Source organism: Oncorhynchus kisutch, linkage group LG11 (genome assembly GCF_002021735.2).
Source record: "Oncorhynchus kisutch isolate 150728-3 linkage group LG11, Okis_V2, whole genome shotgun sequence".
Taxonomy (NCBI): Eukaryota; Metazoa; Chordata; class Actinopteri; order Salmoniformes; family Salmonidae; genus Oncorhynchus; species Oncorhynchus kisutch.
The window spans coordinates 36,156,043-36,397,112 of record NC_034184.2 but is presented as its reverse complement, the minus strand read 5'-3'; the positions used below and the strand labels follow the sequence as shown (position 1 = coordinate 36,397,112).

The following is a 241,070-nucleotide window of genomic DNA, read 5'->3' as shown; positions in this document are numbered from 1 at the left end:
ATATGCTGAGCACTTGTTGGCTTCTTTTCCTTCACTCTGCGGTCCGACTCATCCCAAACCATCTCAATTGGGTTGAGGTCAGGGGATTGTGGAGGCCAGGTAATCTGATGCAGCACTCCATCACTTTCCTTCTTGGTCAAATAGTCCATACACAGGCTGGAGGTGTGTTGGGTAATTGTCCTGTTGAAAACAAATGATAGTACCACTAAGCGCAAACCAGATGGGATGGCGTATCGCTGCAGAATGCAGTGGTAGCCATGCTGGTTGTGTGCCTTGAATTCCAAAAACAAATCACAGAAAGTGTCACCAGCAAAGCACCCCCACACCATCACACCTCCTCCTCCATGCTTTATGGTTGGAAATACACATGCGGAGATCATCCATTTACCCACACCGTGTCTCACAAATCTCCAATTTGGACTCCAGACCAAAGGAAAAATTTCCACCAGTCTAATGCTTCATGTTTCTTGGCCCAAGCCAAGCCACTTCTTTTATTGGTGTCCTTTAGTATTTGTTTCTTTGCAGCAATTCGACCATGAAGGCCTGATTCACACAGTCTCTTCTGAACAGTTGATGTTGAGATGTGTCTTTTACTTGAACTCTGTGAAGCATTTATTTGGGCTGCAGTTTCTGAGGCTGGTAACTCTAATGAACTTATCCTCTGCAGCAGAGGTAACTGCAGAGGTAGCTCTGGGTCTTCCATTCCTGTGGTGGTCCTCATGAGAGCCAATTTCATCATAGCGCTTGATGGTTTTTGCGACTGCAGGCGAAATAGCTCCGTTTGTTCTTCACGTTTGGTTGAGAAATCGCCCGGAAATTGCGGTCACGACAACGTTGAAAAATATTCAAAATTAGCTCCATAATATCGACAGAAACATGGCAAACGTTGTTTATAATCAATCCTCAAGGTGTTTTTCTGATATCATTTCGATAATATATCAGTCGGGACAATTCATTTTTTCAGCAGGACCGATTGGAGTACCTCTGTATTTTACCCGAGAATCTCTCTCGGAGCCACCATGTGACCACTTGCGCAATGTAGCCGCCTACGGCTATTCTTCAACATAAATGCGTAAAACTGCGTCACAATACTGTGGACACCTGGTGGAATACGTAGAAAGCGTAAGCTCGTTGATGACACATTCACAGCTCAATACGGACTCATTGGAACGCAGTGCTTTCAAAACCTGGGGCACTTCCGGATTGGATTTTTCTCAGGCTTTCGCCTGCAACATCAGTTCTGTTATACTCACAGACAATATCTTTACAGTTTTGGAAACGTTAGAGTGTTTTCTATCCAAAGCTGTCAATTGTATGCATATTCTAGCATCTTGTCCTGACAAAATATCCCGTTTAAAACGGGAACGTTTTTTTCCCAAAAATGAAAATATTGCCCGTAGTACCAACAGGTTAAAGGAATGTTCAAAGTTCTTGAAATGTTCCGTATTGACTGACCATCATGTCTTAAAGTAATGATGGACAGTCAATTCTCTTTGCTTATTTTAGCTGTTCTTGCCATAATATGAAGTTGGTATTTTACCAAATATGGCTATCTTCTGAATACCAACCCTACCTTGTCACAACACAACTTATTGGCTGAAACACATTAAGAAGGAAAGAAATTCCACAAATTATCTTTTAAGATGGTACACCTGTTAATTGAAATGCATTCCAGGTGACTACCTCATGAAGCTGGTTGAGAGAATGCCAAGCGTGTGCAAATCTGTCATCAAGGCAAATGGTGGCTATTTGAAAATATATAATATATAATATAAAATATATTTTGATTTGTTTAACACTTTTTTGGTTACTACCTGATTCCATATGTGTTATTTCATAGTTTTGATGTCTTCACTCTTATTCTTCAATGTAGAAAATCAATAATATAAAGAAAAAGCCTTGAATGAGTAGGTGTTCTAAAACTTTTGACCGGTAGAGTACATGAGCATCTCATTCTTATATACAGATCTCTGATGGTAGCCAAAATAAAGGCCAACATAATGGCCTGCCCAGCATTTTTATACATGACCCTAAGCATGATGGGATATTAATTGCTTCATTAACTCAGGAACCACACCTATGTTGAAGCAGCTACTTTGTAGCCCTCAAGTGTTTCCATTATTTTGGCAGTTACCTGTACTTCGCACATGGAATTTGTGGTTCCATAAGAGATGTCTCACCAACCTAATGTTTCGTATAAAAACAAACTCTAATATATAAACTAAACTGTTCAAGCAGCACATCACTATCACAATCCTTGGTGGTCTGTAGCTGAGTAGTAGGCTACATATGTAGGATCTTAATTTGAGCAGCAACAGGAAATTTGAATTATGATGTGGATTATAATTATTGGACATTTTTGTCAGGGTTGATACATTTTTCATAAGGGAAAATCAATTCTGAAATTTCAAAGTGGAAATTACAAACTTTAGAACCCTTTTTAAAACTCAAATACACGACAAATTGTACATTTCCTGCATTGCATGAAAGTTCTCCTACAAACAGGGTGATCAAATTGAAATTGAAATCCTTCATCTGTATGTTGAGTTTGCATTGGGTAAAGGTAAAGAGAGGCCAATGTTGTCATACACACAGGCAAACACCCACACACATGTTGAGCCCTCTGACTAAATCCATTTCAGCTCAATTAATTAATTGTAAGAGCAACTTGGGCTGCCGGGGGAATGTTTCATTAAGATTCTGAGATAAAAATAGAGCCAACATTTGCAAGTGGAGTTCATAGTAGTCCGTCATATTTGGGTCTCTTAAAATCAATGGAAGTGTCAGGAAAAAAAACTCTCACTAAATGTGGGGGCGGCAGGGTAGCCTAGTGGTTAGAGCGTTGGACTAGTAACCGAAAGGTTGCAAGGTCGACTCCCCGAGCCGACAAGGTACAAATCTGTCATTCTACCCCTGAACAGGCAGTTAACCCACTGTTCCTAGGCCGTCATTGAAAATAAGAATTTGTTCTTAACTGACTTGCCTAGTAAAAAAAATATAATAATAATAAAACAAAGGAGATGATCGTGGACTTCAGGAAACAGTAGAGGGAGCACCCCCCTATCCAAATCACAGGGACAGCAGTGGAGAACGTGGAAAGTTTTAAGTTCCTCGGCATACACATCACAGACAAGCTGAAATGGTCCACCACACAGACAGTGTGGTGAAGAATGCACAACAGCTCCTAAAAAGAAAATTACAGGCCTCTCTCATCTTTTTAAGTGGGAGAACATGCACAATTGGTGTCTGACTAAATACTTTTTTGCCCCACTGTATATACTGTATTTTATACCATCTATTGCACCTTGCCTATGCTGCTTGCCCATCGCTCATCCATATACTTACATGTACATATTCTCATTCATCCCTTTAGAATTGTGTGTATTAGGTAGTTGTTGGGGAATTGTTAGATTACTTGTTAGATATTACTGCACTGTCGGAACTAGAAGCACAAGCACTTCGCTACACTCACATCAACATCTGCTAACCATATGTATGTGACAAATACGATTTGATTTGAAAAGTAGGCTGCATTTCCGACTACTACCACAGACATAGCCACATTTGCTCATCAATTTAGAATCCCTACCGTTTTTGTTTTCAAATGACTCACACGGATAGGCTAAGCTTTGAAGAAAATCAATACCTTCTGATGTGCTGTGCAAGAGATCACTAAGAGACATGCTTGAGACCTTGGCCACAGGAAAAATTATCTTGGCTTGAGGGTCATATCTTTACAGACATCCAGCCTTCACTACATGTGGTAAAGCTGTCTCAATAGGCTTGATATGGTTTATGGATTGTGATATCCAACTGGATGTGACAGCTTCTGGGTGACAGGCAGGGCCGGCTCTAGCCTTTTGAGGTCCCTAAGCGAGATTTGTTTCGTTGCCCATCCTCTTGATGGGGGAGAAAATTCTACACGTTTTGCCATGGACCACAGAGAAAATGTTGCAGTTTTAAAGCAAGTTTCCTGCAGTTCTACACATTTTGTCATGGGGCATAGAGAAAATGTAGCAGTTTTAAAGCAAGTTTTCTGCAGTTTTACAGATTTTGCCATGGGGCAGAGAGAAAATGTTGCAATTTTAAAGCTAATTTCCTGGAATTATACCCATTTTGCCATGTGGTGGAGAGAAAGTTTAGCCGTTTTAAAGCTTAATTCCTGCAATTCTACACATTGTGCCATGACTTATGCCATGTTGATGATATCTGAGTGAGAGTGACTTACAAAATCAATGGGGGCCCCCTGGAGGTCATGGCCCCTGGGCATGTTCCCTGCATGCTCGGATGGTTTTCGGCCATGATTTCTACAAGTTTAGATAACTGGTTAGACAAACTTACTATTCAAGAAATTGTTAGCTGACATGGCTAAAATTTGCTGATACACAACCAAATGTTGAACTTACTCCTTGTATATTCTACTATTTTAACTCTCAAGAGTAAGTTAAGACCCCAAAGGAGTTCCTAAAATTGGTTCAGGGGACCCCTAGTGGCCACTTATGATTGCTTATGCCTACAGCCAGCCCTGGTGACAGGGTCATGACTGGAACAGTGCATTGGGCAGCGTAGATCAATCAATCATAGATTAGATCCTAACTGTATCCTCTATCCCACTAACAAATGTTCTGTATATACAGTGCCTTCGTGAAAGTATTCAGACCCCTTGACTTTTTCCACATTTTGTTACATTACAGCCTTATTCTAAAATGGATTCAATTACATTTTTTCCGCAACAATCTACACATAATACCATATAATGACGAAACGAACACGGGGTTTTCGATATTTGAACGGAAATACCTTGTTTACATAAGTATTCAGAACGTTTGCGTTGAGACTTTGAGCTCAGATGCATATTGTTTCCATTGATCATCCTTGAGATGTTTCTACAACTTGATTGGAGTCCACCTGCAGTAAATTCAGTTGATTGGACATGACTTGGAAAGGCACACACCTGTCTACATAAGGTCCCACAGTTGAAAGTGCATGTCAAAGCAAAAGCCAAACCATGAGGTCGAAGGAATTCTCTGTAGAGCTCCAAGACAGGATTGTGTTGAGGCACAGATCTGGGGAAGGGTACCAAAAAAAATCTGCACCATTGAAGGTCCCCAAGAACACAGTGGCCTCCATTATTTTTAAACAGATGACATTTGGAACCACCAAGACTCTTCCTAGAGTTGGCTGCCCGGCCAAACTGAGCAATCGGGGGAGAAGGGCCTTGGTCAGGGTGATGACCAAGAACCCGATGGTCATTCTGACAGAGCTCTGTGGAGATGGGAGAACCTTCCAGAAGGACAACTATCTCTGCAACACTCCACCAATCAGCCCTTTATGGTAGAGTGGCCAGACGGAAGCCACTCCACAGTAATAGGCACACGAGAGTTCACTTGGAGTTTGTCAAAAGGCACCCAACGACAAGATTCTCTGGTCTGATGAAACCAAGACATAACACTTTGGCCTGAATGCCAAGCGTCACGTCCGGAGGAAACCTGGCACCATCCCTACGGTGAAGCATGGTGGTGGCAGCATCATGCTGTGGGGATGTTTTTCAGTAGCAGGGACTGGGAGACAAGTCAGGATCAAGGAAAATATGAACGGAGCAAAGTACAGGGAGATTTTTGATGAAAACCTGCTCCAGAGCATTCAGGAACTCAGATTGGGCCAAACATACACCTTCCAACAGGACAACGACCCTAAGCACACAGCCAAGACAATGCAGGAGTGGCTTCGGGACAAGTCTCTGAATGTCCTTGAGTTTCCAGCCAGAGCCCAGACTTGAACCCGATTGGCTTTCTCTGGAGAGACCTGAAAATAGCTGTGCAGCGACGCTCCCCATTCAATCTGACAGAGTTTAAGAAGGTCTGCAGAGAAGAATGGGAGAAACTCCCCAAATACAGGTGTGCCAAGCTTGTAGCTTCATACCCAAGAAGACTCAAGGCTGTAATCGCTGCCAAAGGTTTTTCAACGAAGCACTGAGTAAAGGGTCTGATTTCTTATGTAAATGTAATATTTCAGTTTCTGCTTTGTCATTATGGGGTATTGTGTGCAGATTGATGAGGGGGGAAATGATTCAATCAATTTTAGAATAAGGCGCTATCCTAACAAAATATGGAAAAAGTCAAGGGGTCTGAATACTTTTTTTTCTTTTACAGTTGATCCTGTAATCGCTCCAAAGGTGCTTCAACAAAGTACTGAGTAAAGTTGTTTTTTTTGCAAGAAAATGTAAAACCATCCCTAGAAAAATCTGTCTTTCTGCCCCTGAACAAGGCAGTTAACCCAGTGTTCCTAGGCCGTCATTGTAAATAAGAATTTGTTCTTAACTGACTTGCTTAGCTAAATAAAAGTTAAATTAAAAACATTTTTAAAAAGATTGATGAAGGGAAAAAAACTATTTTATCAGTTTGAGAATAAGGCTGTAACGTAACAAAATGTGGAAAAAGTCGAGGGGTACTGTATATCTAGGGCACCAGTATATCTATACTGTTGCTAGAGTTGATTTATCCAATGACATTTGCACAAAGGCCTGGGTCTGACACAGAGAGGTCAGGTCAGCGTAATTGAGAAACAGGCTGTTGGTTGTGTTAATTTAAAGCATTGAAAATCAGTTCTAAATGTGTTGAGTAGCCCTGGTTTACTTTCATTGTTTGGCTCAGAGAGTATGACTGGATGTGAGTGGCTCTGTTGTTATCAAGTGATTTCACAGGGAGCCACTGCATTGGTCAATGTTTTTGCAGTGCTCCCAAAGCGTCTGGGTAGACTAAGCCCTGGGACAGATCAGGTTACAGATGAGCAGGGGCAGACGTTAGTCACTGCTTTCCTGTAACACACACACAGACACACACACGGATGCATACATATATGCACAGATGCATATAGACATAGACACAACTTTACACGTCCATACAAACTCACACACGTTTATACCGGCACACACATCCCTATGAATCCTTAACCACCCCCTACCACAAATGTTCTAATACAGTACACAACCTCACACACACACCCTCATGGCAGCCTGCTGCCCGTATGGAGACCATAGAGGGGTTGTGACTCAGAGGGTGGTGGTGGTGGGGGTGGGGGTTGATAGAGTTGCTGCTGGTGCCTCTGGTGTCTGTGATGCAGTGATGCCAGCAGCTGGCTGCAGGTCTGGGGCGTCTGCTTCAGAGGAGTCTGAAGAGGGTACGAGGTCCACCTGTCCCTGGGCCTCCATATCCACATCATCATATAACACCACAGCAACAACAAACACATTTACTGATTATTGGAAGTGGAACCAGTGTTCTCCCTCCTCTGGAATTTGAGAGCATAGTGCCTTCTTCTCTTAGAAATTATTTGGTCTGTTAAAATTGCAAGTTGGGTTGGCAAAATTATGTTTTTCATCATAATCAGCTTGAGGTTGGGCAGATCCCCTTTTGCAGTATTACCAGAACAGTTGTGCTAGATGGGTGTGTAGAGAGACACACACAGGGAACAGGCATGTGAGATTAGCAACAGGTCAGAGGTCATAGGCTGGAATGTTCTCCTCCCTCACTATCCAGGTGTGCCATGTGAGTGACTGGCTAAATGACCCAGATCATGTGACTCAACAGGATCCAGACAGGTGGGGGATGGGCACAAACAAGACAACAGAGTAAATGTTCTACTCTATACTCTGTTTATTTCAGGTCAATTCACCATGTTGGGTTATATGTGATGGCAATATTACTTCAAAAAATATTTATTTTAAAATAGTCCTTTTAATTTTATGCATATGCTCTGTAAGGCTGAGATAATACAATGTTATGGCCTCTCTGCCAGTTAGCTGCTTAAAAACATATTTAGGAGGCATTTGTGAGTATTAAGAAGTGAAGTATTGCCATGAAAAAGGTCAATAACCTAAATTCTGATTTTACTTTGCCACTGCTGTATGTAGTCAGTCTCAGTGTTGATGCTGGCCTCCTCTGAGAAGGACACCTCAGCGTAACCTCAGAGGAGGTCATATGAAGTGACAGCCAAATCAGTCTGATTTGCCCTGTCATTCTCCCCACTCAGCACCAGGTTAGTCACATATCGTCTTATTTTTGAGGAGAGGTGAGTTTCCTCTATGTGTCTGCTGAGCTGAAGCAGGATTATTTTGGATCCTGTTTCTCCATTTATTCCTGGATCGCTTTTCTCGCCTGTCCCAAAATGTCTGACGCTGCCCCATCAGAGCAATGGTACACTGCGAGTGTCATTCTCTGTCTTTTTCATTGAAAGTTATTCTTTGACTGTTAAAAATAGTGCCAGGAGATCCAGAATTTGCAAGTGCAGTTCATAGTATTATGCCTCTGTTTTCCTGCTCCCCTTCCCAAGTCCATCATACAGTGCCTTCAGAAAGTATTCACACCCCTTGACTTTTTCCACATTTTTCCACATTTTTATGAATTGTGATCCAACTGGATGTGACATGTTCTGGGTGATAGGATTGTGACTGGAACAGTGCAGTGGGCAACGCAGATCAGTCAATCGTAGAATAGATTCTAACTGTGCACTTTATCACACTGGCAAATGTTCTGTGCATACTGTATATCTAGGGCACCAGTATATCTATGCTGTTGCTAGGGTTGAAAGAACATTGATTTTTGTCGCTACCCTATCAGGGAAATGGTACACTGGAGTGTCATTCAAATCAAATCACATTTTATTGGTCACGTACACGTGTTAAGTAGATGTTATTGCGGGTATAGTGAAATGCTTGTGTTTCTAGCAGTAATATGCAGTAATATCTAACAAGTTATATCTAACAATTACACAACAATAAACACAATACACACAAATCTAAGTAAAGGAATGGAAATAAGAATATATAAATATATGGACGAGCAATGTCAAGAGTGGCATAGACTAAGATGCAGTAGAATACAGTAAATACATATGAGATGAGTAATGCAAAAATATGTAGACATTATTAAAGTGACTAGTGTTCCACTATTATTAAGTGGCCAGTGATTTCAAGAGTTCTGTTTTTGAGGGAACATTACCCTGAAATGGAAGATTCTGTGTCCTTTTCAGGGCAATTTACTAGGTTTCTTCAGGACAATCAGCCTTTAAGGGTACTTTTATTGTATGCTTCTAACAAGCTTTTACTCCATCTCTTCCATGCTGTCATAGAGGCAGTAAAAAAAAAGTCATCTTGGACTGCTCTATCTATGTGTAACGTGTACGCTGGGAGTCGGGAAGCAAGTTCAGGGAGTGTATTTAATAAATAAATTAACATGTCTGTACGGGCAGCGTACAGACATGAAACACTGAAACAGAAACAATAACGCTTAGGGAAATAACCAAAGGGAGTGACACATATAGGGAAGGCAATCAGGCAGCTGATGGAGTCCAGGTGAGTTTGATGAGGGACTGGTGCACGTAACGATGGTGACAGGTGTGCGTAATAATGAGCAGCCTAGTGACACTATGGTCCTAATATTGGTCTTTGTCCATCTGTTTCTGCTAAGTTGTTCCCTCAAAAACAGAACTCTTAAATTGCTATGTTGTAGACTTTTATAACTGCACTACTGGCCTAATGCATGGGAATTTATTCATAGAAATGTTATCCTAAATCTATCGTTATACTATTTCTGAAAATCTGGGTCTAGGTCTGGGTAATCTATGTTGCTTATTTGGCAGCTTAAAAAAAACTTTGAATAACAACCCAATCAAATAGATGATTCTGATACGGACTGATGGAGTAGACTGACAGAGTCCAATGTATTTGAAATGACAAGATTTGTTATGTAAGCAGGACTCAATCCCTCTTCTCCAACTAAGGCTTAAGACAACAAACAGGCTCTCTCATCCACTGGGTTTGTAGCAGACCGTATAACACAGCAAACTAATGCAGTGATACTCTCAGACACACAGCCAGACAAACACAGGATAACTGGATGTAAATGCATTGACCCTGTTGACATCGCCACCTTACCTCTCTCTGTGTGTGTGTGTGTGTGTGTGTGTGTGTGTGTGTGTGTGTGTGTGTGTGTGTGTGTGTGTGTGTGTGTGTGTGTGTGTGTGTGTGTGTGTGTGTGTGTGTGTGTGTGTGTGTGTGTGTGTGCGTGCGTGCATGTGTAAATGTCAGTCTAGACAGGATAAGCAGCTGTTTGAAAAGGTCACCACCCATACCACACTGTTTTAGTCACAGAGAACAAAGCTGTCAGGGAAGATGAGTTGCTGTGTATTTTACTGGGAGATGGAAACATGTGGCAACACTGGTGGGGAATACTTCTTATCTCCAGAGATGTTTTTACGTAATAAGGCGTGAACACACCTGATGACTCATGGAGCATTAGGTACCATGCTGAGTTCTGTGTGTTCGGGCATAGTTGAATTATGAATCTCTGTTGAAGAGTGTGGAAGATATACAGAAACATGTGCTTTCAAACAACTGTTTATGTGGAGTAAACAACATGATCACTGAACACCTGGGTGGCAGCAGGCGGAATTCCATTTCAGTTGTAGTCAATTGTAAGTATTCTTGCAAAAGCAGGAAGAAATCTTGTATGTTCAAAACATAAGACTAAAGGAAAACATCATTTCCAGGAGGTCCTGTGAGCAAAATTGTCTTTAAAGAACAGCACAATTAAAAAACATTCCTCATAAGTAAACCTGAAAAGTCCTTGCAGCTGTGCCACAGGAGCTAGTTAAATCAACAACTATTACCAATAAAATACTTCTGTTCCTCTCCTCTGGCACCGGGCATTCCGAGCACACCGTCCTCCGGCCATCCAAACATGCTCACCATGACAGGCATCTCGGGTATGTTTATGCAAAGGTAGGAAATAACGTCAGTCATGGCGGAGGCCCTGTCACGAGTGGCTGGGGTTTTGGCCTGCCTACCCTCACTGCCACAGAACGCTTTCACTTAAACACTCTCATAAAAGTTTGCCTGGCTAAAGATAGACACAGGCAGTCAAAAGGACACCCACAAATCAGATGGCCTTAGGGCCTTGCTACTGCTGGGAAGGACCCGTTGATGGGGGAGAGAGTGTTCCTCTGACCCCCAACCTCTGCTAAGCTGAACCAGTCTCTTTAACCTGTCTGCAGTGCATTAGTGAGCTAAAACCCTGGCGCTTACGTGTACCTCTATTCTACTGCTGAACGGAGGTCATAACTCTGCTTTAATGTTCCTCTGTTTCCAGTGAACTGATGTCATCTTGAACTGCTCATTCCACAGGGACTGTACGGGTTGCCTATATTTATGTATGTCGAGTTATATAGGCTAGTTCCCCGACGAAGACAATGTCTGTCAAAATGTTGTTTTTGCACTTTGAAATGTTGTTTGCATTGCTGAAAGCCGAATTGAACATCACTTGTGGGACCCGGAAACAGTGAACAGAATACACATGACCATATTTCTTTGGCTGTCCTTCTTTGTCTCGCTCCTGTGCCAAGTGTGGATGCACTGTGTGTAAAGTAAACACTGTATTTTAGTAATGCTCCTCCTTCCCCCTTCCTGTCCCAGGTTGTGAAGTTGATCTCAGCTTGAGCTCCACATTCCTGGGTCAGCTGGACACTCAGCAGTGCCCAGCTGTGTCAACAACCCAGGAGTTAACTACCCAGGGTTAACTATTTCCCCTCAGCATTTACTACCACCTCTAACTGGTAGCAGTTATAAACATGACTGAAAATACAAAAGGGAACATTTCACAGTTAATTTAAAACTCTTCAACGTTTGAAGAGAGAGGGGTATAAGACTGTGAGAAAGAGTATTAAAAATACCATGAGACATGGGATATAGACATAGGGAAGGGAGGGATAGAAGAGAGAAGGGGACTCCTTGGGAAGTTGCATGTGCAAATGATTGATTAATACACTCACATTGAATTTGTCCGGAATGGCACTTGTGATGCCTTGAAAGGTCAGATAGGGGTGTCTGACAGTAGTCATGTGTAATACAGCATGTGGAATACTAGTACAAAGGAATGGTATATGGACTCAGATGTTTCACCAGGACGTGAAAGCCTCTAAGCATTGGCTTAATGGATCTGGTAGCTTCATGATCATAAACAGTTATATGGGCTCCTACATCTATTTAAACGAATTTCTATCCTTCTTGTGCGTAGTTTCTACTTGCATGACCTCACTAGTCCACGGCTATGTCACAAGTGTTTTATTATTATTCCAGGGCCTACATACATACAGTATGAGACAGACAGTTGTCAACTGTAGCCGCTACTAAAATCCATATGACCATGATTAATCCATACAGAAGAGCTACTATGATGAGTTGAGTTAAAGAGCGTGTCATGTCACTCTCTGACAAACATGCTCTGACAGGCGTCGCTACAGACCAGACAGACAATCTAACATATGCTCAGACACTGCCAGAAACATGTTCAATTTCCACAAATATAAACCTACTAAAAGCCAGAGATTAAAACACTTTATTTCTGGGTAAAGGATGATATATAGAAGTCCCTTTCCTTGGCACCATACAATTGTGGAGGACAGAAGGATATTTAGTTTCGTTAATGCTGAGAACCTGCAATGTAAAAGTGGCTCTACTGTAGAGCCTACGAACTCTAACACTTGTAGTCTACTGTAATGTGTGGTGTTCAAGTTGTGCTTGAAGTGTTCATAATACCTACATAACACCAACCACTAAACTAAATAGCTATCGAGCTAGTACTACAGGGGGGACACATACCTCAGGTCTACTTAGTAGTAACTCCACTACTGTAGTGTTATATAAACTATTATGACAAGAGTCATGAAACCAAATAATCTCCCCTGTGAAAGTATAGTGGACTTGACAGAGCATCATAAGATCAGTGACCTTTAACTCTAGGCTCTGTCAGACCCTGCTGCCTGTGATGATTATTCGGAGACAATCATGGTCTTGTGATTTAACCCCTAGTTGGCTCCACAATCTTTAGATTGCAGCTCCCTGAGGGTCACCCACTCTGATGCACTGCCACTGATGGACGCGTGGAGAAGACAGCACATTCATTGGCTGAATTCCATGTGAGAGCCCCGAAGCACATTGATACATTCTACTGTATCTTAGTCTCAGCCAAAGGGATATTCAAACTGAAAGACTTGCTTTGACATGCCCTCTAACATCTTGAAAGTGTTATTTTTGAATTTGTCTCTTTTCTAAATAATTGAGTGTCAAAAACAATGTGACTCCTGTGAGGCCTTTATTTAGCGTTTCATGGTTTTAGAGTATTTTATGTTATTAAGCATTTGTATTCATTGTTGCATGTAGCAAGTTAGGCCACTACTGCATAACAGCACAGCACATCTTCAACAGCATCTACTGAGCTCCGGACAATGGCCATCTAAATAAACATTGTTTAGTGAATGCAATCATACTCATGTTCACCAAAACCACTCATTAAAGGTGCTAACAATCATGGGTGAACTAGAGAGAGAAAGAAAGGGAGTGAGAAATTATGTTGCAAATGTCCAAATTATTTTGCTTCCTTTCCTCTGTCCCTTTACTTCATGGACACAGATCTTATATTGGAGTCGTCAAATCAAGTTCCACCATTGGCTGCTGTGCTGACATTGCTTCCAATCTACTGTGTTTCCAGATCAGTGCAGACAAATTGAAGGAGATGAGGACAGGAGGCCACTCAAGACTCTAGACCAGGGATGGGCAACTGGAGGCCCATGGACACCTTTTTGTAGGCCTTGGGATCAATTTCCCCATAAATTGTAATATGTACAGTCATAGTCAAAAGTATGGATGCACCTACTCATTCAAGGGGTTTTCTTTGTTTTTACTATTTACTACATTGGAGAACATATGAAATAGATCAAAACTATGAACCAAAAAAAAGAGTTAAACAAATCAAAATATATTGTATGTCACGCCCTGACCTTAGTTATCTTTGTTTTCTTTATTATTTTGATTAGGTCAGGGTGTGACATGGGGGATTTATGTGTTCACCTGGTCTAGGGGATTTTGTATGTTTATGGGGCTGTAGCCTTTCTAGGTAGTTTGTATGTCTATGGTTGCCTAGACTGGTTCTCAATTAGAGGCAGCTGTCTATCGTTGTCTCTGATTGGGAACCATATTTAGGCAGCCATATTCTGTGGGTACTTTGTGGTGGTTGTCTTCTGTCTTTGTGTCATTGCACCAGATAGGACTGTTTCGGTTTTCACATTTGTTATTTTGTGGTGTTCTCGTTTATCGTCTATATTAAACATGTTGAACACTAACCACGCTGCATTTTGGTCCGATCCATACTACACCTCTTCAGACAAAGAGGAGGAAAACCAATACAGTATATTTGAGATTCTTCAAAGTAGCCACCCTTTGCCTTGATGACAGATTTGCACACTCTTGGCATTCTCTCAACCAGCTTCATGTGGTAGTCACCTGAAATGCATTTCAATTAAGAGGTGTGCCTTGTTTAAAGTTCATTTGTGGAATTTCTTTCCTTAATGCATTTGAGACAATCAGTTGTGTTGTGACAAGGTAGGGGTGGTAAACAGAAGAGATCCATATATGGAAAAATTCCCCAAACCCATATTATGGCAAGAATAGCTCCAATAAGCAAAGAGAAATGACAGTCCATCATTACTTTAAGACATGAAGGTCAGTCAATGTGGAAAATTTCAAGAGTATTTGACTGGATATTTCAGCAATAATAGTTTTCAGAGCCCTCTACTGTTCTCTGTACCCATCCTTCAATCACCCATCCCATCGTGCTTTTCCCTCTTATGGATTTTCCTACATTTTTCTTTACACTTTTATGTTTTTGTTTTTAAGAATGCAGGTACAGTAGTAGTAATAACAATAATAAATCAAAAATGTGTACTCTGGGTGAAAAAGAAAGTATATTCAAATATATAAGTCAACATGAGTGCATCCATAATCACAGTAAACTGTTATAATAATAGAAAAAAATAAGAAAAAAAGTATAATAATATAGTAAACAAAACTATGACTGAATGTGCCTCCATGAAGAATCCCCTCCCCAATAGGTCCCTTCGCCCTCAGTAGGACACCCCAGCACATCCACCATCCCCATCAACCTCCCCCCACCCCTCAACCACAAAACACAATAATGATAATAATAATAATAGAAATTAAGATAAATAGAAATATATACCAAGCTATATATACACATACACACACATGTACAGTACATACACATAAACATATTCACAGGACACACACTTTATCTCTTATCTCTTTTACTGCATCGGATATGCAGGTGACATTTCCAGCTGGATGACAGCACCTAATCAGCCAGACGGATATGCTCTTCATCTGAGCTAATGCCTGCCCATGCTCAGATGTTAGATAATCCGAGAGGATCACATCATTTACATTCCAGCCCTTGTCAGCTCCAGATTTGACTACTTCAACTCCCACCCTGCTGGAATCTCTGCATTCTCAGATTCCCCTCTGTTATTAATCTCTATATTGTAATCAATAAATTGTTTCAAAATGCTGTACTTTAACATATATGTTCAGATCATTCCTGAGAGAGAAGGGGTGTAATATCTCCAGATGGGTGTGTGGTACCCTTCCTCACCCATGCCATCAAGATGTTACTTCTTGTGGGGTCTTTGAATTGAAAGTAAGCATGAGAGTATATGTAATGTACAATTAACCTACAGAAAGTATACTGACTAAAAGGCAAAACAGAACTGTCAAATTATATTATAGCTGTGTCATTGTATACTTTCGAATTAGAATCTTAATGGGATAGGTGTCCTGCTAGCTGGACAACTTCCGGTGAAACTGGAGGGTGCGCAATTCAAATAAATATTGACTTACTTTTTGAACATCTTCGTTTGATTTGTCATCCAAACGGTGCCAGCTATAACATGTAGTGTCATTTTGTTAGATAAAATCCTTCTTCATATCCCAAAAAGTCTGTTTAGTTGGCTCCATCGATTTAAGTAATCCACTCGTTCAACAGGGCAGAGAAAGGAATCCTAAAATATACCCCTAAACTTTGTTTCAACAAGTCAAAATATGTTTATATGTTACTCCTCAGATACCCTAAAATGTAATCAAACTATGATATTTCTTACGGAAAGAAGTATGTTCAATAGGAAACCGATTTCAGCAGGTGCGTAATGTCTTCATGAGCGCGCAGACACGAATTTCCAAGACTGTGTCCTTCTGCTAAAACTGATGTTTCTTATTTTTGAAGTTACAAAACTGAAACCTTGAACATAGACTGCTGACACCCTGTGGAAGCCACGTGAATTGCATCCAGGGAGCTAATTTTCAATATGACCTTTCTCTTGCCTTTCTAAGAGGATCTCTCTCTCTCTCCCAAAAAAGTATTTGTTTTTTCTTTGTATTTTCTTCTACCACATGTATTGTGTTATATTCTCCTACATTATTTTCAAATTTATACAAACCTCAAAGTGTTTTCTTTCCAATGGTACCAATTATATGCGTATCCTGGTTTCAGGGCCTGAGCTAGTTTACTAGGCACGTCATTCAGACAGGAAGTGGAGAAAAAAGGGGCCTAGCTCTAATATTTAATTTCTTTAATTTTGTGGCTAGAGTCAAATACTTTCTATAGAACAAACTTCACTCCAGGACAGGCAACCGAATTAATAATTAATGTATGTGTGTGATATTAAACATAAAGGAGGGAGTAAGATGTAGGCAAGCAATAAACATTTCAGAACAACTATTAGTCAAATAAGACATGGGAGAGATGACGGATTTTGGCAAGATATTTTTTTATAGACTAATACACTTCAAACAAATAGCCAAACCGAAAACTGCAGACATTACTAGTGCCTCCCCCGCGATCAAAATGACATAAAAACTCAAATGAAACGCAGCCTAAGGTGAACAAAATTCTCAACTAGCAAGCAAGTCGCAGCAATGAAGAATTGAGTGTGTGCGCGTTCATGCGTAAAGTGGGGGGGATTCTGGCAGGGGGGTGCTTTTCGGCACAACAGGTGTTGAAAGCATGCAGTTTATTAGGCTACAGATCAAATAAATTATGATGAACTTCACAGGGTGGTGAATTTGCAATGTGATGAGCTTGATGCTCCTTTCCAATAAATATCAATAGTCTTTTTCTGGTGACATCGGTGATTGGCTGACATTTGACAAATTCTATTTGTCAATTTGTCAATAAAAATCTCATAATGTAGGTTTACGTGTGCGCTCTAGTCTTCTGCGCTGTGGCACAGTCCTTATATAACGAAACAGGTTTTGAAAGAAAACCATCAGTGGAGTTGAAAATGTGATGGAAACCCATTTAACTTGTATTTTATTTTTGTCGGTTTCATGGGAATTGAATCACAAAAGGTATTTTTATGCATCGAGCACAGCATTTTATCGGCAACATGTCAATGTGATGGAAACACATCTATGGTGCGAAAATGCTTATTGTTTTTATGCGGATTTTAGAATATTTGCATTAACATCTGTCGCCAATTGGATGGAAACCAAGCTACTGACAGTCACTCAATTAGATTGGTAAATTAGTCTAGCGGCCAGCTATCTAATAATGATTGAATTATTGACCTGCCCCCTATTGAACATCAGATATCATTAAAAACTATCATTTGTCTCCATCCTATGTTATTTTTATTGCAGGAAATTGGCTGCTGAACTGCTCATTGTTATCTCTTCCCCATGGAAAAAGGAGTAGAATTGCATGAAATTAGTTATAAAATCGCTAAATCTTATTTCCGCCACATGGCAAAATGTGTAGAATAGCAGCAAACTTTCTGTAAAACTTCCACATTTTCTCTACACGCCCTGGTAAAATGTGTAGAATTGCAGGAAATCAACTCTTAAATGTTTTCTCTTCACTGTCAAGAGGAGCCGCTAAAATGTTTTGCTCGCAAGGGGGGGGGGGGGGGGGGGTCACTAAATTAGCCCCATGGAAGTTTTGACCCACAAATTACGCCTTGTTTTCAGTCATCCATGAATAGTTTTCACTCTCCGCTAGCACTCCAAACACATGGTCCCAGTCTAAGTTTGGTATTACGGCTTGAGAATGCACCACTACTTGGAATAGAATGTATGTGTGAACTCCTCCATCAGAGTGCTGTTTGCCTTGGCAGCATCTTGATGAAAGGAAGGGCAGATCTGACAGCACAGTGTAATGGCTTAATCTAGCCTCTTTTTAGTATTGGTTTATTATGGCCATGTTAGTATCAGACAGTTTTAGGGTCAGGTTATATAATTGAACTAACTAGTAGTTAGTTTGACACCTGTTGATTATGTTGTAATTGTAGCATTGTGTAACAGAGCACTTTTAAGTAATCTTTGTATCATTCGAGATGATTTGCAGCTATGGGTGTACACAGCATAGCTTTTGAGATGGTAAACATTGTGTATGAATCCAACACATTCTTCAATTACCATATACAGTATATGTGTAGAAGTACTGTATATTTTGGTAGATGACTTGACAACAGTGGACAGTAGAGGGACAGATTGGTGGACAGACTGGCCCATTCTGCCAGAAGATACACAATGTCTTTAAGGACAGTTTCTCTTAATATTTCAGGTCTTGCAGCTTATACATGCAGAGGATTCATAGTAAATAGAGCACACATCAATTCATGGATGTACAAGCCTTCATTCTAAAAGAGATTCACACTCTCCAACACTCCCAAAGACCGTGGTCACTCTGGCCAGAGTGAGCCGAGGACCCAGCACTTGAGATAAATATAATCTGCTGCTATTTTCATCCAGTTAATTACACTTTAGAGTTCTCCAGCTTTTCACTGGCCATTAGAACTACACTGGAGGTTATTCAAACCAATTTATTTCACTCTGATGGGCATATACATCATACGGTCAGGGTTATTTTATCATCACCCCAAAGAACAGGGTTGCTCAGCAATAAGGTCTAAATCTTATCCCCAAACGAATCCATACCATCTGTTCTGAAGACCACACCCATTATAAATAGGAATGTACACAATCAATAAAGAGGAAAGCCCATAGGTTGTGGAAGTACTGCATGTTGAAAAATTATCTGAATATTTGTGTTATAGCACCACCTTCAGTCCGTTTTCACCCAAGGTCTGTTATGCTCCAATCTTTGTCCAGATGGGACAAACAGGCAAAATTAAAATTTAGTTCAAGACATTCCTCATTAGAACAAATAACATATGCAGGTAGATAAGAGACGATAAATAATCCCAATAAGTTTATTTTGATCAGTAAGACATTCTGACAGTATCGCTTACAAAGATTTGTATGTGTGCTGCACAACTCCAGTCCTTGAGGTCCAGAGGGTTTTCATCATTCTGTCAAAGTTAGCAAGTAATCTAGACCTTTGATACAAGGTGATTAGCAAGCCAATTAGCTTTAAATGTTACACGTTACAACGGATTGAAAACTTTCTGGGACCACAGTTATACACCACAGTCTTGCAGGGACATGGTTGAAATAGGATTGGAACATGATTAGAATACAATCAAGACTGGCTAAGGATGAGGAAATGATTAGGACATTACCAAACAACTTAACAGTCCTTTGTGAAATGCTGTAACAGCACTGACCAAAATAATTCCATATAAAAACATAAATAAATAGACAGGACATTTCACTCATCTCACAGTTTTTTGTTTTGGGGAGACCAATTATCACATAAGACTGACATTATTATTCTTACATTCATGCGAACAAGACTTGAACGATCATTAGGAACTGCCTCAAGCCACCTTGTGGACTGCCATCTAAGGGAGGCACTGGAAAAATTCTGAATTGCACACATTTTTCGGCTTTTAGTGTTCCATTTTGAAGAAGGTAAAAATATTTAAATATTTTTGAGGCCATCATTCGTTTAGAAAAATACAGTAGTTGAAATAGTTAGAAAAGTCCCCAATAAATTGTACCGTTGCCAAGTTTTAGTAGATTTTCATATAAAACTCTCCAAGATAGCGTATGGCATTTTGGTTATCAAATAAAACATTTCAGCGACATGATTTGCACTTGGTAGATCTTATTGGACCAGAATTGCAAAAAGTCTAAGCTACTTCTTACAGCCATGGTCAAACCGAACAAAATAATTTAAATATAATATTGAAATATTAGCCAGATCTGTTGCAGACAAAGCAGCAATTGCAAAGTGTCTCAAGAAAAAAATGGATTATCAAAGTAGTGCTCTACATTTTCAAAAACCTTTTCCAAAATAAAATGATTTAGAAAGCTAAAGTAAGACTAGGGTCACAGTCCTAGTCATTTGGACTGGGATTTGACTGATATGAGTCCTACAGGTGAAGGGAACAGTTTGGTGACACGATGCAACTCCATCTTTTCTTTCAGAAGATCACAACTTCAGGAAATCTCGTGCTCTCCCCCACCCGTCACTTGACCTGGGTCACAGGGTGTCCAGTCTGCTGTACTTCACACCCCGGCTCCAAGAAGACGATAGCCACGATGACCACGGCAGTTGATCATTCGAAAGGACAATGCCCTTGACGTTCTCCTCAAAGTTCTGAAACAGTTTATACTGCCAGACTCTGGAGAACAGGTTGCACTGAGATGTCTCTTTCAGCGCCTGAATGACAACAAAACAAAAAATAAATAAATGGAACTTCACAGAATAAATTAGATCAACGTCAGATTTTTTTTGAAATGTAATAAAAGATGTATGTGTTAGCCCCCTACCTGCTGGTTGGCCAGGGTGTGGTACCACCAGAAGAGGCGTGTTGTGAGATAGTAGGCCAGTTTCCACATATCCACAGTATAGTGGTCATGGGCCAGCAGGATGCAGAAGATGCCCACTGCACTCAGAGTCCAGCAAAACCAGTGGTACCACCAAAACCTCTTAGGGGAGGATGAGACAGTGAAGGGTTAATGGAACATATTATGGAAGGAAACAAACCTTTGGAGAGAATTGGAAGTGCATCCCTGGAACAGGCAGAGTGGTGATGTACAGTACGTTGTGCCACACCTGTACAGGTAGAGGGTGCCCACAATGAAGAACCGATGGATGATTATTGATCTGGAAACAGGGTAGGAGTATGAACGTTTAAACGAAATTGGGATCCTTAACTTTAACAAAATTCCCTAGCAGAAAAACAGTTTTTCCCCCACAAAATGTAAATCACAGTGCAGCTGTGTTTTCAGTCTTAGGTCTGTTGTATGTAGAATATCCTAGCCTATTCATTGATGATAGGCCCTGCTTTACTGAAGTTGCAAGACATTGCAAGCCAAGCCAAAAAATGGCAAAACACAGCATACCATTGTGAAATACAGCTTTTGATTGCCGATAGATAGGCCTAGTGCATGGTTCTCCATCTGCCTGGTGGCCGAACTGCCTATACTCTACGCCTCCCTCTCCCTCCGCCCCTCGCTATGAAAGATGCAGGTGATTGTATACTCAGAAATACGGCAACTAATCAGCCTCCTCCGTTCCAAAAATACTGAATACTAGGAGTCAATTCCTAGCGGAAGATGTGCTTTATTTCTACTAAATGCCTTGTTAAGTCACGGTATTTAACACACTTTAAAGTACTTTTTTAGGAGAAAGCAGGCAGCTCGAGATTATTTGATTGACAGTTCTGCTCGGCTAGTTATAGACGTTAGTTTCGCTTCAGAAGCACCATTCCTTTACAGATAAGTAAAATGCAAGTTCAGTGGTGCTTAGAATCTCCAGGGAAGGTTTTGTGTTGGGATTTAAAAAGTCGTAGTGTCCATTAGACAAACAAACATGCCATTCCAGAGGCTCTTTCAAGGGTATCTAAAGTGGTAGATATAACTTCATTGCCAGGCAAGTAAGTTAAGAACAAATTCTTATTTTCAATGAAGGCCTAGGAACAGTGGGTTAACTGCCTGTTCAGGGACAAAATGACAGATTTGTACCTTGTAAGCTCAGGGGTTTGAACTTGCAACCTTCCGGTTACTAATCCAACACTCTAACCACTAGGCTACCCTGCCGCTGATCTGTTAAACACATTGTGAGATCTGGCAGACGTTTGTAATGCAGTCAGCCTGGAAGGCTGCCATTGGATATCCCAGAAAAAGTAGTTCAAGGTACAAAGTCTAAGGTTACAATTCAAACAGGTAAACATTGCTCCACGGTCTACTCTAACAGTCCACTATCAATGTGTCTCACCTGTACTTGAGCAGGGTCCACTGTAGCAGGCACAGCCCTACCAGCAGCATGCCATTGATCCCACAGTAAGAGAAGGCCCACTCCACCCGGTCAAAAAGGTCAAAGAACTTATCGGGCAGTGGTGGGGTGTGCTCCTTGGCCAGCACCCTCTCAAGAAAGTGCCCTTCTCGGTGATGGTAGGCCTATAATTTCCACAAAAAAATTGTGCAATTTTTGTCCTTCACATTTTTGGTCATTGTTGTTCGGAACCCAGTGCCTGCAAGTTCTTGTTAAATTCTCATCAATGCTTCAGAATATTGACCATGACAGAATGATGACCATGTCCAGTCATCAGCATTGGTGCAGTAAGGCCTTGGCGCATATCCAGATTAGAGACCAGAAAGAACATGTTACATTTTTCCTGGCAAAAACAGAGTATGCCTATGTTTATTATCCATAAAAAATACAGTTAAGCAAACTACTACTGACTCGTACTTGCCAGAACAATAGGCCACCTGGCTATTTCATTGATCATTTTCATATTTTAGATAGGCCTAATTTGGGTGGCTACTGGCTATATGTATAAAGATAAGCAGCTGTTAAATTGCACTGCCACATTTGCACAGCGATTGTGCATGTGCGTGGCGGGTGCAAGCTTTGTACCACTCCTTTATGCGGTCGCGGGTCACAAATGGACTTGGGTTGGATATATATATAGCATTTATTCCAGTTCAAAATATACTGAACAAAAATATAAAACGCAACATGCAATAATTTCAAAGATTTGACTGAGGTACAGTTTATATAGGGAAATCAGCCAATTTAAATAAATTCATTAGGCCCTAATATATGGATTTCATATGCCTGGGAATACAGGTATCTGTTGGTCACAGATACCTTAAAAAATAAAGAAATGGGTGTGGATCAGAAAACCAGTCAATATCTGGTGTGACCACAATTTGCCTCATGCAACGCGACATCTCATTAGCATAGAGTTGATCTGGCTTTTGATTGTGGCCTGTGGAATGTTGTCCGACTCCTCTAACTGTGCGAAGCTGCTGGATATTGGATGGAACTGGAACACACTGTCGTACACTTCGATCCAGAGCATCCCTAACATGCTCAATGGGTGACATGTCTGGTGAGTATGCAGGCCATGGAAGAACTGGGACACTTTCAGCTTTGTGTACAGAACTCTGTACAGATCCTTGCGACATGGGGCTGCGCATTATCATGCTGAAACATGAGGTGATGGCAGTCGATGAATGGCACGACAATGGGCTTCAGGACCTCGTTAAGGTATCTCTGTGCATTCAAATTGCCATCGATAAAATGCAATTGTGTTCGTTGTCCGTAGCTTATGGCTGTCCATACCATAACTCCACACCCACCATGGTGCACTCTGTTCACAACATCAGCAAACCGCTGGCCCACACAACACCATACATGTGGTCTGCAGTTGTGAGGCCGGTTGGACGTACTGCCAAATTCTCTACCACGACATTGGAGATAGCTTAAAGTAGAGAAATGAACAGTCAAATTCTCTGGCAACAGCTCTGTGGCATTGTGTTCTGTGACAAAATTGCACATTTTAGAGTGGCATTTTATTGTCAGCACAAGGTGTACCTGTGTAACGATCATGCTGTTTAATCAGCTTCTTGATATGCCACACCTGGATGAAATACAAATTTGTGCACAAAATTTAAGAGAAACAATGTTTTTAGTATAGAACATTTCTGGGATCTTTTATTTAAGCTCGTGAAACATGGAGCCAGCACTTTATATGCTTTGTATTTATTTGTTTGTTCAGCATATTACTATAACATCATATAATATAAAATACTGGCACTGAATTAATGCTAGGCTAAGACTTACTTGGGCCCCCCGAGTGGTGCAGCGGTCTAAGGCATTGCAGTGCTAGCTGCGTTACTACAGATCCTGGTTCGATACCAGGCTTTGTCGAAGCCAGCTGCACCTGGGAGACCCATAAGGCGACGCACAATTGCACAGCGTCGTCCAAATATGGGCTGCATGATGAGACGAGGCCAGTGGTCACCAACCGGTCTATCTTCAAGGCATTCTTAGTCAACGATAAAGGTATAAAGGCTTGTTCTACTTTGTTTCCCCCTGTGTTGCGAGGTTGTCGGTACATGTACAGTGAGGGAAAAAAGTATTTGATCCCCTGCTGATTTTGTACGTTTGCACACTGACTAAGAAATGATCAGTCTATAATTTTAATGGTAGGTTTATTTGAACAGTGAGAGACAGAATAACAAAAAAATCCATGTCAAAAATGTTATAAATTGATTTGCATTTTAATGAGGGAAATGAGTATTTGACCCCTTCTTTTCTGGCTCCCAGGTGTCTTTTATATAGGTAATGAGCTGAGATTAGGAGCACACTCTTAAAGGGAGTGCTCCTAATCTCAGTTTGTTACCTGTATAAAAGACATCTGTCCACAGAAGCAATCAATCAATCAGATTCCAAACACTCCACCATGGCCAAGACCAAAGAGCTCTCCAAGGATGTCAGGGACAAGATTGTAGACCTACACAAGGCTGGAATGGGCTACAAGACCATCGCCAAGCAGCTTGGTGAGAAGGTGACAACGGTGCGATTATTACATATTTAAGTTTAATTTAACAGTATTACAAAATGCGCTTCTCTCCACTTCCACTCGTGCTGCAGCTATAATGAATGAGTAGCTAAGTGTATTGAAAGCCTTGTGTTTTTTATTATTATTAGGAGCTAGTCAAGTCTATTTTAATATCGAGGAGTATTTCACTTTCTATGGTCATAGAATATGTTGGTGTAGCACTTGTGAGGCACAGCTGAGCCTCTGGGAACTCTGAAAAAACTAGGTAAAATCACGATGTCAGTGAACATCAGGTCGGAAAGTCGGAGCTTTGGAAAGATGTCTGAGTTTCAGAGTTGGGTGACAGTCCGCCCCCCCCCCCCCCCCCCCCCCATTTTTTATTTTCCCTGAGTTCCCAGTTGTCTTGAACTCACTGAAGTCGTAGATTTCCCGAGTTCCCAGTTGTTTTAAAGATGGTATTAGTCTCAACGGAGGGAGCGAGACAGCAGTCAGCCACTCACGGTCCCTGCTCTCTCCTTTCTTTCCTCCGGTGAGACTGACCAGAGAGAAAGGACACAGTCTTCCAAACTACCTGCCCTCCAGGAGCCCTATAGCACCCGATGTCACAGGAATGCAAAAAAGATCAAAGACAATAACCACCCGAGTCACTGCCTGCTCACACCCCCACCACCCAGAAGGTGAGGTCAGTACAGAGGCATCAAAGCTGGGACTGAGAGACAGAAGCTGTTCTTCATTCTCAAGGCCATCAGACTGCTAAAGAGCAATCACTAACTCAGAGAGGATGCTGCCTACATGGAGACCAATCACTGGCCACTTTAACAAATGGATCACTACTCACTTTAAACAATGCCACTTTAAATAATGGCACTTTAATAATGTTTACATATCTTCCATTACTCATATCATATGTATATACTGTATGTTAAACCATCTATTGCACCTTGCCTATGCCGTCCGGCCATCGCTCAACCATATATTTATATGTACATGTTCTCATTCACCCCTTTTATATTTGTGTGTATTAGGTAGTTGTTGGGGAATTGTTAGATTACTTGTTAGATATTACTGCACTGTCAGAAGCACAAGCATTTCGCTACACTCACATTAACATCTGCTAACCATGTGTATGTGACAAATACATTTTTATTTGAAACCAAATTGTTATCAGTAAAAACACAAACTAATTGGTTGGTCTAGGGCTGTGGCGGTCATGACATTCCAAATCACTGCCAGTCTCACAGTAATTGACCGTTAATTAAGAAACATGTTTAGCATCGCCAGGCCTCTACGCATGCAAGCCGCTGATGCACACCTTAGGAACATATACATTTAAAATATAGTCTAATAAATCCATTTAATACACACCAAAATAAATCTGTTATTTATGTTAGGCAGGTCTAAAGAAACATTATGATCTCAAGAAAATTTACCGAATAGGAGTCGGCCTACTGGATGTTATTTGGCTATGAGCCATGCCATAGGCTATAGGCTAGTGTATTTAGCAGACAAGATATGCTTATAAATCCCATGCCATAATTTTATATGATTTTATGTTAAGAAAAATATAATTGAACTTAGTTTAATAAACATGCGCATATGAAGTGGCTATGTTGAGCGTAAAAGTGATCATTTGAAACAGGGCCTATACACTAGATTTAAAGTTATTAGGCTGATTTAGTTGTGAATTATACAAACCTTAGAATGTCTTAGAAATCAAAACATATATGGGCTGCATGATGCGGCTACTGATGATTTGAAAAAAGTTGCAAAAAAAGCTTGCACTCTGTTCCTTGCCTCAGGCTGCACACCTGTTCTCTCATCAAGTGATCATATTTTCACCCATCAGACTATTCTCAATTTAATCTTATCTTTACTATTATGTTACATTCGTTTCAATTTAGAATGGCCTATTATGAAATGGTACTAACAGGGAAAAATTAATGCACTCGAATGGTGAATGGAGGCCGCTTGCACTCAACTCTGTATGCAATAGGCTCCCAAACCATGTTCCTGCAGCTAACCAGTGCTTAATTTGGGAAACCAAGTGAAATATGTAGAGAAACATAGATAGTTTTCAACATAGTATATAATTAAATTGTTGACAGCCCCTTCCTCTGTGTGCTTGAGAAAGGAATGAAGGAGAGAGAGGAGATGGAAACGCACAGTGATGAGATATTCTGTAGCTAAAGGTAATGTGCCTATTATACGGAACAAAATATAAACGTAAAGTGTTGGTCTCCATGTTTCATGAGCCAAAATAAAAAATCCCACAAATGTTCCATACTCCATACAATTTCTCTCAAATGTTGTGCACACAATTTTGTGTTAGTGAGCATTTCTCATTTGCCAAGATAATCCATCCACTTGACAGGTGTGGCATATCAAGAAGCTGATTAAACAGCATGATCATTACACAGATGCACCTTGTGCTGGGGACAAAAGGCCACTCTAAAATGAGCAGTTTTGTCACACAACACAATGCCACAGATGTCTCAAGTTTTGAGGGAGCGTGCAATTCAAATCAAATATATTTATATTGCCCTTCTTTATATTGCCCTCCGTACATCAGCTGATATCTCAAAGTGCTGTGCAGAAACCCAGCCTAAAACCCCAAACAGCAAGCAATGCAGGTGTAGAAGCACAGTGGCTAGGAAAAACTCCCTAGAAAGGCCAAAACCTAGGAAGAAACCTAGAGAGGAACCAGGCTATGAGGGGTGGCCAGTCCTCTTCTGGATATGCCGGGTGGAGATTATAACAGAACATGGCCAAGATGTTCAAATGTTCATAAATGACCAGCATGGTCAAATAATAATAATCACAGTAGTTGTCGAGGGTGCAGCACCTCAGGAGTAAATGTCAGTTGGCTTTTCATAGCCGATCATTAAGAATATTTCTACCACTCCTGCTGTCTCTAGAGAGTTGAAAACAGCAGGTCTGGGACAGGTAGCACGTCCGGTGAACAGGTCAGGATTCCATAGCCGCAGGCAGAACAGTTGAAACTGAAGCAGCAGCACGGCCAGGTGGACTGGGAACAGCAAGGAGTCATTCTAGGTAGTCCTGAGGCATGGTCCTAGGGCTCAGGTCCTCCGAGAGAGAGAAAGAAAGAGAGAAAGAGAGAATTAGAGAGAGCATACTTAAATTCACACAGGACACCGGATAAGACAGGAGAAGTACACTAGATATAACAAACTGACCCTAGCCTCCCGACACATAAACTACTGCAGCATAAATACTGGAGGCTGAGACAGGAGAGGTCAAGAGACACTGTGGCCCCATCCGATGATACCCCCGGACAGGGCCAAACAGGAAGGATATAACCCCACCCACTTTGCCAAAGCACAGCCCCCACACCACTAGAGGGATATCTTCAACCACCAACTTACCAGCCTGAGACAAGGCCGAGTATAGCCCACAAAGATCTCCGCCACGGCACAACCCAAGGGGGGGCGCCAACCCAGACAGGAAGATCACATCAGTGACTCAACCCACTCAAGTGACGCACCCCTGCTAGGGACGGCATGAAAGAGCACCAGTAAGCCAGTGACTTAGCCTCTGTAATAGGGTTAGAGGAGAGAATCCCAGTGGAAAGAGGGGAACAGGCCAGGCAGAGACAACAAGGGCGGTTCGTTGCTCCAGAGCCTTTCCGTTCACCTTCACACTCCTGGTCCAGACTACACTCAATCATATGACCCACTGAAGAGATGAGTCTTCAGTAAAGGCTTAAAGGTTGAGACCGAGTCTGTGTCTCTCACATGGGTAGGCAGACCATTCCATAAAAATGGAGCTCTATAGGAGAAAGCCCTGCCTCCAGCTGTTTGCTTAGAAATTCTAGGGACAATTAGGAGGCCTGCGTCTTGTGGCTGTAGCGTACGTGTAGGTATGTACGGCAGGACCAAATCAGAGAGATAGGTAGGAGCAAGCCCATGTAATGCTTTGTAGGTTAGCAGTAAAACCTTGAAATCAGTCCTTGCCTTAACAGGAAGCTAGTGTAGGGAGGCTAGCACTGGAGTAATATGATCAAAGTTTTTGGTTCTAGTCAGGATTCTAGCAGCCGTATTTTGCACTAACTGAAGTTTATTTAGTGCTTTATCCAGATAGCCGGAAAGTAGAGCATTGCAGTATTCTAACCTAGAAGAATGAAAAGCAATGATTCATTTTTCTGCATCCATTTTCGACCGAAAGTTTATGTTTTTTGCAATGTGACGTAGATGGAAAAAAGCTGTCCTTGAAACAGTCTTGATATGTTAGTCAAAAGAGAGATCAGGGTCCAGAGTAACGCCGAGGTCCTTCACAGTGTTATTTGAGACGACTGTACAACCATTAAGATTAATGGTCAGATTCAACAGAAGATCTCTTTGTTTCTTGGGACCTAGAACAAGCATCTCTGTTTTGTCCGAGTTTAAAAGTAGAAAGTTTGCAGCCATCCACTTCCTTATGTCTTAAAACACAGGTTTCTAGCGAGGGCAATTTTGGGGCTTCACCGTGTTTCATTGAAATGTACAGCTGTGTGTCATCCGCATAGCAGTGAAAGTTAACATTATGTTTTCGAATGATATCCCCAAGAGGTAAAATATATTGTGAAAACAATAGTGGTCCTAAAACGGAACCTTGAGGAACACCGAAATTTACAGTTGATTTGTCAGAGGACAAACCATTCACAGAGACAAACTGATATCTTTCCGACAGATAAGATCTAAACCAGGCCAGAACTTGTCCGTGTAGACCATTTTGGGTTTCCAACCTCTCCAAAAGAATGTGGTGATCGATGGTATCAAAAGCAGCACTAAGGTCTAGGAGCACGAGAACAGATGCAGAGCCTCGGTCTGATGCCATTAAAAGGTCATTTACCACCTTCACAAGTGCAGTCTCAGTGCTACGATGGGGTCTAAAACCAGACTGAAGCGTTTCGTATACATTGTTTGTCTTCAGGAAAGCATTGAGTTGCTGCTCAACAACTTTTTCTAAAATGGAAGATTCGATATAGGCTGATAGTTTTTTTATATTTTCTGGGTCAAGGTTTGGCTTTTTCAAGAGATGCTTTATTACTGCCACTTTTAGTGAGTTTGGTACACATCCGGGGGATAGAGAGCCGTTTATTATGTTCAACATAGGAGGGCCAAGCACAGGAAGCAGCTCTTTCAGTAGTTTAGTTGGAATAGGGTCCAGTATGCAGCTTGAAGGTTCAGAGGCCATGATTATTTTCATCATTGTGTCAAGAGATATAGTACAAAAACACTTGAGTGTCTCTCTTGACCCTAGTCCTGCAGACTCAGGACAATTGAGCTTTGAAGGAATACGCAGATTTAAAGAGGAGTCCGTAATTTTGCTTTCTAATAATCATGATCTTTTCCTCAAAGAAGTTCATGACTTTATTACTGCTGATGTGAAAGCCCTCCTCACTTGGGGAATGCTGCTTTTTAGTTAGCTTTGTCACATTATCAAAAAGACATTTCGGATTGTTCTTATTTTCCTCAATTAAGTTGGAAAAATAGGATGATCGAGCAGCAGTGAGGGCTCTTCGATACTGCACGGTACTGTTTTTCCAAGCTAGTCGGAAGACTTCCAATTTGGTGTTGCGCCATTTCCGTTCCAATTTTCTGGAAGCTTGCTTCAGAGTTTGGGTATATTCTGTATACTAGGGAGCTAGTTTCTTATGACAAATGTTTTTGTTTTTAGGGGTGCAACTGCATCTAGGGTATTGCGCAAGGTTAAATTGAGTTCCTCAGTTAGGTGGTTAACTGATTTTTGTCCTCTGACGTCCTTGGGTCAGGAGAGGGAGTCTGGAAGGACATCAAGGAATCTTTGTGTTGTCTGTGAATTTATAGCACGACTTTTGATGCATGCAATTGGCATGCTGAATGCAGGAATGTCCCCCAGAGCTGTGGCCATAATGTAATGTTCATTTTTCTACCATAAGCCGTCTCCAACATCATTTTAGAGAAGTTGTCAGTATGTCCAATGGGCCTCACAACCACAGACAACGTGTAACAATGCCAGGCCAGGATCTCCACATCCGGCTTAATCATCTGCGGGATCGTCTGAGACCAGCTACCCGGAGAACTGGTGAAATTGAGAACTATTTCTGTCTGTAAAAAAGCCCCTTTGAGGGGAAAAACTGATTCTGATTGTCTGGGCCTACCTCCCAAGTGGATGGGCCTATGCCCTTCCAGGCCCACCCATGGCTGCGCCCCTGCCCAGTCATGTGAAATCCATAGATTAGGGCCTAATTTATGTATTACAATTGACTGGTTTCCTGGTTTCCTTATATGAACTGTAACTCAATTGAAATTGCTACATGTTTCGCTTATTTTTTTGATCAGCATATATGTACAGTTGAAGTCGGAAGTTTACATACACTTAGGTTGGAGTCACCACTACACACATTTCTTCTTAACAAACTATAGATTTGGCAAGTCAGTAAGGGCATCTACTTTGTGCATGACACAAGTAATTTTTCCAACAATTAATTACAGACAGATTATTTCACTTATAATTCACTGTATCACAATTCCAGTGGGTCAGAAGTTTACATACGGTGCCTTTAAACAGCTTGGAAAATTCCAGAAAATTATGTCATGGCTTTAGAAGCTTCTGATAGGCTAATTGACATAATTTGAGTCAATTGGAGGTGTACCTGTGGATTTATTTCAAGGCCTACCTTCAAACTCAGCGCCTCTTTGCTTGACATCATGGGAAAATCTAAAAGAAATCAGCCAAGACCTCAGAAAAATAATTGTAGACCTCCACAAGTCTGGTTCATCCTTGGGAGCAATTTCCAAATGCCTGCGGGTAGCACCTTCATCTGTATAAACAATAGTACGCAAGTATGAACACCATGGGACCACGCATCCGTCATACCACTCAGGAAGGAGACGCGTTCTGTTTCCTAGAGATGAACATGCTTTGGTGCGAAAAGTGCAAATCAACCCCAGAACAACAGCAAAGGACCTTGTGAAGATGCTGGAGGAAGCGGATACAAAAGTATCTGTATCCACAGTGAAACTAGTTCTAAATCGACATAACCTGAAAGGCAGCTCAGCAAGGAAGAAGCCACTGCTCCAAAACCGCCATAACTAAGTCAGACTACGGTTTGTAACTGCACATGGGGACAAAGATCGTACTTTGTGGAAAAATGTCCTCTGGTCTGATGAAACAAAAATAGAACTGCTTGGTCATAATGACCATCATTATGTTTGGAGGAAAACGGGGGTGGCTTGCAAGCCGAAGAATACCATCCCAACTAACTAACGGGGGTGGCAGCATCATGTTGTGGGGGTGCTTTGCTGCAGGAGGGACTAATGCACTTCACAGAATAGATGGCTTCATGAGCAAGGAAAATTATGTCAATAGATTGAAGCAACATCTCAAGACATCAGTCAGGAAGTTAAAGCTTGGTGGCAAATGGGTCTTCCAAATGGACATTGACCCCAAGCATACTTCAGAAGCTGTGGCCAAATGGCTTAAGGACAACAAAGTCAAGGTATTGGAGTGGCCATCACAAAGCCCTGACCTCAATCCTATAGAGAATTTGTGGGCAGAACTGGAAAAGCGTGTGCAAGCAAGGAGGCCTACAAACTTGACTCTGTTACACCAGCCCTGTCAGGAGGAATGGGCCAAAATTCACCCAACTTATTGTGGGAAGCTTGTGGAAGGCTACCTGAAACGTTTGACCCAATTTAAACAATTTAAAGGCACTGCTACCAAATACTAATTGAGTGGATGTAAATGTCTGACCCACTGGGAATGTGATGAAAAAAATAAAAGCTTAAATAAATCATTCTCTCTACTATTATTCTGACATTTCATATTCTTAAAATGAAGTGGTGATCCTAATTGGCCTAAGACAGGGAATTTTTACTATGATTAAATGTCAGGAATTGTGAAAAACTGAGTTTAAATGTATTTGGCGTATGTAATCTTCCGACTTCAAATTTATACACACAGTGCATTTGGAATGTATTTAGACCCCTGAATTCTTCCACATTTACATTACAGTCTTATTTTAAAAGTTATTAAATTCATTGTTGAATTTTTTCCAAATGTATTAAAAACAAAAAACCTGTAATATCACATTTACATAAGTATTCAGACCCTCTACTCAGTATTTTACTGAATCACCTTTGGCAGCAATTACAGCCTTGAGTCTTAGGTATGACGTTACAAACATGGCACACCTGTGTTTCGGGAGTTTCTCCCATTCTTCTCTGCAGATCCTCTCAAGCTCTGTCAGGTTGAATGGGGTCTATCCAGAGATGTTCGATTGGGTTCAAATTTAGTCTCTGGCTGGGCCACTCAAGGACATTCATTCTCCCATCTCCACAGAGGAACTCTGGAGCTCTGTCAGAGTGACCATTGGGTTCTTGGTCACCTCCCTGACCAAGGCCATTCTCCCGCAATTGCTCAGTTTGGCCGGGCAGCCAGCTCTAGGAATAGTCTTGGTGGTTCCAAACTTCTTCCATTTAAGAATGATGGAGGCCACTGTGTTCTTTGGGACCTTCAATGCTGCAGATGGATCAATTTTTAAAATAATTTAATACATTTTAGAATAAGGCTATAATGAAATAAAATGTGTAAAAAGTCAGGGGGTCTGAATACTTTCCAAATACACTGTATGGGTAATACAGGAAGGCACAATTTTATATTCCAATATTTACAAGTTCTGGGGATGGGGGATTGGGGGGGAAGTGTTTAAACTGTGCAGTATTTAGCAATCATAATAAGAGAAAGCAGTTGTGAAGTGTGTAGCATGAATGTACTGTACTGTACTGTACTGTGTGTGTGTGTGTGTGTGTGTGTGTGTGTGTGTGTGTGTGTGTGTGTGTGTGTGTGTGTGTGTGTGTGTGTGTGTGTGGTTATATCCTTCCTGTTTGGCCCTGTCCGGGGGTGTCCTCGGATGGGGCCACAGTGTCTCCTGACCCCTCCTGTCTCAGCCTCCAGTATTTATGCTGCAGTAGTTTATGTGTCGGGGGGCTGGGGTCAGTTTGTTATATCTGGAGTACTTCTCCTGTCCTATTCGGTGTCCTGTGTGAATCTAAGTGTGCGTTCTCTAATTCTCTCCTTCTCTCTTTCTTTCTCTCTCTCGGAGGACCTGAGCCCTAGGACCATGCCCCAGGACTACCTGACATGATGACTCCTTGCTGTCCCCAGTCCACCTGGCCATGCTGCTGCTCCAGTTTCAACTTCCACCTGACTGTGCTGCTGCTCCAGTTTCAACTGTTCTGCCTTATTATTATTCGACCATGCTGGTCATTTATGAACATTTGAACATCTTGGCCATGTTCTGTTATAATCTCCACCCGGCACAGCCAGAAGAGGACTGGCCACCCCACATAGCCTGGTTCCTCTCTAGGTTTCTTCCTAGGTATTGGCCTTTCTAGGGAGTTTTTCCTAGCCACCGTGCTTCTACACCTGCATTGCTTGCTGTTTGGGGTTTTAGGCTGGGTTTCTGTACAGCACTTTGAGATATCAGCTGATGTACGAAGGGCTATATAAATAAATTTGATTTGATTTGATTTGTGTGTGTGTGTGTGTGTGTGTGCGTGCATGAATGTGTGCTAAGTTGGCTTTTCCAGTGCAGGTGGTCAGACCAGTTCAAGTGTTCAGCAGTCTGATGGCTTGTAGATATAATCTGTATCTGAGAGTGTTGGCATCAGACTTCATACTGTCTGCCGATGTCAACTTGGTGTCTGGGGGCAGTATTTTCACATCCGGATGAAATGCATGCCCAAATTCAACTGCCTGCTACTCATCCCTAGAAGATAAGATATGCATATTATTAGTAAACACTCTGAAGTTTCTAAAACTTGTTGAATCATGTTTGTGAGTAGAACAGAACTTATGTAGCAGGCGAAACCCTGAGGAAAAACCATTCAGATTTTTTTTTTAGGTCACTCTCTTTTCAATGGATTTTCATTGGGAATCCAGATTTCGAAGGGACCTTCTTGCAGTTCCTACCGCTTCCACTGGATGTCACCAGTCTTTAGAAATTGGTTGAGGTTTTTCCTTTGTGTAATGAAGAAGTAGCCTTGTTCAAAACTAGGGTCACTTCAAGTGTATTATTTGTTAGATGCGCTTGACCAGAAAGGTATCATCAGTTTGTTTTCTTCCTGTATTGAACACAGATCATCCCGTCTTCAATTTGATTGATTATTTACTTTAAAAAATACCCAAAGTTGAATTACAAAAGTTGTTTGAAATGTTTTGGTAAAGTTTACAGGTAACTTTTGAGATATTTTGTAGTCACGTTGCGCAAGTTGGAACCGGTGTTTTTCTGGGTCAAACGCGCTAAATAAATTGACATTTTGGATATATATCGACGGAGTTATCGAATAAAAGGACCATTTGTGATGTTTATGGGACATATTGGAGTGCCAACAGAAGAAGCTCATCAAAGGTAAGGCATGATTTACATTTTTATTTCTGCCTTTTGTGTCGCGTCTGCAGGGTTGAAATATGGTTTCTCTCTTTGTTTACGGATGTGCTACTCTCAGATAATAGCATCATTTGCTTTCGCCGAAAAGCCTTTTTGAAATCTGATATGTTGGCTGGATTCACAACACGTGTAGCTTTAATTTGGTATCTTACTTGTGTGATTTCATGAAAGTTCGATCTTTATAGTAATTTATTTGAATTTGGTGCTCTGCATTTTCTCTGGCTTTTGGCCAGGTGGGACGCTAGCGTCCCACATATTCCAGAGAGGTTTTTAAGGGGGTGAACAGCTCGTGGCTGGAGTGTGGCTGGAGTGTGTGGATGCTGCAGGACTTCCTCAGCTACCGTTTCAAGAAGATATCCTAGATGGGTGGGAAAACGTCCCCATTGATGTACTGGGCATTTTTCACCACATGCTGGAGGGCCATGCCGCTGTGGATGGAGCAATTCCCATACCAGGCTGATGCAACCGGTCAAGATGCCCTCAATGGTGCAGCGGTAGTATTTGGAAAGGATCCGGGGTGGCATGCCAAATTTCTTGGGGTGAATTTTTATTTTTAAGGACTGAGAAGCTCAGTTCTGGTGACTTTTCAAAAGGACATTCTACTCCAAAATGAATTTAAATATTATTTCTACCTCCAGAAATGACCCCAAAATTGGTCCAATTATTTATACATATTGGACCATAAATATAGCCTATCCATAGGCTGGCCATGGTCCACATTGCCAAGTATGCTATTATCAATAAGCATTATCACCTGTAGCCCAACTGTTGCATCATAGTTGCTATAAATAAATAGGGGTGAGGTTGCCTCTGTGAGGACAGACGCTGGGAGACGAGAAGCAAGTACAGGGAGTGAATATTTAATAAATAACTGACCTGAAACAAAACAAGGACAGCGTCTGGACAGGGAACATAAACGACATTAATGCTGACTCAGGGATGAAACTGAGGAATATACAGATACTGTATAGGGGAGGCAATCAATAAGTGATGGAGTCCAGACGAGTCCAATGAAGCACTGATGCGCGTGGTGACAGGTGTGTGTAATGTTGGGCCGAAGCAGGAGCAAGTGTGACAGCCTATCTGCATTTACACTATTGTGTTAATCATTAGCTAGAGTCCAAATGTAATATTTTAACTAGTTAGCATCCTATTGATTAAATATACAGCACCAGTCAAAAGTTTGGACACACCTACTCATTCAAGGGTTGTTCTTTATTTTTGCTATTTTCTACATTGTAGAATAATAGCAAAGACATCAAAACTATGAAATAACACATATACATTAATGTAGTAACCAAAAGATGTTTTAAACAAATCAAAATACATTTTAAATTGTAGATTATTCAAAGTAGCCACCCTTTGCCTTGACAGCTTTGCACACTCTTGGCATTCTCTCAACCAGTTTCATGAGGTAGTCAACTGGAATGCATTTAAATTAACAGGCAAATCCAGGGTGGCCCTAAAGATTAATCGCAACAGTAGAGGATAGACAAGCATAATCCACTGAGAAACCTTTGACTGGACATAATGTCCATTTTTTTGGTACTGCAGGCCCATTCTATAAGATGATTTCCAGTTAGCATTATAGGTGGATCAGATTGTTTCATCTGCTATGTCCCAGGTAACTCCATTTAGATCTGATAACTGTACCGTCAGTATTTTGTAGGACTTCCAACAGGGGAACTGCACATCAAAATGTATATATCATGTCCAGTCCAAGGGAGAACTATAGTCTACCACAGCACATCCTCCAGCCAAGCTGTCAGCAATGATTGGGTTTCTTGTTGAAATCCTATATATTGTGTCACACCCTGATCTGTGTCATCCGTCCTTGTGATTGTCTCCACCCATCCAGGTGTCGCTTATTTCCCCCAGTGTATTTATCGCTGTGTTTCTTGTCTCTCTGTGCCAGTTCATCTTGTCTGTTTCAAGTCAATCAGCGTGTTTTTCCTGTGCTCCTGCTTTTGCTATTCTCTCGTTTTCTAGTCCTCAAGGTTTTAACCATTGCCTGTTTTCTGGACTCTGTACCCGCCTGCCTGCCCTGACCTCGAGCCTACCTGAGTACCTCCTGGACTCTGATCTGGTTTTGACCTTTTGCCTGTCCGTGACTATTCTCCTGCCTACCCCTTTTGAAACTAATAAATATCAAACACTCAAACCATCTGCCTCCCGTGTCTGCATCTGGGTCTGGCCCTGAGCCCTTTTACCATGCAGTACTGCAGGGTTTTGTTCACAAGCCAGAAGGATTTGGAATATGTGACGACCCTCTCGCTCTGTCTGCCGAATTCTTTGTCTTTGCTCTTGTTTTCCTTAATAGAATGTCGGTGGGCGGAGCTGGGAGGGTCGTCAGCGAAATGGGACACACCTGGGCTCGGGTGTGTCCCGGGATAAATACACCTTTTCCCCATTCATTGAGGAGACTCTCTCCATGCAGACACACTGTCAGATTTTGGTTGTGGCATTTTTGTGTCCGTTTTGTTTGTCTGCGTTGGCACCTTTCAACACCCCTCAATATCACATCTACTGTATGCACGCAACCACTCACATATACTACTGATTACTGACTACACACACCATTGTTAATTGTATTTAAGTTGCTTCAGTTAATAAATATATTTTTGTTATTCCTTTTCTCCACATTGTGTCCCTTTTTGTTACGGAATTCGAGGCGGTTCGTGACAAATGTTCCACAATGGTTTTTGATAACCGGTGGTTGATCAGGATGGTTGATCAGCTACAGTTTCAGTTTTAAGGGTGTAACACCAAAATGCATTCAAATTTGGGAAATTATGGTTTACAAGTTGCAACAGGGATAAAGCATCTAGCACAGAATCAGAGAAAATGCCAAATTGCCTTCTAAGCAGGCCCTTTAATCCTAACCTGAAAACACTGCTGTTCTATCATCAACAAATGGTTATAGTGTCACGCCCTGGTCGAAGTATTTTGTGTTTATCTTCATTTATTTGGTCAGGCCAGGGTGTGGCATGGGTTTTTGTATGTGGTGTGTATGTATTGGGATTGTAGCTTAGTGGGGTGTTCTAGTTAAGTCTATGGCTGTCTGAAGTGGTTCTCAATCAGAGGCAGGTGTTTATCGTTGTCTCTGATTGGGAACCATATTTAGGCAGCCATATTCTTTGAGTGTGTCGTGGGTGATTGTCCTTAGTGTCCTTGTTCCTGTGTTAGTTTACACTAGTATAGGCTGTTTCGGTTTTCGTTACGTTCTTTGTTTTGTAGTGTTTATAATTGATTCGTGTTTTACGTTTGTTCATTAAACATGGATCGCAATCTGCACGCTGCATTTTGGTCCGACTCTCCTTCACACCTAGAAAACCGTTACAAATAGAAACTTAGAGGAAATACAAATAAGGTAGTGACCTTCATCACCCGCTACAAAGTTATAAACATCAGCTGTTACATAGTTATAAAACTGTAATAAAGGAATGACAGAAATCAAAGGATCATTGTTTCTCAATCACATCAAACAGTAGTATTCAAATCAAACAGTAGGCCTAAACTTATCAACTAAAAATAGTGCTAACATATCGTTTTCCCCTTTCCATGGGAAAGCACATGTTGGTGTCTACCTGCTCCTACTCACACCAGACACCTACTCACACCGGGCTCACAAATGGTTCACAGTATATGATCAATGCAATACAACAGTGAAAATAATCTGAACTCAAATACAGAAAACCAAGTGCGTGATGCACCCCATAAATCTTAGGGGGCACAAAATACATAAGGATAGCTAGGGGGTGGCCTGGAGAGGGGCCTAGGTAAGATCATTTTTTCATTTTCCAAACACCTGAAACAGCTTTTTCCTGCAATCTATAGCTTTAATCAATATGCTTAATTATATGCCAAAATGTATATTTTTCTGCATATCTAAGCATACCTCTTGAGCTGTCTGTATCCTCCTGATTGGTGGTTCTTATTTTAAAGGAACTAAATATGGTACTTTGCATCTCTGCTAAAATCTGGGTAAAGGATTGAATGGAATATGAGTCTTATTCAGTACATCTTGTTATTGTTTGCTTTTCTAGTTTACAAAACCTGCCAGCAGGTATGCCAGCTAAAATAGTTAGACAAGCTAGCTACTCTAACTTGATTCACAGCCTGAAATGGCTTATTGGTAGCTAGTTATGAGGTTGGGAGATCGGGAACCTGTCTGGGTTAGCCAAAGCCAACTTCATAACATTGCTAGGTGGCTAGCAGTATTAGAGAGAAACAACAACACAAACATTAAAAAGGACAAATATGAGGGGGCATGACGCCGCTGCAGAAAATAATGAACACAATTATTTTCCACTTGCCTACCACCTGAGATTGACTCATTTCATTTCCAAAGTGATGTGGCCTTTCCAAGTGATGTGGCCTAATTGCTACAGTCAAATACAGTTGTGATAACATTTATTCCCACATACACATATTACAGATTTCTTCTCAAAGTGTGAATCATTGTTCCTTTGCCACATTTCTGGTGGCCAAACATATATCCAAAAATACACACGGCCATAGATAACCTCATTTCACTTCCAGGTTCCAAATCCTCACCTCTGCCATCTGCTTCTCTTTAACATACAGAAGAATAAGAAACCAGATGTGAAGTGCATTGAGTGTCATGAGAAAAAGCATGATTTACATTTAATAGGACTTCATAGGTTTAATTTAAAACATGTGTAGTTTATTCTAACAGAACACATTCACTGTGCCTTACTCAAAAGTATGTTTATTTATTTATTTTATTTAACCTTTATTTAACCAGGTAGGCTAGTTGAGAACAAGTTCTCATTTGCAACTGCGACCTGGCCAAGATAAAGCAAAGCAGTGTGACACAGGCAACAGTTACACATGGAGTAAACAATAAACAAGCCAATAACACAAACAAGTCAATGACACAGTAGAAAAAATAAACTCTATATACAGTGTGTGCAAAAGGCATGAGGAGGTAGGCAATAAATAGGCCATAGGAGTGAATAATTACAATTTAGTAGATTAACACTGGAGTGATAAATGAGCAGATGATGTGCAAGTAGAGATACTGGTGTGAAAAAGAGCAGAAAAGTAAATAAAATAAAAACAGCATGGGGATGAGGTAGGTAGATTGGGTGGGCTATTTACAGATGGACTATGTACAACTGCAGTGATCAGTTAGCTGCTCAGATAGTTGATGTTTATAGTAGGTGAGGGAAATAAGTCTCCAACTTCAGTGATTTTTGCAATTCGTTCCAGTCACTGGCAGCAGAGAACTGGAAGGAAAGGCAGCCAAATGAGGTGATGGCTTTTGGGATGATCAGTGAGATATACCTGCTGGAACGTGTGCTACGGGTGGGTGTTGTTATCGTGACCAGTGAACTGAGATAAGGCGGAGCTTTACCTAGCATAGACTTATAGATGACCTGGAGCCAGTGGGTCTGGCGACGAATATGTAGCAAGGGCCAGCCGCCTACAACATACAGGTCGCAGTGGTGGGTGTCTATGTCCAAAAAGGAAAACGGGATAAAATGTGTATTGTAATGTCTTGTCAATGGCTATGTGGGTAAAACTTATGCAAAGTATGTCTGGGTCAAAGTTATCACCTCAGAAGAGGAGACATTTCAATTCAAGGGCACCGTTTCTTCTGACACCACCAAAATCTGAACCAAACCATGTCTAAAAAAGTATAAACATCAAATATAAGTCATCATCATCCCCATTGTAAACATCAGGTGAACAGTTTGTTCCATTTGATCCAGTCAAATTGAGACACTGGTGAGTGACAATATGTTGTTTTGAAAAAATTAAAATTGCACTGTAGGCCTATCGTTCTTGTCCTGACACTCCCATGAGACTGGGTGGAAGCGGAGGACGTTTCCCCTCAAGTCTTCGCCATCAGAACAGTTTTTCTACCTATCAGTTGGCCTTTCATCCTAAACTTCAGGCAGGGAGAGTTGGTCTAAGCCTTTGAATTGAGCAGATAATATGTTTGCCGTTATTTGTATCTAGGAATACAACTGATAGACACCCCTACTTCCACACCCCACTCTAGTCACACACACACACAAACAGAGATATCCCCCCTGTCAATTCAAGGACTCAATTGGCCCACATGGATAAATGCAATAAGGTACACTAGAAGCGAAAAAATGACATGTTGGAAACGTTCATAATTACAAAAACACGTGATCACTTTGACAGAGGAGACTTGCATGAGCTCAGATGTGTCCTTCCGCTGCCAACAAAAGAACTAGCTAGCCGACTACAAAAAAACGGCAATCGGAAAAACGTACACTGTAAATCTTCTGCAATGAAACAGCTTTTCTAAGAATTCACATGTATTTATTTCTAGATCTATATATTTGCTGCGGTAGGATATATATATTTTAAACCTCTACATATATATATTTTTCCTCCGTTGGAAGCCATGATGGAAGCGTGAGAGAAACGCAAAAAGAAGATGCTTCCCGGGACATATGTCAAACGAGTCTGTGCAAATATTTGGTCTTTGTATAGCCATTATACATTGGAGCCTGACACTTTTTCGCGTGTATTTTGGCAATCCATCGGCGAAGATGTTGATTCGCTAGGAGGTTTTTGGATTTTTTAAAAAGTGGCTAGCTAAGTCTGAGTGGATACGGTAACTAATTACTGCTGGGCTTTCCAAGGGCCGGTAGTCTTCAAATTCGAGCGAGCGCCGGAGAGTTATCTCCTCGCTGGTCTGTCAATCACGGCGGCTTCGGTAGATCAAGAGATTCGGACCGTCTTATGCCTTACGGTTAGGCGGGAGGATTATTGTATGTATTTTTCAAGGGAGAGTTGCAAGACAAATTCCAGTTTTGGGAAAGTTTGGCCTGCGCAGAAGAGCAGAGCAAGGCCCGTCTCTATGATCCAGAGAAAAAGCCATTCTAGCTAGCTAACGCGTTAATCCTACTCACGACGACGACCACAGCTGGCTTGTCTCACTGCGAGGAAGGAGCTGCAAAATCAAAAAAGCAAAGGGCGATCGAGAGGCAAAGCCATTGCAAACCGAAGCAACGGCAGCTAGCTAACTTTTCATAATTTGAAACCCACAGACTCCTGTCACTAGCCAGCAAGCTAGTTAGCTACAATGGCTGCGATAATAAAAGAAATGGTCAGCCGGAACAAAAGGAGATACCAGGAGGATGGGTTCGACTTGGACTTAACGTGTATCCTTTTCTTAAATAACTAACGTTGTCATACAGTAAACTAGCTAACTAGCCACGTTAGTACACCTACTGTTGTCAATGGAATATCGTTTATTGCTAACTAACGTTAAGGTAGCTAGCTGGCTAATGTTTGCTAATTTATTGATACGACAGAATATAAAGCATGTTTGAAAGGTGGTGTGGAGCTGTCAAATGTCACGAGGTTAAGTTACTACACATCTGTATAGGGTTAATGTTCCCACACAGCCATATCCCCATGTTACAGCACTTGTTTACATTAGACAGACGGACATGGCTAGCTAAATTAAAAAAGGAGGCCGCCTAGGCTAAGTTAGCTATGTAGTGTGCAAGAAACTGGGAAGGAAGTGTATTTCCTCAACTGGAGGCACACGTAGTGTATGGATCTGTGCAACACTTTAGCAGCGATGATTATTGATGAATCTAAACGTTGGAAGAGTGTCGGAATTGTAGTTCACATGGAGCCAACCGTGGGCGAATGCAACCGCTGAAAACCCTACATACAGAGAAGGGTTTAAGAGCTTGGTTCCGATTAGCAGCCAGTCAATATTACATAACTTTATTGGTTACAAATAGTCCATCTCTAGACATGACTACTTTTCCATTAGGTAGCTACTGTAGCTTGGTAAAGTAAAACGTGGTTTCTTATTTGACAGTGCAGGGAAGATGGTTGGCTGCGTTATTAATTTGACAGTGCAGGGAAGATGTTTGGCTGCGTTATTAATGTTTTCTTATCTAGTTATGAGGCATCAAACTAACTAGTGAACCTAGCTATTGATCAGCTAACCAATAACACATAGAGTCTGCATTTACACAGGCAGCCCAATTTTGATATTTTGCCCAATTATGAGCAATGGGTCAGAATTTGGCTAGTGTGTAAATGCAGCCTGACAGTTCTGGCACTATGGCCCAGAGGCCAATTTTATCATGGATTTAATTATTTGGCATGTTGGGAAGCAATCAATTGAATGTTTAAGACCATGCAATGCACCTTTCAAATGTCCTGCTATCCTGATTGAAAGATACAAAATATGGTCTCATGAATTGGTCAATCTTGCGCCATGTGCTGCTAGCTGTCAAATGTGATCTAAATTAGCATAGTGGTAATTTATCTGGCATCCTTGGTTAAAAAATATTTGAAGAACACTAGCGAATTCCAAAAGGGCCTCAATGCAGTTCTTTATGCAAATGTTATAATTGAGAAGATCTTAACCCAACCCCCTCTAAAAGACACGCCTACATATACAGGTTGTGGGGGGGGGTTAAGTGTCTTGCTCAAGGGCACAACGGTAGGCAATGGCATCTAGGATTTGATACTAGCAAACCTCCGGTTGCAAGCTCACTTCACTAAATATTTTTCCAGTCGGACCCAGAATCCAATAGGCAACATCCCGGATGCTGGCTCTCCTCTCCAACCGCTAAGCTACCTGCCGCCCCACATTAACACTAATAATTTCTAGAGCTTAACTTCAGAACACGCGCATATATACTGTCAAGTGAAGTTTGTGATCTAGACCTATATCCATTTTGTTAACCCATAGGATGGTAGTCCCTTGCAGCACATCTCAAACCTGGCCAACCTGGCCCTGATATTGAAGACCAGTTCAAGCGAGTGCACTGAACGGGCGTGTGCTTGGAATCAGCTCGGTATGTTAAAATACCTTGGCAGAGGAAAATGCTGGAGCAACAACGGAAGACTATCTTACAAGCTGACATCAAAGGTCAAGTTGTGACGTCTTCTACCTGGCAGTTTTTCAAAATGTATATTTGAATGTGTTTTGACACTTGAGTTCATGTTGGAAATCAGGGGAGACAGGCAAATGGGGGCGAGACGGTGGGAAGGGTGGACACGGATTGAACCCTGATCAAACGGCTGAAGTATTGCATTCATTTCCTAGTTTTCTCTGTTGACATGGATAATGTGCAGAATGTTTATTTGGAGAATGGTGATGCCTTTCAGAACAATTTACGCTGAACAAAAGTATAAAAACAACATGTGAAGTGTTAGATGTTTCATGAGCTGAAATAAAAGATCCCAGAAATGTTCCATATGCACAAAAGGCTTCTCTAAAATGTTGTGCACAAATTTGTTTACATCTGTTAGTGAGCATTTCTCCTTTGCCAAGATAATCCACCCACCTGACAGGTGTGGCATATCAAGAAGCTAATTAAACAGCATGATCATTATATAGGTGCACCTTGTCCTGGGGACAATAAAAGGCCACTAAAATGTGCGGTTGTCACACAACTCAATGCCACAGATGTCTCAAGTTTTGAGGGAGTGTGCAATTGCCATGCCGGCTGAAGGAATGTCCACCAGAGCTGTTGCCAGAGAATGTTCATTTCTCTACCATAGTCGTTTTAGAGAATTTGGCGGTGTGTCCAACCGGTCTCACAACAACAGACCAGGTGTATGGCGTGTATTTGCTGATATCAATGTTGTGATCTGGTATGGGCAGGCATAAGCTACAGACAATGAACCGATTGCATTTTATTGATGGCAAAATGAATGCACAGAGATACTGTGACGAAGTCCTGAGGCCAATTGCCATGCCATTCATATGTCGCCGTCACCTTATGTTTCAGCATGGTAATGCATGGCTCTGTCGCAAGGATCTGTATAGAATTCCTGGAAGCTGAAAATGTCCCAGTTCTTCCATAGCATATTTACCAGACATGTCACCCATTGAGCAAGTTTGGGATGCTCTGGATGAACATGTACAACAATGTGTTCCTGTTCCCACCATTATCCAGCAACTTCGCACAGTCATTGAAGAGGAGTGGGACAACATTCCACCGGCCACAATCAACAGCATGATGAACTCTATGCAAAGGAGATGTGTTGTGCTGCATGAGGCAAATGGCTGTCACACCAGACACAGACTTGTTTTCTGATCTATCCCCTACTTTTTTTTAAAGGTATCTGTGACCAACAGATGCATATCTGTATTCCTAGTCACATGAAATCCATGAATTAGGGCCTAATGAAAAATATTTAATTTGACTGATTTCCTTATGAACTGTAACTCAGTAAAATCTTTGAGATTGTTTCATGTTGCGTTTGATATTTTTGTTCAGTATAGTTCAGAGGCTAATGGCAGTCCCTACAGGATTTCAGTGTCTCTTTTTGATATTTGCGGGTAAAAATGCTTGATATTTCTGTACCAATTCAGACATTTTCAATAGCAATTTGGGACGATTGTGTCCATTTTGTCACGTGCTGATGGGGGAGGGCAGTTTGGCTTGACTGAACCATTAATTTTATGCAGTAAAAGTTCATTGGTTAAAGGCCCTCTTTTTGTAATGCTACGATCAGACAGTTTTATGCGGTAATATTGCAGTGATTACTGTTGTATGCCATAGTAGTAATGATGCACCGATATGACATTTTTGGCCAATAGCCATATCCAATATTTTCCTTGCCAAAAAAACCAATACCGTTAACTGATAATGAAAATTTTTGTGTCCTTTTAAGCATTCTAGTACAGTTAAATAGTTAACACACACACATGAAAACATTGGTTTAAGGCACTGCATCACAGTGCAAGAGGCGTCACTACAGTCCCTGGTTCGAATCCATGCTGTATCACATTCGGCCGTGATTGGGAGTCCCATAGGGCATCGCACAATTGGCCCAGCGTCATCCGGGTTTGGCTAGGGTAGGTCGTCTTTGTAAATAAGAATTTAGTGACACCCAGAGAACATTAGCATCATAGCTCTTATTGTGCGGCTGTGAATCAACTGTGAATTGAGCCACATTTATTGTCAACCTATGTGTATTGAACACTATTCCAGAGGAAAAACAATACTGCATGGATGTTTTGGAGTCTGATAACTGAGGAGGACGTTGGGAAAAAATATATTGAATATTGAGTATATTGTTACCCAATTTCGTTGATCCCCAATCCTTAGGTAAAGCTGTACAGTGCACTATGAATGTCAATACACACAATAGGCTGACTGAGGAGGTGATTTCACACAGTCACAGTCCCGCGATAATAGCTACAATGCTAATATTTGCCAAAACTCTTCACAGTTCTGTGGGCTGATACCCCATTTCGTTGCTTCACATTCCAACCCTGTTTTATATTGTCTCGTCTAAATATGGCATGGTTCCACCAATTTGTAACCTTCTGGATCACTTTCAAAGAGGTACTTTTATTTTGAAGGCAAACTGAAAATTTGACTTGTGCCTAATCCTTATAGCTTCACAACACATAACCCGGTCAGGTCGAACCTCACTAGCCAGATGAAGCTAGCTGGCATGCTTATAACGTTAGCTTTGGGCAACAGGGTTAAGTAGCTGGCTAGCTATTAATTTTCATTAACTGAAGTTCAATTTCAGTAGGTGAACAACAATTGGCTACCTAGCTAATACTTACTCACAAGGATTCCTAAATCATTGCTAAGAATAGTGAAAATGAGTGCAGTTTCTACTGGTCATTGTTTTCAGGCTGGTTGTATTGGTGCTAGCTAAAGCTAGCTAGCTACCCCAGAAGTTGCTGTCGAACAAGTAATGCTTTATTACCCAAGCGGTATTGTAAACACATCGTTTGTGGCTGGTGTTTGCTTGTTTGCAGACTTTTTTGTACAGCTTTGACAGTGGTACTGATAGTAGTGGTGGCACTTGGCTTGCACGTGCAAATTCAGAACACACAACATTCTATAATAGAACTGTGTTATTTGACGTGTCAAATTTTAAGCTTATTTAACAAAGTGTTAGAGACCCAAAAGGCGTTACATAGTATGTCGTGAATCTAATAGCAGTGACACTATTACTGTGTAATTCCGGTAGGGCAACATCTGAAAAATAGCGCGCTTGGTAGTGTGTACCTGTGCTCGACTAGTCATGAAAGCCAACATCGCCCACGGCAGAGAACGATTGATTGTCAAGGGCAATGCATTCCATTATCTTGCCGTTAATGGATTTCGCTTTTGAGTTGTCTTGCGGAAATGTTCTTAATCTTTCAAATACCTGCTCGACTTGACTGCTTGATCCACACAGCAGGCGTTGTGGGCTAGGTTAGGAATGCTGTGTTGCACGTGTAGCGCAAACTTTTACATTGCGTCATTACATCATGTACCTACGTTACATAGGTATGCACATCAGCTTTGACGTCGGTTTTTCACATCAGGCCGATACCGATGTTGGCATTTTTTGCTAATATCTTCCGATTCCGATATGTTCACCAACTATATCGTTTATCCCTAGATAATAGTGCAGGGATTGTTCAAATTCCAAGCCGTCATAAATATGCAGAGCTTTTTTGATTAAAAATAAATAAAGGGACTGTACACACCTTATCTATTGTGTGGTAGGTGTTTAGCCTAATGAACTGGCTATACATGTGACGGTTTACTGAGGAATTTGTTCAGTTAACCTACTTGTGTGACTGAGCCAATGTTCCCATAGTCTGTGTTGGGGTAGGCTATATAGTATAAAAATGTAAAGAGACCATGTTGCTGTAACGTTTTATCGGTTTTGGCATGTTGTCTTAAAGCAATATAGGCGTTTTGCAGTTATGTAATGCAGTATAAGAGTTCTGGGAACAATCCTTAAAGCACCAGTGATATTGTATCAGCAATGCTGCCTGTGAGGGCTCTTCTCTAACCCACCACCTTTCCATTTTCCATAGCACCCCTTTCTTTCCTGCATTCTCTTCTCTTACCCACCCTAACACTTCCCATATCATTTGCTCTCTTTCCCGCTCCTCTCGTTATCTATTTTCCACGTTTTCCCCAGCTACTCTCACTCTTTTTCTGGTGCTCCCAGCTGTGGAGTTGGCTAGAATAGGGCCCTATAAAATTCAACAATATTCAATATGTATTGTAGGTAATTAACTACATGTATTGAACTTATTAGAAAATGTATGAATTTGCTTTTATCATAAGACATTAACAATATGCATCAGTGATTTGTATTTTCCTGCAAAGTTTTTAAACTGCACAGAACGTGTGCGCATGTCTACACTTTGTGTAGCAGTTAACGATGATGCTAATGATATCGGTGTTCTGGTAAACATGCAAAGGCTTTCCAAAAAACTTTCTCAATTAAATGTCGCCTGGCAGAATGATATCATGATGTTTTGCATCAATCCAGTGTACATTTGTTTTGAAAATTCTGCAGTCACATGAGTACTACAGAAACAACGCATGTGCAGCTGCAGAACGCAGCTGCAGAACGCCATGCCCCCTTGCTCCCTGGCATGTAACTACCCTGGGAGCTTTTTAAACACTTAGTCAGAGTGCAATGATTTTGCCCGTAGGACCCGAGACGTAGGTTGTAACCCCGGACATTATTTCCGGGGTGTGAAAAGGAAGGCCCAAAAAATTGTTAGACTTAGGTGGCTAGAGTCTAACAGAATGGCTACACAGACTGAGATGATCCTTGTATGTTATTTACATTTTTGGCCTGTCTCTAGGCTCACTCACAGGACTCTACACACTTCAACACACACAATATGCACACATATTGATACTGACTCTCACATACACATATTTAGCAGATGTTAGTGAAATGCTTGTGTTCCTAGCTCCAACAGTGCAGTAGTATCTAACAATTCACAACAATACACTCATCCAGAAGGTGAGGTCAGTGCAGGTGCATCAAAGCTGGGACCGATGGATTGAAAAACAGCATTCTATCTCAAGGCCATCAGACTGTTAAACAGCCATCACTGAGTGGCTGAGTGGCTTCTGACAACATACTGACTCAAATCTCTAGCCACTTTAATAATTAAAGATTGGATGTAATACATGTATCACTGGTCACAGTATATCTCATATGTATAAACTGTACTCTATACCATCTACTGCGTCTTGCCTATGCCCGCATGGCCATCGCTCATCCATATATTTCTATGTATATATTCTTATTCATTCCTTTACACTTGTGTGTATAAGGTAGTTGTTGTAAAATTGTTAGATTACTTGCTGTATATTACTGCACGGTCGGAACTAGAAGCAAAAGCATTTCGCTACACTCGCATTAACATTTGCTAACCATGTGTATGTGACCAATAAAATTGGATTTGATTTGACATCTGAAAGTAAAATAATGGAATTACGAAATATATACATATTAGATAGAGCAATGTTGGAGTGGTGTTGACTAAAATACAGTAGAATAGAATACAGTGTATAGAGATGAGAGCTAAAGCAGTATGTAAACATTATTAAACTGTATGTATATAGGGTAGCAGCTTCTAAGGTGCAGGGTTGCGTAACCGGGTGGAAGCCGGCTAGTGATGGCTATTTAACAGTCTGATGGCCTTGAGATCTTAACAGTTTTCAGTCTCTCGGTTCCAGCTTTGATGCACCTGTACTGACCTCGCCTTCTGGACGAAAGCAGGGTGAACAGCACGTGGCTCGGGTGATTAATGTCCTTTGATCCTTCTGGCCTTCCTGTGATATTGGGTGCTGTAGGTGTCCTGGAGGGCAGGTAGTTTGCCCCTGGTGATGTGTTGGTCAGACCACACCACAATCTGGAGAACCCTTCAGATGCGGGTCGGTGCAGTTGCCATAGCAGGCAGTGATACAGCCCGACAGGATGCTCTCAATTGTTCATCTGAAAAAGGGTCTTAGGGGCCAAGCCACATTTCTGCAGCCTCCTGAGGTTGAAGAGGCACTGTTGCGCCTTCTTCACCACACTGTCTGTACATTGTTTTTATTCGGCCATATTCCCTGTCACTTTACCATTGTTAAATGCAGTAGTTCACGCTCTCAGTGTTGCGCGAATGCTTCTATCTACGGTTTCTAGTTTGGGTTGGTTTTAATAGTCACAGTGGGTACAACATCTCCTATACACTTTCTGATGAACTCAGTCACCGTATCCATGTATTTGTCTTTGGTATTCTCAGAGGCTACCCAGAAAATATTCCCAGTCCGTGTGATCAAAACAATCTTGAAAAAATGTATTCCAATTGGTCAGATCAGCGTTGAATAGACCTTATCATGGGTACTTCCTGTTTCTGGCTATAGGAAGGGAGGAGCAAAATGGAGTCGTGATCAGATTTTCCGACGGTAGGACGGGGGAGGCCCTGGAAGGCATTTCGAAAAGTTGAGTAGCAGTCTTCCAAAGTTTTTCCAGCGCGAGTACTACAGTCAATATGTTGGTAGAGCTTCGGTAGCGTGTTCCTCAAATTTGCTTTGTTAAAATCCCCAGATACAATAAATGCAGCCTCAGGATATGTGGTTTCCAGTTTGCATAAAAGTCCAGTGTAGTTCTTTGAGGGCCATCGTGGAATCGGTTAGAGGGGGAATATACACGGCTGTGACTAACCAAATATTATTTTCTTGGGAGGTGAACAAAAGAACTTGAGTTTCTGTATGTTATCACAATCACACCATGAGTAGTTAATCATGAAACATACACCTCCGCCTTTCTTCTTCCCTGAGAGTTCTTTATTCCTGTCAGCGCAATGTACTGAGAACACAGCTGGCTATATGGACGGGGACAGTATATCCCAAGAGAGACATGCTTCCTTAAAACAGAGAATGTTACTATCACTGATGTCTCTAGAAGGAGATCCTCACCTTGAGCTCATCTACTTTATTATCCAGAGACTGAACATTAGCGAGTAATATACTCAGAAGTGGTGGATGGTGTGCACGCCTCCTGAGTCGGACTAGAAGTCCACTCCGAATACATCTTCTCTGCTGGCGGTTTTGGAGCAGCCTTTTGAATAGTTAAAATTCGCTGTGGGGTACCAACAAAGGATCCAATTAGGGAAAGCCGTATTCCTAGTCGCAATGCTGGTGAGTTACTGCCGCTATGATATCCAAATGCTATTTCCGGCTGTATGCAATAACACCAAAACAATTCTGGACTAATAATGTAAGAAATAACACACACACAAAAAAATAACTACAAAGCTGTTGCCGCCATCTTGCAGGGATACTGGAGTAACTCATACAATCACCATTTACGCAGCTGCTTTTCTTTTTATTATATATCCTGATGCCTAGTTACCTTACCCCTATACATATCTACCTCATACTACACCAGTATCACTGCAAATTGTAAATATGGTATTGGAACCGACCTTGTATATAGCGTCTTACTTTCTCGTGTTCTCATTTTTGTTTATGTGGTTTTTGTTCTACCTTCCGTTGATTTTAGTGCTAAATTGAAATAGATTACTGAATTGTTGGGTTTGAGGCATGAAAACCCCAATTTGGCCCAGTTAAATTTGATCTTGTGTTAATAACATTTACAGATCCTGCCATAGTATTGTTGGTGTGCATGCACTATGCAGAAATGAGATACAGTTTAAGTGAGTGAAATTGTCACCTTTCGCACCAGAGCTGTCAGTGGTGTGCGTCAAATCTTTAAGACAAGTTTTAAAATAATTTGCGCTCAAAGAAGTTCTGCTAGAAACGAAGGCGACAGGGTGTCCAATTAGAACTGTTCAGCTTTCTATTTCTGACACCGTAACACAGGAAATGTACTAAAAGGGTGCCCTTTTGTCGTCAGTGGTTAAAGTGAAAAATCCCACCGCTTATGTTGCATGCAGGCTTCAGGATGTCAGTTACAGGCAGGAGTTAATATGTGCGATTCAAAAATTGATGGACATATAATTGATGGAAATTGATGGACATACAGTGCCTTGCGAAAGTATTCGGCCCCCTTGAACTTTGCGACCTTTTGCCACATTTCAGGCTTAAAACATAAAGATATAATACTGTATTTTTTTGTGAAGAATCAACAACAAGTGGGACACAATCATGAAGTGGAACGACATTTATTGAATATTTCAAACTTTTTTAACAAATCAAAAACAGAAAAATTGGGCGTGCAAAATTATTCAGCCCCTTTACTTTCAGTGCAGCAAACTCTCTCCAGAAGTTCAGTGAGGATCTCTGAATGATCCAATGTTGACCTAAATGACTAATGATGATAAATACAATCCACCTGTGTGTAATCAAGTCTCCGTATAAATGCACCTGCACTGTGATAGTCTCAGAGGTCCGTTAAAAGCGCAGAGAGCCTCATGAAGAACAAGGAACACACCAGGCAGGTCCGAGATACTGTTGTGAAGAAGTTTAAAGCCGGATTTGGATACAAAAAGATTTCCCAAGCTTTAAACATCCCAAGGAGCACTGTGCAAGCGATAATATTGAAATGGAAGGAGTATCAGACCACTGCAAATCTACCAAGACCTGGCCGTCCCTCTAAACTTTCAGCTCATACAAGGAGAAGACTGATCAGAGATGCAGCCAAGAGGCCCATGATCACTCTGGATGAACTGCAGAGATCTACAGCTGAGGTGGGAGACTCTGTCCATAGGACAACAATCAGTCGTATATTGCACAAATCTGGCCTTTATGGAAGAGTGGCAAGAAGAAAGCCATTTCTTAAAGATATCCATAAAAGGTGTTGTTTAAAGTTTGGACAAGCCACCTGGGAGACACACCAAACATGTGGAAGAAGGTGCTCTGGTCAGATGAAACCAAAATGTAACTTTTTGGCAACAATGCAAAACATTATGTTTGGCGTAAAAGCAACACAGCACATCACCCTGAACACACCATCCCCACTGTCAAACATGGTGGTGGCAGCATCATGGTTTGGGCCTGCTTTTCTTCAGCAGGGACAGGGAAGATGGTTAAAATTGATGGGAAGATGGATGGAGCCAAATACAGGACCATTCTGGAAGAAAACCTGATGGAGTCTGCAAAAGACCTGAGACTGGGACGGAGATTTGTCTTCCAAAAAGACAATGATCCAAAACATAAAGCAAAATCTGCAATGGAATGGTTCAAAAATAAACATATCCAGGTGTTAGAATGGCCAAGTCAAAGTCCAGACCTGAATCCAATCGAGAATCTGTGGAAAGAACTGAAAACTGCTGTTCACAAATGCTCTCCATCCAACCTCACTGAGCTCGAGCTGTTTTGCAAGAAGGAATGGGAAAAAATTTCAGTCTCTCGATGTGCAAAACTGATAGAGACATACCCCAAGCGACTTACAGCTGTAATCGCAGCAAAAGGTGGCGCTACAAAGTATTAACTTAAGGGGGCTGAATAATTTTGCATGCCCAATTTATCAGTTTTTGATTTGTTAAAAAAGTTTGAAATATCCAATAAATGTCATTCCACTTCATGATTGTGTCCCACTTGTTGTTGATTCTTCACAAAAAAATACAGTTTTATATCTTTATGTTTGAAGCCTGAAATGTGGCAAAAGGTTGCAAAGTTCAAGGGGGCCGAATACTTTCGCAAGGCACTGTATACAGTTGAAGTCGGAAGTTTACATACACCTTAGCCAAATACATTTAAAGTTTTTCACAATTCCTGACATTTAATCCTAGTAAAAATTCGGATTAGGATCACCACTTTTATAGTAAGAATAATAATAGTAGAGAGAATGATTTATTTCAGCTTTTATTTCTTTCATCGCATTCCCAGTGAGTCAGAAGTTTATGTGCACTCAATTTGTAATTCATAACTTGGGTCAAACGTTTCAGGTAACCTTCCACAAGCTTCCCACAATAAGTTTGGTGAAGTTTGGCCCATTCCTTCTGACAGGGCTGGTGTAACGGAGTCAGGTTTGTAGGCCTCCTTGCTCTCACACGCTTTTTCAGTTCTGCCCACAAATTTTCTATAGGATTGAGGTCAGGGCTTTGTGATTGCCACTCCAATACCTTGACTTTGTTGTCCTTAAGCCATTTTGCCACAACTTTGGAAGTATGCCTGGGGTCATTTTCCATTTAGAAAACCCATTTGCGACCAAGCTTTTACCTTCTGACTGATGTCTTGAGATGTTGCTTCAATATATCCACATCATTTTCCTTGCTCATGGAGCCATCTATTTTGTGAAGTGCACCAGTCCCTCCTGCAGCAAAGCACCCCCACAACATGATGCTGCCACCCCCGTGCTCAATGGTTGGGATGGTGTTCTTCGGCTTGCAAGCCTCCCCCTTTTTCCTCCAATCTTAACGATGGTCATTACGGCCCAACAGTTCTATTTTTGTTTCATCAGACCAGAGGACATTTCTCCAAAGAGTACTATCTTTGTCCCCATGTGCAGTTGCAAACTGTAGTCTGGCTTTTTCATGGCGGTTTTGGAGCAGTCGCTTCTTCCTTGCTGAGCTGCCTTTCAAGTTATGTCGATATAGGACTTGTTTTACTGTGGGTATAGATACTTTTGTACCGGTTTCCTCCAGAATCTTCACAAGGTCCTTTGCTGTTGCTGCTTTTCGCACCAAAGTACGTTCATCTCTAGGATACCGAACGCGTCTCCTTCCTGAGCGGTATACCGGCTGCGTGGTCGCATGGTGTTAATACTTGCGTACTTTTGTTTGTACAATTGAACGTGGTACCTTCAGACGTTTGGAAATTGCTTCCAAGGATGAACCAGACTTGTGGAGGTCTATAATTTTTGTATGAGTTCTTGGCTGATTTCTTTTGATTTTCCCATGATGTCAAGCAAAGAGGCACTGTGTTTGAAGGTAGGCCTTGAAATACATCCACAGGTACACCTCCAATTGTCTCAAATTATGTCAATTAGCCTATCAGAAGCTTCTAAAGCCATGACATCATTTTCTGGTATTTTCCAAGCTGTTTAAAGGCACAGTCAACTTAGTGCATGTAAACTTCTGACCCACTGGAATTGTGATACAGCGAATTATAAGTGAAATAATCTGTCTGTAAACAATTGTTGGAAAATTGACTTGTGTCATGCACAAAGTAGATGTCCTAACCGACTTGCCAAAACTATAGTTTGTTAACAAGACATTTGTGACCTAAGTGTATGTGAACTTCCGAGGTTATGGTTATGACATTTTTAATCCAGAGAAAGATATTTTTCAGTAGTTTAAAAGCTAAATCCTTTTTTGGTGAAACTGCCACATCTGTTTGTGATATTACAACAGAGGTTACTGCAAATAACATTTTTATTTTTTATCTTTGAACGCGCAATAAAACAGCAGAATATGTACTGCAACCGCTCTGCCTGACGTTCTTTGGCTCTGTTTCATCAACAAAATTTGCACTCAAGGAGTGTGTTGGTTTAGCAGTGCTCCAGACACATTTTCCCCCCTGGTGGCACTGTTGCCTATCACATTTTCAGTTAGTAGCACCAGCCCGTTGATTTGGTCGCCCCAAAAATGTTGCTACGTCACGAAATGGAAAAAAAGAGCCATAATCTTATAAAGTCATTCACAGTGCTACTGAGATGGTATGATTCAATAAATGTTTAATCTAAACCAGTAATTGTCATGAATTTTGGGGTTACGATTATATTTTACTTTCAAATTAGGGCTCCGGAAATGCAGTAGTCTTTTATTCAATGGAGATTTGCTTACATATTTTGTGTGAACGCTACAAATAGGCTATCACATAGGCTAATTATTTTCTGGCCAATTCACCATGTGAGGACGTAGAAACAAACATGTTAGCTAGATCGCTAAATATAATATGCTGCTAGTTAGAATGGTTAATCTAATAGTAAATGTAATGTCCTAAAAACCTTTCAGCATGCCTAATCATGTCTCTATTTGCCTATGCATTCACCGCAAATGGCACTTTCTAGGGCTTGGCGGTAGACTGTATTTTACGATATACCGGTATTGATGCAGGGACCGATTTGGGTTTTTACTTGACCTTCTATAACGGTATTTGAATGTTTGGTTTCTTAAATGTGATATGCCGTGTGTAAGGTCCATTTTTATAATTTGCTCCTCTACTTGAGTCATCGCTCTCCGCTCTCTCTCCATGTTGCTTTCCACACAGACCTAGACCCTGCCTGTGTCACTGAAGGAGCACATTTGTTGTTGCTTGACCACATTTGTTGTTGCTTGATACAAGTGTTATGCATGGAACTTTAGATAAACTTCTTTATCTAAAGACTTCTTTGCCTGCCATATGAGTTCTGTTATACTCACAGACATCATTCAAACAGTTTTAGAAACTTCAGGGTGTTTTCTATCCAAATCTACTAATAATATGCATATGTTAGCAACTGGGCCTGAGTAGCAGGCAGTTTACTCTGGGCACCTTATTCATCCAAGCTACTCAATATTGCCCCCCAGTCCCAAAGAAGTTAATATAAATCCACATTTGTTATATAATTATACTTAATTAGTGTTTGTTTACATCTGCAAACAGCTAGTTTATTTTCTTAGCAAGTTGTGTCTAAATCGTGTTAGCTGCTAATGCTAATTCCTATTTAGCTGGCTAGCTAGCTAATAATGTACTGTCAGACCAAACATAGCTAGCTATACAACCTGATACCAGTGATGGTGTAAGCCTAAATCAGCATGTTTTGTGCAACAGTATCTTCTAAACCAGAGGATTAGGTGAAACATGAATGTTACCAACATGAAGTAGCTAAGAGAGAACATAGCCAAATATTACAGGGTCCCCTAGGAAACACTGGCCAACACTTTGGTTCCTACACTGTCACAATAACTCCTCCCTTGCATTTTCACTCTATTCAAAGTGCCCACTATTATATTTTAACTATGGAATTATAATAATCAAACTTTTTCCATGATTCCAACATTTCACCCAAATGTTTACAAATCAAAGTTTATTTGTCACGTGTGCCGAATACAACAGGTATAAGTAGACTTTACAGTGAAATGCTTACTTACAAGCCCTAACTAACAGTGTAATTTTTAAGTAAGAAATAGGTATTAGGTAAACAATAGATAAAAAAAACTGTAAAATGACAGTGAAAATAACAGTAGCGAGGCTATATATATGATGTTTTTCATCGGCAGGGACTGGGGAACTGGTCAGAATTGAAGTAATGACGGATGGCGCTAAATACACAGAAATTCTTGAGGGAAACCTGTTTCAGTCTTCCAGAGATTTGAGACTGGGACGAAGGTTCACCTTCCAGCAGGACAATGACCCTAAGCATATTGCTGAAGCAACCCTCGAGTGGTTTAAGGGTAAACGTTTAAATGTCTTGGAATGACCTAGTCAAAGCCCAGACTTCAATTCAATTGAGAATCTGTAGAATCACTTAAAGATTGCTGTACACAAGCGGAACCCATCCAACTTGAAGGAGCTGGAGCAGTTTTGCCTTGAAGAAGGCGCAAAAATCCCAATGGCTAGATGTGCCAAGCTTATGGAGACATACCCCAAGATACTTTAAAAATAAAATGTTGTTTTTATTTCACCTTTATTTAACCAGGTAGGCCAATTGAGAACAAGTTCTCATTTACAACTGCGACCTGGCCAAGATAAAGCAAAGCAGTGCGACAAAAACAACAACACAGAGTTACACATATACAAACGTACAGTCATTAACACAAAATAAAAGAAAAATAGAACATTATATGTGCGGTGTGTACAAATGTAGAAGAGTAGGGAGGTAGGCAATAAATAGGCCCAAGAAGCGAAAATAATTACAATTTAGCATTAATACTGGAGTGACAGATATGCAGATGATGTGCACGTAGAGATACTGGGTTGCAAATAAGCACAAGGGTAAGTAATAATGTAGGGATGAGGTAGATGGGTGTGCTATTTACAGATTGGCTGTGTACAGGTACAGTGATCTGTAAGCTGCTCAGACAGCTGATGCTTAAAGTTAGAGAGGGAGATATAAGACTCCAGATTCAGATTTTTGCAATTCGTTCCAGTCATTGGCAGCAGAGAACTGGAAGGAAAGGTGGCCAAAGTAAGTGTTGGCTTTGGGGATGACCAGTACCTGCTGGAGCGCGTGCTACCGGTGGGTGTTTCTGTGATAAACCGATGGCACTGTGATAGACTACTTCCTGTTTGCTGAGTAGTGTTGGGGGCTATTTTGTAAATGACATTGCCGAAGTCAAGGATCGGTAGGATAGTCAGTTTTCCGAGGGTATGTTTGGCGGCATGAGTGAAGGATGCTTTGTTGCGAAATAGGAAGCCGATTCTAGATTTAATTTTGGATTGGAGATGCTTAATGTGAGTCTGGAAGGAGAGTTTACAGTCTAACCAGACACCTAGGTATTTGTAGATGTCCACGTATTCTGAACCGTCCAGAGTAGTGATGCTGGTCGGGCGGGCAGGAATCGGTTGAACAGAATGCACTTAGTTTTACTGAAATGGGCTACATTTTCTTCATATTATGCTTCTTTAGACCTGCTTAAAATAAATTATTTATAGTGATGGTGTAGATGTTCCAAAGGCACACATCGGTGGCTTGTTGGTATGCCAGAGAAGCCAGAGATGCGAAATGTGTTTGTTATTAATGGTCAATTAACGTAAGACAGGCAGTTATTTGAATGACAATCACCGGCTGACAAAATGTCATGACCGCCACAGCTCTAATCAAAAAGCATTTCTTTCCATCTGCTCTTCCACAAGCCTACTCTGAGCGCACAGAGAGAAAGGGCACAGGGGCAGGGCAGACACTTTCATGCAGGGATAAAGGAAAATCATGCACTTTAGGCTACTGTTTGACCAAATACTGTAATGTATCCCAACAAGACTTTCCTTGGCTGTTGAGACAGTGTCCTCTTTACCCTTGCGTTTGATATGTTGAATATTCCATGTGATTCAACTGGGGCTGTAGGAGAGTTAATCCCAACATTTGCAATGATCTCAATATAACTTGGGCTCTATAAATACATGCAGGTCAAGCTATGGAGATTCTCCGAGTGCACCCATATGTGGGCCCTGCTTGATAGGAGTTCTCCGGTCCTTTCGGCCTCTAGCCCTCACACGGTCAACTCCAACTTTTACACTAGTGATCCCAAACCTTCTGCCCTGCACTCTACTTACCCATCACTGTACATTGCTGCACAATGACACCCACATAGTTATAGAAATGTTTTCCTATGAATGCATCATGATGATCTTTGCTCAGAAGATATGTTATTGTGATATGATTGCCTTGTAAACTTGAGGTTTTAGAATTGTATGAGTTATTTATTTGAGTCTATATATATATATATATATATATATATATATATATATATATATATATATATATATATATATATACACTGCTCAAAAAAATAAAGGGAACACTAAAATAACACATCCTAGATCTGAATGAATGAAATATTCTTATTAAATACTTTTTTCTTTACATAGTTAAATGTGCTGACAACAAAATCACACAAAAATTATCAATGGAAATGGAAAACCACACTACAGGCTGATCCAAAGTTTGATGTAATGTCCTTAAAACAAGTCCAAATGAGGCTCAGTAGTGTGTGTGGCCTCCACGTGCCTGTATGACCTCCCTACAACGCCTGAGCATGCTCCTGATGAGGTGGCGGATGGTCTCCTGAGGGATCTCCTCCCAGACCTGGACTAAAGCATCCGGCAACTCCTGGACAGTCCGGTGCAACGTGGCGTTGGTGGATGGAGTGAGACATGATGTCCCAGATGTGCTCAATTGGATTCAGGTCTGGGGAAAGGGCGGGCCAGTCCATAACATCAATGCCTTCCTCTTGCAGGAACTGCTGACACACTCCAGCCACATGAGGTCTAGCATTGTCTTGCATTAGGAGGAACCCAGGGCCAACCGCACCAGCATATGGTCTCACAAGGGGTCTGAGGATCTCATCTCGGTACCTAATGGCAGTCAGGCTACCTCTGGTGAGCACATGGAGGGCTGTGCTGCCCCCCAAAGAAATGCCACCCCACTGTGCTCGGTGTGAACCTGCTTTCATCTGTGAAGAGCACAGGGCGTCAGTGGCAAATTTGCCAATCTTGGTGTTCTCTGGCAAGTGCCAAACGTCCTGCACGGTGTTGGCACAACCCCCACCTGTGGACGTCGGGCCCTCATACCACCCTCATGGAGTCTGTTTCTGTCACATGCACATTTGTGGCCTGCTGGAGGTCATTTTGCAGGGCTCTGGCAGTGCTCCTCCTTACACAAAGGCGGAGGTAGCGGTCCTGCTGCTGGGTTGTTGCCCCCCTACGGCCTCCTCCATGTCTCCTGATGTACTGACCTGTCTCCTGGTAGTGCCTCCATGCTCTGGACACTACGCTGACAGACACAGCAAACCTTCTTGCCACAGCTCACATTGATGTTCCATCCTGGATGAGCTGCATTACCTGAGCCACTTGTGTGGGTTGTAGACTCTGTCTCATGCTACCACTAGAGTGAAAGCACCTCCAGCATTCAAAAGTGACCAAAACATCAGCCAGGAAGCATAGGAACTGAGAAGTGGTCTGTGGTCACCACCTGCAGAACCACTCCTTTATTGGGGGTGTCTTGCTAATTGCCTATAATTTCCACCTGTTGTCTATTCCATTTGCACAACAGCATGTGAAATGTATTGTCAATCAGTGTTGCTTCCTAAGTGGACAGTTTGATTTCACAGAAGTGTGATTGACTTGGAGTTACATTGTGTTGTTTAAGTGTTTCCTTTATTTTTTTGAGCAGTGTATATACACAGTACCAGTCAAAAGTTTGGACACCAACTCATTCCAGGGTTTTTCTTTATTTTTACTATTTTCTACATTGTAGAATAATAGTGAAGACATCAAAACTATGAAATAACACATATGGAATCAAGTAGTAACCAAAAAAGCATTAAAGAAATCAAAATGTATCTTATATTTAAGATTCTTCAAAGTAGCCACCCTTTGCCTTAATGACAGCTTTGCACACTCTTGGCATTCTCTCAACCAGCTTCATGAGGTAGTCACCTGGAATGCATTTCAATTAACAGGCGTGCGTTGTTAAAAGTTCATTTCTGGAATTTGGGCCAATCAGTTGTGTTGTTACAAGTTGTGTTGTTACAGTTGTGTTGCTCTATTTGGTAAAAGACCAAGTCTATGTGATGGCAAGACTAACCATCATTAGTTTAAGACATGAAGGTCAGTCAATCTGGAAAATATCAAGAAGTTTATTCAAATGCAGTCGCAAAAAACACCAAGCGCTATGATGAAACTGGCTCTCTTGAGGACTGCAACAGGAAAGGAAGACCCAGAGTTACTTCGGCTGCAGAGGATAAGTTCATTAGAGTTACCAGCCTCAGAAATTGCAGCCCAAATAAATGCTTCAGAGTTCAAGTAACAGACACATCAGCATCAACTGTTCAGAGGAGACTGTGAATCAGGCTGTTTCTTGGCCTTGAACTGCTGCAAAGAAACCAGTACTAAAGGACAACAATAAGAAGAAGAGACTTGCTTGGGCCAAGAAACATGAGCAATGGACATAAGACTGGTGGAAATTTGTGCTTTGGTCTGATGAGTCCAAATTTGAGGTTTTTGGTTCCAACCGCTGTGTCCTTGTGAGACGCAGATTAGGTGAACGGATGATCTCCGCATGTGTGGTTCTCACCGTGAAGCGTTTGGGTGCTTTGCTGGTGACACTGTCAGTGTTATATTTATAATTCAAGGCAAATCATGGCTACCACAGCATTCTGCAGTGTTATGCCATCCCATCTGGTTTGCGCTTAGTGGGACTATCATTTGTTTTTCAACAGGACAATGACCCCAAACACACCTCCAGGCTATGTAAGGGCTATTTGACCAAGAAGGTGAGTGATGGATTGCAGCATTAGATGACCTGGCCTCCACAATCATCTGACCTCAACCCAGTTGAGATGGTTTGGGATGAGTTGGATTGCAGATGGAAGGAAAAGCAGCCACCAATTGCTCAGCATATGTGGGAACTCCTTCAAGACTGTTGGAAAAGCATTCCAGGAGACGCTGGTTGAGAGTGCCAAGTGTGCAAAGCTGTCATCAAGGCAAAGGGTGGCTATTTTGAAGAATGTAAAATATATTTTGATTTGTTTAACACTTTTTTGGTTACTACATAATTCCGTATATGTTATTTCATAGTTTTGATGTCTTCACTATTATTCTACAATGTAAAATAAAGAATCTGTTGAATGAGTAGGTGTCAACATTTGACTGGTACTGGTGTGTGTGTGCGTGCGTGTGTACTCGACATGTAAAGTGTTGGTCCCATGTTTCATGAGAGGAAATAAAAGATCCCAGAAATGTTCCATATGCACAAAAAGCTTATTTCTCAATTTTGGGCACAAAATTGTTTACATCCCTGTTAGTGAGCTTTTTTCCTTTGCCTAGATAATCCGTCCACCTGACGGGTGTGGCATATCAAGAAACTGATTAAACAGCATTAACATTACACAGGTGCACCTTGTGCTGGGGACAAAAGGCCGTTTTGTCAAACACCACAATGCCACAGACGTCTCAAGTTGAGGGATCGTGCAATTGGTATGCTGATTGAAGGAATGTTCTCCGGAGCTGTTGCCAGAAAATGTAATGTTCATTTTTCTACCATAATCTGACTAAGTCATTTTATGGAATTTGGCAGTATGTCCAACCGGCCTCATAATCGCAGACCACGCCAGCCCAAGACCTCCACATCTGGCTTCTTCACTTAGGGGATCGTCTGAAAGCAGCCACCCAGACAGTTGATGAAACTGAGAAGTATTTCTGTCTGTAATAAAGACCTTTTGTGGGGTAAAACTCTTGTTATTGACTGGGCCTGGCTCCCCAGTGGGTGAGCATTGCTCTGAAGTGGGTTTCCTTATGCACCTCCTAGGCCCACCCATGGCTGTGCTCCTGCCCAGTTATGTGAAATCCATAGATTAGGGCCTATTGAATTTATTTTAATTGACTGATTTCCTTCTATGAAGTATAACTTGGTAAAATGGGTTAAATTGTTGCGTTTTATATTTTTGTTCAGTGTGTGTGTGTGTGTATATATATATATATAGGATTTTCTTCTATGTATGTTTTATGTGTCCTTGACCCACTGGTGACCACAGATATCTATCCAAACATCATTGCTATGGGCTTTCCTGCAGAACGACTCGAAGGAGTGTACAGAAACAATATAGACGACGTTGTACGGTGAGTAACGGCCGCTCATGACCTCGTCTGGTGAGGAATCTGTAATGAATGCGTCTAGAATGTATTTTGTGACTAACATTAGACAAAACAATACAAGTTCATAAAGTATCCTGAGGTGTAGTGTCAAATATTTTGCGCCGTTGTCTATTTTGTAGCATGTCATTAAATGCATTACGTTGTCAATTTCTGTAGTTGTGTAATGTTCTGAATGTAACTGCGCCTCAACAGGTTTCTTGACTCAAAACATAAAAGCCATTATAAGATTTACAATCTGTAAGTATATGCTTGCATGATAATATCAATGTTTTTTTTTTACAAATTAATTGGTCCTTCATGACCACTGACTGAAATCCTTCCCATTTCAGTTGTGTAGAACGACACTATGATGCTGCCAAATTTAACTGCAGAGGTACGCCATCAAAAACATCCCTGACACTTCACTGTCACCTATCTCACATTTAAGTTTTTAGAGCCAGGTGGCTGAAAGGGAACTTTGTGTATATATATTTTTCTCTCTCCGCCCTCCAGTTGCACAGTACCCCTTTGAAGACCACAATCCGCCTCAGCTAGAGCTCATCAAGCCATTCTGTGAAGATCTGGACCAGTGGCTGAGCGAGGATGACAATCATGTGGCGGCCATCCACTGCAAGGCAGGGAAGGGCCGCACTGGGGTGATGATCTGCGCCTACCTCCTGCACCGCAGCAAGTTCCAAGAGCCCCAGGAGGCCCTCGACTTCTATGGGGAAGTGCGGACAAGGGACAAGAAGGTCAGTGACTTGCTGTGGTCGATGACTACGCTAGTACTCAGTGCGGGAAGTCTCATAAAAGCAGAATAGGTCTAGATCTTCTTTGTTTTGTCCTAGACCTGCCTTTATATCAATACTTAATTTCCAAGACATATTTTATATTTTTTACAATCTGTATATCCTACTGTGTGGTAATTATTTAATTATGAGTTAATTCTCTTGCATTGACTGTTTTTGTTTGTTTTTCCTTTTCAGGGAGTGACAATCCCGAGCCAACGGCGCTATGTGTACTACTACAGCCACCTGCTGAAGAACAAGCTGGACTACAAGCCAGTGGCTCTGCTCTTCCATAAAATGGTTTTTGAGACATTGCCAATGTTCAGCGGAGGCACCTGCAGTGAGTCACTCTCATGTTTAACTTCACCTCTGACCCAGGGCGTAACTCTTTAAACGAATTGGCACGCTCTGAGTGTGCATACGTTCACCCACGTTAGTAGAGAGACATTATATACTTTACATTGATGCCAAGCTCTTGATCAGTTACTTGTGCTCTTTAAGAAAGATGGTTAGTTATTAATAAGAGAGAAAATATATGACAATCTCTACTCCCAACTGCATTCATCAAGGCTGGGTTTTTACCTGCGTATCCAAGTTGTATGTTTTTTTCTGCAGTTCAGAAGATGAATGCAGTATGTCTCAATTTGTTTCAAAATAACAAGTCACCAAGGACCTCTCACAGAGATTATATTTGATAGTTTTTTAAATTCTCAATATTTGCTCTTCTTGAAAAAGAACTGCAATTATTATGGATGTTCAAGGATTTTTAGAAACTGCACAAATTGGTTCGCACAACTCCTAGCTCAAGTAGACAGTTTTTCAACACCAATCTTTAATCAAACAACTCCAATGATCTATCCTATGTCTTTCATCTAATTGAATATGTGCATTTCTAATCATGTGCATCTACTGTATGTAATTTGCTTGGATAAACTTCTCTGTGAAACAATTATTTTAATATTTTTCCATTTTTCCTCTTTTTCTGGTTTAATGTGCCTGAGTCACAGATCATCTTTCCTTTTGGGGTTTATCAATGCGTCACTTGTTTCCTCCTTGAGTTCTCTGTGATGCTCTCACCTAACACCTGAATGTGCTCAACTGCTCTGCACACACTCTTCTCTTTCCCTTTAATACTCCCTAAAGAGGGCCCTATTCTGAGTTTGACGTTCCCTTTTTATGTTGAACTATATAGTTACATAATGTTGCTTGTTAGCACTCAATCTAAAGTGTCAGCTAAATGCTGAGGTGTATTGAGTGAGAAGCTAATTTGGAGAAGACTAGACTTTCATTGGGACTAGCATATAATACTAACATATAAGACATTTCTCATTGGTGAATGCACATTTTTAGAAACAAACAGGCTAGATGCAGCCTTCTGCAATGGGGATTTGAGACGTCCTTGGACTATCTAACGTTAGTCTGAAGTTCCCAGATTTTTTTTCTTCCTGTGAATTATTAACCATGTGTCCTGTGTCTTGTTGACTAGTTTTAAGTTATCTCCATTTGAATGCCAAGTATGTTGTTTCTAGATGTGTGGCTGCGTATGTACATAATTGATCATCTAGCATATACAGTTAACTGCCAAAATAAAGGAAACTCCAATATAAAGTGTCTTCTCAACACGGCGTTGGGCCACCACGAGACAGAACAGCCTCGAAACATCTTGGCATAGATTCTACAAATGTCTGGAACTTTATTGCAGTGATGCTACATCTTTCTTCTATGAGAAATTCCATCATTTGGTGTTTTGTTGGTGGAAAACGCAGGTGCGGCTCCAGAATCTCCCATAAGTGTTCAATTGGGTTGAGATCTGTTGACTGAGATGGCCAGGACATGGTTTACATAGTTTTCATGCTCTTCAAACTATTCAGTGACCACTCGTGCCCTGTGTATGGTGAAAATGTCATTCTATGGAGGTATAGCCATGGTAGCCAAAATAATGGCCAGCCCAGCATTTTTATACATGATCCAGGAACCACACCTGTGTGGAAGCACCTGCTTTCAATATACTTTTTATCCCTCATTTACTGAAGTATTTCCATTATTTTGGCAATTGCCTATATATTTACTGATATAAGTGTTCTGGCTGTGTTCTGAAGCCCCAGCCAGTGCCAGCCCAGCCAGGCTGTGTGTTAATCTCCTTCTCTCTCTCTGTAAGGGGACAGTACCATTAAAAACAGGAGCGAGCCGATCCCTCTGGGCTTCAAGAAAGGGAATTGGCATTGGGGTAAATGAGCCTTTCATCCATTTTGATGTACTTCCCTCATACACTGTTCATTTGGACCCAGTCCCAACCAGAACTAGGTAGATGCTCTTCTAGTGAAGGCTAGAAGAAGATGTAGTGTTAAGACATTGCAGTGTGGAGGCATATAAAGACCAACCAACCACCTTATGAGTAGTTTCAAACTCTAATAAATGTAATGCAGTCCGTTTGTTATTGACGGAAGTGCAACAGTCATCAGAATAGGGTCCCATGGCTTTGGTTTTGGTTCTTTTTGGGTGTTATTTGTGGTCTGGTTCTTTCCCTCACTCCTTCTTTATGGGATTACACTGTTTTCAAGAACTCACAACTAGGGTTTTCTTTAACTGTCCAACTGTCCTGCAATGTGGACATGGCAGCAACTCCAAGAAACTAACATTTGTATACTGTCTTGTTCTTTCTCTACCTCTGTTACCCTTCGTTGCCACCTCTCTCCCTATCTCTGCCCCCTGTCTCTGAAACACTCACGCCTCTCTAGATCCTCAGTTTGTGGTGTATCAACTTAAAGTCAAGATCCACACATCCAACCCGGCTCACACACGGAGGGAAGAAAAGCACATGCTATTTGAGTTTCCCCAACCGCTGCCCGTGTGTGGAGACATCAAAGTGGAGTTCTTTCACAAGCAAAACAAAATGATGAAGAAGGTTGGTTTGTTCCACCCATCACGAGTGTCCCTAGTTTCCCCCTGGATTCCCTTGGCTTCAGCCATTTTCAATTGCTGTTTTTTCAATGAATTGTGGTTAATAGAGATGAGCATTTTAAATTATTTCACTATTTGAATAATATTTCGTATTTTTACGGAAATGTACAAAGTCGAAATACATGTTTTAAAGAAAGTATACATATTTTTTAATCCCGCGACGAGAGAGAGAGAGAGAGAGAGAGAGAGAGAGAGAGAGAGAGAGAGAGAGAGAGAGAGAGAGAGAGAGAGAGAGAGAGAGAGAGAGAGAGAGAGAGAGAGAGAGAGAGAGAGAGAGAGAGAGAGAGAGAGAGAGAGAGAGAGAGAGAGAGAGAGAGAGAGAGAGAGAGAGAGGGTGGGGGAGGGGCGGGTGTGTGTGACAGACTGTGTGTGGCACAGAGTGAGAGAGAAAGTAGCTAAACTGACTTGCGCTACTTGTCTCCAACATATGAAACAACAGCCTACCCAGGGGTTAAAGTTCTCCATAACTGCTACCGATTTCCATCATATGGATTCTGGAGAGGTTGTTTTTGAGATCAGTGTACAGCCACAATAAAAAATCTCTGGGGGGTAGGGGGTCTGGTTTGGAGATGTCATAGCCTACTACAGACAGAAGTATGTATGTTCCCAAATAAATGTATTCTCAAATATTTTATTTTCTCTTATGATGTGTCCACTGAACTGACATGAATGATTGTTGATGCGCACCAAAAGCAGCGCTCAACTCCAACAGTGGGGTGTAGCCTACTGTAGCTGCTGGCAAAGTAATTTAAAGCCTATACTTTATCACTCAGGATGCAACTTTCCAGTGCTGCTATTTTTGCCAGTGGTAGAAAAAGTACCCAATTGTCATACTTGAGTAAAAGTAAAGATACCTTAATAGAAAATGATTTCAGGAAAAGTGAAAGTCAACCAGTAAACTCCTACTTGAGTAAAAGTCTAAAAGTATTAGGTTTTAAATATACTTAAGTATCAAAAGTAAAAGTGTAAATCATTTAAAATTCCTATTATTAAGCAAACCAGACAGCACCACTTTCTTGTTTTTTAAATTTACGGATAGCCAGGGGCACACATTTACAAACGAAGCATGTGTTTAGTGAGTCAGCCAGAACATAGGCAGTAGGGATGGCCAGGGATGGTCTCTTGATAATTGTGTGAATTTGAACATTTTCATGTTCTACTAAGCATTCACAATGTAATTGGTTCTTTTGGGTGTCAGGGAAAATGTATGGCGTAAAAAGTACATCATTTTCTTTAGGAATGTAGTGAAGTAAAAGTTGTCAAAAATATAAATAGTAAAGTACAGATACCCCCAAAAAACGACTTAGTCTTTCAAGTATTTTTACTTACGTGCTTTACTCCACTGATTTTTGCCATGTAGTATTATTCAAACAAAACCAGACAACCTTATTGTAGAATAGTTGACCTATTTACCTGGTCGGTGTGTTCTATGCGTGATAAATATTCCTTGAGGCGCATTCAAGTTGTGAGAGCCAGGAGGGAGGGAAACATGTATTCTGACAAGCAGTTAACAGGCAACCATTCTTAATTCAGTCATATGAAGAAGAAAAAAATAAAGCAGATTTGGCAAATGTTAAGAGGGGATCCCAGTTTTACATTGCTACTATGTAAATATATCTATATTATTATTATTTTTTACAAATGCACTTTTGCAACCAGAGTTCCAAGCATGGTTTAGGCACAGCTGTGCAACAGAGCTCTTAAAAGGGGCAATGTCATCTTAAAAGGGCAATTTCATACTTTGTAAAAAATAAAAAAATTGAATGTTTGAGTGAAGAATAAATATTTATAATAATATTAATAATTACAACAATCTGGATGTTGTGTCCAATGGGGTAAATGCAGATGGACAAACCCCATGCTTCAGCATATTTATTTACAGCCACTGTTCTGCATCAGTTGGGCTACAGGTGTTGATCAAATCAAATGCATTTTTATTGGTCACATATACACGGTTAGCAGATGTTAATGTGAGTGTAGCATAATGCTCGTACTTCTGGTTCCGACAGTGCAGTAATATCTAACAAGTAATCTAACAATTCCACAACTACCTAATACACACAAATCTAAAGGGATGGAATAAGAATATGTACATATAAATATATGGATGAGCGATGACCGAGCGGCATAGGCAAGATGCAATAGATGGTTTAACATACAGTATATACATATGGGATGAGTAATGCAAGATATGTAAACATTATTAAAGTGGCATTGTTTAAAGTGACTAGTGATCCGTTTATTGAAGTGGCCAATGATTTGAGTCTGTATGTAGGCAGCAGCTTCTCTGTGTTAGTGATGGTTGTTTAACAGTCTGATGGCCTTGAGATAGAAGTTGTTTTTCAGTCTCTCGGTCCCAGCTTTGATGCACCTGTGCTGACCTCGCCTTCTGGATGATAGCGGGATGAACAGGCAGTGGCTCAGCTGGTTGTTGTCCTTATTTATCTTTTTTGCCTTCCTGATAGTTTTCCCCCGGTGATGCGTTGTGCAGACCACCCCACCCTCTGGAGAGCCTTGCTGTTGTGGACGGTGCAGTTGCCATACTAGGCGGTGATACAGCATGACAGGATGCTCTCAATTGTGCATCTGTAAAAGTTATTCAGCCTCCTGAGGTTGAAGAGGTACTGTGTGGGTGGACCATTTCAGTTTGTCCGTGATGTGCACGCAGAGGAACTTAACTTTCCACTTTCTCCACTGCTGTCCCATGGATGTGGATAGTTGGGTGCTCGCTCTGCTGTTTCCTGAAGTCCACGATCATCTCCTTTGTTTTGTTGACGTTGAGTGAGCGGTTGTTTTCTTGACACCTCACTCCGAGTGCCCTCACCTCTTCCCTGTAGGCTGTCTCGTCGTTGTTGGTAATCAAGCCCACTACTGTTGTGTCGTCTGCAAACTTGATGATTTGAGTTGGAGGTGTGCATGGCCACGCAGTCATGGGTGAACGGGGAGTACAGAAGAGGGCTGAGCATGCACCATTGTGGGGCCCCAGTATTGAGGATCAGCGAAGTGGAGATGTTGTTTCCTACCTTCACCACCTGGGGGCAGCCCGTCAGGAAGTCCTGGACCCAATTACACAGGGCGGGGTTGAGACCCAGGGCCTCAAGCTTAATGATGAGTTTGGAGGTTACTATGGTGTAGAATCCTGCTGTAGTCAATGAACAGCATTTTTACATAGGTATTCCTCTTGTCCAGATGGGATAGAGCAGTGTGATGGTGATTGCATTGTTTGGGGACCTGTTGGGGCGGTATGCAAACTGAATTGGGTCTAAGGTGGCCGGTAAGGTGGAGGTGATATGATCCTTGACTAGTCCCTCAAAGCACTTCATGATGACAGAAGTGAGTGCTATGGTGCAATAGTAATTTTGTTCAGTTATCTTTGCTGCCTTAGGTACAGACACAATGGTGGCCATCTTGAAGCATGTGGGGACAGCAGACTGGGATAGGGAGCGATTGAATATGTCCGTAAACGCGGCTAGGGATGCCGTTTGGGACAGCAGCCTTGTGAGGGTTAACACGTTTTAAATGTCTTACTCGTGCTTATTGCTAATAGTGTATTTATCTGACTTAATGAATTGATTCGAAGTCTCCCACTTGCTACACATGGAGCCTCTTGACTGTAGCGCTGCTTTGATTGACTGACGAACAAGCTACACGTGTGAAGGCTACCGGTGCGTCTTTTTTTATGTGGCGCGCCCAATTTTTTTTTTGTGTAAACGTCTATCCTTGTAGGCTATGCAGCAATGTCACATACAAATATTTTTTAGACTGTCTTTTTATTGTTAAAATAGGCGTTTTTTTTAAATATATTTTTTTGTATATAAATACTGAAGTAATACTAATGTTCTTTCAGATATTCTAATAACCGTGCCCATCCCTAGTGTTTCATTGTGTGTCTTCTATTGTATCATACATGATCACCCTAATGATCATCCTAATGAACAAGTTATAAACAGCACTCGGAAGTTATAATTGGCTAGCTTACCTGGAAATGTGTTGAATAATTGACTATTTTCACACCTATGTACTGTAATTGTTTAGTTTTTCTAAACCCATTAGTGTGGTGAATATAACCACGATGATCTTCAGACAGACTCCATTACAGTTAGTCAGTACCTCACCCTCTCCCTCCACTGTACAGGATAAGATGTTCCACTTCTGGGTTAACACCTTCTTCATTCCCGGGCCATCGGAGGAGAGCATGGAGAAGGTGGAGAATGGGTCGGTGGTGGTGGTGGTGAACGACATGGAAGGGGTCCAGAACCAGCCCCCGGACGGCCCCCATGCCCAGCCCCCCCAGAGCACCAAGCGCAGGGACAGCGGCAAAGACAGTGACGGGGACTACCTCATCCTCGCGCTGACCAAGAATGACCTGGACAAGGCCAACAAAGACAAAGCTAACCGCTACTTCTCACCTAATTTCAAGGTGAGCCATTCAAACTAATGGTTGTAATGGATTATCGTGGTTAAATTAATGAGGAAGGTACTACAAATCTTTACATCTTTTACAAGGTTCCCTTTTCTGATATTATGGCTTACCCTTTCTCTCTCGCTGCTTTAGGTGAAGTTGTATTTCACAAAAACCGTGGAAGATTCTTTGAATTCCGAGGTGAGCACTTCGACATCCGTCACTCCGGACGTTAGCGACAATGAGCCTGACCATTATCGATATTCCGACACCACTGACTCTGATCCGGAAAATGAACCTTTTGACGAGGAACAGCACACGCAAATCACAAAAGTGTGAACTTTTTTTAACAGGAAAAAGATGTACACCAGAGGAAAAAAAGGAGAGAACTTGAATATGAACTCAAAAGAAGAACCTTTGTCCCCCTACCTCCCCCAAAATGGCAATAGAGCATCATCATGTCAAATGCCAATTTTAGTTTAAAAAATTATTATCCTGACCAATATGTTTTTATTATTTTCTTTGGCGCGGCCGTGTACCATGCGCAAAGTATTGACACTGTTGGCCCATGGTTAAAGGTGCTTGTGTATGTATGTGTGTGTGTGTGTATGTGTATATATATATATGTGTGTGTGTGTGTGTGTATGTATGTATGTGTATATATATATATATATATATATACATATATAAAAAGTTTGGACACACCTACTCATTCCAGGGTTTTTCTTCATTTTTACTGTTTTCTATGATTGATAGTGAATGATAGTGAAGACATCAAACTATGAAATAACACATATGAAATCATGTAGTAACCAATAGTGTTAAACAAATTGAGATTCTTCGAAGTAGCCAACCTTTGCCTTGATGACAGCTTTGCACACTCTTGGCATTCTCTCAACCAGCTTCATGAGGTAATCACCTGGAATGCATTTAAATTAACAGGTGTGCCTTGTTAAAAGTTCATTAAAGTTAATGCGTTTCAGCCAATCAGTTGTGTTGTTACAAGGTAGGGTTGGTATATGGAAGACAGCCCTGTTTTGTAAAAGACTAAGTCCATATGATGGCAAGAACAGCTCAAATAAGCAAAGAGTCCATTACATGCCACAGTCCATTACATGAAGGTCAGTCAATCTGGAAAATCTCAAGAACTTTTAAAGTTTCTTCAAGTGCAGTCGCAAAAACCATCAAGCACTATGATGAAACTGGCTCTCATGAGGACCGCCACAGGAAAGAAAGAAAGAGTTACCTCTGCTGCAGAGGAAAGTTCATTAGTCACCAACCTCAGAAATCGGCAATTAACTGCACCTCAGATTGCAGCCAAAATAAATGTTTCACAGAAATCAAGTAACAGAATGTGTTCTTAACTGACTTGCCTAGTTAAATAAAATAAATAAACAGACATCTCAACATCAACTGTTCAGAAGAGACTGAATCAGGTCTTCATGGTCGAATTGCTGCAAAGAAACCACTACTAAAGGACACCAATAAGAAGAAGAGACTTGAAACACGGGCAATGGACATTAGACCGGTGGAAATCTGTCCTTTGGTCTGGAGTCCAAATTGGAGAATTTTTTTATTCCAGACACCATGTCCTTGTGAGATGCAGAGTAGGTGAATGGATGGTCTCTGCGTGTGTGGTTCCCACCGTGAAGCATGGAGGAGGAGGTGTGGGGATGCTTTGCTGGTGACACTGATTTATTTAAAAATCAAGGCACACTTAACCAGCATGGCTAACAAAGCATTCTGCAGCGATATGTCATCCCATCTGGTTTGGGCTCAGAGAGACTATCATTTGTTTTTCAACAGGACAATGACCCAAAACATACCTCCAGGTCAAAAAGGGCTATTTGACCAAGAAGAAGAGTGATGGTGCTGCATCAGGGGCGGCAGGTAGCCTAGTTGGGCCAGAGTGTTGGGCCAGTAACTGGAAGGTTGCTAGATCTAATCCGTAAACTGACAAGGTAAAAATCTGTCGTTCTTCCCCTGAACAAGGCAGTTAACCTACTGTTCTTAGGCCGTCATTGTAAATAAGAATTTGTTCTTATCAGACTTGCCTAGTTAAATAAAATTAAAAATCAGAAGACCTGGCCTCCACAATCACCTGACCTCAACCCAATTGCGATGGTTTGGGATGAGTTGGACCACAGAGTAAAGAAAAATCAGCCAACAAGTGCTCAGCGTAGGTAGGAACTCCAAGACTGTTGGAAAAGCATTTCAGGTGAAGTTGGTTGAGAGAATGTCAAGAGTGTCAAAGCTGTCATCAAGGCAAAGGGTGGCTACTTTAAATAATCAAAAATATATTTTGATTTGTTTAACACTTTTTTTGGTTACTACATGATTCCATATGTGTTATTTCATAGTTTTGATGTCTTCACTATTATTCTACAATGTAGAAAAGGTCAAAGTAAAGAAAAACCTTGAATAAGTAGGTGTGTCCTAACTTGACTGGTACTGTATGTCTCTCACTACATGACCAAAAGTATGTGGACACGTGCTCATCGAACATCTCATTCCAAAATCATGGGCATTGATATACATTTGGTCCCCCCTTTGCTGCTAATACAGCCTCCACTCTTCTGGGAAGGCTTTCTACTAGATGTTGGAACATTGCTGCAGGGACTTGCTTTCATTCAGCCACGAGCATTAGTAAGGTTAGGCACTGATGTTGAGCGATTAGGCCTGGCTCGCAGTCGGCGTTCCAATTCATCCAAAGGTGTTCGATGGGGTTGGAAGCACAGAATCGTCTAGAATGTCATTGTATGCTGTAGCATTAATATTCTCTTCACTGGAACTAAGGAACATTATTCCTCCTCCACAGAACTTACAAGTTGGCACTATATGCATTGGGGCAGCTACTGTTCTCCTAGCATTCTCCAAACACAGATTTGTCCGTCAGACTGCCAGGTGAACGCGTTTCCACTGTTCCAGAGTCCAATGGTGCTGCGCTTTACCCCACTCCAGCCAACGTTTGGCATTGCACAGGTTATTCTTAGGCTTGTGTGCGTGCGGCTGCTCAGCCATGGAAACCCATTTCATGATTCTCCCGACGAACAGTTCTTCTGCTGATGTTGCTTCCAGAGGCAGTTTGGAACTCTGTAGTGAGTGTTGCAACCCAGGACAGATGACTTGTACACGCTTCAGCACTCAGCGGTCATGTTCTGTGAGCTAGTGTGGCTTACCATTTCATGGCTGAGCCTTTGTTGCTCCTAGACATTTCCACTTCACAATAACAGCACTTACAGTTGACAGGGGCAGCTCTAGCAGGGCAAAACAAATACTAACTGACTTGGTGGAAAGGTGGCGTCCTATGACTGCCACGTTGAAAGTTACTGAGCTCTGAAGTAGGGCCATTCTTATGCCAATGTTTGTCTCTGGAGATTGCATGGCCGTGTGCTCTATTTCATACACCTGTCAGCAACAAGCGTTGCTGAAATAGCCGAATCCACTCATTTGAAAGTGTGTCCACATACTTTTGTATATATTGTGTGTGCAGTGCTTAATTTGCGCTGGATCAACTCTGTTTTGGACTATTTTGTTTCCGGAAAATATTTGGCCAGATCCAGTAACTCTCAGTTGCATGACAAATCATAATTGTACATTTTTGCAATGTTAAAATTCGAACAAAAGCGCTAAGTTCATCCGAGTTGCCAATTCGTTAATTATCCTGCCCCAACAATGTAATGTGAAAAATAACATTTTCAGCTCCGGCCTAATATTCTAAGAGTAGATTCGGTTTGGGCCGGCCAGGGTTTATGGTTTGTGCAACATTGTAACCTATGTTTGAGACCAACGCGTGGCAGTGGCTCCGTGAGAAGCAGGCCAATGTCTCTTACATAACTACAATGAGATTAACTTTATATGATCTCCCTCCCTCTCTGCTGTGATAGATGTGAGCCTGCAACTCATCTCTCCAGTGTTGCACTTCATCATTTATTTCCTTATAGAATCGTACGAAGGGTTCTGAAGCAACTGCAGCACCCTTGATGAATTTAAATATATTTGCCAAAGTTATATAATCACTGCTGTCTGTTCAGAAATAAATGAAATTATTCAGAACAGCCTACTACACCACGAGAAGGCCTATTATTTAGCTACAGAGGATCAATAGCTTCTTTTAAAAAATAACCTAGCTGTGGATTGTAGCCCAATAACAAGAAATAGCCTACAGTCGGGAACGCGCAGCAAATCTGTCAGTGAAAAAAAACGAATGCAGACAAAACAGGCCTTTCACAATATTTAAAGTACAATCGAGGGAAAGTTGGAAAGCAAATGGCTCATGGTGAAAATAGGAGACTATGCTTTAGGCTACCAAAATATTTGATCAACTTCCAAATATTGTTTTACAAGGTAAAAGGGAGAGAGGCTTTTGGCATGAGCGCTTCAGCCATCACCAGGGAGTGAGCTGTGCATCACTGGGTGAGTCAGTAACACTGGAAATCATTTTTAGGACTATTATTTACTCATATTGTAGCCTGCATTATGTTTCTCCACACACCTAGGCCTAGGCTATTGATGGATTTAAGGCAGGGTCGTTTTTATTGATCTCAGATTCTCAGTTTGTTGGTGTCCAAGTAGCCTGCCATTTTTATCATTTGTGTGGTATTAAAAAATATTATGCCAAAGTCTGCAGTCATGTAAAATTTACTTAGAATTGCATGAAATGTGTTTATGAAAGGCCAAATTTTTCCAGGACCCTAGGCTACTAAAAATGCTCTCCATGTGTACAACTTCTGTAAGTGCCTCTGCTCTATGGCACTTTTTCTCATGCGTTCCAGAACCTCTGAACTCCCTAGATCACCCACCTCTCTCTGTTTTTGTTCCGGCACCTCCCGATTTACAAATCAAGCTGTGTGTGTGTGTGTGTGTGTGTGTGTGTGTGTGTGTGTGTGTGTGTGTGTGTGTGTGTGTGTGTGTGTGTGTGTGTAAACAGACTTTGTGTCAAAGACGATGGAAATGAGTAACAATCAGGACTACGCTCCTTCTGTCAAAACCAAGGCCAGTGCTGCAGTCACTTTGTTTCTATTCCTGTCTTCTCTCTCCCCTTTTCCTCCTCCTATCCACGCCCCCACACATTTTCCTCCTCCTACCCTCGCCCCCACACCTTTTCCTCCTCCTACCCACGCCTCCACACCTTTTCCTCCTCCTACCCACGCCCCCACACCTTTTCCTCCTCCTACCCTCGCCCCCACACCTTTTCCTCCTCCTACCCACGCCCCCACACATTTTCCTCCTCCTACCCTCGCCCCCACACCTTTTCCTCCTCCTACCCACGCCTCCACACCTTTTCCTCCTCCTACCCACGCCCCCACACCTTTTCCTCCTCCTACCCTCGCCCCCACACCTTTTCCTCCTCCTACCCACGCCCCACACCTTTTCCTCCTCCTACCCACACCCCCACACCTTTTCCTCCTCCTACCCTCGCCCCCACACCTTTTCCGCCTCCTACCCACGCCCCCACACCTTTTCCTCCTCCTACCCACGCCCCCACACCTTTTCCTCCTCCTACCCACGCCCCCACACCTTTTCCTCCTCCTACCCACGCCCCCACACCTTTTCCTCCTCCTACCCACGCCCCCACACCTTTTCCTCCTACCCACGCCCCCACACCTTTTCCTCCTCCTACCCTCGCCCCCACACCTTTTCCTCCTCCTACCCACGCCCCAACACCTTTTCCTCCTCCTACCCACGCCCCCACACCTTTTCCTCCTCCTACCCACGCCCCCACACCTTTTCCTCCTCCTACCCACGCCCCCACACCTTTTCCTCCTCCTATCCACGCCCCCACACATTTTCCTCCTCCTACCCACGCCCCCACACCTTTTCCTCCTCCTATCCACGCCCCCACACATTTTCCTCCTCCTACCCACGCCCCCACACCTTTTCCTCCTCCTACCCAAGCCCCCACACCTTTTCCTCCTCCTACCCACGCCCCCACACCTTTTCCTCCTCCTACCCTCGCCTCCACACCTTTTCCTCCTCCTACCCACGCCCCCACACCTTTTCCTCCTCCTACCCACGCCCCCACACCTTTTCCTCCTCCTACCCACGCCCCACTCCTTTTCCTCCTCCTACCCACGCCCCACACCTTTTCCTACCCCTACCCACGCCCCACACCTTTTCCTCCTCCTACCCACGCCTCCACACCTTTTCCCTCATCCTCCTTTACTGTGAATGCTTCTCGTGCCCTTTGCAGGCTGTCACGCGATGAGGACTTTTGGCCTTTGAAGCTGCATGAAGGCGGTGCGTTGGGGGCGTGGTAGAGTTATGAAGAGGCTAATGTCTAAAGCATTGCCATTCCTTTTCCCACTGTGTTTATGTTTAAATTATGCAGAACAAGGCATCCCATTTAATTGTCAATGTTTTTTTCTAAAATAAAAAATATTATACGAAACAGCAGCAGGGAGACAAGCGTTGCAATGTCAACACTTTATATACATTTAAAGGACTGTGGCAGTGTGCATGTATTGGAATTTAGCGTCCATCCCTAATAAATGAATGCAATGTTGTCTTTTCTTGCAGAAACACGTTTTCCAATGTATTAAGCGCTCAGGTTATCCTGTGGATTGACTGGTCTTTTTGGGGTGAATTGCATCATGGAGGGGGGAGAGTAGAATATGACATGAAAGCTCATCCAATAGCAATGCAGTGTGGACCACCACTGATGACAGACATGAGCTCTTGGATCCCTTGATCTTGTCCCACACTGGGCTACCATTAGATGTCTAACTCACATGCAACTACACTGAACAAAAATATAAAGGCAACATGTATTGTTGTTTCATGAGCTAAAATAAAAGATCCCAGAACTGTTTCACATGCACGAAAAGCTTATTTCTCTCAAATGTTGTGTAGACATTTGTTTACACCCCCCTTTTGGGGAGAGGGAGGCATTATCTAAAATGCTCTTTGAAGAAGTAGGTTTTTTTGGTGCTTTCGAAAGATAGGCAGGGACTGTGCTCCAAGCTTCAGGGCGAAGCTGGTTCCACCATTGGGGTGCCAGGACAGAGAAGAGCTTGTGTAACAGTATAATTTTAAACCATCCCCTAGCCCATACCCGGGTGCGAACCAGGGACCCTCTGCACACATCAACCACAGTCACCCACGAAGCGTCGTTACCCATCGCTCCACAAAAGCTGCGGCCCTTGCAGAGCAAGGGGAACTACTTCAAGGTCTCAGAGCAAGTGACGTCACCGATTGAAACGCTATTTAGCGCACACTGCTAACCAAGCTAGCCGTTTCACATCCGTTACACTTGGACTGGGCTGAGTGGGAGCTGTCCTCCCGTAGGGGTGGAGGTCAAGAGAACTGAGGTGGCAGAACAGAGAGCTCGGGTTGGGGTGTAGGGTTTGAGCATAGGTAGGCTGAAGATAGGAAGGGGCAGTTCCTCTTGCTGCTCTGTAGGCAAGCATCATAGTCTTGTAGTGGATGCCAATTTTCTCAACTATAAACAGTTGATTTCATACCCAGCTATCATTATGCCAGTGGGCTGTCTGCTTTTCCAGGTTTTCTCCATCCCAGCAGCTGAAACATAGAAAACTCCACGACTTCTTGGTAATTGAGACGCAGCCCTGGAGAAAGAGAGCTGCCTGTGCCTGGGTAAAGCTTCCCACATACTTTTTTCCCGCTCCCCACACTTCTGTGGCTCCCCAAATGAAAGAGTAACAGGATTACCATGTCACTGATAGGAAGCAGGACCCTGGCTAAACGCGTGACCACTTGTCCTCTGACAACAATATAGAATATGAATTAGAGGTCTACCGATTAATCGGAATGGCCGATTAATTAGGGCCGATTTCAAGTTTTCGGAGCAATCGGAAATCTGTATTTTTGGATGCCGATTTTTTATTATTATTATACCTTTATTTAACTAGGCAAGTTAGCTAAGAACACATTCTTATTTTCAATGACGGCCTAGGAACTGTGGGTTAACTGCCTCGTTCAGGGGCAGAACGACTTGCAACCTTACAGTTAACTAGTCCAACGCAATAACGACGTTGCACTACATAAGGAGACTGCCTGTTACGCGAATGCAGTAAGCCAAGGTAAGTTGCTCGCCAGCATTAATCTTATCTTAAAAAAACAATCAATCATAATCACTAGTTAACTACACATGGTTGATGATATTACTAGATATTATCTAGCGTGTCCTGCGAGGCATATAATCTGACTGAGCATACAAGTATCTAAGTATGTGACTGAGCGGTGGTAGGCAGAAGCAGGCGCATAAACATTTATTCAAACAGCACTTTCATGCGTTTTGCCAGCAGCTCTTCGTTGTGCGTCAAGCATTACGCTGTTTATGACTTCAAGCCTATCAACTCCTGAGATGAGGCCGGTGTAAGCGAAGTGAAATGGCTGGCTAGTTAGCGCACACTAATAGCATTTCAAACGTAATTTGCTCTGAGCCTTCTAGTAGTTGTTCGCCTTGCTCTGCATGGGTAACGCTGCTTCGATGGTGGCTGTTGTCGTTGTGTTGCTGGTTCGAGCCCAGGGAGGAGCGAGGAGAGGGACGGAAGCTATACTGTTACACTGGCAATACTAAAGTGCCTATAAGAACATCCAATAGTCAAAGGTTAATGAAATACAAATGGTATAGAGGGAAATAGTCCTATAATAACTACAACCTAAAACGTCTTACCTGGGAATATTGAAGATTCATGTTAAAAGGAACCACCAGCTTTCATAAGTTCTCATGTTCTGAGCAAAGAACTAAAACGTTAACTTTTTTGCATTATTTAAACCAAATTGAACATGTTTCATTATTTACTTGAGGCTAAATAGATTTTATTGATGTATTATATTAAGTTAAAATAAGTGTTCATTCAGTATTGTTGTAATTGTCATTATTACAAATACATTTTTAAAAATCGGCCGATTAATCGGTATCGGCTTTTTTGGCCCTCCAATAATCGGTATCGGTGTTGAAAAATCATAATCAGTCGACCTCTAATGTGAATAAAGTTTTTTTTTTTAAGTGTTCACACCCCAGGGACAGTCAGTCACATAATCCCCCTCTGCTCTATAAAGAGATGCTCCCCCGGTCTCATCAAAGACACGTAGCTCGCCAGTGAATGAGTCTGGCAGGAGTCGCTGGGGCCTTATTGTAATTGGCTAGAGCGATGGAGAGTGGAGTCCCTAGTATGTTAGATTATTACTGAATGGGTTGGTTTGGGAGAGATGCCTCAGCCCTCTATGGGCAAATAAAGACAGAAGCTTAATACACTGGCCTCTGGAAGATTCCAGTTCAAGCAGTTCAAGTTCATTACAGTGATATATAAATAAGTAAATATGCAGCATGATGTTGGTGTAGCGAATAGCTCTTCTAATATACTGGGTTTCTCATGGTATTTCCTTGTGTATCTCTCTGGCTTCACCATCTTATATACATTCACAGAACTGTATCTGTTAATGTGAAGGGTAGAGCTTACATCAAAGATATAGATTCAAACACACTATTACGATTAAATAGGGCAGTTGCAAAGTATGGCTCAGCACAGCAGGACCTGGCAACCCTCCCCCACCCCAAATCTGCCTGGCTGAACAGCTGTGTTGCGTTTGTATTAGGCCAATAATAAAACAGGAAGATTTTTAAAAAAGCTTTAAAAAACACAGGAGCTGTAAAGTTACCAAAGACTCAGCGACACGACTGAGCCTGTGGAAAAAGAGCACAGACATACAAACACACTACACACATTTACAGTATATTGAAAGCACATACAGTACCAGTCAAAAGTTTGGACACACCTATTCATTCCAGGGTTTTTCTTTATTTTACCATTTTTCTACATTGTAGAATAATAGTGAAGATATCAAAACTATAAAATAACACATATGGAATCATGTAACCAATTGTAACTTATCCAAACAAGACTTTCCTTGTATGTTGAGGCAGTGTCCTCTTTACCCTTGCGTTTGATATGTTGAATATTCCATGTGATTCAACTGGGGCTGTAGGAGAGTTAAGCCCAACATTTGCAATGGTCTCAATATAACTTGGGCTCTATAAATACATGCAGGTCAAGCTATGGAGATTCTCAGAGTGCACCCACATGTGGGCCCTGCTTGATAGGAGTTCTCCGGGCCTCTCGCCCTCGGTCAACTCCAACTTTTACACTAGTGATCCCAACCCTTCTGCCCTGCACTCTACTTACCCATCACTGTACATTGCTGCACAATGACACCCACATAGTTATAGAAATGTTTTCCTATGAATGCATCATGATGATCTTTGCTAAGAAGATACATTATTGTGATGTGATTGCCTGGTAAACTTTTATAGTTTTATAATTGGATGAGTTCTTTATTTGAGAATATATACAGTACCAGTCAAAAGTTTGGACACCAACTCATTCCAGGGTTTTTCTTTATTTTTACTATTTTCTACATTGTAGAATAATAGTGAAGACATCAAAACTATGAAATAACACATGTGGAATCATGTAGTAACCAAAAAATATTAAAGAAATCAAAATGTATTTTATATTTGAGATTCTTCAAAGTAGCCACCCTTTCCCTTGATGACAGCTTTTCACACTCTTGGCATTCTCTCAACCAGCTTCATGAGGTAGTCACCTGGAATGCATTTCAATTAACAGGTGTGCCTTGTTAAAAGTTAATTTGTGGAATTTCTTTCCTTCTTAATGCGTTTGAGCTAATCATTTGTGTTGTAACAAGGTAGGGGTGTTATACAGAAGATAGCCATATTTGGTAAAAGACCAAGTCCATATTATGGCAAGAACAGCTCAAATAAGCAAAAAGAAACAATAGGCCATCATTAGTTTAAGACATGAAGGTCAGTCAATGCAGAACATTTCAAGAACTTTGAAAGTAATGTTCAGTCATAATGTTAACACAATTAATTCACAGATATATTTAGTCTGAAACATTTCACACCCCTATATGCACACAGACACACAAGCATATTGCCTGCTACTCACACCCACCCATACAGTATGGTCCACATGCAAAGTGCCTCACTGCCCCCCCCCCCCCATTTATTGTAGTAGCGGATGAAGGGTATTGCAGCTGAAAAGATCCTCAAAATAATACATGGTAGAAACATCTGTGGAATATCGCTCTCCTCTCCCTGGGCGTCTTTCCCTACAGAGAGGCTCAGCGATTCAAATAATGCATTTATTTGTCTTTTTTATACAAAAGGTGTAATTTAGCTACTTCACTGAGTTGTCATAAAATGAATGAATCACAAGAGAGAAAGGTGATAGATAAATATTATATTGTATATTGAGCTTATATGAAGTAGGTCTGACTTACAGATATCAAAGAGGAACTATAGAGAATGAGGTAGTAGAATAGAGAAGAACAAGGACTCTGTGGAACGAGGAAGAGCTCGGTTTTGTTTGTTTGGGAAGTTTGTTGTTTAAAAGTATATTGGAAAGTTCTTGGTAGTTGCCTAACTATATGTTGGATCTCGCAACGCAGTTGGCATCATTAGCTGAGACTGCTTGTATCTTTCCGGTGATCCTGCTGACCAAGGACGGGTCTGAGGAGCTATTTGTCATCGCAGCTAGCCTAGCTGCTAGCTTGCTGGACCGCAACGCAGTTAGCCATCGTGGCTGGGACTGCAGATTGTCCAGGATTTGTGGCTGTCTAAATCCCTGCTGTTTGTTGTTTTCAATTGTCCCCGTGACGTGCCCTGTCTGGAACTGCGAGGAGAAAACAGCCTAACATACGTTGCTAGCTACCATGACAAAGACCAAAGCCGGCAGGAGTACCGTTGAGGACAGTGCCAGTGGTGTCTCTCTATCACACGTGAAGGATCTTTTCAACGAACAAAAAGAGACCTATAAGCAGTTGTTACAACAACAAGAAAATAGTTTCAAGTGTTTTGTCCAAATACTCGTGGATTCTACTAATAAAAGAGTGGACGACCTGACCAGAGAGGTCCAGGATCTGAAGAACAATTTGCAGTTCTCCCAGGGTCAGCTCGACGAGTTGAAACAGGAGAACGGCAAGATGACAGAAATCTGTAAGTCATTGAGAGAGGACATCAGTTCTGTCTGTGAATCCATGACAACAATGACATATAAATCAGACTATCAAGGCGAAGTAACATGGTTGTGGACGGAATTGCAGAATCTCCACATGAGACCTGGATGGAGTCTGAGGACAAAGTAAGGAAAATGATCGCTGAGAAAAAATGGACCACAGGCAGTTTGAGGTAGAGCGCGCCCACAGGACTGGATAACCCAACACCGGCCGAGGTGATAGGCCCAGGCCAATAGTGGTCAAGTTCCTGAGGTTCAAAGACAAGGTAGCTGTTCTGGAAAGAGCCAAGAACTTGAGAGGAACGTATATTTTCCTCAACGAGGACCATCCTGAAGCTGTGCGCCAGAAGAGGAAAGAACTGATCCCTGCCATGAAAGCTGCAATGGGGACATTGCGTACATCCGCTACGACAGGCTCATCGTCCACCCTCCCTCCCAGAAGCCTGGAAGGGGTGAGAGAGCCAAGCCTATGGGTTCGTAGCCTCAAACCCGCAGCACACACACACACACACCAATTGATTAATGGACTGCTGAATGTATATTTGTTTTCTCTTGCTTAGTCTGCTCTTTTCAATATTATGTCCATCTCTGATAAGCTACCCAGGAAAGGGCTGAATATAGCCCATATTAATTCATGTAGCCTTAGAAAGAAGGTTCATGAAATCAATAACTTGCTAACATCAGATAACATTCATATAAACTCGGCAAAAAAAGAAACGTCCCTTTTTCAGGACCTTGTCTTTTAAAGATAATTCATAAAAATTCAACTAACTTCACAGATCTTCATTGTAAAGGGTTTAAACACTGTTTCCCATGCTTGTTAAATGAACCATGAACAATTAATGAACATGCATCTGTGAAACGGTCGTTAAGACACTAACAGCTTACAGACGGTAGGCAATTAAGGTCACAGTTATGAAAACTTAGGACACTAAAGAGGCCTTTCTACTGACTCTGAAAAACACCAAAAGAAAGATGCCCTTTTTTTGCTGAGTTTAGTTCTGTCCTTGAGCTGTTCTTGTCTAATGATGTTCTGTATTATGTCATTCTGTATTGTTTCATGTTTTGTGTGGACCCCAGGAAGAGTAGCTAGCTGCTGCTTTTGCAACAGCTAATGGGGATCCTAATAAAATACCTCTTTATCAAGTGTCAGCAGAAGGTAATATGAGGCATATGGCTGCTGATGACAGCCCTTAATCCTTACACTGATAACTGATTGTTACCCACCCGCTGTAGTCTCATCCCCATACCGAGAGGAGAGCAGCAGTGTGTGTGTGTGCTCATACGCTAGCTACAGTATATCCTTCCCCTCACACTATAAAGGTGTCCTGACCACATATGAGTGTTGCTATCTGACGTGATTGATATGCTGAGAGTTATAGGAAAAAGGTAGAGGTTTGTTACATATTTAAATTATGGACATGCATAGGGGGATGTGAAGTGGGTTATGTGTGTGAGAATGGGTAATAGCATGAGGCCTCTAAATAAGATATACTGTACCAAGCATCTGAGAATTTTAGTGGGCGTACATCAATAAGTCTAGGGTAGGATATTGTGCGTGTGACTGTATGCGTGTGGTGGTATGCTTGTGAATGTGCGTTAGTGGGTAGTGTTCATATTTTTCTGTTATCATTCATGTTTCTTTGAAATAATGCACTGTTCATGTTTGCTTATGTGTAATATTACTTATGTTTCTTTGAAAAGGGTTTATTTGAAAAGAAAAGTACTATGGGCCTGTGCATGTGAGTGGCTGTATTACCTAAATACCACAACTTCAAGGTGCTACATGTGTGCATAGGCTATACAGTACTATGCATGACACTCACGTGACAGTGTGCATGTGTCTTCTCATTTGGAGCCAGCCAGCTAAGCAGCCAGGGCTTTTTAATGTGCCTGTGCTTTGACAGAATCCCAAGGGGGGAATGGGGATTAGGATTAGCAGCTGTGATACGCCACGTCTACGCTGCTGACGGCAAATTAATAGACGAATAGGACATGCGTGTGTCGTCTCAGATAATGCTAAAACCCACCCGATTCATAAATAACGAGGAATGTGTCCTTTTCTTGAACCCAGCCCTGTGAATCCACTGTCATACGCATTCTACTGTCATACACATGGGCATGCACGCAGGCACACAGACACAGGTAGAGGGACAGGGAGAGAGTTGAAGGCATATTACTGCCGTGAGAAAGGTTTGAAACATAATGTCTTTAATCCGAGAGCAGCACAAAGCCTGCCTACAGATTACGCCGCCTGCCTCTCAAACTACTTTGCAGCAGATCGACATGACCCACACTAAGACCCACAGAGACCGGGACTTCTAACCCCAACACACACACACACACACTCATATGTTTTGAAGCAAATAAACACATTGATTATTTGAAGAGACTACATTTCAACCGTAAAGTACCAAAATGCCAATGAAGCAGAGGATGATGGTGAGGTTGAGGACCCAGACGTCTGTATGAATAACATGGACTGATAGACATAGGCTTAAATTACTCCAAATATCTAAAAAAGTATATTTGAATCCAGGTTTCTGTGGTTATACATATCCTCAACGTGTGGAGTGGGGCTTGTTGGAGTGATCTTCAGATCACCTGCAGAGATGTAGCACCTTATGCACTCTCTTATGGTTATAACTGGTTATAAGTAGGTATGACCGTATACAAAATCTAAGTAACCGTAGATATATGCTTAGTTGTGACCCTTTGAATGTACACATAGTGCTGCATTGAATAGGCCCTAACACTCCCATTGTTTCACTAACAGCGATGCTAATGCTGGCTGTGGGGTAAGTAAGTAATGAAAGCCACACCAAACTTTTAGTCAATGTCTCTCAGGATCAATGGATGAATAACTTGTTGTCAATCAAATTAAGTATATTTCAATTTTTTGTGTACTCCCCCTTTTAAATTGCAATAGTTTTTACCATAATAAATATGACAACATTTATATTTACTTCAAAATTCAAAAAACTAAGTTATACTACAATACAATAATCTGAATCCACTTTTTTATACTAATGTGGATTGTATTTTTTTTAAAGTTCACATTTATGAGGGACATTTTATATTTTAGTTTCACGGAATATGGAAAATAACAATCTGTTTGGGTAAAAAATAAATCAGATAACATTATTTACATGTGTAATGATGTTTTGATAAGAAGTACGTTTATATTTTGCTATGATTGTTTCTTTTTCCAATAGTTTCTCCTAGGGGTCAAAATGACCCCAAGTTGGTAATGGATGTAAAATACACTGAATATACAGTACCAGTCAAAAGTTTTGACACACTTACTCATTCAAAGGTTTTTCTTTATTTTTACTATTTTCTACATTGCAGAATACAAATGCTGAAATAACACATACAGTATGGAATCATGTAGTAACATTTTTTTTAAAGAAATATTTTTGAGATTCTTCAAAGTAGCCACCCATTGCCTTGATGACAACTTTGCACACTCTTGGCATTCTCTCAACCAGCTTACCCTGGAATGTTTTTCCAACAGTCTTGAAGGAGTTCCCACATATGCTGAGCAATTGTTGTCTGCTTTTCCTTCACTCTGTAGTCCAACTCACCCCAAACCATCTCAACTGGGTTGAGGTCGGGTGATTTTGGAGGCCAGGTCATCTGATTCAGCAATCCATCCCGCTCCTTCTTTTCAAATAGCCCTTACAGAGCCTGGAGGTGTGTTTTGGGTCCTTGTCCTGTTGAAAAACAAATTATAGTCCCACTAAGCGCAAACCAGATGGGATGGCATATCACTGCAGAATGCTGTGGTAGCCATGCTGGTTAAGTGTGCCTTGAATTCTAAATAAATCACTGACAGTGTCACCAGCAAAGCATCTAGTTAAATAAAGGTTAATTTAATTTTTTTAATCACACCTCCTCCATGCTTCACGGTGGGAACCACACATGCGGAGCTCATCCATTTACCTACTCTGCATCTCACAAATACATGGCAGTTGGAACCAAAAACCTCAAATTTGGACTCCACTGGATTTCCACTGGTCTAATGTCCATTGCTCTTGTTGCTTGGCCCAAGCAAGTCTCTTCTTATTATTACCTTCAAACTCAGTGGCTCTTTGCTTGACATTGTGGGAAAATCAAAAGAAATCAGCCAAGACCTCAGAAAAAAATGGTAGACCTCCACAAGTCTGGTTCATCCTTGGGAGCAATTTCTAACCGCTTGAAGGTACCACGTTCATCTGTACAAACAATAGCACTCAGGTATAAACACCATGGGACCACGCAGCCGCCATACCGCTTAGGAAGTCTCCTAGAGATGAACGTACTTTGGTGCGAAAAGTGCAAATCAATCCCAGAACAACAACAAAGGACTGTGTGATGATGCTGGAGGAAACAGGTGCAAAAGTATCTATATCCACAGTAAAATGAGTCCTAAATGGACATAACCTGAAAGACCACTCAGCAAGGAAGAAGCCACTGCTCCAAAACCGCCATAAAAAAAGCCAGACTATGGTTTGCAACTGAACATGGGGACAAAGATCTTACTTTTTGGAGAAATATCCTCTGGTCTCATGAAACAAAATTAGAACTGTTTGGCTATAATGACCATTGTTATGTTTGGAGGAAAAAGGGGGAGGCTTGCAAGCCAAAGAACACCATCCCAACCGTGAAGCACAGGGGTGGCAGCATCATGTTATGGGGGTGCTTTGCTGCAGGACGGACTGGTGCACGTCACAAAATAGATGGCATCATGAGGTAGGACAATTATGTGGATATATTGAAGTAACATCTCAAGACATCCGTCAGGAAGTTAAAGCTTGGTCGCAAATGGGTCTTCCAAATGGACAATGACCCTAAGCATACTTCCAAAGTTGTGCACAAAATGGCTTAAGGACAACAAAGTCAAGGTATTGGAGTGGCCATCACAAAGCCCTGACCTCAATCCTGTAGAAGATTTTGGGCAGAACTGAAAAAGCGTGTGTGAGCAAGGAGGCCTACAAACCTGTTACCCCAGCTCTGTCAGGAGGAATGGGCCAAGATTTACCCAACTTATTGTGGGAAGCTTGTGAAAGGCTACCTGAAACGTTTGACCCAAGTTAAACAATTTAAAGGCAATGCTACCAAATACTAATTGAGTGTATGTAAACTTCTGACCCACTGGGAATGTGATGAAAGAAATCAAAGCTGAAATAAATCATTCTCTCTACTATTATTCTGACATTTAACATTCTTAAAATAAAGTGGTGATCCTAACTGACCTAAGACAGGGAATTTTTACTCTGATCAAATGTCAGGAATTGTGAAAAACTGAGTTCAATGTATTTGGCTTAGGTGTATGTAAATGTCCGACTTCAACTGTACATATTACCTAAATTACCTCGACTAACCTGTGCCCCCGCACATTGACTATGTACCGGTACACCCTGTGTATGCACTGCATGCTTAGTTTAATGAACTGAAAACAAACTTAAAGATACCCCCAAAAATGTGTCCAATCAATGTTACTAAATATCATCTATGATACTGATTTCTGTCTGTGTGTGCATGCAAGTACAACAAAACATTATTACTCACCCTACTTGTAGACTAGTTGAACACTAATGCCTTCCTCCTCTCTTTCATCTTGGCCAAATGGTCTATGGATCTATCATACAGTACACTTTAAGTTTATGTTGTAAAAGGGTATCTAGCTAAAATACTTGCTAGCCTAACTTCCTGATTCAGAGGGGTTGGGTTAAATGCGGAAGACACATTTCAGTTGAATGCATTCAGTTGTACAACTGACTAGGGGGATACCTTTCCCTTTCCCTTCCTCTCATGGGTAACAATGAACCAGTTAAGTTAGCTAGCTAGTTAAAGTGAACCTACTCGGCTACATCTAGGCTACATATTGAACTTCAATTGTCTCAGTCCAGTGGCACAACATATTCATTCACGGTTACATCAGAATCTCCATCATAATCATTTTGTCTGTACAGAGAATTTAGCAAGCTAGCTACTGCAGGACATCAACACAACCAGACCAGAAACAGACACGTTTTTCTGAACAGTACGTTTTGCTTAGGAAGTGATATGATTGGTGTCAAGCCAAATCCAAACTGGCCTCCTTGGGGAGGCTTTTGCTGCACCAGGACAGCCCACAGTTGAGCTCAGCTCAAAGCTGATTGGCAAATTATTGTATATATATTTATTTTGCCAGCAAGCATCAATCAATCAAATGCTACCGTGGCAAGATGTTATACTTTTTTTGGTTCAGACAGCATCAGATTTATGGGCTTTACATACTGAGACAGATAGTAAATAAATAAATAACAGCTAAATTGCATCTAAACATGGTATATAGCTATAAATAGAACACTGCATCAGGATAAAAGTCACTAGTAAGGTAATGTTTTGAGGGTGGACTGACTGTATTATTTGGCATTAATAGACTGGTTTTCAGCACAACAACTTTCTATCCAAGCTGGGAGAGCACACAATTATAGCTTGTGTCATGCAGGATCAGGGCCATTGGCACAACCCTCTGTAGAGTCTTGTGGTCAATAGAAACCCAGTTGGGGATGACACCTACAAAGACACAGGCACAGTGTGTGTGTGTGTGTGTGTGTGTGTGTGTGTGTGTGTGTGTGTGTGTGTGTGTGTGTGTGTGTGTGTGTGTGTGTGTGTGTGTGTGTGTGTGTGCACGCGTGCGTGCGTGCGCCTGCCTCTCACCTGACTCACTGACCCTTCCCTCTCACCTGACTCCACTGAGAGAAGGGGAAACAGTGTTCCAGCTGATGGCGAAACTCAAGTCGCACTGCATTAATTCTGCCTCATGCACCAATTCATGTTGTTACTCATATGACCAGACAATGTTAAATATTCCTTGATATTAAAAGACACAAGCTGCTAATAATAACAATGCATGCTAATTGAAACACTTTGCTGTACTCATTCATTGCAGCTGCAGCGCTGGTTGTAGCGTGAGTGGAAGTAGGAAGAACATACATTTTATGACTTGTAAAAATGTGGAAAAAAGTGTTGACAGTGCTGAATAACAACCTAAACATTAACTTACAAATGAAAACAGCAGCTCTTTGCTGTATTCATTGAGTCCCTCTAGTCATGGTTTTAAAAGTTTTGAAATCTCACAGTATCAACTGTGCTGTGTGCTTGAGGCTTCTTTTTTTTTATAGTCTATGGCTCGAGGTGTGCAGACACGATGATCAGAGCTATCTAATTGGCCAACGGTAGGCCTAAAGGTGCACTTGATTTGCTCTCCCTTCAGTTCTACCTTCAGACAAATCATATGGTTCAAAATGGGAACACTTTGCCTTTCTGGCACTAAGGCTGCTGAATCAAGGTCACCTACCGACAACAAAAAAAAGAAGATTTTTTTTTAAATAAGTGACATCAATAAGTGATTATAGCTTTCACCTTGTCAGTTAATGTCATGGAAAGAGTAGGTGTTCTTAATGTTTTGTACATTCGGTGTACATGACAATGTGCTGCGGTTTCATGTCTGTTCACTTCCTCTGTGATTTTAGCAGTGCGTGAGAGAGAACAAAAGAACTAGCGAAAGAGGAATTCTTAAGACCTGCACTTGAATGCCCGCGACCACAAATAAATGAGTGCGATTCCTCACTTCCTTCCTATTGGGCATGAATAGCGCAAGAGCACAGGGTGTAAACTCTTTCCACCCCTTCTGTGCATGTATGTGTGTGTGCTGGTTTAGTGAAGTAATGTAGTATGTGGATAGGGACCCTGCATACATATACTATACATATACAGTATATGTATGTGTAGAGTGTGTAGACTGAAGAGGGACCGCTCCAGTTCTCCTGCAGACCTCCTGTGCCATCTGGAATTTACAGGGCAGAAATGCAAATCAGCTGCATCCCTATGATCCACCAGGGCCAGCTCTCTCCATTAGAGCAGCCCACACAACTAAATAGGTCAGACAGACCAGCAGCCAGCTGTGTGTGTGTGCGTTTGCGCGTGCGCATGGGCAAGACTGCACACATGCACGGTTCCTTTGTGCAGTGAGACGGTTGTGCATATGTGTGTGTGTATGGGGGGTGGGGGTTGGGTTGATATGTCAGTGAATAGAGGCCTTGTGTTATCTATCACATGTGTATGTGTGCGTGTGTGAATACCACTTAAAGATAAAAAATAGTCATGTAAAGCAGCAGTACATACTCAGTCTGTTAGATGTAAACATTCTAACACACAACAACCTTACTACGCTAATCTTCAAAGATGTATTTTAACCATAAATTGACACAAAATGGCCACACACAGTATGTGACCAGACAGGGTTTCTAAGCAACTCAATGGCAAGTAATGCCGCTTATCTGAGCCTGAGCAGCAACACAACTGATAGGGAACCTATTAATGTTCTGAAAACCAAACACACAGGAGGATAATGCAATGATGAGGCAACACGTGTTATGCAGACAGACGTGACACCTCTCAATTATAAATGAGGACTTTTTACAGCCATTGGCTTTCTTTATGCTCACAATTACATGTTTTTTTTACTGGGACAATATCACTAAAAGTGTTATTTTTTTGTCCTCAAGATAAATCATTCAAAATTGTATATAAAAAAATATACACTGGATCAAATTTCAAAAGTGTATCATTTGTATGCCTTCATGATAACAGAAGCATAATGACATAGACTTCAAAGTAAATCTGATACATTTTAGACTATTTTATTAAAGTTGAAGGAGGCAATTTTTCAATGTCCCAAGTGCTGCTAAATCAACTTCAATGAGAATAATTAGGAATAAAATTATACATTTAAAAAAAATACTTTTAACATTTTCTTCATTAAATGTTATCTTATGTATAGTATTTTTATGTTAAAATGCTGCAATTTTACAAGAATATTGTAACGGCTTTCTTCCTGGGAAGGAGAGGCGGATCGAAACGCAGTGTGGTTAGAGTTCATGTTATTTTAATAAGGTAACTCAACATGAACAGAATACAAAACAATAAACGTGGCAAAACCGAAACAGTCCTAACTGGAGCAGAAAACACAAAGACAGGAAACAATCACCCACCAATCCCAACACAAAACAAGCTACCTAAATATGGTTCCCAATCAGAGACAATGACTAACACCTGCCTCTGATTGAGAACCATATCAGGCCAAACATAGAAATAGACAAACCAGACACACAACATAGAATGCCCACCCAGCTCACGTCCTGACCAACACTAAAACAAGGAAAACACACAAGAACTAAGGTCAGAACTGTCACGCCTTGGTCATAGTGTTCTGTGTTTTCGTTATATATTTTGGTCAGGCCAGGGTGTGACATGGGTTTACGTGTTGTGTTTCGTATTGGGGTTTTATAGGATTGGGATTGCTAATGATTAGGGGTGTGTCTAGTTAGGTTTGGGCTGCCTGAGGCGGTTCTCGATCAGAGTCAGGTGATTCTTGTTGTCTCTGATGGGGAACCGTATTTAGGTAGCCTGAGTTTCGCTTTGTATTTCGTGGGTGATTGTTCCTGTCTCTGTGTAGAATCACCAGATAGGCTGTAATTAGGTTTCACGTTCCGTTTGTTGTTTTTTGTATTCATAAGTTATTTCATGTATCGTCACTTTTTTCATTAAAATCATGAGTAACCACTACGCTGCATTTCGGTCCGACTCTCTTTCAACAAACGAAGAACGCCGTTACAAGAACGTGACAAATATTGACTATTTTCTGTATGTCCTCAAAGTTGTTGTCCACCCTGTTACATTGTGGTTACTGGTACTTTAAGAAAATATATATTTTCTACAATGACATCACAAACAGAAAATTATGTAACTTTCTTGGCAGGAAAACAACTGTGGTGAACGTGGTGAGTATCTAGATTTCATACTATTCCATTTTCATCATTATATGTTGGTGATGTGATGTGGGAAAGCATAACATGTCCACCATCTTAAGCAAAAAGACTAAATACATTTCATAATATATTTGTCAAACAATGAAAATGTATTTTCAAGCAACAGCCATTATCCTAGCTTCATCACGATCACTTGGAGCATAGTTGCTAATTTTAGCTCAAAATGTTCACCCTGTTATTGTCCACCCTATTATCCATGTACATGTAACAGGGTGGACATGCACTCAACAGGGTGGAGAAATGGATATCTTGCAGTAATGTGTTGCAAAATATGTTTTTGTTCATACATTTTATTACATAATTATAAGTATATATAGCATGTATAGTATTTGAATAATAAATACATATCAATTGAATCAGGTCTTTCTGAAGGAATGGCACCTCCTCTTAGCGCAGCTGAAAGACAGCGGCAATACAGAGAACGACGTAATGCTGACCCAGAAAGAAGGAGAGAAATGGAGGAAAGATAGAGAAGGGGAAGAAGAGGGCAATAGCTGAACTCAGTGACAGAGTGCAGCGTTCAGAAAGGAAAGAAATGGAGAGATTCAAAAAGAATACTCAGAGCCAGGGCCAAGACTAGTCCATTGCTGCAGTCTACAGAGGTAACCCTTCTTCCTCCCCATACACACATACATACATTTTTATTGAAATGTATAAGATAACTATTTATATCGTATCATATGCTATCTCTTCTCACCTCAGATGCCTGCCTTAGATGCCATTAAAGGAATGATGAAGATTCATCAGGTTATCAGTGTCTCACAAGGCCAGATAAAATACAGGGACATTACTTGTCTGTGCAAGAAGGATAGTGGCATGTTGGACTGTCCTTGTTTTCAGCTCAAAGAGGCAACTCTGGGTGACCCTGCAGCATCTAACCAACTCCCTGCATCTCATGACAAGGCTGACACCACATGGCGACCTGGCACCATTGAACTTAATCACGTAGGGGAGTGGTGTGTTGTCAATTACGACCATGAAGGATACCCTGTAGAGGAACATAACATTAAGGTGAAGTACATGCACCGGAATGGCATCAACAAATTATTCTGGCCAAGTCCAAAGGAAGATATTTGTTGGTACTCTGATGGACAGATCATTTGTCTGATGCCAGAGCCACAGGCTGTTTATAAATGCTCTGTGCAGATGGAAAAATCCACCTGGAAGTATGTGGAAGAGCATTTGGGGTGAAAGGGGGAGGGATGGAAAGAGGGGGAGAGGAAGAGAGGGACAGGAATGTGTTTAATTGCTAATTCCAATGATTTTGTACCGGCAATGTATTTTTGTGTTGTTGTTTTTCACAGTGAATATGTAACTAAATAGAAGGTCCAATGTTGTTACTACATGAATTACTATGTAGATGTCTATTCAGTGTTCAATATTCAGGGATTAATTTATGTTCTGTCCCGTTATAGCTGTCCACCCTGTTATACCTTGGTCCACCCTGTTATCATGTCATATTTTTCAAATTAATTCAGCTACATTGTCAAATATCAATCATTTGAAATGTATTTTAAAGACACCACACAATTATAAACTTGAATAAAATATCAATACCTGTTTCAGTTTAGAAATACTGTATAAGGTGCAAGTTAGATTAAGTTCTGTCTACAACCACACCTCTCAGAGAGAGAGAGAGAGAGAGAGAGAGAGAGAGAGAGAGAGAGAGAGAGAGAGAGAGAGAGAGAGAGAGAGAGAGAGAGAGAGAGAGAGAGAGAGAGAGAGAGAGAGAGAGAGAGAGAGAGAGAGAGAGAGAGAGAGAGAGAGAGAGAGAGAGAGAGAGAGAGAGAGAGAGAGAGAGAGAGAGAGAGAGAGAGAGAGAGAGAGAGAGAGAGAGAGAGAGAGAGAGAGAGAGAGAGAGAGAGAGAGAGAGAGAGAGAGAGAGAGAGAGAGAGAGAGAGAGAGAGAGAGAGAGAGAGAGAGAGAGAGAGAGAGAGAGAGAGAGAAAAATAAATAAAAGATCTGGTATGAACTTTATTTCATGTAATAAGAATGTAGTCACAATAATACCTAAATATGACAAGTTTTTCCAGAACATCCTACTGTCGGATTGAATTTCCCATGCAGCTAACTTTATTATCTTCCTCCTCTAACTGATCTAAGGGGCAGATATGCACCGTGATGCGACATGGGACAATATTTCTCATTTCCTGTATTAAGATTGTTCCCCCTATAGCCTAATCATGTAGATATTCCCAGATGCGTGTGTGAAAGTGTGTCTGCTTTCTTTCTGCACAATTTGTTTTCTGTATGTGCCTGTATCGTATATTATTGTACATGCACTGTATATACTGTATGTGTGTTTGACATATAGCTGGACCATGGCCTTGGTTGGCTAGGGGTGACACTACTTCAGGTCTCAGGGTCACACGCTAGCTACACAAGACCTGTGCAAGTAGAGAGTGTAAGGAGTGTGAGGACAGTGTGATGACATGCCAAGTCTACTAGGGCTCGGTGCAGCTGCAGGCGCACCGGCTTAGCTCATTTTGCCTCTGTTCAGTTTGCATTAAGTCCCTAAACGGATTTCTCCGATACCACTACTCCCGATGAGTCCATCTCTATGGGATATTCAGCTGGGATTATTCTCTACAGCAGTCAGAGCAGTCACAGCCGGTTGTTAAACAGGTATACTATTCACTCTCCTCTCTCCATTGTCTTTCCCTCCAGACACTCTCGGTCTGACTGACTGACTGACTGTTCCCAATATTCCCAGTCAAATCCCTCAGAAGAGTACGGACACAATCAGCTTTAATTAGACCGACCACTAGAAGTGGTGCCGGAAAATCTCTGTACAGACATACCGTCTACAGCCAGCTTTGCAGATTTATTTCTGTAGGTCTTGTGTTTGTGTGTGTGTGTGAGAGAGAATGTTTGTGTGTGTCTGAACATGTGTACAGTATGTGTGTGTATGTGGTTTCAGCACAAAAAGTACTCCAAATCCACTCAACATGCTCTTTTTGCTCTTGAGTTCCTCTGAGGTCACTTCCTGTGGTCATGGAGCAGCATGTCCTTTTCCTGTTCTATGTGCTGTGCAACATCAGCTCTCTGTGCAACCTGCACCTCCACTTCCCCACTGTCCCCTGAGCTAGTTCAAATCCCCGAGCTGACAAAGTAAAAATCTGTTGTTCTGCCCTTGAACAAGGCAGATAACCCACTGTTCCTAGGCCATTATTGTAAATAAGAATTTGTTCTAAACTGACTTGCCTAGTTAAATAAAGGTTAAATAAAACATAATTTTCAAATTTAAACCAGATGTGAGGGCATCAGGCAGGCAGGGGTGCAATGCAGGCAAACCGTGGCAACTCGTGACCTTGTGTTCTTTCTGAGCAAAACGTAGTTCTGAGATATTGAGCATCAACGTTATCCCATCCCATATCTCAGAACTGTTTTGTAGTGAATTATTCTTTCATAGCCCATTAAGGTCTTCACCTTAAAAGGTGCCTAAAGCAATCGCAGATAGAACCAAATGGCTCTGAAATGTCAGTCTAGGTTCAGCCTTAAGGTTCTATCTGACACTTCTGAATTACACAAGTTCAGTTTAAGACAACTGTAGCTATTTGAATACATAAATGATAGAATAGCACTATTTTATCAAGATAATCAGAACACATAATCAAATACATGAAGAAATGTATTATGATCATCTGACTAATTACTGTCATCGCTGAAGAACGATGTGACAACCATCATTTACTTGATGAATTTTGACAGTTTTTTTTTTTGTTGTTGCTTGCTTGCCATTATTTCTGGCTAGACTAACTTGTTCAAAGACGTGTTCTGATTGGTCCGTCTGTATTTGTTCAGGCTTGTTTGGATTGCAGATAGAACCTTATAGCGGAAAGTTTCTAGTTTTTTTCATTTTTTTCACTTATAATGTACTTTTGCTAAACTCTAGCGTCACAGAAATATGAATAACCATCTTAAGATCAATTATATGTAACCACCTCATTTTTGTGATATTTGCTCAGATAGCACATTTGGTTCCTTGGAAGGTGTTTTTGGTTACACATTGGTTGTGGGAACGAATGCATACATTTCCTGACGGATAAAACGAGAAAAAAAATGTAAACGTTCTGGGAACTTTTATTTTTCGGTTGCAGGGAGGTTCTAAGAACATTTTACTCAGGTTCCTTGAAAGTTTTCTTGGTAGGTTTTGTTAACGTTCTGAGAATGGAAATCACAAGTTATTTGGAGGTTTTTTAGTAACTTCCTTAAGTTTAATTGAATTTTTCAATAATACTGCTAGCTTATCGAGACACAGATAGGACACACGCAAATACAATTTATTGTGACATCAGTGAGATTCAAACCTATAACCTTCTGCTCTCTGTCAATGGAATTAGTCTGCTGCGCCACCAGGATGGAGCTAGCGTGTTGTTTTTTGCAGATACAAAACTTTTCATTTTTATCTATTCAAACAGACACATTTCAAAGGAAACAAGCACCAATTAAGATCCGGTGTGGCCAATTAGTGGGCGCGGCCAACACACCTGAACACACTTAACAAGATAGAGGATAGCGAAAGTGTTGTTGACAGTGGAACGGAATGTATGTTTTTTTTATATTATTCTTAGAAGGTTCTCTGAAAATTACGAATGTTTTCTTCTGTTTTTCTATGGAACAGTTTCTTAATGTTCTTGGAAAAATCTTGGAACAATGAATTTATACTGAACAAAAATATAAACACAACATGCAACAATTTCTAAGATTTTACTGAGTTACAGTTCACATCAGCAAATCAGTCAATTTAAATAAATGAATTAGGCCCCAATCTAATGAATTTCAAATAACTGGGAATAGATATATGTATCTGTTGGTCATAAAATTTGGGGTGTGGATCAGATAAACAGTCAGTATCTGGTGTGACCACCATTTTCCTCTTGCAATGCAACACATCTCCTTTGCATAGAGTTGATCAGGCTGTTGATTGTGCCCTGTGGAATGTTAACCCCACCGCCACCATGGGGCAATCTGTTCACAACGTTGACATCAGCAAACCACTTGCCCATACAATGCGTACATGCTGTCTGCCATCTGCCCGGAACAGTTGAAAACGGGATTCACCTGTGAAGAGTACATGTCTCCAGCATGCCAGTGGCCATCGAAGGTGAGCATTTGCCCACTGAAGTCGGTAACGATGCCGAACTGGATCGGCATCATGGATCCCAAAAGGGTACTACCTGGAACCAAAAGGGTTCTACCTAGAACCAAATAGGGTTCTACCTGGAACCGAAAAGGGTTGCCCTATGGGGACAGCCGAAGAACCCTTTTGGAACCCTTTGTTCTAAGAGCGGGAGGCTTGGGAACCAAATCTACTGTTCACCCTAGAAGACTGTTAGGGGAACACAGACAGATAATTTAGCTAGACTTTACACTTTCAAAAGTTTATGAGAAACATTCATCACTCATTCAGGAAAATCTCCTTCAGGAAATAAAATGAACGCCTGTGTTGAACTAATTCTGTCTCCATTTGGCTTGAATAAATGAGAGGTATTGTCTGGGATGAAAGCCTCACAGCCCATAGTGGCAGAATCCCCAACCCTAATGGTAAATTAGGGGTCTAGGTATGTGTTTGGACTCTTTAAATGCTGTTTCTTTCCAACATAAGTCAAGTACTTGTCACATCTGCTCCTGCAACGCCCTCCACTGCTCATCCTGTGTCTCCTTGAACTGCCGCCACTCCCCCAGTACTCTCTCCCTCTCCCTCTCTGTGTGTGTGTCATTGTGTGGGCAGAGAAAGTTGTGCTGTTCCATAATCAAGACCTCTACAAATACTCAGCCCTGCCACTTCCACACTGCCAGATCATAATCTCTGCTCGGTCAGTCTACGTTTCTAGCCGTTGTTATTATTAGATCATATTTTTCCTTGCCTGACGCTGTTTTCATCTCTGCTGCAGTTCTGCACGCTCTGACTCTGGTCCAGTGACTCCAGTTCCACGTCTCGTCATCCTGCTACTCTGTCCTGGATTCACCACTCTACTACAGCCTTGGATTCCCCTCCGGACCTGCTTACCCTGTCCCAACCCCTCTCGCTCCAGCCTCAGCCTCAGCACCTGGTTTCCTGCAACCCAACCAAGCTTCCCCTGGCCGGCACTCCATCTTCCCCGTGTTTCAATAAATACCTTGGTTACTTCATCCCAAGAGTCTGCTCTTGGGGTCCCCTGTTCCACTCTGCTTAACAGTACTATCCAAATGATATGTCTGTGTCGGCTACCTAAAGGTAATCTTTCAGGGTGAATATGTAGTGGCTATAGCAAACACACATACACACAGCTTGTGCTTAAAGCTGATGATGAGATGCTACAATTAATCTGACCTTGTAGCCATGATGTCACTGTCAATTGACAAAATTAATATCAAATGTCCGCCTTCATCAGGCAAACATCTGTGGTGAACTGCCAAGGGCATATACATTATTATCCAACAGATCTGGTTGCTTGAAAATATTACAAATATTTCCTTACAGAAATGTATATAGATATTTGATTACAAATGTTCATCAGCTGCACAGCTAGGTCCATAAGAACAGACATTGTAGGCTAGCTGTAATGCCCGGGGTGTAGTGGAGGAAGGAGTCAGACGCAGGAGACAGAGAGTTCAGAGTAGGCGACTTCTTTAAACACCGACCAGGTGAAAACAGATGCCACTCACTCAAAACAAATACCCCAAAACACAGGGGAACTAAACAGTATCAGAAAACAGCTCACGTACACGAACAACCGTGACATACATGCGTGTACAACAAGTACACATGAAACAATCCCGCACACCCAGCAGGCGGGCCGGCTGGCTAATAAAGCCCAACTAATAACCTAATTGATAACAGGTGTAACTAATAAACAGACAAGGAGGGTGAGGAAAAAATCAGTGGCAGCTAGTAGGCCGGTGACGACGACCGCAGAGCGCCACCCGAACAGGAAGGGGAGCCACCTTTGGTAGGAGTCGTGACAGTTTGTTGGAGGGATTCCTGGACGGCCCTCCAGGTCTTCTTGGAGCACTGCACCCACTCCTCCACCGCAGGAGCCTCGGTCTGACTAGGATGCCATGGTGCCAGGACTGGCTGGTACCCCAACACGCACTGAAATGGAGACATGTTAGTAGAGGAGTGGCGTAGTGAGTTCTGGGCCATCTCAGCCCAGGATGTATCTCGCCCACTCCCCTGGCCGGTCCTGGCAATACGACCGCAGAAACCTACCCACCTCCTGGTTCACTCTCTCCACCTACCCATTACTCTCGGGGTGATAACCGGAGTTCAGGCTGACCGAGACCCCCAGACGCTCCATGAACGCCCTCCATGCCTGGGACGTGAACTGGGGTTCCGATCAGAGACGATGTCCTCCGGCACCCCGTAGTGCCGGAAGACGTGGGTGAATAATGCCTCCGCAGTCTGTAGGGCTGTAGGGAGACCGGGCAACGGGAGGAGACGGCAGGACTTAGAGAACCGATCCACAATCACCGAAACCGTAGTGTTCCCCTGTGACGGGGGGGAGATTTGTCAGGAAATCTACGGATAGGTGAGACCATGGCCGTTGTGGAACGGGGAGGGGTTGTAACTTCCCTCTAGGAAGGTGCCTAGGAGCCTTACTCTGGGCGCACACCGAACAGGAAGAGACATAAACCCTAACGTCAGAAGCCAAGGTTGGCCACCAAGTTCCTCTCCCGGAGGCCCCCCACTGTCTTCCCCACCCATGGGTGACCCGATGAGGGTAGGATGTGAGCCCACCGAATCAGTTGGTCCCGGACACCAAGCGGCACGTACTTCCGCCCAGCCGGACACTGAGGAGGCGCGGGCTCCGCCCGTAACGCCAGCTCGATGCCCGAGTCCACCTCCCATACTACTGGTGCCATCAGCCTCGAGGCTGGAAGGATGGGAGTAGGCTCGGTGGACCGATCCCCCGTGTCGTAAAGGCAGGACAGTGCGTCAGCCTTTACGTTCTGGGAGCCCAGTCTGTATGACAAAGTAAACCGGAATCGGGTGAAGAACATGGCCCACCTTGCCTGACGTGGGTTCAGTCTCCTAGCTGCCTGAATATACTCCAGATTCTGGTGGTCGGTCCAGATGAGAAAGGGGTGCTTAGTCCCCTCAAGCCAGTGTCTCCACACCTTCAGAGCCCTGACCACTGCTAACAACTCCCGGTCCCCCACATCATAGTTACGCTCTGCTGGACTGAGCTTCCTCGAAAAGAAAGCGCAGGGGCGGAGTTTTGGTGGCGTACCCGAGCGCTGTGATAGCACGGTACCCAGCACGGCACCCACCCCAGCCTCGGACGTGTCCACCTCCACTATGAATGCTAGAGAGGGGTCAGGGTTTTGGCTCCCATTACCTCACTGCTGCACACCCAGCAGGTGGGCAAGCTGGCTAATAAAGCCCAAGTAATAACCTAATTGATAACAGTTGTAAATCAGTGGCAGCTATTAGGCCGGTGACGAGGACCGCCGAGCGCCACCCGAACGGGAAGGGGAGCCACCTTCGGTGGGAGTCGTGACACTAGCACAAAGCTAAGTCTGCACATCCAAGAATCAGTGAAACTACAAAAAGCGGAAATTTGATACTCTCGGAAAAAACAATCAAATCCCACAGGATGTCTGCTTCAAGGAAGTTCTCCAGACCAAAATTATAGTTTAAGAGAATTTAACAAGCCTTTTTGTGGAAATGCTAAAGCCCTCGTTGACCACTTTGCAAAGATCAAACATATGCTTTGTTTTTTTATCCTTGTATTTTTTTTTACGTACCAGGAGACATTAAAATAATGCACTGCAACAAACCTAGATGATTGTATCGCTGATCTTAGTTCATAGCTTTATGGGAAACCCCCTCCCTAGAGGCATTCAATCAGACACGCGTTGTGTCCATTCGTTCAATACTATTTCTATGAGAAGAATCGAAGATTCTACCTCTTTTCTGATTCAATAGCTTGTCCTTTGATGCTGATGGAGACTCCAAGTATCAACTGCTGGCAATTAAACTAGTATCTCAATTAACTGCAGTATATAAAGTAATCCAGAGGGACATAGCACAGCCGCCCCAGGTGTGCATTGAAGTGCAACACTGTGCACTTATCATGTCTACTCTGTATTTCAAACCTGACTGATCACTCTTGGACTATCCATTATTTCAGTATCCTTTCAGTGATCCCACACATTGTACACTTTTCACAAATAGCCTCCACTCCCTCCTGTCACATCTATCTGAATGTGACTCACAGGAAACCAATGTGAATGAGCACATTTCCTCTCACCCACTCTCTCTCACGCTCACGGTCTATCTCACTGCTTTCCCTTTCACAAAAATGCCAATAAACTATTGAATGGCAGGGGTGATACCATGTAGCTCAGTTTTTTATTTACACTGAACAAAAATATAAACGGAAACATGTAAAGTGTTGGTCCCATGTTTCATGAGCTGAAAGAAAAGATCCCAGAATTGTTCCATACACACAAACTTTCTCTCCAATTCTGTGCACAAATTTGTTTTCATCCCTGTTAGTGAGCATTTCTCCTTTGCCAAGATAATCCATCCACCTGACAGGTGTGGTATATCAAGAAGCTGATTAAACAGCATGATCATTACATCTTTACTGTGATAGCATGTGATATAGTGATTAGAGTCATGGCTACAGTAAATGCACATGCATACTGCACATCTCTGATAAAGATAGTGTGGTAACTCTGATTGATGTGACAATCAATGCTGTGCATCACGAGTAGGGATTACTCCATACATATAGTATGCAGACTGTTGGTCTGTAGGGATCACTGGATTGCATCAACCTTTATTAATGTATGGACAGGGTTGATGATAACTGTTATTATTGGTATAGGACCAGGAGTTTTTCCTTACCACCTGATTTGAAGAAAGTCTCTGGACCACATGGTTAACTGATGAGTGTCACCACTTTGAAATGCAGACAACACACTGTTTTTTAAAATATGTTTTGTTGAACCTTTATTTAACTAGGCAAGTCAGTTAAGAACAAATGCTTATTCTTATTTACAATGACAAGAACAAAATCGGACGACGCTGGGCCAATTATGCGCCGCCCTATGGGACTCCCAATCACAGCCGGATGTGATGCAGCCTGGATTTGAACCAGAGACCGCAGTGACGCACACATCTTGCACTGAGATGCAGTTCCTATAAGTCCTTACCGTTTTTGAAGATCACCAAGCAATGATCTCTATTGCACTGCATGGTAGAACGAGAACTTGACACTATGATATGAAACAATCTGCCTCGGAGCTTGGTGTGCTTGGAAAATGACCATTACACACATCCTTTACGGATCGCTGCAATAACTGACCCAGAAAATGTGTAAAAAGAGGAGCAACTCAGGCGGTCCCGCGCAAAGGCCACTCGCTCCCCCTAGTGCTACATGGAGAGATAGGTCTGTCTCATTGAACAATGATGAATACAATACATGTTCAGTATCTACTAAACTTACTCCAACAACTCATTGTATGTATCTCATAAGATAACCATTTTCAATGGTGAAACACATTTTTACTGGATGTTTTTCTTGAATAAAACGGTTAGAATAAAACCCGCACGCACTTCCGGTTCGGCATTGCTTGTCTATGCGCCCTACGAACATGCAGCAACTTGACTGTCATTGTGCAATCGTGGTCAACGTACTGTCTGTATTTCCTCCAAACTTCAAACAGAGGGCAGATTTGCAATTGCAAACACCACACAGGGCGCAGCAATCTCTTCTTGGAGGCATCAATTTCGAAAATGAACAAATGTACTTTTTTATATATCCTGTGCATTTTGGTGAGTTGACTATCAACATGTTATTGTTGACATACTTTGTATAGGTTAAACTCAGATATTCTATTATTGTCAGAACTAGCTAAACTAACTCTCACAGCCATATTTGTCAAGTCATTCTCAACTCTGCTCTGGTATCTTGCATGGATGAAATACAGTATATACATCTATCAAACACGATGTATAAATATCTGATATTTTTTATTTAATCGACAGGTAAAAGTTTCTAAACTGTCCGTACTGAAGTAGTTTCACTTTTGATTTTGACTTGTTGGGACATGCCACGCCAGCCTTGTCTCATAGACTAGATGTAAACATAGCAACGCAAAAGTTGCGTATTCGAATCTAATCAAGGACACCTTTTATCATTTTAAATAAATAGCAACTTTGCAACTACTTACTACTTTTGTAGCTACTTTGTAACTACAAAATGCACTATAGCAGTTGTATTTCTGTATTTTGAAAGTTGTATATCTTGAAAGCTTGATTGCTGACATGCAAAACATTTTGTGACTATATCAATGTACTAATGAAATAAATACCAGAAGATAGTTTTTGGCTGGAGTTTTCCTTTATGTGCAATATGCAGAAATCTCTCTGCCCATTCCTGGTTGATAAAAGTCTAATAGTTTGCCTAATGTCTGTTTATGTCACAAAACAAGCAAGTATAGTGTAAAGAATCATTGTATTTTATTTAAGCTGTATGAAGCTGGTGTACAAAACCAAAAGGAAAAGACACAAAAACAAAACTTATGAATGGGAAGCATAGAAATAGTGCACATAGAACAGATACAGCTTTTAGACTTGCTTTCAATGAGAATGACAGATCTATAACTCATATTTCTATGTGAATTTGGTCAGGTTGCCCAAAAAGTTACATATTGCAGCTTTAACCCTAACCTTAACCCCTAACCCTAGTCCCTAGCCTAGCTAACTTCAGCCACCTAGCTAACGCTAGTTAACATAAAAACCATTCAAATTTGATTTGTCACATGCACCAAATAGAACCTTACCGTGAAATTCTTACTTACAGGCCCTTAATCAACAATGCAGTTTAAAAAAGTTAGAAAATATTTACTAAATAACTATAAGGAGGCTATATACAGGGGGTACCGAGTCAATGTGCAGGGGTACAGGTTAGTCAAGGTAATTTGTACATGTAGGTAGTGGTAAAGTGACTATGTATAGATAATAAACAGTGAGTAGCAGCATGGTAAAAACAACATATTTAACATATGGCACATTTTTTTTTACATATTGTAAGAATTGTAATTCATAACATATTACACGAAATGGATGGACATCCACAAATTAATACAGGTTTACCTTTACTATGTTACACTTACCACACATAGGCACTTTTCCTTAATAATAATAATTGACCTTCCAATGTCTCATACTTAAATCACTGATAAGTCGCGCGCACGCATGCACGCACACACACACACACACACACACACACACACACACACACACACACACACACACACACACACACACACACACACACACACACACACACACACACACACACACACACACACACACACACACACACACGCAGCTACCGTAACTGCCTACTGCTGTCTGTTATAATAACACTCCATAATGTAATTGCATTTAACAGTGTACGGTTCGTTTAACTACACCATTCAACGCAGAGCGGAGTTCCCAAGACATCTTAATCACTAGCAAATTGCGCACCAAAAGGCAGAGTTGTCAAGATGGCACTTACCAGCATGAGGGAATGGCATGCTGTCTCTGTGCGGCTGGTAAGCATCTAATGTTTAACATTATCTGTATCGAACTATCTCACATTAGCATTATTTTGGTCACCACCATGACAGGTCAATACCATAATAATTGCGCAAGCACATTTACATTGGAGTGAGAACTGAAATGTTGATTAATTAACAAGCACTGTCCTAGTCAACTCCTGTAAAATGCATGAATAAAATTAATGTATGCTATGTAGGCCTATGTCTTTCCCTTTGATTATGTACTCTATGTGTATAGGCCAACATCTGGAGAACCACTGCAGTGTGAGCCCAGAGGATGGGACCTGTGTTTACTGTGAGGAAGACAGGACCTACAACAGTGACCCCAACTCTCTGGACTCCTGTGAGCCCTGCACTTCCTGTGACCCTAAAGGTAGGCCTACACACACAACAGGTAGAACTGACACCTTATAGGTAGGCCTACCTACTGTAGCAAATTAGGTTCTCTTTTGTTTTCGGAACAGGGTCGCCACACAACCTATGGGAACTCCTTTCCCTTCATGCGATATGATTGCGATGCTTAATATCAAAGATGTTTACAGTCACGCCTCACCCTTACTGACCTGTCACTATAGAACACAGTGTGGCGTGGAATGCTGTCGTTTGTTCACTGTCTTTTCTTCAAATCGAATTAAATCAAATGATATTTGTCACATGCGCTGAGTACAACAGGTGTAGACCTTACAGTGAAATGCTTACAAGCCCTTAATCAACAATGCAGTTTGAAGAAAAATAAGTTTTAAGTTAAAAAAAAGATCACTAAAACATTGAAAATAAAAAGTAACAAATAATTAAACAGCAGCAGTAAAATAACAATTGCTAGGCTATATACAGGGGATACCGGTACAGAGGCAATGTGCAGGGGCATCAGTTAGTCGAGGTAATTGAGGTAATAAGAACATGTAGGTAGAGTTAAAGTGACAATGCATAGATAATAAACAGCCCTTTGATTCGTTGTTCAGAAGTCTTATGGCTTGGGGGTAGAAGCTGTTAAGAAGCCTTTTGGACCTAGACTTGGTGCTTTGGTACCGCTTGCCGTGCGGTAGCAGAGAGAACAGTCTGTGACTAGGGTCGTTGGAGTCTTTAACAATTTTTGGGGCCTTCTTCTTACACTGCCTGGTATAGAGGTCCTAGATGGCAGGAATCTTGGCCCCAGTGATGTACTTGGGACGTAGGCACCACCCTCTGTAGTGCCTTGCGGTCGGAGGCTGAGCAGTCAGCCAGCCATACCAGGTGTGATGTAACCAGTCAGGATGCTCTTGATGGTGCAGCTGTTGAACCTTTTGAGGATCTGAGGACCCATGCCAAATCTTTTCAGTCTCCTGAGGGGGAATAGGCTTTATCGTGCCCTCTTCACGACTGTTTAGTGTGTTTGGGCCATGATAGTTTGTTGGTGATGTGGACACCAAGGAACTTGAAGCTCTCAACCTGCTCTACTACGGCCCCGTCGATGAGAAGGGCGTGCTCCGTCCTCCGTTTCCAGTAGTCCACAATCATCTCCTTTGTCTTGATCATGTTGATGGAGAGGTTGTTGTCCTGGCACCACACAGCCAGGTCTCTGACCTCCTCCCTATAGTCTGTCTCATCGTTGTCGGTGATCAGGCCTACCACTGTTGTGTCATAGGCAAACTTGATGATGGTGTTGGAGTCGTGCCTGGCCATGCAGTCATGAGTGAACAGGGAGTACAGGAGGGGACTGAGCATACATTTCCGAGGGACCCCCGTCTTGAGGATCAGCATGGCGGATGTGTTGTTCCCTAACCTTACCACCTGGGGGCGGCCCGTCAGGAAGTCCAGGATCCAGTTGCAGTGGGAGGTGTTTAGTCCCAGGGTCTTTAGCTTAGTGATGAGCTTTGAGGGCACTATGGTGTTGAACGCAGAGATGTAGTCAATGAATAGCATTCTCACAGAGCTGTTCCTTTTGTTCCTTTTGTCCAGGTGGGAAAGGGTAGTGTTGAGTTCAATAGAGATTGTATCATCGTCAGCGCATGCTCAGAATATTTCCTGGTAATCCGTCTAGCTCTGCGGCCTTGTGAATGTTGACCTGTTTAAAGGTCTTACTCTCTCATTGGCTATGGAGAGTGTGATCACACAGTCGTCCGGAACAGCTGATGCTCTCATGCATGTTTCAGTGTTACTTTCTCGAAGCGAGCATAGAAGTAATTTAGCTTGTGTACTCCCCTTTGTAGTCTGTAATAGTTTGCAAGCCCTGCCACATCCTACAATTTAAGTTTCCCAGCATTAAGGTCCCTGCCGCCTCTGGATGAACGTTTTCCTGTTTGCTTATGGCCGTATACAGCTTATTGAGTGTGGTCTTAGTGCCAGCATTGGTTTGTGGTCATAAATAGACGGCTACGAAGAATATAGATGAAAACTCTCTTGGTAAATAGTGTGATCTACAGCTTATCATGAGATACTCTAACTCAGGCGAGCAAAACCTTCCTTAGATTTCATGCATCAGCTGTTGTTCCCAAATATACATAGACTTCCACCCCTTGTCTTACCAGAGGCCGCTGTTCTATCACACCGAAAAAGGGTAAAACACGGTTTTACCCTTAACAGTTTTATGTTATTCATGTTATTCATGTTGTCTTTCAGCCGCAACTCGGTGAACCATAAGATATTACAAAAGTGAATGCTGGGTTACGGATCTAAGTAATAGACAGTATGTCACGCCATACCGCCTTTTATAGTGATAGGTCACTTGGGTACACTAAGGGTGTGGATTGAGGTCACGTGGGTGCACTAAGGGTGTGGTGTGACTGTAAACATCTTTGATATTAAGCATATCAATCACATCACGTGAAGTAGTTCCCATAGGTCATTTGGCCACCCGTTACACTACTCAGAGAAACAAGGTTACATCCGTAACCCAACCTTGCCAATGTACTGCCACTATGATGTTTTTCTTTCGTAGCCAATCTGGAGGTGGAGGACAGATGCACCATCTTCAAGGACTCAGTATGTCGATGCCAGCAGGGCCATTACTGTAACAAGGGGAAGGAGCACTGCAGGGCCTGCTACCCATGTACCATGTAAGTTCAAGATACTTTAACCAATTAACTATCAAAATATATTGATTTATAGTTTTCTAAATGTTAAAGACACATTGTTAAATCAGTACAATTTTACTGTAGGTGTCCTTATTAATGCTTTCATGAAGTCTTTATAACAGCTATATAAACATATAAGCTGTCATAAGTAGTTTAACTACACTGAACAAAACATTAACGCAACATGTAAAGTGTTGGTCCTGTGTATAGTGAGCTGAAATAGAAGATCCCAAAAATGTTCCATATGCACAAAAATCTTATTTCTCTGATTTTGTGCACCAATTTGTTTACATCCCTATTAGTGTGCATTTCTCATTCGCCAAGATATAACATCCACCGGACAGTGGTGGCATATCAAGGAGCTGATTAAACAGCATAATCATTACACAGGTGCACCTTGTGCTGGGGGAAATAAAAGGCAACTCTAAAATGTGCAGTTTTGTCTCACAACACAATGCCATAGATGTGGGGGAGTGTGCAATTGGCTGACTGCAGTAACGTCCACCAGGACTGTTATGGTATGGGCAAGCATAAGCTACGGACAACGAACACAATTGCATTTTATTGATGGCAATTTGAATGCACAGAGACACCGTGACGAAAACCTGAGGCCCATTGTCGTGCCATTCATCTGCCGCCATCACCTCATGTTTCAGCATGATAATGCACGGCCCCATGTCGCAAGGATCTGTGCACAATTCCAGGAAGCTGAAAATGTCCCAATTCTTCCATGGACTGCATACTCACCAGACATGTCACCCGTTGAGCATGTTTGGGATGCTCTGGATCGACGTGTACGACACCGTGTTCCAGTTCCCGCCAATATCCAGCAACTTCTCACAGCCATTGGATATGAGTGGGACAAAGTTCCACAGACCACAATCAACAGCCTAATCAACTCTATGCGAAGGAGATGTGTTGCGCTGCATGAGGAAAATGGTGGTCACACCAGATACTGACTGGTCTTCTGATTCACGCCCTACCTTTTTTTTTAGGTATCTGTGACCAACAGATGATTATCTGTATTCCCAGACATGTGAAAACTATAGATTAGGACCTAATTCATTCATTTCAGTGGACTGATATCCTTATATGAACTGTTACTCAGTCAAATCTTTGAAATTGCTGCATGTTGCGTTTATATTTTTGTTCAATATAGTTATGAGTAATGGCATAAGATGTTATAATTGGTGTTATAGATGACTGTTCATCCTGTTGTCATATGCTCTAAAGTCAACTGTTAATAACAACTACTATTACACTGCATGACAAATTATGTCATATGTTATTACATGCTACATAAGTGTCTACTTACCATATGTTGTAACTGGACTTTATATGGGGCTTTCTATAAATAATGGGGCCAATGTGTGACATTGGGATCAACAATTCTAAATGGTTGAAACAAAAATAAATGTGATTTTCATGCAGTTCCACATGTACTTAGAGGAATAAAAGTGAATATATGCAAATTGCCCCATAACTCCACCTACACAACGACATAGGCCTAGCTCTATACATCATTTAAGCAGGGTTCATACAGGCATTGGCAAGTCAAATTCAAGGATTTTCAGGGACTTTTTCAAGTGCTTAATTGTACTTTTCAAGGACATCAATGTTATACAATTGTTTAATTTATATATGGCCTAATATAAAAGCACCCCCCCCCCCTCCCGAAAGCATGCACATTTTATTTTATTTTTTTACTTCTTGATGCACTCATCCCGTTAGCGGGATCATTTTCGTCAACATCCGCTGAATTGCAGAGTGCCAAATTCAGATTAAATTACAAAAAATATTACATTTTCATGAAATCACAAGTGCTATATAGCAAAACACAGCTTAGCTTGTTGTTAATCCACCTGGCATGTCAGATTTCAAAAAAGCTTTTCGGCGAAAGCATACCAAGCGTTTATGTAAGGACATCTCTCTCAGCAGACCAAACATTACAAACAGCTAGCAGCAAAGTAGATTGGTCACAAAAGTCAGAAAAACAATAAAATGAATCGCTTACCTTTGATGATCTTTGGATGTTTGCACTTACGAGACTCCCAGTTACACAATAAATGTTCCTTTTGTTCCATAAAGATTATTTTTATATCCAAAATACCTCCATTTGGTTGGCGCGTTATGTTCAGAAATCCACAGGCTCGAGCGATAACGACGGGGCAGACGACAATTCCAAATAGTATCCGTAAAGTTCGTAGAAACATGTCAAACGTTTTTTTATAATCAATCCTCAGGTTGTTTTTACGATATATAATCAATAATATTTCAACTGGACTGTAACTTCTTCAATAGGAGAGAGAAAATGTCTGCTCCAAGCTGTTGCGTATGAAAAACACTGCTGGCACCCAGCCATCCAATGACGCGATGTGATCTTTCTCGCTCATTTTTCAAAATAAAAGCCTGGAACTATGTCTAAAGACTGTTCTCAACACGTGCAAGCTATAGGAAAAGGAAAGGAAAAGGAAAAGGTTGATATCCCTTTAAATGGAGCGAAGAGAGCTTTCAGGAAAAACAGCACTTGCGGTTGGATTTTCCTCAGGTTTTCGCCTGCAATATCAGTTCTGTTATACTCACAGACAATATTTTGACAGTTTTGGAAACTTTAGAGTGTTTTCTATCATAATCTGACAATTATATGCATATTCTAGATTCTGGGCCTGAGAAATAGGCAGTTTCATTTGGGTACGTTTTTCATCCAAACATCAAAGTACTGCCCACTACACTCAAGAGTTTTTTTTTTTAAGTAGGCCATTACCACTTTAAAAATAGCGATTATTTTAAGCCTTGTCAATTATTATAACATTTTTAAATATGTGAGAATAATGTAGACATTGCCTGACTAAATGGATGCATGCATGGGGATTGTTGTGGCCGACGCAGGCACACATAGGAAATCCATGAATAGCAGTAACATTAAGCTCACCATTTGAAACTCACTATTTCTGTTTTTATCATGAGAAAGTGACCAAACACCAGGTTCCTTTTTTAATGGGTAGATTTGTATGGAAAGCCAACTTGAAGCCAGCATTAGCTGTTGCCTTCCTCATAATAACTGTATGTGGTTTTACCGCAACAGAGTAGCACAACACTGTTCAATTGAAGCGCCGGGAAACAAATGAAAGTGGCCACATCTCTCACAAAAACTGATTAAAAATGTAATCACGGATAATTATAAGGCAGCATGATAATTTATAAATTGACTACAATAATTACAACTTACTTTTTAAGCACCAGATTGAGGAAATGTCTGATTTTAGGTAGGCCTATTCTAGTCCTTGAATTTCTGAGCTCCAAGTTCAAGTTGGCAACTTCAAGCCCCTATTGTTTAAAATTGAAGGTCTAACATGGAAAACAAAATGTAGACCCGGTGTCCAATCCGAGGCACAAATACATTTGAAAACATTTAACTTATTACGTTGATGCGTTCTCTGTTAAATCTAACGAGACCCTGCTGTAAATCAAGCAGACAACATCAATTCACTAGGGATGTTAAATCCAAAATGGATCCAGGCACAACTGTCTTCACTGGCATAACGAATGAAACACCAAAATATTCTGGTGAACACCTTTTTTTCCAGGACTTGGGCTGTTGTTGCATCGTATGACAAACAGCTGTTTGTCACTTGACTGTCATTCTGAAAATTCCTTCCTGGATCAGATGACAGTGTGTGAAAATATCACTCCGTAACTAATCAGATGGACACCAAATTCCCATCCAACAAGTATTATGCATAATTTTTGATAAACCACATTAATGACAGTATCGATTTAGGTTTTAACTATCAAGGTAAGGTGACTCTTCCGGTTAGAAGCATTCCATTCTGCAATGCATATATTATTTTGGATTTGTGTGCGCATGAAAAGCTGTTTTCACCCCGTAACATAAGGACAAAATGTTACGTAGTTACACTGCATTTATGAGATCTCTATACAGAAAAACTGTTCGACAGCTAGATCCAGGATTCTTACAGGGTTCACGATTCACACGATTTTGGACAAAAAGGATTGAACATAGGTTCTAAATCAACTTGTGAATTTTATTCAATATAGCTATGATCCCTCCTTATATCTTAATGTAATGACATGAGCACATTTGGAAGTGTAGGAAGTTGTCCAGTTTAGGAAATCCTCACTGTTACCCTAGTTTATAGAAAGACCCATATAATTTACCAAACTCTGTGTCACATTATTACAGTGAATGGAATGATGGGTGTCATAACCATGCCATAGGCCGTTATAGAGTGTGCACAGACACCTTAAGTAAAGTGACATTAATTTGAGGTGTTATAAAAGTTATGAAGGTGCTTATACTATCACAAAAACATTCAGGATCTCCAAGAAACATGGATACATACGTAGTTAGGATTATGTATATATTTTTACAACAAATGAAACAAACTGCTCTGGTGCAGAACATGATTTGTGACAGCTTTTGCATTTGCAAAAAGGAGGAAAGGAAAGGGTGGTAGGGAGGTAGGGAAGGAAAGGAAGCTGGAAATGAGGAAAGGAATTGAGGAAAGGAGGGAAAGAAACAGAGCTAGGAAAGGGAGTGAGGAACGGAGGAAAGGAATCTAAGAAAGAACACGAGTAGTTCGCGTGAATGTGGTAGGGATTAACCATGGCCAGTAGAAAGGAAAGGAAGAAGGAAAGGCAGCTAGGAAAGGAGGAAAGGAATGGGAGTGAGGAAAGTGGAAAGGAATCTAAGAAAGAAAACATGGAGTTCACATGTATGTGATAGTGATTAACCACGGCTAGTAGAAAGGAAAGGAAAGGAAGAAGGAAAGGGAGCTAGAAAAGGAAGAAAGGAGCAAGGAAGCGTGGAAAGGAATCTTTGAATGTAAAGGAGGAGTTCACATGTGTGGTAGAGATTAACCACAGCCAGTAAGTAGAGAGGAAAGGATGAGAAGTTCACATTCCCCTCAAGCCGATACCATGACGGCCCTCAAAGAACTACACTGGACTTTATGCAAACTGGAAACCACATATCCTGAGGCCGCATTTATTGTAGCTGGGAATTTTAACAAAGCAAATTTGAGGAAAACGCTACCGAAATTCTATCAACACATTGACTGTAGTACTCGCACTGCTAAAACACTCGTCCACTTTCACTCCAACTTCCAGGATACCTACAAGGCCCTCCCCCACCCTCCCTTTGGCAAATCTGATCACGACTCTGATCACGAATTTTGACTTCGCTTCAAGATTGTCTTGATCACGCGGACTGGGAAATGTTCCGTGTAGCCTCCGAGAATAACATTGACGAATACTCTGATATGGTGACTGAGTTTATCAGAAAGTGTATTGGAGATGTTGTACCCACTGTGACTATTAAAACCTACTCAAACCAGAAACCGTGGATAGATGGTAGTATTCGCGCAAAACTGGAAGCACGAACCACCCCCTTTAACCATGGCAAAGTGACTGGGAATATGGCCGAATACAAACAGTGTAGTTATTCCCTCCGTAAGGCAATCAAACAGGCAAAACGTCAGTATAGAGACAAAGTGGATTCGCTATTCAACGGCTCAGACACGAGACGTATGTGGCAGTGTCTACAGACAATCACAGACTTCAAAGGGAAAACCAGCCATGTCGTGGTCACCGATGGTGTGTTTGAACAAGCTAAACACCTTATTTGTCCGCTTTGAGAATAACACAGTGCCACCGACGTGGTCTGCTACCAAGGACTGTGTGCTCTCCTTCTCCGTGGCCGATGTGAGTAAGACATTTAAGCGTGTTAACTCTCGCAAGGCTGCCGGCCCAGACGGCATCCCTAACCGCATTCTCAGAGCATGCGCAGACCAGCTGGCTGGAGTGTTTACGGACATATTCAATCTCTCCCTATCCCAGTTTGCTGTCCCCACATGCTTCAAAATGTCCACCATTGTTCCTGTACTCAAGAATACAAAGGTAACTGAACTAAATGACTATCGTACCACAGCACTCACTTCTGCCATCATGAAGTGCTTTGAGAGACTAGTCAAGGATCATATTACCTCTACCTTACCTGGCACTCTAGACCCACTTCAATTTTCTTACCACCCCAAAAGATCCTGGTGCCAGGAAAACAACCTCTCACTCAACATCAACAAAACAAAGCAGCTGATCGTGGACTTCAAGGAAACAACAGAAGGACGCCGCTATCCACATCGATGGGACTGCAGTGGAAAAGGTTGGAAAGCTTCAAGTTCCTCAGCGTCCACCCACATAGACAGTGTAGTGAAGAAGGCACAACAGCACCTATTCAACCTCAGGAGGCTGAAGAAACTTGTCTTGACACCTAAAACCCACACAAACCTTTACAGATGCACGATTGAGAGTATCCTGTTGGGCTGTATTTCCGCCTGGTATGGCAACTGCACCACTCTCATTCTGCAGGGCTCTCGAGGGTGGTGATGTCTGACCAACCCATCACTGGGGACAAACTACGATGGAGCAGCCAGAGCTGCCAGTCTGCATGGAGCAGCCAGAGCTGCCAGTCTGCATGGAGCAGCCAGAGCTGCCAGTCTGCATGGAGCTGCCAGTCTGCATGGAGCAGCCAGAGCTGCCAGTCTACATGGAGCAGCCAGAGCTGCCAGTCTGCATGGAGCAGCCAGAGCTGCCAGTCTGCATGGAGCAACCAGAGCTGCCAGTCTGCATGGAGCAGCCAGAGCTGCCAGTCTACATGGAGCAGCCAGAGCTGCCAGTCTGCATGGAGCAGCCAGAGCTGCCAGTCTGCATGGAGCAGCCAGAGCTGCCAGTCTGCATGGAGCAGCCTGAGCTGCCAGTCTGCATGGAGCTGCCAGTCTGCATGGAGCAGCCAGATCCGCCAGTCAGCCAGGATCCACCAGTCAGCCAGGATCTTCCAGATCCGCCAGTCAGCCAGGATCCGCCAGTCAGCCAGGATCTGCCAGAACCGCCAGCTAGCCAGGATCCGCCAGTCAGCCAGGATCTGCCAGAACCACCAGCTAGCCAGGATCTGCCAGAGCCTACTACCTGCCTGAGTTTCCTCTCTGTACTGGGCTTCCTCTCTGTACTAGGCATCCTCTCAGTGCTGAGCTTCCCCTCAGTGCTGAGCTTCCCCTCAGTGCTGAGCTACCCCTCAGTCCCGAGCTACCCCTCAGTCCCGAGCTTCCCCTCAGTCCCGAGCTTCTACCTCAGTCCCGAGCTGTCCCTCAATCCAGTGGGGTCCTTGGTGAGGGTTATTAGGCCTAGGTCGGCGGCAAGGGTCGCCAATCAAAGGACGCGTTACAGGGGGACTAAGACTTGGTTGGAGTGGGGTCCACGTCCCGAGCCGGAGCCGCCACCGTGGACAGACGCCCACCCGGTACCTCCCCTATGGGTTTTAGTGTGCGGCCGGGAGTCCGCACCTTGGGGGGTGGTTCTGTCACGCCCTGGTCTTAGTATTTTGTGTTTATATATTTATTTGGTCAGGCCAGGGTGTGACATGGGGTTATTTTGTGTTGTGTTGTGGTATTGGGGGTTTTAGTAGGTATTGGGATTGTGGCTGAGTAGGGGTGTCTAGCATAGTCTATGGCTGCCTGAGGTTCTCAATCAGAGTCAGGTGATTCTCGTTGTCTCTGATTGGGAACCATATTTAGGTAGCCTGGGTTTCACTGTGTGTTTGTGGGTGATTGTTTCTGTCTCAGTGTGTTTGTATTCACCAGACAGGCTGTATAGGTTTTCACGTTCCGTTTCTTGTTTTTGTATTTATCGTGTTTATTCTTTCATTAAACATGTATCGAACTAACCACGCTGCATTTTGGTCCGACTCTCCTTCAACGGAAGAAAGCCGTAACAGATGCAGAGTTGATCATTTTAATCAGCTATAGTGTTAAGGCAAAAACAAAAATGTGCATCCCCTTTTGGTCCCCAAGACCAGGATTAAAATAGACATGATAAAGAATGCATGAATAAGGACACCTACAGTAAAGTGCTATCATTAAATCTGGTGTAGGCTATAGACTAGAGTGACACCTTTCCACATCAAATCTTTTAATTTCTCTTGAAGATGCAGTGAAGAGGGCATCAAGGTAGCCTGTAGCGCCACCAACAACACCATATGCCATGCCTTCAAAGAACAAGGTTTGGGAATTGAGCAAAACCATAACATTTCAATGCATTAAAATTATTTGGAAGATGTTCTTTCACTTACAGTATGAATGTTATAAGGTTGTTTTTTTATCTAAACATTAGGCTTTTATTTTCCTTTCTTGCAGGAAGCAATTTGGCAGTAGGATTTGTCCCGACTACTGTTCTTCTTGTGGTTTTGATTGTGATCATTTGCCTGTGGCGAAATAATAAATTTTGTTTTGGTAAGTGTTTGGTCATTCTGCCAGTTGTAGGCTATGGTAATCACCAAAAGGGTGCAGAAGAGGTTCTTCTCTAATTTAGTTAGTAAAGTGTTTGAAGAGCACAGAAGTCTGGCTTGTTGAAAAGCTCCCTTTCCAAAAGTATCTGGTTTTGAGTCGTCCTTGAAATAGCATTGACATGTCTCCAATTTCCTTTGTTAGGGCCAAATGGTGGTTTGACAGTACTGCCCAACCGGAGTTCAGAGGTAAATATCTTCAATTTATACAAGGGGTGGGTCTAAACCTGAATGGTTAAAAGCACATTCCAGTCGGTGTCTATTCCACAAGTTATCACCGGCTAAATCTATGACATTAAAATGCCTATTTACTCTGTTCCATCTGACATTTTTATGGATATATACAAAGAAACGAAACAAAGTGCAGCTAGTTTGCAGTCTTCCCAGCTTCAGTTTGAAGTGATTGTGTTAGCTGTGTTGTTGGCTAGCTCCTCTGAGCAACAGTGTCCTAATGAGAGCACATTTTCTATGCCAGGCGAAATCGCGCCTCATTAACTCATGGATGTATCCTCGTAGAAAACAGCTTAAATAAATGCAAATGCAGCTGTCTGCACTGTTTGTCGTGACTGTAAATTAACCGTAGTTGGCTAGCTAGCAAGCAAGTGAAAGGAATGTTGCCAGCCAGTATGGCAATGGAACATTTAGAACAAACGACCAGCCGGCTTGGATAGTAACCCTATATTTGTGTAGGGACTATATATTGTGGACTTAGTCTTGGGCCTAACAACATCCGTGCCAATATGTCTTCCAAACACCGGCTTCTTGAAAGTGTCACAGTACTCCACTCTGTCCCTGACTACAGCCACCGCTAAAAACACAGACATGCATCTCTAGTGCTACATCACTTTTACATATCATGTCACCTATTATAATTAGTGAGTTAAATATCAATGGTGAATGTGTTTTACATGTATTTATTTTTTGCAGGAAATGCAGCCACTGAGAGGTAAGAACATCATCAATGTTACTACTGATGTGTGCTAATATGAACCTTATGTATGTTATTTCCAACTAAGAATTACCCATAATCCCTCTTTCTTCTTTGGTTTCAGGTGTTAATCTCTGGCCACACCTCCCAGACATTGCTAAGACCTTGGGGTGGAGGGACATGAAACAGGTGGCCGAGTGCAGTGGGATGACACATACCGCCATAGAATCCCACCAGCTGAACTTTCCCAATGACTCCCAGGAGCAATGCTCCAGCCTACTGAGGGCCTGGGTGGAGAAAGAGGGGATGACCACAGCCTCTGAGACACTGGTCCAGACTCTACTCCGCATGAAGAAAAAGGTCAAGGCAGAGGATATCGTGGCTATCATCAGCAACAAGGAGGATGGCGTCACAGGGCAAAACTCAGGATCAGGACAGGTGTAGATACTGTATGTACAGTATGGTCAAACCACTGCCTTTAACCATGGACAGATGACCGGGAATATGGCCGAATATAAACAGTCTAGTTATTCCCTCCACAAGGCAATCAAAAATGTGAAATGTTGTTATAGGGACAAAGTGGAGTCGCAATTCAACGGCTCAGACACAAGACGTATGTGGCAGGGTCTACAGGCAATTACGGACTACAAAAAGAAAATCAGCCACATCATGGACACCGACGTCTTTCTTCCAGACAAACTAAACACATTCTTTGCCTGCTTTGAGGATAATACAGTGCCACCGATGAGGCACGCTACCAAGGACTGCGGGCCCCCTGTCTCCTTCTCCGTGGCTGACATGAGTAAGACATTTAAACGTGTTAACCCTTGCAAGGCTGTTGACCCAGACTGCATCAACCATTGTTCCTGGACTTTCAGGGTGTGTGCTCAGCCCCCTCCTGTACTCCCTGTTCACCCATGACTGTGTGGCCATGCACATCTTCAACTCAAATCATCAAGTTTGCAGACGACACAACAGTAGTGGGCTTGATTACCAACAACGGCGAGACAGCCTACGGGGAGGTGGGGCTTTCAGAGTGTGGAGTCAGGAAAACAACCTCTCACGCAACATCAACCTAACAAAGGAGATGATCTTGGATTTCAGGATACAGCAGAGGGAGCACCCCCTATCCACATCGACGGGACAGCAGTGGAGAAAGTGGAAAGTTTTAAGTTCCTCTGCGTACATATCACGGACAAACCAAAATGGTCCACCCACACAGAAAGTGTGGTGAAGAAGGCAACAACGCCTCTTCAACCTCAGGAGGCTGAAGACATTTGGCTTGTCACCTAAAACCCTCACAAACCTTTACAGATGCACAATTAAGAGGTGGGACAGCTAAACAGCCATCACTAACACAGAGAGGTTGCTGCCTACATACAGACTCAAATCATTGGCCACTTTAATAAAGGTATCACTAGTCACTTTATTAATGTTTACATATCTTACATTATTTAACTAGACAAGTCAGTTAAGGACACATTCTTATTTACAACGACGGCCTACACCGGTCAAACCCATACGACGTTGGGCCAATTGTGCACCAACCTATGGGACTACCAATCATGGCCAGTTGTGATACAGCCTGGATTTGACACAGTGTCTGTAGTGACGCCTCCAGCACTGAGATGCAGTGCCTTAGAAGCACAAGCATTTCGCTACACTTGCATTAACATCTGCTAACCATGTTTATGTGACCAATAACATTTTAGTAGTACTGTTCATGTCAGTTAAGATGCCAGTATGTATAGCTGGGTTTAACAGTCTCTTAAGGTTCAGTTTCATCAGTAACAGGTAAGACCTCTGTTGTTGCAGGGACAAGCTCATCCGAGTCCTGATGAGATAAAGCCATCAGCAGCTTCATCCTGTGCTGTGACTCCTTGAGCTGTTGCATTCAGTAATTGGTCCACATTTGTGCGCCGGATCATGTTGGGGCCTACATTCACAGTGTAGGTCAAGGGTCCTGTCTTTGACACAATCTCGCCAGCTTACCATTTCTGGTTTGGGCTCTTGTAGTTTCTGGCAATAACTTCCTGTCCAATGTCAAAGGTTCTGAGTTGCTTTTGTTTTTGTTTTGGGGAACACTGTTTCTGTTGAATGTGTCAGCAGGTTTGCAGGTAGCAAACAGAAATAAAATTACATTGTACATTAGAATAGTTAAATCCTTCTCTCTTTCCCAAGTCAAATGTATCCCTCTCTACCTCCCCAATTTCTCTCCCCTTTACACCAGCCAAGCCAAGCTTCTCTCAACCTCCCATCCTTGTCCACCCAAGCCAAGCTTGGCCTTATTTCTCATTCTTGGCCATCCTTGCCCACCCTTACCCACCCAAGCCAAGCTTGTCCCAACCTCCCATATTTTCCCACTCTCTCTTCCTCTCAGACACACAAACATTCACCCACACACATACCTATACTCTCACACACACACACACACACACACACACACACACACACACACACACACACACACACACACACACACACACATATAGAAGTTATTGACATACATGCTATATCATCCCATTTGAATTGTCATCGGTGTCCATGTAGCCCATTGTTATCGGATACTTCTATCATTAATTTATTGAGCAGAACAGTTGCTTGGGAAAGCCTAGTATAGATTTTTTGGGGGGAGGGGGAATTAATATTGTCTCAATTTACGATAAACTGGTTTTAGGCATCATTGGATCTAGCCTATATTGTGCTCATCGCTTTTCCCCGCTTCATTCTCTTCTCAGTAAATGGGACTCTCCTTGTTGAACTGGAAAGGTTTCTTGCAGCTTCATTTGGGCTTCATCGGCGCTTGTGAATTCCATCCTTTACCTTCCCTTCCATCCCCACAGTACTGCTGGGAAGTCGGAGCTGAGGTTTAATCCCTTTTTCCTCCAGTGACTGTCTGATCGGGATGTAATCCATGCGTCTTTTTCTCAGCTTTGCTGGGTCAGGGTGTCACCCAGTAATAGTTCTGAACCTCTTACAACTGGTGGTTCTTTTGGTGTTGCTATACTCAACTGTAACTGATCTGTGTGCCTTTTCCAGATGACGTCCTCTGCATTCTGGACAGTGTAGTACACAGGACTAGTCTGAGAAATTTAGCATGAACCCACTTTGGTCCGCTGAGGTAGTTTCTTGGGACTCTAGCTGCAGACACTAACTTAAGAAACATTCTGTCTTTGAATGGACCTGCAAAGTTGATGTGTGTGTGTTGCCACGCCTCCTCCAACCAATCCTACAGGTGAAGAGGTGCAAGTTGAGGTATGTTGCGAACCTTCTGATGAGGATTTTTTTGTAGCTTTTTCCTCAATGCTTACATCAAAAAGACGTCATGAAAAATATGTGTTACTCTGGTTGTGATCTGGATATAAGACATCCCGACCAGATTTCAACTCGACAAATACGTCTTTTGTCATCATCTATGCCCACTGGGTGGTGTATGGTTGTAGACAGTTTATATGTGTCATGCAGCCAGCTATTTTAATTTTGCAAAGGTTTTGTTGAATTGTTTTCCATTGAGTCAATGTATTTTGTTTATACCCATGTAAGTCATATGAAGTATACTGTAGTCATAAAGCTGGGCCCTATTTTATTGAAAAATACAACAACAATAGCCTTTATTTATTCTTATAAATGTGCGCTGCATTGTATGCTATTCTGTTGAAATGCAGGCCAAATTATGTAAAATAGCCAAATAAAGTCAGTCATGGGAGAATAAAAAAATGAAAAAATGTTGACATGGTATAGGCCTACAATGTTTGTCTCCATTATGTTTTTCCTGGCTCTACAACTTTCATACCTTTAGTCTGAGGGAGATTTCAAGGAACAGACTAAATCCACCATTAATTAACAACTTTCATTAGTCAAGATGACACAACTTCATGCATATAGACAGTTGTATCAATGGTATGCTACATTGCAGTTTACAGGGGAAGTGCAAATAGTTGTTCAACATCTCAAAGGCTAACAGTTTATTTGGCATTTCACTGTACATGCTTGTAATTTTAGTTAATGTTGAAGTTCTATAAAAAATGTGAACAATTTGAAAAGGCGCTTACCTACTTTCCATTCTCTTTATTTTGTGGTTCCTTCCTATCTACTGTAAACACAACCAAAATGTTTCATGAAGAAATTACAAGAGCTGTGCAGCTATTTATCCCTTTCAGGATACATCATCTGACCTAATACCCCACTACAATAGTGATTATCTTTGACTATCATTGACACTAAGTAAAAATGAATTGGGCATTTGCCAAATCAGTTTGTAAGGCTTTTCCTTGAATCATTTACTGGAAGCAAATTCTTGACAGATACAATGCAATCAGTGCTATGTTTGGTTATCGGAAAAGGTTGCATTCCCTCAAAAACACATTTTCAAAAGGTTATCTTACTTCCTTCCAGGGCCCACAGTTCAATATTGTGTCAACAGTGAGTCACTCGGCTCTCTTTATATTTAGAGGGGCAGACTGCTGCCTCAAGAATGTTCACAGAGTTAACACATGTTTGTGTTTCATTATTCTACTGAATCACCTTGCAATGCACAGCAAAAATGACACAAAAGCAATACTCAACAGCAACTTGTTTGAAGACCTAAAAGAGCTCTGAAGCTGAAGGGCTATGATATCCAATATAGAAGTTGCAATGACATTTCATAACATATTTTTAATCTAATTGTTCTCCAGGTGTTGGGCTGAGGCATTGTCAGAGTCGACGAGATGCTGGCGTGAGGGGTGATGCTGTGGTTTTATCTCCTCCCTGAGGACTAGGGAGCCAGGATGCAGGGGGCCATAGTGCGGGTGTTTGTGGGGGTGGCAGCGGCCATCTTGAACCACCCGCTGCTGTTCCACCAGGAGATGACCACTCTCCCAGAGCAGGATGATGGTGCTGCTGGCCCACATGAGGAGGGGCTTGAGCTGGAGCAAGTGTGGCTATAGGAGGAGCAGCAGGACCCTGGCTCAAAGGATGGCTACGACTGGCACTTCTGGAGCGCCATCTCACTGGTCATCTTCTCTATCGAGGTGTGTCGGCAGGATCTGGCAGACATGGAAACCACTACGCTGATGATGAGGATGGGTTTGTTGAGCGTGGATCCATCAGTTCCAAGACCCTCATGCTCGATATGGGAGTCCTAATCAGCTTCTGTGAGAGACCAATCGTCACCTCGGCCCATGAGAACTGGTGGTTGCAGGAATTTGTTGAGGGCTTCACTGAAGACCTGCTGAAGTCCCTGAGAAGTTTGTGTGACAGGTAGGCTGACATGGAGGTGGGGTCTTTGGGCGTTGGGAGCATTTTTGAGTCGTGGAGGGTGAGCAAGCCCCTGATGTGGGTTCTCATTGTCCTTTTCACCCCACCGGAGGCGTACTTCTTCCAGCTGTGGTGCAGGCCCACCAGTGATGTGCCCCTGGACATGCAGGGCTGTGGTAGGTCAAGGTGACATGGATTGGGTAGAATGAGGACGGCTGTCTCTGTGGCTCTGCCAACCTGGGTGAAAACATGCTATGCTTGCTGCATGGCAAAAATGAAAAGCCCATAGCTGACCACATCCCGTACGACCTGTGCTCCAAGAACACGGTTCCTGATCTCTTTGACAAAAGCCTGGGGACAGATTTTTCACAAGTACGAGTTTGAATACACTTCAGATCAGGTAAATGTTATTGGTCACATACACATGGTTAGAAGATGTTATTGTGAGTGTAGCGAAATGCTTGTACTTCTAGTTCCGACAGTGCAGTAATATCTAAAAAGAAATCTAACAATTCCACAACAACTACCTAATACACACATATCTAAGGGATGGAATAAGAATATAAATATATGGATGAGCGATGACCGAACGGCATAGGCAAGATGCAATAGATATGGTATGGTATGCAATAGGTATGAAAATACAGTATATACATATGGGATGAGTAATGCAAGATATGCATTTAAACATTATTAAAGTTGCATTATTAAAGTGACTAGTGATCAACTTATTAAAGTGGCCAATGATTTCAAGTCTGTATGTAGGCAGCAGCCTCTCTGAGGTAGTGAAGGCTGTTTAACAATCTGATGACCTTGAGATAGAAGCTGTTTTTCAGTCTCTGACCAAACAGGTCAGGGACAACGTTGTGGAAAAGTACAGATCAGCGTTTGGTTATAAAAAAATATTAGAAACTTTGAACATCCCACGGAGCACCATTAAATCCATTATTTAAACAAATTAAAGAATATGGCACCACAACAAACCTGCTAAGAGACTCACGGACCAGGCAAGGAGGGCATTAATCAGAGAGACAACAAAGAGACCAAAGATAACCCTGAAGGAGCTGCAAAGCTCCACAGCAGAGATTGGAATATCTGTCCATTGGACCACTTTAAGCTGTACACTCCACAGAGCTGGGCTTTACAGAAGAGTGTCCAAAACAAAGCTATTGCTTAAAGAAAAAAATAAGCAAACACATTTGGTGTTAGCCAAAAGGCATGTGGGAGAATCCCCAAACATATGGAAGAAGGTACTCTGGTCAGATGAGAATAAAATTGAGCTTTTTGGCCATCAAGGAAAACGCTATGTCTGGTGCAAACCCAACCCCTCTCATCACCCCGGGAACACCAAGCAAGGTGGTGGCAGCATCTAGCAGGACAATAACCCTAAGCATACTGCTAAAGCAACACTCGAGTGGTTTAAATGTCTTGGAATGGCCTACTCAAAGCCCAGACCTCAATCCAATTGAGAATCTGTGGTATGACTTAAAGATTGCTGTACACCAGTGGAAGCTATCCAACTTGAAGGAGCTGGAGCAGTTTTGCCTTGAAGAATGGGCAAACATCCCAGTTGTTTGATGTGCCAAGCTTATAGAGACATACCCCAAGAGACTTGCAGCTGTAATTGCTGAAAAAGGTGGCTCTACAAAGTATTTACTTTGGGGGGGGGGTGAATAGTTATGCACGCGGAAGTTCATTTTTTTGTCTTATTTCTTGTTTGTTTCAAAAAATATATAATTTTGCATCTTGAAAGTGGTAGGCATGTTGTGTAAATCAAATGATACAACCCCCCCCCAAAATCTATTTTAATTACAGGTTGTAAGGCAACAAAATAGGAAAAATGCCAAGGGGGGTGAATACTTTCGCAAGCCACTATACATAGGAGATGAGCAAAGCAAGATTTGTGAACATGATTAAGTGACTAAGATTCCATAGAATAGCATAAAATACAGTATATACATATGAGATGAGTAATGCTCGATATCTAAACATTATTAAAATTACTAGTGTTCCATTCCTTAAAGTGACAGTGATTTCTAGTCTTTGCCTATAGGCAGCAGCCTCTAATGTGCTAGTGATGGCTGTTTAACAGCCTGATGGCCTTGAGATAGAAGCTGTTTTTCAGTCTCGGTCCCAGCTTTGATGCGCCTTGTCGTGGTAATTTCCTTTATTACTAAATGAGGAGAGTTATAAACCACCCACAAGTCAGAGTTATACTTAAACTTGGTCTTTAATTATTTTAAGCTTTTGCAATAGCATTTGACTTTCACCATTTCAGTATCTCTAATGAAAAGTTGAGAGTGGTCAACATAATGGCAACTGAGATCTTTTATAGCAAAGATCCACCCCCTAGTCGACATGACAAACCACAGATAATCAGAACTGTTCACAAAGAAAGACTTTTACTTGAGAGAAGAGTATCCCATAGCCAGATAGCATTCGCAATAAATTATTGTTCAGTTTGGTCTCTAAGATGAGGTTCTAATCTCGTTCTTGGTACTTCATAGTACCAAAACATTACCTCACTATCTGGAATGCTCTTTAGGCTTTATTGGCCAAAGACATCGTACATCTCCTCTGTCAGTGCTATCTCATAGAGGCCCATCCTCAGTGGAACACTGAACACACAATAGTCAGATTCTATTCTGTTGAATAAAACAACCATTCTAATGCAATACAAAGATTATATAATCTTTCAAGCACTATAACATAATCTCGCACTTTTCCACGATAGCCTGTACTGACCTCACCTTCTGGATGATAGTGGGGTGAACAGGCAGAGGCTCGGGTGGTTGATGTCCTTGATGATCTTTTTGGCCTTCCTGTGACATCAGTGCTGTAAGTGTCCTGGAGGGCGGGTCGTTTGCCCTTAATACGTTGGGCAGACCTCACCACCCTCTGGAGAGCGTTGCGGCTGCGGGCAGTTACGTTGTACACAGCAGCTGTTAAATTGTAAGGTTGAGGTAAACGTAACTGAAGGAAACAAATCCCGTTTAGTCTTTGGAAAATTGAAATTCATGGTTTGAAATGGATGAGTGGAATACACATTAAAAAAAAATGTGTATACAACAATATGTAATTTTCGTTTAAATTAAGTTGTATAGGTACCTATCATTTTATTTTTATCTATTAGTCCTCATTTTCCAAGAGTCCTTAAACATTAAAATACAAACATATTGTAACTTGCCTATTTTAACACAGTGTACTTTTAGAATCGCTGCATGTTGCAGTGTTTATTCATAAATCTTGAAGGCATTATTGGCAATTTGTATGATAGGCTTAATTACTTGCGTTGAGATTTAGCTACTTGACAGGCAAGACAGTGGCAATCATAATTCCACAAAGCAATTATGTTATTCCACGGTAGTACTCCACCCTCTATTCACAGACCTGTCCAAGTACAGTATAGGTTTATGTCAGGATTAGTGGTGAAAAGAAAATAATGGAGATGACTATCAAAAAAACGATTTAACTTCCTGATTTCAGGACACCAATATAAAAATATCAGACTCTAGTTGTGCAGTCTTTATTACATAAAGATATTCATATAGTTTACATGTAAAAAAAAAAACGCTGTGTGTGGACAATGCATAATCGAAATCAACCATAAGACATTATTCAAATAGTTCCATCAACATTTGTTATCATCTACCACTTGTTCCAAACTACATAATCATTCTACATTGTATTGTGTCCATTCAAAACACTGGTAATCAGACAAAACATGTTCCATATGAAAAATAAACAGAAAATATATTTTACTTTGTAGACAGAAATAACCTTTCAGAAAAGTTTTCTATGAGATACACAACTGTATTGACATGTAATTCCCTAATTACCTGAGCAGGAATAAACATTTAGAGTAATTTAAAAATCTGGTAACTGGACGGCCACGGGTTAAGTGCCACATATCTACAGGCCATAGTCATAATTGGGTTTCCCGTCTGCGTAGGTCTTGTAAAATGCCTTGTAGGTCTCAGTGGGGAACATGGTGGCTTTGACAGTTTGATCCTCGGACATATGCTCTGTCCACTTCTTCAGCTCAGGGGTACCATCCAGACAGCTGGAAATTAGAGAGGAGACATTTATTTGCATTTTGGAAATGGGGCTAATGAGTCCGTGTCACTCAAAGTGCACTTTGGTTGGGAACCATACTAAATCTCACAAGCAAGAGGAGGACTAATCGATCTCATAAACCCTATTAGAGAGATGCAATAATGCGGAGCACTTTGTTGACAGTTATTCTTACACTAGGGCCAGCAGTCAGTCACAAAGCATCTCAGAGTAAGAGTGCTGATCTTGGATCAATTTAGGATTTTTTTAAAATCATAATGAATAAAATCATGTGGACAGGGAGGACATGGTCCTAGATTAGCACTCCTTCTCTGAGACGCTTTGGGAAGACGTGCCTAGGTCTCAAAAGTGTTCCACAACTCCCACATAGCTATGGATTTCAAGGGTTGAGATGCCTTAAATTGAAAGAAAAAAAAGTATATTTAATTTAGAATGGATACATTCTGCTTCAACTCAAAGATCTCCAGCCTCTCAAACCACGGCCACATCATGTAATCGATCATTGTGATTGCATTTCCACCAAAGAACTTGGACTTCTTATTGACAAGATCCTGAAAACAAAAGTTCAGTATTTGAGAGACATGAATAATGCCATCTTATTGTAAACTAAGATAATCAATTGACTTAAATTGATAATAAACTTTCAAAACACTTCAATCTGGATGTAATCAAGGTAAATCCCTATATTATTATTACAGTAGTAATAAATTGTTAATGTTTATATCTAGCAGGGTTTCTGCTAGCCAGTAGTAGCCGGCTTTTGGCAGTAAAAAAAGAAGAAAAAAAGCTTATAAATAAAATTACCACCAGATAACCGGGAGAAGAAAATGCATTGATGGAAATGCATTTTCCCAGTCATGGTTTCATTTGCATAATTTAGTAGAATTAAATTGTGTGTGTCTATATTCTTTATGTATCTTATTTATCACACGCGCACAGCATACAGACAGATGCTGAGTGGAAAATCTGTCAGAGAGATTTTATATTGGCCAAAGACGGCAGGCAGGGTAGCCTAGTGGTTAGAGCGTTGGACTAGTAACCGGAACGTTGCAAGTTCAAACCCCTGAGCTGACAAGGTACAAATCTGTCATTCTGCCCCATGACAGGCAGTTAACCCACTGTTCCTAGGCCGTCATTGAAAATAAGAATTTGTTCTTAACTGACTTGCCTAGTTAAAAAGGTTAAATATATATAAAAATACAAATAAGACCAATCATCATTGTGCAACAATTCTAAACACAATCATATTTGACAAATATTTTTGGCCATGATTAAAAAGAGCTCCTTTTTATTTCTCAACTGGTAATTGAAGCGTGCTTCCAATTCGCCATTCAAATGCTTAGGAAACAGTAGGCAGGCTTAAGTGCATCACACACACACACACCACTTCGCAATGAGCTGGAGGCAGTGGGCATTTTGAAAACATGTAGCTACATCATTGTTTGAGACCTGAACATGTTACTACATATTAGGGCTGACCCCAATTAGTCAACTGGTCGTTAGGCTGTTGGTCAACCAAGATTGTGTTAGTCGAGCAGTAACAAATATATATTTCAGTGAACTAATTCATTGAGGTGGCCTAGACTAAAAGCCAACTTAAGCTTGATCCAAAAATGTGGTTTGAGGAACCATATGGAGGGTGTGATGCAATTGCGGAGCCTCCAGAGACATGCAGAGGCCAAATTGAGCTTTGTAGGACATCGCCATGCGCATCTCAAATTGTGTAGAATGTGGAGGGCTCTGTATTGACATGATTGTGTTTACACAGGATGTACCGCCCAAACTCACTTCCTTGACAACAGCTCTATACTGCTCCATGAAGCGCAATAAGTATGAATGCCCTGACTTCTGCTGAGGCCATATCACCGTAAATGCTGCATGGCCAATGTAGATGTCAAATTCATAACTTCATTGTGTGAATTGTTTGTGTTTGATTGTTAGTTTATATCAATTCACCATTACATTTACCGTTAATTCATATAATTTGTCATCTGCAATGTTTGTTGCTTTGGTTATGGTAATTATTTTAATGCATTCAATATTATTATTACAGTCTTCCCATTCTCATGGTCTGAGTGAACACATAGGTTGTGCACTCTGCAAACAATCCTACACTTGTGAGAAATTTTGTTTATTTCATTCCATTTACGAGTTGTCAAATTTAGTCATTGTCTTTTGTTTGGAGCGCTCCTGTCAATGTTGAGTAAGGACGTGCACATCTCTCCCTTTCGATAACCCCTCAGCATGAAAGCAAAAAAATGGCATTCACTGATCCAGTGGAAATGTCATAAAATAGGCAGAGCTGATTACTTCTTATCAGTGCTGGACTTGGACTGAAATAGGAACCTGTAATCATTTTAGGTGCTGGTACTGTTTATATTTAGGTGCAGGAGTTCCACAATACTTTTAAGGAGCCTTTGGGTCCTAGACTTGGCGCTCCGGTACCGCTTGCCGTACCATAGCAGAAAGAACAGTCTATGACTTGGGTGACTGGAGTCTGACACATTTTTGGGCCTTGCCCTGACACCGCCTAGTATATAGGTACTGGATGTCAGGAAGCTTGGACCAAGTGATGTACTGGGCTGTACACATTACCCTCTGTACACCTAATCATGATGCTCTCAATAGTTCAACTGTATACATTTGAGGTTCTGAGGACCCATGCCAAATCGTTGGTGTTGTCATGCCCTCTACACAACAGTCTTGGTGTGTTTGGACCATTATAGTTTGTTGGTGATGTGGACACCACGGACTCTCGACCCGCTCCCCTACAGCCCATCAATGTTAATGGGAGCCTGTTCAGTCCTCCTTTTCCTATAGTCCACAAACAGTTTGCTGAAGACAAGCAGACTAAGGACATGGATTCCTGGAACCATTTCCTGTGGTCTAATGAGACCAAAAAACTTATTTGGTTCAGATGGTGTCAAGTGTGTGTGGCGGAAACCAGGTGAGAGTACAAAGACAAGTGTGTCTTGCCTACAGTCAAGCATGGTGGTGGGAGTGTCATGGTCTGGGGCTGCATGAGTGCTGCCGGCACTGGAGAGCTACAGTTCATTGAGGGAACCATGAATGTCAACATGTACTGTGACATACTGAAGCAGAGCATGATCCCCTCCCTTCAGAGACTGGGCCGCAGGGCAGTATTCCAACGACCCCAAACACACCTACAAGACGACCACTGCCTTGCTAAAGAAGCTGAGGGTAAAGGTGATTGAGTGGCCAAGCATGTCTCCAGACCTAAACCCTATTAAGCATCTGTGGGGCATCCTCAAACGGAAGGATGGAGTAGTGCTAGGTCTCTAACATCCACCAGCTCCGTGATGTTGTCATGGAGGAGATGGAGGAGTGGAAGAGGACTCCAGTGGCAACCTGTGAAGCTCTGGTGAACTCCATGCCCAAGAGGGTTAAGGCAGTGTTGGAAAATGATGGTGGCCACACAATTTGGACATTTTCACTTAGGGGTGTCCTCACTTTTGTTGCCATCGGTTTAGACATTAATGGCTGTGTGATTAGTTATTTTGAGGGGACAGCAAATTTACACTGTTATACAAGCTGTACTCACTACTTTACATTGTAGCAAAGTGTCATTTCTTTAATGTTGTCACAAAGATGTACTAAAATATTTACAAAAATGTGAGGGGTGTACTCACTTGTGATATACTGTATTTTTTTTTTTTTCATCTAGCCTAGGCCTACTGGTTGTGTGAATTTGTGATCTGTTCCAGAGTCAGTTTGGGCTATTTCTTTCTTGACAAGCTGACCAACAGAATAGGTCAAATGTTCTACTATCAGGGATAGTAGATTGACCTAGGCGGTGTGTCCATAAGGCTAGGGGAAGCTAAGCTTCCCTAAGTAAATTGAATTAAGATTGCCAAAATTATATAACCTAATTAGCATACTCCAAACTACAGAAATAAATACAAATCATTCAAAATAGGCTACTAAAGCGTGATTTGGCCACAGAGGATCATTAGCTTCTCCTAGCCTAGTTGTGGATTGTTTTAAAATCATATTGACTACAGTCGGAAGGAAAGGCAGGTCGCAAATTAGACAGTGTGCACACAGTGAATACCAAATAATTGTTGAGTTGCGACTGTTAGTGAAAAATAGGAGGCCCAAATAGGCATATCGCAACATTTCAAAATTCAATCGCGGGAAAACACAGTTAGGAAAGCAAATGGCTATTGCTGTAAAGAGAAGACAATAAAAAAAATTATAAAGTCTCAACCCAATTGAGCGAACAACAGTAGACCTATAGCAGTGGTGTCAAACTCATTCCATGGAGGGCTTAGTGTCTGATGGTTTTGGGTCTTTCCTTTCAATTAAGACCTAGACAACCAGGTGAGGGGATTTCCTTACGAATTCTTGACCTTAATTCCTCAATCAAGTAAAGGGAGGAGAGAAAACCCACAGACACTCGACCGTTGGTGGAATGCGTTTGACACATGGCCTATCTTATTGGCACCAGCGGAGAGCGTCAGCCATATCCCCAGTGAGTGTGCACAGTCACTCTATCATTGTTGGGTCAGTGCCACTTAAGAAAAGTTTGTTTTTGGACAACAATTCCTTCCTCCAGTTTGTCAGTGTCAGCAGAGTAAGCTACCCTGCAATTTGTTTTATTAAAAAATATTCTGCTAATGTCTCCAGTCATATGAAGTGTAGTAGAAAGGCATGAAATGCATTTTCCCCATGCAATGAAAACATATCTGATATAGCCTATAGCCCAGGCCTCTAATAATCACATTAGGCTATTTTACATAAGTCTGCAGCTACAATGATGAATGGAATTTTTACAGTGAAAATTTGCTTCCCCAAACATGGAACTCATACGCTGCCTATGTATAGGTTAGTTATTTGGGGTTCATTACTCATCTTGAGGACAAGGAGGAAAAGTAAATGTGGACAGTTATTCTAATGTCTTCAAAGAGTGCGGTAAGGACACACATCACGTTTCAAATGTCCATTAAATTAAAATGCTGCCGATCAAATGGCCAGTGCAACATTATCATAACGGAAACCCTGGTCTGTAGTGACTTACTTCATTCAATTTCACAAATTTCTCTTTCAGCTCCCCTTCCAGCACTGAAATGTCTTCTCCATTTTGTTTCCCCATTGGTATCTTGTAGAAATATGGTGTTACCTGTAAAATATATATTTAGAATAAAGGTAAATGTATTTGCAATCCAAACTGTAGTGTTGGTAGAGTATCTGGGTCTAAGTTCAAAAGCAAAAGACAATGCACAAAAAAAATAAGCTATCATTATGTAGTGAAGTGACGGAGACATACAGTGCATTCGTAAAGTATTCAGAGCCTCGATTTTTTTCCACATTTTGTTACGTTACAGCATTATTCTAAAATGTATCAAAATAAATCCACAATCTACACACACACACTAACAAAGCGAAAACAGGTTTTTAGAAAATTGTTTCTACAACTTGGAGTCCACCTGTGGTAAATTCAATTGATTGGACATGATTTGGAAAGGCACACCTGTCTGTATAAGGTCCCACATTCAACAGCGCATGTCAGAGCAAAAACCAAGCCATGAGGTCAGAGGAATTTTACATAGAGCTCATGAGACAAGATTCTCTGGTTTGATGAAACCAAGATTAAAAACTCATTGGCCTGAATGCCAAGTGACAGGTGTGGAGGAAACCTGGCACCATCCGTTCGGTGAAGCATGGTGGCAGCATCATGCTGCAGGGATTTTTTTTTCAGCGGCAGGGACTGGGAGACTAGTCAGGATCAAGGTAAAGATGAACAGAGCAAAGTACAGAGATCCTTGAAAACCTGCTCCAGAGTGCTCTGGACCTCAGACTGGGGCAAACGTTCACCTTCCAACAGGACAACGGCCCTAAGCACACAGCCAAGACAATGTAGGAGTGGCTTTGGGACAAGCCTCTGAACGTAATTGAGCAGCCCAGCAAGAGCCCGGACTTGAACCCGATCGATCATCTCTGGAGAGATCTAGAAATAGCTGTGCAGTGACACACCCCATCCAACCTGACAGAGCTTGAGAGGATCTGCATAGAAGAATGGGAGAAACACCCCAAATACAGGTGTGCCAAGCTTGTAGCATCATACCCAAGAAGACTCAAGGCAGTAATCACTGCCAAAGGTTCTTCAACAAAGTACTGAGTAAAGGGTCTGAATATTTATATAAATGTGATATCAGTTTAATACATTTGCAAAATTTTCCAAAAACCTGTTTTTGCTTTATCATTATGGGGTATTGTGTGTAGATTGATGAGGGGGAAAAAAGTGCTGAAATTTTACAATAAGGCTGTTATGTAACAAAATGTGGAAAAAGTCAAGGGAATACTTTCATGGTTTCCTTTACAGAGTGTAAAATATTATTGTATTGAGAGCTAAGCATACCTTGGAGAAATTCTCCAGCATCATTTTCTGTTGGGCCTTCTGAAAAGGATCAGCTGGGAGCAGCTTTTTGTCTGTGTAAACCTCATCCAGGTAGTCACAGGTGATTGGTGACTCGTAGATCACCTGACCACTCGAAGTCTCCAATGTTGGAACCAGGCCAAGAGGGTTCTTCTTAAGGAACCACTCGGGTTTGTCTTTCAAATTAATGTTGACAGTGTCATGCCTAAGGCAAAATTAAAAGTTACTTGATTATTATTAATATAATCTTAGTGACATTTATGGAGGCTATTGTGTAAAATGACAGTAACTCCTTAAAATTCTGTTGGTACTGGTAGCAACTTACTTGATCCCCTTGGCATGAAGGACTAGTCTGGTTCTGTGGGCAAAGGGGCAGAACCTCATACTGTAGAGCCTGATTTGACCTTTGGCAACCAGGCCAGGAGCAGAGCTTCCTGTTTAATAAAGGGAAATAATGTCCACTCATTAAGCCCAATAAATATCTAAGATTTGGTTTATTGCAGATCCCTTACTATTCAGCATATAGGCCTAGCCATGGGATGTGTGTTCTACTCTTTCCCACTTAATCCTGGCTGTCATCATCAGATATGGTCATGTATTTACATGATCTTGTGAATAGAATGTTTAAAGCCCTAGCAGTGATACTGCGAACCAAGAGCCCTATAATCCAGTGACAGTAATTTTGTATAACTAAGAGTACCTGGCAACAGGAAGCACATCGCGATCATGGTGACTTTGCAAAATGCCAGGCCAAATCAGGTCATACGTCAAGATATCGTGTAAAGTAAACAGCCCCTCCTTAACCAGAAGTAGATGGCCTATTACAATTGTTCCCATAGAAAAACGTTCAGTTGTCATGACTGTGCAAAATATCATTGAACCAAGCTTCCATTCCCCCTGAAATATGAAATCGTCAACTCTGTCCCCTTGAGATGGGACAAAGTTGAACATGTGCTCTTTATGACAGAATATACTATTTTAATAAATAGTAATTTTTGACAAAAGTAAGGCATTCTATTCGTAGAATGACCAATATAATGAGTCAACGACAAGGGTAGAAAATACAGCTAACGTTAGCTCCAACGAATAGCCTAGCCATGACAACACATGCCACATATATTTTAGAGTCTTTCTTACCTTTCGCAAAACATTTTTCAGAGGCCATGGTAGATGAGCAATTATTCAGTCTCTAAATGAAACAAAGGTACACATTCATGCACACTTCTTGAATACAAACATAAAATGCAAAGACTCTTTGTTCACATGTTTTGTACAATTTAATACTTACCAAGGTATTTTCTTCAGTAACGTTCTATTCTGGTATTATTTTGTTAGGTTTTCGAGGTCTGTGTTGATTTGACAAGTCGAGTAACTTACTTCCCTGTGCGTGTCGAATTTAGAACTCGTTTCTTATTCTTCTTCTTCTGCTTTTGCTTTTTCTTATTCTGTGTATTTTATATAGCGGTTGGCAACCAATTTTAAGGTGCATTACCGCCACCAACTGGACTGGAGTGTGGACCAGAGACAGGGAAGGTCTAAATCCTACCCAATATTCTCATCTCCCAAAGGAAACAAATACATAAATACTGCACATCCCCTGAAGATTTCCCCAGCAGTTCACTTAATATTAGCTCTCCAACCCCATTACTCAATTCTAATAACAATTTCTCTCTTTCCCTCCCATATTGCTTGCACTGAAAAATAATGTCTTCCACTGTCTCCCTCTCCCCCTGACAATGATCACACCTCCCAGTCAGATGTTTTTCCACCAATTTCAATTTGCTATTGCGACTTGTGTCCCAGTCTCAGCCTTGTGACTTCCCTGCCACCACGTTTTCCTGGATCTTATACATGGGGTCTTCAATTTCCCTCCCTTTTCCACAACTCTTGCCATTTATTTTTAACCACTTAAAAAAAAAACTTTTAATCAACCCCTTGGCTTCTGCTTTACTGATGGACAATTCCATCGCAGCATTAGGATGTTTAAGAGCCTGCTTGGCGATAACATCCACCTCCTCATTCCCCTCTACTTGTTAGGATGAGCAGCACAGGGGAACCCAAGAGCAGACTCAGACCAGGAAACAGGGATGAATGAACCAAGATATTTATTTTAACACAAGGAGAGATGAAGTGCAGATCCAGGGAAGCTCAGATGAGTTGTAGGAAACCAGATGTGGAGGCTGAGGTTGGAGTGAGTTGGGTTGGGACAGGGTAAACAGGTCTGGCGGGGAATCCAAGGAAGTGATGGTGAGTAACAGCATCAGGCAAGGAAACAAGCACAGCAGGATCTTAAATAATAACAAATAGCTAGCCGCATGACTGACTGAACAGCAATTACAATCTGCCACAGTGGAAGTGGCAGGACTTAGTATTTGTCAGGTCTTGATTATGGAACGGGTTGCAGCTGGTGAGGATCCGCTCTGGCTCCAGCACACCTGTCTCCAGCCACACAATCACACACAAACAGAAAGGGGGGGGGGGGAGTGTACTAGAGGAGTGGCTGCAGGTCAAAGAGACACCAGATGACCACTAGGGGGTGTGGCAGGAGCAGATGTGACACTACTCCCACATGAGCTGGTACCCAGGGCACCATCACAAATACCCCCTTCTGTCTCACCCTGTACAAGCACTGTGATACCTCTTACAATACATCCTTAAGCTCATCACTGCTGCACCGGAGTCAGAGCAGATGACTACCCTGTCTGGTCTCAGCTCCAATTTAGAAATCAACCAATGGTTTCAGCACATGTAAGGGGTAGGTGTAGAAAGGAAGTTGTAGTAGCTAGTTGTTAGGGCAGGGTTTCTCAACAACTAGAAAAACATTTAAAAACGTTATAGCTGTTATGAATTTGGCTGCCAGCTACAGTAACTACAAGCTACACTATTAGATTTCTTTTTTTTTAAAACAAGGGGTTGTTAGGCTGTCCCCATAGGAGAACCCATTTTAGTTTTATGTAGGAGGTTCAAGGTTCAAGGTAGAACCCTTTCGGGTTCCATGTAGCCCATCCGGCCGACACATGGCGTTATTATTCATTTGACGTTGTTTGTCATAGCGCCATCTGGCGGCTGGTTGGGCAAAGTTCCATGTAGAATCCTCAGTGGAAAGGGTTCTACATGGAACCAAAAAGGGTTCTTCAAAGGGTTCTCGTATGGTGACAGACGAAGAACCCCTTTAGGTTCCAGATTGCACCTTTTTTTCTAAGAGTGTATGCCCGTTTAGAAGGAGGCCTAGCCCCTTACTGATGAGGAGCCTAACCTGAGTGTTTTGTTTCTTTGGTGGGCTCAGGGTTTGACAAGCAGCCTGCTACATCTGTGGTGATTACATAGTTTTCCTGAATATGGAGAAGAAAATTACTCATGACCAAATATGACACAATACCAATGACATTCAGATAAACCTATCACAATAAATCTGTCTATTGTGCCATGGCTGTCTCCCAGACCACAGAAAGGTACTCTGACCAGGAAGTGGTCCATTTGACCCCAGAGGAGGAGGTAGAGGGTCACCCTATAGGCCAAGTATACCAAGAAGGACTGCTGCGCATCCTCGAGATCTCCAGCCTGGTACGACCTTGTTTCACTTCACTCATGTTCAATATAACATGCAGCTTTATATAACTCAGGATTTTTTTAAATAAACATAAAAACATTCCTGTTTTATACATGTAGTATTGTTCTTAAGAGACTGAATCTTAAAAGACCAAATCTATGAGAACAAAGGAATGATAACAACACATTAGGTTTATGTTATAACCGCTCATAACACTATTAACCTGAGTTATGTTGTAACTGTCATGTACAATGTTCAAATGCAGTGCCACCCGTGTTGGCTGGGAGGGGTGAGGACACTCTCCCTTACCTCAGGCAGCCAGACCATGATCACCACTGTCCTGAAAGATGGCTCTCTGTTCTGTACAAGACTCAGGTAAAGCAACAGGGTCAAGTCTGAATGCAATGCAGTGTTGAACACCAGAGAGCACTATAGTTCATGTAGATGTGAGATTTGACACCAGCTTGACTTATTAACATTGGGAGATTGTTAAATAATGATAAAACATTTCACAATTTCTACTATTACAAGGAGAACCTTTCTCTTGTTATAATGCATTGGACTACTTTTATTTTTACATTTTCTTCTATCTATTTCTCTGTGTCTCCATGAAGGCTGAAAATGACCGTTGCTGGCAAATCCCAGGAGAGTGTGATGACATCAGAGAAGCCAATTCTCAGTATGACATATTGACATATCGTGTGAATTAAGTTTAATCCAATTCAAAGACTGGTTGTGAGACTTTGTACTCCAGTACTGGTGTGGGAAACATTGGTGATTTAACAAATACTTCAATAACTGAATCACAAAACAGCTGTGTTGCTGTTGGCACATTTTTACTTGGTGATTGCGACATCTCGATTAACTTTATCCGTTATAGTGTGAAAAGATCATGACCAGAATTGTAGCAAGGCAGAAACATTTTTGAAGAAATGTTGGGTGCTGTGTCACACAACATTATTTGAATATAACACAGAACTGATATCAACGGGGTGGCATTAATTGTGTTGTGGGTTTATAATACTTTCTTGTTCACAATTACTAACATAACATGGGAACAGCCACAGTTGGGTAATGTTCAGCCACTGTGCCATTACCTGCTTTAGTGCTGTTTTTTAAATGATTTGTGTGCACTTCAGGTGCAAGGTGATGTGTTTTCTGCATTCCATTCAAGTCCCATCATGTTGAGTAGTAAATTCTTTAGTTGGGTGTAATTTGATATCTGATGTAATGTGAAATATATGATAACCATCATACAGTTCAGATGAGTCATTGTTGACAGATATACTGGCAAAACAATGTACTGTTTTTTTAGGTAGTCCTGATAAATGTATCCACTAATATGCTTACAGTATACGGATACTAAACAGAATTAATCCAACACCAGTAGGTCACCATGGTAAAACACACAAACACACACAGGGTGAGATTATATTCTTTGACTGACTCCCTTTCAGGTCTGAAATGAGATTGAGCTGGAGAACCTAGCCAAGTGCTACCTGCATGGCATCCTCAAGAGAATTCTGGGATTCCATGAAGGTCAAAGGGCAAGCTATAACTTGAGAGTCACAACCAAAAGGAAATCATTTTCAAAGGTGCAGCAACAGATATTTTTTGAGACCGTGTGTTTTGTTGGCTTTACCTCAGGCCTTCCACTCTGAACATGAGGTGAAAAACTACACCATAGGGCCTCCCGGGTGGCGCAGTGGATAAGGGCGCTGTACTGCAGTGCCAGCTGTGCCACCAGAGACCCTGGGTTCGCGCCCAGGCTCTGTCGCGACCGGGTGGTCCGTGGGGCGACGCCTAGCGTTGTTAGGGAGGGGTTGGCAGGTAGGGATATCCTTGTCTCATAGCGCACCAGCGACTCCTGTGGCAGGCCGGGTGCAGTGCGTGCTAACCAAGGTTGCCAGGTGCACAATGTTTCCTCCAACACATTGGTGCGGCTGGCTTCCGGGTTGGATGCGTGTGTTAAAAAGCTGTGCGGCTGGTGTCAAATCTCACATCTACATGAACTATAGTGCTCTCTGGTGTTCAACACTGCATTGCATTCAGACTGGGTTGGGTTGTGTATCGGAGGATGCATGACTTTCAACCTTCGTCTCTCCCGAGCCCGTACTGGAGTTGTAGACAAGATACTAGCTACTAAACAATTGGATACCACGAAATTGGGGAGAAAATGGGGTCAAATTCAAAAAATATTACAAAAATAAATACAAATAAAAACTACTCCATGAAGGAGCGGACTAGCAGGAGCAGGATGATCATCATAGAATGGAGAGTATGAAGAAGATTGAATGAGCTGACAGCAATATGAGTTGTGATGTATGTCCAGTGCAATTGCTAGAGATTTTGCACATTCTGCACTTGCCTTCATTGGCAATTGCTATATGTTTTTTTTTTACATGCCACTCATCTTCTTTTGAAACATCCCAGTTCCAGCAGGAGATTTTAGAGACGAAGAGCAGGATCATGGCCAAAGAAGAGGAAAGCCGTGAGAAATAGAGTGCTGCCCTCACAGGTAGCCTGAGTGCCCAGCATGGAGGCTCAAACCCCTACCTCTACAATGGCCTCTCACCTTCACTTACATTCTAGGATGTCATATACAAAGTGAAAACACAGATTTTGACAGGGTGCACAAGCAGAAGGAGATCAACTGATTGAAGGATAAGAATCGACGCATCATAGAGATCATGTCAGAGCTGGACCTGAAGAGGAAGCCCAGTCAGTCTGACAACAAAGGGCCAGGGTGGGCACAGTTTGTGGAGGACTGAATTATTTTTTTTGTCCCCCTTTTTAATGGTTTGTATTTCCACCAAATCACAAGTTACTTCACATCAAATTATGATTGGTGACTCCCCGTCTCCATATTCAATTTTAAAAGTACTGCGATGGAAATGTTTATGTTTGTGCTTTTCTACCAATTTCTGTGTTCTATTCATGTGCTTTTCTAATAACCAATTTCTGTGTTCAATTTGGCAGTACGCCCAGAACCTTGTTTTGAGAAAGGGATATCTCAGGTTCAAGGTCTCAGCTTAGAGAGAAGAAGCCACGTGAGGTATTGGTCTGTCAAATGCATGACCCAGTATTGGTCGGTAACATGAAGGAAACAAACGTTAATGTTGAATTAACTATGAATGATGAATGAGCTAAATCATGCTAATATAACTTGTCTGTATATAAGAGAACAAACGGGACTGCCCCGGGTAGAGCCCCTGATCAACATGTGTACATGGTTTCATTGGGGTACATGTAGTTGGAACCTCACCCCAAAACAGAGAAAGGAAGAGGAGAAGAAGAAAAAGAAGAAACAAAAATGGCTGGCTGCCAAGGTACTGTGTCACTTGCTTCCTACCTTCTCCCAAATTAATCTTTCCCATCTCCCACTTATTTAATGTTAATTCTAACAGGTCATTCTAACAGCTAATTAACCATTACTAACACAATCAAGGTCTTACTCACTCACTGATAAATTGTTGAAAACTGTGAGCTGTTTTCTAAAAAAAAATCCAGTGTGAATTGATGTTAATATTATTTTCTTGGGCACCCATTGAAACTGACATTCTGCTTACTATATTTCTTCCTTAGTGACAATATCAGAGAGAGGGCTCTAGATGAAATGGTGGGTGCAGTGGTCAACATGAAATATTAATTAATTTTAAATATGGCTATGAATATGAATTGAATACCCAATTTTAATTAACATTCAATAAATGTACAGTTAACATGATAAACATGTATTAGACTGGATTGTCCTGGAGGAAAAAGTCATTTGAAGTAAACACATTGTAGAGATGTATTTGAATGTGTTTTCTGTACCAGACTCTGGAAGCTGAAATAAAGAAGCTACAGACTTCCATATCATAGACGCTATTTGGGGGTTTTATGGAAGAAGGTACTCTGGTCAGATGAGACGAAAATGTAGCTTTTTGGCCATCAAGGAAAACGCTGTCTGGTGCAAACCCAACCCCTCTCATCACCCCGGGAATACCATCCCCACAGTGAAGCGTGGTGGTTGCAGCATCATGCCGTGTGGATGTTTTTCATCGGGAGGGACTAGGAAACGGTCAGAATTGAAGGAATGATGGATGGCACTAAATACAGGGAAATTCTTGAGGGAAACCTGTTTCAGTCTTCAAGAGATTTGAGACTGGGACAGAGGTTCACCTTCCAGCAGGACAATGGCCTTAATTATACTGCTAAAGCAACACTTGAGTGGTTTAAGGGGAAACATTTAAATGTCTTGGAATGGCCTAGTCAAGGACGAAACCTCAATCCATTTGAGAATCTGTGGTATGACTTAAGCTGTACACCAGCGGAACCCATCCAACTTGAAGGAGCTGGAGCAGTTTTGCCTTGAAGAATTGGAAAAACTCCCAGTGGCTAGATGTGCCAAGCTTATAGATAGAGACATACCCCAAGAGACTTGCAGCTGTAATTGCTGCAAAAGGTGGCTCTACAAAGTATTGACTTTGTGGGGGTGAATAGTTATGCAAGCTCAAGTTTTCTGTTTATTTTGTCTTATTTCTTGTTTGTTTCACACACCATTTTTTTAGCATCTTCAAAGTGGTAGGCATGTTGTGTACGTGTGCGAGCCATCGGGTCAACATGTAAGAGCTTTCCACACTTGGATTGTTCAACATTTGCCCATTATTCTTTCTAAAATTCTTCAAGCTCTGTCAGATTGGCTGTTGATCTCTAGCTAGCTAGCTATACATACTGTATTGCTAGCTAAGTAAATTCAATATCACCAGCTAGCTAACTTCATACTAGCTAGTTATCTTTATGTATTTATTGTTGTAACTCTAAATGTGTTTGAAGCTAGCTAGCTAACAGCCATGGAAGAGTGTGAAAGGAATAGCTAGCAGTTCCAGCAGAGAAGGGACAGTAGGTTACTTTGAATTGGGCAGGGACCTTTGTGGGTGGACATTATGAAAAGATTATCCAGTTCCAGTCCCTAGTGAGATACTGAGGACAGTAAGATATAGCAACATAATATTCAGTGCTGTCTAATTTGAGTATAATGCAGCCTATTTCTTTGTGATGCTTTCTGTACTCAGATACAGAGAGTTGTGAAACCCTGTCTGCAGATGAAGAGTTCCCAATGAATGTCCTAAGAGAATAAGGGTACATCCTTGTATATCATGGGTTATATGTGTACCCAGGTTAGCAAATTCTGCAAACAAAAATACAGTTAAAAAATATTGGGTGTACAGGCTTCTATTCCAACCCAGCACTACCACACCTGACTCAATTGATCAAACCTAATTAGTTGATAATTAAGTGTGCTATTGCTTGGCTGGAATAGAAGTCTGCTCACCTAGTAGATGAAGGATCAGTGGAGCAAGGTTGGCCACATCTGGTATGGAATTTCGACTTTTAAATTATGCTTTAGTAATAATCAAATCAAAATCAAATCAAATTTATTTATATAGCCCTTCGTACATCAGCTGATATCTCAAAGTGCTGTACAGAAACCCAGCCTAAAACCCCCAAACAGCAAGCAATGCAGGTGTAGAAGCACGGTGGCTAGGAAAAACTCCCTAGAAAGGCCAATACCTAGGAAGAAACCTAGAGAGGAACCAGGCTATGTGGGGTGGCCAGTCCTCTTCTGGCTGTGCCGGGTGGAGATTATAACAGAACATGGCCAAGATGTTCAAATGTTCATAAATGACCAGCATGGTCGAATAATAATAAGGCAGAACAGTTGAAACTGGAGCAGCAGCACAGTCAGGTGTAAGTTGAAACTGGAGCAGCAGCATGGCCAGGTGGACTGGGGACAGCAAGGAGTCATAATGTCAGGTAGTCCTGGGGCATGGTCCTAGGGCTCAGGTCAGTTGAAACTGGAACAGCAGCATGGCCAGGTGGACTGGGGACAGCAAGGAGTCATCATGTCAGGTAATAACAGCCTACTTGTCTAACCTTTAAATATGAGTTAGCTTACATGTACAATTTTAAATGATATGAAATAGTGTTGATTCTTTGAATTTAAATGTTTAAACTTGTTTTCATTGTTAACTATTATTCTAGATTAACTAGTGTTGATTAATCACATAACCCAATCCTACAATAAAGAGGGCAATTTTTCTGTGTTGTATTCTTTAATGAACAATATATATTTGTTCAGTTGTAAGCTTGCCAACTAGTTTTATTTGATTGTCACTCTTTTGCTCTAGATAACAGCCACATGAACCCATTTTGCAGCTGATAATGGCATGCAACGCCATTGCAGCCATAGGCCGACAGCAGTGGTCCCCAAATCCAGGCCTTGAGTACCCCCAAAACACAATGTTTTGTTGTAGCCCTGGACAAACATACCTGATTCAACTCATTGAGGGCCTGATGATTAGTTGACAACTTGAATCATGTGTGCTTGTCCAGGGCTACAATAAAAATGTGTTCTGTTGGGAACAACTGGCATACCGTATGATGGCATTTGCCTTATGGATATTTGCAATGCACCCCTTAACATTGTACATCTGAAGCAGATAATAGCTTAACTGACACATTGTTTACATATTGTTGAGCTATATGTTCTCTATTTAAAAACGATACCAGCAGACAATGTATATGAGGCTAATCATTCTAGTAGATTTTGTACATCCATTGTGCTGACATGAAATTGTTTAAATCAAAACCAACCCTTGTAATCTAGGTGGTAAATGTATGGAAACTGGAGATGGGATCCTTCGTTGAAAACATACACACAACTACTTCTACCAAGTTCAATGCCAGATACTTTTCTTCCAGAATGTCTGAGTAGCACTTGTTAGTGCCAGGGCTTTGATGGACACTCCAATACCTTGATTTTGTTGTCCTTAAGCCATTTTGCCACAACTTTGGAAGTATGCTTAGGGACGTTGTCCATTTGGAAGACCCATTTGCGACCAAGCTTTAACTTCCTGACTGATGTCTTGAGATGTTGCTTCAATATATCCACATAATTTTCCTACCTCATGATGCCATGTATTTTGTGAAGTGCACCAGTCCCTCCTGCAGCAAAGCACCCCCACAACATGATGCTGCCACCCCTGTGCTTCACGGTTGGGATGGTGTTCATTGGCTTGCAAGCCTCCCCCTTTTCCCTCCAAACATAACGATGGTCATTATGGCCAAACAGTTCTATTTTTGTTTAATCAGACCAGAGGATATTTCTCCAAAAAGCACAATCGTTGTCACCATGTGCAGTTGTAAACTGTAGTCTGACTTTTTTATGGCGGTTTTGGAACAGTGGCTTCTTCCTTGATGAGCGGCCTTTCAGGTTATGTCGATATAGGGCTCGTTTTACTGTGGATATAGATACTTTTGTATCTGTTTCCTCCAGCATCTTCACAAGGTCCTTTGCTGTTGTTCTGGGATTGATTTGCACTTCTCGCACCAAAGTATGTTCATCTCTAGGAGACAGAATGCGTCTCCTTCCTGAGCGGTATAACGGCTGCGTGGTCGCATGGTGTTTATACTTGCGTACTATTGTTTGTACAGATGAACATGGTGTTTGGAAATTGCTCCCAAGGATGAACCAGACTTGTGGAGGTCTACAATTTATTTTCTGAGGACTTGGCTGATTTCTTTAGATTTTACCATGATGTCAAGCAGAGGCACTGAGTTTGAAGGTAGGCCTTGAAATACTTCCACAGGTACACCTCCAATTGACGCAAATGATGTCAATTAGACTATCAGAAGCTTCTAAATTTTCTGGAATTTTCCAAGCTGTTTAAAGGCACAGTCAACTTAGTGTACAGTAGGTAAACTTCTGACCAACTGGAATTGTGATACAGTAAATAATAAGTGAAACAATCTGTCTGTAAACAATTGTTGGACAAATTACTTGTGTCATGCACAAAGTAGATGTACTAACCGACTTGCCAAAACTATAGTTTGTTAACAAGAAATTTGTTGAGTGGTTAAAAAATGAGTTCAAATCGAATCAAATCAAATGTATTTATAAAGCCCTTCTTACATCAGCTGATATCTCAAAGTGCTGAACAGGAACCCAGCCTAAAACCCCAAATAGCAAGCAATGCAGGTGTAGAAGCACGGTGGCTAGGAAAAACTCCATAGAAAGGCCAGAACCTAGGAAGAAACATAGAGAGGAACCAGGCTCTGAGGGGTGGCCAGTCCTCTTCTGGCTGTGCCGGGTGGAGATTATAACAGAACATGGCCAAGATGTTCAAATGTTCATAGATGACCAGCAGGGTCAAATAATAATAATCATAGAGGTTGTCGAGGGTGCAACAGGTCAGCACCTCAGCAGTAAATGTCAGTTGACACCGGATAAGACAGGAGAAATACTCCAGATATAACAGACTGACCCTAGCCCCTGACACATAAACTACTGCAGCATAAATACTGAAGGCTGAGACAGGAGGGGTCGGGAGACACTGTGGCCCCGTCCGACGATACCCCCGGACATGGCCGAACAGGCAGGATATAACCCCACCCACTTTGCCAAAGTACAGCCCCCACACCACTACAGGGATACCTTCAACCACCAATTTACCATCCTGAGACGAGTATAGCCCACAAGGATCTCCGCCACGGCACAACCCAAGCAGAACAGTTGAAACTGGAGCAGCAGCACATCCAGGTGGACTGGGGAGAGCAAAGAGTAATCAGGCCAGGTAGTCCTGAGGCATGGTCCTAGGGCTCAGGTCCTCCTCCGAGAGAAAGAAAGAATTAGAGAGAGCATACTTAAATTCACACAGGACACCGGAATTTTAAAAAACTCAGACAGGACGATCACGTCAGTGAGTAGGGAAGGAATGGAAGAACACCAGTAAGCCAGTGACTCAGCCCCTGTAATAGGGTTAGAGGCAGAGAATCCCAGTAGAGAGAGGGGAACCGGCCAGGCAGAGACAGCAAAGGCAGTTTGTTGCTCCAGTGCCTTTCTATTCACCTTCACACTCTTGGACCAGACTACACTCAATCATAGGACCTACTGAAGAGATGAGTCTTCAATAAAGACTTAAAGGTCGAGACCGAGTCTGAGTCTCTCACATGGGTAGGCAGACCATTCCATAAAAATTGAGCTCTATAGGAGAAAGCCCTGCCTCCAGCTGTTTGCTTCGAAATTCTAGGGACAGTTAGGAGGCCTGAGTCTTGTGACCATAGCGTAAGTGTAGGTATGTACGGCAGGACATACATAATGACTCCAACCTAAGTGTATGTAAACTTCCCGCCTGTAGGTGTAGGAGTAGTTGGTGGTGCACTTATTAATATTATTACAATTTTGCATCATCATTTTTATTTTTTGTATCACAAAATGTAAGGGGACTGAACACATATTACCTCGGCTTGCACGAACAAAATGTGCTCACACCATGATACCGAAGAAGAACAGAAGGTCCAACCTACTTTTCTTCCAAGGAGGGCTGAAGCTGAGCAGTGCTCTGCATTATGCGCTCGCGAATCCGCCATCCTCCCTCTGTTCAGTGTGTTGTTCACAGTTTTTCTTGCTCAGCAATAATAACCGGCGACTGGAAGCTGGCAACTTGCATTGATTGTATGTATGTAGTGGATCTGAGCGCTCCAATACGTGCATTGCTACGTCAAATTTTACTTGACAAACATGGAGGTTTATTTTGGCCTACATTGTCTTTATAGGGAGATTTGAGCTTTGATAGCTTGACCTGCTGAAACGTTATTTTTTGACAATAAGAGGAGCCCCCACATTACTCATTTTCTGCCAGCTGGATTACAGGATTGTATGATAACTTTTTAAATTCAAGATGCAGGTCCGAACGGTCCTTGAAGTGAAAGTTATGGATGTGCAGAAGAAGCGGAATCCATCTAAACATTACGTGAGTACTCTATTTGTCTCTGCCAGTGCCAGACACTTGGCTTGTGCTTCATGATCATAAACAATGCACTGAAGTTTCGTCTGAGCTATTACTGTCAATACGTGCACAGGTTTATTATTTTCTTTATTCTACTTTTGTGGTCATTCTTCTGTCAATAAGTAAGAACCTCAGTTATCCATATTGTAGACTTAATGCGCTGGGACAAGTGGGAACAATGCTTGTCTCTATGGAGGAAAATAAATTAGTCCACCAGGTCCAATAGGATTAATTAAGCAGAGAGAGGATCAATGTAACCAGTCCTCCCCGAGGTCGCTAAGCCCAGTGCAAATCCTTCCCCCTGGGGTGTCACATTAGGAGATGCTGCTAGCCTGGGAAGTCCAGTGAGGAAAACATACAACAAATCTCATTGTCTATGAGCTAAGACACTGAAAAATGCTTATCCTGTTTTATAGAGAGGAAAGAAGCAAACAGTATTTTGTGTCCAAGGTTCCAGTGTGACTTCCTTGCACGGGCAAGAGAGGGACACTGGACACAAGAACTGGGAGAGCCCTTGGAAACTACAGTACTACCGCTGAACTTGGCGATAGGTCCAAAAAGAAATGTTGTTAAAATGACAAAGTGATCTATACTATATATGAATCAAATGGGACAATGACAAGTATTGACAACCCTTTGTTTCACTTGCCTTGGATAAAGTCCTATGTCCTTTAGCTTTTAGCTACTAAGAATACGTAATAACAGTATCCACATACCCTAGCTTTAATGGCAGGCGTTTTGCTTAATATCCTGCCATCATGGAGATATTTTGTGACAAAGTCTTGAGAATTTGATAGTCATGCAGATATTATGCTGACTTGCATGCAGAGTGATGTGGATATGGTCAGATACCATGTTGGATTTTATTGCAAGTTTGCAACCCATTATTATTTTAAAGGAATGTGATTCTTTTTTTTTTCTTTTTTTTTTACAAATGTGTGATCTTAATTTGATCACCCTGTTCCAGGAGAACATTCCTGAAATGCAGGGAATGTAAAACATGTAGTGTATTTCAGGTTTAAAAAGGCATCTGAAGTTTGGAATTTCAGATGCTGATTGATTTTCCCTTATGAAAAATGTATCTATTATTCACATTTTCTGTTGCTGCAGTATTATTTTCCTACTGTATCAAACTGGCTCAAATTAAAATCCTACATCTGTATTGTACATTCAGCAGTACCATGTTGGGCCCAAAACAGTGCCATAATAAATATACTAAATGTATGTCATACGAACAAATGAGGTGTCTGAACTAGAGGTCGACCGATTATGATTTTTCAACACTGATATCGATTATTGGAGGACCAAAAAAAAGCTGATAGCGATTAATCGGCCGATTTAAAAAAATATATGTATTTGTAATAATGACAATTACAACAATACTGAATGAACACTTATTTTAACTTAATATAATACACCAATAAAATCAATTTAGCCTCAAATAAAATGAAACATGTTCAATTTGGTTTAAATAATGCAAAAACAAAGTGTTGGAGAAGAAAGTAAAAGTGCAATATGTGCCATGTAAAAAAGCTAACATTTAAGTTCCTTGCGCAGAACATGAGAACATATGAAAGCTGGTGGTTCCTTTTAACAGGAATATTGAAGACTCCTGTTAAAAGGAACCACCAGCTTTCATATGTTCTCATGTTCTGCGCAAGGAACTTAAATGTTAGCTTTTTTACATGGCACATATTGCACTTTTACAGGTAAGAAGTTTTAAGTTGTAGTTATTATAGGAATTATAGGACAATTTCTCTCTATACGATTTGTATTTCATATACCTTTGACTATTGGATCTTCTTATAGGCCCTCTCCTCGCCCCTACCTGGGCTCGAACCAGGAACACATCAACAACAGCCACCCTCGAAGCAGCATTACCCATCGCTCCACAAAAAAACACGAAAGTGCTGTTTGAATGAATGCTTATGAGCCTGCTGTTGCCTACCATCGCTCAGTCAGACTGCTCTATCAAATCATAGACTTAATTTTAATATAATAACACCCAGAAATAACACCCAGACCATTAATATGGTCGAATACGGAAACGATCATCTCGAAAACAAGACGTTTATTCTTTCAGTGAAATACGGAACCGTTATGTATTTTATCTAACGGGTGGCATCCATAAGTCTAAATATTCCTGTTACATTGCACAACCTTCAATGTTATGTCATAATTAAGTACAATTCTGGCAAATTAGGTGGCCCAAACTGTTGCATATACACTGACTCTGCGTGCAATGAACGCAAGAGAAGTGACACAATTTCACCTGGTTAATATTGCCTGCTAACCTGGATTTCTTTTAGCTAAATATGCAGGTTTAAAAATATATACTTCTGTGTATTGATTTTAAGAAAGGCATTGATGTTTATGGTTAGGTACAGTCGTGCAACGATTGTGATTTTTTCACAAATGCGCTTTTGTTAAATCATCCCCCGTTTGGCGAAGTTGGCCATCTTTGTTAGGAAGAAATAGTCTTCAAATAGTCTTCAGAGTTCGCAACGAGCCAGGTTAGCGGGCAATATTAACTAAATATGCAGGTTTAAAAATATATACTTGTGTAGTGATTTTAAGAAAGGCATTGATGTTTATGGTCAGGTACACATTGGAGCAAAACATATTTTTCGCGAATACGCACCGCATCGATTATATGGAACGCAGGACACGCTAGATAAACTAGTAATATCATCAACCATGTGTAGTTAACTAGTGATTATGATTGATTGTTTTTTATAAGATAAGTTTAATGCTAGCTAGCAACTTACCTTGGCTTCTTACTACATTCGCGTAACAGGCAGTCTCCTTGTGGAGTGCAATGTAATCGGGTGGTTAGAGAGTTGGACTAGTTAACTGTAACACGGAACCCAAACCGGCTGCGCTCGTGCGCCATCGTGCACTATCGTGCATAAATTTATTTTGCCCCCCCCCACACCAAACACGACACACAGGTTAAAATATCAAAACAAACTGAACCAATTACATTAATTTTTGGACAGGTCGAAAATCATTAAACATGTATGGCAATTTAGCTAGTTAGCTTGCACTTGCTAGCTAACGTTAATTTGTCCTATTTAGCTAGCTTGCTGTTGCTAGCTAATTTGTCCTGGGATATAAACATTGACTTGTTATTTTACCTGAAATGCACAAGAACCTCTACTCCGACAATTAATCCACACATAAAACGGCCAACCAAATAGTTTCTAGTCATTTCTCCTCCTTCCAGGCTTTTTCATCGTTTAACTTATATGGTGATCACATCTAATTGTATTACCACAACTACCGGCAAAACAGTTCGTCTTTCAGTCACCCTCGTGGGTATAACCAATGAGGAGATGGCACGTGGGTACCTGCTTCTATAAACCAATAAGGAGATGGGAGAGGCAGGACTTTCAGAGCGATCTGCGTCAGAAATAGGAATGAGTTCTATTTTAGCCCTTGGTGTCGCAGACGCTCGTTGACGTGTCACGTCTGGTCAACATGTAAGGTTGCAAGATTGAATCCCCGAGCTGACATGGTAAAAATCTGTCATTCTGCCCCTGAACAAGGCAGTTAACCCACCGTTCCTAGGCCGTCATTGAAAATAAGAATGTGTTCTTAACTGACTTGCCTAGTTAAATAAAGGATAAATAAAGGTGTAAAAAAATAAATAAATAACGATTTCCGATTGTTATGAAAAATTGAAATCGGCCCTAATTAATCGGCCATTCCGATTAATCGGTCAACCTCTAGTCTGAACTGACATTACCATGAACTGCACAGCTCAAAATGTACTCTCTATGCATTCTCGTAGACATGCTCAAAGGGTACTGTATTTACCACACTTTAAGACACTGTTTTCGAAACCCATTATCCAAGGCATTTGGTCATGCCGTCAGCACTCAATTAACTGCACAGGAACTTGTTCCACCCTGCAGCACATTGTTTCTGTGGGTGAACTATGATGTAAAATCAAGACTTGATTTTATGTAGGACATTTACATTTTTACAGATTGTAGCCATGTGTAACAACACTCAAAACTCACATGCAAATGCAGAACAATAGCATATGTTTCTGCAGAAGAAGAAAGGGTGTGCCCAAGTGTTTGTGGCACATAGTGAGTGCCAGGGAGAGCTCCCACTCTAGCCATATAGTTATAGCCAACAGCCCCCTGTGGAATCTATGCCATGGCTGTAGACTAGAGTCTGACAAAACAAGATTGTAAAATACTTGGAAATGTAACCTAACTAGCTGGAGTTACTATCAAAGTAAGAGGCAATGAAGTGTAAATATTGGATTATTTCCTTGAGTTGTTTGAATTTCAAACCCAGAATAAAGTGGCAAATGGTTAAAACCTGTTGACCCCCTCTATGACCCCACACAGGATTCAAATGAGGTGTGTGCTGACAGACAGGCCTAATGAGTTAACTTGACCTCTACTGACCTCTTGAAGTTTAGTCTGAAGGGAATGCTCTATGTAAGTTTGGGGACAGTCAAAACGAAGTGATATTATGTGTCTTTGATGAATGGGACTTTGTTGTTAATAAGTCTTCCTTGTGTGTTTTCTTCCGTAGGTGTACCTCATCAATGTCACATACTCTGACTCCACCTCTCATGTCATCTACAGGAGATACAGCACTTTTTTCGATCTCCAGGTAAGTTTCACCATAGAACAATGATGTAGAACCATTCCCCAGTATATGTTTGATCATGCACTCAATCATCTTAAACTTATAGTAAGGTGAACTTGCATTAAAAACAGTGAATCTGTATGCTATAGCATCTCACAGAGCTATTTTTCTTACCATGCATACATTTCCTCACTCACCCTTTCTCAACCCTGTCCATGGAGGTTCAATGGATTTCCTATCAAACTGACCTGCTGCCCTCTAAATGGATGATAATACTTATGATATATTGCAATATGTTGCAAAAAACATTGCTATGAGGTTCTCTATGAGATGAGACCAACATAAATGTTTTTGTGATGGCCATCTGCTGCTCAATGGGGAGTCAAACCTCAATGCTCTCAGTGTATTTCCCACAACATTATGTTTCAATCAGGGGAAGCCCCAACATTGAAGACCACTGGTTCCTGACTGAAGTAGGGAAAATCCCATTGCACACGTGTCATACGTCCTGCAGACTAGTCGTGAGAGAGGAAAGAATTACCTCAGGCTGAGAGATTGGCTGTGGGGTGAAGTTGCCCCTTAATCGGTTGGAGGGACTTCAATGCCCTCGAGGGAAACTTCTTGGGCTTCTGATCCCAAACATTCCAATTGAAACCCATAAAGACACATAAGGAGAGCCCACCACAGCTCTGAACAGGGTGGGCTCTCCGGTCTCTGTAATGGTAGGAAGAAAATGTGGATGTATGTGCATAAATCGGCATCAAGTCTCTGTGAAACCCTGTCTGATACTCTCTCATTACACTTTAATTACATTGCATTTCACAGTTGGAAGAGGCTCTTATCCTTTTTTATATTTTACTGGGCAAGTCAGTTAAGAACAAATTCTTATTTACAATGACAGCCTAGGAACAGTGGGTTAACTGCCTTCAGGGGCAGAACAACAGATTTTTTACCTTGTCAGCTCAGGGATTTGATCTTGCAACCTCCAACGCGCTAACCACTAGGCTACCTGCCACCACTAGGCTACCTGCTGCTGCCTCAAAAGTGAGGTAGATAGGTCAGACAACCACATTATGGCCAGTAAAACCTTGCTATGTCCAGCCAGACTGTATTACAGGTCTCATGACCGTGATGAATACCGCAGAGGAAACCCTTTGTTCCAGGGGCACTTGGTAATAGCCAGGAAAATTCTGCTGTCCTGCTCTGTTTGATGGAAACATAGCGTCTCCCCTGTCTCTGTGTCTGTAAATATTAGTCTTGTCCAGAGATCACTGCTGCTGGCTCTGGCTCACTGTCTGTGCTAATCAGTGAGGAGAAACGGTCAACAGCTGTCCACACATGGAATGGGTGGAGATACTGCCTTTTACAAGTCCCTTATAGGTCTTTGAACATAGTCATACTGTATGGTCCATTAATCAGTTACGGTGTTGTTTAGTCATCATATTGAATGCACTGGCTGAAAGTATATGATACAGATGTATAGTTTATCATTGTGGGACCAGGTACAGCAACAAGGGCAGAGTCATTGGATGATCCACGAAATGGATTCTCCACGTGTCACTCACAACCATGATTATAACATTACAGCTAACAGGGTTAGTTATCGTCACCAACATCTCCAAATCCTCATCTGAACAATGTTTTGTGTTTTTCCGGAACCAGTTAAGTTTAAAGCTTGATTCTATTGTAGCCCAATTTGAGAATGTTACGTTCACACAGGCTTGGTGTTTCGTATTTTATTAGGATCCCCATTAGCTGACGCAATAGCAGCTGCTACTCTTGCTGGTGTGCTTTATAGATCTGTTGATGAAAACACTGAACACTGATGGAGTGATTGAGTGTCCTGGAAGTCATTCTTCCAGGCCAGTGACATTTGCAACCTCCATGGGGTATAGCATCCAGCTGAGGAGACGGCATGCCCAATCCCAACATGCACTGGATGGAATGAAGGGGAAGTCATGATCAGGAATGAGGGAAGGCCACTGGGGAGTGAAATGACCACCAAAGATGATGAAAGAGAGAGATAAGGGCCGCCAAACCCTCCCATAACCCAGGTGACGCTGGGCCAATTGTGCTATGGGATTATGGGATTCCTGGTCACGGCCGGTTGTAACATTATGAGATGTTATTGTACTTATTTAGTGCTACTAATGTTGACGAAATCTAGCAATAGTTAGTGTACATGATCCACTCCTTAATTCCTCTCTATTCTATGAAATCTTCTAGTGGCTCATCTGATCACTCTTCATTTCTTGTTTTCTGCTAAGTAGAAACAAACCCTGTTTGTTTGAGTTAGTGTTTGTGCCATGGTGCCAACAAACACCTACAGTTCATTTGAAGCTCATCTCTGTTCTCTGCCCTTTAAGCTCAATCACACTGTTCAGATAGATGCTTGCAGGGAACAGGAACATGCTTTGCACTCTCTGGCTCGCCAAGGAATCATAATATACTTTATTAAGAAATAATTACATCTCAGCTCAATACTTTGTGGATGGTGTGTAGACAGTTGTAACGTGAAGCCGCACTTTTTCATGTGTTTATGAAATTGCCTGTCATAGTTTGTTGTCTGTTTTCAAGATGCAGTAGCTCCTGACAGCTAGCTGTGTAGTATTGTTAGCCAGTGTTTACTAGCTTAGCTAGTGATTTCTATTTAAGATGAAGTATGGTGATGGTTTACATACACTTACTCCTAATGTTGCCAAACTCTCTAGCACACATCAGAGCTCTTTAGTGCTCCTCAGGAATGCAATCATAAATCACTAGAAACATTTTTTTCAAATCAGCTTGACTCTTCCCTCATCTTTTGCTGAGTGTAAAACACATAAGTCATCACATTTCTCACCAGTTCCTGAAATGTAGCTCAATAAAGGCTTTAATATTGTTAGGTGTAAAATGATGCTGAGCATTCCTACAACATCATTTTAGGTGTGTGGCTGAGGGAAATGGTTTGACACAAAAATGTTGAGCTACGCAGAAATTACCCTGAGTCAAACAGAGATTCTACCCTAAATAAACTTCCCCACTCCACACCCTTGGATCACAGAAGACATAACACAGAGATCATGACATTCCACTGGGGGATTGTGGCATATGCAAGTTGGCCCCCTTTCCCTTCACTCTCCACTTGGAAGGAAACTCCTCTACAGGTCCCATAGTTGCCTTATTTTTGGGATGAGGCATTGGAGCAGAATCAGATCATCTCAGAGTTACAGAGTTACACATGGAATAAACAAAACATACAGTCAATAATACAGCAGAACAAAAGAAAACAAAAAGTCTATATACAGTGAGTGCAATTGAGGTAAGGAAATAAATAGGCCATGGTGGCGAAGTAAATACAATATAGCAATTAAACACTGGAATGGTAGATTGGCAGAAGATGAATGTGCAGGTAGGGATACTGGGGTGCAAAATAAATAAATAAATAGATACCAGTATGAGGGTGAGGTAGGTAGATAGATGGGCTATGTACAGGTGCAGTGATCTGTAAGCTGCTCTGACAGCTGGTGCTTAAAGCTAGTGAGGGAGATGTGAGTCTCCAGCTTCAGAGATTTTTGCAATTCGTTCCAGTCATGGGCAGCAGAGAACTGGAAGGAAAGACGACCAAAGGGGGAATTGGCTTTGGGGGTGACCAGTGAGATATACCTGCTGGAGCGCATGCTACGAGTGGGTGCTGCTATGGTGGTCAGTGAGCTGAGATAAGGCTTGGCTTTACCTAGCAGAGACTTGTAGATAACCTGTAGCCAGTGGGTTTGGCGACGAGTATGAAGCGAGGGCCAACCAATGAGAGCGTACAGGTCGCAATGGTGGGTAGTGTATGGGGCTTTGGTGACAAAACGGATTGCACTGTGATAGACTGCATCCAGTTTGTTGAGTAGAGTGTTGGAGGCTATTTTATAGATGACATCATCGAAGTCGAGGATCGGTAGGATGGTCAGTTTTACGATGGTATGTTTGGCAGCATGAGTGAAGGATGCTTTGTTGCGATATAGGAAGCCGATTCTAGATTTAATTTTGGATTGGAGATGCTTAATGTGAGTCTGGAAGGAGAGTTTACAGTCTAACTAGACACCCAGGAATGGCAACAGGCAGGTGTGAGTGCATCTGCACGCACAGTGAGGCGAAGACTTTTGGAGGATGGCCTGGTGTCAAGAAGGGCAGCAAAGAAGCCATTTCTCTCCAGGAAAAACATCAGGGACAGACTGATATTCTGCAAAAGGTACAGGGATTGGACGGCTGAGGACTGGGGTAAAGTAATTTTCTCTGATGAATACCCTTTCCGATTGTTTGGGGCATCTGGAAAAAAGCTTGTACGGAGAAGACAAGGTGAGCGCTACCATCAGTCCTGTGTCATGCCAACAGTAAATCATCTGGAGACCATTCATGTGTGGAGTTGCTTCTCAGCCAAGGGAGTGGGCTCACTCACAAATTTGCCTAAAAATACAGCCATGAATAAAGAATGGTACCAACACATCCTCCGAGAGCAACTTCTCCCAACCATCCAGGAACAGTTTGGTGACGAACAATGCCTTTTCCAGCATGATGGAGCACCTTGCAATAAGGGAAAAGTGATAACTAAGTGGCTCGGGGAACAAAATATTGATATTTTGGGTCCATGGCCAGGAAACTCCCCAGAACATAATCCCATTGAGAACTTGTGGTCAATCCTCAAGAGGCAGGTGGACAAACAAAAGCCCACAAATTCTGACAAACTCCAAGCATTGATTATGCAATAATGGGCTGCCATCAGTCAGGATGTGGCCCAGAAGTTAATGGACAGCATGCCAGGGCGGATTGCAGAGGTCTTTAAAAAGAAGGGTCAACACTTCAAATATTGACTCTTTGCATCAACTTCATGTAATTGTCAATAAAAGCCTTTGCCACTTATGAAATGCTTGTAATTATACTTCAGTATTCCATAGTAACATCTGACAAAAACATCTAAAGACACTGAAGCAGCAAACTTTGTGCATCCCTGAGCCGACAAGGTTAAAATCTGTCGTTCTGCCCCTGATCAAGGAAGTTAACTCACTGTTCCCCGGTAAGCAGTCATTGTAAATAAGAATTTGTTCTTAACTGACTTGCCTATTTCAATAAAGGTAAAAAAAACAAACAAACATGGAATTCCGTTTTTTCCCACCCTTTTTCTGTCAAAAAGCTGAACAGTACTCGCTGTCTCTTTCTGTCTCCCTCTCTCCCTCCTCTCTTTGGGTTTATGTTTTTGTATGCCTGTGCTTCAGATATGCTTTTTATGGTAAAGTAAAAATATACTTGAGTAGCCTAGTCATTGACTTTTGGCAATCATTTCAGTTAGGGAGTAATGTAAAATATAATACATAGCTGTTTGAATTTAATGTCAAAACACACAACAGCTCATGGTCCTCCTGGAATTAGATTTTTTTTTTTTCAATGGAGGAATGTAGTCTGAGAAATGCTCAAGCTGTGTATGCAACTGGTTCACCTCTGATGCTCACAGGCAATGTGTATTGGAAGGGATTTCAAATTTTTCTTTGCCCAGCATACACCCCTACAACCAGACATGCTTTATCTACTCATTTGCTGGATGCAGAGTTCAACAGAGTGCAAGTGAAGGTCAAGCAAATCATAGCGAAAGCAAACTGTATTGCAATCATCTCTGATGGGTGGCCGAATGGTCGTGGGCAAGGACTATTTAACTACATCATCTCCACCCCTCAACCAGTATTCTACAAGAGTACAGACACAAAGAACAACAGACACATTGGTCTCTACATTGTAGATGAGATGAAGGCAGTCATCTATGACCTTGGACCACAGAAGGTATTTGTGCTGGTGACAGACAATGCTGCGAACATGAAGGCTGCTTGGTCTAAAGTGAAGGAGTCCTACCCTCACATCACACCCACTGGCTGTGCTGCTCATGCATTGATTTAGTTCCTCAAGGACATCATAGCACCGAAAACAATGGATACACTCTACAAGAGAGCCAAGGAAATGGTTAGGTATGTGAATGGTCATCAAGTTATAGCAGCAATGTACCTCACCAAGTAAAGTGAGAAGACTAAGAGCATCACATTGAAGCTGCCCAGCAACACCCGTTGGGGTGGTGTTGTCATCATGTTTGACAGTCTCCTGGAGCAGCGTAGATGTTGGACCCTAAGTATGCTGGCAAGAGCATCCTGTCTGGTGCAGAGATCAACAAGGCCTATGGTGTCATCACTACCGTGTCTCGCCACCCTGGCCTGGATGAAGGCAAGGTTCTTGGCAGTCTGGCGAAGTACACTTCCAAGAAAGAGCTTTGGGATGGAGATGCAATATGGCAGTCGTGCCAATATAATCAGCCACCTTGTGGAAGGGACATTGTGGATCGGAGGCTTTTTCCCCTATTGCCTCCATCATCCTGCAAATCCCACCAACATCAGCCACCTCAGCGTGCAACTGGTCCTTGTTTGGGAACACACACCAAAGCATGCAACAAGATGACCAATACAAGAGTTGTAAAATTGGTGGCCATCTGGGAAAATGTTAGGCTTTTTGAACCTGACAACGAGCCATCCTCAACAAGGTTGGAAAGTGACAGTGAAGATGAGGCCTTAGAGCCGGATGTTTAAGAGGTAGACATTGAGGAGGTCCAGGGAGAAGACATGGAAGCTTGAGAGGAAGACATCCAAAGCTTTAGTTTATAGGTTATCATTTTACAGATATGTTGAAAATGTTTTTGGGAGATGCGACAGATCATTGGGGATCATTCAATATACCCTTTCTTTTGTTGTTCAGTGAAATCGTCCCATGTGAAGAGTCATCTCGTTTAATTAAAGTTAAATTCGTAACAAGATGGCGCCGGAGTGGAAGGCAGATGTTTTATGTGCCCCCAACTGATTGTGTTTATTTGTTCGCTTGTCTTCGTTGTTTGTAACTAATTTTTTTACTAATTTTGTACATGATATTGCCTCTATCGTCTCTTATGACCGAAAATAACTTCTAGACATCAGGACTGCGATTACTCACCACGGACTAGCAGAATCCTTTTTCTTCTTTCACGAGCCCGAAGCAGAGGATAGGGCTCCCTTGGGATCAGGCCCTGACCCCAGTGATACGCGTGAAGAAGAAGCATAGAAAGAGAGGCCAAAGAGCGGGAGGTCTTCTGAGAAATTGGAGGCGATCGAATAAACTCCCACTTCCCTCAATTCTGATAGCAAACATGCAATCTTTGGACAGTAAAATTGACGAGTTACTGGGAAGATTGAACTACCAATGGGACATTAAAAACTGTAACATCTTTTGCTTCACTGAGTCATGGCTGAACAATGGCAATATCAACATACAGCTGGCTGGTTATGTGATGTACCGGCAGGATAGAACAGCAGCGTCTGGTAAGACAAGGGACGGCGGTCTATGTATTTTTGTAAACAACAGCTGGTGCACGATATCTAAGGAAGTCTCGAACTCGCCTGAGGTAGAGTTTCTAATGATAAGCTGTAGACCACACTACCTAGCGAGAGAGTTTTAATCTGTATTCTTTGTAGCTGTTTACATACCACCCAACTCAGAGGCTGGCACCAAGTAGCGTTGAATGAGCTGTATTCCACCATAAGCAAACAAGAAAACGCTTACCAAGAGGTGGCGCTCCTAGTAGCCGGGGACTTTAATGCAGGGAAAGTTAAATCATTTTACCAAATTTCTATCAGCATGTTAAATGTGCAACCAGAGGGAAATGAACTCTGGACAACCTATACTCCACACACAGAGATGCATACAATGCTCTCCCTTGCCCTCCATTTGGCAAATCTGACCATTATTCCATCCTCTTGATTCCTGCTTACAAGCAAAAATTAAAGCAGGAAGCACCCGTGACCAGATCAATAAAAAAGTGGTCAGATGAATCAGATGCTAAGCTGTCTTGCTAGCACAGATTGGAATATGATCCAGGATTCCTCCAATGGCATTGAGGAGTACACCACATCTGTCATTGGCTTCATCAATAAGTGCATCAATGATGTTGTCCCCACAGTGACTCGAAGCACTCACGTCTGTATCCATGAAGTGCTTTGAAAGGCTGGTCATGGCTCACATCAACACCATCATCCCAGAAACCCTAGACCCACTCCAATTTGCATACCGCCCCAACAGATCCACAGATGATGCAGTCTCTATTTTACTCCACACGGCCCTTTCCCACCTAGACAAAATGAACACCTGTGCTATTCATTGACTAAAACGCAGCGTTCAACACCATAGTGCCTTCAAAGCTCATCAATAAGCTAAGGACCCTGGGACTAAACACTTCCCTCTGCAACTGGATCCTGTACTGATGGGCCGCCCCCGGGTGGTAAGGGTAGGTAACAACACATCCGCCACGCTGATCCTCAACACAGGGGCCCCTCAGGGGTGCATGCTCAGTCCCCTCCTGTACTCCCTGTTCACTCATGACTGCACGGCAAGGCAGGACACTTAACACCATCATTAAACTTGCAGATGACACAACAGTGGAAGGCCTGATCAGCGACAACTACGAGACAGCCTATATATAGGGAAAAGGTGGCCGTGAGACCTGGCTGAGACCTGGCTGTGTGGTGCCAGGACAACAACCTCTCCCTCAACGTGATCAAGACAAAGGCATTGTCTACAGGAAACAGAGGACCGAGCATGCCTCCATTCTCATGTATGGGGCTGCAGTGGAGCAGTTTGAGAGCTTCAAGTTCCTTGGTATCCACATCACCAACAAACTAACATGATCCAAGCACACCATGACAATCGTGAAGCGGGCACGACAAAACCTATTCCCCCTCAGGAGACTGAAAAGATTTGGCATGGGTCCTCAGATCCTCAAAAGGTTCTACAGCTGCACCATGGAGAGCATCCTGACTGGTTGCATCACTGCCTGGTATGGCAACTGCTCGGCCACTGACTGCAAGGCACTACAGAAGGTAGTGCTAATGGCCCAGTACATTACTGGGGCCAAGTTTCCCGCTATCCAAGACCTCTATACCAGGCGGTGTCAGAGGAAGGCCCTAAAAATTGTCGAAGACTCCAGCCACCCTAGTCATAGACTGTTCTCTCTGCTACCACATGGCAAGCGGTACCGGAGCGCCAAGTCTAGGTCCAAGAGGCTTCTTAACAGATTCTATCCCCAAAATCAAGGTTTCATAATTCATTTCGTACTTAGTGCAACCACCTCTGGCAAGGATAACAGCATGGAGTCTTTTCCTGTAATGTTTGACAAGGTTAAGGAACACATTTGGAGGTATTTTGGACCATTCCTCTATGCAGATTCTTTCAAGATCCATCACATTCTTGGGTTTGCGCTTATCAACTGCCCTCTTCCACTCAGCCCACAGGTTTTCGATTGGATTGAGGTCAAGCGACTGAGATGGCCATGGCAGAACATTGATTTTGTTGTCACAGAACCATTTCTGTATGGATCTTGAGGTATGTTTCTGGTCATTGTCTATGGAAAGTCCCAGCCTTCTGGCAGAGGCAACCAGATTGTCAGCCAAAATTGCCTGATACTTGGTATAATTCATTATGCCATCAATCTTAACCAGTGCCCCTGGACCTCTGGAATTAAAACAGCCCCAAAATATCACTGACACCCCTCCATATTTCACTGTGGGTATGAGATGCCTCTCCTTGTATGCATCTCTGTTTCGACGCCAAACATGCCGATGCTGTATCTGACCAAAACATTCAATTTTGGTCTCATCTGACCAGATCACCTTCTTCCAGTCATAATTTAAATGACGTTTGGCAAACCCCAAGCACTTGCATCTGTGTCTTGGGGTCAGAAAGGGCTTTCTTCTGGCAACCCTTCCAAAGAGCCTGTGGATGTGGAGGTGGCATCTGATGGTGCTTTTTGAAACCTGGTGACCCCAAGACACCACCAAGGCCTGCAATTCTTTCACAGCATTTCTTGGGGATTTTGTTGCTTCTCTCACTATCCTCCTCCCTATCCTGGGGGGCAAAATGTCCTCTATCCGTGAGGTTTTCAACTGTTCCATATCTTTTGAATTTTCTAATAATTGCCCTGACAGTGCTCAGTGGTATATTCAATCGTTTGTGGATCTTCTTGTAGCCATTACCAGATTTATGAAGGTCTATGACCATCTGTCTCTTTTGAGACAGATCACCGACCATTTTGAATCCCACCGTACCTTCACTATGCAATCTTGTTTACGAGCTGGTCATGGGTGCACCTCAGCCACGCTCAAAGTCCTAAACGATATCATAACCGCCATCGATAAGAGACAATACTGTGCAGCCGTCTTCATTGACCTGGCCAAGGCCTTCAACTCTTACAATCAATGCATTCTTATCGGCAGACTCAACAGGCTTGGTTTCTCAAATGACTGCCTCGCCTGCCTCACCAACTACTTCTCAGACAGAGTTCAGCGTGTCAAATCGGAAGGCCTGTTGTCCGGACCACTGGCAGTCTCTATGGGGGTGCCACAGGGTTCAATTCTCGGGCCAACTCTTTTCTCTGTATACATCAATGACATCGCTCTGGAACGAATTGCAAAAATCACTGAAACTGGCGTCTTATATCTCCCTCACAACTAGTAATTTAACCATTTTATTCGTATTTATGGATAACAAGTTTGTTTTTAAGGCACATGGAAGTTCACATTTTCCAGATATATTTTCTTCCAAAAAACGCATTTAGATAAAAATGAAGATTATGTTCAAATGCTTCTCCTGTGAAGTAATGTTGTGCTGCACATGCCTAGTCACTTATGTTGGACCCTGATATGGCTATACATAAGGACAACTCAATGAATGGTATTTTTTCTTCTGAAATAGACTACATTTTCTTCATATCATATTTCTTTAGACGAGTCTAAAATAAATAATGGATTTATTGTGATGGTTTAGACTATATTAAATTGATTTATTAGACTGTTTTAAAAATGTTGTTGTTCCAAAGGTCTGCATCAGTGGCTTGTAAGCTATGAGTGGAAGCCAGGAGATGCTAAATGTATTTATGTTAATTAACAGTCAATTACCATGAGACCAGCAGTGATTTGCTTGACAATCACTGGCTCACAAAATGTCATGACCGCCACAGCCCTAGTACCCGGATCTGCCCGAAATCAGAAATATCTTCCTCCATTAGTAAATCCATTAGATCCTCTCTGTCTGTCACTCGCTCCCTGCGCGCTGCTCGCTCTGCATGCGCTCTGCTCATGGCGGCTCTGGGTCTTCGAGTATCCATAGCATCAGCTCCATTTGAGCTGCTTAATGACGAGACATGAGAGAGCAGTTAGCTGTTAGCTCCTTGTCATCACTCTAAACTCAGATTTTCTGTTAAGTAATCTCTCTCCCCACCCTAACCCGATGTATAATGTCGGTCTCTGGTCAGGTAGCAGAGCTCTACCTCAAAGGATGAGAATGAGCGCATTCCATTTTCCAAGGAGAGGGAAACACCAATGTCCAAAAGAGATTTAAAGTTTCAGCAACAGCAGTAGAGAAATAGAATTTAAAAAAAACTTTAGCTGGAAACTCTCTCATGACCTGATGAAGATCCAACTCTGATCTACATTTAGCATTTTTTGTGCATCTGAATAAATCACCAGTTGCGGACATTTTTCTTTCTTTAACCCTCTCAAACAACCAAACCAGATATAACGGCTCTGCCCATATTAGCCTGGGACTGTTTATGCACCTGGTTCCTTTGGCCACTTTGGCCTTGGCAGTCCCCTGGCCTAGATACGTATGTGATTTTGGGCTTACTGTTCACAGCATCAGTCCCTCTCCAGAGCATATCTGGAACAAGGCAGGGCAGGGCAGGACCACATCTGGAGCTGAGCAGGATTGTTACTGTAGGTCTCCAATGTGCATTGGTTTACTTTAGCACACTGTAATGATTTATTAGACCAGGAAACTCTAAAGTCGGTGAGCGGGACGCAAGCAGATACACACTTGACACTTAGGCATGCCCATGTTCGCACACTTACCAATTAATGCACTCATCTATTCATGCACACGACACGCCAGATGCAGTTATGAACACAGACACAAACAGTACCAGTCAAAAGTTTGGACACACCTGCTCATTCAAGGCTTTTTCTTTATTTTTACTATTTTCTACATTGTAGAATAATAGTGAAGACATCAAAACTATTAAATAATACATATGGAATCATGTAGGAATCAAAAAAGTGTTAAACAAATCAAAATATATTTTGTATTTGAGATTATTCAAAGTAGCCACCCTTTGCCTTGATGACAGCTTTGCACACTCTTGGCATTCTCTCAACCAGCTTCACCTGGAATACTTTTCCAACTGTCTTGAAGGAGTTCCCACATATGCTTAGCATTTGCTGGCTGCTTTTCCTTCACTCTGTGGTCCAACTCATCCCAAACCATCTCAATTGGGTTGAGGTTGGGTGATTGTGGAGGCCAGGTCATCTGACGGAGCACTCCATCAGTCTCCTTCTTGGTAAAATAGCCCTTACACCACCTGAAGGTTTGTTGGGTCATTGTTCTGTTGAAAAATAAATGATAGTCCCACTAAGCGCAGACCAGATGCGATGGCGTATCGCTGCAGAATTCTGTTGTAGACATGCTGGTTAATTGTGCCTTGAATTCTAAATAGATTACAGACAGTGTCACCAGCAAAGTACCATCACACCTCCTCCTCCATGCTTCACGGTGGGAACCACACATGCAGTGATCATCCGTTCACCTACTCTGCGTCTCAGAAAGACACGGTGATTAGAAAAAAAATCTCAAATTTGGACAGGTTTCTACTGTTCTAATGTCCATTGCTCGTGTTTCTTGGCCCAAGCCAAGTCTCTTCCTCTTATTGGTGTCCTTTAGTAGTGGTTTCTTTGCAGCAATTCGACCATGAAGGCCTGATTCACGCAGTCTCCTCTGAACAGTTGATGTTGATATGTGTCTGTTCACTCTGTGAAGCATTTATTTGGGCTTCAATTTCTGAGGTTCTGGTAACTAATGAATTTATCCTCTTCAGCCGACTATTCTACTGTGTAGAAAATAGTAAAATTAAGAAAAACCCTTGAATGAGTAGGTATGTCCAAACTTTTGACTCGTACTGTACGTACACACACAGCCAAATACACGTGAGCAAACTTGCAGGCATCCACACATGTACAGCAGAATGATTGTATTTGTGATCTTGTCATAAAATATCACTTGATACAGAATGCCCACTGGGCACAGTCAATTCAACGTCTATTCAATTTCATTGACATAACTTGGAAACAACGTTGATTCAACCCGTGTGTACCCATTGGGTGGCCTCTCCTAAATGCACACCTGTTGCCCTAACTCAATTATAGTATTGGGTTACTCCATTTTACTCAGTGAAACTCTTCATGCGATTAGGCTACCTACACTAATAGACACAGATTCAGATGACTGTTGTGAGTGACATAAGAGATCAAAGTGGGCCTGTGTCTGGTGACTGGTACGTAGTAGCTCTTCAGAGTCTGGATATACAGCCCACATTTGTAGTAATTTAATTGGGAGGTTGTCTGTAAGAGGTCAGGACCACCAAGTGCTTCTCTTTCCAATGATCTCATCTACATTCCTCCACTTTGAGCTCCCTTGGCTTTGTCTGTCACATAACTATCAAATATACTTTATTACCACTAGTAATCGATTTAAGTTTGAAATAACATTGACCATACAAATAAACAAACATAGCACGTAGGACTGTATTCATTCAAACTGTTATCTTGATGTTTGCCACAAGTGTCCATCCTTTAGATTTAGAAGACAAAAGTTAAGATATCCATTGCGTTCTTTTATTTTCAGATGCAGATCCTGGACAAGTTCCCAGTGGAGGGAGGGCAGAAGGACCCCAAAAAGAGAATAATTCCCTTCTTACCAGGTGAGCATGCTGACAAAAACTGGTTTAATCATCGTTGTTTCCACGTCATTTCAATCCAAAAAATGTATGTGATGACATTTAATCAATGTGAAAAACGGATTTGATTTGCAAAAAGTCATCAACGTACTGGTCATTTTTTCTTTAAACTTTTAACCTAAATCCAATGATGTGGTGTTTTTGTTGTTGGTGTTGATTTCACACTCCAATCCACGTTATTAGAAAACTGAAACAAATGTAAATCAAAACTAGATGTTGAACAGCTGCATTTTAGAGGTGGTGGTTTGACACCACATTGAAACAAAATGCAATGAAATGCAAGAACACACAGAAAGGACCTGCTTCTCTATCATTTGGTCTGTTCTAACATAGCACATTTCTAGTTTTTCCACTGTTCCAGCTGGCTGAATAAGGCTGTGGTGTGCTTGTAGCATGGCAGTAGGAGGCTAATTTGATAACCTCAGCATGCCCCAGAGGAGTGAAGAGTGCCATTGTCAGAGAGCTGCACAGCACTCAAACGTCTGGATAGTATTGTTTACACCACCCTGTAAAACCTACCCAGGGAGTGGGCTCTATGCACTTCCTCACTCTAAAATAAACAGTCGTCTTACTGTTATCATGACAGACAGAGAGACAGAAAGACAGACACACTCACACATATTTTACATTTGTATTTTTCATGAAATCTTGTCTCGAGTACCACATACTATTTAGAATAGGCCTACTACATAACATGTCAGACCGTTTCTTAAAAAGTCCACTGCTGAATGCCTGGGTCTGGGCTAGTGTTATGCCACCTGGTGGTACTTTTAGAAATAGCACATTCAATGACAACTCAAAAGTTCTATATCTCTTTTACAGGTAAACTCTTATTTCGGCGAAGTCAAGTCAGAGACGTGGCTGTGAAAAGGTTGAAGCATCTTAATGACTACTGCAGAGTAAGAACCAAGTATCTTGTTTTTGTCTTTGCTGTAAATGATGTACTGCTTGCTGCTTTAAAGGCCAACTGCTCTTGAACTCTTCCCACCTGTGAACACACAAACGAGACACCCATGTCAAACCACACCCTGAAACCAACCCACGTTTGAATTCAGTCATGGCCGCTAGCATTTCTCAATGAACCAAATCTTGAACTGAGGCCAAATCAGGAAGTGCAGTCACCCTTCACTGAATGGCAAGAAGTCTTTTTTATTACTTATAGCCTACTAAGTAGCCACATCTCACACGGTCCAGTCATTTCTTTAATAAATTGTTTAGTTTGAATGTCTTTGGAGCATGTTTTATCCACCAGCAGCATTCACTGGAAAGTCTAGCTGCTATCTGCTCTTACAGTATGTAATTTCCTTATATAGTGGGTTTATATAGAAAACCGGAGAAATAGACGTAAGAGATCATCTATAGGTGCACACAGTTCAAACACAGGATGCGTAGAACGGAATGATTCAGCATGTGAGATGGAGAAATGAACTCAGCTGGTCACCTGACCTCATTTGTTTCAGGCTTTCTGGGATCTGGGACACTTGGTGGCTTGCCAAGTGTGGCAGTAATCACACTTTTTTTTTTATTGTGGAAAAACCGAAACCTGCCATGTGAGCTGTGAATGCAGAGCCTTGTGACATAAAATGCTGAGTCTGAAAGAGTAAAGTTCCAACATGTAATTATCAGATTTACACCAAATATAAAGACTGTATGTCCCTAATTCAGTATCATATGCATCATATTCATTGTGTATGCAAATGGTTTATTTCGAAAGTACTTTTCAAAGCAGACACAGTTGTAGTCCTGTCAGAAAGGGCTCTGATCCCTCTTCCTTCCCCTTCTCGTCTTCCATACCTCCCCTTCAACCTCTGAGCCGCTGAGTAACAGGGCCTTACTGTAAACCAGGGTTCCCCAACTGGTGGTTCGCGGGCCGAATTTGGCCCGTGGGTGATTTTTATTTTCCTCCAGGTTTTCTTAGCAAAATAAATAACTAAATATGTATGTTTTTTAAGAAATGTATTTGTTGGACATAAAAGACTAAAATACCAGAAAAAGTATTCCCAAAGTATTCCCAAGCATCATAGAGAGATAGACACACATGTGATCATATTCAAATGTAAGCAAGGTTTGAAATTATTAGATTTGAGTCAAATATTATATCTGTTTGGGCTTTTTGCGGTGAATTTGCAGTCTACAAATAATTTGTAATTATGTTTCGGTCCCCTGACCATCCTTTCAAGAAATAATCATCCCTTGGTTGATGATCCTAGTTGATGATCTGGTGAACTCACACACACACACAGTCCTTTTGTGATATAGTGGAAGGCTTCCACATATGGAGTCAGTCAGTTGATGAAATTCAGGGTACATGTGACCACATTAGCTGATAGTTATCTTGATGATGTGTTATGAAGTCTTGTCATTGTGAATAATCATTATACCATTTCACAATTATAATATTTTCCATCACTCTCCTTCTCGCCCTCCTTCCCTCTCTCCTTCTAGGCTGTGATGAGGCTCCCTAACCAGATCTCCCAGAGTGAGGAGGTGCTGAGTTTCTTTGAAACCAAGGCTGAGGACATCAACCCTCCTAAAGAGTGAGTTTCATTTACCTGGCGATCTCTCCCTACAGTAGTCACTGAATAATAACACATGGTTATCTCACATATTGTCAGGTTTTAAAGGGCATCTATTTCTCAATTTCTTGCTTTTTACCAGGTTCTTCATGTTGTACTTTTCAGTTGTACTTTAAGGTATCAAACACTGCCCCCAAGTACAACAATAAACATGTTTAATTTAGGTTAATATGATTATACAAAGCACATGTTTTATTTGCTCGTGTGTGTGTGTGTGGATGTGTCAGAGCACTGGCAGCTGGTGCAGACGTCTCTCACACACACTGAAATGTATTGATCTCCAAGTGACCTCATGTCACATAGATGATGGATGGTCAACCAGTCTCTGGGCTTTTATTAATGATGATACATGGGAGGTGACATCTGATCCCAGCGCAGTGCTTATTGTTCAATGGTATTATGGTGGTTAAGTTCAGGTCAGGCAAGGCATTACTATAATGAATTTATCATCCTCAGATTTATACCAGTAGGGTTTGGTATTTGATGTCAATGGACATTTGATAAGTGGAAACTTACATCTGCATTTAGTAATTTTTTTCTCTGTAGATTTGGCCATGTGTTGTAGGTTATTGTCCTGCTGAAAAGTGAATTCCTCTCCCAGTGTCAAGTGTAAAGCATACTGAAGCAGGTTTTTGTCCAGGATTTTGCCTGTGCTTAGCTCCATCCCATTCCTTTTCATCATTAAAACATCCTACTCTTTGCCTATGTCAAGCATACCATGATGCAGCCACCACCATGCTTGAAAATAAGCAGACAACCACTGGGCACAGATGTCAATTCAACGTCTATTCCACATTGGTTCAACATAATTTCATTGATTCAACCAGTGTGTGCCCAGTGGGCAGTTAAACATTGATGTGTTGTGTTGGATTTTCCCCAAAAGTATATTCCTTTGGTGTGCTTTTAAGCAGTATTACGTTAGTGCCTTGTTGCATACAGGATTCATGTTTTGGAATATTTGATTCTGTATATTTGTATTCTTCTTTTCATTATGTCATTTAGGTAGGTCATTATTGTGGAGTCACTTCGATGTTGATCCATCCTCAGTTTTATCCCTTTACAGCCATTCAATTCTGTAGCTGTTTTAAAATCACCTTCCTTCCTGTCCTGCAGCTCAGTTCAGAAGGACGACTGTATCTTTGTTGTGTCTGGGTGTTTTACGATAACATCCACAGCATGATTATTAACTTGACCATGCTTAAAGAAATATAAAATGTCTGATTTGCGAGAGGTACCAGGATTCTTGACTAAATGTAGTTGCTAAATTGTCCAATATAATTGTCCCAATACAATTTCCATTTTAATCCTTTAGCCTCAATGGAGAGGGGTGAAATGTCCGTCTTGAAGCATAGAAATCCAATGTCCAGTGTTTGATTCAATTAGAAAAATAGTAATACCTTTATTTGTCATTCTTCTGTTTACAAAAATGAATTTTGATCATTAAACTAAAGAAACAAACAGCATGGTTAACATGGTCTGGTATGGTCAAAAGACTTAATTGGAATTGAAAAACTGGATTGTTTGGAAAGATGCATAACCAAGGAACAAAGGACTCACGCGACCTCAAGACTACAGCGTAGAAAAGAAACACTTTGGTATGTAAAAGTAGTCTAACAAGTGCACACACTTTTTGATGGATTAATGGTTACATTTAAGTGTATGGCTACATTCATCATGCATACGTACAAAGTAATGGAACGTTTTCTATTGGAGTGACTTATTTGGACAATGGATTGAATGCATAGAATCCGATTTCCAATCTCCGCTGCCTAATTCTTTGAATTGTGAATATGAATTATATAGTGACACTGTTAAAAGGAGAGCAGCGCACCAGAGCGCTTATTGATCCATGTTCATGGTTGCATATTGAAATATAGGTATTATTCTGATAGCCTATTGAGGGAAGATGGTGGAAGAGAATTATTCCAGTGCACATGGTTCTAGTGGAGGTGCCTTTATCAGAAAAGGACTTGGAAGGAGAAAGTTTCCCAAATGCGCAAATCCAGAAGGTGTAAACTGGGAAAGCTGACTCACAAAATGGACATATGGTTACTGATCTGATGACTGACAATAAGAATATTCAAGTTGTAAAAAAGAAATGTTGAATGGATTCAAATAATTTATTGATTCCTATCATCACATGATACATGAGGATGAAATAAAAAAATGATATGTTGAATTGGTATGAACCCAAATGGCAGCATATTAAGACATTTCTAGTTCTGTGTCCCAATGGATCTCAGGTGCAGCCCCAGCACCAGAGAAACCTGATGAATGCACTGATGAGAAAGATGACCTTAAACCTACTGACAGTGTGTCCCAATCCTCCAGCCGCAGGTCTAACAGGAGTTCACGCTCAGGTGTATCCTCCACATCCTCAGCCTGCATCCGACCAGAGGCTGAAAGAGCAGCATTAATAATAACGTCTGCTGCTCTCAAGTTCAAACACCATTTAGAGGATAAGGAGGAAGAATTAAACCAACAAAAGATGGAACTGAGGAAAAGAAGGGAGACTCTAGAGCTGCAAACTGAAATAGCAAGAAAGAAAGGCCAACTCAACAACAATAGATAGCATGAATGACTGCTTTGAGCAAATTGTAGAGAGATACAGGATCTTAGACCTTGCATTTCACATAGGGCAGAGGGGCACATCTGCCAGACATGTATTAAGTGTGCGTCCCAAAGAAGGACCCCAATTCATTGAGCACATTGACATTCAAACAGCCCAGGGCTCACAGTGTTTCAGCTCAATCAGAACAGTCAGGACACAGTGTGATTCAGACAGCAGCTCATGGAGAGCACACTGCTGCACAAGACTCTAACCCAAGTCTGCAGGCCTATACAGGACAAGGCACCTCTGTGCTGACCAACTCAGGTCCACGGGGAGAACAGACAAGACTTTCCAATTCACAGGACGGTGCTCAGGACATTTCAAAGGAAAAAATAGAAAAAATATAGGAAAAATTGGAAAACCCTCTCATCACCGTTCTCCAAACCTCCAGATGAGCTTCAATGCCATACAACTCTGGTTTTGTGGCCTCCAGCTGCTCTTAAATGCAAGTAAAACTAAATGCATGCTCTTCAACCGATCGCTGCCTGCACCTGCCCGCCCATCCAGCATCACTACTCTGGACGGTTCTGATTTAGAATATGTGGACAACTACAAATACCTAGGTGTCTGGTTAGACTGTAAACTCTCCTAATCTCTAATCCAAAATTAAATCTAGAATCGGCTTCCTATTTCGCAAAACAAAGCATCCTTCACTCATGCTGCCAAACATACACTCGTAAAACTGACTATTCTACCGATCCTTGACTTCGGCAATGTAATTGATAAAATAACCTTCAACTCTCTACTTAGCAGATTGGATGCATTCTATCACAGTGCCATCCTTTTTGTCACCAAAGCCCCATATACTACCCACCACTGTGACCTGTATGCTCTCGTTGGCTGGACCTCTCTTCATATTCGTCGCCAAACCCACTGGCTCCAGTTCATCTATAAGTCTTTGCTAGGTAAAGCCCCGCCTTATCTCAGCTCACTGGTCACCATAGCAGCACCCACCCATAGCACACGCTCTAGCAGGTATATTTCACTGGTCACCCCCAAAGCCTATTCCTCCTTTGGCTGCCAATGACCTTTTCTTCCAGTTCTCTGCTGCCAAAGACTGGAACGAATTGCAAAAATCACTGAAGCTGGAGACTCATATCTCCCTCACTAACTTTAAGCATCAGCTGTCAGAGCAGCTCACAGATCACTGCACCTGTACATAGCCCATCTGTAAATAACCCTTCCAACTATCTCATCCCCATATATTTTGTAATTTTTTAAAATGCTCCTTTGCACCCCAGTATCTCTACTTGCACATTCATTTTCTGCACATCTATCACTCCAGTGTTTAATTGCTAAATTGTAATTACTTCGCCACTACGACCTATTTATTGCCTTACCTCCCTAATCTTACCTCATTTGCACACGCTGTATTTAGATTTTTTTCCTATTGTTTTATTGACTATAAGTTTGTTTATTCCACGTGTAACTCTGTGTTGTTGTTTGTGTTGCACTGCTTTGCTTTATATTGGCCAGGTCGCAGTTGTTAATGAGAACATGTTCTCAACTGGCCTACCTGGTTAAATAAAGGTGAAATAAAAAATATATAAGAATATAAAAAAAAGACAGAATTAAGTTACTGCTATGTTAGTCAAACAGCAACATCATTCCTTTCTGCCATCCAGAGACATAGAATGTATTTTAATCATACTTTGTAACGCAACAAAATGTGAACAAATCCAAAGGGTGCCCACTGTATTTGTTGTAGTCATATGCACATTTTTAAGACTGAAAGCATCTGGACTGTTGCAATTGCCTTCCCTCCACTGCCCTCTTTTGGTTTAGTAACCTTAATGCACCACTCAAGCAGTATACAGAAACCAGAAATACAGGAGCTTTACTTCCACAAGAGGGAGCCACCTAATATGTTTCTGAACAAGGGTTTTACAGTAACACAATACATCGAGTGACGCACAGAACATACAATAAGTTGGAGTTTGAGTAAATGTAGGCCAAAAAGCAGATATGCTGAGTTCTGACATTGAGCTAACAAACTCATCTAACCATAGTACTATACTGAAGAAAAGTATAAACTCAACATGTAAAGTGTTCGTCCCATGTTTCATGAGCTGAAATAAAAGATCTTCCATACACACTTATTTCTCTCATATTTTGCGCACACATTTGTTTACATCCTTTGCCAAGATAATCCATCCACCTGACAGGTGTGGCATATCAAGAAGCCGATTAAACAGCATGGTCATTACACAGGTGCACCTTGTGCTGGGGACAATAAAAGGCCACAAAATGTGCGGTTTTGTCACACAACACAATGCCACAGATGTCTCAAGTTGAGGGAGTGTGCCACTGGCATGCTGACTATAGGAATATCCACCATTTCTCTACCATAAGCCACCTCAAACGTTGTTTTAGCGAATTTGGCAGTACATCCAACCAGCCTGACAATCGCAGACCACGTGTAACCACGCCAGCACAGGACCTTCACATCTGGCTTCTTCACCTGCGGGATCATCTGAGACCAGCCACCCGGACAGCTGATGAAACTGAGGAGTATTTCTGTCTGTAATAAAGCCCTTTTGTGGGGACAAACTCATTCTGATTGGCTGGGCCTGGCTCCCCAGTGAGTAGGCCTGTCTCCCAAGTGGGTGGTTCTATGCCCTCCCAGGCCCACCATGGCTGCGCCCCTGCCCAGTCATGGGAAATTGATAGACTAGGGCCTAATGAATTTATTCCAATTGACTGATTTCAGTAAAATAGTTGAAATTATTGCATGTTGAGTGTTTATTTTTGTTCAGTGTATTTACCTTCACTGACATGGATTCAGTAACTCCATTGTCTAGGGCAGGGTTCCCCAATAGGTGGCCCGTGGGTGATTTATTTGACCCCCACAAGATTTCTGAATAAAAATAAAAAATAAAAAAATTAATTAATTGTTGGACATAAAATATTGTAAAATCACCAGGAAATCAAATGTATTTATATAGCCCTTTGTACATCAGCTGATATCTCAAAGTGCTGTACAGAAACCCAACCTAAAACCCCAAACAGCAAGCAATGCAGGTGTAGAAGCACGGTGGCTAGGAAAAACTCCCTAGAAAGGCCAAAACCTAGGAAGAAACCTAGAGAGGAACCAGGCTATGTGGGGTGGCCAGTCCTCTTCTGGCTGTGCCGGGTGGAGATTATAACAGAACATGGCCAAGATGTTCAAATGTTCATAAATGACCAGCATGGTCTTATAATAATAAGGCAGAACAGTTGAAACTGGAGCAGCAGCACGGTCAGATGGACTGGGGACAGCAATGAGTCATCATGTCAGGTAGTCCTGGGGCATGGTCCTAGGGCTCAGGTCCTCCAAGAGAGAGAAAAAAAGAGAGAATTAGAGAGAGCATATGTGGGGTGGCCAGTCCTCTTCTGGCTGTGCCGGGTGGAGATTATAACAGAACATGGCCAAGATGTTCAAATGTTCACAAATGAACAGCATGTTCGAATAATAAGAAGGCAGAACAGTTGAAACTGGAGCAGCAGCACGGCCAGGTGGACTGGGGACAGCAAGGAGTCATCATGTCAGGTAATCCTGGGGCATGGTCCTAGGGCTCAGGTCCTCCGAGAGAGAGAAAGAAAGAGAGAAGGAGAGAATTAGAGAACGCACACTTAGATTCACACAGGACACCGAATAGGACAGGAGAAGTACTCCAGATATAACAAACTGACCCTAGCCCCCCGACACATAAACTACTGCAGCATAAATACTGGAGGCTGAGGAAATCAGCTCAAATTGATTTCAATGTAGGAAGTCTGTTCCCAAATATTCCCATGGATAATTAGATGTGCTTTTCTGATCGTACCCCAATGTAATCAAAGTTTGAAATGATTCCGTTTGTGTCAAATACTATATATTTTTGCGATTCTTGCGGTCAATTTGAGGAGTACAAATGATTTATAACTACCTTCCGACCATTCGCTCAAGGAAAAATAGGCCCATAGCTGAATGTAACTGGGGACCCCTTGTCTAGGGGCTTTTGCTTAATTGGAAATGAAGGTGTCATTGACTCTATACCTCATTGACTCTGTAATGCATGCTTGTCTTCACTTATCAACCCCCTCCTCCCTCAACCGCACACACTGCATGATTCTGTGGGTAGGTCAACTCTCCATTGATTATAATGACTTCCTGTCCAATTACTTTTGACCTCGAACCAGGGGTTACTCATGCAGGGGGCAGACTATGGTTACGGACAGCAGTATTTGTTTACCATATACCTCGAGTGGACTCAGCCTCTTGGCTGAAACCCAACTGGCTGAAAACTGTGTGCAAAAGACTAATATCTCACACATTCCATGTCTAATGGGCCCACCAACAAAGACTGAGCTGCAGTCAGATACAAACAGCTGGTTATTCTCAGCTCAGGATGGGCCCATACAGATTCAGATTTAATTATACGTTTAAAACCCCCACCCATACATTGAATGTTTGTGTGTGTGAGGGTGTGCATGAGGGAGAGCGTGGTGAGAGACGATTGTTTCGAGCTTGTATATGTGTGTGTGTGTGTGTGTGTGTGTGTACTGTATGTCTATGCCCTTTCCAGTCAGCAAAAGGTTCACTTCACTGCAGAAAGCACTAGCACACTGTCTTAACATGTTAATAGTGTTTGGACATATTTCTCCTCTCAACTTCCCCACATCTATTCGATTTTACTGTTGGTAGGAGTGTGTTGAGCCAGAGAGTGTGCGCACATTCCTCTCCTGGGAAGTGTATTATTCCAGCTCTGAGGTACGGGTTACTCGCAAGCCTGGCCGATCCAGCATCCCCCGGTCCCCCCACCCCAACTTTCTACCCCCAAAGCTCCCCAGCCCCTCTACCCCACCCTCAGACCTCCATGGTAATGCGTTTCATATGCCACTACGGCCCAGAACCATAAACAGCTAGCTCCAGAGGCCAGCAGCCCAACCGTCCAACAGAACAGCTCTATTCTCCTGAGTGGCCCTCAGGAAAGAATTGGCTGAAGTGGTGTAGTGATTCTTGATGTGTACAGTATGTTAGGGAGAGGGGTTGCGTTTAAGATAGGTGTACAACTGGAACTTATACTGTAGCTGCATACTGTAACCTTAACTACATCAACTACCTCAACATACAAATTATGAATCAACTATAAATTAGCTACTTATTAGTACTTGGCTTGTTCCATATCAGTAAAATGTGTCCTCTTTAGGTCACTAAGTCAGGATAAACTTTAATAAAGTGGTTCCAAAAAGCTATTGTTCATTTGTGATACAGTACAAGTCGTCTTGCTTAGAATGTTTGTGGGTTGTTGTTTTTTTGCAACACAAACATACTATGTTGGCTGGGAATCAAAACGAGCTGGATATACGATTATTTCATCTCTCACCCATGATAATCTAAAGTTATAAAATGTTTACAGTAGGAGTGTTATAGTTGTTATTCAGTAGTGTCCAGGCATCTCATTTGGATCTAATGTTTAGAATATGCATGCATGTATGTATATTCCATGTAACAGTTAGTGGCAATTTGTATCTTTTTGGGCAACCTGACCAAATTCACATAGAAATGTGAGTTATAGATTTAGGTAGCTCTGTTGTTCTATGTGTGCTATTTCTATGATTCCCGTTCTTAAGTTTTGTTTTTGTGTCTTTTACTTTCGGTTTTGTACACCAGCTTCAAAACAGCTGAAACAACACATTTTTGGGTTATGGAAAATACACTATATTTCACAGAGGTTTAGATAGTACAATGATTATCTACACTATAATAGCTTATTTTGTAACAGACTGAAATTAGGCAAACTATTCGTGTTTTAGCAACCAGGAAATGGCAGAGCAATTCCTGCATAGTGCAACTTTAAATGGAAGTGTCTTTTCAACTGATTGTGTTGTTATTTAAAAAATTACGTAAGATTTAATGAGTGCCAAGGTAACTATTTACATGTCTCAAGGCACCATATAAAATATGACTCTGCCTAGTTGTGTGTTTCAGAAAATTACTCTGAATATTCAGGACTCCTGAGTGGCGCAGCGGTCTAATGCTAGAGGTGTCACTACAGACCCTGGTTCGATTCCAGGCTGTATCACAACCAGCTGTGTTTGGGAGTCTCAGGGAGGTGCACAATTGGTCCAGCGTTGTTAGGGTTTGGACGGGGTATGCTGTCATTGTAAATAAGAATTTATTATTAATTGACTTGCCTAGTTAAATGATAAATACAAAATATTGCGACGTACCTCAGCAGGTACATTTGGTTGTGGGAATGTACGATTTTGGTTTCCCATTGGTTCTGAGAACGAGGCCATAAGTTTCCTGACTGGTAAAACTGAAGTTTTTTTTAAACGTTCTGAGAACGGTAGTGAACATTTTGCCTGTTCTGGGAACGTACATTTTTAGATTGCAGCCAGGTTCTGAGAATGTCTTACTATGGACCCTGAAAGCTTTCATGGGAGGCAAAATTAACATTCTGAGATCAGACATCATAGGTTATTTGAGAATGGACATAGGTTATTTGAGAAAATGTTTCAATAACTCATAGCTTAGTTGAACTATTTTGAAATCCAAGCACAGATATGACACGGAAATTCATTTGCTTAGGCATTAATCATGCAAACACATTTCTTTTTTCTTGTGGCACAGCGTCAGTTAAATTTGAGCCTATTATTTTCTGTTCTTATCTATGAAATGAGTCCACTGCGCTACCAGGATGGAGCTAGCATACCATGTTTTTTTTACTGTCCATTTTAGTCTATTCAAACACCCTATTTCAAAGGAAACGACCACTCATTAAGATCAGGCGTGTCCATTTCATTGCAGTGTTCTCTCTCACTGACACACGCACAACGCACACACAATCACATACCCAACATTCACCAATAAACATACTCAAATCAAAAACCACTCACTTTCTCTCACTCTTTCTTACACATAATGTACACACAGCAATCCCCCTCTATCTATTTCCCTCATTCTCCCTCTCTCTCTCTGGCTTGCTCTGTGTGTGGTGCCTGTCTGTGTGTGTGCATTCTTAATCAGGGTTAGGCTGGTAGCTGGTAGGGTACAGAGTCCTGTGTGGGACAACATGCTCCTGCTTTGCCCTGGCTCCCTGTCACACACTTACCATGACTCTCTGGTGTTGCTTCTTTTTCAGAGACTATGGGGGATCCACCAAACACAAATCAGGTAAGACAAATCACCTCCCAGCTAGCACATAACGTTCTGAGAACCATCCCATCTAGCACATACTGTTCTGAGAACCATATGTTTCTTAGAGCTTGGTGAGAGCATGTTTGTGCTATGGCTATTTTGCATGTAACCTTCCCACGAAGTTCTGTGAATGGTTCAGGACAGCCAGCACATAACGTTCTGAGAACCGTATGTTTCTTAGGTGGGAATTTCAGTACTTCAGTATAGCATTTTCTGCAGGTTTCCTCATGGATTTAAAGTCATGTTCTCAGAACACAATGAAAAATGTCCATAAAACCACAAGAAACCATTAGTAACGTTCAAAGATCATTCTAAGAATGTTATTTAAAAACAGCATCAACAAAACTCTCTCTATCCTCTATCTCAGGGGTTCCTAAACTTTTTTTGGCCCACAACCCCATTTTGATATTAAAGACAAATTAAGACTCCAACATGCAAAAACAATTATGGAATCAACGGCATATGTTTTCTTTAAAAAAAAATGGGGCTATGAACGTCTATTACAAATCATTCTGACAGGACTTTCAAAGTATATAAATCTGAAGGAAGTATGGTTTGAAGTGAAATCCATCAAACTTATTGGTAAATTCAGAAAATCATCAGGCAATAATTTTGTATGATCTTCTGTGTAGAAAATAACTATTTCTTGTCCACTCTGTTCTAATGAGTCCTGCGTGGCTTGTGGGCATTTTAGAGGAAAACATATTGTACGTGTTCCTGAGAGTCTTATCTGTCATTGATAGAGTCGTAATATTTTGCAGTTCAAATGGTTCCAAGTATAGAGCCACATTTGTAGTAAGAAAACAGAAACCACTGTTTATTGTAACCAAATCTAGCAGCTACCGAAGGTTATTGAAGTAACCCCAGTTCTATGAACCAAGCACATTTTTTTCAGAGATTCTCTAACACCATTTTCAAATGAGTAGTTTGGGAAACCCTGCTCCATCTTGTTAAGTGTGTTCTGTTATGTTGGCCACACCCACTAATTGGCCTCACCTGATCTTAATGAGTGCTTGTTCCTTTGAAAGGGGGTCTGTTTGAATAGACTAAAATTAAAAGCTTTGGACAGAGCCTTGAAAAAGTGTTCATCTCCCTTGGACATACACAAAATAGTTTAAATTGGTGAAGTGAAATGGAAAAAATAAGTTGTTTCAAAAATGTCTTACAAATAAAAAAACTGAAAAGTGGTGCGTGAATATGTACTCACCCCCTTTGCTATGAAGCCCCTAAACAAGATCTGGTGCAACCAATTACCTTCAGAAGTCACATAATCTGTTAATTAAAGTCCACTTGTGTGCAATCTAAGTGTCACATGATCTGACACATGATCTCAGTATGTATACACCTGTTCTGAAAGGCCCCAGAGTCTGCAACACCACTAAGCAAGGGGCAACACCTAGCAAGCGGCACCATGAAGACCAATGAGCTCTCTAAACAGGTCAGGGACAAAGTTGTGGAGAAGTACAGATCATGGTTGGGTTATAAAAAAATATCCAAAACTTTGAACATCCCACAGAGCACCATTAAATCCATTATAAAAAAATTGAAAGAATATGGCACCACAACAAACCTGCCAAGAGAGGGCCGCACACCAAAACTCACGGACCAGGCAAGAAGGGCATTAATTAGAGAGGCAACAAAGAGACCAAAGATAACCCTGAAGGAGCTGCAAAGCTCCACAGTGAAGATTGGACTATCTGTCCCAAAAAATAAGCACACACGTTTTGTGTTTGCCAAAAGGCATGTGGAAGACTCCTCAAACATATGGCAGAAGGTACTCTGGTCAGATGAGACTAAAATTGAGCTTTTTGGCCATCAAGGAAATTATATTTCTGGCGCAAACCCAACACCTCATTGGCAGGGACTGGGAAACTGGTCAGGATTAAAGGAATGATGGATGGCGCTAAATACAGGGAAATTATTGAGGGGAAACCTGTTTCAGTCTTCAAGAGATTTAAGACTGGGACAGAGATTCACCTTCCAGCAGGACAATGACCCTAAGCATACTGCTAAAGCAACACTCAAATGGTTTAAGGGGAAACATTTAAATGTCTTGGAATGGCCTAGTCAAAGCCCAGACCTCAATGCAATTGAGAATCTTGGTATGACTTAAAGATTGCTATTCACCAGCAGAACCCATCCAACGTGGAGCAGTTTTGCCTTGAAGAATGCGCAAAAATCCCAGTGGCTAGATGTGCAAAGCTTATAGAGACATACCCCAAGAGACTTGCAGCTGTAATTTCTGCAAAAGTTGGCTCTACAAAGTATTGACTTTGGGGGTGGTGAATAGTTATGCACGCTCAAGTTCATTTTTTTGTCTTATTTCTTGTTTGTTTCACAATAAAACCTATTTTGCATCTTCAAAGTGGTAGGCATGTTGTATAAATCAAATGATACAAACCCCCCCAAAAATATATTTCAATTCCAGGTTGTAAGGCAACAAATAGGAAAAATACCAAGGGGGGTGAATAATTTCACAAGCCACTGTATGAGTTTAAAAACAACATGATATGCCAGCTCCACTCTGTGGCGCAGTGGACTACTTCCATGGATTGAGAACAGAAGATCATATGTTTGAATGTCACTGATGCTGTGCCACAATTAAAAATAAATCTGATTACATGACTTATGCCTATCTGTGCTTGGAGTTAAAACAGATTAGCAGAGTTATTAAAAGTGTTACTGAAACATGTTCTCAGTACATTATTTAATTACCTTCAAATAACCTAGCATTTATATTTTCAGAACATAAAACCTCCCAGGCAGGGCCAGACTAGCGCTTTTGGGGCCCCGTGGCACTTGACTTAATTGTGGGAGGGGGGGGGGGGGATTCAGATGACTTACTGCATTATAACACGTTTTGCCATGGTGAGAAAAAGTTGCAGTTTTGTAATGCTATTACACAACTTTTGTCACAAAGAAAGTTTTTGTTCTTGCAGTTTTAAAGTTAATTTCCTGGAATTCTACACATTTTGCTGTCATCTGCTATCTGAGGGCCCCCTGACCAAATTAGGAAACTTGTGGCTTCGTTTACCAGAACCAATGGGACACCAAAAATGTACGTTCCCACAATTTCCAAGGAACCAAATGTGCTAGCTGGGCTAATTTCTCTCTATATTGAACAGCATTAAATATAGAGGTGCATATTTTCTGCTCCGGTCTGTTACATTGCAAGGTGTCCTGTTTGTAATATTTGTTTTCAGTGGTAGTATGTTCTATTTCGATTAAGTTATTACAGTATTGTATTACTTTGGTTAGTTATCGAGTTAGCTGCAACAGGTCTTGTAGCCTATGTGATGATGTATGTAAGTCCATTATTGAAATTAATTTGGTAGGTGCGTGTGTCTGTGTCTCGTATCCCTGTTGGCGTGTATGTGTGTAGGCATATACTGTATGTCTTTGTACCAAATAGGCAGACAGTAGTAAAGCATTTCTTGGGAGTACATAGCCTTTCCACCGACAGCTGAACAAAGCTGTATAATGTCATAAGTGTATAACAAGACCAACTCAGCTCACGATAACATATCAAGTCTCTGCTTAAGACACACAGCCAAATCATACATGGCTCATTGTGATGAAAGGGTTAAGCAAACAGCATTGGGTGGAATGGAGCACCTGTTTGTACAGCTATGCTGTGCCTGGGTAGGGTGCTGGCTGTTGAGGCAGTGAGTGGGCTCAGTGCATGGGGATATGGGCGTGGGTGGGGTTATACAGAGGATTCAGAGGGGCTGGGGAAGCAGCTGTGCATCTGCGGTATGACCGTGTGTGTGTGTGTGTGTGTGTGTGTGTGTGTGTGTGTATGTGTGTGTGTGTGTGTGTGTGTACTTGAGTCTTCAGAATTCTAGACTCTACTTACCAGGTGACAAAATGGGAGGTGATTCATGAAGCTGCCATGGATTTGACACAAACATTCTGTGAAAATGTACTTTACACATACAGTAGACCTAGAGTATTATGCAGAAAATAGTACAGCTGAATTTCTCATTCCTGGTAACCTAATTTTCTCGTTGCTTCTCTCTGATAGGAAAACACACTTGAAGTTGCCACGAAATGAAACGAGACTCCAACCCAATTTCATTCTTTACTCTATGGTATTGTGCCTTTACGTATCAGTGAATTCCATTGACATGATGAAATGGAAAGCTTGCCTTATTTCAGGTGTGTGTCTCTGTCGTCACCTACATTCAGACCATGCTACGTATTGCAGTTCTTCCAGGAATCGGAGGCTGGAATAATAGGTTATTCACAGTTGTAAACATTGCTGTTCCGATACATTTTAAATGGTTACAGTAGACGAACAATGATGAATTAATGAATGGGTCCCATTTTATTGTCCCTTGTAAACAACATTTTCCGTCTTTTAGATTAAGATTGATAGCCTTGGAGGAAAAGTCTCATTTCTCAAGATGCTAATATTTTGACAACCAAGTCTAGTCAAAGCTTCTCCATCTTAGTCTTAATAGACAGCTCAGTGACCATATCTCCTTTTGAAATCTGCCTCCGGCACACCAAGACACAGGGTTAACTGCTGAGATGTTGGTATTACTTTATTAAACCAGGACAGCGGAGCGAGTGTGCGAGTCTGTGGTGAATCTGTGCTGTAGCTGCAGTTTATGGTCCACATAATTACATGATGTTGGTCTCCCCTAAGAGTTTACTGAAACTGTGCCCCAACAGGAAAATGTTGTCCCAGGCCTTCAAACTGCTGGCGGTTAGTGCATGGTTTAGCCAGACTGGCTACCAATGTTTACCTGGCATGCACATGCTGCAGAAATCACAGGCTATCTTATACTCTGACGTAGACAATCAGTCATTCATAGCATCGTCATTATTCTCTCGCTCTCTCCCTCCCTCTTTCTTTCTCTGTTTTTCTCTCTCTCAGTGGCTTGTCATCCCCTCACCCACCCGCCAGCTATCTTGAATGTCTTTCTTCAATATCAGTTTATCCAGGGTTCGATAGTTTCAAGTTCTGTTATTTACTTATGAACTGGTGAATTTTCTCAGAGGTAAACCACTGGGTACCTGATTAGGACCCAAAAAATGTACTCCATTGATTATGATGTTAAGATAAAGAATAGATGTCCCTGAAAACCACTGTTTAGTTATGAATATATTACTTGCCCAATGATTTGCTCCTTCATGTGGTTTCAGTAAGGTTTTGGCTTGTACCTCAGTAATTGTTCTCCAACTGTAACCTCCCCTACAATCAAATAAAATGCAAATGTATTTGTCACATGCGCCGAATACAACAGGTGTCGACCTTGACGTGAACTGGTCACTTACAAACCCTTAACCAACAATGCAGAGTTTTTTTTTTAAGTATGAAAAATTTGCTCAACTAAAGAAAAAATTGTAACACAATAAAATAACAACAATGAGCCTATATACAAGGAGTACCGGTGCCGAGTCAATGTGCAAGGGTACAGGTAAGTCAAGAGCCCTATTTTGAGCCCTTCATTCTTTAGATATGTGGCTCTATATGGGTCAAAACAGGATATACCTTACAGGTTGTTCATGTATATCTGAACTGTTTACATTGTCTAGCTCTGTCTATTATTGTCCTCTACACTAACTCTATATAGAGCAGCATACAGTTCAGTGGCTGACTAAGCACGTGAGGTTTGGTCAACACCTCATGGTCACAGCACAACTAGACTTGAAACTAGCAGGTATTGTAGTTCTATTGTTAGAATACAATGTTACTCAGAAGTAAGACCTGAATGTTTTCGCTAGCTCTATTGTGTCCCAACAGGAAAATTGTTTGAAAGTGAACACACTGTTTGGAAACTGTTTTGAAATAACTATGATAAAGAACAGTTCAGGCTGAAACACTATTTACTAAAATAAAACTTACACTTGTCCAACTCAGCACACGTTAATAAAGTTAGCTGTTTGTCTGTGAGCAGATTTACTGTGTTATTTAGGATAACAGGACTGAGTGGAGAGAGAGAGATAGAGAGAGTATGAGAGGCAGAGGGGGAGTCAGAGAGAGTAAGGGAAAGAGAGTCGGAGTCAGAGAGAGAGAGAGAGAGAGAGAGAAAGAAAGGGAAGGAGAGTGAGGGAGCGAGACACAGAAAGAGAGAGAGTGGGAAAGCGTGTCGGAGCGCTTGGAGGCACTGTGCATGTGAAAAGCAGATGGAGAGGAGGTTTACGTGGCAAATGGAAACCATTTCAGTGTTTCGCATGGACCGGAGGAGTGTGTGCACAGCCGTGCTGGCTTTATTGAAGCTGTGGGGCTCAGGGGCATATAGAGAGTGGAATTGTGTGTGTGTGGGGGATCGGGTCTGTGTGTGGAGGGTCAAGGGGTGCACAGGGGTAAGGGGCTAGCTAGTCGTGAGATTTTAGTCAATGTAGATGAATGTGTGCTTCTCTCCCACTTAAACAACTGTGGACTGTTTCAACAGTCACACTACCCTTGCTTGATAAACAGCCATTGAATACTGAGCTCTTTGACTGATCCTGCTTCCCAGATACTGGGCTTTTATTCACATGCTGCAAAGGCAATAGCACCTGAAAGATTTAATTAACTCAGTCTTACTTGAGTGTAACTACCATCTTATAATAGCATTTTCTAGGGTTAGACAATGCGAGACATGCATTTGCACCATTCTTCCATTTTTTTAATAAAGATATTGTATGGATATTTGGCTAAACTAACTCTAAAATACATACAGCAGTAGCAGAACTGCATTATAAACTGACTAGTCTCTTCAACCACAAAGACAGTGTGTGCACTGACAGCTTCAGTTACTTTTTGCAGAAGTAGATGACTCCATCGGGAGTTCTACTCAGGGGTCAGCGTAAAGCCAAGCCTCCCAGTTTCTGACAGTGACAATTTGTCACATTGGCCTCCGACATGGAACCAACCCCTCCTAACCCCACAGCAGGCAGCTAGCTGGAACACACAAAAAAAAGCAATGGAGTCTTCGTCTCATAATAACCAGTGTGTGCCAGAAAATATGATAGGAAACCAACAGACACTAAATAAGGAAAAGGGACTGGCTGATGAGTTTCAATGCTAAACAGCTGTTGAGTGTCAACTCAGCTAACAATTCTAGGGAGAGAACATTTTTGCACTGTTACATGTAATGTTCCCCTAATGTTTGAGTGTCCAATTTTTCGTTAGAATGTTCTCTTAACTATCTAAGTTAGCAAATACCTCCTGAGAACCTTTTTAGCATGTTTTGGTGTTTAAAGTTAATGTCAAGCAGAACATTCACTATATATACAAAATTATGTGGACACCTCTTCAAAGTATTGGATTCGGCCAGACCGTTGCTGATGGGTGTATAAAATCGAGCTCACAGCCATGCAATCTTCATAGACAAACATTGACAGTAGAATGGCCTTACAGAAGAGCTGAGTGACTTTCAACATGGCACCATCATAGGATCCAACAAGTCATTTCGTAAAATATCTGCCCTGCTACAGCTGCCCCGGTCAACTGTAAGTGCTGTTATTGTGAAGTGGAAACGTCTAGGAGCAACAACGGCTCAGCCATGAAGTGGTAGGCCACACAAGTTCATAGAACGGGACCGCCGAGTTCTAAAGCGCACAGTGCATATAAATCGTCTGTCCTCCGTTGCAAAACTCACTATAGAGTTCCAAACTGCCTCTGGAAGCAACCTCAGCACAATAACTGTTCATCGGGAGCTTCATGATATGGGTTTCCATGGCTGAGCAGCCACACACAAGCCTAAGTTCACCAAGTGTTGGCTGGAGTGAGGTTAAGCTCACCGCTATTGGACTCTGGAGCAGCGGAAACGCGATGGAAAAATCTGGGTTTGGCGGATGCCAGGAGAACACTACCTGCCCCAATGCATAGTGCCAACTGTAAAGTTTGGTGGAGGAGGATTAGTGGTCTGGGGCTGTTTTTCATGCTTCGGGCTAGGCCCCTTTGTTCCAGCGAAGGGAAATCTTAACACTACATCATACATTCTATACAGTTCTGTCATTCCAACTTTGTGTCAACAGTTTGGGGATTTAAAAAAAAAGTTTTTTTAACCTTTATTTAACTAGGCAAGTCAGTTAAGAACAAATTCTTATTTACAGTGACGGCCTACCAAAAGGTAAAACGCCTCCAGCAGACGGGGGATGGGATAAAAAAAAGGTCCCCTCCTGTAATCCCTGTTCAAACATGACTGCACGGCTAGGCACGACTCTAACACCATCATTAAGTTTGACACAACAGTGGTAGGCCAGATCACCGACAACTACGAGACAACCTCTCCCTCAAGGTGATCAAGACAAAGGAGATGATACAGGAAAAGGAGGATTGAGCACGCCCCCATTCTCATCGACGGGGCCCGTAGTGGAGTAGGTTGAGAGCTTCAAGTTCCTTGAGCGTCCACTTCACCAACAAACTAACATGGTCCAAACACACCAGGACAGTTGTGGAGAGGGCACGACAAAGCCTATTCCATAGGTCCTGAGATCCTCAAAAGGTTCTACAGCTGCAACATCGAGAGCATCCTGACTGGTTGCGTCACTGCCTGGTATGGCAATTGCTCTGCTTCCGACCGCAAGGCACTAGAGAGGGTAGTGCGTACGGCCCAGTACATCACTGGGGCTAAGCTGTCTGCCATCCAGGACCTCTACACCAGGCGGGGTCAGAGGAAGGCCCTAAAAATTGTCAAAGACCCCAGCCACCCCAGTCATAGACTGTTCTCTCTACTACCGCATGGCAAGCGGTACCGGAGTGCCAAGTCTAGAACAAAAAGGCTTCTCAACAGTTTTTACCGCCAAGCCATAAGACTCCTGAACAGTTAATCAAATGGTTACCCAGACTATTTGCATTGTGTCCCGCCAACCGCTAACTCCTCTTTTACGCTGCTGCTACTCTCTCTTTATGATATATGCATAGTCACTTTAACTATACATTCATGTACATACTACCTCAATTGGGCCGACCAACCAGTGCTCCCGCACATTGGCTAACCGGGCTATCTGCATTGTGTTCCGCCACCCACCCGCCAACCCCTCTTTTACGCTACTGCTACTCTCTGTTAATCATATATGCATAGTCACTTTAACCATGTCTACATGTACATACTACCTCAATCAGCCTGACTAACCGGTGTCTGTATGTAGCCTCGCTACTTTTATAGCCGCGCTACTGTTATTTTTCACTGTCTTTTTACTGTTGTTTTTCTTTACTTACCTATTGTTCACCTAATACCTTTTTTGCACTATTGGTTAGAGCTTGTAAGTAAGCATTTCACTGTACAGTCTACACCTGTTGTATTCGGTGCACATGACAAATAAACTTTGATTTGATTTGAAATTTGACTTGATTTGCTGGCAGATGAGCAGTCAAAATGCTTTATCTGCTGAAGCATATAATCCAGAGTGGGTGTCCTCTATTCCTGGCAGGCTGATGAGATTCAATAGCAGCCTCAGAGGCTGATAAATCAGAGGCTGTCTGCAATGAGTAAGCAAGCTGGTTCATATGTAAGGCTCCTTAAAGACAGCGTTCAAGGCACGTTGGTGGAATCCCTCAATGGTGCTGCCCATGCTAAAACAAGCTTTTGGCCACTAGAGGCCTCTATCGTTCTCTATGGTTGTTACCCCACTTAACCTTTTCCTTGTGGAAATGCTTCCATTTATGTTTTGTTAATCGAGGAGAAAGATAACATTTGAGTAAAATGATAACTCTGCAAAGGCGGCATTGATCTCTTTGTCCAGAAACACTACATCAAACATGAACCAGGCCAACAGCACCAGTGATGAATGTCCTAACTACTGTCCCAATAAGGTACATCTCTAGGGCAGTGGTCACCAACTTTTTCTGAGTCAAAATCCATTTCACAGTCAAAAAGCAAGTCAAGATCTACCACTCATATTTTCTTTTGATCATGACTTACAAAATGTTAATTAACCTAATCATTTTTTTTTGTAAGAACGAGGTTTGTGCAGTAGGCCTAGTACATTATCACATCATATTGGCTATAATGCCTGGCCTGCCAATTATGTTCTTCTCAGACCATATTATATTTCAAAACTTGAGCTTTGATTACAATTTAGATCAGTTGGTATAGCACTTGCAAGGCACAGGTGAGCATTAATTTTGAAATAATTAGCTTTTTTTATTTTACTGGACTGATGGTAACTGCATCAGATGATCATGGTGCTTTCAAGACAACTGGGAATGTCAAATCATGATGTCAGTGATCTTCAGTTCGAAAAATCAAAGGTCTAGAATGATGCCAGAGTTTCTGATTTGGAATTCTGAGTTGGATGACCGTTCAGGTTGTTCCTATGACCAGAGATAAATATTCCTCAATTTTAAAAGAGACAAGACAATCTGCTAGTAATAATAAAAATGCTGGGCTATCTATACACTTGGCTACTCATTCATTGCAGCTGCAGCGCGAATGGAAGTTGGGAGATGTGTGTTTTATGTTTTGTAATAGTGTTGAGTAAGAACAGGGTTGATAGTGCTGAATAAACAATTAAACATGAACTTACTCATAAAAACAGCAGCTCTTTGCTGTATTCTTTGACAGTCTCTCTCTGGTCATGGTTTTAAAAGTTATTCAACCTTACGTAGGCTAGTATCAAACTTTGCTGTGGCCGGTGTCATGGAAGCTTTGTATGCATGGGGATTTGAGCTTTCCGATTGGCCAGCGCAGTAGGCACACTCGATTTAGCCACAGATCTACTGGTCAGCCGGGTAAGCAGAGTTTGTCTTTTCAGACAATGGTTCAAAATGGGAATACTTTGTTTACCCGGTGCTCTGGGCTCCTGAATCAAGTGCACCTACTGCAATAGCACAACAGGAATTTAAAAAAAGGAGCGCAAGCCTTTTATCACATCCTTTATCGTTGGCTTTTCTACATAAATGTTTGGTGATTGACTAGGCATGCCATGAAGATTGACCACGGTTGACCAGTTCGTGACCACTGCTGTAGGGCATGTGCTTATTGGGCCATTATAATTTGACCCTGTCCAGAAGAAAACATAAAACCTCCTCCCTAGGCATTTGTGTAGATCTGAAACAACTTGATATGTTTAAGCAATAGGGTGAATGCACTTGGAAGTAAATATCAGCTCTGTTAAAAATGCACTCAATAAATATTTTATTGATCCAAGAAAATATTATATTGATCATAGTGATTCAGGACTATCATTAAAATAGGTTAATATACCCCACCAACATTAGACAACTAAATACAATCATTAATGAGAATAGTCAGATTAATTGATACCTGTCACGGACATGGTGGCATAGCAGGAAGATTGGCGTTGCATGAACCAAGATGTCGTTGTGAGTTCAAATCCCAGGTGAGGAAATGTTACATAATAAATACTGAACATGCATAATGTAAACATAGTGTACAAAACATTATGAACATCTGCTATTTCCATGACATAGACTGACCAGGTAAAAGCTATGATACTTTATTTATGTCACTTCAGTCAGTGTAGATCAGGGATCTCCAAACCTGTCCCTGGAGAGCTACTGTCCTGTAGGTTTTCCTTTCCTACCCTAATCTAGCACTCCTGATTCTAATAATTAGCTGGTTGATAAACTGAATCAGGTTAGTTAGAACTGGTTAGTTAGAGCTCTCCAGGAACAGGGTTGGAGACGACAGGTTAAAGAAGGATTTTTTTTTTAGCCTTGAGACAATTGAGACATGGATTGTGTATGTGTGCCATTCAGAGGATGAATGGGCAAGACAAAATATGCAAATATGGCTATTTAATCGAGGTGTGCACGCAGGAAGGCACGCAGGCACCTTAGCAGGCAGGCACACACACACACACACACACACACACACACACACACACACACACACACACACACACACACACACACACACACACACACACACACACACATACGGTACCACATGTAAACACAGTAGTCTGGAGTCTAGACAATAACATTGTTGAGATTCTGAGATTCAAGGAAGGGTGGGGTAACTAATATCAATCATACACTACATGACCAAAAGCATGTGGACACCTGCTCATCAAACATCTTATTCCAAAATCATGGGCATTAATATGAAGTTGGTCCCCCCCCTTTGCTGCTACAATAGCCTCCACTCTTCTGGGAAGGCTTTCCACTAGATGTTGGAGCATTGCTGCGAGGACTTGTTTCTATTTAGCCACAAGACCATTAGTGAGGTTGGGCACTAATTTGGGTGATTAGGCCTGGCTCACAGTCTGCGTTCCAATTCAACCCAAATGTGTTCGATGGGGTTGAGGTCAGGTATCTGTGCAGGCCAGTAAAGTTCTTCCACACCGACCTTGACAAACCATTTTTGTATGGACCTTGCTTTGTGCACATTGTCATGCTGAAACAGGAAAGGATCTTCCCCAAACTGTTGCCACAAAGTTGGAGGCACCGAATTGTCTAGAATGTCATTGTATGCTGTTGCATTTACAGTTGGCACTATGAATTCGGGCAGGTAGCGTTCTCCTGGCACTGGCCTAACCCAGATTAGTCCGTCGGATTGCCAGATGGTGAAGCATGATTCATCACTCCAGACAACTTGGAAATTGACATTGCGTATGGTGAATTTTGGCTTGTGTGCAGCTGCTCGGGCATGCAAACCCATTCTTTGAACCTTCCGATGAACAGTTCTTGTGCTGACGTTGCTTCCAGAGACAGTTTGGAACTCGGTCGTGAGTGTTGCAACCAATGAAAGATGATTTTTATGCGCTACACGCTTCAGCCCTCGGTGGTCCCGTTCTGTGAGCTTGTGTGGCCTAACACGTCGCGGCTGAACTGTTGTTGCTCCTAAACGTTTCCACTTCACAATAACATCACTTAATTTTGATTGGAGCAGCTCTAGCAGGACAGAAATTTGATGAACTGACATTTTGGAAAGGTGGCATCCTAAGATGGTGCCACGTTGAAAGTCACTGAGCTCTCCACTAAGGTCATTCTACTACCAATGTTTGTCTATGGAGATTGCATGGCCACGTGCTCGATTTTATACACTTGTCAGCAAAGGGTTTGGTTGAAATAGCCGAATCCAGCTTTTCGGGTGGCGCAGTGGTTAAGGACGCTGTACTGCAGCGCCAGCTGTGCCACCAGAGACTCCGGGTTCGTGCCCAGGCTCTGTCATAACCGGCCGTGACCGGGAGGTCCGTGGGGCGACGTACAATTGGCCTAGCGTCATCTGGGTTAGGGAGGGTTTGGCCGGTAGGGATATCGGTCACCAGCGACTACTGTGGCGGGCAGTGCACGCTAACCAAGGTTGCCAGGTGCTTGATGTTTCCTCCGACACATTTGTGCGGCTGGCTTCCGGGTTGGACGCACGCTGTGTTAAGAAGCAGTGCGGCTTGGTTGGGTTGTGTATCGGAGGACGCATGACTTTCAACCTTCGTCTCTCCTGAGCCCGTACGGGAGTTGTAGCGATGAGACAAGATAGTAGCTACTAACAATTGGATACCACGAAATTGGGGAGAAAAAGGGGTAAAAAAAAAAAGAAATAGCCAAATCCACTAATTTGAAGGAGTGTCCACATACTTTTGTATATATTGTGTAAAAGCAACATTTATCTCAGTTTGTTGACCCTAGTGTGGCTACTACTTCCAGCACACTAAAACATACTCCTTCAATCTATCAAATACATTTTAGCTACTGCATCTAATTTGAATTGCTTCAGATGATGGAGTTGGAGAATACACACCCACTGTAAGTCACATGTGTGTACTAAAGCTACAGAGCTAGGTGAGACAATATACACACACACGATAACATACAGGTGAAGTGGGAAGTTTACATACACCTTAGCCAAATACATTTAAACTCAGTTTTTCACAATTCCTGACATTTAATCCAAGTATCCAGCTTTTATTTCTTTCTATCACATTCCTAGTGGGTCAGAAGTTTACATACACTAAATTAGTATTTGGTAGCATTGCCTTTAAACTGTTTAACTTGGGACAAACTTATTCGGTAGCCTTCCACAAGCTTCCCACAATAAGTTGGGTGAATTTTGGCCCATTCCTCCTGACACAGCTGGTGTAACTGAGTCAGGTTTGTAGGCCTCCTTGTTTGCACACACTTTTTCAGTTCCGCCCACACATTTTCGATAAGGTTGAGGTCAGGGCTTTGTGATGGCCACTCCAATACCTTGACTTTGTTGTCCTTAAGCCATTTTGCCACAACTTTGGAAGTATGCTTGGGGTCATTGTCCATTTGGAAGAACCATTTGCGACCAAGCTTTAACTTCCTGACTGATGTCTTGAGATATTGCTTCAATATATCCAGATAATTTTCCTACATCATGATGCCATCTATTTTGTGAAGTGCACCAGTCCCTCCTGCAGCAAAGCACCCCCACAACATGATGCTGCCACCCCGTGCTTCACGGTTGGGGTGGTGTTCTTCGGCTTGCAAGCCTCCCCCTTTTTCCTCCAAAAATAATGATGGTCATTATAGCCAAACAGTTCTATTTTTGTTTCATCAGACCAGAGGATATTTCTCCGAAAAGTACAATCGTTGTCCCCATGGGCAGATGCAAACCGTAGTCTGGCTTTTTTTATGGTGGTTTTAGAGCAGTGGCTTCTTCCTTGCTGAGTAGCCTTTCAGGTTATGTCGGTATAGGACTCGTTTTACTGAGGATATAGATATTTTTGTACCTGTTTCCTCCAGCATCTTCACAAGGTCCTTTGCTGTTGTTCTGGGATTGATTTGCACTTTTCGCACCAAAGTACGTTCATCTCTAGGAGACAGAATGCGTCTCCTTCCTGAGCGGCATGACGGCTGCTGTTTGTACAGATGAACGTGGTACCTTCAGACGTTTGGAAATTGCTCCCAAGGATGAACCAGACTTGTCGAGGTCTGCAATTTTCTTTCTGAGATCTTGGCTGATTTCTTTTGATTTTCCCATGAGGTCAAGCAAAGAGGCACTGAGTTTGAAGGTAGGCCTTGAAATACATCCACAGGTACACCTCCATTTGACGTCAATTAATGACAAATGATGTCAATTAGCCTATCAGAAGCTTCTAAAGCCATGACATCATTTTCTGTTGTTTAAAGGCACAGTCAACTTAGCGTATGTAAACTTCTGACCCACTGGAATTCTGATACAGTGAATTATAAGTGAAATAATCTGTCTGTAAACAATTGTTGCAAAAATGACTTGTGTCATGCACAAAGTAGTTGTCCTAACCGACTTGCCAAAACTATAGTTTGTTAACAAGAAATTTGTGGATTGGTTGAAAAACGAGTTGTAATGGCTCCAACCTAAGTGTATGTAATCTTCCGACTTCAAATGTACCTTTATGATATTAAGTATATTTCACTCAATGTACTGTACATTATAGTATGAACCTATTTTTGTCTTTGTGAAGTTACACTGGCCGTGTCTGAATACCCATATTTGCATCCTAAATAGTAGGCCGTTTGAGTATGCAACTGTTTTTTTGTATAGTATGTGACATTTCGACAATTGAGTATACTTAAAAATGCCTGGACGTCATACTCATTTCGTCATTGATAGCAGCTTTCGATTAGATATGGGAATGTGCTACCAAAATCAACCAGTAGCAGAAAAAATGCAATATGCATGACACCTTTTCAGTATGTGAAAATGGAAAGTTTTAAACTACAATGAACGAAAATATAAAATCAGCATTCGGCAATTTCAGCGATTTTACTGAGTTCAAGTTCATATAAGGAAATCAGTCAATTTAAATAAATTCATTAGGCCCTAATCTATGGATTTCACATAACTGGGAATACAGATATGTACAGTTGACGTTGGAAGTTTACATACACTTAAAGTAAGGTGGTGATCCTAACTGACCTAAGACAGGGAATTTTTACTTGGATTAAATGTCAGTAAAAAAAAACTGAGTTTAAATGTAATTGGGCTAAGGTGTAAGTAAACTTCCGACTTCAACTGTATGTTATCTTGTGTGTGTGTGTGTGTGTGTGTGTGTGCATTTGTTGTCTGTGCCTATGTTTGTTTCTTCACAGTTCTTGCTGTTCCATAAGGTGTATTTGATCTGTTTTTTTAAATGTAATTCATCAGTTTGTATTTATTATGGATCCCCATTAGCTGCCGTTAAGGCAACATTAGGCAACATTAAGTTAGTTATACAATTTAAAAAAACATTACAATACATTCATTTCAGAATTCAAAACACACTAAGTGTTTGCCCTCAGGCCCATACTTCACTACTATATATCTACAACGCAAATCCATGTGTACGTGTGTGTATAGTGTGTATGTTATCATGTGTGTGTATGAATGTGTCTATTCCTATGTTTGTGTTGCTTCATAGCCCCCGCTGTTCCATAAGGTGTATTTTTACCTGCTTTTTAAATCTGATTCTACTGCTTGCATCAGTTACCTGATGTGGAATAGAGTTCCATGTAGTCATGGCTCTATGTAGTACTGTGTGCCTCCCATGGTCTGTTCTGGACTTGAGGACTGTGAAGAGAACTCTGGGTGTATGTCTCGTGGGGTTTCCATGTGTGTATTTTAATTTAATGCTCGGTACATTCAGCTTGTCAACACCTCAGAAAAAGAAGTAATGATGAAGTCAATCTCTCTTCCACTTTGAGCCATGAGAGATTGACATGCATGTCATTAATGTTAGCTCTCCGTGTTCATCCAATGGCCAGCAGTGCTGTCCTGTCTGGTTCTGTTCTTGTCATTTTCCTACAGTAAGTCCCTTTTTGTGGCATCTGACCACACGACTGAACAGTAGTTCAGGTGCGACAAAACTAGGGCCTGTAGGACCTGCCTTGTTGATAGTGTTGTTATGAAGGTAGAAACTAGGGCCTGTAGGACCTGCCTTGTTGATAGTGTTGTTAAGTAGATAAAACAGCGCTTTATTATTGACAGACTTCTCCCCATCTTAGCTGCTGTTGTATCAATATGTTTTGACCATGACAGTTTACAATCCAGGGTTACTCCAAGCAGTTTAGTCACCTCAACTTGCTCAATTTCCACATTAGTTATTACAAAATTTTGTTGAGGTTTAGGGTTTAGTGAATGTTTTATTCCCAAATACAATGCTTTTAGTTTTAGAAATATTTAGGGCTAACTTATTCCTTGCCACCCATTCTGAAACTAACTGCAGCTCTTTGTTAAGTGTTGCAGTCATTTCAGTCGCTGTAGTAGCTGACGTGTATAATGTTGAGTCATCCGCATACAAAGACACTCTGGCTTCACTCAAAGCCAGTGGCATCTCATTTGTAAAGATTGAAAAAAGTAGGCTAGCTGTTGCCGCGTGCTCAAGCATGGGGCACATGTAACAGTGGAAAAAGTGATATTTTTAAATATCAATTGATAGTTATTTGGCAATGGTAAGTGTTTTGGAAACCTCAGGATCGTCTCTTGTCCTCTTAGAACTGCTTGTAACATATTATGTTTGTCATATCAATTCTAACAACATACTGTACATATGTTAAAATAGACTTATTGAAGAAAAGTAAAGGACAGAGGGGGACAAATTTACATTCATATTGGGTCAAAATGATCTCCTTGTCATTTCTAGTGTTAAGCGATGGGATTCATCTGCCTCTGTGGTCCACCATCGTTCTGACCATTCCCAACAGGTTATAAAAATGCATTGGATGAGTTTTGGCCTCAGCATCATTGAATGTATAATCTTGAGCATTCATCTAAGGCAGCTATGCTGAAAGGAAAACCAAAGCCTTGCATTTCTAAAGCAGGCTTCACATTACTTAATGTGTAGCACAAGTCATTGTTTTCCACCCGTAAGTGGATCACACTGCAAGGGGTTGCACTCCTGCACTCAAAGTTCAACTAATATTAACTTTCCAAGGCTTCTGCACACAACCTCGCGGTGAGCAAAGAACCCTGTGCAAATAATGAGAAAGCAGCATAAACCACAGAAGGAACCACACTGGTTCAACTTTACTAGTTGGCAGGTTTAGTATTTTGGATGCTATTGAAGCTGATCTCATCCAGATGAGTTATTAGTGCTTTGACATGTGTGATACCTGCCCCTCAGCATATAGTGGGAACATAATCCTAATTTACGTAAATGTTCATCTTTAGTCTGACAGCTGTCATCTCTTCTTATCTAGTAGTATTTATTGGACTGGAATCATGCTATTTTCCATTGTGGGAGATAGACACAGACACTGAGTTTACCACAGGTTGAATAATGTTTTCATTTGGACATGGTTGGCTTCATCTAGTTTATAACATTTGTTTTGTAGACATTTCTCTTGATTATGTGATACAGGAACTCAGCTAACTCATTTATTTTTCACTAAATACTGTAATTTATCTCAGCTAAGAGAGAAACAGTACATTGACAATGAGTACTACAGAGCATTTGTGCTGTATCCTCCATCTTAGTATCCATATACTTGAACTGTCTGTTGGTAGTTAGACTATAAATTATTACTCAGGCAAGCCTTGAAGCAGCTTGGAATTTAGACCAAAGGATATCCTGGTATTGACTCCGGATACATAGTATGTATATACTGTGTTCTTATGTGATCTGTGAATCATTTCTCTCCTCTCCGTTTTACGAAACTCTGTGGCCAGTCTGAGCTATCAGTAATGTGTGAAATCCATCTCAGCAGTGTCTGATTCTAGGTTACAGCTGACATGTGTTAGTTCTGCTGCTAAACTGGGTTGTCTCAGTTCATTCTAGGCTGCAGCTGGAGATGTTTTGGAGTGACTTTTTAAGGTTTAGTGTGCAGTGGTAGGTGGTTGAATTTGTTTTGAAGATGTAGTTTATTTACTGTTTTAAATTCATGCAACAGGTGCTTTGTTTTTGAAAATGAGAAACATCCCCAATGACCTTTGTGTTTTTTCCTTTTGATGTTGAGGTTATGGCTTGGCTTTTTGTACAATACCAGTCCATGTATATTTAAATGTGCTTTACTCTTTGCAAACTGGTTTATGTTCTGAAATTCATATCATAAACATCACTACCATGTAATGCAACATGGATTGCGCAGTTTGTATAAAAGACAGATACAGTAGATATCTGAAAAAAAAATAAAGCAATGTTTGGGATCACAGCTTAATAAGAGCCACCTCATCTATAATATTGACACATTCTTGGATGTTTGATCAATGTACCCCACTGGACAAAAACTGGTTAAATCAACGTTGTTTCCACATTTGAAAAAAAAGCCATCAACGTAAGTGAACTTCATAATCCTAACATTTAACCTAATCCAATTACATTTTTATTCTTTTTTATTTCACGTTGAATTCACGTGACTAAACAAAATGTAAGTCAAGACTCGATGTTTAACTGACGTCGGTGCCCAGTGGAATGGTCCTGCTGAATAACATTGTCAAAACTAAGTCATTGCTGGTGCTAATATGGTTAACCCAGCGAGGCCAGGAAAGAAGCTTTCCATTGGCAATACTAAATGAAAGTCCTGTGCTCTAGTGTTTCACAGCAGCCGAGGCCCAGCCTCCTGAGCTCAACTCCAGCCCACTCATCTGGTTCTATTTAAGGCCTTCAGTGTCGACTCTTATGATTGGCGTACACAACCCCCCCCTACTCTTCCTCCAGCTCCAGCCCCAACAAGGAGAAGGAGGCTTTTTAACAGACTGTTTATTTTCCAGGGGAAACCGTTCCTTTCTCCCGCTGCACTGTTCTATCGACAACCGGCCGCTGCTCCTGCTCTTTCTTTCTCTTTCTCTCTGTTGCTTTCCTCTTTTTCTCTCCATCCATTCCTATTTTTCTATCTCAAGTTTAGACTATGGATGAGGCCCCCCGACAGCTTAGAATGGATTCTCTTCAGTAAACTGCTTGATGTATTTTGGGAGACTTTCAGTTTAATAGGCGTTCCTTTTTGACTCTCCAGCTATATGGCCAGACTCTTGGGAAAATGCACAGAGCCCAGCGTGTGTTCCCATTGGCTGAGGTCTACTGACAAATTGGCCTATGGCGCAGAGGGTGCCCGGCGGTCGCTCTCGCGGACCCATGACCGGGAGCTGGCTGACAGCGTGTTTTTTCCCATCAACCCCAGGTTTGGATGGTGCCGATCCTATGCTACTGGAGCAGTACATGGTGGTGGCCAACTATGAGAAGCAGGAGCCGGCAGAAATCAGCCTGCAGGCCGGCAAACTGGTAGACGTCATCGATAAGAGCGAGAGTGGTGAGTGACCAACCTACACACACACGCATGCATGCAGGCACACACGCACGCACACACACAGTGATGCACACCTATTCATGCATACTTTCCAGCCAGCATCCACATGAGAATTCCCATTTTCACCTCTCAGTCTGGGGTCACGGTCTTTTCTTCATCCCCAATAGTTCCCCTTCCTCCCCCCCCCTCTCCTCTCCCTTTATGTCCACAGCCTTCAAACTGTGCCTTAGCCCTGGAGGCTCACTTTGGCCTGCAGAGAGGCCTGTTTTTTTACCCTTGTTGGTTTAGGCCGGGGCCAGAATGTTGCCTTCTGTAGGAGGAATGTCTCCCAGACTCCTATATTAATTATCCAGCTCACTTTAATGGAAAGACAGAGAGACATGCTCGATTTACATATACCAGCTACACGGGGTCCTGAGTCAGCTGTTTAACCTCTGAAAATGTAGTGCTAGGAGCTAATCCTCAAAAGGAACTGAAAATAATCTTCTTCTGGCCCTTGTTGAGATTGATTAAATTTGGCTTTTTCACAGTGAGAGGTGATAAATGTTATGCAGAGCTTAGTCTGTTGACTGTTATGCATATCATGCCCTCCAGTAGATTCAATGAAATGGTCTACTCTTTATAAAGTCCTGTATACATATGTTGATGGTCTTACTTGATATGCCCGTGTTTACTTTTGCCTATACACTTTGACCCAGTTAAGACCCAGTTAAGACTCACTAACTCTTGCGCTATAACATACAAACACACCTCACCATTAACCGAACCACAGTTTTAGCTGACGCAGCATAAGGAAACCTGTCTGGTTTTCCTTTCCCTTCAGTAGAATGAAATAAGACGTTTTGTCATCTCCATCTCCAAAGCCTCTAGAGCAAGAGACAGGCTCAGTAACAGAGGTTGACGTCCTGGCTTAAATGGTGTTCCCAGACAGTGAAGCAGTAATGTGACTCATGTGTTCTTCAAAGGGGAGGGAAACAGTGATCAGAAAAGCAATTTGACTTAGGTTTCACATTGGGTGTGAGTAAAACCCCATGCCATAGAGGCCTAAAGGAAGAGAGTCAATTGACTCAGACTGCTTTGAAGTGTCTGTACCCACCCGTTGAGTTCTTCCGTTTATTTTTCCTTCTTGGTCCAGTTGGATTTGAGCCCACTAGGGAGTCACTTTGAGGCAGATTTCCAAACACCTTGAAGTCCTTCTGCCTGAGGCCTTGACTTGAGTCCTTTCCTCCATAATAAGCATAGAGCTTGATGGATGATGCTGGTGACTGGGCTATTGAAGGCTGCAGTACATTTAGATAACTACAGAGTAAATATGTCACTGGTAAGAGAGTTCACCCACCTGCCATTCTAACTGAATCACTGTCTGATTCATCGGTGTACAACCAGTACTGTATAGATGGCATTTGGCATCAACAACTCAAGCACTGTAGGCAGGGGACTCCCGAGTATTGCAGAGGTAGCTAAATCAAAACCCATCAGAGCACTGTCTGAAGCCTGTAGTGTTCAACATAACAGTTAGCATTAGCTGAAGCCTGTAGTGTTTATCAGAATGGTTAGCATTAGCTGAAGCCTGTGGTGTTCATCAGAATGGTTAGCATTAGCTGAAGCCTGGTGTGTTCAACAGAACGGTTAGCATTAGCTGAAGCCTGGTGTGTTCAACAGAACGGTTAGCATTAGCTGAAGCCTGTTGTGTTCAACAGCATGGTTAGCATTAGCTGAAGCCATGACACCTCCTGGACAGCATGGAAGAAGGCTAAGCTGCAATATGGGTGACATCAGTCCTAAGCCTCATGCCAATTCTAAGAATTACAGGTGCGCGTAAAATACTTCAGTCCGTTTAGTTCAGCATCCATCTCTCCCAGAATAAGTTCATGTATTTTATGGCATCTGAGGTTGATTTCTGAATCCCAGACTTTCAGTGCTGAAGAAGTTAGATATGTACTTTTTATGAACCCAGAGCTGCTTAAATGTCTCCAGTACTTTGCTGTGAAATGACAAAAGGTGCTCAGGTATTTATAGAGTCTTGGGGAATTCTTTAAATGGTGTGAATATGGTATTGTTATGGAACTATGCTTCTCTTACAGAGCTCTCATTTGTCCAATGAAGAAGATGGCTTAGAATGGAATTTGTCCTTATGTCTGTGTAGTGTCTGCATGGTGTAAGAGCTGTTATTTTGTGCTCTACTTACCATGATGGTTGTCTAATTTGAACGTAGAAAGCATTTTGGTAAGTAACTCTATGTACTTTTCTTGTACAATGTAAATATCTAACTGATTGCACTGTTACCATACCCAAGGATAATGCAATTTTAATGCAAAAGATTGCCCATTGCACTAAAGGAACGGCATATTTCCTTACCTTGGATCAGATAAAATACTTCTGACAGGGGCTTTGAATCTAAGTCAGTTCATGTAGGCACGTTCAGCTTTCTCAGCTTTCCATGTCCCTTTCCAGGCCAAACCATTATTTTCATTTGCACTGGTTTGTTGATACTGCTTTTGCATATTGGCCTTCAGTCAGTGTCATAGCTGATGATAATTCATGTTTTGGTGAGAGGTTGTTCCTGGTTATTAGATCAGGTACTGTACCTTGTAAATAAACATAACTCAGAATGGCAACGTGTATTTTTATTTTGATATTTATATTATACAACTCTTGTAAAAGGCCAGGAATGCTGCACTGCCAGGACTCATCAAAGGCAGAGAAATTGGGCAAAGATCTATATTTTTGGTTATGTCATTTTCACAGAGTTGCAAGAAAATCAGCTGCCACTTTTTAAGGATACTCAAAAGCAGTGTTCCATAAATGTTTTATCCCTGATGCCCTTGCAGTTTTCTTTTATTTGTTTGATTGCAATCCCTCTGTATATTTTCACTACTGAGTTAGGTCAGAGCTTGCCAGAGAGACACTGACATAGGAGAGGAGAGGAGTGTGGGGCAGGGAGAGAGTCAGGGGGAATATGGAAAAAGCCCTTTCCTGCCAAAGTTAGCGGTTCAGAGAGGTTGGTTCATTATAATGGCTTAATGGATCCTCCAGGATGCCTCCTCAACTTACAGTGTGTTAAAGAGATGATAACCAGGGCTAAGCTAAGATAGCATAAAGAGATGATAACCAGGGCTAAGCTAAGATAGCATAAAGAGATGATAACCAGGGCTAAGCTAAGATAGCATAAAGAGATGATAACCAGGGCTAAGCTAAGATAGCACACCACTTTTGAACCTTTACTTAACCAGGTCAATTAAGAACAATCTTTTTATTTGTCTACAGTTGAACTTTTCTTGTTATCGAAATGCATAGGAAAAGTAAAACATTTGCCATCACATTTCCCTCTAGAGGTATGCTAACTACTCTACACCTCAAGGGCAATGTTAGGCTAGCCTTGCCCAGTCCAACCCAAATAATATCCCTCTAAAATCTCTTCTGACCAGTGTACGTTTACACCGCTCAAATCCTAGATCGTCTTTTTAAATTGTAATTTGACAAATTAACTCCAGGAATGTCTGTGTCGGAGAGGGAAGCAGCTTGGGTCTGTCTGCCCCTCAGGCTCCCCATAGCTCCCCTGTACCACCCTACATGTGTGTTCGTCTATAAACCAATAGCCTGCGTCAGTCAGTGGTGAATTCTGGGAACACTTTGTACGGAATTTTAGGCTTAAATGTTAAGGCTCTGTCCCAATTATTTTCCTTGTCTCTCTTTTCTTGTCTCCCTTCATTCTTGATGGACCATGGATACGTTGAGGAGGTACTCGATGGGTTTCCAACATGTATTTCTCTCTGCGCTTAAATCCTCTCAGATACTGTAGATCAGTGTTCATGAGGAAGAGGAGATGTGAATAAGGAGCTGTTTAACACCATTGGGAACAAGCTTATGCTATGGCCAGACGATGGACATGAAACAACGGATTCGTGAGGTGCCTCTCATTTAGGAATAACAATTCAAGTTAAATAGCATTTATGGGCGCCCCACACACGCCATCTGTGCTGCCTAGAGCATAGGGCTGCAGAAGTACGTAGCTTTAGAAAGGTCAGCACACATTCTAGAGGGGATCCTTTCACATTCTAGAGGGGATCCTTTCACATTCTAGGGGGCTGCATTGGCTGTTCCTTAGGTCAACATTAGTACTTTTTCGCCTCCCAAGCTTAACAGAACCATCGCTGGAAATTGGACCCAGTATTTTATGAAAACTGGAAGTGAATGTATCGAACTTTATATATTTTGTACTCTATACAGTGTTTATAAATACAGAAACGTGAAATGGGGTTTTCTCCTGCAGTGCTTTCCAGTGGGATCAGATATCTCCAGTAGTGCTGAGGCTCAGCATTCCACATCATCTCAAGCCCAGAGAAATGCTTGTCACGCTAAAGGTTTTAATCTTCATATCACATCTGTAGCATGAGCTAATATTTCAAAGACTGACCCCAAAACACAAAAACTTGTTTTAGTAAGTTACACTTGTGTTTTAGTAGCAGTTAAAGACAGGCTATTTGATTCAATGTGAGACTTTGGATATCTATAAATAAAATACATGCAGCACAGTAGAGCCCGAGGCACCTCAATCCTGTGTTAAAACATTGCATATTGTAGTTTAGATGAGTACATATGGTATACATTCACAGTAAGAAAATCGAAAGTTGCTGGCCTGTTCGCATTTTTGTCTTGAGCAATAAATGTGTTGTTGATTACAGTAATATGGAGGCTGCGGAGTGCTGAACCTGATATAGTGCTTCCAGACATCAGGTACTGCAGGGGAGACAAATAGGGCTCAGGCCCTCCTCAACAGATAGGTTCCTCTATTTTGCCCTCCCTCTTAGAAAGAGACAGGGGCAAAGGGGATATGAGTAAAGCTTTATCACTTTGAAGTCTGAGCCAAACATCTGTTCACTTGCTCCACTTTTTCCTTTCAAGGAATATCCATCCTTACTGTAGCAGTACCACTTTCCTTTTCACCCTAGAGCCAAATTACGACACACATGGCTTACATAATTATCGTCGTTCTTTTTATGATTCATTGTCTCTGTAAACAAAACAAATAAACTTTTTTTCCATAAGTGTTTGTTAGTGTTTTTGGCTGTGTAAATGAGACTGACGTCAACATTTCATCCAGGCGAAAGCCTAATTAGATAGTTGGCAACCACATCCTTTAATTTAGTACATCCAGTGTAAACTCTGTTTACAACATTTATTTGTCCTGTCCTGAGTTGTATCATGGTTTCTTTGCAGTGCAATCACATATGTTGTTTTGTATTGTTAACTCAGTGATTAGATGAGGAGAAAAGCACTGCATGGACCTGAACATAAACATTATGAAATTGCTCCTAATTCAAGTGAATGTTGTTTGTTATATTTATCTGTCACTGAACCATTTGCAATGGATCCTTGCAATTTCCCTTAAAAGCTCGTTCTTGAGAACTACAGTATAGAAAGGAAATAATATTTACTTCCTCAGCACAGTTAGTAACGCAGACTTGAGACACAGATGATAAAGATTCGTACAGCTGCAGAAGACACAGACACAGACACAGATGAGGATGTTAATGGAGATGACAGACATATGGTAGATAGACAGACACAGATAAAGACACAGATGTAGGTGTAGTCGTATAATATATCTCCACTTCCTCCGCGTTGGGTCCAGTCCCAGCCCTGCTGGTCAATGTATCAAATTATACGTAATACACACAAAAATGCACATGCATATACACACACACACACACATCCTGGGATACGGAAAACGTGCATATCTCACCTTTCAACAGCTGTATGTCTACTCAGTTCCATTTCTTTTTATACATGTCACCAAATCATTTTCAGGGGGTTCATCTTTAAATGTATGTTTCTGTGTGATGGTATGTTGCCAAAATACCTTTAATTTGGTCAAGAAAATGCAACAAAAACAGTTGTAGCACTGATATATTAACATTTATTCATTACTGAAAGACCAGAGACAATTTTCAGGTTCTCTGTAATACACGCCTGTGTGTTATAAACCTGCATTGGCAAGGAAATATACTTGTATTGCCTCTTTTGAGGTGCAGTGAACTCAGCCTAAGCCCCTACCAAATGAGAACAAGGTTGAAAAATAAAGTAGAGGCAGTCATAGCCATCCATAACAGAGTGTATTTACTCAAACGTCTTAAGGGACAGACACGCAGGCATGTACATTTTAGTCATTTAGCAACTGCTCTTATCCAAAGTGACTTACAGGAGCAATTAGGGTTAAGTGCCTTGCTCAAGGGCATATTGGCAGATTTTTCTACTAGTCGGCTCGGGGTTTCAAACCAGCAACCTTTTGGTTCCTGGCCCAACGCTCTTAACTGCTCTTAACCGCTTAGCACCTCTGAACAGATTGCCAGCTATAATTTGCAAACCAATTCTACGTGTAGAATTGCATGAAAATGTCGGACACCCACCGGTGAGTGGTCCCTAAAACACATCTCAGCGAACGAATGGTAGATGAACAGCAGATCGACATTCGGTGGGGTGTGTGGCTGCCTTATTAAAGTGTCCATAATGTATATTCTATGTCTATGTCTAACTTTCAAATGTGCTTTCAAATTAAGGTACCACATTCCTAAACCTTATTCCCATATTTCCCATATTAGCTAGCAAGACCTCAATCATCTCGCACCCCTCTACATCAGCTTGGTACTGATACCCCATGTATATAGCCAAGTTATTATTATTTATTGTGTATTTATTACTTGTATTATTACATGTTATTATTTTTCTATTATTGATCTATTTTCTCTCTCTCTGCATTGTTGGGAAGGGCCCGTAAGTAAGCATTTCACTGTTAGTCTACATCTGTTGTTTACGAAGTGAAGTGACAATAACTTTAGCCAGCCAACAGAGAGGAAGAGGCAAAGCCATTACATTTTTCCTACTACTATAGCTGGCTAGCCAGGTGGGTAGCAGACTGAGGCTAATATTATAGTTCTGTCATCATCGGCATTATGGGAATACTTGTTCTATGTGGCATAGTGACACGGCAACAGTCAGAGGAGTGGTGGGGGTTACGTTAATGTCAAAAGTTAACCGCACTCTCGTGTCCAAAGAATGCTAGCTAACTTTTTTCGAAAAAAATAGCACATTTGAGAGGGAATTCTCACAAATAAAATGTTGCAATCCATTTAATAAGCGCATTAACACACTCCAGACTCTGCATTGTCAGGGAGATACTGCACACCTCAGCAGTTGAAAGGCTCCAGTCCAAAGTACTGTAGACATTTATTTTAGCTCTCCGTTCTCCATTTAATTTCTTGGCACCGGGTTTGTATGAAGCCACAGCCTTGGTGTAAAAATGTAACACATTACATGGTTTGTTAGGGCCTTGAGCCTTTGCCAATGCGGGGGCACAGGGCCAGATCCAAACAGCAAGGCCTCCTAGTATGTAGACCCACACAAAGTCAATCTAAAGTAACATTTAAAACTGCTGCTGAAGCATGTCTGATTGCATTTCCAGTGAACACTCATGTCTTCATAATGGGGGATGTGAAGAGCTGTTGGCCATCTTGGATTCTGCTTTCCACAACAAATAGAGCATTCGTGGAGCGCCACATCACAGAGAAGGTTTGCAAGGGTTTATTTGTAATACATTTTTTGTGATATCCAATTGTTAGTTACAGTCTTGTCCCATCCCTGCAACTCCAGTACGGACTCGGGAGAGGCGAAGGTCGAGAGCCATGCATCCTCCGAAAGACAACACTGCCAAGCCGCACTGCTTCTTGATAAACCGCTTGCTTAACCCAGAAGCCAGCCGCACCAATGTGTCGGAGGAAACTCCGTACAACTGGTGACCGTGTCAGTATGCACGCGCCCGGCCAGCCACAGGAGTCGCTAGAGCGCGATGGGACAAGGACATCCCGTCCGGCCAAACCCTCCCCTAATTCGGAACATCGCTGGGCCAGTTGTGCGCCGCCTCATGGGTCTGTGCCCCAGGCCAGGATCAAACCCGTGTCCGTAGTGACACCTCAAGTACTGCGATGTAGTGCCTGAGACTGCTGCTCCATTCAGAAGGCCCATTTTCTAGGGGGTTTTATCATTTCACTCTCCTGCAGAGAACAGCCATGACCTCTCCAGAGCTAGGCGACAGAGAAATGGTGTTGAAAAGCCTATGTGGCAGCAGCCAAGGGGCTGGTTTTTCAAAACGTTATCTGATCGGATTACCCCTATCGGATAGGATTTAATGTTAGAATTGACATAGGGATAAGGATTTGGTAATCCAATCTGATCTTTAATCAGGAATTGTAGGTGATTAGGATTGTTTTGATCCCAAAAATCATGAATATTTTGATCCCACTAGAAGGGTGGATTCAAGGTGGATTTGGAAAGGTGACAGGCACTACAACTAAGAAATGTCAATGTAACTAATGTGAGGAGGCTTCAAAAACGTTATTACATCTAAAATCCAAAGGTTAATTATGTTAAATTGACTGCAGTAAGGTATGTGGTAAGTTATGTTAAGTGTCAAATAAATGCATCTCAAATCAAATCACATTTTATTTGTCACACACCCATGGTTAGCAGATGTTAATGCGAGTGTAGCGAAATGCTTGTGCTTCTAGTTCCGACCATGCAGTAATATCTAACAAGTAATCTAACCTAACAATTTCACAACAACTACCTTATACACACAAGTGTAGAGGAATGAATAAGAATATGTACATAAGAATACGTGAATCAGTGATGGCCTAACGGCGTAGGCAAGATGCAGTCGATGGTATACAGTATATACACATGAGATGAGGAATGTAGGGTATGTAAACATTATATAAAGTAGCATTGTTTAAAGTGGCTAGTGATACATTTATTATATCAAGATGCAGTAGATGGTATAGAGTACAGTATATACATATGAGATGAGTAATGTAGGGTATGTAAACATTATATCAAGTGGCATTGTTTAAAGTGGCTAGTGATACATTTATTACATCAATTTTTCCATTATTAAAGTGTCTAGAGTTGAGTCAGTATGTTGGCCACTCAATGTTAGTGATGGCTGTTCAACAGTATGATGGCCTTGAGATAGAAGCTGTTTTCGATATGCTGATAGAATTTAGGGAGCCTTGTTTTGAGATTAGCCTTGTTAAAATGCCCAGCTACAATAAATTTGTAAAAATCATTTTACATAGAGCCGAATTAAGTTCTTTCAGGGCCATCGATGTGTCTGCTTGGGGGGGAATATACACGACTGTGATTATGATCGAAGAGAATTCTAAGTCAGGTGAACAAAAGGACTTGAGATCCTGTATGTTGTTATGATCACACCACGTCTTGTTAATAATAAGGCATACACCCTCGCCCTTCTTCTTACCAGAGAGATGCTTATTTCTGTCGGCACGATGCGTGAAGAATCCAGGTGGCTGTACCGACTCTGATAACGCATCCCGAGTGAGCCATGTTTCCGTGAAACAACGAACGTTACAGTCTCTGAACTCTTGCTCGGATATTGTCTACCTTGTTGCCAAGAGACTGGACATTGGCGAGTAGTATGCTCGGGAGCGATGTGCCCCTCTACGGAGCCTGACCAGAAGACCGCTCCGTCTGCCCCTTCTGCGGCGCCGTTGTTTTGGGTCGCCGGCTGGGATCTGATCCATTGTCCTGGGTTGTGGGCCAAACAGAGGATCCTCTTCAGGAAAGTCGTATTCCTGGTCGTAATGTTGGTGATTTGACGTTGCTCTTATATCCAATAGTTCCTCCTGACTGTATGTAATAAAACCTAAAATTTCCTGGGGTAACAATGTAAGAAATAACATATAAAAAAAACAAAATACTGCATAGTTTCCTAGGAACGCGAAGCGAGGCGGCCATCTCTGTCGGCCCCGGAAGTCTTATGCAGGCAAAAAAAAATTCAAGGTACCTTTATTCATGTATAGTGAACAAAAATATAAATGCAATATGCAAAAATGTCAATGATTTTACTGAGTTACAGTTCATATAAGGAAATCAGTCAATTGAAATAAATTCATTAGGCCTTAATCTATGGATTTCACATGACTGGGCAGGGGTGCAGCCATGGGTGGGCTTGGGAGGGCATAGGCCCACCCAAACACGCAGCCAAGCCCACCCACTCGGGGAGCAAGGCCCAGCCAATCAGAAGGAATATTCCCCCAGAAAAAGGGCTTTATTACAGACAGAAATATTCCTCAGCAACCCCCCCACCAACCCTCTTCAGACGATCCCACAAGTTAAAAAGCCGGATATGGTTGTCCTGGGCTGTCGTGGTCTGCAGTTATGAGACCGATGGAAGTACTGCCAAGTTCGCTAAAACAATGTTGGAGGCAGCTTATGGTTCTCAGGCAACAGTTCTGGTGGACATTCCTGCAGTCATCATGCCAATTGCACACTCCCTCAAAACTTGTGACATTGTGTGACAAAACTGCACCTGTGTAATGATCATGCTGTTTATATTCCACACCTGTCAGGTGTATGGATTTTCTGGTCAAGGAGAAAATCTCACTAACAAGGATGTAAAATTGCTGGGATATTTTCTTCAGCTCATGAAACATGTGACCAACCCTTTACATGTTGCATTTATATTTTTGTTCAGTGTAGTTACTCATTTCTGTTTCCCCAGGTTGAAATAGTACCACAACCTGTCCAGTAGATGGCATGGTGTAGGCCTGTTTAAAGCACTGAAAAACTGGATTCTGTGATCTTGATTTTGTGGTATCTGGATCAGAATGATCCTATACGATTATTTTCTGGGGAAAAAACGGCTTATAAACAGCCAGATTTATCTGATCCTGGATAGCATGAAATAGGATTACAGAATCCGGATCATTCTGATCCCCCCCCAAAAAAGTTTTGAAAAACTGGCCCTTGGGGTTGGTGCAACGATCAAGGTGTTAGGTTACTGTCTGTAGCCATTCAGGCACTGAAAACACTGGTCTGTGTATTATTTCACATCCACTGAGTGACTGAAATTGACTCAAATGTGCCAAGTGAAGCATGAAATGACTCACAAGGCCTTGGAACGTACATCTCACTGTTAATCTAATAATAATTTATTCCCATGCACTTCAAACTTCAATATTTTCTTACTTTATTTTTCCGATGAAGCTGTCCTGTGTATGCTCAATACTGTATCTTTCACCCAGACCTGTGTCTAGAATCCAATTGACTGAATAATGCAGTCACATCCCAAGGAATTCAATCATATCAAGCAAGACAATGATAATGGAGATTTGAGCTACTGTACCAGTTACGTCCCACCGATTTCAGGGGTAACGAGGCTAAATCGAGATTTAAATCATCACAAGGACATCCAAAACCACACTGTCCTCCCTTTGATGCTGTTGGCTTTAAGGCTAGGATGGCGCTGCAGAGCTGTATAGCTGCCGTCTAACGAGTTCCTGACCAATTCTGCTGTTTTGTGTGATTTCCTTTGACCGAAAACAGCTTCTGGACATCAGAACAGTGATCACTAACCTTGATTTGGATAAAGATTTCTACTTCAACGAGTCAACAGCTGTGGATGTACTGCTCATTCCGGACCGGGCCCTAATCCCCGGGATTCGAAAGAGGAAAAGGAAACGCCAGAGAGGTAAACGAGCGAGCTCCCTGACGAGACTAAGACGGCGAGTAAGTTAACACTCCCCCCACCCTCCATTCTTTTGGCGAACGTACAATCACTAGAGAACAAGCTGGACGAGCACTGTTCGAGACTATCCTATCAACGGGATCTGAAGAATTGTAATATTCTATGTTTCTTGGAGTCGCGGCTGAACATGGTTAATATACATTTATATTGTATTGTCAAGACCAAACGGCAGTTTCGGTTAAGGTTAAGGGGGAGGTGTGTGTCTCTTTGTTAACAACATCTAGTGTGCAATCTTTAATGTTAAGAAAGTCTCAAGGTTTTGCTCATCTGAGTTAGAATACCTCATGATAAGCTGCAGACCATACTATTTACCAAGAGAGTTTTGATCTATATTTTGTAGCTGTCTATTTACCACCACAAACCGATGTTGGCACTAAGGCTGCACTCTAAAGCTGTATAGGGCCAAAAGCAAACAAGGAAATGCACTTCCAGAGGCAGTGCTTCTAGTGGACAGTGTTTTCAATGCAGGGAAACTGAAATCCGTCTTACCTCATTTTTTATCAGTATGTCACCTGTGGAAAGAGAGGTGAAAAAACTCTAGGTCACCTTAACTCCACACACAGAAACGCATACAAAGCTATCCCTCGCCCTCCATTTGACAAATCTGACCATAATTCTATCCTCCTGATTCCTGCTTACAAGAAAATACTTAATCAGAAAGTACCAGTGTTCAATACGGAAGGGGTCTGATGAAGCTGCAGGACTGTTTCGCTAGCACAGATTGGAATATGTTCTGGGATTTATCAGATGACATTTAGAAGTTTAGAACATCAGTCACCTTCTTTATTAATAAGTGCATCGATGATCTCCCCACAGTGACCATACATACATATCCCAACCAGAAGCTATGGATTATAAGCAACATTCGCACTGAGCTAAAGGCTAGAGCTGCAGCTTTCAAGGAGCGTGACACTAATCCGGATGCTTAAAAGAAATCTCGCTACGATCTCTGACGAGCCATCAAACAATCAAAACCTCAATACAGGATTGAATCCTACTACACCGGCTCTGATGCTTGTCGGATGTGGCAGGGCTTGCACACGATCACAGGTTACAAAGGGAAACCCATCCGCAAGCTGCCCAGTGACGCGAGCCTGCCAGATGAGCTAAATTCCTTCTACGCTTGCTTCGAGGCAAGCAACACTGAACCAAGACCTTTAAACAGGTTAACATTCACAAGGCCGCAGGGCCAGATGGTTTACCAGGATGCGTACTCAAGTTGGCAAGTGTCTTCACTGACATTTTCAACCTGTCCCTGACCAAATCTGTAATACCTACATGTTTGAAGCAGACCACTATAGTCCCTGTGCCCAAGAATGCCAAGTTAACCTGTCTAAATGACTATCGCGCCGTAGCACTCACATCTGGAGCCATGAAATGCTTTCAAAAGCTGGTCATGGCTCACATCAACAAAATCATTCCAGACACCCTGGACCCAATCCAATTCACATTCTGCCCCAACAGATCCACATGTGACACAATCTCTATTACATTTCACACTGCCCTCTTCCACCTGTACAAGAGGAACGCTGTTCAGCACCAGCGGGGACAGACAGCTCAGCATTCAACACCATTGGCCTCCAAGCTCACTAAGCTCAGGACCCTGGGACTGAACACCTCCCATTTCAACTGGATCCTAGACTTTCTGACTGACTGCCCCCAGGTGGTGAGGGTAGGCAACAACACACCCACCACTCTGACCCTCAACCCGGCGGCTCCTCAGGGGCATGCTTAGTCTCCTCCTGCACTCCCTGTTCACCTACGTCTGTGTGGCCTCGCTTGACTCACACACCATCATTAAGTTTGCTGATGACACCACAGTGGTTAGCCTGATCACAGACGATGAGACAGTCTATAGGGAGGAAGTCAGTGTGGTCCTGGCAGTGTGCTGGCAGTGTGGTGCCAGGACAACAACGTCTCCCTGAACGTCAGCAAGACAAAGGAGCTGATTGTGGACTTCAAGAGATGGAGGGCCGAATATTCCCCCGTCCACATTAATGGTCTGTAGTGGAGCGGTTTGAGAGCTTCAAGTTCCTCTGTGTCCACATCACTAAGAAATGTTCATGGTCCTCACACACCAACACAGTTGTGAAGAATGCACCACAATGCCTCTTCCCTCTCACGAGGCTGAAAAGGTTTGGGTCCTCAGATCCTCAAAAGGTTCTACAGCTGCACCATTGAGAGAATGTTGACTGGTTGCATCACCTCTTGGTATGGCAACTGCTTGGCAGACGACCGTAAGGCGCAATAGAGGGTAGTTTATACTAGAGATTGACACAGGAGTGAAAAGTCATTCCTGTCCCCTCTTGTCCTGTCAATTTGTTTCCTGTGCTGTCCCAATCCCGCAACATTTATATAACCCTGTAAATCTCCTGTCCCATCCCGATAAAATCACTCCCTTCCCGTTCTAACTTTTAAGCGCAGAAATCATAAATAACTTCCTCTGTTAGCTGCTCGTCTGTCTGTCCCCGCTCTGTGGCACCATCGGATTAGTGGAAACCAAGACTGTTCGCAGGGCAAGCTAGGTTGTAGCTAGATGTTCGAGTCGCATCAGGGACTATTTTAGCTAACCCCTAACCCTTTTCCTTACCTTAACCTAATTATCCTAACCTGCTGTGAAAAGTCACTTATGCAAGTAAAAACCGGCAGTTATGCCTTGAGAACAGTCGTGGTTTCCACTAATGCGATACAGCCGCTCTGTGTGTGAATATCCTAGCAACTGCTTCCTTTGGCTCAGCGCTCACGAGACAGTTGCTTGTACAAAGCTGATAACAACCACCTTACCTATGCCTACTTACTTACCTAGAGTCTGATGAATTCATGGATATAGACATGTGTAATTATGTACGTCTACTCGTGCATCTGATTTAAGTAGTAACTGAAGCGAGAGTGAGCCGACGGAAAGGCGAGGGGGGAAATTGCCTTTTTATTTGTATACATGTTTATTAAGTTAACTACTCTATATTAGGCCTATACTGTTTTCTTTATGAAAAGCTCCACACATGACATATTTATAACCTTTGCGTTATTATTATTATATCCACATGTTATAATTGTTCTATTATTTATATTTTCTCTCTGCATTGTTGCGAAGGGCCCATTAGTAAGCATTTCACTGTTAGTCTACACCTTTTGTTTACAAAGCATGTGACTAATAACATGAGGTTTTATTTGATTTTGATTAGAGAACCTGTCGGTGATAGAGAATAGTTCATGTTTTCTCCATATCCATTAGTCTTTCAACCACCCAAGTCATCCAAGGAACATTTTTGAATCAGGGTCTATTAACTAGAACAAACATTATTCCTGAAATGGAGGAGGAACACTTCTCTAAAGTCATTTATAAGATTATAAACCATACTGAAAGATGCTGTCCTAGTCGACAAGCACCCCACAAAATCTCAATTGACATCCCTCTCTCTGTGCCCCCAGGCTGGTGGTTTGTCAGTACAGCAGAGGAGCAGGGCTGGGTCCCTGCCACATATCTGAATACCCACAGCAACACACGAGATGACCTGGAGCTGGGCGCCTCCAAGTCCAGGGAAGGTAAGAGCTCCACACCGCTGTGAATACAGGAAGAAAACCTCAACATCCAGAATACAGTATACAAGCTGCACCACAAAACAGACCACATTAGCTTTTGTCACTTCCAGCAACTGGGTGAAATTTGTGGATGTGCAATATCCCACAACCTCCAAGACCGCTGTACCCCCACTACCCCATCTCTAGATGGGTACAGTAGTCTGACTCACACCCCCGACCCACCAACGACTGACGTTAACGTCCGACTTTCCCCCAGTGTGAACAACCTTCTTTGTGCTGCTGCCACTATAAACACCCCTGAACAAGCTCCAGAGTCAGCCCTGAATAAATACCCTGGAGAAGGAGTGTCAGGGCCTAAGCCACAACTCCGGGTTGAGGTGCACTGAGTGACGTACTGTACTCTACAGTATCAGTGTAGAAATTCAAGGCAATACTAAAACAAGGTTACCTCCTTGGAGTTTAGGATGGTAATCGAATGAAAGAGGTGCATGTTTGGTTCACTGTAGGGATTGAGCTGTGAGGAGTTTGTTTATGTGAGTCAGTCACTAGCCAAGTCATATCTGAAGATAATTATTCCGGGCCCTGAGATAAATCATGTCAGTTTATACAGACTGATTATGAAACAAAACTAGAAGATATTGATGAATGTTGCTCTGTCTGTGCAATGGTTGAATGCTGCTATATTCTGCATTAAAACCTACAAATCTGACAAGAAACACACCTAAGCAAGAGGGTTGTTTGCCAAACGATCAGGCTGATATAAAATTGGGATCCACTCATACAGTCATTAGAGCACCCTTTCCCAAAACACACAGCATGGGTTAGACTATAATGTCGTTGTGTGGCAGTCCAAGCTATGTCATAATCTAGCCATTCCCAATATCGAGAGTTGCTTTACCGTTAGTGCCTTAACATTTTCACTCTCCTGTCGCTCACACCCAGAGTGCTAATATTGTGGAAAAGGTCACGACTGTATTGGTCATTATTTTTACAGTAGAAATAATTACATGCCTGCAGTACCTCCCTAATGCATTTCATGTAGTTTGGAGAGAATACACTTTAAGGATTGAAATAATTTAGTTCCAAACAAACATTAACATTTTCTAGCACTCTGGTTAAAACAGCATTATAGTACTGAGTGTCGACTCCAAAACACTGTGACCCACATTACTCCTGGCACTGTAGATCTTCTGACTGAAGGAGAGAGGAGAGAGCACATGCTGCATTGAATTAACCTCTATAGTCCAATAGTTACACAGTAATCACAACAGGCTTCATCCTCCCTAGGCCTGCATACAGAATGCATATCCATTCTGTATAAAACATTTTTGGAGAGTAATTAAGATGTCTGTTAGTGTGACAGCTTTCCTGATTTTCACATTTACACAAACCCCACAAGTGCCCCCCCCACCACACACACACACACACACACACACACACACACACACACACACACACACACACACACACACACACACACACACACACACACACACACACACACACACACACACACACACACAGAGACACACACAGAGACACACAGATCGAGAGAGACACACACTATAGTACTCTAGCTATCTACTCAATGCAGATAGCAGACGCAAACAGGAACTAGAACACAAAAATTCAGCAAAAAGAATGTCCTCTCACTGTCAACTGTGTTTGTTTTCAGCAACTTAACATGTGTAAATATTTGTATGAACATAACAAGATTCAACAACTGAGACATAAACTGAAAAAGTTTCACAGACATGTGACGAACAGAAATGGAATAATGAGTCCCTGGAGAAAGGGGGGATCAAAATAAAAAGTAACAGTCAGTATCTGGTGTGGCCACCAGCTGCATTAAGTACTGCAGTGCATCTCCTCCTCATGGACTGCACCAGATTTGTCAGTTCTTGCTGTGAGATGGTACCCCACTCTTCCACCAAGGCACCTGCAAGTTCCCGAACATTTCTGAGAGTTCAGGCCTCGGTGTAACGCTCATTCCTTCGACGATAAACACGAATCCGACCATCACCCCTGGTGAGGCAAAACCGCGACTCGTCAGTGAAGAGCACTTTTTGCCAGTCCTGTCTGTTCCAGCGACGGTGGGTTTGTGCCCATAGGCGACGTTGTTGCCAGTGACGTCTGGTGAGGACCTGCCTTACAACAGGCCTACAAGCCCTCAGTCCAGCCTCTATCAGCCTATTGCGGACAGTCTGAGCACTGATGGAGGGATTGTGCGTTCCTGGTGTAACTCGGACAATTGTTGTTGGCATCCTGTACCCTTCCCGCAGGTGTGATGTTCGGATGTACTGATCCTGCGCAGATGTTGTTACACGTGGTCTGCCACTGCGAGGACAATCAGCTGTCCGTCCTGTCTCTCTGTAGCTCGGTCTTAGGTTTCTTACAGTAGGGACATTGCAATTTATTGCCCTGGCCACATCTGCAGTCCTCATGCCTCTTTGCAGCATGCCTGAGGCACGTTCACGCAGATGAACAGGGACCCTGGACATCTTTCTTTTGGTGTTTTTCAGAGTCAGTAGAAAGGACTCTTTAGTGTCCTAAATTTTCAGAACTGTGACCTTAATTGCCTACTTTTTGTAAGCTGTTAGTGTCTGAAAGACTGTTCCACAGGTGCATGTTCATAAATTGTTTATGGTTCATTGAACAAGCATGGGAAACAGTGTTTAAACCCTTTATAATGAAGATCTGTGAAGTTATTTGGATTTTTACGAATTATCTTTGAAAGACAGGGTCCTGAAAAAGGGACGTTTCTTTTTTTTGCTGTGTTGAATATGGCTTTAGCTGAAGATGTTGAAGTTTGGAGGCTATGACAGTCTAATGGTGAATCTGTCCCTCATTGGGAAGACTGTCACATTAATGAATAACACTTGGACATGTTCCTACTTAGGGTGGTCATATTTCATCATTTGTTTTTATTTTCATGAGTTCTGTAATACCTATAATAGGCCTTAGATTGACTCATCCAATATAATGGTCATCATTTTCAATATAATGGTTATCATAATGGTTATGATTTTTTGACATTAGTGTTCTGGAGGAGTATGTGGGTCAGTTGTTGTATATTTTTGAACAGGGACTTCTTTTATTTCCTTTTTTTCAATAAATGTACATTTGCCCTGAAATCTGAACTGCCTGTTCATCTTCGAGATTAGTGCTCTGGTTTTAGTGATGGGAAGCTTTTTTTGAATTAGATATTTTTATAAGCCCTGCCGTTTATAGTGTTGGCATGTGACAAAAGATCATTCCCATCTCCTGCATTTAACTAACAAAAACAATCAAAAATTATAGACCTGGCTGCTGCCAAAGGAATTCAGCTGGTCTATTAATTGGATGGCATTCCCAAGCAGCAATGTGTGCCCCAGATGCTCGTGCAGGACAGGATGGGATGGGAAAACCATGCTAATAACCATACTAATTACAAGCCACAGAGAATCTGTCCATAGTTTACATTTCCTGTATAACGTGCATTCACCCGCTTCATCCACCAGTCCTTCTAATGTAATGTGGTGTTGTTGTTTCCATGTTCGCCATGTAAGTAACTCAAGTCGGTCCTTTAGTTGATTCCATGTTGTTTGTACAGTGTGTCTTTTCTGTTTATCTGCCAATTTGTGTGTGTGTATGTGTCTCGTCACCATGTGCGTGGGTCAGTCACGAAGCACCGTAAGGCCCATCTGAAGAGGCTGGACCGGAGATGGACCCTCGGGGGAATGGTCAGCAGGCAGCAGAGCCGAGGTGATCAGAGACAGGGCGCCAAACTCCTCCTCCTCCTTCACTGCTCATCCTTCTATTCTCTGATGTCCCATTTTCCTGAACCCATTGTACCTTGTCCTGTCTTATCTTTCATACCTGATGCCTAATGTCTTAGTTTGTGTCGTATACTGTCTTCTACACCTTCATGATCCACACCCAATAACCACTAGCATCGTTCTAAACCAGGTAATTAACAGTCCAGACATGTCATTACAATGCTAAATTGGTTTTTACATCCACAATGGTGGTTTTCAGCAGTTACAGGTTTGACCTTTTGCTTGAAGATAAACAACGGAAAACATTGACCATCTTGTTGTTACTCAGTTTCTGCACTTGAATGCGGTAGTGTTGGAAGAGATTGTGTCATGTAAGCGGTTTATTTTAATTAACGGCTATGTGCAACTCCAATCTTTTCTGAATTACAGCTATAGAATCACAACAATCTAAAAGTTGGTAGGCCGCATTCAATATTTTGCCACTTTAGTTGGCTTTGTTACGAGCCAAATTAAACATGTACACATACTCTATGTACTTTTCAAAAGAGCTAAAAAGCCAGACGTTTATCAACTAGAGGTGTTTAGAGCAAGCAGGTCTACCGACGGATCAGGCTAATGGAGAATTGTATTCATCTGTTGGAGTAAGAGTGAAAGTGTTTGTGCTTGCACACATTACACTTGCCTCGAGACAGGTTTTTTTGACAAGGGATGCGGGTTGGATTGCTGACAGCAGAGTGAGGATAGGCTATTTGAGTCCAGCCCAAGGTTTGTGTTTGGCAACAGTGTCCACAGCGCGCAAAAAAAACGAGCAGCCTCTGGAGTAAAAATAACTTTTTCAACTGCAGGAACTAAATCTTGCCTGTGGGGGAAAAAAGCAGAAATAGCGCTGACTGCAGGAAAATTGTTTATAAAAGTTATGCAGGCGATGCATGTTGTGGTTAACATAACATCTTATTCAGAGGTTCCCCCGACTGTAGGCCCCTGTAGGGAGTGCCCTACCAAGCCTTAAACAGAGAGACTGGAAGTCCCATAAGTCAGTGCAGGGGAAAATAAAGCATTCAGGAAGTGGCCTTTTCGGTTTTATTTACAAGGCCGTACATCGTCCTTTTTCTTTGCAAGTAAAATATATTTTTACTGTATCCTTGTTCAGTCCTTATAAATCCCTGATTGAGACTCAACAGGTGTTGAGGAAAGGAGAGAGTTATTAGATATCAGATAGGAATCCAGTCATTCCAGTCTTAGCATGCAAATAGGACATCTCCTCTCTACACCATTGGGCTGTGTTCCCTCCGCCTGTCTGTGTTTTACGGTGTGATGAGATGAGACCTCTGGTCTTTAATGACAGGAAGTACTCTGGCCTTTTGGGAAATTACAAATCAACATGGCATCTGTGTTCTCTATCATCTGCTAAGTTTACAGAGGCTGACCGCTACCACACCATTAGTCCACTCTGTCATTAGAACTGTTTTCACCATTTCAAGAGATCAGTGTTTGAGTTTATTTTGTCCCATATTTACACTTAGTAATTAGCAATCATGACATAAAGGCAATGTAATTATCAGTTGCTGCAGGAAGACATTTACAGTATGAAGTGAGGGACATCATATTGTTAATTAGAGTTTCCCCGATTATTTAAAGCCTTTGATGGTAAAATGCTGGATATCATTGTGGATCTGACAGAATCAATCACATCAGAACTACACACAGAAATGTCATCAAGTCCACAGAATTCTATACTTCAAGCCTATATGCAGTATGTCTTTATTTACTTTCACTCACGCAGAGGTGTTTCTACAATCGTTACAGTTCCTCCTATAAAACGTTGACATATTTTTCATTTGTTTGAGTAATGTTTTGTTTTTGAAGCAGTATAGGACATTTGAAACTGACGTGAGTCTCTGTGTTCCCACGTCCTCTCTGTGGCCCGACAGAGGAGAAGTATATGACGGTGCAGCCATACACCAGCGAGGGAAAGGATGAGATCGCCTTTGAGAAAGGAGTCATCGTGGAGGTCATCCAGAAGAACCTGGAGGGTTGGTGGTTCATCAGGTAAGGCCATGATTTGTGCTCCAACCACAATATAAACTGTTGCCTGTTTATACTGTCTCTCAATTATGGTTATTCTCACTCATGACCACCCCTCTCTCCCCTTTCCTTCAATTCTCTCTTCCTCTCCCCAGGTACCAGGATAAGGAGGGCTGGGCCCCGGCCTCCTACCTGAAGAAGGTGATGGAGGACTTCTCTCCCCGTAGTAGTAATAAGAAGACCCCTTTGACTGGCCCGGTGGAGATAATCAGCAACATCATGGAGATCAGCAACCTGCTGAACAAGAAGGCCCTGAGTGAGAAGGACGTGCAGACAGACGGCCAGCCAGAGGACAACCCCCTAACCACCCCCTCCCTGGTCAAGAGGCAGATCAGCCTGCCCATACCGTGCTCTAGCTCGGACTTCAGCCCTGGTGCCGCACTGGTGGATGTTAAGGGCAAAGTAGAACCAGCCTCTCCTGTCATAGCCCGCATCGCTCCTCACAGAATAGAGATCGGTGAGTTGTCATTCAGAGACTGAATTGAAAGTTATAACGGTTTGTTAAACTAATACACTCACAAAATGTTATATCTATCAAATGTTGTTCTCTCTAGGCTCCCCAATCCTCAGACAAAAGCCACCTCCTCGCAGAGATGCAACTCTGGTCAGTATGAAACAAATCATAAATCCTCTATAGATGTAAAGTCCCCTAATTAGGGGGCGATCATAATTTTCCTGTACAGAAAATTCTGCCAATGTTGTACTCTCACTAAATATGATCATATCTATTTTACAGTTATGAGGAAGGTGGAATCTTGTAGTTAGTCATTTATAATTTGATTGTTACTATATGAAAAACAGCGCCACCAACTGGTGATGGACTCCGAAAATGAAGGTGCCGGTTTAGATAAGGGACAATCACTCTGGGTACCCGTTTAGAGGCACAGTGACAATCAGGACATGGACTCAAGTTCAACCCTTTTATTGCCTCAGACACACACAGCTTTATGGTGTAGTTGAATGAATGGTATACTGAGAAATGCAAAGAAACTGGAAATATGTGTTAAAAGGATTATGGCTAGGTGTAATAGCAGATGATGAATAATAATGACATAAGCAGAAATATGGCATATTATACAGTAACATAATGACAATAACAACTAGCAGCAAGGGTTTAGGATGTAGCAGCATAGCCTAACGTGAAATAGCATAAATCAATTAGCATGAGGGAGCAGGTAATAGTAACAGAATAGCATAGCTTAGCAGTAATGGCAAATGACTAGCAGTACTAATCAAGCAATTAGCATTAAGTAATGATAGCGCATCATTAGTCTTAGCAATTAGCTAACAGTGGTAAACAGTGTATAATTGTCTTATGAAGTGCAAAGGTAATAACTATAAACCAGCAATAATAACTTATAAATAGCAGTAAACATGATATAAATTGTTCATAGAGTGCAATGATAATGGCTATAAACCCCATCAACAATAGCAGCAGTAACAGTAAAATAACAGCCAGGCTGTTAGACAACCGCCATTTTAGGCCATAGGGGCCCATTCTAAGGGAATTTGCACATGACCTCAACTAAACAAACAAGTGCAGGAGTTATTAGCATGTTTTAACCACTACTATGTAAATGCTAGATTATTGGACACTCAACAAGAAGGTCTGACACTCTTACACTTCAGTGTTGTGATGCCAAAATTCTAGCAAAATGTATAGTGCATAGAATTAAAAAGGTATTGTCGGATATGAATTCTAATCAGACAGGTTTTTTACATGGACGATAAATTGGAGATAATATAAGACAAGTACTGGAAACAATAGAACACTTTGAAAAATCTGGGAAACCAGGCCTGCTATTCATAGCTGACTTTGAAAAGGCTTTAGAGAAAGTACGACTGCAGTTTATATATAAATGCCTGGAACATTTCAATTTTGGAGAATCTCTTATATAATGGGTTAAAATCATGTATAATAACACACGGTGTAAAACAGTAAATAATTGTAAGTGGTGTGTAACTGGTGGAAGGGAAGTCAAACACAGGAGAGCAGAACTTAATAAACATAACTACCAGCATACAAAAAACAACAAACACATGGGCACCAAACCCGTATCGCACCAGTCACACAATGCACACATACTTACAATAAACAATTCCCAACAAGGACATGGGAGAAACAGAGGGAACATATACAACATGTAATTAGGGAATTGAAACCAGGTGAGTGTGAAAACAAGCCAAAACAAATGGAAAAATGGATCGACGATGGCTAGAAGACCGGTTACGTCGACCGCCGAACACCGCCCGAACAAGGAGAGGAACCGACTTCGGCAGAAGTCGTGACAATAATGGCTACTTCTGAACGTTTTAAACTGTTGAGGAGTAAAACAAGGTTGTCCACTATCGGCATATGTATTTATTATGGCCCTCCAAAGGTTAGCTATTAAAATCAGATCCAACAATAATATCAAGGGGTTAGTGTCATTGTACGCTGATCATTCATGGTTTCTTTCAAATCCACAATTTGGATCCCTCCACAGCCTCATAGAGGATTTAGATACTTTTTCTAACCTCTCTGGATTACAACCAAATTATGATCAAGTACTAAATGATGTATTGGATAACTAAAAATACATATTTTACATTACCGTGTAGTTTACCAATTAAATGGTCTAATGGTAAAGTAGACATGCTCGGTATACATATCCCCAAATAAATAAATGATCTCCCTCCAATATATTTTAATAGAAAGTTAGCAAAAATAGATAATATCTTGCTACCATGGAAAGGAAAATGCCTGTCTATTTGTGGAAAAATCACCCTGATTAACTCTTTAGTCATATCCCAGTTTACCTATTTGCTTATGGTCTTGCCTACACCTAGCGAACAGTTCAAATTAAATGGGCCTATTTATGTAAAGAATATGAATTCGGAGGGCAGAAATGATTAAATATTGAAGAATTAGACTTTAAAGGCTAACTTAAATGTATGGAAATGTCTCCTCTACCCAAACTTAGGAAAGGGGAAGGGGGAAAAAGTAGGGAACTTGTCTGTCGGCCCTGCATTAAAGACCATAATTGGTTAAAGAAAATTGTGATAAATAAAAAAGTATAGAAGTTTCATTTAAGGACCAACAAATTGACAGTTGTGCCATATAGATTGCAAAATAGTTACGAAGAGATTTTCAACGTACGGATTCCATGGTACGTGTTTATGAACTGGTACACAAAACGACATCAGATTGAAATCTTAGAATTGTTCATTTTGAATTATTATGCAAAATTATTGCAACCAGTAGAATGTTATATATATGGGGGATACAATCTTCCCAGCTCTGCAGATTTTGCTGTGAAGAGACAGAATCAACAATTTTTTACTGTCCATATGTAGCTTGTTTTTGGTCATAGATGTAGGAATGGCTGAAGAATTGCAACATTTACCTGGAGCTAACTCTGCAGATAGCACTACTGGGTGATCTGAAAAGTCATAGTCAATCGATCAATAATATAATACTTTTAGCAAAAGTGTATATTTTTTATTTACAATCTGTAAAAAAATTATGAGAATAGAAAGGTTCAGAACTTTTGTGAAACATCACAGCACAGTTGAAAAATAAATGGCAAATATGAATCCAATATGGATGGTGTTAAAAGATAGATGGGAGGGGTCGAATGAAGCTGAAGGTTGGGAATAATAACAACTAATAACAACAAGATAACTAATGTAAAAAATATTATTTATGTATGTATATGTGTGTACGTTTATATATATTTGCAAAGAAATATACGGGGGATTGGAAATGATGCTGACATTGATGGAGCTACAGTCTTCCAATTCATGCGGTTGATGCCAGGGCTCTGCGCAGGCCAATCAAGTTCTTCCACACCGATCTCCACAACCCATTTCTGTATTAACCTCGCTCTGTGCACGGGGGCATTGTCATGCTGAAACAGGAAAGGGCCTTCCCCAAACTGTTGCCACAAAGTTGGAAGCACAGAATTATCTAGCATATCGTGCTGTAGCGTTAAGATTTCCCTTCACTGAAACAAAGGTGCCTAGCCGGAACCATGAAAACAGCCCCAGACCATCATTCCTCCTCCAACAAACTTTACAGTTGGCACTATGCATTCGGACAGGCAGTGTTCTCCTGGCATCCGCCAAACCCAGATTTGTCTGTCGGACCGCCAGATGGTGAAGCTTGATTCATCATTCCAGAGCACGTGTTTCCACAATTGTGGCGAGCTTTATACCACTCCAGCCTCATCTCTTGGCATTGCGCATGTTAATCTTAGGCTTCTGTGCGGCTGCTCGGCCATGGAAACCCATTTCTTGAAGCTCCCAACGTACAGTTATTGTGCTGACATTTCTTCCAGAGGCAGTTTGGAACTCGGTAGTGAGTGTTGCAACTGAGGACAGATTATTTTTATGCCCTACACGCTTTAGCACCTGGCGGCCCCGTTCTGTGAGCTTGTGTGGCCTACCACTTCACGGCTGAGCTGTTGTTTCCACTTCACAATAACAGCACTTCCAGTTGACCGGGGCAGCTCTAGCAGGGCAGAAATCTGACGAACTGACTTGTTGGAAAGGTGGCATCCTACAGTATGACGGTGCCACGTTGAAAGTCACTGAGCTCTTCAGTAAGGCCATTCTACTGCCAATGTTTGTCTATAGAGATTGTATGGCTGTGTGCTCAGTTTTATACACGTGTCAGCTGCTGGTGTGGCTGTAATAGGTGAATCCACTATTTGAAGGGGTGTCCACATACTCTTGCACGGCTATTGCCGAAATTCTCTAATAACCTAAAAACCACACAGAAGAACAATGTAAACACTTTACCATTTAAATAACAATAATAACATTTAAAGTATAAGTACAAAGTATTCGCCATTTAATAACCATTGTAAAAAGCGAATTACCCTCAACAACATTATGTACATGACCTGGTGGGTGAAGAGAATCACTTACTCATCATCGATGCATTCACATCACACCAGGGAGGTTCAGAGTTTAGAATCCTTTGCAGAAAAGAGCCGATAGAAATGTCCAGTTGTGGTAGAGTAGCCTACTCCTTTCACTGGAAAAATGAAACTGACTTTTGACCCCGGGAATGGGCCTGATTCTTATCATTTTTTAAAACTTTTTTGGTGTGTTTAGCAGAAGCTCTTATCCAGAGCGATTTACAGGAGCAATTAGGGTTAAGTGCCTTGCTCAAAGGCACATTGACATATTTTTCACCTTGTCGGCTCGGGAATTCGAACCAGCGACCTTTCGGTTACTGGCCCAATGCTTTTAACCGGTAGGCAACCTACCGCCCTTACATCAGTTCCGGCCTAAAGTTCCTATTGGCTCAAGGTCAAGGTGGACCGGGTCAAGGGTCCCATGAAAGGTCAGAGGTGTGACCTGTAAACAGACACTTCACTCCTCCAAGGCAGAGGGGGAGAGCATCCTTCCCACTGCAGCAGACTTTCAGTAAATGTAAGCCACTCTATACTCAGGGGGAGAGGATTTTTAACACTACGTACATTTAGAAAGTATTTGAGTCATTTCAAGGCCTATTCCTCAACTTTTGTTGACCTAGTCCTATTCCTATTGAGTCATTTCATGGCCTATCCTCAATTTCATATTTTAATATTTTGATCATATTTTTACTATGTACTTGTGCTTTTGTCCTAAAAAGTGAGTACATTAGGCAATTTATAAAAACATTTACAAGAATGATGAGATTGTAATCTTTCTTGCAGCATTACCAGTTACTCTTTATGGCCTTCTCATGATAAATAATTACTTTTGGGTATGTCTATTTAGGGGGAAATCGACATCTAACAGGATCGTTATTTTAAATTGGAAGTTGAACTCTATGGCCAATTATTATTGTTTCCTTTTAACAGTATCAGCTGTGCAATTCACATAATGCTGTAAAAAATTTTCCACTCAGGGATTCAATTTACCCTCGCCACCAGAGCCCCCTACTGTTGAAGCAGAGTACTACACCATTGCAGAGTTCCAGTCCGTCATTTCAGATGGCATCAGTTTTAATGGAGGGCAGAAAGCAGATGTAAGCTTCTTTTATGTATACTTTGGAGTGCATGCATGTCCAATGTGTTATTGTTTTTGACCTTGTTCAGTTAAATTCTTGAAATTTACAGATACTGCAGATACTGTGGCTTATTATTTTTAAAAAATGTACCCCTTTTTCTCCCCAATTTCGTGGTTTCCAATTGTTTTAGTAGCTACTATCTTGTCTCATCGCTACAACTCCCGTACGGGCTCGGAAGAGACGAAGGTTGAAAGTCATGCGTCCTCCGATACACAACCCAACCAAGCCGCACTGCTTCTTAACACAGCGCGCATCCAATCCGGAAGCCAGCCACACCAATGTGTCGGAGGAAATACTGTGCACCTGGCAACCTTGGTTAGCGCGCACTGCGCCCGGCCCGCCACAGGAGTCGCTGGTACGCGATGAGACAAGGACATCCCTACCGGCCAAGCCCTCCCTAACCCTGACGACGCTAGGCCAATTGTGCGTCGCCCCACGGACCTCCCGGGCGCGGCCGGTTACAACAGAGCCTGGGTGCGAACCCAGAGTCTATGATGGCACAGCTGGCGCTGCAGTACAGGGCGTTTAACCACTGCGCCACCCGGGAGGCCTGATGATGCCTATTCTTACCAATGAATTCTCTCTGTTCTGTTTTGTAGGTGATCGAGAAGAACTCTGGTGGCTGGTGGTATATCCAGATTGGTGAGAAAGAGGGCTGGGCTCCCTGCTCCTACATCGACAAACGAAAGAAGCCCAACCTAAACCGCAGAACCAGCACTCTGAGCCGGCCCAAAGTCCCGCCCCCAGCCCCACCCGTCAAGAAGCAGGACTCTGAGGAGACTGTCCCTACCAGCATTCCTGGTTCCGAGGCTCCAGAGTCCCCTGCATCTCCCGGAAGGCCTGTGTACGAGGAGCCAGAATATGATATTCCTGCCATTGGGTTTGATCTGGAGTCAGAGTTTGAGTTCCTCAGGACAGATGAGTCCTCAGCGGATGGGAAGAACGAGGATAGCTCCTCAGAGAAGGGCTCTCACCTTTCCTTCAAGCCATCTCCGTCCTCTTCTCTCCATAGCGCATCCTTCAAGCTGGGCGAGTCGTCCGAGGACGTGGGGCAGGAAGAGGAGGAGCCTGAGGGAGAGGAGTGCATCTATGAGAATGACTGCTTCATGCCTTTCAGAGAGATGCCTTATACACAATCCAGTGGCGACTCAGAATTCCTGAAGATTAGTGCCCCGTTGGAGACTAGCAAAGCTGAAAACTCTCACTCCATGTTTGGGGCAAGGAGAAAAGGGAAGACTATCCAGCTGAACGGCAGCCAGTCCCTGTCTCAAACCAAAGCAGAGGCCGGGGCATCCAGCTCCAAACCTGCCTCTACAGAGTCCAACCCAGATCTCTCCAAGCAGTCCAGGCCCAAGAAGGACAAAGAGGAGCACAAGATGGGCTCCACCAAGTCCTCCACCAAACCTAAGCCATTGGTCAGGCCAAAGCCCCAGCTGGCCAAGGCCTCCAGTGCAGAGAAAATGGACATCGGCAGCCTCCGGAGACAACTTAGGCCTACAGGCCAGCTGAAGAAGGGCTCCAGAGGAGAAGACTTTGAAACAGCCTCTGTCATCTCCTCTGAGGACTCTGTGTCCTCCCACAGCACCTCCGACATCTCCTCCATCTATTCTAAAGGCAGCCGGGGAGACTCAGACGAGGGCTGCAGTCTCTACCGCACCACAGAGGCCTATGAGAAGGGCCAGGACTCAGAGATGAGCTTCCCTCCCGGGGTGGAAGTGGAGGTGCTGGAGAAGCAGGAGAGCGGCTGGTGGTACGTCCGCTTGGGCGACACTGAGGGCTGGGCTCCAACCTACTACCTGGAGCCTGTCAGGCAGCTAGACGACAAAGCTGGGTCAGAGTCCGATGGCACCCCTACCAAACTGGGCAGCCTGAGCAAGTCCAACAGCCTGGAGAAGAATGAGCAGAGAGTCCAGGCCTTGAACAACATCAACCAGAGCCTAAAGAGGAGCATACCACCCATCCCCTCCAAGCCCTTTGTCCTGTTCAATGGCTCTCAGAAGAATGTTTTGAAACAGCAGCAGGTGGTCAGGCCTCAGTCGGTCTTCATCTCCAAGCCAATCATCGACGGGCCAAACCCAGTAGGCTCCCTTAGGAGGGGTGAGTCACTCAATTCCACTGACCACCCACGCTCTAGTCCCACCTTGCGCCGCAACGCTTCCTTTGGTACTACCCCGCGGTGCCCAGTGCCGAATGTTAACATGGCAAACCGGAACAGACCCGGCACGGGAAGCTCCGAATCACTGGGCCGGGGGACTCAGAGGAACGGTCTACCTATTTCCACGGTGAAACCCAAAACCCACCTCATCCAGAACAACCTCCGTGAGGTGTATGTCTCCATAGCGGATTACCATGGTGATGAGGAGACCATGGGGTTCCCCGAAGGAACGACTCTGGAGGTTCTGGAGAGGAACCCTAATGGGTGGTGGTACTGCCAGATCCTGGACGGAGGTCGACCTCGAAAAGGCTGGGTCCCCTCAAATTACCTGGAAAGGAAGAGCTAGTGACACACTAATATTCAGTGCATGTGCAATCAGGTCAGAGACCATTGTTGACAGTGGAAATGGAAATGGAAAGACACTGTTTTTTTACAGTGTAAAGATGGAAATCAGAAGAGACCATTTATAGTATCATTGAAGTGGTATACTTTGTGTTTTCTAAACTGAGGGTGGCCAACCAATCCTGCATATAATTACTTGACATTTTATTATTATAATCTGAAGTGACAAAGAAAATACTTCAAAGTATACTTTTTTGACAGGATTTTATCTATTCACAGACAGCCGGGGGTTGGGACAAATACCTTTGGCATTAAAATCAGCAAAAGGTCAATCAAATATTTAACAAAATAATTAAACAAAGTGGTTGATTTGATTAAATGTGCTTTTTAATCCAAAATGGAAGAATAATGGGATTTGGACACCAGTGGAAGAGCTTTGGACAGCTTTGGCTGATCATGGTGAGATTTTGTGATATGATAACATTACTTAATGATCTCCAATGGGCTACAAATGATTCACTTCTAATGATATTTGATCATATAATGTTTTTTTATGATTTCTTCTTTAAAGGTCCAACGCAGCCCTTTTTATATCAATATCAAATCATTTCAGGGTAAAAATAAGTAGCTTACTGTGATTGTTTTCAATTAAAATAGTCAAAAATAAACAAAAATAGCTTGATAGCAAATAGCAATTGGTTTATTAACTCATTTACTCAAATAGCTTTTACTCTAAAAGGACATTATCACATTATTATTCCAACATCATAGTGTGTAAATATAAATACAGTGCATTTGCAAAGTATTCAGACCCCTTCCCCTTTTCCACATTTTGTTACGTTACAGCCTTATTCTAAAATGGAGGAAATCCTCAGCAATCTACACACAATACCCCATTACGACAAATTAAAAACAGGTTTTTAAAACCTTATTTACATAAGAATTCAGACACTATGCTATGAGAATCGAAATTAAGCTCACCTGCATCCTGTTTCCATTGATCAACCTTGAGATGTTTCTACAACTTGATTGGAGTTCCTTGATTGGAGAAACTTCCAGAAGGACAACCATCTCTGCAGCACTCTACCAATCAGGCCTTTATGGTAGAGTGGCCAGACAGAAGCCACTTCTCAGTAAAATGCAGATGACAGCCCGCTTGAAATTTGACAAAATGCACCTTAATGTCTCTCAGACCATGAGAAACAAGATTCTCTGGTCTGATGAAACCAAGATTGAACTCTTTGGCCTGAATGCCAAGCGAAGCATCACGTCTGTAGGAAAGGGGGTGGAAGCAGCATGCTGTGAGGTTGATTTTCAGTGGCAGGGACTGGGGGACTAGTCAGGATTGAGGGAAAGATGAACAGAGCAAAGTACAGAGAGATCCTTGATAAAATCCTACTCCAGAGCGCGACCCTAAGTACACAGCCAAGACAACGCAGGAGTGGCTTCGGGACAAGTCTCTGAATGTCCTTGAGTGGTCCAGCCAGAGCCCGGACTTGAACAAAATCGAACATCTCTGGAGAGACCTGAAAATAGCTGTGCAGCAACACTCCCCTTCCAACCTGACAGAGTTTAAGAGGATCTGCAGGGAAGAATTGAACAAACTCCCCAAATACAGGTGTGCCAAGCTTGTAGCTTCATACCCAAGAAGACTCAAGGCTGTAATCCCTGCCAAAAGTTTTTCAACAAAGTACTGACTAAAGGGTCTGAATACTTATGGAAATGTAATATTTCAGTTTTTTATTTTTAATACATTTGCAAAAATATCTTAACCTTTTTTTGCTTTGTCACTATGGGGTATAATTTGTAGATTGACAAGGATTTTTTGGGGGGAATAAGGCTATAATGCAACAAAATGTTGAAAAAGTCAAGGGGTCTGAATACTTTCTGAATGCATTGTATATATAACACAGAAAATGTAGTTTTTGCCTGCACTGGACCTTTAAAGCTTTTTGCATGTTTAAAATGTTTTGTTTAAGTAAACATTTATCTTGAAATGCTTTGTATGTTGTATTTAAAAGGTCTGTTGCTACACCTTCTCATATGTTTAATGTCATCTGCAGAATGTCTTGTGCATGTTTTTAAGTCACTTTGTTATGAAGCTTAATGTATATTTCATGTAATATTGTTTCATATGGCTATGTGTGTATGGCATATTGCTGTAGAGCTTTGTGAATGTGCTCTATCAGTTCATTACAGCATGTAAGTCATTTGAAACCTCTTAAAAGCTACAGTCTGAGATTTGAAAAACAAAAATAAACAGCTGAGGGATAGGGCTAGGACAATTTTGGTTCATGACAAAGACAGACAGTTGTGCTGAAGGCATTTATAAGAATTTTCTTCCAGAATCAATGGGTAAATATGAAGAATTGAAATAACCATTAAACAGCTTCCCAAGTTGCTGACTGTAGCTTTAATGTAATTCTTTATCAATGTTTCATGATTTTCTTGATGACACTCTACCTAATGTCTTATACGTACAGTATGTATCATTCGCCACCTTAGAAGTGTATTTCTGCTCTGGTCTTGTGACAAAATAAGTCAGCCTACTGTATATTTGAAGGAGTGGTAAATCAGCAATTTTTTTTCGCTCTTCAGAATCGTCTTCTAGTAAGTACATTTTAATTAACTACCTTTTAAGGTGTTTGCTAGGTTGTAAAAAAAATTACAAATAAATGATGAGCTGCTTATGCACTTCCATTATTCCATTTAATTTACCAGAGCAAGGAATATTTGACTTGAATATTGGAATTGAGGCTTTGCATTGGCTTTCAAAACCAAACCTCAGCGATGTGTTGAATAGCAATTCTAATTCCAATAACTTAAATTGTGATCTTATCTGAGAGGGAACAAAACAATTACATTTAAAATCCTTTATTTATACCACAAGGGGCTTGCAGGCAGCAGTACATATGCATAAAACAATGACTCACCTGGTGCTACTCATACTCATATCGAGAAAGACTTGATACTCTTGCCCCTTTGAAAAGGAGGCACATACAGTATTTAAAAAGGTGTACTCTTAATAATGCTGTGTAGTATAAATGTTTATGTTTGAATAATAATTCTAGCTACATAACTTTTTAAATAAAGTATTTCAAGTAATTAATTCCCTATTTTGAACTAACATCTAGTTACATTGAGTTAATCTTACCCTGTTTTACATAAAATGGAATTTAACTGATTTATCAATGGATAGGTCACATTACATACTTTCTTGCCCAAGCACAAAATTCTCAATTTATTTTAATGAAGCTGGCCCTCTTATGGCTGATGTTCAAGACTGCTGAAATATGGTTCCCAATTAATGATCCTATTCTGCCAGTTTGATCCTATTCTGCCACAAAGTGTCCTTTGTCATTGTCTGCTGGACAGTATGGAATCTAACTTTAGTTTTAGAGCTTGCTACATTACAGAAATGTTATTTATATTATTCAGCAGAGAGAACGTTCATTTTATGATTACATGTGAACAATAATAATGAATTAATTGTGAATAAATGCACTTCTGCATTACCTCAGTGTGCATTTTGTTTAAAGATGTCATTCTTTTACAGAATGAATTATGATTATTTTAATTTCTTCATCTTGTATGTTTCAAGGTATGAGACACCTTGGGGGTAATGCAAACTAAAGTGCCTCAAACCTTAATGCATCATACTATTCAAAGCAGTGAAGAAAAGAGATGCAACAGATTGAGTGGCTGTCTTCATTTTAGGTAATGAGGCTGTTATGATTCTCAGTAGTTAAGTGGATTTTTCTGCAAGAATCTGATCTTGTGCATTACTCTCTGAGCTGAATTTTTGTTGCTTACTCCATAATATTGCATTGCTGTTGACCAGCCGAAGCTCACTATAGTTTCGTATTGACCCTACTGGATTGGCTGTTGATACTTAGCGCAACCTAACCTGCCTGCTAGCACCAACATGACAGCATTTTGGTATTTGTTTCATTAGTCCATTGTTGATATAGTCCCAAAATGTCAGCAATCAAGTTTTGAAGATATACAGTGCAATCAAAAAGTTCAGACCCCTTCCCTTTTACATATTTTGTTACCTTACAGCTTTATTCTAAAATGGATTAAATACATTTTTTAAAATCACATTTACATAAGTATTCCGAATTTTTACTCAGTACTTTGTTGAAGCACCTTTGGCAGCGATTATAGCCTCGAGTCTCCTTGGGTATGACGCTACACGCTTGGTACACCTATATTTGGGGAGTTTCTACCATTCTTATCTGAAGATCCTCTCAAGCTCTTTCAGGTCGGATGGGGATGGTTGCTGCACAGCTATCTTCAAGTCTCTCAAGAGATCCGGTTCAAGTCCTGGCTCTTGTCTGGGCCACTCACGGACATTCAGAGACTTGTCCTGGCTGTGTGAAATTTCTGCCAATGTTTTTATTTTATGCAGAAATACCTTTATTTAAATAAGTATTCAGAGTCTTTGCTATGAGACTTGAAATTGAGCTCAGGTGCATCCTGTTTTTATTGATCATCCTTGAGTTGTTTCTTCAACTTGATTGGAGTCCACCTGTGGTAAATTCAATTGATTGGGCATTATTTGGCAGGGTACCTAAACATTTATGCAGCATTGAATGTCCCCAAGAACACAGTGGGCTCCATTTCTTAAAATGAAGAAGTTTGGAATCACCAAGACTCATCCTTGAGCTGGCTGCCCGGCCAAATTGAGCAATCGGGGGAGAACGGCCTTAGTCAGGGAGGTGACCAAGAACCCGATGGTCACTCTGACAGAGCTCCAAAGTTCCTCTGTGGAGATGGGAGAACCTTCCAGAAGGACAACCATTTCTGCAACCCTCCACCAATCAGGCCTTTATGATAGAGTGGCCAGACGGAAGCCACTCCTCAGTAAAAGTCAACAAGATTCTCTGGTCTGATGAAACCAAGATTGAACTTTTGGCCTGAATTCCAAGCGTCATGTCTGAAGGAAACCTGGGACCATCCCTACTGTGAAGCATGGTGTTGACAGCATCATGATGTGGGGATGTTTTTATGCGGAAGGGACTGGGAGACTAGTCCGGATCGAAGGAAAAATGAATGGCGCTAAGTACAGAGAGATCCTTGATGAAAACCTGCTCCAGAGTGCTCAGGACCTCAGACTGGGGCAAAGGTTCACCTTCCAATAGGACAATAACCCTAAGCACACAGCCAAGACAATGCAGGAATGGCTTCGGGACAAGTCTCTGAATGTCCTTGAGTGGCCCAGCCAGACCCTGGACTTGAACCGGATCAAACATCTCTGGTGAGACCTGAAAATAGTTGTGCAGCGATGCTCCCATCCAACCTGACAGCGCTTGAGAGGATCTGCAGAGAAGAATGGGATACACTCCCCAAATACAGTTGTGCCAAGCTTGCAGCGTCATACCCAAGAAGACTCAAGGCTGTAATCACTACCAAAGGTGCCTCAACAAAGTACTGAGTAAAGGGTCTGATGTACATTTCCTAAAATTGTTAAAAAAATAAAATAAAAAACGTTTTTGCTTTAGCATTATGTGGTATTGTGTATAGATTGATGAGCACATTTTTTTTTCAAACATTTTAGAATAAGTCTGTAACATAAAAAAATGTGGAAAAAGTCAAGGGGCCTGAATGCTTTCCGAAGACATTGATAAGTTTCGCCAATTTCAATGTTTAAAACTTGTTGCTCAATCTGCAGTATGTCTGCTGCATAGAGATGAGAGAATATATATTTTGATCAGTCATGGAAATAGAAGAGCTGAAAACATGTTGGCTCACTATTTAAAAAGAAGATTGAGCACAAGCTAAGAAATACAGGAGTTTTGGCGCAGGTGCAGCCAACTAACGCTACAAAATATGTTTTCCCCCGATCACTAGCTATAAAACTGAGAACATTTTTACTGAGGTTATCAGAATCGTACCTAATAGGATACCTAATGCCTCCACAGACCAAGTAAACCATGTGGAGCCTCCCACCATTAGCTCTGACAAATTGAAAACCCTAGTCATTGGTGACTCCATTACCCGCAGTATTAGACTTAAAACAAATCATCCAGCAATCATACACTGTTTACCAGGGGGCTGAAGATGTGCTGGCTAAAGCTAAAACTGGCGAGTGTAGAGAGTATAGGGATATTGTTATCCACATCGTCTCCAACGGTGTTAGGATGAAACAGTCAGAGGTCACCAAGCGCAAAATAGTTTCAGCGTGTAAATCAGCTAAAAAGATGTGTCGGTATCAAGTAAATGTCTCTGGCCCCCTCCCAGTTAGGGGGAGTGATGAGCTCTACAGCAGAGTCTGACAACTCAATCGTTGGTTGGAAACTGTTTTCTGCCCCTCCCAAAAGATAGTATTTGTAGATAATTGTCCCTCTTTCTGGGACTCACCCACAAACAGGACCAGGCCTGGCCTGTTGAGGAGTGACAGACTCCATCCTAGCTGGAGGGGTGCCATCATCTTTTCTACAAACATAGACAGGGCTCTAACTCCCATAGCTCCACAATGAGATAGGGTGCAGGCCAGGCAGCAGGCTGTTAGCTAGCCGGCCAGCTTTGTGGAGTCTGCCACTAGCATAGTCAGTGTAGTCAGCTCAGCTGTCACCATTGAGACCGTGTCTGTGCCTCGATCTAGGTTGGGCAAAACTAAACATGGCAGTGTTCACCTTAGCAATCTCACTGGAATAAAGACCTCCTCTATTCCTGCCATTATTGAAAGAGATTGTGATATCTCACATCTCAAAATAGGGCTACTTAATGTTAGATCCCTCACTTCCAAGGCAGTTATAGTCAATGAACGAATCACTGATCACAATCTTGATGTGATTGGCCTGACAGAAACATGGCTTAAGCCTGATGAATTTACTGTGTTAAATGAGGCCTCTCCTCCTGGTTACACTAGTGACCATATCCCCTGCGCATCCCGCAAAGGGGGAGGTGTTGCTAACAATTATGATAGCAAATTTCAATTTACAAATAAAATGACGTTTATGTCTTGTCTTCTAGTCATAAAATCTATGAAGCCTACTCAATCACTTTTTATAGCTACTGTTTACTAGTCTCCTGGGCCATATACAGCATTCCTCAATGTATCCCTGAATTCCAATTGGACCTTGTAGTCATGGCAGATAATATTCACATTTTTGGTGACTTTAATATTCAAATGGAAAAGTCCATAGACCCACTCCAAAAGGCTTTTGGAGCCATCATCGACTCAGTGGATTTTGTCCAGCATGTCTCCCGACCTACTCACTGCCACAGTCATACTCTGGACGTAGTTTTGTCATGTGGAATAAATGTTGTGGATCTTAATGTTTTTCCTCATAATCCTAGACTATCGAACCATCATTTTATTACATTTGCAATATCAACAAATAATCTGCTCAGACCCCAACCAAGGATCATCAAAATTCGTGCTATAAATTCTCGGACAACCCAAAAATTCCTAGATTCCCTTCCAGACTCCCTCCTCCTACCCAAGGACGTCAGAGTACAAAAATCAGTTAACCACCTAACCGAGGTACTCAATTTAACCTTACGCCATACCCTAGATGCAGTCGCACCCCTAAAAACAAAAAAAAAACATTTGTCATAAGAAACTAGCTCCCTGGTATACAGAAAATACCCGAGCTCTGAAGCAAGCTTCCAGAAAATTGGAACAGAAATGGCGCTACACCAAACTGGAAGTCTTCTGACTAGCTTGGAAAGACAGTACCATGCAGTATCGAAGAGCCCTCACTGCTGCTCGATCATCCTATTTTTCCAACTTAATTGAGGAAAATAAGAACAATCCAACATTTATTTTTGATACGGTCACAAAGTTAACTAAAAAGCAGCATTCCCCAAGAGAGGATGGCTTTCACTTCAGTAGTGATACATTCATGAATTTCTTTGAGGAAAATATCATGATCATTAGAAAGCAAATTACAGACTCCTCTTTAAATCAGCGTATTTCTCCAAAGCTCAGTTGTCCTGAGTTCTCACAACTCTCCCAGGACCTAGGATCAAGGGAGACACTCAAGTTTTTTAGTAATATATCTCTTGACACATTTATGAAAATAATCATGGCCTCTAAACCTTCAAACTGCATACTGGACCCTATTCCAACTAAACTACTGAAAGAGCTGCTTCCTGTGCTTGGCCCTCCTATGTTGAACATAATAAAATGATCTAAATCCACTGGATGTGTACCAAACTCACTAAAAGTGGCAATAATAAAGCCTCTCTTGAAAAAGCCAAACCTTGACCCAGAAAATATAAAAAACTATCGGCCTATATTGAATCTCCCATTCTTCTCAAAAATGTTAGAAAAAGTTGTTGAGCAGCAACTCAATGCTTTCCTGAAGACAAACAATGTATACGAAACGCTTCAGTCTGGTTTTAGACCCCATCATAGCACTGAGACTGCACTTGTGAAGGTGGTAAATTACCTTTTAATGGCGTCAGACCGAGGCTCTGCATCTGTCCTCGTGCTCCTAGACCTTAGTGCTGCTTTGATACCATCGATCACCACATTCTTTTGGAAAGATTGGAAACCCAAATTGGTCTACACAGACAAGTTCTGGCCTCGTTTAGATCTTATATGTCGGGAAAGATATCAGTTTGTCTCTGTGGATGGTTTGTGCTCTGACAAATCAACTGTAAATGTGGTGTTCCTCAAGGCTCTGTTTTAGGACCACTATTGTTTTCACTATATATTTGACCTCTTGGTGATGTCATAATAATATTAACTTTCACTGCTATGCGGATGACACACAGCTTTACACACAGCTGAAACATGGTGAAGCCCCAAAATTGCCCTCCCTGGAAGCCTGTGTTTAAGACATAAGGAAGTGGATGGCAGCAAATGTTCTACTTTTAAACTCGGACAAAACAGAGATGATTGTTCTAGGTCCAAAGAAACAAAGAGATCTTCTGTTGAATCTGACAATTAATCCTGGTTGTACAGTCGTCTCAAATAAAACTGTGAAGGACCTTGGCGTTACTCTGGACCCTGCCCTCTCTTTTGACAAACATATCAAAACTGTTTCAAGGACATCTACGTAACATTACACAAATCAGAAACTTTTCTGCCCAAAAATGATGCAGAAAAATGATTCCATGCTTTTGACACTTCTAGGTTAGCCTACTGCAATGCTCTACTTTCCGGCAACCCGGATAAAGCACTAAATAAACTTCAGTTCGTGCTAAACACGGCTGCTAGAATCTTGACTAGAACCAAACAATTTGATTATATTACTCCAGTGCTAGCCTCTCTACACTGGCTTCCTGTTAAGGCAAGGGCTGATTTCAAGGTTTTACTGGTAACCTACAAAGCATTTCATGGACTTGCTCCTACCTATCTTTCCGATTTGGTCCTGCCGTACATACCTACACGTACGCTACGGTCACAAGACGCAGGCCTCCTAATTGTCCCTAGAATATCTAAGCAAACAGCTGGAGGCAGGGCTTTCTCCTATAGAGCTCAATTTTTATGGGATGGTCTCCCTACCCATGTGAGAGACGCAGACTGGGTCTCAACCTTTGTCTTCAGTAGGTCCTATGATTGAGTGTAGTCTAGCCCAAGAGTGTGAAGGTGAAAGGAAAGGCACTGGAGCAACAAACTACCCTTCCTGTCTCTGCCTGGCCGGTTCCCCTCTCTCTACTGGGATTCTTTGACTCTAACCCTATTACAGGGGCTGAGTCACTGGCTTACTGGTACTCTTCAATGCCGTCCCTCGGAGGGGTGCGTCACTTGAGTGGGTTGAGTCACTGACGAGATCTTCCTGTCCGGGTTGGCGTGGCGGATCTTCCTGTCCGGGTTAGCGTGGCGGGTTGTACCGTGGCGGAGACATTTGTGGGCTATAATCGGCCTTGTCTCAGGATGGTAAGTTGGTGGTTGAAGATATCCCTCTAGTGGTGTGGGGGCTGTGCTTTGGAAAAATGGGTGGGGTTATATCCTGCCTGGGTGGCCCTGTTCGGGGGTATCGTCGGACGGGACCACAGTGTCTCCCGACCCCTCGTCTCAGCCTCCAGTATTTATGCTGCAGTAGTTTATGTGTCGGGGGGCTAGGGTCAGTCTGTTATATCTGGAGTATTTCTCCTGTCTTATCCGGTGTCCTGTGTGAATTTAAGTATGCTCTCTCTAATTCTCTCTCACTCTTTCTTTCTCTCTTCCTCTCAGAGGACCTGAGCCCTAGGACCATGCCTCAGGACTACCTGGCCTGATGACTCCTTGCTGTCCCCAGGCAGTGCTGCTGCTCCAGTTTCAGCTGTTCTGCCTGCGGCTATGGAACCCTGACCTGTTCACTGGACGTTCTACCTGCCCCAGACCTGCTGTTTTCAACTCTCTAGAGACAGCAAGAACGGTAGAGATACTCAGAATGATCGGCTATGAAAAGCCAACTGACATTTAATCCTGAGGTGCTGACCTGTTGCACCCTCGACAACCACTGTGATTATTGTTATTTTAACCTGCTGGTCATCTATGAACATTTGAACATCTTGGCCATGTTCTGTTATAATCTCCACCCGGCACAGGCAGAAGAGGCCTGGCCACCACTCATAGCCTGGTTCCTCTCTAGGTTTCTTCCTAGGTCCTGGCCTTTCTAGTGAGTTTTTCCTAGCCACCGTGCTTCTACACCTGTATTGCTTGCTGTTTGAGGTTGTAGTCTGGGTTTCTGTACAGCACTTAGTGACATCAGCTGATGTAAGAAGGGCTTTATAAATACATTTGATTGATTGTTACAATCCTATATCCTCAAGGGGGCAGCATAAGCACTACAGAACAGCTCAGTCCAAATGTAACTCTCAAATCCTTGCTTCAAAACTATACCATTAGATTATGGTATGATATCAACATAATTATTTTAAGAGAGCTATGAACCTGGAATTGACAACAGCTTTACATACCGGACAAGGACATGCTAATGAAATTCACCTTTGGAGACTACTAGATATTTTTTAGCTCAAATGTCCAACAATTACACTAAACCAACAGTGCACAGCTTTGATAAGTGTTTGATAGTGAGACAATATCAATTCAGTTTACTTTAATTCACCAACAACCGCACCCAAACAGTGGGTTAAAAAAATCGGAATAATACTCAGATGTCTGCCACCAAAACCCTTAACTTACCGGCATGTTTGAATGAGGCCCAGGTTCATTCAGAGGTCTAAATGGAAAGTCTGTATGTAGAAAAGAGAGATATACTGTGTCCATGTCAGTTTTACACACGGTGGCTGTGTCTCCCCTCACTTTTGAGAAACTTGGTCCATGAAAAATGGTTGCCGCTGCTTGTTTCATGTCCAGCCATCACAGGATTTATTTATGCATATTAGACTGCAGTATAAAACACTAGTGCAGCCAACCTAGCTAAGGCATGGTAGTAAATAACAGATGATGTTCACTCTGGCCAGGTCTACATGCCTCCGCTCTAAACAGTCTCTGTGTGAGTTATGACTGTTTACTGTAGCCCTCTGCTTTGTATTTCACATGCACAGACTGAAGACCAGAATACTACTGTGCAGCATGATTGTGTATGGATGTTATTTATATTTTTGGAGCATTGCCCTAATGTTGCGGATCTATTTTAATGTTTAAAAGCAAGGAAGGTGTAGATATGAATCACTATTAACAAAACTCTACATTGTAGATTACACTCAACACATTACATTAGAGATGTAACCAGCAGTTATGAAAACTCAGCTTTGGTACAATCATATCTAACTTGTCTACTAATGGATTAGCAAAACTCAGCATCCCTGCAAGTGTAATAACCATGACAAGTAAGTTGACAAACTGACATTGCTAATATACAGTGGTGCAAAAATGTATTTAGTCAGCCACCAATTGTGCAAGTTCTCCCACTTAAAAAGATGAGAGAGGCCTGTAATTTTCATAGGTACACTTCAACTATGACAGACAAAATGAGAAGAAAAAAAATCCAGAATATCACATTGTAGGATTTTTTATGATTTTTTTAGGAATTTATTTTCAAATTATAGTGGAAAATATTATTTATATAATTATAATTATATTATATAATATAAATATTATATTGTTATTGACCAAATACTTATCTCAATACTTTGTTATATACCCTTTGTTGGCAGTGACAGAGGTCAAATGTTTTCTGTAAGTCTTCACAAGGTTTTCACACACTGTTGCTGGTATTTTGGCCCATTCCTCCATGCAGATCTCCTCTAGAGCAGTGATGATTTGGGGCTGTTGCTGGGCAACATGGACTTTCAACTGCCTCCAAAGATTTTCTATGGGGTTGAGATCTGGAGACTGGGTAGGCCACTCCAGGACCTTGAAATGATTCTTACGAAGCCACTCCTTCGTTGCCCGGGCGGTGTGTTTGGGATCATTGTCATGCTGAAAGACCCAGCCACGTTTCATCTTCAATGCCCTTGCCGATGGAAGGAGGTTTTCACTCAAAATCTCACGATACATGGCCCCATTCATTCTTTCCTTTACACGGATCAGTCGTCCTGGTCCCTTTGCAGAAAAACAGCCCCAAAGCATGATGTTTCCAACCCCATGCTTCACAGTAGGTATGGTGTTCTTTGGATGCAACTCAGCATTCTTTGTCCTCCAAACACGACGAGTTGAGTTTTTACCAAAAAGTTATATTTTGGTTTCATCTGACCATAGGACATTCTCCCAATCTTCTTCTGGATCATCCAAGTGCTCTCTAGCAAACTTCAGACGGGCCTGGACACGTCTGGCACTGCAGGATTTGAGTCCCTGGTGGCGTAGTGTGTTACTGATGGTAGGCTTTGTTACTTTGGTCCCAGCTCTCTGCAGGTCATTCACTAGGTCCCCCCGTGTGGTTCTGGGATTTTTGCTCACCGTTCTTGTGATCATTTTGACCCCACGGGGTGAGATCTTGCGTGGAGCCCCAGATCGAGGGAGATTATCAGTGGTCTTGTATGTCTTCCATTTCCTAATAATTGCTCCCACAGTTGATTTCTTCAAACCAAGCTGCTTACCTATTGCAGATTCAGTCTTCCCAGCCTGGTGCAGGTCTACAATTTAGTTTCTGGTGTCCTTTGACAGCTCTTTGGTCTTGGCCATAGTGGAGTTTGGAGTGTGACTGTTTGAGATTGTGGACAGGTGTCTTTTATACTGATAACAAGTTCAAACAGGTGCCCTTAATACAGGTAACGAGTGGAGGACAGAGGAGCCTCTTAAAGAAGTTGTTACAGGTCTGTGCGAGCCAGTAATCTTGCTTGTTTGTAGGTGACCAAATACTTATTTTCCACCATAATTTGCAAATAAATTCATTCAAAATCCTACAATGTGATTTTCTGGATTATTTTTCTCATTTTGTCTGTCATAGTTGAAGTGTACCTATGATGAACATTACAGGCCTCTCTCATCTTTTTAAGTGGGAGAACTTGCACAATTGGCGGCTGACTAAATACTTTTTTGCCCCACTGTAGCTATAGCGGCTTATGATGCATATTATTTCATGCGTACTGTATGTGTAATGTGTAGGCAAATTAGAATTTGCTTGGAACTACTTTAACTTAAAGTTTGAGTTGTTAAAGTCACGTCCATCTGACTCACACAGTGAACATAATGTTGCAAGTCAGAAAAGTATTATTTTATTATTCATTATTTTACACAGAGGGATGTTTTGACAAAATGATAACAAATCAAAAGTA

General features: G+C 41.9%; 4 protein-coding genes, 1 long non-coding RNA gene and 2 pseudogenes across 6 annotated transcripts; 5 read left to right on the top strand and 2 right to left on the bottom strand.

Annotated features, from left to right (window-relative positions):
- Window positions 1-20,236: 20,236 nt before the first annotated feature.
- LOC109898853 (phosphatidylcholine:ceramide cholinephosphotransferase 1-like) lies at window positions 20,237-35,559 on the bottom strand (annotated as a pseudogene).
- A 5,681-nt stretch (window positions 35,560-41,240) lies between these two features.
- LOC109899723 (phosphatidylinositol 3,4,5-trisphosphate 3-phosphatase and dual-specificity protein phosphatase PTEN) lies at window positions 41,241-72,411 on the top strand. Of its 2 annotated transcripts, XM_020495191.2 has the most exons (10): window positions 41,241-42,204; window positions 62,922-63,006; window positions 63,235-63,279; window positions 63,372-63,415; window positions 63,535-63,773; window positions 64,008-64,149; window positions 65,968-66,036; window positions 66,548-66,714; window positions 70,906-71,190; window positions 71,326-72,411. In XM_020495191.2, exons 1-10 carry the CDS (start codon window positions 42,126-42,128, stop codon window positions 71,509-71,511), a joined length of 1,341 nt encoding a protein of 446 aa, XP_020350780.1. In that variant the 5' UTR covers window positions 41,241-42,125; the 3' UTR covers window positions 71,512-72,411. The 2 variants fall into 2 exon arrangements, with proteins under 2 accessions (XP_020350780.1, XP_031691557.1); XM_031835697.1 differs by lacking the exon at window positions 65,968-66,036 and having other exon boundaries at window positions 71,326-71,830.
- Window positions 72,412-92,639: 20,228 nt separating this feature from the next.
- Window positions 92,640-94,601, top strand: LOC109899111 (uncharacterized). Its single transcript, XR_002256431.2, has 3 exons — window positions 92,640-92,992; window positions 93,401-93,642; window positions 93,743-94,601. It is a non-coding gene; the product is annotated as an uncharacterized LOC109899111 (long non-coding RNA).
- A 9,052-nt stretch (window positions 94,602-103,653) lies between these two features.
- Window positions 103,654-121,654, top strand: LOC109899109 (tumor necrosis factor receptor superfamily member 6-like). Its single transcript, XM_020494165.2, has 9 exons — window positions 103,654-103,811; window positions 105,436-105,580; window positions 105,825-105,959; window positions 108,504-108,621; window positions 116,639-116,712; window positions 116,847-116,942; window positions 117,141-117,184; window positions 117,923-117,941; window positions 118,048-121,654. The coding sequence occupies exons 1-9, from the start codon at window positions 103,773-103,775 to the stop codon at window positions 118,365-118,367; spliced, it is 990 nt and encodes a 329-aa protein (XP_020349754.1). The 5' UTR covers window positions 103,654-103,772; the 3' UTR covers window positions 118,368-121,654.
- A 135-nt stretch (window positions 121,655-121,789) lies between these two features.
- LOC109898855 (inositol 1,4,5-trisphosphate receptor-interacting protein-like) lies at window positions 121,790-123,656 on the top strand (annotated as a pseudogene).
- A 3,015-nt stretch (window positions 123,657-126,671) lies between these two features.
- Window positions 126,672-135,066, bottom strand: LOC109899724 (glutathione S-transferase omega-1). The gene is made up of 7 exons (XM_020495192.2): window positions 134,921-135,066; window positions 134,770-134,821; window positions 133,958-134,066; window positions 133,615-133,837; window positions 132,274-132,375; window positions 127,680-127,786; window positions 126,672-127,224 (listed from the first exon to the last, which is right to left on the bottom strand). The coding sequence occupies exons 2-7, from the start codon at window positions 134,795-134,797 to the stop codon at window positions 127,074-127,076; spliced, it is 720 nt and encodes a 239-aa protein (XP_020350781.1). The 5' UTR covers window positions 134,798-134,821; window positions 134,921-135,066; the 3' UTR covers window positions 126,672-127,073.
- Window positions 135,067-146,521: 11,455 nt separating this feature from the next.
- LOC109899725 (SH3 and PX domain-containing protein 2A-like) lies at window positions 146,522-230,959 on the top strand. The gene is made up of 14 exons (XM_020495193.2): window positions 146,522-146,979; window positions 151,570-151,650; window positions 165,382-165,457; window positions 166,316-166,392; window positions 167,939-168,030; window positions 177,790-177,821; window positions 197,791-197,919; window positions 212,951-213,064; window positions 216,722-216,805; window positions 218,751-218,868; window positions 219,000-219,361; window positions 219,459-219,508; window positions 224,786-224,905; window positions 225,547-230,959. Exons 1-14 carry the CDS (start codon window positions 146,908-146,910, stop codon window positions 227,446-227,448), a joined length of 3,309 nt encoding a protein of 1,102 aa, XP_020350782.1. The 5' UTR covers window positions 146,522-146,907; the 3' UTR covers window positions 227,449-230,959.
- The last annotated feature ends 10,111 nt before the right edge of the window (window positions 230,960-241,070 follow it).

Excerpts from the sequence above, each read along its gene's own strand:
- LOC109899723 (XM_020495191.2), top strand. The coding sequence starts at position 42,126 with ATGGCTGCGATAATAAAAGAAATGGTCAGCCGGAACAAAAGGAGATAC. Across the intron at positions 63,774-64,007 it reads TGCGGACAAGGGACAAGAAG|GGAGTGACAATCCCGAGCCA; the intron begins GTCAGTGACTTG and ends TTTCCTTTTCAG. Across the intron at positions 71,191-71,325 it reads ACTTCTCACCTAATTTCAAG|GTGAAGTTGTATTTCACAAA; the intron begins GTGAGCCATTCA and ends TCGCTGCTTTAG.
- LOC109899109 (XM_020494165.2), top strand. The coding sequence starts at position 103,773 with ATGAACAAATGTACTTTTTTATATATCCTGTGCATTTTG. Across the intron at positions 116,713-116,846 it reads CCATGCCTTCAAAGAACAAG|GAAGCAATTTGGCAGTAGGA; the intron begins GTTTGGGAATTG and ends CCTTTCTTGCAG. Across the intron at positions 116,943-117,140 it reads AAATAATAAATTTTGTTTTG|GGCCAAATGGTGGTTTGACA; the intron begins GTAAGTGTTTGG and ends TTCCTTTGTTAG.
- LOC109899724 (XM_020495192.2), bottom strand. The coding sequence starts at position 134,797 with ATGGCCTCTGAAAAATGTTTTGCGAAAG. Across the intron at positions 133,838-133,957 it reads CTTCATGCCAAGGGGATCAA|GCATGACACTGTCAACATTA; the intron begins GTAAGTTGCTAC and ends ATTTTGCCTTAG. Across the intron at positions 132,376-133,614 it reads TGCTGGAGAATTTCTCCAAG|GTAACACCATATTTCTACAA; the intron begins GTATGCTTAGCT and ends TATATTTTACAG.
- LOC109899725 (XM_020495193.2), top strand. The coding sequence starts at position 146,908 with ATGCAGGTCCGAACGGTCCTTGAAGTGAAAGTTATGGATGTGCAGAAG. Across the intron at positions 218,869-218,999 it reads GAGGGTTGGTGGTTCATCAG|GTACCAGGATAAGGAGGGCT; the intron begins GTAAGGCCATGA and ends TCCTCTCCCCAG. Across the intron at positions 219,362-219,458 it reads TCCTCACAGAATAGAGATCG|GCTCCCCAATCCTCAGACAA; the intron begins GTGAGTTGTCAT and ends TGTTCTCTCTAG.